At 39.5% G+C, this 288,358-nt stretch overlaps 1 protein-coding gene across 11 annotated transcripts; it reads left to right on the forward strand.

Moving 5' to 3' along the window:
• Positions 1-47,791: 47,791 nt before the first annotated feature.
• LOC149829998 (2-oxoglutarate (2OG) and Fe(II)-dependent oxygenase superfamily protein) lies at positions 47,792-239,687 on the forward strand. 11 transcript variants are annotated; one of them, XR_016433780.1, is made up of 15 exons: positions 47,792-48,012; positions 48,138-48,215; positions 49,117-49,166; positions 49,279-49,332; positions 50,936-50,988; positions 60,931-61,003; positions 61,850-61,911; positions 82,395-82,463; positions 84,022-84,127; positions 85,408-85,478; positions 85,855-85,955; positions 152,081-152,176; positions 156,022-156,090; positions 194,422-194,518; positions 195,672-195,963. XR_016433780.1 is itself a non-coding variant. In XM_090016229.1 (15 exons), the coding sequence occupies exons 1-15, from the start codon at positions 47,866-47,868 to the stop codon at positions 239,431-239,433; spliced, it is 1,155 nt and encodes a 384-aa protein (XP_089872355.1). In that variant the 5' UTR covers positions 47,792-47,865; the 3' UTR covers positions 239,434-239,687. The 11 variants fall into 11 exon arrangements, 9 of the variants coding, with proteins under 9 accessions (XP_089872355.1, XP_089872357.1, XP_089872356.1 ...); XM_090016229.1 differs by lacking the exons at positions 156,022-156,090; positions 194,422-194,518; positions 195,672-195,963 and adding exons at positions 196,172-196,239; positions 239,217-239,262; positions 239,353-239,687; XR_016433779.1 differs by lacking the exon at positions 156,022-156,090.
• Positions 239,688-288,358: the final 48,671 nt, after the last annotated feature.

Here is a 288,358-nt window from a genome sequence, read left to right on the forward strand (position 1 = left end):
CGTATCAAAAAGTATCATCTCAACCCTCCTGTCTTAAAATCGCCAGAATTGGAGAAACCCCTTTTGCTATATGTTTTTGTTAATCAAGTCGCTTGCGGTGGATTCTTAGCACAATATGAAGAAGACAGTCTGATAGAACATGTCATTTACTATGTGAGTAAGACTTTTATTGACTACGAGAAGAAGCTTTCTCAAATAGAAAAGACATGCCTAGCACTGGTTTGGATGTGTCAGAACTTGAGACATTACTTGTTAGCATCAGAAGTCAAGGTTCTCTCAAAACTTAATCCTCTCAAGTACATTCTCGAGCAACCCTTTTCTCAGTGGACGGATCGCCAAGTGACAAGTTCTATTGATGCAGTACGACTTGAAATATGTCTCTCAACAATCGATCAAAGGCCACGTTATCGCCGACCAGCTAGCCGATTTTCCTTTGTCAGAAGAAGTGAAAGTCGATGATGATTTCCCTAATGAGCACATTTATAACGTTCGGCAATCTCTGGCTTAGAGTTTATTCTTTGACAGTTCCAAGAACATGGCCGGCATAGGAGTCAGAATCCTATTGATCACACCAGAAAAGGAGATGATCTCTTTTTCTCTCAAATTTGATTTTTAGTGCACTCACAATGTGGTCGAGTATGAAGCTTTAATACAAGGTCTGAGAATTCTGCAAGACTTCAATGTTAAGAGAGTGCATGCTTTCGGTGATTCATTGCTCGTCGTCAGCCAAGTCAAAGCCGAATGACAGGTAAAAGACCAGAAGTTGCTTCCTTATCAAAAGATTGTTCTAGCCCTCATCAACAATTTCGATGAATTTCAGTTTTTTTATATCAAAAGAGAGTTTAATCAAATAGCTAACGGTTTGGCCAGCCTAGGCTCCATTATGTCCTTCAGGAGCGAAGAATCCTACCGTTCTTTTGAAATTGGCAGACTTGACCAACCTGCTTTGATTCCAGTAATGCAAGTCAACCAAACGAAACAAAAGAAGAAGCCTTGGTATCAAGATATCAAAAATTTCATTGAAACTGGTAAGCTTCCAGCAGAATTATCGAAGAAGGAACAAAAATCAATTCGATGCATGTCTGCTTGTTATTTTATTCTCGTCAATGTTCTTTATCGTCATGGGTTCAGTTCTGAGTATTCCAGATGCTTAGACAAAGAAGAAGCCAAGGAAATCATTCGAGAAGCGCACAAAGGCATTTATGGTGGCCACATCGGTTACCAAACTCTTGTTAAGCAGATCATTCAGGCAGGATATTATTGGAGGACCATACATCAAGACTGTTATCATTTTGTGAAGAAATGTGTATAATGCCAGATGCATGCACCTTCTATTCATGCGCCAACAACATATTTGTAATATGTCGTCTCTATATGGCCATTCTCTATGTGGGGCCTTCGATGTCATAGGTCTCATCACCCATTCAGCTTCAAATGGCCATAAATATTTTCTTGCCGCAACAAATTACTTTACTAAATAGGTGGAAGTTGTCACTCTACTCACCGTAGAAGGCCGACATGTGGTCTCATTTATTCACAGGAATATTCTTTTTCGTTTCGGTATACCGCATGACATTGTTTCAGACAATGGTACTCATTTCAAGAATGAAGACCTTTTGTTCGAAATTCAGAATTCATCATCATTTCTCAGCTCCATACTATCCCCAAAGAAATGGTTAGGCGGAAGCTACAAACAAAATTTTGATTCGCATCTTGGAAAGAACCGTTGAAACGGGGCATGATTGGCACGAGAAAATCCACGATGCACTCTGAGCATATCGAACCATCGTTCAAACCCCGACCAATGCAACTCCTTCAGAGCTTGTTTATAGAACTGAGGTGGTATTGCCTCTTCATGTTCAGAAACCTGCCCTTAAATTTGCATTTCTTTTAGAGCTACCACTCGATCAGTATCAGCAGCAGAGATTGGTACAACTTGATCTACTCGATGAGAGAAGACTCAAAGCAACGAAGCAGGCTCAGTTTTATCGACAGAGGATAGCTAGGCAATATGTCAAGTCAGTCATCAAAAGAAGATTTCGAATTAATGATTTGGTCCTCAGATCAATGGCTCATCTCAAGCATCGCCCGTGCGGCAAATGATCACCAAACTGGGAAGGGCCCTACGTGGTCAAAGAAGGGTTACCACGTAATTTATATCATCTGATTAATGCAGACGGGGTAGAATTACCCGATCCTATCAATGCCCGACACTTGAAAAAAATTTATACTTAGAAAACTTATATGCTATCTTTTGTATCCCTCAATAAATTTCCTTTAACAATGATGAATTACTCTTTTATCCGAATGTCGCTCTCCCATAATACACTGGGGCATTTTTTTTACAAAACTCATTTTTTTTATTCAAAATACCCGGTATGCAGGCAGAATCAAACAAAATCTTTCATCATTCGCTTATTCGCATTCATTCACATACATTCACGTTTATTCGCATGTGTTTGCATTTGCTTACATTCATTCTGCATTTGCACCAAATTTCAATCGGGATAAGGGACAAATACTGAGATCTCCATCAACTGTCCGAGTCTTCGTGAGGGTGAAGATTGAAAATCTCTCATAACAACTAACGGGCAATCTTTTAAAACCCAGTGCTCGTACTGGTAATCTTAAAAAAAAAATAAAATAGTGCTCATACTGGTAATCTTTTAAAAAACCAGTGCTCGTACTGGTAATCTTAAGAAAAAAGCAGTGCTCGTACTGGTAATCTTTCAAAAACAATAGTGCTCGTATTGGTAATCTTTTAAAATTCAATGCTCGTACTGGTGATCTTTTAAAATCCAGTGCTCGTACTGGTGATCTTTTGAAATCCAGTGCTCGTACTGGTACTTTATCAAAATTCAGTCTTCATACTGGTCGCAATCCAAACACTAGATTCGCATTTGGGTTCAGACTCAATGTTAATCTTCAGATCTGCAAACCAAACAATCTTTATCAGACCCTTGGGTCACTCCAGTCTATCAAACATACCTTCTGGTCATCTATTTTGTTAGTCAGACCTCTGATCATCAATTTTTAGCAAGCAAAACCTTTAGGTTAACAGATTCTATCAAAGTCAATCATATCTTTCCAACCACTGGGTCGCATCCGACAGTTATGGTCTTTCGATATTTGACCTTTGTGTTGAATTCATCCACCAACTAGCTCAAAATCAATTATCAATCATTTCTCTTGCGAGGGACCCTTTTTCCAAAGAGAGTTTGAGGGAGCTCGTTCTTTTTGCATGTCTTTGTTGTTCGTTCGTTGAACCACTTTTTCTAAGGAGAGTTTGAAGGGACTCGTCCTTCACGAACAGTTTGCAAAACAATCTTTATTGTCACACAAGGAACCCTTTTTCCAGGGAGAGTTTTGACGGAAGCTCATTCTCCTTGTAACCCTAAATATCTTTTGTTAGGTCACCCTGTCATCGAGGACCCTTTTTTCAGGGAGAGTGTGATGGATTCGCTCCTCTATGATATCTTTTCCAACCTTTGTTAGCGGCCCCCTTTCCATAAGAGAAGTCTAGAAATAGGGAGTTTTGATGAAAACTTTATTTCTCTTCGAAAGTTTGTTTTGCAAACACCTCCTCTTTAGGGAAGAAAGGAGTATCTTTTTGTTACCCGTTCAGGTAAGGGTCAAGCCTGAGTCTCTTTTTTGGAGAAAGGAGATGAGAATCTAGCCACAGATGTGTTATTTAGACCTCAAGCGATTTCTTTCACCAAGGATTCCAAGAATATTTTGCAAATTTATCATGAAAAATAGTTGTTGATTTCAAAAATCTTTATTGCACAAAACTCTACCTCAGAATATTTTCAGTATTACTTACAAAAAGAGTGAAGCTTTTGCGAAGAATGATTCAAAATCCAAATTCTTTCTATTGGCCAACCAAAGGGATGAAAGATAAATCCTCGATATGGCCAGCAAAGAAAATTCAATGTTGTCGCAAAGCCATAAGTGATTGATATTGATCGAAGTTATGACACATCTTTAAAGATCATTTTTGTAAAAATGAGGCAGTGAAAATATCTTGAGTGATAAAAAAAGAGTTCACCCAATCTATTTTCCTTAATCATCTAAGTTGCAATTAAATATCTGCAAAAGAGATTTGTCAATCATCGTCAAGTTGAAGGCTGGTGAATGAGTTAGACCCTCGGGGCCAAAGAAGATTTGGATCATCTCTAAGATGAAGGAGTTTGTGATGGATCCTTCCAGGGAAAGTTCAAATCACCGCCAAGTTGAAGGCGAATGCGATGAACCTCCCACAAAACCCTAAAAGATATCTAATTTTCGTTGTCATCAAGAGACCATCAATGAGCCAATACCATCAATATAATCTCTGACGCAAAGAAGGATCAGAACATTTCCAAGATAAAGGAGTTTGTGGCGTACCCTTCCAAAAAAGAGAAAAGCTATGACATCTCCAAAATGAAGGATGATGTAATAAACTCCCCAGAAACCCAAGAGAGATCTAATTCTGTAAAAAAAAAAGTGCAAAAAGATCATCATGAGAAAAGAATCCTAGGATATCAAATTGCCGAATCTGCCAAGAATCTTCTTTAATTTTGTGAAATTCTTTTATCAATATCCTTTCACCAATTGCTTTCACAATGAGAATTCTTTCTTTTTCATTCATATCAAGAAAATTGATAGCCTCCTTGAAAGAAAGTCAATTGCAAGTAGTTTGAATTTGAATCTTGATTCTATGAAGTTAAGTCCTGATGGAGGTAATAGTCTAGGCAGAAAGAGAGAATATTTTTCACATATATGTGCTTATTTTCAATCATTCTTGAATTAACTACAATTTTTATCTTATTGGCAATCTTTTCAAGTTATTCTGACATGAAGTGAGAGCTTGATATCTATTTTGATGTATCTAAGTATTGTTTTTATCCCTTTTAGGATTGGATAACGGGAGTTGTCCAGGATCCTTACCTTCTGATTTTGATCTGAGTGCTTGGGCTCTCAGATTCGCACACTTTCCTGTACTCTCCATTGTCCCACCATAGACAGTTCAGGGAAAGGGTTAAACCTGAATTGTTTCTGCAAAAGGTCATCTCTTTTAAAAGCCATCAAGTCTTAGCAATGAGACGCCCAAGATCAATCACATTTTAGGCTTTAGGGAACGCCCTTTCTTCCTTTTGCAAACCCTCTCAAATTTATTGTGCGAAATTTGAAAGTCCCATCATGGTTTCTTCATTTGAGGATTTCGTTTATCGTCCCCTTCCAAGTTAAGGGTCAAGCCTGAACCTCATTTTTGCATGAGGTATCGTCCCCTATCACGTTAAGGGTCAAGCCTGAACCTCATTTTTCCATGAGGTATCCTCCCGTTTCAGGTTAAGGGTTAAGCCTGAGCCTCATTTTTCCACGAGGTATCGTCCCCTTTCAGGTTAAGGGTTAAGCCTGAGCCTCATTTTTTTATGAGGTATTGTCCCCTTTCAGGTTAAGGGTTAAGCCTGAGCCTCATTTTTTCATGAGGTATCGTCCTCTTTTAGGTTAAGGGTTAAACCTGAGCCTTATTTTTCCACGAGGTATCGTCCCCTTTCAGGTTAAGGGTAAATCCTAAGCCTCATTTTTCCATGAGGTATCGTCCCCTTTTAGGTTAAGGGTTAAGCCTGAGCCTCATTTTTCATGAGGTATTGTCCCCTTTCAGGTTAAGGGTTAAGTCTGAGCCTCGTTTTTCCATGAGGTATCATCCTCTTTCAAGTTAAGGGTCAAGCGAGAGCCTTGTTCTTCCACGAGGTATTTTTTTGTCCCACCCAGGTTAAAAGCTAAGCCTGAGCCTCATTACGATGAGGTGAGTCTTCTTCTTTATTCTCTATTCCATATCTATCATTACCGTCAGAGCCAATTCTTTTAAACCCGGTCAGATTCTTCTAACTTGGGCAATTTTATAGTCCAAATTTGGAGTGTTTTTTGCCTCTAAGTTCGGCTTTCAACCAACTCAGTAGCAAAGAGGGGCATCTATAAACACCCTAAAATTTCACCCTCATCCAGTGTCTATATTTCATACCATTGCATATCATTGCATGCATTTGGCATATCACTTCATGGCATCGCATGTCATTGCAACTCATTATCAAGATCCAAAACTCCTGTTTTCAAAATATTGAATCCAGATTTGAGCTTTAATAACTTTTTTTGCAAAATCAATTTCAAAACATGGGTTTTAAATCGACATTTTGTCATTTGCCAACCCCCAAGACACTTATATTTTAAATGTTTTTCTCATAAAACAATCCGGATTCGTTTTAAACTCAATTTCAATTGATTTTAATTCTTAGATGAAACTCATCTAGGTGGTATCAGTTTTGGATTCTTTCATTTGTCGAATTTCTTAAAAATTCCAGAGTCCTAGTCGAATCAGGACTCTATCTTTTTATCTTTTTGAATCTTTTCAAAACTCCATTCTTATTTTAAACCAATTGTGATCATATCCATTGCCCATTTCTATCATTTTGGCTAAAACTCTAGAGTCCTAGTTGGATGAGGACTCTTTTTCTAGAGTCCCAGTCGGATCAGAACTCGACATTTTACTACCCTTTTTACCTATTTTTGAGAAAACCTTTCAAAATCTTTCATTTTGGTCAAAATTCTAGAGTCCTAGTTGGATTAGGACTCTTTTTCAAAAATCTCAGTCAAATTAGGACTCTTCTTTAGAGTTTCAGTCATATTAGGACTCTATCTTTCATGGCTATTTCATATACTTTTAATCAAATCTTTCAAAATCTTTCAAAATGAGTCAAAAACTCTAAGTTTTAGTCAAACCAGGACTCTATTCAAAAAGTCTCAGTTGGATCAGGACTCTGACCTTGATTTCAATTTTGAGAGAATCCTTTCAAAATCTCTTTATTTAACTTTCCAAATTTCAAAATTGTTACACCTTTATCATGGAATTTCAAAATTCTAGAATTTTATCCCAGAGTCCTGATCAAATCAGGACTCTGTCATAGAGTCCTGATCGAATCCGGACTCTATTCAAAGTTTATTTTCTCACTTCATTTTTATTGGTTTTCAAAAGTTCGTTTAAAATCTCTTCATTTGCTTTTTAGGAAACCTAAAATTCTCAGAGTTCTAGTCGAATTAGGACTCTTCCTCAGAGTTCGAGTCGGATCAGGACTCTGAACTAGACTTCAATTTTATCTTATTCTCACCTGTTTTCTTAGAAAATCCAAAATTCTGAGAGTCTTAGTTCAATTAGGACTCTGTATTCAAAGTCACGGTTGGATTAGAACTCTGCCTTGATTTCACTGTTTGTCACTATTTTCATTATTTTCATAAATTCTTTCATCTATTTTATAGAAAATACCAAAAAAAATATAGAGTTTTAGTGCGATCAGGACTCTGTCCCAGAGTCCGAATCCAGTTAAGAGTCTATTCTAAAGTTTGTTTTTACTTTCTTTTTTACTTTCTCCATTTGTTTTTCAAAAATTAGGTCATTTTTTTAGAGTCGCAGTTGATTCAGAACTCTCTTTCAGAGTTTCAGTTGAGTTAAGACTCTAACCTTGACTAATTTTTTGATTTATTTTCATTAGTTCTGATGAAATCTTTCAAAACTTCTTCATTTAGGTTTTAAAATCTAAAACCTCAGAGTCCTAATTGGTTCAAGACTTTGGTTCAGAGTTTTAGTTCGCTTAGAACTCCATTTTCAAACCTTTGAATTTCATCTATTGATTTTAACCCCTTTTCAAAGCCATTTTCAGTTTTTAGTTCAAATTTTTCAAAACCCTGGTGCAGGGCCCACTCAGTTGGCACCACATCTGGAAGAGTTTTGATTCAGTCAGAACTCTATTTGGTTTAAAAACATTCAATTTCAATTTCATTTTTAACCTTATTTTGAAAACCTTTGTTTTCAAGTTTTCAAATCATTTTTGAAAATTCAAGTAGGGCCCACTCGGGGTGGCGTCACATTTGAGGAAGTCAGAGTTGGACTAGGGTTAGTCAGTGTCCTAGTTAGATTAGAGATTTAGAAGAGTCAAAAATGATTTTGAAAATCCATCTTAACTTTGGTTCTGAAATATCATTTTTAAAAGTTATAAGTTTTAAAAAAAATAATGTGTAAAAATGCCAAGTGGTGCCACATTTGGGAGTCTTTTAGTTTAGTTAGGAGTTTAATTAGAGGCTAATTAGGTTAGTTAGGGGTAGGGGTAGTCAGGTAATCTCATATGAAAATTGCCCCCTCCTAAGAAAGCCAATTAGTAAAGAGTTTGGAATTTTCTAAACTCTTTAACTAAAAACCTAAATTTTTTTATAAATAGTGGCCATAAGGGGGTCTGTTATCGTCGCAAAAATTTTCCCATCTTCCCTTCCTTGCGGAAGAGAGAGGAAAATGCTTTCTTGATTCAAACTTGACCGGATTTTGGAAATTGTTTTGAAATACTCGCCTCCGTTTTAAAAATTGCAGGAAAATCCATGGGATGGGGCTCGACCTGTCGGTACGAGGTTCGACCGTTCATGCCGCCTTTAATAGGGGTAATCAAACCAAGGACCAAAAATTGTGCTTGACATATTTAAATCATCGAAATTGTGTTCTATCCTAAATGCACAGAGAATTCAGGCATGTGCTATGAGGTTTTGTAAAATCCAAGCTGGAAAATATGATGTATGCTTAGAAAACATTTGAAGTTCAAAATCATTTCTCAGAAAAAAGATGGAAATCAATTTCTCAAGGAACTCAGATGAAGAAGTTTTTAAATCTCAAGAAAGTTTATAAAGATTTGGAAAATCTTGAAGAAATGAGAATCTCGAGAAAATGGTAAGAATTCTTGAGAAAAGATGAACACTTGAAAAGGAAAACACTTGTCAGGAAAACTCGGACTTTGAGAATTTTCTTAGGAAAATGATGGAAAATTTATAGGAAAACTCATTGGAGAAGGAAATTCAAAACTTAGGAAGTTGAAATCCTGAGAATATTGTCTTTGAAGTATCTGAAAATCAACTTTGATTCTTGAGAAAGATGAGAAATTCCTTTTGAAAGCATCTTAAGAAAATAATATTTTCAGGGAAAATCACGAGAAAACTTTAACTTGGGAAATCCAACTTCGAAAATCTTCATAGTTTCTTGAGGAATCGATTTCCATGAAGTGAAAATTTCTTGAGAAAATCATGAGAAAAATAGATGATGTAGATGATTTGAATGAATGAATGCACTTTGAAAAGATTTTTGAAAAAATTGTTGGAAAATGTGTATTAAGCCAAAGTAAAGCCTTCACATATTCTGACTGTGGCCATGAATATGTTTAGAGTTTATTTGAGTTAATTCACAATATTCTGAAAACATTGGAAATATGATGTGCATTTTTAAGATAACCTAAGAGTGTAGGCTCAGTGCGACTAGTAGAAAGATGATGGATCTGGGTCTCGTCCATATTCTGACTAGGGCCGTAAATATGGACTCCACCGAGTTCATCAACTCTCTAAGAGTTGGTGCACGTGCCATTCGTGTTCATCCGCGGTGAATTTTGAAAATTGAGATATATGCATCATAGAATCAGGATATTACTGAAATCAAACTATATGAGATGCAACCTAATCTAAGTAGTAAAAGTAAATATTATTCCAAGTTTGATTGTTACATCACTGACATAAAGCAAAAAAAAAATATGTATATACAGAGTTAAAAGAATCAGCTTCCTCCAAATTTCCCTGCAAAATGAGAATTAGTACAAGATAACCAAGAAAATGGGTATATATATATAATATATACAACGAAGAGATATATATATATCAAAATGCTAAAATTGGTGCTAAATGACATGTAACAATGGAGGTGTATTTATATGAGAAAATAGATACATGAATGCTTATATATGGAAACAAATGCACATGAAGGGATCTATTTATATATATAAGTATATATATATATATATATATATGTATATATATATATATGTAAATAGACATAGATATATATATATAGATATATATATACATATAATGAGAAAATGCACATAATAGTTGAAATTTCATATATAATGGGTAAAATCAGAAAATACAGGTATATACAGTTTCTGTAAGTGATTTTACAAAGCTGTAATTATAACATATTTTGCAGTAGAATTGGGTATGGAGCTTCCCTATATATCCATAACAAAACATGCAAAAGATGGTCCAAAAATCAAGAATGAGTATTAAAATATCTACCCTGAACATGGCTCATTATCAAGACTGGGTACCTGCAGCAGAAGAGAGGGGTAAATACATAACAATTGAGTTGCCATGGAAGATGCAGGTGGAAGCAATGAAGGTATTTAAATCCTAGATGAAGCTACAGAGATTTAACAGTATATTAATACATCCAAGATAAATCCACCCTAAAAGAAAAATAAGTATATGCTTTGATAGGCTACAGGTGCAGTATTAACCGAGGAAAATGATAACATGATGAGGAATAAGACCGCTGCCAATGCGAGGGTTAATTGATAGTATATCATGTTGAAAACCACATCTGCTGTAGGACTTGTAACTGCTAAGGGATGCTTCTCAAATAGACTGCCAGCCATAGATTTGCATTGACAACTTGGTTGCATCATACATGATAGGACATATCCCAGTTGACACAATAAAATGAAGGCTAATGGACAATAAAGGGTGGCTGCAACTGCACGATGTTGAACATGAGTTCAAGAGAGGGGAACCAGCCATGTTGGCATGCGCAGGAATTAAAACAGATGATGTGTGTGCACTAAGTGGCCCATCATAATGCAGTGCAAACTCCATACAGTCTGAACCTACAGGTTTAACTAGATCTCATCGTATACAACAGAAATACACTGACTATGTAAATGAGTTTTGATGAAAATTTTAACAGAACACATGATCCGGCTGAAAATAAACCTGCAGTTCACAAGAAAAAAAAAACAGATATATCAGGATAAAAGGAGCCCTAATCAAATACATCAACTTGAGGATAGACTATGCGTTAAGTGCAGAGTAAGTTAGCACCAAGCTATGTCTGCCAGGCACAAAATGAATTCCCAATCTGCCATTTGATTTACACAGCCAACAAAATTCATTCACCATTGGAGTTCATTCATCTTAACAGAGCCACATGAGAAGCTATCTTCAGCCACCAACACGCCAACTTACAGCAGAACACATTTTGGCAAAAGATGATGGATTGGATACATATTGCTATCTAATGGCTATCTTGAATTGGCCAAAAAAAAAACTACACAGTAACTAGCACATATGAATCAGACGATATATATGTCCCACCGAGTTTAACTGCAATCCCACATGAATAAAATTATCATTCAATGGTTTCATCTGGACGTTGATAATATCAGCAATCCTGTGCTAATGCTCAATGAGGATGCATCGATGAATGCCTTAGTGAAACAGAGAAAAAGGGAAAAGACAGGTGGACCTCTGTCATATCTTAACAGGAAACTCAGACTAATATTACAACATTGTAAATTTGTATCAAGAGGTCATGAAAACAAGGTAATCGGATCCTTAATGCTTGATTGTATATAACTGGAAAGGTATGAAACCTATGGACTCATGACCAAAAATAACAAAAACGAGGAATACATGAAACCAGAGAATAAAAAAAATCAGACATCGATAATGATATGATATTTGAGCTTACATTGAATCTATGTGTAGTGCCTTGGTCAATGGAACTCGTTTGATATACGATGTGTCCTCACGGACAATCGATTTAACCGATGACAAACAATCGCCATTCTCAAAATTCTTTGGATATGCAGAAAACAACAAAATGCAGAAAAACTGAATAATGTTACGAAAAGAAAGAAAAGAAGAAAATATATATATATAAAGTGTAAGGAAACGGTTAAGACAGAGAGATTTCAAAGAAAAGCTTGGGATAAATGGGGTATCGCGTATGAACAGGAAATCCTACCAGATTTTGTCCAGGACACAAAACTACAACTGAACTTTAAGTGAAATCATCACTTTCTGTAAAACTAAACTTCAAATGCTTGGATGGGATCAATGACCTCAAATGGGGAAGGCATGGATAGGGTTCTGAAAACTCTTGGAAAAAAAAAACAGTAAACATAGTTTAAAAGGGTTTATAATTTTAAAAACAAACCAGGTTCGATTACAGCCAGAACACCTTTTTAAAGGGTCGATGGGGGCCATTGAGAGGCAACCTCGACCCTCTATACATGAACACCCTTGGATGTAAATCCCATCAACCAGTATAATGGGTTTTCAATGCAAATGGAGCAATAATGAGGCCTAACTTACAGAAACCATCAGTATAGGATGACTTTTCACCTGTTTATTCGAACTGGATGCACCCGGATGTCAATCCTTGGAAGCACCGAGCTTGCATACGAGAAGGTGGATATTCAAGGTAGATGGCGTATTTCCTTAACTCCTCTTAGGTCCAATCGGTCTGTCTGGAGGATTTGATCAAAGGAGGATGCTCACAGGGCTCGTGAAAGGGGCGGAAACTAAAGAAAAATCATGAGGGGAGGAGAGAGATAGCTTAAAAAAATTGAACACCCTTTCTTTGTTGGCCCTTCTCTCTTCTTAATAGCCAGCCATCTCGTTTTTTCCCTCCAAATCCGCCCCTAATCCGCCCCTTTTGCTAATCTTTGAAAACTGATTTTTGAAAATTTTTGAAAATGTCGCCATTTGGGAGGGGGGCGGCTCTTAGCCATTTGAGCAAATTTTTTTTTTTTGGTTTATTTTACCTAATGTTTAGGTAAAGTAAACAATCTTTTTAGGAAGATTCGGCTGTGACACCTTTTAGGGCTGTTTAAGAAAACGAGTGAAGGAAAATAAAGAAATAAAAAAAATAAAAAATGGGTATTTTAGGGTGATGCCACCTCATCCTGATTTGAAACTCTTTTGAAAATAAAATCTTTAGTGAGGCGCCACCTACGCGTGGGCCCACTAATTTTTTTTTTGTTTAAAATTAAAAATAAAAATAAAAAAAAGTTTCATAAATCGGTGCCACTTTCGGATGGGCACTGTTTTGAAAATAAGAGAAAATTTTGAGAATTTAAGTGTGACACCACCTCAGGGTGGGTCCCACGTCACTTATTTGAAATAAAAGCCAAGTGAGATTTTTGGAATTTTCATAGTAGTAGGCTAGTTTTGGAAAACACAAAGCAAAACTTGGCTAGATTTCAAACTTAGAAGAAAATGGTTCTTCAGGGCAAAATCTTAAAAGATGTAGGGAAATTCAGGGCCTTTTTGTAAAAGTTTGAAATAAGGTCTCATGAATTTTGAAGTTGTGTTCCCCTCTTTCCAACTGGCGAAATTTTGAAATATCAAAACCATCCAGATTGTTTTCTTGAGAAAACTTTTCATAATTCGGGGTCCTGGGGGTAAAATGGGAAGAATTGATAATTTTGAAAACCCAGGATTTTAAAATCAATTTTGAAATTTTTAGAAATTAAATCTGGATTGACGATCTTGAAAATCAGGAGTTTTGGATCTCAAAATGACATGTTGTGCAGTGAAATGATATGAAATATTCATGCAATGCTACGCAAAGACATGTTTCAAGAAATGTTACTCTGAGCTAGGACATGGAAATTCTAGTTTTTTGTCCAGAATAGAATTTTGAAGATTTGCAGTTTGAAGATGTCTCTGAACCTAAATATAGAAATTTTGAGGCTCAAGAATGAAATTGAGGACTTTCTGCAAGGTTCAATCTCAGACAATTACCATTTCGCCCTTCATTAATTCTGGAGAGCTGAAATATGTTGATTGATGGAGATGTCAGGGAGGTGAGTGAAAATTTGGGGTGTTTACAGATGCCACTCTTTGCTACTAAGCCGGCTTGTTTGCCGAGCTTAGTGGCAAAGAAAAACACTTCAAATTTTGGCTATATATAAAAAAAATGCCCCAGTTATAAGGATCTGACTGGGTATGAAGAAATTAGCTCGGTGAAGATGGTAGATATGAAATGGAGAATGAAGAGGAAAGATTCACTCTATGAGAGCGAAGTTCAAGTTTTTGCCCTTAACCTGGATGGGACAGAGTTACCTCGTATGGAACGAAGCTTAGGTTCGAACCCTTGACCTGATTGGGGATTGAAATATCTCATAGAAATGAGACTCAGGTTTATACCCTTAACCTGATCGGGCGGAAGATGGAATACCTCTTTGAATGAGGCTCAGGTTTATACCCTTATCCTGATTGGGCGGAAAATGGAATACCTCTTTGAATGAGGCTCAGGTTTGTACCCTTATCCTGATCGGGCGGAAAATGGATGGAATCCTCGAATGAAGAGACCATGATGGAACCTTCGGATTTTGCATAATAAATCCGATAGGGGTTTTGCAAAAGGAAGGAAAATGGGGTCCCTAAAGCTTGAAAAGGGGTTGATTTTGGGCGTCTCATTGCTGAGACTAAATAGCTTTTGAAATTGCCTTTTGCGAGAAAATGGTTGGTGGTTCGACCTCGAACCGAAATGGGACTGTCTATGGTTGGACAGTGGGGACACAGGGAAGTGTGCGAATCTGAGAGCTCACGCTCTCAAAGAAGGGAAGGAATCAAGTCCTTAAGAGGGATTTAAAATTGGTGTCAGGATGTATCAAAGACGGATATCAAGCTCTCACTTTACGTCAGGATAGCTAGAAAATATTGTCAAAATATTGAGAATTTTGTTGTTGATTCAAATTTTTTGAAAATGTTGCACATTGTTGCAAAGATATTCTTTCTTTTCTACCTAAAGCATTACCTCCAAACAAGATTCACTTCATAGAATCAAGATTGGAATCCAAATTACTTGCAATTGACCTTCTTCAAGGAAGCTATCAATTTCCTTGACATGAATAGGAAAGAGAATTTGATATTATAAAAGCAATTGATAAAGGAATATTGATAATAGAATTTCACAAGATTAAAGATGATTCTTGATAGATTTGGCAGTTTGATATCCTGGGAGCTTCTCTCATGATAATCTTTCTGCACTCTTTTGGCTCTCTTGGGTTTTGGCTACATTCTCCTTCATTTTGGAGATGTTCTGACTTTTTCTCTCTTTCTTTTCCCTCTCTTTCTTTTCCCTCTCTTTTTTTTTGGAAGGGTACATCACAAACTCCTTCAACTTGGAGATGTTTTGATCCTTCTTTGATGATATTGGCTCATGGGTTAGAGATCTTTGGATGATAGCTGAAATTAAATATCTTTCAGGGATTGTCGGGAGGTTCATCGCATCTTCCTTCATCTCGACAGTGCTTTGGACTTTCCCTGGAAGGATTCATCACAAACTCTGTCATCTTGGAGATGTTTCAAATCTTCTTTGGCCCCGGAGGTCTACTCGCTTAATTCGCCTTCATCTTGACGACAATTGAGAGATCCTTTTGCGGATATTTAATTGCAGCTCAGGTGATTTTTAGGAGGCATGGCTTGGATAAATGCTCTCTTTTCTAGCACTCAGGATATTTCACTGCCTCAATTTTACAAGAATAGTCTTTAAAGTTGTGCCATAACTGCGATCAATATCAGTCACTTGCGGCTTTGCAATAACATTGAATCCTCTATCCTGGCCATATCGAGGATTTTATCCTTCATCCTTTTGGTTGGCCAATAGAAAGAATTTGGATTTTGAATCTCTTTTTGCGAAAGCTTCACTCTTTTGGAAGTAATGCTAGAGGTAAACTGAGATAGAGATTTATGCAATAAAGATTTTAAAATCAACAAGTAATTTGATTGACATATTGACAACATGTTCTTGAAATCCTTGATGAAAGAGAGCATTTGAGGTCCAGCTCGATACATCCGTGACGAAAATTCTCCTCTTTTTTTCCCCAAAAAGAGAGACTCAGGCTTAGCCCTTACCTGAATGGGAAATGGGAAATACTCCTCTCTTCTCTGACGAGGAGGTGTTTGCAAAAACGAACTTTCGAAGAGAAATTAAGCTTTCGTCAAAGCTCCCTAATATTAGGCTTCTCGTATGAAAAGGGGGCCAATAATAGTGAGGTCTAAAAATTGGGTCATGAAAGGATCGACTCCATCACACTCTCCCTGACAAGAGGGTTCTTCATGATGAAAATGGCCTAGTATGAAAATTGGGGTGGTCACAAGGAAAGCGAGTCTCCGTCGAGTCTCTCCCTATCAAAGGGTTCCTTGTGTGAAATTGGAAATTGTTTTGCAAACGGTTCACGAAGACGCGAGTCCCTTCAAACTCTCCCTGAAAAGGAGCTAAGTGAACGAATTGAATAGCATGTAAAAAGAACGAGCTCCCTCGAACTCTCCTTAAAAAGGGTCTCTTACAAGAGAAAATGATTGAAATTGGAATTTGAAATTGATTGACCTAAAGGCCAAAATTGGAAATTTTAAAATTGATTGTTGGAAATTAAATGACCCGAAGGTCGAAATTGGATGACCTAACGGTCGAAATTGAGAATTGGTTGACCAAAAGGTCAAAATTGTGTGACCCGAAGGTCGGAATTGAGAATTGAGAATTGGAATTTGAAATTGAAAATTGGGTGACCCAGGGGTCGGAATTGGAGAATTGCATGATCCAAAGATTTAAATTGGAAATTGGTGGGCAAAATATCAAATTTGAGCAATTGACAGACCCTGAGGATCGAAATGACTTGGATTAACAAAGGAGAATGATGAGTTCGAGTCAGAGCTTGAATAAAATACAGAGATCACGAGTCAGAACCTGGATCAACAAAAGAAAATGAAGAACTCGAGTCAAGACTCGAGTAACTAAAGGGATCTCGAGTCAGAACCCTGATCAACAAAAAAAAATGAAGAGCTCGAGTCAGGGCTCGAGTATATAAAGAGATCTCGAGTCGGAACCCGGATCAATCAAAAGAAAATGAAGAGCTCGAGTCAGGGCTCGAGTAAATAAAGAGATCTTGAGTCGGATCCCGGATCAATCAAAAGAAAATGAAGAGCTCGAGTTAGGGCTCGAGTAAATAAAGAGATCTCGAGTCGGAACCCAGATCAATAAAAGAAAATGAAGAGCTCAAGTCAGGGCTCGAGTAAGGTAATGAGATCACGAGTCGGAACTCGGATCAACAGAGAAAAATGAAGAGCTCGAGTTAGAGCTCGAATAAGGTAAAGAGATCATGAGTCGGAACCCGGATTAACAAAGGAAAATGAAGAGCTCGAATCAGAGCTCGAATAAAGTAGAGAGATCTCGAGTCGGAACCCAGATCAACAAAGAAAAATGAAGAGCTCGAATCAGAGCTCGAATAAGGTAAAGAGATCACGAGTCGGAACTCGGATCAACAAAAGAGAATGAAGAGCTCAAATCAGAGATCGAATAAGATAAAGAGATCTCGAGTCGGAACTCGGATCAACAAAGGAAAATGAAGAGCTCGAATAAGGTAAAGAGATCATGAGTCGGAACTCGGATCAACAAAAGAGAATGAAGAGCTCGAATCAAAGCTCGAATAAGATAAAGAGATCTCGAGTCAGATCTCGAGTCAGAACTCGGATCAACAAAGGAAAATGAAGAGCTCGAATCAGAGCTCGAATCAGAGCTCGAATAAGGTAAAGAGATCATGAGTCGGAACTCGGATCAACAAAAGAGAATGAAGAGATCGAATCAGAGCTCGAATAAGATAAAGAGATCTCGAGTCGGAACTCAGATTAACAAAGAAAAATGAAGAGCTCGAATCAGAGCTCGAATAAGATAAAGAAATCACGAGTCGGAACTTGGATCAACAAAAGAGAATGAAGAGCTCAAATCAAAGCTTGAATAAGATAAAGAGATCACGAGTCGGAACTCGGATCAACAAAAGAGAATGATTTGAATAAAAACCCGAGTCGGAACTCGGTTTTCCAAAAAGTTGGATTTTGAAAATGTACCAGTTTGAACACTGGATTTTGAAATAATATCAGTTCGAGCGTTGGGTTTTGGTTCAGTACTGGTGATTATCTTTCAATTTTGAATCATTAGGAATTGTGATGGGACTGTTTGTTGAAATCCCAATACTGACCGGATTGTTGTTAATGCAGTTGAATGCAAATGAATATGAATTGATGCACATGCATGCACAAGTGTGTAAAATGAGAGATTTGCTTATCCTGCCTGCATACAAAATTTTAAAAATGCCCCAATGTAACTGGGAAAGAAAGTTTGATCATTATTTAAAGAAAATAGGAAGATTACAAAGGAAGAGTAGATGCTTTAAGTATATAACTTTATCAAGTGTTGAGCATTAATGGGATCTGACAATTCTACCCCATCGGCGTTGATGAGCCGATATGAGTTGCGGGGTAATGATTCTTTGACGACATATGGATCTTCCCAATTTGGCGACCATTTGCCGCCAGGATGATGCTTGAGATAGGTTGTGGATCGAGGTACTAAATCATTGACTTTGAATCTCCTTTCAATGACAGATTTTATGTATTGCCTGGCTATCCTCTGGCGATAAGATTGAGCATGCTCTGCTGCTTTTAGCCTTCTTTCGTCGAGCAAGTCTAACTGCACCAGTCGTTGTTGTTGGTATTGATCAAGGGGTAATTGCAGAAGTGAAGCAAATTTTAAAGCGGGCTTCTGAACATGTAGCGGCAATACTACTTTTGTTCAATAGACCAATTCTGATGGAGTAGCATTTGTTGGAGTGTGAATAGTGGTCCGGTAGGCCTATAGTGCATCGTGAATCTTCTCATGCCAATCGCGGCCTGTTTCTACAGTTCGCTCCAAGATACAAATTAAAATCTTATTGGTGGCCTCTGCCTGACCATTCCCTTGAGGATAGTAGGGAGCGGAAAAATGATGATAGATTTTAAACTTTGAGCAGAAAGTCTTCATCTTTTCATTTTTAAAATGACTGTCATTATCTGACACGATGTCATGTGGGATGCCGAAACGGCAAAGAATACTCTTGTGAATAAAAGAGACCATGTGTCGGCCTTCTACGGTGCGAAGAGTGATAGCTTTTACCCACTTGGTGAAATATTTTGTTGCGACAAGGAAGTATTTATGACCATTTGAAGCAGAGGAAGTGATGGGACCTACGACATCGAAGGCCCACATAGAAAATGGCCATGGAGAGACAACAGACTGTAAATAAGTTGTCGGAGCATGAGGTGCGTGTATCTGGCATTGCACACACTTCTTCACATAATGATAACAGTCTTGCTGCATAGTCTTCCAGTAATAAGCTGCTCTGATGATCTGCTTGACAAGGGTTTGGTAGCCGACATGGCCACCACAAATGCCTTTGTGTGCTTCTCGCATGACTTCTTTGGCTTCGTCTTCATCTAAACATCTGGAATACTCTGAACTGAATCCTGGACGATAGAGGACATTTGTCAGAATGAAGTATCGAGTAGACATACGCTGGATTGCTCGTTGCTCTTTCTTTGAGAGTTCTGGAGGAAATTCACCAGTTTCTACGAAAGTTTTGATATTGTAATACCAAGGCTTCTTCTTTTGCTCAGCTTGGCTTACATGCTCTGTTGGAAGGAAAGTAGGTTGGTCAAGTCTGCCAATTTCAAAAGAGCAACAAGATTCTCCATTTTTGAATGCCATAATGGAGCCTAAACTGGCTAGGCTATCGGCCACTTGATTAAAATCTCTCTTGATATGGAAGAGCTGAAATCCTTCAAACTTGCTGACAAGAGCTGAAACAATTTTCTGATAGGGGAATAGCTTTTGATTTTTGACTTGTCATTCGGCTCGAACTTGATTGACAACAAGTAATGAGTCGTCGTAAGCATGCACTCTCTTAACATTGAAGTCTAGTAGGATCTTTAGACCTTGAATCAGGGCTTCATATTCAGCCATATTGTGGGTGCATTGAAAGTCTAACTTGAGAGAAAATGAAATCATCTCTTTCTCAAGAGTGATTAATAGAATTCCAATGCCTATTCCGGCCATGTTCTTAGAACCATCGAAAAATAAATTCTAGACTGGAGATTGCTGGATATTGCAAATTTGCTCATCAGGGAAGTCATCTTCGGCTTTCACTTCTTCTGCCAGAGAAAAATCTGCCAATTGATCTGCAATTGCTTGGCCTTTGATTAATTGCTGCGAGACATATTCTAAGTCATACTGCATCAGTAAGACTTGCCATTTTGCGACCCGTCCGCTGAGGAAAGGTTGCTCCAAGATGTATTTGAGAGGATTGAGTTTGGACAAGATTTTGACTTCAGATGCCAGTAAGTAGTGTCTTAGCTTCTGACACATTCATACCAGAGCTAGGCAAGTCTTCTCTATGTGAGAGTATTTCTTTTCATAATCTATAAAAGTCTTACTCACATAATAGATGGCATGCTCTATCAAGCTGCCTTCTTTGTATTGCGCCAGGAATCTGCCGCATGCGACTTGATTGACTGAAATGTATAATAAAAAAGGTTTCCCCAATTCTGGCGGTTTCAGGATGGGAAGATTGAGAAGATACTTCTTGATCTGATCGAACGATAGCTGACACTCTGGTCCCCATTCGAACTTCACTCCTTTCCTGAGTAAGTGATTGAAAGGTTCGCATCTCATTGCCAAGTTGGAAATAAATCGCCGAATTGATTGCATGCATCCTTGAAGGTTATGCAGTTCTTTGAGATTCTTCGAGGGTGGCATATCAATGATAGCCTTTGCTTTGGCTGGGTCTACTTCAATTCCCTTTTTGCTGAGCAGAAAACCCAACAGCTTGCCTGATTCGACTCCAAAAACATACTTTTGCGGGTTAAGTCTTAACTTGTAAAGAATGAGTCGCTTAAAGACTTGATCAAGGGATTCAAGGTGATCTTCTTCCTCTTTAGATTTTATGAGAATATCGTCAACATACGCATCCATGATTTTGTGCATCTGATCGTGAAAGATAACAGTCATTGCTCGTTGATACGTTGCTCTCGCATTCTTGAGCCCAAAAGGCATAACAGTATAACAAAAAGTGCCCCAAAGCGTAGTGAAGGAAGTCTTGGATTGGTCGCGGGCGGCCAACTTAATCTGATTGTAGCCGGAATATCCATCCATGAAAGAGAACATGGCATGTCCTGTCGTACTATCGACGAGGAGATCAATGCTTGGAAGTGGCTAATCATCCTTTGGAGTTGCCTTATTGAGGTCTCTGAAGTCTATGTAGATCCTTACTTTGCCACTTTTCTTTGGAACAACGACAATGTTGGCTAACCAATCTGGGTAGTCAATAGTTCGGATAAATTCTGCTTTGAGCAGATCTTCGAGTCCTTCTTTGACTTGTTCTATTCTAGGATCCATTTTTCTCAGCTTCTGCTTAACTGGCTTAACATCTGGCTTCAAAACGAGTCGGTGTTCGACCAATTTGGGATATAAGCCCGGCATATCTTCATATTTTCATGCAAACACTTCTTCATGTTGCTTGAGAAAATTAGTGAGCCTTGCCTTATCTTTTGGACTCAGACTGGTTCCGATATGGAGAATTTTGGGATCTTCCTCTGAACCGATATTGACCTCTTCAGTCGGATCTTATACTAGAGGAGATGGTTCGTCCTGCTTCTGGCCTAAGGCGAACTCTAGTGATTCCTGAAGAGACTGATCATATTCTGCGTAATCATCTGATTGCTTTGCAACTCTGCCATCTTCAGTGCTTGCTTTGACTCTTTGAATTGCTGCCGACTTCTGAAAAGCCTTGGGATTGAGAACGAGCTTCTTGATTGCTCGGGAAGTCATTCTGAAATTTTGGAGGGGAAATTTGATTTACATAAAATGACCCATCATAAGACAAACAATCATTTGAAAAGAATCATGCATAAAATGACATTGAATTATAAAATAAGGAGATAGAGAAGGAAGATAGATGGCATCCAGATAGACAAAGAAACTTGACATTTTATTGATTTGATTTGATCAAAAACACTGAGACATTTATTTTGAAAGGAATAGAAAGAAAATAATGAATGGCTCTCAATGTGTCCCTTTGACAAAAACAGTCTTCTTTGGTGAGCTTTCGCCGGAGAACCCCAGTCCTGCTCTATGGGGACGATGCTTCTGGATCACTGGCTTGATGCGACCATCTTCATTTTTGCCTAGTCCTTTGAAGGGTTGATATCCATGCTTCAGGAGTAAATCAAATCTCTTTCTTGTCTTCATGAATTGAGGGAACAACGGATGATCTTTGATGGCACTGTAGTTGATTCGGCCTCCAATTTTGAAGAATTTAGGACCTCTCCATCGGGTCATGCCTACCGTGTGCAGAGATAGTTCTGAGGATGCCTGGAGTATTTCCCAATTTTCTCCGAGATTAATCTCTTCACTTTCCTTGATGCTGGGAATATCCACAGTGAATGACGGTCGGGGGATCATGGGCTGCGGGAGCCTTTCTTCTGGGTCTTCTCCCAGTATTGTCGTAATCATTCCACCTTTTGACCATTTCACGCATTGATGCAGGGTGGAAGGCACTGCATTAGCATTATAAATCAACGTTCTTCCAAGCAGCAGATTGTAGGTAGGTGGCACATTGACCACATGGAAAAGCGCTGAATGCACTGAATAGTTGATGAATACTTCCAGAAATATCTTGCCTTTGGCCGTTTGACCATGGTTGTCAAATCCGTAGATAGTGATAGGACCTGGAATGTATTCTTCGTCCTCGATCCCTAATGCCTTTTTTGTCATTTTGGGACATATGTTGAGGTTGTTGCCTCCATCAACTAGCACATATGGTACCATCATTCCTCTCACTCGAACGACAATGTACAAGGCATTATTATGAAAGGAATGAGGCTTTGGAAGGTCCTCATCCGAGAAAGTGTTTGGTGCATTGGTCATGGCGGAGTTCACAATTTGTGCCATGTCTTCAGGTGTGGTACTGGGCTTAACTTTGATCTTTCTGAGCAAATCATCCAGTACTCGTTGGTGCTTGCGGGAATTCTTGGCCAAGTCCAAAATTGAAACATTGGACAGAGCGATTAGAGACTTTTGATTGGAAGTTTCTCCCTTTTTTGGGTTGGATTTGAGAAAATGTTTTGGGAACCCTGAAATTTTACTGGCTGCTGTAGGAAATACTTCGACTGGTTCCGCTGATACTTTTAGCTTATCAAAAGCTGAAATTATGTCCACCTTCTTGGTGGCTAGTGTTGCTTGTCGTAGCACTGAAACCTGGTGCTGAACTCGAAGATCTTGTGCAGAACATGGCTTGATGTGTTCGTGAGGCAAGAATGGTTGTGCAGATACTACTGTCGTGGTGTGTGAAGGAAAGGGCTACTTTAGAATATCCATTTTCTCTTCTTCATCTCCTTCCACTAAAAGATTTTTATCAATAAGATCTTGCATAATGTTTTTGAGAACAAAGCAGTTCTCAGTGTTGTGTCCCACTGTCCTGTGGAACTTGCAAAACTGATCTTTCCATTTTCCCATGGGCACAGGGGGATTGGCCAGTCTAGGCAACTTGACCATCTCTTTCGACATGTACTCGAGTACATCTTCGAGTGATTGGTCTAAAGGAGTAAATTTTCTATCGTAACTCCATCCTTCATGTTTAGTCTTCTCGCGCAGTTTCGACCCTTGATCCTGCTGAGGAGGCTTGTTGTATTAAGGGGCAGGCTTTCCTTTCTGATCTTTGTTGTTTGAGCTGCTTGTGCCATAGCAGTAATCTTTCTTCTGCCCTTTGTACTGATTTCGGCTATTGTTGTTGTTATTGTTGGCAGAATAGATGAAGTGAGCTTTCTTCTTCTGCTCACCTTGAAGGTTGTTTTTGGAAAAAGTGAAGCCTTTGTAGACTCCATTTTCCACACTCAGCTCGAGCCATTCGGCTCGTTCAGTCAACTCAATAAAGGTACGGGATGGTGCAGTAGAGATCAATCCTCTTAATGGTTGTGAGAAATTATTGAGGATTAAGGATAGGGCATGCCTCTCTGAAATAGGATCTTTCATTTTGTTGCAGGCTGACCTCCATCTGTGAATAAAGTCCTGCGCCTTTTCATTCTCATTCAGCCTTAAATTGCAGAGATGGCTCAATGTAGGAAGCGCCTCTGTGTTGAACAAGAAGCATTCAATGAATAGATTTACTACTTTATTGAACTCCTTGAGCTCGATTGGATTGATATGCTCAGCATACCACTTAGCTGCAACTCCTTCCAAGCTGCAGAGGAAACACAGAAATAGTGCTCGGTTGTCCCTCTTGAACCTCGAGCACTCAGCAAAGAAAGTGGCGAGATGAGCTTTTGGGTCGCTAGAACCGTCGAACTTGATGAATTTACGGGGAAGATTCTATAGATCATCATTCCCTTCTAAGCCGTCATAGAAGTCTTCGCTGGTGAAGACTTTCCTGCCCTTGTCGCGGGCTTGAAGATCCTTGACGACTCTAGCCATTTCTCTGAATTGTGCTTGCAAGGGCTTTTCTGCATCCTGACTCTTTGATTTGCGGCCTTTTTTTTGTTCTTGGCCCCGCTTCTAAAATATCAGAGGCACTTCATATTCTTCATCCGTATCTTCAATTGAGTCTGTTCCGTCTGAGATCTCTTTCGGCTGAACTTGTTTTTGGAAGCCTTCCTATCTCTGTGACTATGGAACTTCTCTCTGAATGGATTTCTTTCTGAGTTGGTCTCGGGCTGTTCATTCATCATCTTATTCATCATTTTCTGGAACATGGCATACATTTGAGGGTCTATGCCATCATCCTCTTGTTGCTGCTCTTGACTCCTCTCGGATTGGGGGGAGCCCATCTCTTCTTCTGAGGCCGATGAGTACTGAGATGCCATTGTTCCTTTGCCTGATCTTGTCTGAACCTTCAAATGTTATGGATGCTCTCTGTAGGGCAAAGACCTGATTAGATTCTGTAGGAATTGGTTTTTGGAAGAAATATTTGCTGAAAATGTGGTAGACAATTTGAAAAAGATATCCCATTACTAGGGATTGAGTCGTCGCGAAAATCACGACAATTGTGTTGTCATTCTTTTCGCAAGAGAGATAAACAACGAAAATGTGCCTTGTTACCTAGGTGAGGTCGTCAAACCATAATAGAGAGAGAAAATTTTATTGGAATGAGAAAATTGAATTTTTATTGATCTTGACGAAGAGGTGGAGGACAAACAATTTGCCACCATTCACGATAGTCGGCAGACATTCTAGGACCAGGAAAGATTTTAAGAAAAACAAAAGAATCTCAGCTGTAGCAGACAGGATGATATGCCCCGGACCATTGTGCGGAGGTGAGATCGAATTCTGCCATAGCCCCCGATAGTAATCTGGCTTCGATGTACTGCTGTCTCTGGGAGAACTGTCGAACACACCGCTCTGGTTGGTAGTAAGTGCAAAAGAATGGTCCTAATAATTTGATCCGCTTGCCATAAGCGTATGTATATCTGGGAGGAGACAATTGTCGATCAAAGTAATCCCAGACTACATCATCTTCTTGAATGTTGTTGATCATGGACCGATACTGTGCCACTGGAAGGAGTTCTTGTCCATTGTATCTAAAAGAGTTGGCTCGGGCTAGAATGTGCTGGAAGAACTAGGATTGAAGCGCGTAGATGCAACCTTCGACGAGAATGGACTCTCCAAGTGAGAAGCGGGTCAGACCCCGATACAGGAAAGCAAGCGCTGCCATGGCTATGGAGAGACGGTTGGTTTGTCGACTTTCCCATCTTCTCATAAGTTGAATTATTCTGATGTCCATGTAGTTTTATCCATCTGGGAAGAGGGCTAATCCTACAGTGCACAGAACCATTGCATTCTGGATCCTTTTTTTAGTTGTTCTTGATAGCGAGCTAACTTCGATGAAGGTTCCATATTGGCGGTACAATTCGAGCAAGTTGACATATTCACTTCCGTCCAACTAGATCAGGGGCCAGGATCGGCGACCTGTCATACGAGCTAAGGAGTCTCGGGGATCCAAACCCTTGACATTGATAAGGAATTGATGTTCTAATGGATCTCCTGGTTGACCGACTGGTTCTGGTGATCCCATAATTTCTGAAAATTCATCCATTAGCACAGTCATCTCCCCCCCATGGGAACCAAAAGGTACAGGTTCGTGGATTCCATCGTTCTGCCATTGCATGGATCAGGTTGCCATTGATGGTCTGCTTTCCAACTGCTGATGCTAATTCTAATCCGCACTCGCTTAAATGGTCCGGGAACATTCGGGAAAAGCTTTTGAGCCAAGAATAGTACCACTGGAGAATGAAAGTTCTGGTGCTAAGGGCTCGATGTTCAAGACGACCTTGTCGCACCTCGTAGGAGATGTGACCTTCAGGAAAGATAGGATCGACTTGACTGGATGCCATCGAACTGAAAATAGAGAAAGACTCAGAATGAGACTTAAAAAAATGTGGGAAATTTTGAAAAATTTTGCAGGCAAGATATAAAATGCAGCTGGAAATTTGAGATCCAGTAGAAAGGTAGAATGGAAAACCACCTGGAGTTTTAAAAGAAATGGGATATTTGAGAAAATCATCTAGGGTTTGAGAAAATAAAGGAAAATGTAAAAATATGGATATTTGAAAATAGTTTTGGTGAAAGTATGAAAGAAATAAAGGTAGCATACAAACAATCACATCCTGCACAAACATTTATGCACATTCAGTACACCCTAAAAGGTTGACTCTAGATGCATCATTTTGAAAAACAACTGTAGGATCCTAACTCTAGGCTCAGATCATCTTTGTTCCATCCAGTTATTCCGATATACCCAAATCGAAATCCGAGGTACGTGGCATATAATCTCAACTCCGGTTCTAAGGTAAGGTTTTCCAACATCCTTGAGTGCCTACCGATATACTTTGGACTGTGGCCCGCGGTACGTGATAAGGGGGTGTTAACCCAAATAATTGGCCCAGTTGTGAGGCTCTGTCCCGAACTAGGGTTCTGGAAGAGAGCCCAGCAACGTGAAGACCGGGTAATGATAGGTAATGGAGGTTTTGAAAAAATGATCACATGCAAGAAATAGATGGCTCTAAAACCTAGAGAGATAGATTTTGAAAACTTTAAAGAAGCATACATTGTTTGCATTCAGATCCTGAATTGAGGAGATTTGTGTTTAGACCTAAGTCTATGTGAGCATGAAAATATCTCCTCAATCTAGTCCTACAAAACCATGCCTAAGCTATATGCAGTCAATGTCAGCTAGGTCAAAATCTAGGCTCCTAGGCTCACATGATATCAAAAAGTAAAGAGCTGACATTTTTAGAACACAGTTTTGATAATCGAACTAAGTCAAGCCAAACTTTGACCAGACAAGGACAGGTCCCATCTCGGTCGCCAAACCTGTTATCGTCGTAAAATTTTTCTCATCTTCTCTTCCTTGCAAAAGAGAGAGGAAAATGCTTTCGCGATTCAAACTTGACCGAATTTTAGAAATTGTTTTGAAATACTCGCCTCTGTTTTGAAAATTGAGGGAAAATCCATGGGATGGGGCTCAACCTGTCGGTACGAGGTTCGACCGTTCCTGCTGCCTTTTACAGGGGTAATCGAACCAAGTTCCAAAAATTGTGCTTGACATAGTTAAATCATCAAAATTGTGTTCTATCCTAAATGCATAGAGAATTCAGGCATATGCTATGAGGTTTTGTAAAATGCAAGTTGGAAAATATGATGTATGCTTAGAAAACAATTGAAATTGAAAAGCATTTCTCAGGAAAAAGATGGAAATCAATTTCTCAGAGAACTCAGACGAAGAAGTTTTTAAATCTCGAGAAAGTTTATAAAGATTTGGAAAATCTTGAAGAAATGAGAATCTCGAGAAAATGGTAAGAATTCTTGAGAAAAGATGAACACTTGAAAAGGAAAACACTTGTCAGGAAAACTCGGACTTTGAGAATTTTCTTAGAAAAATGATGGAAATTTTATAGGAAAACTCATTGAAGAAGGAAATTCAAAACTTAGGAAGTTGAAATCCTGAGAATATTGTCTTTGAAGTATCTGAAAATCAACTTTGATTCTTGAGAAAGATGAGAAATTCCTTTTGAAAGCATCTTAAGAAAACAATATTTTCAGGGAAAATCACGGGAAAACTTTAACTTGGGAAATCCAACTTCGAAAATCTTCATAGTTTCTTGAGGAATCGATTTCCATGAAGTGAAAATTTCTTGAGAAAATCATGAGAAAAATAGATGATGCAAATGATTTAAATGAATGAATGCACTTTGAAAAGATTTTTGAAAAATTTGTTGGAAAATGTGTATTAAGCCAAAGTAAAGCCTTCACATATTCTGACTGTGGCCATGAATATGTTTAGAGTTTATTTGAGTTAATTCACAATATTCTGAAAACATTGGAAATATGATGTGCATTTTTAAGATAACCTAAGAGTGTAGGCTCAGTGTGACTAGTAGAAAGATGATGGATCTGGGTCTCGTCCATATTCTGACTAGGGCCGTAAATATGGACTCCACCGAGTTCATCAACTCTCTAAGAGTTGGTGCACGTGCCATTCGTGTACGGTGAATTTTGAAAAATGAGATATATGCATCATAGAATCAGGATATTACTGAAATCAAACTATATGAGATGCAGCCTAATCTAAGCAGTAAAAGTAAATATTATTCCAAGTTTGATTGTTACATCACTGACATAAAGCAAAAAAAAAATATGTATATACAGAGTTAAAAGAATCAGCTTCCTCCAAATTTCCCTGCAAAATGAGAATTAGTACAAGATAACCAAGAAAATGGGTATATATATATATAATATATACAACGAAGATATATATATATATATATCAAAATGCTAAAATTGGTGCTAAATAACATGTAACAATGGAGGTGTATTTATATGAGAAAATAGATACATGAATGCTCATATATGGAAACAAATGCACATGAAGGGATCTATTTATATATATAAGTATATATATATATACATGTATATGTATATATATATATGTAAATAGACATAGATAAATATATATAGAGAGAGAGATATATACATATAATGAGAAAATGCACATAATAGTTGAAATTTCATATATAATGGGTAAAATCAGAAAATACAGGTATATACAGTTTATGTAAGTGATTTTACAAAGCTGTAATTATAACATATTTTGTAGTAGAATTGGGTATGGTGCTTCCCTATATATCCATAACAAAACATGCAAAAGATGGTCCTAAAATCATGAATGAGTATTAAAATATCTACCCATGAACATGGCTCATTATCAAGACTGGGTACCTGCAGCAGAAGAGAGGGGTAAATACATAACAATTGAGTTGCCATGGAAGATGCAGGTGGAAGCAATGAAGGTATTTAAATCCTAGATGAAGCTACAGAGATTTAACAGTATACTAATACATCCAAGATAAATCCACCCTAAAAGAAAAATAAGTATATGCTTTGATAGGCTACAGGTCCAGTATTAACGGAGGAAAATGATAACATGATGGAGAATAAGACCGCTACCAATGTGAGGGTTAATTGATAGTATATCATGTTGAAAACCACATCTGTTGTAGGACTTGTAACTGCTAAGGGATGCTTCTCAAATAGACTGTCAGCCATAGATTAGCATTGACAACTTGGCTGCATCATACATGATAGGACATATCCCAGTTGATAGAATAAAATGAAGGCTAATGGACAATAAAGGGTGGCTGCAACTGCAAGATGCTGAACATGAGTTCAAGAGAGGGGAACCAGCCATGTTGGCATGCGCAGGAATTAAAACAGATGATGTGTGTGCACTAAGTGGCCCATCATAATGCAGCGCAAACTCCATACAGTCTGAACCTACAGGTTTAACTAGATCTCATTGTATACAACAGAAATACACTGACTATGTAAACGAGTTTTGATGAAAATTTTAACAGAACACATTATCCAGCTGCAAATAAACCTGCAATTCACAAAAAAAAAAAGATATATCAGGATAAAAGGAGCCCTAATCAAATGCAGCAACTTGAGGATAGACTATGCGTTAAGTGCAGAGTAAGTTAGCACCAAGCTATGTCTGCCAGGCACAAAATGAATTCCCAATCTGCCATTTGATTTACACAGCCAACAAAATTCATTCACCATTGGAGTTCATTCATCTTAACAGAGCCACATGAGAAGCTATCTTCAGCCACCAACACGCCAACTTACAGTAGAACACATTTTAGCAAAAGATAATGGATTGGATACATATTGCTATCTAATGGCTATCTTGAATTGGCCAAAACAAAAAAAAAAAACTACACAGTAACCGGCACATATGAATCGGACGATATATATGTCCCACCGAGTTTAGCTGCAATCCCACATGAATAAAATGACCATTCAATGGTTTCATCTGGACGTTGATAATATCAGCAATCCTGTGCTAATGCTCAATGAGGATGCATCGATGAATGCCTTAGTGAAATAGAGGAAAAGGGAAAAGACAGGTGGACCTCTGTCATATCTTAACAGGAAACTCAGACTAATATTACAACATTGTAAATTTGTATCAAGAGGTCATGAAAACAAGGTAATCGGATCCTCAATGCTTGATTGTATATAACTGGAAAGGTATGAAACCTATGGACTCATGACCAAAAATAACAAAAACGAGGAATACATGAAACCAGAGAATAAAAAAAATCAGACATCGATAATGATATGATATTTGAGCTTACATTGAATCTATGTGTAGTGCCTTGGTCAATGGCACTCGTTTGATATACGATGTGTCCTCACGGACAATCGATTTAACCGATGACAATCGCCATTCTCAAAATTCTTTGGATATGTAGAAAACAACGAAATGCAGGAAAACTGAATAATGTTACGAAAAGAAAGAAAAGAAGAAATATATATATATATAAAGTGTAAGGAAACGGTTAAGATAGAGAGATTTCAAAGAAAAGCTTGGGATAAATGGGGTATGGTGTATGAATAGGAAATCCTACCAGATTTTGTCCAGGACACAAAACTACAACTGAACTTTAAGTGAAATCATCACTTTCTGTAAAACTAAACTTCAAATGCTTGGATGGGATCAATGACCTCAAATAGGGAAGGCATGGATAGGGTTCTGAAAACTCTTGAAAAAAAAAAACAATAAACATAGTTTAAAAGGGTTTATAATTTTGAAAACAAACCATGTTCGATTACAGCCAGAACACCTTTTTAAAGGGTCGATGGGGGCCATTGAGAGGCAACCTCGACCCTCTATACATGAGCACCCTTGGATGTAAATCCCATCAACCAGTATAATGGGTTTTCAATGCAAATGGAGCAATAATGAGGCCTAACTTACAGAAACCATCAGTATAGGATGACTTCTCACCTGTTTATTCGAAATGGATGCACCCGGATGTCGATCCTTGGAAGCACCGAGCTTGTATACGAGAAGGTGGATATTCAAGGTAGATGGCGTATTTCCTTAACTCCTCTTAGGTCCGATCGGTCTGCCTGGAGGATTTGATCAAAGGAGGATGCTCACAGGGCTCGTGAAAGGGGCGGAAACTAAAGAAAAATCATGAGGGGAGGAGAGAGATAGCTTAAAAAAATTGAACCCCCTTTCTTTGTTGGCACATCTCCCTTCTTAATAGCCAGCCATCTCGTTTTTGCCCTCCAAATCCGCCCCTAATCCGCCCCTTTGCTAATCTTTGAAAACTGATTTTTGAAAATTTTTGAAAATGTCGCCATTTGGTAGGGGTGCGGCTCTTAGCCATTTGAGCAAAAAAAAAAATTGGTTTATTTTACCTAATGTTTAGGTAAAGTAAACAATCTTTTTAGGAAGATTCGGTTGTGGCACCTTTTAGGGCTGTTTAAGAAAACGAGTGAAGGAAAATAAAGAAATAAAAAAAATGATAAAAAAAATAAAAAATGGGTATTTTAGGGTGATGCCACCTCATCCTGATTTGAAACTCTTTTGAGAATAAAATCTTTAGTGAGGCGCCACCTACGCGTGGGCCCACTAATTTTTTTTAATTAAAAAATAAAAAAAAAAGTTTCATAAATCGGTGCCACTTCCGGATGGGCACTGTTTTGAAAATAAGAGAAAATTTTGAGAATTTGAGTGTGACACCACCTCAGGGTGGGTCCCACGTCACTTATTTGAAATAAAAGCCAAGTGAGATTTTTGGAATTTTCATAGTAGTAGGCTAGTTTTGGAAAACACGAAGCAAAACTTGGCTAGATTTCAAACTTAGAAGAAAATGGTTCTTCATGGAAAAATTTTAAAAATTGTAGGGAAATTCGGGGCCTTTTTGTAAAAGTTTGAAATAAGGTCTCATGAATTTTGAAGTTGTGTTCCCCTCTTTCCAACTTTCGAAATTTTGAAATATCAAAACCATCCAGATTGTTTTCTTGAGAAAACTTTTCGTAATTCAGGGTCCTGGGTGTTAAATGGGAAGAATTGATAATTTTGAAAACCCAGGATTTTAAAATCAATTTTGAAATTTTTAGAAATTAAATTTGGATTGACGATTTTCAAAATCAGGAGTTCTGGATCTCAAAATGACATGTTGTGCAGTGAAATGATATGAAATGTTCATGCAATGCTACACAAAGACATGTTTCAAGAAATGCTACTCTGAGCCAGGACTTGGAAATTCTACTTTTTTGTCCAGAATAGAATTTTGAAGATTTGCAGTTTAAAGATGTCTCTAAACCTAAATATAGAAATTTTGAGACTCAAGAATGAAATTGAGGACTTTATGCAAGGTTCAATCTAAGACAATGACCATTTCGCCCTTCATTGATTTCAGAGAGCTGAAATGTGCTGATTGATGGAGATGTCAGGGAGGTGAGTGAAAATTTGGGGTGTTTACAAGGTCGACCCCTATTCTTCCTTTTGGTAAATCTTGGAGCTTCTCCCTCCTCTCTTCAGCACCTCATCCTTCCTTCATTGCAGTTGTAGCCCCAAGATAAGACTTTTCATAAAAAATTTATGCTCTTGTTAATGTTTTTCCATGTTTTAAACATGGATTTCACCATGGGCGCCCTTTGTTCATGGATTTCAACCATGATTCTCAATCAAGAACATCAAATGTGATCCAAGAAGATGATCTAACCTTATTCAAGACTGTTTTTCGAGATTCTAATCCATTAGAATCGTTTATACTATTGTTTTTCATGTTCTTAACCAATAAAACATGAAATTTATTTGTTAAATGGATTAAATCCATGTTTTCAAAGGTAAAAGTAATTTCAGCCATGGATTTCCTGTGTTTTTTTTATTTTTTGGTTATATTAATGTTTATTGCATATGTTTCAGTAGTAAAATAAATTTTGTTTTGCTTTTTAGGTATTTTTTATTTTTTTCCATTATTAAATCATATTTTTTTAGTGTTTCTTAAATTTCTATGTGTTTTTATTCTAGAACTGTAGAAATCATGTTATTCCATGTTTAAATCTTTGTTAAAAAATTCTGAAAATTTTATATGTAGTCCACAGATATGTCATTGAGTCTCTTTAAAAACATCAAAGGTTTTAAGATTCATGAACCTTGTCATAAAAATAAAAGATCGAATCGTGATTTCCAATCGTTAAAATCACTATTAAACTTCATAGGTAACTTACAATTGCATTATTTTTCTCATTCAAAGTCTGATTTGCAATCTGTAAAGTGAAACAGTCTTGTGTTAATGTCTATTATTTAATGTAATTTTCCTGTAATTTTTTGTCGCTACCTGCTATTTTTCTTTTGACAGATAGTTAGACCCATGTTTTAAAACTCGTTATGATTTATTAAAACCCTAATTCAAATTGTGGTGATCATAGATCCTTAACAGTAGATCCAATCTGTAACGCCCCGGATTTCCAAAACAAAGCTAAGTTAAAATTTTCATGAATTTTTTTTTTTTCTTTGCAGTGTAACTTAAAAAAGCTTTTAGCAGCGAAATCAGACGATAATGAGTCGTCGGTTTTAGAAAACTCCGAGCACGTTGCAGGTATGTGGCCAAGCAACTCATTGACCACCAAAGTGTTCCATTTTATCGAAAACCACATGTTTATTACAACACTACTGCTTTAGAAAAGCAGTGTAGGTTCAATAAAAGGAAGCAGTACAACTCTGTCTAGAGAAACTCTGGAACTCGATGCCGCCTTGCTCCGCATATCGCCACGTAGGTCCAACACCTGAAATCCTCATTAAACGGGGTCAGAACCACTGATGGTCTGGTAAGCATGCAATCATGCGTCCATTCAACTCACGCACATACGATGAGCACTCAGGGTCGCAGTTCGTAATAACGATGCTCAAGCCTCCAAGACTTAGCGTATATCGCAAGAGCCTCCTCAGGGCTATGAGTTGAACATTCGCTCAAGTCTTCACGACTTAGCCTTGACCTCTTCCGGGTCTCAAAGTGATGTCTAGCTCAAGTCTTCATACTTGGCACATCTGTATCCCACGCATCTAAGGACAGCTCCTCGAGCTTCGCTTAGTCATGCGGATACAACATGGGTTTTTGCCCAGTCGGTCCAGTAGTATACCGAACATGACACCTTCACAAAGGTTATGCAGGACTGACTCAACAACGGCCATCCACGTATACATTCAAGCATCGCTGAACCTAAGCTAATGCATTGTTTCGATATTTAACCTCTTCCACCCTTGGTACGCGGGCGAAGCATTGTCCGGGCATCAACGCGACGTTCTGAGGGTTGATTATTCTATGTATTTTAGATACCCCAGAGGCCTGTTGACCCTATCCATAGTAGGGCAGTGTGTTTCAACTGGGAGAACCCTACTAGGCCCATATTCGGATGCATCCTCTACTTGCAGTAGTTGGGTTCAATCCTTAGATCTTAAGGATAACCACGACCCCAAAACCCATGAGTGACTGAGGCCATCGTAGACTCTATCAGGTCCAAAGTAAAATACGTGTCACTCAAGGCTGTACCATCACTGTCATTCCACAGTGAGCATAATTCCTGAAGAGGTCTGCCAGTCTTACAATTACTTCGACAGAATCTGCATGCCATTTAGGCAGCCTGTGCCTTAGCACTACGGGAGTATGTACCCGACCCCATTCAGTCTGCCCCAACACAGTCATTACTGAGGGGATACCCCTAACACGATTTTCAACCGCGGGGTATGTGCGACCTTAAGTCTTATTCATATGTATGCAAAACAACGCTCTTGGCACTTCGGCCACCACGAGCATCACACCTCTTTTGGGTGGAAACAACATACTCGGGCTCATCAGCCCTTACGAGTCTGGTTGCGTAACCGTTCTCAATGAGCATGCATATGACTCGATCTAAATAGATCGGCTACTCAGCGTATTTTTACGCAATGAGTCCAAACCTAGTCAAGGCGCAACCTCTACTCCGGCTCAGCGGCCCTTACGAGCAAGGTGCCCTCGTAGGCACAAGGATACCAGTCGTTCTGGCATCGTTCCATCAACGGACATCATTATGTCGTTTAACTGGTTCCGACAGCTCTTCTGCCAATCATTTCGTCAGCACCTCCCCTGCTCCATCGGCAGTGGTGCGACGAACCCTTCTACGTTGTAGAGGGCATTCCATGAACTGGGTAGCACTCTGTTGTATGTCAGAGTATCCTGCTACGTTCTTTCTGAGCTATTCTTAGCTTCTTCAGAAATTTCTGCAGCACTTCCCCTCTTTTACGGAGAAAGCGTGCGTTTCTTTTATCCATTTCAGCGGCATCTCCCCTCTTTGGCGGGAAATCGCTACACTTAACTCGGAAAACGGATGCGCACCGTTGTGCGTACTTTGCATCCATCAAGGTTGCAGGAACCCTGGGCCATAGTCAGGCCATACGTAATTGACTTAGTCTTTACGTAAAGAGCATTTTGCCAAAAACCGAAGCCTTTCCAATAGGGGCTTCATTCGTCAAGCAGAATCTTGAACGAGTAGCGGTAAAGGAATCGCATTGGCGATTTGGAGTTTGATCTTCATTTGAACGCTCATTTACGCGCCATATATGTAGTATAAGCAGAAGCATGTGCTTTATACAGCGGCGGCGTAAAGGAAATGCATATACTATTGTTCAGGGTGTGTAACTGAACAAAATATTCTACATATATAACAAAACAGGAGCCTTGGCATCGTTCGACGCGACGGCGTAAGTAAATACATTGCAGAAAGTAGGAGCCTTGGCATCGTTCGACGCGACGGCGTAAGTAAATGCATAATCAGAAAGTGCAGAAAGCAGGGAGCCTTGGCATCATACGACGCGACGGCAAAGGTAAATTACATAGCCTGTGCAATATAAGACGTGTCGGCAGAATTAGCAGATATACACCTAGATCTGTATCCAACGATAGTTACGAGGCGAGCGAGTGAACACCGAAGTCTCCTAGAGGGCTCAACCAAGAACTAGAGCGAGATACTATTTTTGAAGAACACATATACTGCGCATTCGAACATATATATCTAACAATAGTTACGAGGCGAGCGCGTGAACACCGAAGCGTCCTAGAGGGCTCAACCAAGAACTAAAGCAATATACTACTTCAGAAAGTATATGCTATATACAAACAATCAAATACTTGAGAGAGATGGTTTAATGAAGCGAACTTACTTCAAATCGTGGAAGAAACGGCTCTGATTGCTTCAAACGCTTAGAATGAGGCTCGACTTCGAAAAAGGATCAACTTCGAACTTCGGATAAAAAAGGACTTAGACTTTGACTTTGAACCAAACCAGGTTCAAGTCAAGTCAACTAGGTTCAGACTTAGGTCAAGTAGGTTCAGACCTAGGTCAGGTGGGCTCAGGTGGGCTAGGCTAGGTAGGGGAGGTTTGGAAAAAGGAGGAGAGAGAGAGAGGAGTTGGCGATTTTTAGAGAGAGGGGGGCTCCTCTATTTATAGGAAGTGAAACTTGGGCCCCAAGTTTCACTTTTACCCTTATACCCCTTGGCTTTTCAGAAATCCCTTCCATGGAAGGTGCTGGAAGGAGCTGGAAGGTCCTAGAAGATGCTAGAATATTCTAGAATATTTTCTGAGAAATATTTTTGTAGGTCCTACCAACATTTCCGTGGGTCCCGCAAAAATTTCGGGTTTTCGGCAATTTTTTTCAGAAAAATTCTGAGTACGTCATTCCCTTCGTATTGACGTAACTAAGAAAGTTGGCTCGCAGGAATCCTTTGATTTTGTTCAGATAGGAAGTTATGGCTTCTAGAGTGTTTGAGCATATATTCGCGAATTGACGAATATCCTAAGTATAACTGGATCGCAGGAATTGATTTGTTTCGCATTCTGAGAAAAAAATGCTATTTTTACCGGTAAATGCCTCATGAATTTATTCAGATATTTTCTGAAAATTTGCGGGTCTTACACAATCAATAATCTGTAAAAAAAGAAACTGTCAATTTATTTGTCTTCTATTCACTGTTAAAATCTCAGATTGTTCAGATATGTTTTGCTATTTTCCCTTATTTTTCCAATCGAAAGTATCTGTTTTGATATATTTCATGTTCGTTAAATTCAAATACAGATTGTCGGAATGATATCTCCCTAACCGGAGATGATTTTCCAATCTGTAAAATGGAGAATCTTTGTTTTTCTGTCTATTATTGCTCTATAAAAGTTTATAAATTTCCATGGTGAATTGACCACTAATTCGGGTCTGACACTGAAACTGGTAGGTGTCCGCAGATAAAAATAGCATATTTTAGGGTTTTTATGAAATTTTCGTATCTAATTTATGTCAAAAATAAATTTTCATGGTTTCAATTTAATTTTAGGGTTATAAGAAGTTTATATGTCGATTTTTACTGATTTTGGATATCGTTTGATGCTTGGATGAGTTAAATTGCAAAATGGTGTACCCATAGGATCCCGAAACACTGCAAAATCCTGATTTTCAAGATATTTTTTATTTTTTGGGTATAAGTTCATGTTGTTGGGGTTCATTCATGTTTAGAATCATGGTAGGACACCTTATATTCGATTTAGCTGCTATTTGATCTTTTTAAACCCTAAATCCAAAGTTTTTACCAAAATATTTTCTAAAAACCCTAATTTTAAGGCCATAGTATTGCTATTAGGGGCATTTTGGTCATTTAACTTCAAATTCAAAATCCCAAACTTTTATTTTCTTATTTTCAATTATACCACATCATCTTATGTTTGATTTATTCTTATTTAAATTTCAAAAATTTGTATTTTACAAAATAACTTTCTGAAAAACCTTAATTTCAAGGCCATAGTCTTACTATCAGGGGTATTTTGGTCATTTGGACCCCAATTTTGATATTTCAAAACTCATGTTTATATTTCCAATCCAATTTCATCATTTATGTTTATATCAGAGAAGTATGAACTGGGTTTATATTTGGATAATATCCGATAATTTCCCAATGTTTTCGGATAAATCCAGATAAACCTACATTTCTATGCCAACATATTTTCTAGTTTTGCATGATTATTCAAGTGAAGGACTTAGCTTTTTATTTTATTTCTCTTTTATTCAATTTAATGTAATATTTAGAATAAGATTTACATTTTCTGCTTAGAATAGAGAGCATTGCATATAGTTTAATTCTGCAAATTTCAATATCTGATGTACCCCAATTCATGCATATTTTTACAAATCCGCTATGGTCTACAAATCCACTATGGTCTACATGAAATTCGTATTCATGGCCATAGTCAGAATATAAATGAAACCCAGATTTTTTATCTTCGTATTAGCCACATTCAGCCTACACTCTTAGGCTAACTTCAAAAAGCATTGTATTTCTCAAAAAAATACAAAAAGATTTTCTCAATTCTTCAAAACAATGTCTTTCAAATCCACATTCATTTCATTCAATTTGCAAATTCCAATTCAAAAAATTTGATTTTCTAAGTCTTGCCCAAAAATTAATTTTCTCAAAACTCTAAGCCTTTAAGTGGTATTTCAAGTATTTCTCAAGTTCAAATCACAATTTTCCAAGATAATATCTTCAATTTCAAAGTCTGAATTCAGAGAAATCAAGTTTTTTCCAAAGTTATTTGAAATTCCTCATAAATCGATTTTCACAAAACACTTGTATTTCTTCAAAAATTGATTTTGTTTTCTTCAGAAATTCTCTCCCAATTATGATTCACGATTTTTAGAGTGTTATATTTTCCAAGAATTTTCCAAGTATTTCAAATATTTAAAGCAAACATCATGTTTTCAATCTGCATTTTCAAAAAATTCATAGCACATGTCTGATTCTTTGTGCATTTAGGAAATAGAACATCGGTTTAGACAAGTTAAGCAAAGCTAAGCACACTTTTGATCATTGGTTCAATTACCTTTGGTAATGGCGCCAGAAATGGTTGAACCTCGTACCGATAGGCAAGTCCTATTCTACAGAAATTTCCCGTATTTGAAAAACAAATGAGAGTAAAATTTTCAAAATCTTTTTCAAAGGTCAATTTGACTTGCAAAAGTAAAATTTCCGATGATAACAGGTTTGACGACCATGATGGGACCTGTCTTCGCCTGATCAATTATGTACTTGACTTAGTTGAAATTGTCAAAATCGTGTTCTATGGAATATCAGCTTTTACTTTCTGATATCATGTGAACCTAGGAGCTTAAACTTGAACCCAGCTGACATGGATTGCATGTAGACTAGGCATGGTTTGGTAGGACCATATTGAGGAGGAAATTTTCATGCTCACATAGACCTAGGTCTAATAAAACACTCCTTAATCTAGGATTTATATGAAAACAGTGTTTGCTTCTTCAAAATTTTCAAAAACTCTACTTCTTTAGGTCTTAGAGCCCTCTGTTTGCTTGCATGTGTTCATTTTTCAAAAAACCACCCCACCTATCTCTACTCGGTCTTCACGTTGCTAGGCATTCTTCCAGAACCATAGTTCGAGATAAAGCCTCACAACTAGGCCACCTATTTGAGTTAAAACACCCTGCCACATACCAAGGGTCATAGTCCAAAGTATATCGACAGGTGCTCAAGGATGTTGGAAAACATGAACCTAGAACCAGAGAAATTGATTTTATTTCACGTACATCAGGCCTCGGCTCGAGTATATCGACATAGCATGATTGAACACAGTTGATTTGAGCCAAGAGTCAAGATTAGGGTCCTACAAGCTCTTTCAAAATTGATACATCTAGAGTCGGCTTCTTAGGAAATATTGTATGTGCATAATTGTTTGTACATAATGTGATTGAATGTGATGTAGTCATTTCTTATTTATTTTTCTATATTTTCCCCATTTTTTCCAAAATATTGGATGATTTTTCAAAATATCTTATTTTCCATCTTTTTGTGAAGTATCTTTTTTTTACAAAATCCTGAATGATTTTCCAAAACTTCTAATTTCCTCAAAACTCCAGGTGATTTTCATCGTTTCTTCCTTTTGGATCTCAAATTTCCTGCTTCATTTTTATCCTGCCTGCATTTTTTTCAAAATCCTTGTATTTTCCCAAGTCTTATTCTAAATTTTCATGTTTTCCAGTCTGATGGCATCCGGTCAACTTTATTCCGTCTTTCTTGAGGGTCACATCTCCTACGAGGTGCGATAAGGTATTCCCGAACATCAAACTCTCAACATCGAATCCTTCATTCCCCGGTGGTATTATTCATGGCTCAAGAACTTCTCTCGTATGTTTTCGGACCATCTGAGTGATTGTGGGTTAGAACTGGCATCCACAGTGAGAAAGCAGACAGTCAACGATAATTTGATCCATGCACTAGCAGAGTGGTGGAATCCGTGCACTTGTACTTTCTGGTTCCCATGGGGAGAAATGACTTTGTTGATGGATGAGTTTTCAGAAATTATGGGATTGCCCAAGCCATCCGGTCATCTAGGAGATCCATTAAAGAAACAGTTCTTAATCAATGCCCAGGGTCTGGATCCCCTATACGCTTTAGCCCACATGACAGGACGCAAGTCTTGGCCATTGCTCGAGGAGAATGGAAATGAATATGTGAACTGCTCGAAATCTACGGACAGTATGGGGCATTTGTGAAATTCAGTTCTTTATCTCGAACAACTCGAGAGAGAATCCAGCATGCGATGGTCCTATGCACTGTGGGATTGGTTCTCTTTCCAGATGGACAAAATTACATGGATATCAGGATAGTTTAACTTTTGCGAAGGTGGGGAAGTCGACAGACTGGCCGCCTCTCTATAGCCATGGCCGCACTCGCTTTTTTGTACTGAGGGTTGACCCATTTCGCACTCGGAGAATCGATTCTAGTCGAAGGATGCACCTATGCATTGCAGTCCTGGTTCCTATGGCATGTGCCAACCAGGGATAGTTCATTCAGATACAATGGTAAAAAGCTTCTTCCAGTAGCTCGCTACCGATTCTTGATCGACAACCTTCAAGAAAAAGAGGTCGTGCGGGACTACTTTAATCGTCAGGAATCACCTCCCAGATATACTTATGCATACGACAAATGGTTCAAGCTACTTGGCCCATTCTTTTGCACCTATTACCATCCAGAACGGTGTGTCAAGCAGTTCTCTTAGAGACAGAAGCGTGTGGAAATTCGCCTACTTTCATAGATCATGCCAGAGTTCGATCTTGCATCAGCACAGTGGTTCGGAGTATATCATTCTGCCAGATATGGCTGGGACTCCTTTGTCAATCCTACTCTTTTTTCAGGTCCTCGGGTGTCCAATGATTATCAGGAGTGGTGGAAAATTGTTTGTCCCCCTCCTCTTTGCCAAGTTTATTATTAATAAAGTCTTGTTTTTCTTTCAATAAAATTCCTTCCTATCTTGGTTTGACAACCTCGCCTAGGTAACAAGGCGCATTTCTAGTTGTTTATTTTTGTAAAAAATAGCAGTGCAATTGTCGTGACTCTAGCGATGACTCAGTCTCTAGTAATGGGACATATTTCAAATTGTCTACCAGATATCCAGTGAATGTTTCCTATTCAAAACTATTTTTAGCAGCTAACCCTTAGTTTTGCCCTGCAGAGAGTATTTGCACCCTTACATGGTTTAGACAATTTCCGGAAGGAAAACTGTGTCAGTCCAGCTTACCAGTTCTCCATCACCCTTCGAAGAAGAAATGACCTCTCCACGATTTGCTGGAAACAGAAGCCAACAGAGCAAGAATGACATTGACCCTCAGATGTATCTATTATTTCAGAAGATGATGAACAAAATGCTATCTGACAAAACTGGGGCCAGTTCGGAAAAAACTCACCATAAGAAAAAGGTCAAGGGCCGAACAATGAAAAAGAATGTGAAAATCTCAAAGAGGCAAAATCATCGTGAGGAAATTTTCGATAAAGTAGAGTCAGCGGGTGGTACCGATGAGGAATATGAGACACAATAGGAACTTCGAAGGTCAACCCAGGGGCAAGGACCAGTCTATAAGACCAGGGATCAGTATGTCAATGATCCTACACAGCCACAACTCAAAAACATGGTTAAGATGGTCAAGGATCTGCAAGCCCGTGACAATGGAAAGATGGTCTTTACAAGTGAAGATTTCTACGATGAACTGGATGGGGATGACAATCTTGATAACCTCCCTAGAAAATTTATCAAATTTCATGGTTTGGGTGATCCAAAAGCACATCTCGCCATTTTCTTCGCAGAGTGTTCTAAGTTCAGAAGGAACAATCGAGCCTTATTTCTTTGTTTTCCTCGCAGTCCGGAGGGTATTGCAGCGAAATGGTATTCGGAACACATTAACCCCATAAAACTGAGGGAGTTCGATAAAGTGGTCAATTTGTTTATTGAGCCATTCTTATTCAATGTTGAGGCACTCCCGACCCTCAGCCACCTCTGCAGTCTGAAGCAGAAAGAAAATGAGAAAGACAGAGATTTTATTCACCAATGGAGGTCAACTTGTAATAAGATGTGAGATCCAATATCAGAAGGACATGCATTGTCTCTAATCTTGAGTAACTTTTCGCAACCTCTAAGGAGTTTGATTTCCACCTCTCCATCAAAGACCTTCATAGAACTGACAGAATGAGCCGAATGACTTGAGTTGAGTGTGAAAAATGAATCTTATGAGGGCTTTATGTTCACCAGGAATAATAGTCAGCAAGAATCCAAGAAGAAAACCCATTTCACCTACTCCACCAACAACGGTAAGAACCACCACAAGGGAAATGCAAAAGATCACAGCTTTTGTTCACGGGGATCAAACCCCAGCAAGAGCGAACACAAAGGCAAGTCGATCCCCTAGTATGATAGACAGCCTCAGCAGACTCTTGAGCAAGGGTCGAGAACTCAAGAAAAGCTGAAGCGTGAAGGGTGGAGTTATGATCGCAAGTTTACTCCCCTGGATCAGTCCCTCAAAACAGTGCTAGAATATATGCTTGGCAGCGACATGATTAAGCTTCCAAGGGTAGCTGATCCATCAGTGGTTATGGGTAAAATGAAGGACATATTATGTAAGTTCTACCGAATAGTGGGACACAACACTAAAAATTGTTTTGTTCTAAAGAATATTAATCAAGATTATATTAACAAGAATCTTCTGGTGGAAGGTGCCGAAGATAAAAAGATGACCATACTAAATCAGCCCTTTATTCAACATTCAATCGTAATGATATCTGATCATCCATTTTAGCCATAAGATCGCATCCAGCCATGCCTTAGTAGTGATATTGATATTCAATATCAGGTATTAGTATTACATAAGGCCCAGTCCAATACTCAGAAGATGGATTTCATTTCAGCTTTCAACAAGCTGAAAGTCTCAAAAGAGCCTGCTGGGATATCTCTTGAGGTGTCCAAAAGATTGCCATGGTTCCCCAAAAGCTTTATTAAATCAGTGTTTGAAAAGGGCAAAGCATCAGAGGAGAAGGTCGATACAGTGCAAAGACCGATTATTGCCCTCTCAAATATCTCGATCCTTGAATTGGCGCGTGCTTCTCCCAAGCATCAACAAGTCCTAGATGATTTACTGCGAAAATTTAAGGTTAAGCCAGGCATCACCCCTGAAAACATGGCTCAGATCGTTAATTAGACCATGACCAATGCTCACATAACATTCTCCGATGAAGATCTACCCAAGCCCCATGCATTTCATAACAATGCTCTGTACATTATGGTTTGAACCAGGGAGATGATTGTACCCCATGTGTTGTAGATGGAGGCAGTAGCCTCAACATTTGTCCCAAAATAATGGCCAAGGCTTTGGGTATAAAAGAAGAAGAATATGCACCAGATCCGATCGCCATTTACGGATTTGATAATCATGGACAGACAACAAAGGGCAAGATTTTTCTGAAAATATTTATCAACTACTCTATTCACACAGTGCTTTTCCACGTTGTCAATGTGCCGTCAATGTATAATCTTCTATTGGGGCGAACGTGGATTCACAATGCCAATGCAATGCCATCCACCCTACACCAGTGCATTAAGTGGTCTAAGGGCGGCTTGATTACTATTGTCCTGGGAGAAGACCCAGAAGAAAGGTTGTGTCAGCCTATGATTCCCAGACCAACCTATATTGCTGATATTCCTAGCATCAGGGAGAATGAAGAAGTTATTCTCAGTGAAAGCCTCGAGATGTTGAAGCTAGGGGCATCACCAGAGATGAAGCATACTGCAGCAATGGTCCGATGGCAAGGACCACATTTCTTTAAAATCAAAGGTCGTCTTGATTACGACACTTATAAAGATCATATTTTATTCTCAGAATTTATAAAAGTCAAGAAAGGATTTGATCTTCTATTGAAATACGACTATCAGCCTTTCAAAGGCCTAGGCAAGAATGGAGGTGGCCGACTAGAGCCAGTAATCCCTGATCATCATCCGTAAAGAGTAGGGTTGGAATTCATGGGCAACAGATCTCATAAGGATACTGTCTTCATCAAGGGAACCCATTAAGAGCATCTGTTATCATTCTTTTTCTACTTCAGTTCTTTGATTTCTGCATTTTGTAGGGACGATGTCCCGTTTCATTTCATTTCTTTTATGTCATCATTTCAATCTTCAATAAAGTTATCAATTTTTCTTATCCATTGGGATGCCATCCTTCTATTCTTCCTCTACAATTTGTCTTCGAAATGTGTTATCATTTATCCTTTTCATTTCATGCGATTTGTTTCATGATAAGCCAACTTTTTCTAAAAATGCTACTCTTTTTCAAGATTTTAGAATGTCTTCCTGATCAATAAGAAGACTAGTCGCCAATCCATCAATCGTGTCGAAGTCTGCAAAGATCTATCAGATTAAGGCAAGAACTGGGAACAGTAAAGTCACAAAGCAGTCGGAAGAAGCTGTAGAATTTGATTTATCTCTTCAAGAATTGTCAGAGTTTGCAACAATTCAGGAACAAGATGAGCCATCGACCCTAGTTTAGGACCCAACTGAAGACATCAATATTGGTTTAGAGGGTAGTCCAAAAATTCTTAAAATTGGCACTGGTCTGAGCGCAGATGAGAAGGAAAGGCTCATCGATTTTCTCAAACAATACCAAGAAGTGTTTGCATGGACTTACGAGGATATGCCCGGTTTAGATCCTAAATTGGTGGAACATCTCCTCATTCTGAAACCTGATGCAAAACCGGTTAAGCAGAAGTTCACAAAGATGGACCCTCAAATCGAGCAGCAGGTCAAGGAAGGACTTGAGGATTTGCTTAAAGTAGGATTCATTCGAGCAATAGAATATCCAGATTGGTTGGAAAATGTAATAGTAGTACACAATTTTCCTCTCTCATTTTCTCTTTCTAGCTCTCTCTCTCTCTCTCCTATTTCATCTTTCTCTCACTAACCCCAGCCCCTTCTCTCTAAAAAATTAAACCCAAACCTCTATTAAATTTTTTATTTCTTCCACCAAAACCCTTTGAGCCCCTTGCTTCTATCCAAGTACGACTTTCCTTTCCTCGAAGGAGTGCTGACATGTTAGAATCGACTTTTCAAGTCCATGTAGTAGAAGTTATGCTTAATTCGGCAAAAAATTTAAAATTTTACCGTAAAAGCACTGCCCAAATTTTTACAAATAAGGTAAGTACTTGTGTTTCTCATCAAGACCCTAGTATGTGCTCATAGAATGCCCTGTTTCTTCTCTGAACCCTCAGGATTTTTTTTTTGATTTAAATAAAGGCAATTTTACCAAAATTTAATCCAATTTTATCTCTACACGGGGGAGGTTCTGTTAAATTTTTTATAAATGTTTTCAAATATTAAGAATTACTATAGCAGTAGTTTTGGCAAAAATTTTATAAACATTTTAAAAAACAAAAACTATTATATCAGCATTGCTGGCAAGTTTTTTTATAAATACTTTTAAAATTTTAAATTATTATAACCAGAGTTCTGGCAAAAATCTTACAAACATTTTTGAAATTTCAAATTATTTTAGCAAGAATTATGTAAAAAAAAAATTCTAAATATTTCAGAAAATTTGAACTTCTATAAAGGTAATTCTGTCAAACAATTTCAAAATCCTTTCTAGACATTCTAATCATTTTTTTCTAAAACCTTAATTGAACTTTTTATAACAAAAAGTCATGTCAAAATTTTTATGACTCAAAATCGAGTTCAGGACCTTTTTCGAATATTCGAGTCATTACAACGAAAACTCAGTAAAAAAATTTATAACAAATAATGCCATTTTAAAATAGCCTTTAGATTTTTTGTATAAATACAATCGAAGTCCTTAAAATATTTTTTTTAGAACAAGTACTGCATGAAAAATTATAGGAAAACATAATTTAATATGATGAAAATTCCTACCAGAATATTACCAAAAGTGGCTGTTTTGCAAAACCTCGATACATATGTTACTATGTAAACAAAATCAAGTAAGCTATTATACAAAAACTTGTAATTTCAAATGTTAAATATATTATGAATACTTGTAGCTGAATTGTAGAGGTGAATTATGTTAGTATGAACAATTGCATACCTTGATCCATGTTCACATGCTTTGAATCATGTTTACATACATTAAATCATGTTTGCATGCATCAATTTAGGTTAGTATGCCTTGAATGCTTGTTATAAAGATTGTTGTTTAATAATGAGATTAGGGTTTAATGAAACCCTGTAGACTTTGAATTAAAATACATGAAATCATTGTTTATGAAATGAATTATTAAGCTATGGTCACAGTTCGAATAATATTTTTTGTCATAGAGCATGTTGATGAATGTGTAGTGTGTGATTATTATTAAAAAGTATCATTGTACTGATTTTTTGTATGTACAATTTGCTAAATGAATCATACTTACACATAAACTTAAAGTAATTTTCTGCATTCACAAGTGAAGTGCTTGTATATATAAAGCAACATTGAATGAATTGAAAAAACTAATAAAAACATATGACATAATATAGTTTTGACTTACCTTGGAGAGGGTAGGTGTTACCAACTTGTCACGGGCTAAAAACAAAGGCCCGCGTGACGTGCCTCTAACAATGGAATGACATTTCATTCTTACAAAAACAATTGAGCTAATCGTCGCTCGACAAACACGCAGGTGCAATCACACACACGCAATCACATAAAGATAGCGGAGAAGCAAAAAAATAGAAAATGCAAAAACTTCTATTATCAAAGTTAACGAGTATAGAGAGAGACTCAAATTCACCTTGTATTTAGGGGTTTTTAGAAGAAAGGCCATTTCAAGCACTGCAAGAAAGGAAAAACTATATTTACATCAATCAACAAAAGTAAAAAAACTTGGTTGTCCGTAACAGTCAATTCTAATAGTTAATGATGTAAGTAGGGCTGTCAACAAGTCAGGTTTTTACTAGGTACGTAACTGGAATCTAAATACCTCAGCATGGATACAAAAATGCTGATTGAATATTATTCAGGCCGATCTGAACTCGACCCCAGTAATATATGGGTTGGATTTGACTTATGATTTTTGTCAGGTATATAACCCGAACTGACTTGATCCAAATTATTTTACATGTATTTTTTTGGTAAATAAGACTTCTTAAATTATATAGATCTGGGTTTGAGATTTCATTTAGCTGACCCAACAACTAATTATTTGGTTGGGATTGGTTACAGCCTCGTGGACAACGTGAGATTGTCCGGGTCTCCATTCTAGGCTCAGGTCTATCCCAAAGTCGATATCCATATCCGAAGCATCCGCGTTGAGTCCACGCGAAACGCGAAACAGCGCAAAAGCAAACACGGGAAAACAAACGGCAGACAACAAACCCAACCGACATTTTTGAACTCTGTGAATCCCCAGAGAGAGAGAGAGAGAGAGAGCGGAAAAGGAATTCCCGCTATGTCTCTCAAAATCCCTTGCACGAATCGATCGCCCGCCGTCTCCGGTGGACCCACCCGCCGGATTCCCTGCCGGGCGGCAGTTTCCGGTTCGGAGACCGATCCTCCGGCCGTCAAACCCGTCACCATATCTTACAATGAACTTCGGGTATCGGAGAACCGATCTTTTTCGTCGTTTCCGTTTGGGTTTTCCTTCTTTATTATGATCCTTTTTCTTTTTTTTCTTTTTTGTTCATGATTGTGTTTTGATTTCCTTGTTGGGGGCGAGTTCAGTGCAAGGGCGTTGATCTGTCGAGGAAGATCGAGGGTGGTTTCGGGCGAGATGGGTTGGGAATTGTTGCCGTCTCTGGAGTAAGTCCTCGCAATTTTGCGTTTTTTTTTTCTCTGTTTTGTTTGTTGTCAGATATTTGTTCAAGAATTATTAAGGTGCTCTCTCTCTCTCTCTCTCTCACACACACACACACACACACGAAGGTGCTGTGTGTCTAGATCTTTTAGACTTGGAATTTCTAAGCTTTTGAATTTTGGAAGTCTGAATCCACTGTTTGGATTGAGGAGAATTTGGAACTCCTAAGCCATTGATTGAGTTCTCCTGAGTCCTGGCATATCCTTTGCTCATCTCCCATAGGAGGAATCAGGTGGAACCATGAATAAATGAGTTATCGTTGTTTCAAAAGGATTTCTCTTTTAGGAACATCGCTTATTTGGGTAGGAGAAATTTGTCTCCCGGCAATTTTTGGACCTCATGGGAAAGAGATTTTTTGATATTGACCAATCCAAACGTACCCATTCCAGGAATTCCTTGCAATAGAAACACATCAATATTTGAGAAAGAAGAGAAAGTTGCATTCTTTCTCTGAAAAGAAGGACAAACACCACAACCAAGTGCCTTAGAAGTATTAGAAAAAATACATTCAATAATTCAAAGTGTTCGTAGATTGTTCTAAACTAGTGTGAATGCTGAGCAATCAGCAAACTGTTGCAATACAATTTCCAAGAGTTGTTGAATAAGTAGATAGTTTCAAGCTTTAGGTTGGGCACCCAAAGAAATCTGAATTAATCATTTGTAAGGTGGGCATACACGTATAACACTATACTGGTTGTTGTTACAGGCAGAACCAGATTTACAAGTATAACAGTTTGATTCATTTGTTACATTCTTGTTTGCTGAGTATTGGTGTTCTATGTGCTTGGCATTACAAAAAGTATGGTCTAGTATTCAGGCATAATTTGCTCTTCTTTGCCATTGAAGGTTCCTGGACTTGACGTATTACGCAGAAACCTATTACATCTTTCCGTCAGGTATGCAGTTCCTTCCCAAATTATATTTGATGACTTTGTTAACTCAAATAGGGCCTCAACAGTGTATCTGAATTTTGTAGAATATTAGCTTGGTTAATCTTTTTGTTTTCAGATTAGTACATTTACCAGAAGAGGTGAAAGAGAAGCTTGAAGACAAAGATAGTAGGTAAGTAGTTAATGAGTGACATTGTTGTTACACCATAGGATCATCATATAGGCATTTGACATTTCCTCTGGAGAAATATTGATGCTCAACTGTTGATACAGTACTAAAAATTACTGTCTTGTTAGCTAGTGTTGGAAGTACAAATAAAGATAAATTGGTGGAAATAGTTAACTAACAAGGGAAGGCCTGATTCTAGAAGCCAAGGGAATATGCCTCTTTGTTGCTCTCAAAGTTGGAATCATTCCATAGAAAATTCTCTAGAGTGGCATTGCCTTCTAAAATGTTTAAATTAGTATTTATACCAAGTGTGAATTCTAGAAAAAAATGAAAAGGCAAATTGAGTAATTATAAACCTCATGGCTGTCTCTTATTATTTCCTTTATTTGATTTATTGCAAAATCCTTTCTCTGAATGTTTTTTTGAGGGAAAATGCAATAAATCCTGGAAACACACATTTTCACCCAAGCAAGTCTAATCACTGTACTTATTCCATACCTTCTTTCCAGTCTAAAGTTTATTTAAAGTTCCGGTGCATATGCAATGATGCGACACTTTCAAAAAACTTGGGTGTGAGGGTGCCAATACGATTGTATATATATAGAAAAACAAGTTCCTCCTAATCGTCCATACGGTGTTGGCAGTGCTGATTTTTTATGTTTCAGGCCATGTTTGGTAAATCTAACACCACAGATGTGTTTAGTATGATCCATTTGCTATGAATCAACTGTTGGATCATACTTTTCCGACAAAAAAAAATGATATTATGAGCTTTAAAATTTATAAAAATCCTGAGCCATTGATTAATCCTAATAAAATCCTGCTCACATGTCATAATCGGATGATTCAAAAGCCGATTTTTACCAAACCAACCATGTAGATCACATCTGAAAGGCCAGATTTCCAAAATTAAGAATTTCCTTTTTATCGTTTTCTAGAGATGTATTTACTGAATGGCATTTGTTGAAAGCCTCCTATCTGTCAAATTCCAAGACCATGAGCAACAATAGACTGGTTATCACCTTAACACCTATATTGGTGTTACCAAATTCAATGAACCTGTCCTTCCATCTGAATTCTCATCATGGAAATTTCCTTGGATTCCAAACATGCCATAAAATCTTTCTTTCTATTTAGAATGAAATGTTGTTTTATGTGCCTATGGTGCATTGATGAGCTTAATTTTCCTCTTGGAACAAGAATGGATGTTTTATATTTATTAAGGTTTGTGCTAAGACAAACTTCAAAATATTAAGCCTTGCACTTTGGTGGAATATTTCTTTTCAATTACTGCATTGTAGATTTGCCTGATCACGTATTTCAAGCAAGTGCTTCCTTTTATGTTTGCATATCTTAATCTCCATCAAGGAACAATATTCTCTTGCAAATATATGTTGAACTAAACTTTAACTTAAGCATGTACCATTTGCATGTGTATGCTGTTGTGTGTGTGTGCCTGTACAATCATGCGAGATTTGCATTTATTTGTTTCTGGCTTTTTGTGTTTTTGTCAATATATGTATGTGTGTGCGTGCCTTCACCTTGTCTCTGTGTGTCTATTGATAATTTTGTAAGTTTTAAGTGGCCATGATTTATCATGTTTCAGGTACAACTTTGGATGGAGTCATGGGAAAGAGAAGCTCGAGTCTGGAAAACTGGGTATGCCAGTTTGCTTTAGTAAATTTGTGAACATCATATATTGTTTTGCCTGATCTTAAGTCTCTTTCGGGACCATTCCTCTTCCGGAAGTTTTTAAAAAATGTAGCAATTTTTTCCAATTATAACTTTTTTTTTTGGTCAAATTCTGTAACACTCGTGTTTTTTCAAAAAAATTTTTTTTGAATCCAGGTTGGATCCGACCAGATCCAACCCGGATCTGGGTCCACAAGCCCCTCACCCGTGTTTCCCTTTAAACCCCCCGCAGGGGGGTTTTCTTTTTAAGAGCCCTCGAGGACCCGAGCTCCCCTGTGCTCATCTCTCTCTCTCCTCGTCGCCCGATGCCTCCCCTGCGAAAATCTGAACCCCCCCGATGCCCAGTCTCCTTCCCTCGCCGGAAAACCCCCTAATCACGTGATGGAATCCCCCTCCCGTCTCTTGTCTTCTTCCCCCTCTCTCTCGGCTCCCTGTTGTTCATGTCGGAGGCCCCCCCTCAGGTACGCCCCTCTGACCTGCTCTCCCCCCATTCCCTTCTCTATGAGTGATGCCGGACGATCCTCCTACCATCTCCTATCTCCTTGTTAAAACAAAGGTGTAGGAGGGGTGCCGCCTCTTCTGCTGGTCGGATGCAGTCGAGCTGAGCCCTGCTAGCACCGAGCCCAGCTTGGTTCACCCTTGTCATGAGCCCGGCTCAGCCCGGTCGGCTCGAACTAGGTTCGGGTTCGACTCCTGCGACACAAACGTTGCTTACTCATTAAATTAAAAAGGTTACATCGTTTACTTTGCAACACGATAATATACCTTTTAGCGCACCACATCGGCACAACGAATGCGTCACGTGCACCAAGGCACAAGCCCTTGAAGACCTACAACCGGAATCGTCCGTGAGTTCGACCATCTTCGAGGTAGGAGAAGGTTGCATACGAGGATAAATGATAGAATACTTCTAACTTATACGTATAGTATATACATACATCTATATATATATATATATATGCTTTTAAACTCAAGGACGCAGTTTTGCGTATTCTTGTCTATTTAAATTCATGTCATTTACTTTGTCGCCGCGCTGTTACGTGCATAGGCTACTGCTTACTCAATTTAATTAGTTGATGTACGGTTTCGTACATTGCTTATGCAATTTATTTAGCTCGATGTGTGGTTTCGCACATCGAGTTTGGCTTTATGTCATTTACTTTGCCGCCACGTTGTTACGTGTATAGGCTACTGCTTACGCAATTTATTTAGCCGATGTACGGTTGCATACATCGTGCATCGCTTACGCAGTTATTTAGCTCGATGTGTTGTTTTGCACATTGAGTCTGGCTTTATGTCATTTACATTGCCGTCGCCAGGGGCGTAGCTAGGATTCATGTGAGGGGGGGGCAAACAGGGGTGTAGCAACAAAAATTTTATTTGTGCGACAGTTGGGGGTTCGGGGGTAGCGCCCCCCATTTTTTTTTTTTTGAGATAAAATAAAAAAGGGCTACAATTATTAATAAAAATCTATTTCATATGGACAAATCAAACTATTTGCTGCAGTCAGGGTTGGGCTAGGACTGGACTGGGCTACAAAAATGGATAAAAATATATTTCATATGGAATCAGGGCTGGGCTAGGACTGGGCTTTAAAAAAAAAACAAAAAAAATTAACTGTTTCGGGAGGCAGGACTGGGCTACAGCCCAGTCCTGCCCCCCTAGCTACGCCCCTGGCCGTCGCGCTGCAATGTGCACATGCTTATATTTTGATATATATGTATTATATATACATATATATAACTTTGAAAGGTATGCAGTTTTGCATACACCTGCCTACCTTGCATTATGCTTGCATTTAAAGACGCAAAATTGCGCATGCTCGCCAAGTCTTTAAAAAAAGAGAGAATTTTATGCGAGATTCCAATATTTGTAATATTCGTTGTTTTAAAAAGCAAAAATAAATATCTGGTGGTTTCTTATTCTCAACCAAGTCTTTCCTTCAACCCTGCGTAGCCCTAAGAGGTATATACGGTCTTTTGTTTTGATATCCGAATGACTCGGATATCCCCGACCTAAAGCATGGGACTTTGTGATTTCTAAATAATGTTGGGATTTCTTTTTGAGAAACCGATACCCCTCTCTTTGTAGCGGTACTATCAGACATGTACGACATGTTAGTACTACGATGATTGGATCAGAGTATTGAAGTTGACTCCCATAGAGACTCCCAAAAAGTGATTATCATATTAGGTTTAATCTCTTCTTAAATAGAGATTAAACATCTGCGTCAAATTACGAAAAGACCCACAGTATAAAAGACAATAATGAATAAGGGACAATAATACACAAACCCCAAACTGCCCTTATAAACACGTTTCAACACTCCCCCTCAAGCTGGAGCATAGATATCAATCATGCTCAGCTTGTCACAACAACGAGAAAAACTAGACCTCGCCAGAGCCTTGGTAAAGACATCAGCTACTTGATCTTCAGAAGATATATGATCTGTGCAAATATAGCTGGTCTGAACCAAGTCACGTACATAGTGACAATCAGCTTCCATATGTTTAGTCCTTTCATGAAATACTGGATTGTTGGCAGTATATGTAGCGGCCCTGTTGTCACACATCATCAACATAAGTAGGGATACTCTCACTTGAAGATTGGTTAGAACTGATTTTACCCACATCATCTCAGCTGCAGTTTGAGCCATAGCTCAATATTTAGATTCAACACTCGACCTGGCTACAACAGTTTGTTCCTTACTCCTCCAGGTAATTAGATTTCCTCCCACAAAAACACAAAATCCAGTTGTTGACTTTCTATCTTCAATGGACCCACATAATCTGCGTCAGAGTAAGCAACAACATCCAAGGAAGAATTTTGTTTAAACAACAGTCCTTTACGAGGAGATGTCTTTAAGTACCAGAGAACCATCATAGCTACATCCCCGTGAACTTTAGTAGGTTTATCCATGAATTGACTAATTTTACTCACTGCTAATGAAATGCCAGGTCTAGTAACAGTCACATATAACAACTTACCCACCAAGGACCTAAAGCTGACACTATCCACATATTTAGACTTCTCATTAAACAAATGAGTTTTAGGATCCATAGGAATGCTATCTGGTTTCGCTCCTAGCATTCGAGTCTCTTTTAATAAATCCAAAACATACTTCCTTTGCGACAAAATTAAGCCCTCCATGTTTCTTGTCACCTCGATACCCATAAAATATTTGAGGGGACCAAGATCTTTAGTAATAAAATGTTTCTGAAGATGAGCCTTTGTTGCATAAATATCTTGGGCACTGCTCCTTGTCAATATGATATCATCGACATATACCACCATAAGAACAATTTCGGCACTAGTTTTCTTAATAAACAAGGAGTCGTCTGAAGCTGACCTGACAAAGCCAAAAGCCGACATTACCTCAAATAATTTGTGAAACCATGCCTGAGGACTCTGCTTCAGGCCATAAATAGCCTTTTCAACTTGCACACCTGACACTCCCCCTGAACCTCAAAGCCCGGGGGTTGCCGCATGTAGACTGTTTCGTGCAAATCCCCGTACAAGAAGGCATTCTTTACATCCAACGTACATAAGTGCCATCCATAGTGAACAACGACGGAAAGGACGAGACAAATAGTGCCAAGACGAGCAACTGGGGAAAAAGTTTCAAAGAAGTCGACTCCATAAGTCTGCGTATAGCCTTTGGCAACCAACCGGGCTTTGTACCATTCAATTGACCCACCTGAGTTAAATTTAATGGTATATACCCATTTGCAGCCAACAATATCGACATCAACAGGGGGATCAACCAAGTCCCATGTGCCCCGAGAGCAAAAGGCATCCATCTCATCTTGCATAGCCTGCAACCATTTGGGGTCTAAAAGAGCTTGACTGTGATGGAGTGGAACAGAGGGGGAAGACAGAGCGGAAATGAAATTCTTTATGGATGCACCAAGATTAACTTCTGAAACAAACTGAGAAATAGGATGAAGGGTGCATTGTCTCTTTCCTTTGCGCAGAGCAATAGGAAGATCATCATCAAGAACAAGAACTTCAGTATGTTTAGGGATACTCACCTCAGGAGAAGTAGATAATGGGGGCATTGAGGTAGGTGGCAACCTGTGAGTGTATACTATAGGAGGGTTTTGGTAGCGAGACACAACAAATGATGGAGTCAAAGGCTGAGGAGGAAAAGACTCTAACGGAAAAAGAGGGACCGGAAGAGGAAGGATATCGCCATGGCTCTCCTGTAACCTTGGAGTAGTACTTGAAAAATAAGAAATAGTCTCAAAGAAGGTAACATCCGCACCGACATACTCTTTATGGGATGTAGGGTCATAGCAACACTATCCTTTTTTATTCTTAGGATATCCAAGGAAAACACATTTACTAGACTGCGAAGCAAGTTTATCTCGATTAGGATCCAACTTATGCACAAAGCACATACATCCAAAAACTTTAGAGGAGATGGGAAAAGGAGGAACCTCTGGATGAAGAATTTGAATAGGGATTTGGTCTTCTACAGTGCTTGAAGGTATGCGATTTATGATTAAGCCAGCAGTTAAAACATCGCCCCAGTATGACGCATACATATTGGATTGAATCATTAAGCAACGAGCAACATTCAAGATTTGTCTATGTTTCCTCTTAGCCACGCCATTTTGCTGGGATGTATGAGGACAAAAAAATTGAGGTTGAATCCCATTTGCAGAATAGAATTGAAGTAAGTCTTTGGATTTGAACTCAAGAGCATTATCAGTGCGAACAACTTTAACACACACATCAAATTGAGTATTTATTTTAACAATTAAAGATTTGAGAATAACAGGAACTTGAGACTGATCTTTTAACACGAACACCCACGATAACCTTGAGAAATCATCAACAAATAACCAAATAATAACGACACTGAGACCTACTAGGAATCCTACTAGGACCCCATACATCCACATGAAGAAGATCAAACAATCTTTGACTCAACGGACTTTGACTGGAGGAAAAAGAGCTCCGGTGATGTTTTCCCAATTGACACGTTTCACATTGAAAAAAAACTGAAGAAGATATATAAGGAATGGTACGACGAAGTTTTAACACTGGAAGGTGACCCAGACGATGATGCCACAACATAGGACTTGAAGATGATGCCACAACAAAGTACTCTGAACCCACTAGTTGATGTAGATAATAAACACCACCTTCCTCATAGCCGCCACCAATCCTCTTTCCCGTCAGCAAGTCCTAAAACGTGCAACACATGGGATAAAAAATCACCCTACAGTTCAGCTCTTTAGTTATTCGACTGACAGATCATAAATTATGTGGAAATAAAGGGGCATGAAGAACATTTGACAATTGAAGAGTAGGGGAAATAGACATGTTTTCCTGCCTTACAATTAGGGAAGAACTGCCATCAACAAGGACTACCCTTTTATGCCCCTGAATCAATGATCCACCTACCACCTTGGCCAGATAGGCCATCACTTGCAGAGCACACAACATCATCTACTGGAGAGCTCGAAGTAGATGGACTTAATGCCAGAAGCTTGTCATATTCAGCCTTGCTAAGAGTCACTGGATCATTGGTAGAATTAATATTGGAAGTATCTGCATCTGATTTGACCACTTGAGCCTTGGGAGCAGTTTTAGCCGTCGAAGGAGGAGGCCTGCCATGTTTGTCGAAGCATCTATCTTCTAAATGGCCAAATCTGCCACAGAAGGAGCACTGAAACTTGCCCCTGCTTCCAGTACCACGACCACGACCTCTTCCTATGAAATTTGGGACAATTCCTCGACCATGACCAAATGAAACAGATAGAGTAGAGGACTGGGTTTCTGATTGAGAACTAGGAAGAGACATAGCAAGCCTGCTCAGTCGATTATATGCATCAGCAAGTCTAGGAACGTCTGATCCTGTCAACATCTGAACTTTAGCCACCGAATACTCTGATGATAGCCCAGTAAGAAATCGAGTCACCATGGTCTGCTCCTGATGAATCTTCTGTTTATTGCAGCACAAAGGTCCATGTGCATTCAGCCTCTCAAACACAGCCTTTACTGATGCGTAGTATTGTGCCAATGTATGATCCTCTTGCTGCAGTTGATAGATTTCCTGTTCTACCTGAAGAATACAACTCACATTAGTTTCTTGTGAGTATGTATCTCTCAAGTTATCACACATCTGCTTGGCTGAAGAATAATAAATAAGACCATCGGCAATATGTGGTTGCACACTGTTCATAATCCAGGACATAACTATATCATTGTCCTCTTCCCACATTGCATATTTTTCAAATTTTTCTTTAGGTTCAGACTCCAACAAAATATGCTTCCTGCGATGACCTGAAATTGACATCATAAATGTTCGAGGCCATCTTGCATAGTTGGTCTCATCTAATTTTATTGATGTACCATACAAAAAAGGATTTGTAAAGGCTTTATAGTCTGTCGAAGCCTCTGTTTTCTGCTCCCCTTTTTGTGAATCAACCATTACAATAATAGTTAAAATATCACAGCAACCACTGGACCTTCACACGGTTTGAGATCAGATTTCAAATCAGATATAACTCAAAAAAAAAATATTACTATAGTCAGATGTCACAAAAAAAATCCTGATGCACTAATAAAATCTGATGGAACAGATTAGGCAGACGCAACTTTCAATGATCGGCTACTAACAAAAGGATGCAACACGTCCAAACTGATAAAATTCAATCCTCTTTCCAAAAAAAAAAACCATCCACAACATAGCCCTTCCTGACCTCACAAATTGATCCACCAACTGATATGATCTTAGATCTTAGATCAAACAAAAAAAATTCGACTACTACACGATCTAGGGCCACCTTGCCTAGATGAGTCTCCAATCTTTTAAACAAATAAAACAGATCTACTACATACCACAATCATGAGAAACTTAATCCACCGACCTTTATTCATCTGATCTCTTTCAACTTTTAACAACAACCTTTGCGACTTTCGACATCAACATCAACATCAACGATCAGATTTGATCCAGATTCTTGTCACCACACCATACCTATTTTAATGGTGCTTCGGCTGACAGAGACCCAACATCAGATCTGACCCTTCCTTGACAGATGTCCTCCACCCAAAATAAGCAAACCTAATCGATGATGTAAAAGGCTAGGGCACTGACCAGATCTGCTGCTGCTAAAGAACAAGGGCATACGTCAATAGGCTTCAGGCGGGAAGGACCTCATCATGCTCTGATACCATGTTGAAGTCGACTCCCATAGAGACTCCCAAAAAGTGATTATCGTATTAGGTTTAATCTCTTCTTAAATAGAGATTAAACATTTGCGTCAAATTACAAAAAGACCCACAATATAAAAGACAATAACAAATAAGGGACAATAATACCCAAACTGCCCTTATAAACATGTCTCAACAGAGAGGTTTATGGTAACCTCGTCACGTTCAAATGCATAATGATAAAATGAAATCACATAAATGATGATAATTGAGACTTTAAGATTTCAAAAAGAATGTTGGGGTTTCTTTCTAACAAACTGATACCCCTCTCATCGTAACAGTATTATCAGACATGCACGGCATGTTAGTATTACGATGATTGGATGAGAGGTTTATTGTAACTTTGTAGCGTGCAAATACAAAATGATAAAAAGAAAATCAAATAAATAGTGATAATCGAAACCTTGAGATTTCTAAATAATGTTGAGGTTTCTTTCTGAGAAACCGATACCCCTCTCATCGTAACAGTACTATCAGACATGTATAACATGTTAGTACTACGATGATTGGATGAGAGGTTTATGGTAACCTCGTAGTGTGCAAATGTACAATGATGAAAAGAAAATCACATAAATGGTGATCATCGCCTTAACATGTAAGATGCTCAATTTGGTTTGAAAGACCAGAGCATGTAGAATGAGTCGTTAGTTAAAATAGAACCTGACATACCCATTCGTCTCTTGGTTCCGTTAAGGAAGAGGATGTGATGGTACAAAAACTTCGATTGATAGGTTGTTAACAACTACGCTCCTCGAGTAGTAATTGACTCGGTGTCTCCGATCATCGGAGTTATGAGACGGGACTACCAAAAATTATTCTAGGTGGTAGATCTCATGAACTTCTGCAGAAGTTGGATGCATCCCTTGCCACGAATGCCTCTGAAAAATTCTCTCTCGGTCACTGACCGTCCTCTTAGAAATGAACTCAGCTAGTTCTCGGGGTATCAAAATCAAGGTTTTAAAACCCATGACTCGGAACTCGACTCATTCTTTATTGACTCGTGACTCGGCGGGTCAACTCGGTGACTCGGACCGGGTTTTGTTAACTTTTGATTTTAAAAGAAAAACAATATATAATTTGTCTGAAACCATGTTTTTGAGTAAACATAGTCTCCAAATGTCTGTAAGAATATAAAAACAACTGCAAAGAGCTATAGAGGTTTGCTTGAATAATTGAATTTGATATCTATACAAGCACTTTGACTAATTCATGACTTGAATTAGAGGATTTGGTCACCATGAGTTTAGTCTGCTACTACCTAAGGTTCCTAAAATGGCCAATCATATATGCTAGCTTGTTTTAAAAGTTTTAATTCCCTCTCTAACAAATCCATAAATGTAAAACAAGGATATATGTGCATATTGAAAGTTTACAGAATGCCCAATATCAACATAAATAAGCAATTTTCTCTCATGTATAAAACTATGCAGGAAATATATTAATGGCGAAACTATAAAATAATTACTAATATTTGAATATGTACAATGCTTGTTCAGATAACAAATGGATGATGAAACCTAAATGTGACTTCCCATAGGCACAACCATATATAGTGAGAATCATTTCTTTAAAATATTTTGCTAGAATAAGTTGATAACACAGGGTGAACAGTAGTTCGAACAACATGGCGATTTTATTCTATGGATTTAAATGCTTTTTTATCGTTAAATGTTTTTTATTTTTTTTTTTTATACAAAATCTGGGGGTAACCCTTGTTAAAATATATGTACTTATATATTTCGAAACTGTAATTTGAAACTCAAAAAACAAATTTCAAACATCCCAAAACTCGCCCGAGTCAGGCCGAGTCAAGCCGAGTCAAGCCCGAGTCAAGCCCGAGTTTTGGCAAACCGAGTTTGCCTTGCCGGGTTGACTCGCTGGAGGGGCGAGCCGAGCCGAGTCAACGAGTTGACTCGGCGAGTTTTAAAACACTGATCAAAATACATAGCATAACAAACCCCCGGGCAATCTCAGTTGTTTCTACGTTTCTTCTATGCGTACCCTCAGGATAGTTAACATCGAAACAAGATTATCATGCTCATTTTGCTTATTTTGAACTGCACATCACGAAAGGGACAACAAATATGTTAGTTTTGTTTTGAATTTCGTTATCTATGCACCTACCAGATTTTCATCAATCTGACCCGTTTCATGGGTACAGGTGATGATTAGGACGGAACGGTAGGCGATGGCGCGATGACGTGATTATATGAAGATGATACTTTTTCCTTGACGCGATGACGTGATTATATGAGGACATTTTTGTAATTTGGTGTAAAGGTCTCTTTGAAATTTCACTTTTCGTATAAACTTTAATTATTAAAACTTCGTTTTGAATCTATTTGGTTTCAATGAATGTACGAAGTTACAAATCCGTTATGTAAAGGAAAAGTTTGTCTGTAATGTGCCCTAGGTCCGTTGACTTGTTATTTCAAACACCATTTTCGGCTGAACTGCTATTTTAAAAAGGAATAATTACAAAGATTTCAAAATTTTCCTAAAAAGTTACAAGTTCGAGATTTTGGGGGCGTTACAAATTCACACTAAATAGTGTAGTTGCTTGCTTCTCGAGAATGAAAGGTTGTCTCACAAGTCTAGACATGGTTTAAGCTGCACCAGTCAAGTATATTCTGAAATCCTAAAATTTCTTCCATATTGTATTTGTTTTTTTTTTATTTGCAGACACACTTAAAGGATCCTTTTATGCAAATCCAATTATTGATGTGCCCTCAACTGAGGCCTCTCTTCTGCAAAGGTTGTTGAAGAACTAGATCTATTATGCTAGTCACAGTTACAAACTTGACCATTGTCTATTATGTATATATAGTTTTATGAAAAATATTTTTTCTTTTCTATTTATGCAAAATTGCCATGTTATGGGCCAGTGTCAACCATGATCCTCCTACAAGAATTTCCATTTTCTGATCTCTTTTTCGGAGCTGAAAATGTTGGATTTTGTTATTCTGCTTCCGAAAGAACAACACGAGAATGAAAAAAATATTTGTGAATGATTCATGAATAATTTCAATTGCTCCACTCCTTTCCATAATGTCACATGTAATATTGAATATCAATTTTTTAGAGGAAGATGATTATGTTACTGCTCTGTTGTGTTTCAAAAATAAGCCTCTATAATGATTTCACGAGGAACTAATTTTTAAATTTGGCATTGTGAAAGTGCTGGCTGTGGGGAAATCATCTTGTAACCCCTTTCTTTCAGGCTACCTACCACTCTTCATTCTTTTCCAATTGCTGGCTATCTCATACTATGGAAACCAATTACCAGCTTCATTCTATGTTGCTTTTTTTATCTCTGTCAGTCTTTATTAGGCGTTTAACTTGGAATGCTATTAGAGTTAGCTAATGATAAATCTAAGTTAGTGATGTTGTAGAGCCCAGTGCCTGATCGTTACTTCTTGTGGGGATTAAATTTATTGCATGTCTAAGTAATCATTTTTACATTCAGCTCTTTTGGTGAAAATGCTGTCTTATTTGGTATCTTGATCTTATTTAATATAATTGTTTCCATGGTTCCTTCAATCATATCATATTCTGCAGTTTTTTCTATCATTTGTCATAATCTCATCATTTCTTTGCCTAGGTATCCATCATACTGTCGGCCAAATATATGGCCTAGGAGTGATTTGCCAGAACTTGAATTGGGTGAGTATAGATTTCCTTCCTTCCATTTTTTTATTTTTACTTCAAGTATTTCTGAATGTTGGCTTGTTACAAATTAATATTGATTGATCCCTCCAAAGTGATAATAGCCTAGGTGTTTGCACCAGATGTATACATAGATATTACTATTCTGAGCATTGATGCATATTTATAGAAAAAAGTGTTGGAAACTCGTGTTTTGTATATCAGACGGTGATCTTGTCTTTTCCCTTGTATTAGTCACATGACTTTGTATTATTGTGTAAAGGGCATTATTATCGTACATCAAAAATATATACTTGATACATAAAGGATGTCCCCAAGAGAGAGAGGGCACAATCCATCTGTTTTCTCCCATCTATTCTATTGTTCTATTCTTTCTTTTTCAACAAGAAACTTGCAGGCATGGATCCCTAGGCACCAGCTTGACATGGTATCAGAGTAGGGCAAGGATAGGACCCTCTCGAGTCAAGACTGTTGATCGTATTCTTCCGATCTGGTTCTTTTCTTTATCTCCAAATCTGACATCCCTTTTCTGGTTTTCTTATTTCTTTTAATCTTCTCTTCTTAATCCCTTCTAGTTCTCCTTGTTCTTTTTCTGCTCTCGATCTTCTTTGTTTCCTTCAAGTATTCCCTATCTTTCTTTTTAATCAAAGTTCTTTCTCTCTTTTGTCTCCTACCTAGATCTGGACCATATAAATTTCTATATTTTCTTGGGTCATCCCTCTTTTTTTTTTTAAAAGGAAAAGGTCTTCCAAAAAAAAGAAAATTTGGATCATGAGGCATAGTAAATCTGTTATTGCTTTTGATTCATATTTCTGTTTGTTTATTCAGATTTCTGACAGTTATTGAAAGGAAAAGAAGGGGTGACGTCATTACCCTTTACATCATCAGTGATCTGCAGTAGTTACATGTGCAGATCATTGGTTGCCGATCCATTTTCTTTTATTTTCTATTGTCTCGTTTTTTAGCCCCTGTGCTGATGTCATCTTCAGATCTGTTCAATTTGTCCTCTGATTTTTGGTTCTGAATTTCTTTTTGTTCTCGTGTGTGTGTGTGTGTGTATATATATATATATATATATATATATATATATATATATATATATATATATATATATATATATATATGTATATGTATGTATATATAGGGAAAATATTTGCTACTAATGAAGGTAAGGTACTAATGAGCTAGAAACCATAGGTGAAAGTTGTATTGACTCAATCTAACTACATAGAACATGGTTTCTTTGCTAAGGATCAAGCCTTGCATCCTGCTTTTCTAATGTAAAAATGTCATCTTTTGAGTTATGAAATTTTGGCACATTGTAGGCCATTGATTTTTGGAACCCTTTAAAAACCTAATTACTTATCATAATCACATGATTCAAATCAAGTTTCCAACTAAACTGAACCATGTAGATCACATCCGTAACATTTTATTTACAAAAAATTAGAAATTTTTGAATAGTGATTTCTACTCATTAGTTCCTTACCTTCATGATTAGCCAATGTTTACCAATATATATTGTTGATGTTCTGAAAATAAACACAGAAATCGGGGTACAGAGAGGGAGAGAGAGAGAGAGAAAGAGAGAGAGAGAGACGGCTGCTTAGAGAAAAGAAAACTCGTTTAAAATGGATTAGGGCTAATCTCTATATTAAATAGAGATAGTCTAAGGAACAAAATTACACCCAGGTCCCTCATTAAATATTAAGATTCAAATAACCTCTAGTTTAGAAAAACTTATTTACTAAAAGCCTCTTAGTCTCAAAAACTTATTTACTAAAAGCCTCTTAGTCTCAACACTCCCCCTCAAGCTGGAGCATAGATATCAATCATGCTCAGCTTGTCACAACATTTTGAGAGAAATTTGGTCTCGCCAGGGCTTTGGTAAAAACATCAACTACTTGATCTTCGGAAGATACATGATCGGTGCAGATATACCCAGCCTGAACCAAGTCGCGAACATAGTGACAGTCAACTTCAATATGTTTAGTCCTTTCATGAAACACTGGGTTGTTGGCAATATATGTAGCAGCCCTATTGTCACACATCATCAACATAGGTAGGGATACTTTCTCCTGAAGCTCGGTCAAGACTGATTTTACCCACATAATCTCAACTGCAGTCTGGGCCATTGCTCGGTATTTAGATTCAGCACTCGACCTGGCTACAACGGTTTGTTTCTTACTCCTCCAGGTAACAAGATTTCCTCCCACAAACACACAAAATCCAGATGTTGACTTCCTATCTTCAACAGATCCTGCATAATCTGCGTCAGTGTAACAACAACGTCCAAAGATGGATTTCGTTTAAACAACAGACCCTAACCAGGAGATGCCTTTAAGTACCGAAGAACCATCATAGCTGTATCCCAGTGAACTTTTGTAGGTTTGTCCATGAACTGACTAATTTTACTCACAGCTAATGAAATGTCAGGTCTAGTAACAGTCACATATAGCAACTTACCCACCAAGGATCTAAAGCTGACACTATCCACATAGTCAGACTTTTCATCGAACATGTGAGTTTTGGGATCCTTTGGAATATTAGTTGGCTTAGCTCCTAGCATTCCAGTCTCTTTTAATAAGTCCAACACATACTTTCTTTGAGACAACACTAAGCCCTCTCTGTTTCTTGCAACCTCGATACCCAAAAAATATCGAAGGTGACTAAGATCTTTAGTAACAAAGTGCTTCTGAAGATGATCTTTTGTTGCAGAAATATCTTGGGCACTGCTCCCTGTTAATATGATGTCATCGACATATACCACCATAACAACAATTCTAACACTGGTTTTCTTGATAAACAAGGAGTGATCTGAAGCTGACCTGACAAATCCAAAGCTCGGCATTACCTTAAATAATTTGTGAAACCATGCTCGCGGACTCTGCTTCAGGCCATAAATAACCTTCTTCAACTTGCATACCTTCTGACACTCCTCCTGAACCTCGAAGCCTGGGGTTGTTGCATGTATACAGTTTCATGCAAATCCCCATACAAAAAGGTATTCTTCACATCCAACTGAAACAGGGGCCATCCATGGTGCACAACAACAGAAAGAACGAGACAAATAGTGCCAAGACGAGCAACTGGGGAGAAAGTTTCAAAAAATTCAACACCATAAGTCTGAGTGTAGCCTTTTGCAACCAACCGGGCTTTGTACCGTTCAATCGACCCATCCAAGTTATATTTAATGCTATATACCCATTTGCAGCCTACAATATCTGCATCTGTGGAGGATCAACCAAGTCCCAAGTGCCTCGAGACCATAGGGCATCCATCTCATCACGCATAGCCTGCATCCAGTTGGAGTCGACTAGAGCTTGACTGTGATGAAGCGGAACAGAGGAGACAGACAAAGCAGAAATAAAATTCTTCATAGATGCCCCAAGATTAGCTTCTGATACAAATTGCGAGATGGAATAAAGAGTGCACTGTCTCTTTCCCTTGCGCAGAGCAATGGGAAGATCAACATCAGATGTAGAGACAACAGTTTGCTCAGAAATACTTACCTGAGGAGAAGGAGGTGATGGCGGCATGGAGGTAGGAGGTACCCTGTGAGTGTATACTATGGGAGGGTTTCAGAAGCGAGACACACCCAACGTTGGAACCAAGGACTTAGGAGGAAGCGACTCTAACGGAAAGGGAGGAATCAGCAGAGGAAGGATATCACCAAGGCTCTCCTGTAGTCTTAGAGTAGTACTTGAAAAATAAGGAATAGACTCAAAGAAGGTAACGTCCGCAGTAACATACTCTTTATGAGATATAGGGTCGTAGCAACGATATCCTTTTTGGTTCTTAGGATACCCAAGGAAAACACATTTAATAGACTGCGCAACAAGTTTATCTCGATCCGGACCCAGCTTATGCACAAAACACACACATCCAAAAACTTTAGGGGAGATAGGGAAGAGAGGAGCCTCTGGATGGAGAATTTGAATAGGGATCTGGTCTTCTACAGAGCTTGATGACATGCGATTTATAAGAAAACCGGCTGTCAAAACCGCATCGCCCCAGTATGAAGCAGGCATATTGGATTGAATCATAAGGCACCAAGCAACATTAAGGATTTGTCTATGTTTCCTCTCAGCCACCCCATTTTGCTGGGAGGTATGGGGGCATGTAAATTGAGGTTGAATCCCATTAACAGAATAGAATTGAAGTAAGTCTTTGGATTTGAACTCAAGAGCATTATCAGTGCGAACAATTTTAACACAAACATCAAATTGAGTTTTTATCTCTGCAATTAAAGATTTAAGAATGACAGGACCTTGAGACCGATCTTTTAACACGAACACCCACGATAACCTTGAGAAGTCATCAACAATAACTAGATAATAACGACACTGAGACCTATTCGGAATCCTACTCGGACCTCACACATCGACATGAAGAAGATCAAACAATCCTTGAATTGACGGACTCTGACTAGAGGGGAAAGAGCTTCGACAATGTTTTCCCAATTGACATATTTCACACTGAAAAGAAACTGAGGGAGGTATATGAGGAATGACACGACGAAGTTTTGTCACTGGAAGGTGACCCAAACGATGATGCCACAATAGAGGACTTGAGGATGATGTAAGAGCAGAATAGGCCAAAACTTCTGGTTGGTGTAGGTAATACAGACCACCTTCCTCATAGCCGCCACCAATCCTTCTCCCCGTCAGCAAGTCCTGAAAGGTGCACCCCATAGGATAAAAAATCACTCTACAATTCAAATCTTTTGTCATTCGACTGACGGATAATAAATTCTGTGGAAACAAAGGAGCATGAAGAACATGCGACAATTGAAGGGTAGGGGTAATAGACATGTTTCCCTGCACTACAATTGGGGAAGAGCTACCATCAGCAAGACGTACCCCTTTTTGACCAGTCATAGGTTTTAAACTCAAAAAATTACTCGAATTTCCGCACAAGTGACCAGAGGCTCCAGAATCAATGATCCACCTATCACCTTGACCAGATAGGCCATCACCTGCCGAGCACACAACCTCCGCAACAGAAGACTTCGAAGTGGATGATCGTAAAGCAAGGAGCTCGTCATATTCAGCCCTGCTAAGAGTTACATAATCATTGGAGGAATCTGTATCTGATTTAACCACTTGAGCCATAATATAAACTAATTGGCTTGATTCACAAAATGCGGGAGCAACCACACACGCACACCCACAATCAACTACGAACCCGACTATATCAAGTTTTGACTTCACCAATGAAATCTGAGAAACACGACCTTCGACTATTCAGATCCAAACTTCAAAAATAGTTTTAAAGAAACTTGACCAAAACCTTCCACCTTAACCACAGATGTATATAGGTTGCAAATCAAGATCACACATCCAACACGATATAGCGTGTGTTATAACCCCACATCAGGCAAGTCCACGACTACACAAGCTGTCACACCAGAAATGAAGTCTTGACAACAGTACTAATTGAAATGAATGTTTCCACACAACAATACTAATTGAAACAAAACTTTCCACAAGCCAATACTACGACTAGCAGCAGTACCAACAAAATTTCACAACACAGCAACATATGTTTCCACACAGCAGGAATCACGCCTGCGGCTGTTTTTAAAAAAAAAAACTGCTGTTAACAATTTGTTTTCACAACACTCCTGCTACAACTGAAAAGAAATATTTCACGACACAGCCTGCTGCTCACGCCTGCTGCTTCCACGAACATAAATTAGAAAAGCTGCTTGTCTGGCAGGAGCAGTTAGTGCACGTCACCTTGTGTTTGGTGCCTGCTGCTTCCACGAACAGAAATTGCTGTTAACATTCTGTTTTCACAGCACTCATGCTACGACTGAAAAAAATTTATCCATAACACAGTCCACGAACAGAGAACTGATATTAACATTCAGTTCTGATCACGTCTGAAATCAAACAACTCGGTTCCACGAACACAGCCTGCTGTTTCCACGAACAGAAAACAAAAGAAATTCCACGACACAGCAGGAATCACGACTGCTGATATTTATGTTTTGAGAAATGAACAACCAAATAAGATCTGAGAGGAACTCGACACTCAGATTCACGACCCACGATAACATGCGCACACAGATGCATAGAGATCACGACCGCTGCTCCCATATAGATCACAACATCCAGAACTTGGAAGAAGATTGATCACGCTCCCAAGATCAACTGCTTTGATACCATGTTGATGTTCTGAAAATAAACACAGAAATCGGGGTAGAGAGAGAGAGAGAGAGAGAGAGAGAGAGAGAGAGAGAGAGAGAGAGAGAGAGAGAGAGACGACTGCTTAGAGAAAAGAAAACTCGTTTAAAATGGATTAGGGCTAATCTCTATATTAAATAGAGATAGTCCAAGGAACAAAATTACACCCAGGTCCCTCATTAAATATTAAGATTCAAATAACCTCTAGTTTAGAAAAACTTATTTACTAAAAGCCTCTTAGTCTCAATATATATATATATATATATATATATACTGATTGTTTATTTCGTTGTCTGTCTACTTTATACATTCTCTATGTTGTCATCAAGTTCCATAAACTCTTCCTTTTTGAGTCAGTTGGTGATTGACAAACTTACCCATTCTAATTTCATTACAACTTCAAATCTAATGGGGTTTGATTTTTAGAACTTCTAAAATCAAACCGTAGTAAGCTCCAAACTCAAACTAACCAAACCTGACCAGACTGGACCAGGCGTTCCTCAATGGATATGTCAGCACAGGTACAACCCAATCTGAGTTCTTCAAGCTTCTCCTCTCCAACAACCAGCTGCTATGATACCATGAAACAAACTTGCAGATTTAGTTTGGTTAGGGTTTTAGCAAGAAGCACAAAAGAGGGAAGTCCTCGTTGTTCACTTCCATTAAGAAAACGAGAGTCCCCTTATTTAATATAGGTCGACTCTCTCAAATATACAAAGTAAAAGGAAACTAAAGAAAATATAGGACTAAATTACCCCTTTGCATTAAGGTAATGTACAAAATAATGTTTATCCTAAAGGGGTAGTACAAGAAAAAGTAAAACACCATATTACATGAGTCTCAACACTCCCCTTCAAACTTGGAATGATGTAACCGAATCATTCCGAGTTTGGAAAGAAAGGTATTGAAATGCCAACGAGAAAGACTCTTTATAAACACATGTAATCTGATTCTTTGAGATCACATGCTCCAAAGCAATAACTTTATCTTCATAAGCTCTCCTTCTATAATGACAATCTATTTAAATGTGTTTGGTTCGCTCATGAAATTCTGAATTTTTTGCAATATAAATAACACTCATATTGTTACAATATAACTGAGTCTTGTCTATACTGGAGATTCCCAATTCATCCAATAACCATAGTATCCAAATAATTTTGGCAGTAACTTGAGCCATAGATCTGTATTCTGCTTCCATTGTGGATAAAGCAACCCTTTGCTGTTTTTTGTTTTTCCATGAAATCAATGCGCTTTCAAGGAAAACACATAAGCCAATAGCGGAGAGTGTAATAAAGTATGCGAAAATATAAAGAATGCTTAATGCATTCACAATGTCCTACAATAGACAAGTACAAGAGAGAGATATAAGAGAGAAGTCCACTATGGGACAATACAAACAACCCTTAATGAAGGCAAAAACTAAAAAATAATAATGTTCTTATTGAAATGGAGCTCAAGAGCTTGAAGAATACAAGGGGAAAGACCCCTATTTATACTAGTGAGGAAAGGCCAAAAAGGAGACCCATTGGGGGCTCATAGGGACGTTGGGAGCCCCCAACGATCATAAATAAGACCCCCAATGGTAGCTAAATAGAAAATGGAAAATGATAAATTAAAAAAGGTATTTGACAAGAAATACTTGTTTCTAAAACAACTATGTAAAAAAACAAAAATACCCCTATCATATATATATATATAGTACATATATTTTAACACCCTCCTCAAACTTTACGGGGAGATGACCGAAAGTTTGCCAAGTAGGAAAATAAAACGGAGAGCAGGAAGGGCTTTAGTGAAGAAGTTCGCCAGTTGATATTCAAATGACATATGACAAGGTGATTGTCCTTCTCATATATTCATCACGAACATAGTGGCAGTCCATCTCTATGTGCTTGGTGCGCTCATTGAATGTGTGATTGTTGACGATATAAATGACACTTTTGTTGTCGCAACACAACTTCGAAGGTCCAGAGATGTCTACACCCATATCTTTGAGAAGACTTCGTATCCATATAAGTTCCATTGCCGTGGTTGTCATAGCCCTGTATTCAATTTCAGTAGAGGATAACAAGACTTTTTGTTGCTTCTTGCATCTCTAGGCAATTAAATAATCTCCTAAAAATACACAAAGACCACTAGTTGAGATTCTATGATTAGGGTTACCTCCCCAATCTGCATCAGTATAAGCAAGTAAATTTAAGGAAGAGGTTGAGGATGAAAATAACCCTTTAGTGATGGTATTTTTGATGTATTTGGCAATTCGTAAAACGCCACTATTATCCACAGTTGTAGGAGCATACTGGCACTGGTTAGCAGAGTGAACAACATGGGCAATGTCTGGTCTGGTAATGGTCAGATATGTGAAAGAATCAATAAGGTGTTTGTAGGGTGTGGGATCTTCGAAAAGAAAACCATCCTCCAGCCTTAATTTAGGATTGATCACTTCAGGAGTCTCTACCTTCTTGTCATCTGAAATCCTAGATTTGGAACATATATCTGCAACAAGCTTCATTTGCGAAAATATATACCCTCTTGGAGAGTATGCAACTTCAACGCCTAAGACATATCTTAGGAATCCTAAGTCAGACATATCAAGGTTATCTTTTAACATATTTTTAACATTGCAAATTGTAACATTCGTAAAAAATCCTACCTACTAAAACTTTCCCAAACCACAAATTTTGAGAAAAATTTAAAACTTTTTATTTATATAAACAATTCACATAGTTCCCGAAAGTAATATGCTAACAAGTTTATCTATGGCCATATTCCAACCGTTCTTGTAACGACCCCAAATTATACCCTTTAAAAATGCGGAATATTATTTTTTTTTCAATGCGGAAACCTTCCCAGAGATCCGAGGTCCTCACAGTTCCAATTTCCATTGGATAGCCCAATCACCACAAACGAACTTGCAATCATCATCCATAAGAACCAAAACAATTTCTTTATTTATGAGTAAGAGTAAATTGTAGAGACAATATTTTATTCGACTGAAAGTAAAGTAACAACTGAAAAAGCAAGAAGGATTGAAGAAAGAGCCACTATGTCCTCTGCTGAAGTTGTCAAGCCCAAGTATGACTCTTATCCATCCCCAGTAGCTAGTCCAACCTCACTGTTCACCATATCCTGTGAAAAACCAACAAAGTCGGGTGTCACAACCGAAATTCTGAGCACAACTACTTCTAAAGAAATCATGTGAGACCAAGAACATGGATAATATTTCATGTAATGATTTGAGTGAGTGCAGATATAAAAATTTGCAGAATCTAAATAACCATTCATGCAACCAGTTACATATGCTAAGCAGAAAGAAACAGTAAGACATGAGCATAGACAAGAACTAAGTAATAAGATCTTTCAGCATGCTTCTTAGGAAGTAAGTAACATACACCCGTCATTCTATCATGATTTATAGAACAATTCAATTATGCATGATCTAGTGCATTGCAGGAAAATGCATGATTAAGTGCAATGCATGATTCCTTTTTGTTATCTTTCATTTAAGTTCCATCTTTTCATATGCATGCCCTATTAAATGCACACAACTTTAAGTTCCTCTTTTTAATTACCGTTGCACGCGGATACACCAAACGGGTACAATCCCCGATGTCAAGTAGGTTCTCAGGGTAGCTTAACACACGATTTGAATTTTATTACTGGGTTCTAACTTAGCCCTCAACCAAATCACCTTCGGAACATTAGACCTCCACATCTAATGTCGGGGACACAAGGGACACCCCACGCCCACAAGTGTCACTTCCTTGATACCATAAACAATAACTGTGTCAAACACACCACTCCCGGGTAAAGTGACAGACTCTCCCTAAAACCGTGGCCAGGAGAAAGAACCTCAATATCGGGTTCAGGGGACAAAATTACAGCACACGGAGTTTTTGAATCCTCACAGTCTCCCCAAGACTGGATCTCTAAGATTCTCATACTTCAGATGAGACATCCTAGAATGTATATTACACTATTCTTATTCATTATATTTTTATTACAGTTAATTCTTTAAGTTTGCAACACCATATGCAAAAGTAAAGTTAAACCCGCATCCTCCCTTGCGGGGACCCTTACGGGACTCCAGCCCGTATAAACAACTAGAACAGTGTAGTAATGTGCCAAACCATCTTATGTGGTTTAAGTGATGCAGTTCAAAATATATATGAAAGGAACCCAACTCACGGCTCTCCAGGCCGATGATGATCCATTAAGGACATCGATGCATCAAATAATAAAACCAAGTAGTGTTTCATTCATAACACCAGGCCAAAGTGCCAAAAGCATGTGCATGTTGGAAAGTGAGGATCTCCACATTCACCTGTGCAGGAAAGAGAAAAACGAGAAGAAGAAGAGGCTGTAAAAACTCGTTCTTTTAACTCCAGCGTGTTTTACATTCTATAAGAGGTTTAATATATAACTATTACATAACCTTTTTAGGGTACTAAAATACCCTCTAATAATATACGAATTTACAACAGACATCCATCACTTTGGATCTGGATCCGATCCATTACAGAAATCGGGTCCAGACCCGACTTAAATTAGAGGACCCAAAACGACTTCTTTTCAGCCTCCCTCAAGTTGTGCATGGTCCTGGACAATGAACAACTTGCCTTTTAGAAACCAGAATTTGTCTTTCGTAGGACAACGGTAGGGGAGGGGCTGAGCCCCCTCCCTGCTCTTTGTTTTGACAGGAGAGGGGGTTGAGCCCCTCCCTGATTCTTGTTACGGTAGGGGAGGGGGCCGAGCCCTCCCTGTGCCTCTATTCTCGTTAGGCAGGGGCATCGCCCCTGCCTTCGCTGTTTTTCGGCAGGCCGGGGCAAGCCCCCTCGCCTCGCTTTTCCCTGGCATCAGGCGGGCCTCCGTTCGTTGTTGAAAGGCAATGTGCGACCTCCTGCTTCCCCCTTAGTGGCTTGCAGGGAAGGGCCTCGCTTCTTTGCTCTTCTGGGAAGCAGGGCGACGCCTCGGCATTCCTCGTGCCTTCATAAGGCAGGGGCGCAACCCTGCCTCCTCGTTGTTTGCTGACAGCATGTCAGCAGGGGCTCGTGGCCTTGCCCCTGCTCTTTGCGCTTATAGCAGGTGCGCATGCGCACGATGCCCCTGCTTCTACTTCCCTTACGTCAGGATGACGTCAGTGCCCCTGACTTCCTATTTTGGTATTGCTTGCTAAGATCGTTACTTTTGCAGCTCGTACGACGGATCCCGCTCGCGCTCCGCGACCCGAGCTGCCAATCGCGTACATCCACGGACGACAGCAAGCTTGCAACTCTCAAAGGTAGGGGAAGATTGCACAGAAGACTTGGACGATTGAATTAAGTTCAATTAACTAAAAAGAGACCATTAAATAAATATATATATATATATATATTTATACGAGTACGCATTTAACTCAAGGACGCGGTTTCGCGATCCTTGTCCTTTACTTTGCCGTTGCGCATCGCGCACAGGTTTTATGTTGCACTCCTGTTTACAGTTCCTTTACTTTGCCGTTGTGCATCGTGCAAAGGTTCTGCGTTGCACTCCTGCTTACCGTCTTTACTTTGCCGTTGCGCGTCACTTCTGCTTACCGCCTTTACTTTGCCGTGGTGCTTTGCGCCTAGGCTCTTGCCTTTGCATATGTGTTGGTATTGCCTTGCTATTGCAGATGACGTGCAGGTTCTTGCTCTTTGCGTATGCCTTAAAGGCATCCTCGTGGAGGATGCAAGGGGCATTTACCCCTCTCTCTCTTGCGACAAGAGTTCAGGCGGGAGCGAGCGGCACATCCTCGTCTAAGGAGAGGGATACCTCGCAAGGATCCTGGCCCTTCGTGCGTGCAGTCCTGCAGAGTCGACTTGAGATTTCAGGGAGCTACGCAAAAACATCAAAGAATGCTCCAAATCGAAGCATTTGGAGGGATGTGACTGGTTGGTTCTGCTCGCCTTTTTGGCATATCTCGGGTGATCCCGATTTGGGGGTTCGAGCGAACTTCTTAGCAGGTGTCCTGTTGAGAAACCCGTATCCCATCTATCGAGGCCGGTGTCGAGTCATGCGAGGCATGTCGATACCCCGATAGCGGATGTGATTCGAGAAAATCACATGCATAATGTTGGCACAAGGTACTGCTGTTTCAAAAGATAAAGTAAAGTTGATAAACTTTACATATTTGTGAAACACTCCTGTTGAGGCTTCTATTGAGGAGCTATACCCCTTTCATCCTAAAGTACTTATAGTCGTGCACGACACGTCTAGTACTGCGATGATCGGATGAGACGGTCGTGCGACCTCGAACAACGCTAAATGCAAAATGTGGTAATCACATAAATGGCCTCACATTCGCCTTCACAGCATAGAATGGGTCGTTGGTTAAGCAACCCCTAACATACCTATTCGCTTCTGGTTGTCTGTCAAGGGAGAGGACAAAGCGATACAAACTCCAATGGACAGGTTGTTAACAACCACCCTACGGGCAACGATCCGGCCTCCCAAGTCCTTGGAGTTAGGGGAAAGGGGCTACATTAGTTAGCTCAACACTTCTGCAGAAGTTGGATGCGTCCGTGACACAACCTCCTTTGGGGAATCCTCTCTCGGCTAAAACCGTCCCTTTGAAGCGAACTCAACTAGCTATTCGGGTTATTGAAAATACATAGAATAACAGACGCCTGAACTAGTTTCAGTTGGTTCTACGTTTTGCCTGCGCGTACCCGCAGGTTCGTAATTATCGAAACATAAGGTCTGTTCACACTGGTCGTTGAGTCATGAGATTCGCTTGCACTGCTGCTTTGCTTGCACTACTGCTTCTCTTGCACTACTGATTCACTTGTACTACTGCTTCGCTTGCACTACTAATTCGCTTGCTTGCTCGATAGTTCAATATGCTACTCGTTGAGCTGTGCACGCCTGTTAAGGCGTTACTCTAGTTGGTTAAACTGCTTACACAGTTCTTTGCGGAGTAATAAGGAGCTCCTCATACTAGTTAAATACTTATAATAATAGCATTATGCCAGTTGCTACATATTAGCATGTGACTTGCTTTATCCCTTGGTCGAACTGTTTGGTGCTTATTGTAGCGTAGCACTTGTTGGCTTGCATCTCTTATGATTGATGTGATTGCATACAACTCGTAATCTACGAACTTGTGGCAACTAGGATTGATGTGGCCGCTTGTCTTATAATCTGCTTACATATTGTGATATAACTGTTGCCGTATGATTGCTTATGAATGGCTTGTGATATAATGGTTTATGCCTTACGATTAATTTAATTACTTGTTCATGGACTGAGCCATTTTATGATAATTATATGTTTTACGAGCATTGTTATGAGTGCTTGTCTTATTCAGTTGTTTTGTTTGGCTGACGGGTAGAGTTAGTTACCCTTCGCCTATAGAATCAACTGAATTGCCATATTTGCACGTTCTCATGTGTCGTTTACACATGCTTTGAGGGCCTATTTGAGGATTGCAATATTCCTTGTGGCAATAACACGATGCGTAGGATATTATGCTTCTATGTGAAGTGATACGATGCACATTGCTAATATGCATGCTTGTGCCCATATTGTGGCTACTGACCTCGAGAGCAGTCAACTGTTCGGAGCAGTCGATTGTATAGATGCGTGTATCACCGAGTAGGGTGTCTGACGAGCACCTGATCTCCAAAGGATTATCTGCGAGGGCGTGTATGATCAAGACCAGGTACCCGGCTAGAGTGGTAGATTCTCTGTGAGGATGTACACTGTCCACGAACGGGTAGCCGCAAGGACGGTGAACTCCTGTGAGGAAGTGTATGGTCCAAGACCAGGTATACCATCTAGGGCGGAATTCCTTGTGAGGTTATACATGTCCCAGACCAGGTGATCTGGGCGTTGATCTTGTTGTTTGTATTAGTGGCTATCGACTCTGAGAGCGGTCATTTGTGTGGATGCGTGTATCACAATGATTTTCATTGGATATGGCATTTGTTAGAGACTGATCTCCCAAAGGTTTCGCTGTGAGGTTATACATTTCCCAGATCAGGTGACCAGGCTAGAGTGAGAGATCTCTGTGAGGATGTACACTGTCCACGAATGGGTAGCCGCAAAGACGGTGAACTCCTGTGAGGAAGTGTAGGGTCCAAGATCAGGTATACCCTCTAGGGCGGTAATTCCTTGTCCGGTCGTATATCTCTCGGACCGAACGATCCGACGTGGATCTTGCGTTTTTGCTTACCATAAAAAGTTATGGTGAGCTGTGACGATCTTCTGAGATTGTTTGTGATAGCCAACTATGAATTCATAGTTTCGACTTTCTGTTTTAGCATGATTACATGCTTGACTCAGGTGTGAGAATCAGATCGTTAGCGATTTGAGTTAGTGATCATGTTTTGGACCTTCTACGGAAGGGTGAGCTTTTCTGAGAAAGTATGACGCCTTAGTGCGTCATAACCGATGACGGTTAGCCGCGTAAGACTTTGAGAGATGAGGATAGATTAAGGTCGTTCAGGACAAAGCGTTGGTTAGAAGTAGCGAGTGACAAACTATGTCCTGGTGGTGATTAGATGCATAGACCTCGTTCTAGGAACGAGGACAAGCTTGTTGCGTAGTAGTTTACAACTTATGATCAAATGGATCGTATGATGCGTTGGTCAGTTGCACTGCTTACTTGCTTTGAACTGCTTACTTGCATTGAACTGCTTACTGTTTGCACTACTTACGCATTTGCACTGCTTACTCGCTTGCACTACTTACTCGCTCGCACGCCTTATTCGCTTGTACTGCTTACGTGTTTGCACTATTCACCTGCTTGCATTGCTTACCTGTTTAACTGCATATCTGCTTTAAACTGCGTTGCCTACTGAATTAAATGTACTTAATTCAGTTTCCTTTTAGTCTCTCTCATGCACCTACTAGTTTTTCGCGAAACTAACCCATTCTATGGGTACAGGTGATGTTTAGGTACTCTACGGGCGATGACACGATTGTAAGATGGCTTCAAGACTTCTTCTTCCTGATCTTAGCTCGCATCCTGGACGCTTGGGTTTGTATCGGATTTCCCTTAGGATATCCGAATTTTTTTGCGTTTTGGTTCTTTTAGCTAACAAGCCCAGAGTTGTCAGCTTGCCTTATGATTTATCAAAGAAAAATCTTCCGCTGATTTCATAAACCAACTCTGAAGGAAAGAGATATTTCTAGTCTCTTGCCTGTTTTTCTGAAAAGGTTCGCAAGTTTGAAATTTGGGGCGTTACATATATATATATATATATATTTCAGCCCTTTTGATCTAGGCAGAACTGAGTCTGCATAAAAAAAAGAAGAAATATATGTATATAAATAAGCTAGCCTGGGTTAACATGGCTCAGCTCCAGCCGACGCAGTCGGCTGGACAGTTTTGGGTACTCATCAGACCTAGCTGACTGGGTCAGTTGGGTTGAGTCCCTGTCAGAAAATGGGCCCAGCCGACAGTCGGCTGGGCAGTATCTGTAAGAAGATGCAACCCACAATTCGAATCCTCAAATGATTCTCACAAAAGATCTCCCACAAGAACCATAAAGTTTCATAAGCAAAGCTCACTCACAAGAATCAATAAGATTCATAAAAACACCACCCAAGAAAGAATGCAAATATAATTTCATTCAAGTGGGATATAACCCACACAAAAAGATACATTTACAATGGGGTGAGACCCCACATTTATACAAGTAATAAAGAAGAGGGAGAGGGAGTCGTTGGGCTCCCAACGGCTCTATTTATTGCTGTTGGGAGTCCAACGACTCTCTTAGTGCTTTATGCTTTTTGACCAAGTCAAAAAAGGCATAAAGCCTATTATATGTCCAAAAAGTAAGAAATGATGCTTTATGCTTTTTGACTTAGTAAAAAAGGCATAAAGCCTATTACATGTCCAAAACTGAAAAAAAGAAAAGCTAACTAAACTAAAAAAGATAAACTAAACTAAACAGATAAGATTACATATGATAGTGGTGTATTACATATGAGATTAGCTATGAGATTACAATTTTAACATGTGTGAACGAGTACATGTATTTTAACAGTACCTTGCATGTAAAAAAAAAATTGACTCCAGCTAACAACCACAGAGAGAACGCTTCAATAGAAGTCAATCTAGCTACAAAATTAGATCTCATAAGCCTTTATGAAATTGATAAATGGAGCCAGCACCCATATGCGCTAGTTTATATCCACTTGCGAAAAAACAAAAATAAGTTCAACGTCATTTAGGGAAGACATTAGGTCCCAAGTTGCATTCAAGGGTTATCTTCTTCTCTAATTAGCAGGTTCCCACTCATCGATGCCCTTAGCTTCATCGTATGATCGGGTTCTAACTTTTCTGCAATATGTTTCTGTGAAAAACAAATTAAAGTTCCCATCATATGATCAGGCCTACTGCATCATCACGTTTTTTTTTAAGTGTCATTAAGAAACCTATTTATTGAATACTATAAATTTACAGACTCGTTATGCAATAAATTCAATGCATTTCTAACCTTTCTTTCCTTATAATAGCTAACAAACCTACACTTTCTAAAGCTGCTAAGCCCAGCTGACACAGTCTGCTGGGCAGAGTTACAAACTAATAGGCCCAGCCGACTGTCATCGGCTGTGCAATTGTCAAAAGCAAAAAAGAAAAAAAAAACTGGGTCGGTATGCAGCCTGCCAGGCCCAGCCGATTCTGGGTTCGGCTGGGCAGGTGTGCAATCTGTCAAGCTCAGCCAAACTAGGTTCGGCTGAGCATACAAAAAAGAGAAAGGAATTTCTGGGCAGGCATACAGCCTGCCAAGCCCAGCCGCTCTGGGTTCGGCTGGGCAGGTATAGGGCCTGTTAGGCCCAGCCAATCCGGGTTCGGCTGGGCATGTAGGCAGTTTGTCAGGCTTAGCCGAACTCGGTTCGGCTGAGCAAAGAAAGGAAAATCTATGGGCAGATCTGCAACACTGGTACAAGTTGGATAGATTTACATTCTGTCAAGAATCACACTGAAACATAAAAAAAAATGTGGCAGGTTCAAGAATCACGTAGAGACAGAAATTGAAAAGAAAAGACTGGGCAGTTTACAAAATAAATAGTGAATATGCAAGGTGACATGTATGCTTAGGTTAAATACTCATGCCTATGCATATTAGAAGTCCAGAATCGCCCAGGTTAAGTGCTCATGTTCATGACCACAACCATATGCATATGCAGTCTTACATATATGTGCAACTTTGTACAAAGGTACAAATTTACAAGTATGCTCGAATTTTATGCTCGTGAATATGCACGCTAGATGGTCAGAATTACATATGTAAATGTTTATGATTATGTTCGGAATTTCATATGTCAAATACACATAGTTATGTTCAGCTTCACATGTGTAGAATGCTTATGTTATTTTCAGATTCACTTATGCAAAATGCTTACATATGCATGAAATGAATACACGAACCCCGAAACGTGTGTTTGTTGTTGCATTCGCATGATCACACATATGATTGTACATTGAGCACAAAATGAATCTTGAAAAGAAAGATGTATCTTTGCAATCATGTGATCATATACATATGAAAATTGTTATTCTTGTACATTCTTATTTGGTTGCGTGAATGTGCATGTGCATGTGAGAGCATGTTGAATGATTTCATAAGTGGCATGCTTGTTATGGTTTTTGCATTAGATGCATCGGTGGTAAAAAGTGAACCATTATCGGTCGTGTGGGCCACGAGCAAGTGTTGCTCCATGTTTAGTTTTTATGCATCGCAAAGATCAACTTAATGTTTATTGAATTTTAAATTAATTGCACTGTTCATGTTGAAACGGGCTGAGGTCTCGTGATGAGTTTCGCATGCTGATTTGCGAAACGAATGATGTGTTTTGCATGTTGATTTGCAAAATGAGTATTGTGAAATAAATTATTCTTTTGATAAAAAGATAAAAAGAAAAAACAATGTAATTAATGTTTTTCCCGGATATCCCTTCTTTAGTGTGAGAATCCTAGACTACGGTTTTGGGGAACCGTGAGGATACTAAAACTCCGTGTGCATTTGTGCCCCTGAACCCAACTAGGCGGTTCACCTCTCGGCTACGGTTTTAGAGAGATTCCGCCACTTTGCCTGAGGGTGGTGTGTAAAAACAACTGTTATTATTGGTATACCAAGAAAGTGACATTAGTGAATGCTGATTTCCCTAATGTCTCAATATTAGATGTTGATTTTTAATGTTCAGATGGATTGTGTTGATTCCTGATATCGGTTGATGGTCAAGTGTGAGACCTAGTAATAAAATACAAATTGTGTGTTAAGCTACAACTGAGAACCTAACTTAAACTCGGGAATTTGTTGTACCCATTTTTTAGTATCCCCTAGTTTTAATGAAAGTGAAACTAAAATTGTGTGCATTTAATAGGGACATGCATAAAAAAGAAAACTCTGATAATAACTTAATAAGTTATTTATGCATGCGCATTGATTCCATGCATATTTACTACTTTGCATTATATCATGCATCTTTACTGCTCCCTTGCATGTGATATATTGTGTTGCATGATTATTTCTCATAATGCATGAATGATTGTTCATATTATATGTTAGTGTTATGTTTCCTCTAAAATGTTGCTTGAATCTAATTTATGATTTTTTTACTTATTTGATTCATTAGAGGAATTCGTACGCAGGATCTATAATTTTGACACCTTACATTTTATGTTTTTTACAACCTCCGATGAGTGATGAGACAGGCTGCTACTGCGTGCTACGGGGACCACAGGATTACTGAACATTCTACTTTGGGACAAAGTGTTTCCATATTGTGTCATACTTGTCTTTCCTTTGCTTGTTGTCATTAAACTTTATTGATTGATAAATAAAGTTATTTTAGGTTTGGATAATGGTGGTGTAACACTGTAAGTTCCCTTTTAGTTGTGGATGTGTTATGACTGTAAGACTCAAGGGTCTTTGGGTTTATTTTCGCAATTGTTCTTAAAAAAAATCACTTTTTCCATGGGCATGAGTTGGGCTCGTTATAGTATATCATGATTATGCAATTGATGTATTATGCTGACTTGTATGCTGAATGAATGAGGGTTATGTATGCTTAAGTTCTGTGCAACTTGCATTGTTATTGTACCTATCAGACTCTATGAATCTGAATCTAAATAAATCATTCAGGTGATGAGTAGTGGTATTATGAGCGATGTCGGGATGCGACGGAGGAGCCAAAAACGACATTTTCTTTAGGATCTCGGGGAAACACTCGACTTAGATTTTTCCTGTCATAAACAATTTATTTTAAGTTGATGTATTAAGACCATTACATTTTTAATTGAATTAGATAGTTTGTTCACTTATATGAATGGTTTGGAATTCCGATTATGGGTCATATGTATGTTTCAAATTCAAATTCTTTTTAGTAGAATTGAATTACGAAAGTGAACATGGACCCAAGTCCAAGGGATTAGGATCCAGCCCCATGAGGTTAAAAATATTTGTGACCTGCCCAAGATTTGTAACCAAAGGCCAATTAGAATTATTCTGCTGTATTTGATTTTTTATTATTGGGTAGTCTCTTTCTAGAGCTGGATTCTATGGAGTTATTAAACGCTAGCGCTTACTCACAAGCTCTCTCTAGAATATAGTTCTGTAGAGCAATGCCTTATGGAGTTATCCTTGGTCATCTTTTTTCGAACGTGTTCTAAGGGGCTATTAAATGTTAGCATTTGCGCACAAGCCGACTCTTTAGAGCTTAGTTTGGTTAAGGCAATGCCATAGATGAAGCCTTGCATTAAATTGCGTATTAAAAAAAATGGCTAAATTTTTGGGTTAAAATTTTGCAGCGTTACACACACACACACACACACACACACATATATATATATATATATATATATATATATATATATATATATCATGTTTCCTGTCTCACATAGACTTTAGAAAGTCTCATTTCCCATGTTGGCAACCCCGGGCCTAGTTACTCTTAAATATGAAATCTGATGGATGGTTGCATAAACCAATTGAAACTGTTATAAGAAAGAAAGGAAATTACTGTCAAGCTTAAAGATGTCAGAAAAGTTTATATTGAAGATAAATGTCGATAAAGGAGAAAATGCTTTCATGTGTTACCATGTATGCATCACATTAGAGATAATTCTTAATCTTTCTCCCTTCACCTAGCATGTTTTGTGGATTGAAAACTAGTTTAACTTTAACTAATTATTTAAGCGAGGATATTTAACATTAATTGATATTTTATCTTGATTGTTTAAAATTGATATTTTATATTTATCATTTACTTCTAATAAAATGGTTCCCTAATTCATATTTTTGATGCCTATATGTGAAGCATTCAAGTCTCTTGGAAAGTTGATCTTTGATGTGGGAGTGATTTTGGCATATCATTGTGATAAATACGGTATGTTTTCTTGCGATTAACATATTCTCCTATGTTTTGAACAATTCTATGTGATGTCTCTATGAAGCACTGCTATTTTCTCGTTCTGGGATTTCTTAATGCTATTCCCATGGGTATGTATTTATGGTCATCTTGGATTATGAAGTTTGGACTTACTGCTACATTTACTTTTATCTCCAGTTTCTTTCATCACGGTTAACTGACCCTTTAGTATGAACCAGCATATGCTTTTAGTTTTTACAGCACTAAATTCTAGACCTTAGATGTTCTGTGAACATTTAAACAGCTCAATTCATTCTTGTGTGAAGGGAAACAAAAATGGCATGTAGCTTTATTTTTTTTTGTTAATTTTGCTTTTCAAGCTGGAGATTTCTAACAGTTCATTATTTTAAAAAAAGGAAAAAACTTGGCTATAATTTGTTGCCTTTTCCAAATGTGCTGCAATATATCAAGGCAGTCTATGGGACTAATTGACAAAAAGGCAACAAGAAAGTTCTAGAAAGAAAAAGGTTTTCCCTATTGGGGACTATGTTGAATATGGGCCCACTTAATTGGAGAATTTAAACTGTCTTATATGAGCTATTTGAATCTGAAAATTTAATCACCAAAGGAATTCTACCATACACGCAGCTTGTCCATTGCCATAAATTTAACCATTGACTATATAAGCCACATATTTAGGACTAAACTAGAATCTTCTCATGTTGATTCATTTTATCCCTTGTCAAACAGTATAAAGCTTGAGTAAAATCATTATGACATGTGGAGAAACCAAGTATTTGTCCATAGTTATGTGGATCCAAATCTATGTCACATGGGTGCGGGTGCGGCACTTTCAAAAACCTTGGGTGCGGGGGTGCGGGAGGGAAAAAATGTAATTAAATAATATATATATATATATATATATATATATATATATATATATATATATATATATAGAAGGGGGGTCCAGGGGTTCCCCCCGGCGCGGGTCAGCGGACGGGGGTCCAGGGGGGGCCGCCCCTGGCGGGGGGTTATAGGGGGGCAGCCCCTCCCCGCCCCCCAAGTTTTTTTAAAAAAATTCCGCAGCCCATTTCACAGGGCAAATTTAAAAAAAAAAATCCAAAAAATGGACCGAAATGACCCTGGGTGCGGTCAACGCACCCAGGGTCGGGTTGACCGCAACAGGTGCCGCACTCGCACCCGTGTCGAGTCGCGTCGACGCGGGTGCGGCACCCTGCTAGCCGAATCCCTGTGACATATTCATAGCAGCAAGGCAGAAAAGGATTAAAATATGTATGTCAGTGCATGTGTGTGTATACATACACTTTTAAGTAAATCTGACTGCAAAGATGGATTTATCATGGTTTATTTACCTTATAACATACTTTCACCTAATAAGTTTAAATATTAGAAAACATTTTAAGGAAAAAAGTGATCAGTCCAGATGACACCGATGTAGTCTAAATGGAGGTCTTTAAAAGATGTAAAACTGCTTCAATCATGTCTATTGTGGCACTCATTTTGGCTTTTGGTTTACTTATTTTGCATTTTTGTTTTCATATTTTAATTTGAACAGTCTCCAAAGAAGTGGAAATGTCTGAATGTGAAAACCTTCAAAACATGCTTCAGCGATCACGTTGTCATAAAGGTCGACTTTTATACTATTTCCCCAAACAAGAAAGGTATAATTTATCTCCAGTCCTTGAGTGTGCATGCATGTGCACACACATATAATTCTTGTTTCAGTGTGTGCAAGTGTGTAGCTATATTTTGTTGATGAGTGTAGCTTTCTATGTTTAAACATCAACCATTTGAAATTAGCATACTCTAATTATCCTTTTACATTTGCTTTTCCAATTTTCTATAATGAAATTTAACATCACGCACTAGAGCTAACAATTTGTTTGTCTTCCTTTATATAGCTTGTTTATTGGCTGCTTATTTCTTTGTGTTTCATAATAAACCGGTTCAGTCCTTTCTTGAACTCAATGCTGGTAACCATGTTCAAATTAAAAATCATTGGTTACATGTGAAATTTTGTCAAATAAATGCTTCACTTCATTTTCATGTCCCATTAATTTGGTTTCTGTTCTACACAAAAGAACAAAGAAAATGACACAAGCGCGCATGCACAAAGACACACATATAGCCTAACCTCAGTTTAGGAATTTAGATCCTAGATGTTTAAAAATTCATCTTCTCGCAAGTTTCTGGTGCCAAGAACACCGGCATCCACTAGAAAACCATTTATATATGCAATAGATCAATTTTCAGCAGTAAGTAGACATCAAAAGCTGGCTGAAATATGGTAGAGTTGGCATTATTTTATATTTTGTTTTTGGGCATTCCAAGTGAGTCCACATTTCAGTGGATTTGAGCTAACTCAAATATGGGATTTATGTCAAATGTCCTGCATTTTATGTGGGTCTTTTTAGCAGACAAAGCATCAGGAAGATAGAGGTATATATGGCTATATACATATGTGTGTTTATATATCTATCTGTAGATAGTTAGTTACATTGTACTTAGTTGGAGAAAGTACAAGTCCACTTTTGGCAGTGAAGTAGCCTTATTCATGTTGGTTGTGGTAATGCAGGGAAGTTCTGCCTTAAAACCAAAAGGTCTTACTCCATCTGTCGGCTTCCAGGTTAATTTATAAAGTACTTAATTTAAAAAACTGATTGTCATCCATTCACCTAGTTTATTACACTTTCTCTGTCACCATGGATGTAACACCCCAAAATCCTTAACCCGACGCGTTCCACTGTTTCTAACATATGATATACTCCTTTGGTTGAAACTCTTCTCTGCTAGTTCAAAATTTATAAGGCTACTGAATGTACAGAGCAAAAAACTTTTTGTAAAAACATTGAATGCATATTATTTTTTTTCAAGTTGACAGTCATATATGCAAAGTTTCCGGGAAACTCATCATTTTCCCTTCTTCATGGTTCCCTTTTAGTGTTTGTGCACAAGACGTTGGTTCCATATCTTCGTGGTGTGGTTGGCATACAGACCATGGGTCTCTCACAGGTATTTTATTGATACTGAAGATGTAAATGCGACTTAAACTTCTAGCTCATTTAGTTTGGTTTTCTAATGGGAGAAAAGATAGACGTTTCTGTATTGAGGCAGTGTTACACACTATATATGCTTCTTGGTGCTTTTCATGAAACAAAAGTATTTAAATACACCTATCCCAGTAAATAAAAGTACTGAAGTACTCCTTGAAGGAATACATGAGTAAATTTATTAAAATTTTCATGATATTTTAAGTAAATTTTGTCAATGAGGAAGTAAAAAAGGAGGTCTTCTCAATATTTTGAGAATATAATTTCAATGACTTTGTTTTGTTTTGTTCCTCAGAATATCTTTTTTTGTCCTTATGACACATCAACTCTATATGCAGGTCTTACTTGTGCCATGTTTATGAGGGGTGCTGAAGAAATACCATGCCCTGATACTACTGCTGGTATTTATGTCAAGACAAGAATGGATCAAATTGTAAAGGTTAGCAAACATTCTAGTTATCTGCTCATCCTTGAATATTTGCTATCATAGCTTCATGCTATTGCACTTACTGAATGCTCTCATGCAAAGCTAGCTTTCTGATCTAGGTTCTGGTAATTGCTGGTTTAAGCTATATCAAATTTGAATATATGCTTTTAGATGCACATTGTAGACTGCAGTGAGCTAATGGAATCCTGAAATTTGGTCAAGAATAAAGTATAGATAGAATTGGTATGAGGGTTTTTGAATTCCCATTGTAGCGTGGATCTATAAATGAACGGTGATGTCTTGGAAACTGCATTGTCATAATGTCCCAAGCTTGACATGCATGATGCACATAGAGTTGGGAAAGTTAACATTGCTAAAACTCTAGCTTGGTTCATGAACAATGTCAACATCAAGATATGTGACAACATTGCGAAATTTAGAAAGGCAAATGAGGCTTGGTTCTTTACGAAGGGTATGTATACCAAAAAAGTTCTTGCAAGTGAGGTCTTCCCTTGTAACGACCCCAACTAATCCTCATAAAAGTAGTGCTTTTTTTTTAAACAATTGCGAAAACAAACCCAAGGATCTGAGGTCTCACATATTTAATATATACCAAACCACATTAGATAGTGCATTTAATCAAAGAAGGAATAATCACTTTATTAATCAATTGAATAAACGTCATATATGATGAAATAATAAAATCGTCTGTCACAAGAAACCACTCTATCAAGAACCCAAACTAGTCACGCAAGGCTCACAGTCTCCAGCTAGCATGCCAAACTACCACTGAGTACCCGAACCTGTAAAACAAATTTTGAAAATGGGTAAGAACTAAAGTCCTTTGTAAGAATTCTTCTAAAAATTCTAACGGTAAGGAAATATCATGAACCAAATTCATGCATAATTTCAAAGGAATGTCACAATAACAATTTCTATAATCAAGTTACCATTCAAGCATTTAAACAAATATCATGCAATAACAATTATCATGCGGAACAGAATAAGCATGAGTGTATGAACTAATATAGAACATTAAAGATGCATGATTCAATGCACATGCATGAATAACTTATTAAGTTATTTATCAAAGTTGCTTTTGTATACATGTCCCTATTAAATGTACACAATTTTAGTTTTCACTTTTCTTTAAACCTCCAGATACTTACAACGGGTACAACATTTTCGAAGTCCAAGTTAGGTTCCCAGTTATAGCTTAATACACGATTTCTATTTTATTATTAGACTCCACACTTGTTCCTCGACCGATATCAGGAATAAGCACCATCCATCGAAATATTAGAATTCAACATCTAATGCCGAGAATTAGGAAATCAGCATCAACTGACGTCACTTTCTTGGTATACCAATAATTTCAGCTGAGTCAACAACACTACTCCCAAGCAAAGCAGTTGAATTTCCCTAAAACCGTAGCTGGGAGGTGAACCACCATCTAAAAGTGAATTATGCATCTCTCGCAAAATTTGAGTGAACATGCAACACACCTTGTTTCAAAACATGGCCACAATGCACATTCAATCACACAACATGAATGCACAAAAAGCCAAATGCATACACATGCGAACAGATGCTTGCAACATACATTATCATGATCCATTCATGCAACAACACCCAACATGCACATGATCATATTTACTCAAACATCAAAATAACATTAGAATTTTCATGCATATGATATGGACATTTGCAATATAGTAATTGAATGCATAAACATGCACAATCAACTCTAAAACATATATAACACCCTGCAGTCCACATGAATGCAAGTCTGAACATAACAACACTTATCAAAATCAACATCTAACATTGCCAATATGAACGGGATGCACAAGCACACACTCTATCAAATCTATTCAGAATGCACATAATGCACCACTCGACAATCATATCATATTACACATCTGTAATCAGTGTCAAATCTAATCAGATTGCATGTGCACCAACAGTGCCCAAATCTAGTCAGATTGTACACCGTACACAACTCGATAGAAAAATTATGATTTTCACTGCATAAGCTTACTCAACAACATGCTGTCAACAACACGTCGTTGCTGCACTAAAGTGAGCAGCAACATGTTGTCAACAACTTGTCAAAGTTGTTAAATGTGCACCACAACATGCTCTCACTGCTCGAATAGGAGCAGCAACATGCTGTCAACAACATGTGCACAACAACATGCTCTCGGTAGGTGTGGTATTGCTGCACAAGCACATAGCAAGGAGCTGTCCTGAATAGCCATAACCCACACATAAATGCAGCCGATATTTAGCCCATAATATTGTGAAAATGTCTTTGAAGAGACTATATGCACAAAGGCACTAGATGCTCAATATGAAAAGTGTGCACAAAGGCACAAGATGAACACTTACAAGAGAATACAAATGCACAAAGGCATAAAAAATAAATAGAATCTTTATTTAATAAGTGAGAGAGCTTTACAAAAGCTTAAGAATTACTAAGGGGGTGAGACCCCTATTTATACACCATAGAACCCTTGGAAGGGCTCCACATGTAGACGTTTGAGCCCCTCCAACGGTTAGTCATATTATTGACTTGTTGGAAGGGCCCAACGTCTATATGATGTGGGCTTCTCAATGGCAAAAGATAAAAATCAAAAAGAAAAAAATAAGAAAAAGAAAAATACAAAAGAGAAAAAGAAAAAGAGCAAAAAGAATATGCGTAAAAAAGAAAAAGACTATTTTGCCCTTATAGGGTATTACAAAAATACATATCTATATATATAGATATAAGATATATTGTATATGTATCTCTATATATACATATGTAGATATATATAGATTACATTTTAACATCCCCCCTCAAACTTACGGTGTAATGACCAAAAGTTTGCCAAGCAAAAAATTGAATCTAGGAGAACAAAGTGCCTTAGTAAAGAAGTCAACCAGTTGATATTCTGATGTTACATAAAGTAGATCAATGACTTTCTTCAGATATTCTTCTCTAACATAGTGGCAATCCATCTCGATATCTTCGTGCGTTCATGAAATGTGTGATTTTTGGCAATATATATTGCACTCTTGTTATCACAACACAACTTCGTAGGTCCTTGAACACGAACCCCCATATCTTACAGCAACCGCCAAATCCAGACAATTTTCATGGTTGAAGTTGCCATGACTCGGTATTCAGCCTTAGTAGATGACAGAGGCACTTTCTGTTGTTTCTTGCATCTCCCAAAAATTAACGATTCACCTAAGAAACAAAAACCAGTGGTGGAGTGACAGTTATTTGGATCACCTCCCCAATAAGACTTAGTATAAACAATTAAATTTAATTCAGAAGATAAAAATAGAAATACTCTCTTATTTATGAATCTCTTTATATATCTGATAATTCGAAGAATGACATTCATATGAACTGATGTAGGGGCATGCTGAAATTGACTTGCAACATGCACTCATGAGAGATATCCGGTCTAGTGATGCTAAGATATATCAAAGATCCAACGAGTTGCCTGTAAAGAGTGAGATCTTCTAGAGGAACCTCATTATCAATTTTTAACTTTGTTCCTACTACTTCAGGAGTTTCGCAAATTTTGTCATATGCAATTCCTGACCTATCAATAATCTCACAAGCAAGTTTAGTTTGAGACAAAAAATAACCCCTGTGAGAGTAGGTAACTTCTATGCCTAAAAAATATGTCAAAAACCCTAAGTCTGACATTTCAATTTTTTCTGTTAACGTAGACTTGATACTCTTAATCCCTTTGGAATAATCACCTGTGATTAACATATCATCAACATATAATAATAAAATCACAATTCCAGATTTTTTTATAAACAGGGCAGTGTCAGTATAACATAAAATAAAACCATTTTCTACTATTAAATTGTTAAACCAATCTTACCAAGCCTTGAGAGTTTGTTTTAAACCATAGAGAGCTTTTCGTAGATGAAGAACTTTACCTTTAGGAACATTTATACCCGGAGGGGCATCCATATAAACTTCTTCATTTAGGTCTCCATTTAAAAATGCATTTTTAACATCCATTTGATATATGTTTTATTTTTTAATAGAGACAATTGTAATTAGGCACCTAATAGTGACCATTCACGCAACGGGGGCAAAAGTTTCATTGTAATCTATTACATATTCTTGACTATACCCCTTGGCAACTAGACAAACTTTATACCTTGTAAGAGACCCATCACTCTTAGTTTTGACTTTGAACACCCACCTACATCCTATTGTTTTCTTTCCTCTAAGTAAATTTTGAAATTCCAAAGTTTTAGCTTTTCTAAGAGCTTTAAGTTCATTATCCATTATATCCCTCCATTCTACCAATTTCTTGGCTTCTTCAAAATTCTTAGGTTCCACATATGAAAGACTAACACTAAGACATGCTTTATGTTTAGGTGAGAAGGATTCATAGGATATAATTCTAGAAGGATTTCTCCTAGTTCTTTTAGTCTTACGTGGATTATTTATTGAGGTAGGTTCACTGGATTCACTATATTTCTCAATTTTACTTCTAAAAGTGTTTCTATCTCTATGATATAAGTGATTGGATCACAAGATATTCTTTCTTTGATAGGTTGCGTTGTTACCTAGGCGAGGTCATCAACCATGATAAAGATATTGAAGAAGGATTGACATTCGGAAAGAATATCCCATCACCAGGGATGAGGTCATCACAAGAAGTGACCATTGTATTATTACTGATGAGTAATCAACTAAAATAGATTTGTTATTTAAACAAAATTGTCAATTTTTTGAAGAGACATTGAGAGAATATTAAAAGTCGAGAAAAATAATTTTATTGATGACGAATCAAAGACAGAGAGGGTGGACAGACAATTTGCCACCACTCTTGATATTCAGAAGATACATTGGGTCTAGGAAATATAGAATTATTACTCTCTTGTGTATCATTACAAGGAGCATCAAATATCATTTCATTATCACTAGAAATATCATTTCTAGATAATAATTCAAATAAGAAGGAATAATCCACATTTTCTCCACGAGATTCATAATTTTCAAAACCACTAACATTTTCTAAAAAGGTTACATTTCTAGAAACATATAATTTATCATTTTTAACATCATAACACCTAAATCTTTTTTGTGCTTCCGAATATCCAAGAAATGAACAAGGAATAGCTTTTGGTGAAAGTTTGTCATTTTTGTTGGTAAGAACAAAATATTTCATCCAAAAACTCTTAGTCTATTATAATCGGGTTCTTTTTGATACATAATTTTAAAAAGTGATATTTTATTTAAATTTTTTGAAGGAAGATGATTTATAAGATAAACGGATGCAAGAGCCGCTTCGACCCAAAATCTTTTAGGAATTTTTTGAGAAATAAGCAAGGTTCTAGTGGTTTCAAATATATGTCTATGTTTTCTTTCGGCTAAGCTATTTTGTTGAGGTGTTTTGAGACATGATTTTTGATGGATAATTCAATTAATCTCAAGGTAGTTTAGAGATATTCTCCTTCGGAATCGATTCTAAGAATCTTTAACTTGTCATTAAATTGAGTTTTGATCATCATGTGATAGGTCTTAAAAGACGTAAATACCTCATGTTTATGTTTAAGAAAATATATCCAACAATATCTAGAATAATCATCAACAAAATTGACATAATAAGACAATCCTCTTTTAGATATAACAGGTGTCGGTCCCCATACATCCGAGTGCACAAGTTCAAATGGTTTGGTTGTAAACATAAATATTTGTTCAAAAGGCATGCTTCTCATTTTTCCAAGAATACAATCACTACAATTGAAATCTTTTTTACAAAGATCTTTAACAAAATGCAAATAAGAAATCTTGGCAATATTGGGATGCCCAAGATGTTTATGTTAAAATATATGTAATACATATATTTATATATATATATATATATATATATAAACAATCACTACCCGATAAGGGGTAGTTTTGTAATCTCGCCCAATAGGGGCATTTTAGACTTTTTCCTTTTCTTCCTTTTTCCCTTTTCTTTTTCTATTTTTTCTTATTTCTTTTTTTTGTCTTTTTGTTTCTTTTGTGCATTTAATGCACCCCCATTGGGGGCTCCAACAAAGAGTCGTTGGGCCCCCAACGGTCACAATTGTGACCGTTGGGAGCCCAACGACTCCTTGTTGGGACTCCCAATGGTCCCTCTCTCTTGCTTTTCTCTAACTCTCCCTCACTCCTCTCTTGCCTATAAATAAGTGGGGTCTCCCCCTTTGTAAGGTGTGGCTTCTTCAAGCCCTTTAGTGCATTTATAAGATTTTATGCTTTCTAGCCGTTATTGGCTTTTGTGTATGTCTTCTTTTGGACTTGTTCTTCGATTTCTATGTGTGAATATCCATTGTAGGACATACATTTTTTTTCCGCATATTTCATTACATGGTATCAGAGCCTTGGTTGTGCTCTTGATTCATATAGCTAGTTGTCTTGTTTTGTCTCTCTCTTTGGTTGTCCTCCATTCTTGATTATATAATGGAAGGAGAACAAAAGATTGATCTCTCCTTCAAGCTTAATGGTACTAACTACATGATGTGGGCCGCCGCCATGGAGAACAACCTCAAAGGTAAAAAGCTTTGGGGATATGTTATGTATGTTATGGGCACCATTAAGGAACCTCAACTTCAACTTACAAAAATTGATGGTGATCAAGAAAAAGCTCTAGAAGGAAATGCTCGCATGAAGGCTATTGAAGATCACCAATCCAAGGTAGAAGATTGGGAAAGTAAGCATGCAAAAATTCTTGCATGGTTCATGAACAACGTGGAGCTAAAGATTTGCGCCAACATTGCTAAATTTCGCCTAGCAAATGAAGTATGTTTCTTTATGAAAGGTATATATACCCAAAAAGACCTTGCTCGTCAATTTTTTATCTAAGAAAAAATCCGTACCATTAAGCAAGGTGAAATGAGTGTAAGAGATTACTATAGCACTCTTGGACCTTTATGGGATGAGCTATCCCTTCTTGAACCCAAATGGGTATCAAGCGAAGATGTGGAAATGAGAAGAGAACAAATGGAGAAAGAACACTTTTTCCAATTTTTACATGGGCTTAGGCCCGAATATGAACAAGTTAGGTTCTCCCTTCTTCATAGATCAAAACCGCTTCCATTGGAAGATGCCATAGCCGAAATATGCCAAGAAGAAACGCGTCTTGGCATGATTAAAGGAGGAAATGAAGTTCTTGCCGTGTCTAAACCCGACAATCATATGAAAGCATATAAGCCTCCACACTTTGGGAGGCAAAATAACTATAATGGCAATTATAGGAAAGCCATTTTGTAACGCCCTGAAATCTTAACCCAATTTTTTTTGCGATTTTTTTTTTCAATACAGCGGAAACAAGTCATACCGTAAGGCTAAGCATTCCAGAACATTACAGATGCAGCAAGACCAAAACATTCTTTTCATTCCAATATCAATGAAAATTAAGATCAGAGTTCTCACACTATCCTTGGAACAATAAATCTAAAAATCTCGATCGAAGCCTCATCCCGCAGTCGCTCCTAAATCCAACTTTTCACCTGAAAATTTATAGGAATTAGACTACAACTGTCTAAGTAGGAATTACTGTAATGTTTCTTGTAGATATATATCATGTGTCAAGTATATGGTGTGGGTGCCAAATGTGATTTTCAACTCATACAAGAATAAGTAACGAATTACGCTACAACAGTCAACAATTTATGAGAAGCAATTTGACAAGTATCATCAAAAGCAATCATTTAAATATCCATAACCACATATACGAATTCATACAATGATTCAAAGAAATGCAATTATGACAGTTCATAATTCAGGAACGCAGTCTTACCACAAAGTACATCCATTATGCATAAAGAAACATTAAATCATACTATGATGCATAATTTTAGTACAACAAGACATGTAATATACATTGAAAGTTAAACATCATGCATCCACCAAACCTATAACAATTAAGGAAACAGATAACATATGCATGTTCTAATGCATAGTAAGAAAATGCATGACTTATGCGCAATGCATGAATCATCTTATTATCTTTCCTTAAATTTCTATTTCATATGCATGCCCTATTAAATGCACACATCTTTAAGTTCCTCTTTTTAATTACCGTGACCCGCGGATACACCAAACGGGTACAGACCCCGAGGTCAAGTAGGTTCCCAGGGTAGCTTAACACACAATTTGTATTTTTATTACCGGGTTCCAAACTTAGCCCTCGACCGATATCAGGAAACAACACCATCTATCGGAACATTAGACCTCCACATCTAATGTCGGGGACACAAGGGACACCCCACGCCCACAAGTGTCACTTCCTTGGTACCATAAACTCACAGCTGTGACTAACACACCACTCCCGGGTAAAGTGGCGGGCTCTCCCTAAAACCGTGGCTAGGAGAAGAACCTCAATATCGGGTTCAGGGGCAACAACGCGCACAGAGTTTTTGTATCCTCACAGTCTCCCCAAGACCGGATATCTAAGATTCTCATACTCCAGATGAGATATCCCAGAAAGTATATTACACTGTTCTTATTCATTATCTTTTTATTATAAGCCAATTATTGAGTTTGGCAGTTCCACATGCAAAAACAAGGCAAAAGCTCGCATCAACCCCTGCGAGAACCATCACGAGACTCCAGCCCGTGGAAACACATCGAACAGTGCAATATAGAACAATAATATAAAGTATGATTTTTGCGATGCATTCAACCAATTAAAGAAAAAGCGAACCCAAACTTAAGGCTCTCCAGGCCTGTGATGATTCATCTAGACCATCGATGCATCGTATGTAAAAATCATAACAACTTGAAATGTATGCAATAATACCAACATGATTCCAAATGCACATTCATTCATACTAATTTAACAATGTGCATAAGCTACCATAATCATATGCATGTGTTCACCATCCAGGTGCAAGTGCTTTCATGAAATCACCTAACACATGCATTCATCCAAGATTTCATAAACACATGAGGACCCTTATGCAAGATTGTACACGCCAATATCATCGATGCCATGTACGCACTTGTACCAAGCCAACTTTGCGGAAATCAAATATCTCACATGTTACAAAGCATGCTAACATGTGTCATTAAATATTCAGAACTCAACTTTACATTAAAAACTCAACTTCACGTAAATAAAGTTATCAGCACAAATTTGTTAACATTGAATAAATTATGTATGCCCTGCACATGCTTAGACATTACCCTGCGCCAAAAACCCAAAGTTTCTCAACATACACTGTGATCTGAGTATTAACCTATGTAGCTTAGGTGAGGCAATTAAACATATATGAAAAGCAACCCAGCACACGTCGATTCCATGATCTTAACAACAATTGTGTAAGCATATCAGTGCATATTCCCATCATGTGCACACGTACTTGTAAATGCATGTTTTTCATTGAAATAAACGTCAAATGCACATATTCTTTCAAATGTGTGTAACTATCAAGCTCCACCTAATTGTCAACTTCAAAATTTCATTAGGTGCATGCCTATCTTCTGCATAATTTGGTCAAGTACAACAACATGCAAATACCACTTCTTAGCACCTATATTTATATATATTTACAATTGTACTTAGAGTACGAAGGTCTCTCTTCATCAAGAGGTTCACCTCCAGCCGACCCAGTCGACTGAGGTACCAACCAGGCTCAGTCGACACCAGTCAGCTGGGTCGGGTCTGGCAAACAGACTGGATAACTAAGCCAGCCCAGCCAACCCCATCGGCTAGGGCCTGACAGCACCTGCACTGGCCCAGCCCAGCCTGTGTGTGTTGTCGAGGCTGGACAGTTACCCGCCTATATATATATAAGAACAATTACGCGGTCATATATCTGATAGGAAGCATGATTATTGAGCAAGTATGCAGCCAAAACATTCCACAATTAAGAAACAGTTACACACCTACACAGGAGAAAATTTTACACATATAAATTAAGAAAACCTGTGAAAGAATTTTAAATCAGCATACATGCACACCATGTATCTTGGTGTGGTTACTGATCTCCATGTTTTTTTTTTCTACTAAACCCTCCAGCTCATACGCAGCCGAACACTTGGCTGGGTCTAACAGCATAACACTGTAAGTAGCACTGAATACGCTCCAGTGCCCAAATGCAGATGTACACGCTATGGAAGTTCCTTTCATGTGTGGACAAGAAAGTGGTGAAAGAAAATTCTACAAGTAATATTCCCATGTGTGCATGTAAGTGTACAATAATGTGCATAACAATAATTGTCATGAACTAAGTATGTAAGTGTGCTGCAGAATTACAGACAAGGATATTTATAAGACTTGAATACAAACTGAAATGTAAATAACTCCAACCGTTGACAGATAAACCTTACTATCACGTAATAGGTGTAAAGGCTGATTAAAGGCTTTTAACTCAACTAAAAATTTATGCATATAAACGAATCACAACATTACGATATTCTAAGCATTAAATTTTTAGAACTTACATTAATTCAGACAAAAATTAATTTGAACCTGAATTCATTTTAGATAGATTAATATAGGTTCCATAGTTGTAACACACAGATCAGGTGTCTTATGCATATATATATTTCTTTTTCACACCTTGATATTAACAGAGGTTAATCGAATTTGATTTACAACCCTCCAACCGTGAAATTAGAATGACGTGCTCCCTCTCGTAGGAGTAACATAACGTTGTAACTAATAATGGATAGTTTCAGTGATTTAATAAAATGGACATACATGAATCAATTAGGGAAATAAAATTGGGAGGTCACGGTTATCAGGGTATATGCCCTTAACAGAAATCTGAAAACTCCTGTAGCATCTATATTTTTCACAGCAGCCGAAACCTAAACCCACACCCAGCGTAATGACTTCTACTATCGATAATCCAAAATCCCCAAATCAGGGATTTGGCATCTCTGGTGGCTTAAAAACCCAAATACCTAAAAAGAACCCTATCAGATTTTGGGATTCACTACACCCTCATCGTATGCTTGACCCACAGAATACCCAACAGAAAAACAAACAGGAAAACCTACCCCTTTTTCCGACGAGATGGTTGCTGCTACAACGAAAGGAGGTGAAGATCGAGAGGGAGAGAAGGGCTCGGCAGGGGCGGCGGCATCGATCCAGTCACACGTAGCGAGGGTGCCGACGAGAGAGGCTTCAGCGACTCCAGGGCAGCGTCGATGGCTTGCGCAGAGGGAGACGAGAGAGAGAGGAAGAACGAAGAGAGCAGAGGTGGGGAGGAAGAGGGGTGAGACCCCCATTTGAAGAGGCAGGAGCACACTGCCCTCCCAGCGGCACGCTCCAGCCCTCTTCCGCCTTTGCGATATCCCTTTGCAGGGGTTAGGGTTCACCCTAACCCCTTCATTTTATTGGGCCTTCATATGCCCCTTAACATAAAATCCCTCTTTTAAAACAACTGCAGCCCGATATAGGGTTTTAAAAACCCTATCGGGTTACGGATCCGGGTCGGGTCCGACCCGGGTCCAAGAGCTTCTTGCTTTTAAATTAAATTTTATTTTTTTTTTCTTTTAACGAGAGGGTCGGGTCCGGGTCTGCGACCTGCGGCTCAGGATCCAAACCCGACCGGACCCTTGCCTCCCACTAGGTATGGATCCACGGATTGGATCCAAATGGATCCAATCGTGGATCCCCTAAAAATACTCATATAATATATATTTTTATATATATTTAATCATGTATACGAATATATAGGTTATTTTACCTATATCCATATGGATCCTATCTGGGTATTGGATCCGAAATGTGGATCCCAAGCCCATATATACATTATATGCGTAGTTATCTCTTGAATAAATTGCCTAATTAAAAAATTTTGCACTTATGTAAGTACATATATGTTTTACGAGATAAATACATATATAAAGACCCCTTTATGGGTCCCGGATCCGCGACTTGGATCTCGGGCCCAAATCACTTTGTTATGAAATATATACCATAATATTTTTAAATAAAAGCCTAAAATTTAGGTTATTACACATTTGCCATCATTGTCAAGAACCGGGTCATATAAGACCTAATTGTCCAAAGATAAATGAACCTCCAAAAGGTAAAGTTGCTATTATTGAAGAAATCCCACAAAAGAAGGAGGAGCCAATGAAAGGGAAAGAGTCATTTTCCCTTGCTCAACTATCCGAAGCATTTCAAATTCTACTCAAATCGCCGTCAACTTCGGGAGCCGCCATTGCCTCTTCTTCTCCTCCAGGTACGCCTTCTTGGATTCTTGATTCTGGAGCATCTTTTCATATGACCCCTATTGAAAATGGACTATCCAATGTATGTAGCAATTTCAAAAATTCTTTTGTTTCCACCGCCGATGGTACCCCTTTACAAGTTAAAAGTTTTGGAACCTTAGACTTTTCAAAAGATTTTTTGTGCCAAATGTAAGAGTAGTACCTCAACTTAATTTAAATCTTTTATCTGTCTCTCAAATATGTGATCATGGATGTGAAATCTCATTCTCAACTAAGGATTGCTCTATACAGGATCTCCAGTCCGGGAAGCGGATTGGGCAAGGCCATAAGATGGGAGATCTCTACTACATGAACAATTTGAAACTTCCCACTAAATCATTTTGTAATCATGTCCAAGATAAAAATATAGAAACTTGGCATCAAAGACTTGGACATCCAAGCTTCTCAAAAATGTACTCCTTTCCTTTTGGAAAGAAATTTTGTAATGAGAAACATTTTGTTTGCAAGAGTTGTATTTTTGGAAAAATGAAATCCACCCCCTTTCCAAAGAGAACATTTGTGTCCAAAAGACCTTTTGAATTAGTTCATTCGGATGTTTGGGGTCCTTCTCCGGTCATATCAAAAGGAGGATACTCATATTATGTTACTTTCATTGATGATTTTACTCGATATGTGTGGATCTATTTTCTCAATCTAAAATCCGAAGTTTTTAATTTCTTTAAAAAATTTCATATGATTGTCAAAAATCAATTTTCAACTAATATCTCCATTCTTCGATCCGATTCCGGTGGAGAATATATGTCAAATGAATTTCAAGAATATTTGGAAACCAATAGAATTTGTCATCAAAGGTCATGTCATAGGACTCCCCAACAAAACGGTCTAGCCGAGAGAAAGCATAGACACATCTTGAAAACTACTAGGACTCTTCTCATTTCCAAAGAAATTCCAAAATGTTATTGGGCTGAAGCCGCCTTAACCTCCACTTATTTGATAAATAGAATGATATCCTCATCTCTACAGAGTATATCTCCATATAAAAAACTTTTTAAAAGAACACCTGATTTTAATAGATTAAAAATTTTTGGGTGTAAGTGTTTTGTCCTTACACATAAAAGAGATAAGTTATCTCCCAAAGCTATCGAATGTGTGTTTTTAGGATACGGAAAAAATCAAAAAGGTTATAGGTGCTTCGATCCCAAAAGTAACAAACTATATGTATCCAAAGATGTTACCTTTTTAGAAAATGAGAACGGCTTTGAGAAAAATAAGGATATTGATGAAAGCGAATATGCTTTCTTATTTGATCTTCTTTCTCAAGAAGATGTGACTCCTCACGTAGAGGATGTTCCTAATGATTTAGAGGATACTCCTCTTAGTAATGTTGAAAATGAAAGTAATGATTTTGAAAATAGGTCAATTCAAACCTATGCTAGGCGTGGTCAAGAAACTCCCATAAGCGCTTTAGAGAAATATTCTCAAGGTTCCAACATAGAAGAAACCTCTTTAAGGAGATCTAGCCGAATCTCCAATCCTCTTAATAGGTTTGTTTCCTATGAGTCCCTAACACCTAAATATAGGGCATGCCTAATTGCATTACACTCTTATCATGAACCATCACACTATAATGAAGCCAAAAACATTCCTCAATGGGTTGAAGCCATGAAACTAGAACTTAGTGCCCTTGAAAAGGCTAAAACTTGGGAAATAACTTCATTACCCACGGGAAAGAAGTCTATTGGATGTAGATGGGTCTTCAAAATTAAAACTAAAAGTGATGGGTCATTAGAACGTTATAAAGCTAGGTTGGTAGCCAAAGGATATGCTCAAGAGTACGGAATAGACTATGAAGAAACCTTCACTCCCGTAGCTAGAATGACTAGTGTTAGGACTCTTATTGCGGTTGCATCCGTTAAAAAATGGCCTATCTATCAATTGGATGTTAAGAACACATTTCTTAATGGTGAACTAAGTGAAGAGGTCTTTATGGATCCTCCACCAGGAGTATCTATTGGTGAAAACAAAATTCTTAAACTAAAAGAGGCACTTTATGGGTTAAAACAAGCTCTTAAGGCTTGGCATGATAGATTTAGCAATGTAATGACTAGCCTAAATTTTCGTTCATGTTATACTGACACTGCGTTATTTGTGAAAAGTGCAGGGTCCTCTGTAGTTATTCTACTATTATATGTTGATGATATGATCATCACTGGAAGTGATGAGCAAGAAATCCATGATATTAAGAAAATCTTAAAAGAAAATTTTGAGAAAATTTTGACATGTCTGACCTTGGTTTCTTAAGATATTTTTTAGGTATTGAAGTTGCATATTCACCCCGAGGGTATATTCTCTCTCAGATGAAACTTGCTGCTGACATTTGTTCCAAGTCTGGAATTTCGGATGATAAGAAGACATAAACCCCTGAGGTTATCAATGCAAAGTTAAGGCTGGAAGATGGGACGCTTCTTGAGAATCCTACTCCCTACCGTCAACTCGTTGGGTCTTTGACATACTTATCCATCACTCGGCTAGACATAGCTCATGCAGTTCACTCCGTCAGTCACTTTCAACATGCACCTACAACTGTGCACATGAGTGCAGTCTTAAGGATCGTCAGATACATTAAAAACACCATAACTAAGGGAGTTTTTCTTTCCTCCTCATCATCCCTTGATTTAATTGCTTATACAGATGCTGATTGGGGAGGAAATCCCAATGATAGAGTCTCAACCACTGGTTTTTGTGTTTTTTTAGGTGACTTTATGATTTCTTGGAGATGCAAGAAGCAGCATAAAGTATCATTGTCCTCAACTGAAGCGGAATATCGTGCAATGACCACTACAACCATGGAGCTTGTGTGGCTTAGAAGTCTCCTCTGTGATATGGGCATCGTCATCTCAATTCCTTCGAAGATGTGTTGCGATAACAAGAGTGCTATCTATATTGCAAGCAACCACACCTTCCATGAGCGTACTAAACACATTGAGATGGATTGCCGCTATGTTCGAGATGAATACCTAAAAGGAACCATAGCACTGCCCTACGTCACATCCGAGTACCAGTTGGGGGACTTCTTCACCAAAGCTCTTGCTGCTCCTCGTTTCATGTTTCTTCTCAACAAGCTTTCCGTTGTATCCCCGTAAAGCTTGAGGGAGGGTGTTAAAATATATGTAATACATATATTTATATATATATATATATATATATATATATATATATATATATATATATATATATATATATATATATATATATATAAACAGTCACTACCCGATAAGGGGTAGTTTTGTAATCTCGCCCAATAGGGGCATTTTAGACTTTTTCCTTTTCTTCCTTTTTCCCTTTTCTTTTTCTATTTTTTCTTATTTCTTTTTTTTTGTCTTTTTGTTTCTTTTGTGCATTTAATGCACAGCCATTGGGGGCCCCAACAAAGAGTCGTTGGGCCCCCAGCGGTCACAATTGTGACCGTTGGGAGTAGGGATGGCAGTGGACCGGGGGAAAGCGGGGCCCCGCCCCGCCTCGCCCCGTTTGGACCGGGGATGAAGGGTATGAAACGGGGATGGAGGCGGGGGTGGAGGATAAAATCCATCCATGCTGCGGAGGCAGGGCGGGGGTGGACGTGCACTTTTCCCCGTCCCCGCCACGATCCCCGCCTAATCCCCGCCCCAACCCCGCCCCGACCACTTTTCCCCGCAATATCCCCGCCCCGCCCCGCCTCATCCCCGTTTGGATCGGGGATGAAGGGTATGAAACGGGGATGGAGGCGGGGGTGGAGGATAAAATCCATCCCCGCCGCGGAGGCGGGGCGGGGGTGGAGGATAAAATTTTGAGGCGGGGCGGGGGTGGAAACCTTGTCCCCCGCCCCACCCCACTGCCATCCCTAGTTGGGAGCCCAACGACTCCTTGTTGGGACTCCCAATGGTCCCTCTCTCTTGCTTTTCTCTAACTCTCCCTCACTCCTCTCTTGCCTATAAATAAGTGGGGTCTCCCCCTTTGTAAGGTGTGGCTTCTTCAAGCCCTTTAGTGCATTTATAAGATTTTATGCTTTCTAGCCATTATTGGCTTTTGTGTATGTCCTCTTTTGGACTTGTTCTTCGATTTCTATGAGTGAATGTCCATTGTAGGACATACATTTCTTTTCTGCATATTTCATTACAGTTTATGCCAAATATATCTTTATGTTGGGCAATGTTACAAAAAGAGTGTTTTGGAATTTGAAGAAATTCCATGTAGTATACTATTAAAATATATGTACTCACATATATATATATATTTATAAGTATATATTTATAAGTATATATATATATATATATATATATATATATATATGAAATACACAATAAGGGTATTTTAGTGATTCCACATAGTTGTTTTAGAAACAACTATTTTCATTAAATAAGTTATTTTTCTTTATTTAATTTTTATTTTTTTCCTTTTTGTAATTGCTCTTTTATCAAAGCATTTGGGGTCCCACATGTAGTCGTTGGACCCCCAGCGGTCATAAATATGACTGTTGGGGGCTCCAACGACCATATGTGGGAGCCCCCAATGGCTCTCACTTCCTCTCAATTTTTTCGTATAAATAAGGGGTTCCCCCTCTCTTGTATTTCATGTCTTTTCAAGCCCTTATTCAATAAATTTCATATATTTTTTATGTGTTGCCTCTTTGAAGGCTTCTTGTGTTGTCCCTTAGTCGACTATTTCTATATTCCCTATCATGGGTTTGTGCTTGTCCATTCATTGGACCGTGTGAATGCATTAAGCATTCTTGTTATACCTTTCCGCATACTTTCTTACATCGTATCAAAGCCACCAAATTTTTTAGATTTTAAAAAGCTTCTGCCTCGATTTCCATGCTTCATTTGCAAAGGTGTGTTATCACCTTGTTCTTGCAAGGAGTATTTCCTTACTTGGCTAGGTGTGTTTCATCACGTCTCTATCGGCCACAAGAGGATTTGGTTGGAAAGGACTTGAGCAACATCGTTGTATTGTATTCTTTCTCTTCTCCTTGGAGTTACTTGGCATGTATTTTTATATTTTTCAAGTATTTAGCCCATGCATTACGCATAAGAGAAACACTTGTTGTTCTTTATCATTGTATATATATATATATATATATATATATATGTCACATGGGTGCGGGTGCGGGGATGCGGCACTTCCAAAAAACCCGGGTGCGGGGGTGCGGCAGGGGCAAAAATATAAAAAAAAATATATATATAATTTTGTAGTTTTAACAGTTTAACATTCAACAGTAAACATTGTCATAAACTCATAATATGATTCATCATGCATGCAGTATATAAACCTAAATATCAAATTATCAATCAAATAAGTAAAGCAATTACATAAATTGACCTAAATATCAATCAAATAAGTATTGTATAAAAGAACTAAATTACATACCAAAGTATATCCTGATGAAATAATGGATGTTAATAATTTTCTTCTTCATCATCAAATTCATCATTAGAAGGAATACTGGGCTCAACTAAATCCATGTTTGTTACGTTGAGTTCATGTTCTCCCTCGAAGTCACACTCTTCTGGGTTTACATCCCAAAATTTGGATGTTCCTTGTCTGCGTTATAAACCCAATTTGAAAATGATAAATACAATACAAGTATATTTAAATGAAAACTAAGAAATAATCAAATAACTAAGAGAGCAAATTAGTACTTGTATTCATCATTGCTTCGCGAAAGTAGTCGAAGATTTGAATGAACATATACTAAATCCTCTGCACGCTTGCTGGTGAGTTTGTTTCTCTTCATGTTATGGATTTGAGAATATGTTCTCCAATTTCTTTCACAACAAGATGAACTAGCAGGCTGCGATAGCAGTCTTAATGCAAGACGTTGCAGAAGAGGTGTTTCTGATCCAAATGTTGACCACCATGTGATAGGATCTATATTATCTTCTTCACTCGCGAATAATGCCGATTCATATAATCTCGAAGATGAAAATTTTTCAAACTCTTGTGTGACTTGATGTAGAAGATATGCTTCTGGAAAAAGTCTTGTCATACACATATTTCTATGTCTTGATAGCTCTGGGTCTAAATTTGGAGGGACACGACCAATACCACCAGCCCACCACTTATTTACATAATATTTTGGATTAAGAGAATGTGCCATGCAACGCAAATGAGTGTTGCTCTTATCCCATCTTCTGACTAAAATTGAATGAATATGATTAAAAAAATCTGAATCATCCAATGCTGGATTTTTTTCTTCATGCATGAAAACTATAGCTTGTATTTTTTCAATCATATTATCCCACATTTCATAAACTCTGTGAAGCATGGGCTCATTCTTATCAACTTCTCTTAACATTTCCCAAATAGGTTGCGTAAATTGAAGGAAGTATACCAATCTGTCCCAAAACTCATCATCAAGAATGAATTTCTTAATTTCTTGAGCCTTCATATCATCATCAACACGATAGAATGTCCAATTTTCATCAGTCACCATGTTAATCAAAGCATTCTTCACTCTTTTAATCCTCTTTATCATCACAATGATGGACGCAAAACGTGTTTCAACGACCTTCAATAATTTCAAATCAGAATGCCTATTAAATATAGCATTAGCACGATGGTGGTTAACAACAAAATTCCTAATGCTTTTGACATTTCTTTCTAAATCTTCAATCCATGAACATAAAGCATATGCTTGTGAATTTTTTTCTTCTTTGGGGTTGCAGATGCTCTTTAGGGTTAGATTTAAGCTCTGTGCTACACAGGGAGTCCAAAAAATATGAGGGTACTCACTCTCCAAACTCAACGCTGCACTTTTACAAACTGGAGCGTTGTCTGTAATGATTTGTACCACTTTCTGATCACCCACTTCTTTTATCACTTCTATAAACAATCCATTCAAATACTCTGCATTTTTATATTCCCCAGATGCATCAACTGTTTTCAAGAATATTGGGCCACTAAGCGAACAAACAATGAAATTGATTAATGGACGCCTTTGAATATCTGTCCATCCATCAGACACAATAGAAACTCCATTTTGCTCCCATGAATATTTTTTAATCTCTAGCAACCTCTCCACATTTGCCCTCTCTTCTGCACGAAGTGTGGTTCGTATTTTTTCTGAACTTGGAGGCACATAACCACTCAAATTACAATTTGCCAAGGATGTTACTAAATCCTTCAAATAAGGATTTCTAGCCGTATTAAATGGGAGAGAACCAGAATAAAAATACTTCCCAACTTTTCTATCCAATTCTTCTCTTTCATATGTATTGAATGCTGCTTGTATCGTTCCTCTACCTCCTACATTGACTTTTCTTTTTTTTTTCAGCAACTTCTTGGTGGCTTGCAAATGACACACTGACTGCAGAAGAATCGACCATTGCCTTTCTCTTCTCATATTCTTCTTGTATTTTCTTGTATTGTCTTTGTATTGCCTCATCAACTTTTCTGCAAGCTGAAATGCTATGTCCTGGTATATTCAACAAATGAGCCTTCACTCTTGTCTAAGACCCAACAAAATCTCTTTCGCAGAGCTTGCATCGAAATCTCTTGTTTCCACCACCTCCTTCTCCAGTTTTTGCAAGTTTATCTACATGTACCCATAGTGGCCCCACATCATCAATCCCACTGCAACTATCAGCAAAACTAGCAGCAGAACTCACATGTTGGGATGAGGATGATGCAAGTCCTTTCCCTTTATCCGTCATTTTTATCCAGAAAACACAAAAAAAAAATACATTTAAATTTTCAAATCAATTCGAAAACACAGGGAGAAGGGGGGGCTCAACCCCTCCCCTCCCAACCCAACAAGAGAGCGAGAGCGAGGGGGGCTCGACCCCTCCCCGATCTGTTTTTTTTTGGGGGGGGGGTCGACAGGGGAGGGGCGAGCCCCTCCCCTGTCGACCCAAAAAAAAACAACAGATGGGGGAGGGGCTCGGCCCCTCCTGTGCCGAAAAACGAGGGAGCAGGGGGGGCTCAGCCCCTCCCCTGCCGACCCAACAAGAGACCGAGAGAGGGGGGGGGGGTGCTCGGCCCCTCCCCAGCCGACCCAAGAAGAGAGTGAGAGACATACCTACGAAAGAAGAGGAGGAGCCGAGAGGAGGAGCCTGGGATGCGGAGCTGGGGCGGCGATGGGAGAGAGCTCAAGCTCAGGGGGAGAGAAAGGAGAGATTAGGGCAAAATTTTTTTTCCCTAATCCTCCTTTTCATTGGGGATTTTTTTTTTTAAGCCCAAATAGTGGACAAAAGTGACCCTGGGTGCGTTGATCGCACCCAGGGTCGTGTTGGCCGCACCCGGTGCCGCACCTGCACCAGCGTCGCGTCGCGTCGACGCGGGTGCGGCATCTGTTTTGCCGAGTCCCTGTGACATAGATCTATATATATATATATATGCAATCATATATATATAATCATGAATTATTAATTCCAGATGGTTCGTCAATCATATTCTTATCTTAAAATAATTTGATAATGATGTCTTATTTCACAAAATATATTCTTGTTCGACCTTGCATTTCACATATATATAATCGTCAATTATAATTTGCATTTCATCCTTGATAGACATGCGTGTTCATGCTTAAACTTGCATTTCACATATATATAGACATGCGTGCTCATGCTTAAGCTCTCAGTCTTATTTTCCTACTTCGCAAACTTTCGGTCATCTCCCCGCAAAGTTTGAGGGGGTGTGTTAAAATATATGTACTTATATATATATATATATATATATATATATATATGTGTGTGTGTGTGTGTGTGTGTGTGTGTGTGTGTGAAATACCCGATAGGGGTGTTTTAGTCATTCTACATAGTTGTTTTAGAAACAACTATTTTTATTAAATAAGTTATTTTTCTTTATTTAATTTTTATTTTTTCCCTTTTTGTAATTGCTCTTTTATCAAAGCATTGGGGGTCCCACATGTAGTCGTTGGACCACCAATGGTCATAAATATGATCGTTGAGGGCTCCAACGATCATATGTGGGAGCCCCTAATGGCTCTCACTTCCTCTCCTTTTTTTCATAAATAGGGGGTTCCCCCTCTCTTGTATTTCATCGCTTTTCAAGCCCTTATTCAATAAATTTCATATATTTTATATGTGTTGCCTCTTTGAAGGCTTCTTGTGTTGTCCCTTAGTGGACTGTTTCTATATTCCCCATCGTGGGTTTATGCTTGTCCATTCATTGGACCTTGTGAATGCATTAAGCATTCTTGTTATACTTTTCCACATACTTTCTTACAATATACATCTCTTTTTCTAGAGCCTTCCCCAATCAACTTCCCGGACTGACGATCCTGTATCCAACATTTATTTGATGAGAACTTGATATCATACCTATGGTCCGATAGTTGAGAGACCGAAAGCAAATTTAAATTTAGTTTAGGTATAAATCTAATTTTAGGAATAAAAAATTCTTGATTTTCAAAATTTTCAATCCCTTTGATCTTAAGAGAAGCAGCATTCGCGGTTGAGACAAAAGGAGATGTAGTTTTTGTGTATTCGGAAAGAACAAAAATATTTGGTGTCATATGAAGGAGGCACCTGAATCTAAAAGCCAAGAAGTCTTACCGGGAGGAGAGAAGGTTGACATGGCAACCCTGAAAATGGATCCCTTAAGAAGAGGTTGAAGAGCTTCCATAATTTGACTTAGTGATAGTGCTCCATTATTGGAAGTAGATGAACCCTCCTCCTTGTGTAGTTGAAATGTTGTTGACTGTTAAAACATATGTAATAATACCATAATACCCGATAGGGGTATTATGGTCATTTCACAAAGTACCCCATAGGTGTACTTATTTTGTTTCTCTTATTTCACTATTTTTTATTTTTCTTTTTATTTTTAAATTTGTATTTTTTGGATACCGAAAAGGGGCCCCACAATGGAGTCGTTGGGCCCCCCAACGGTCACATATGTGACCGTTGGGGGCTCCCAACGACTCTATTGGGAGCCCCTTTGGTCTCCTTTTCTTATAAATAGGGGGAACCCCCCATGTATGTAGTATTGCTCTTGAGAGCTCCTCTTCAATAATAGTGATATTATTTTTCATGTGTGTAGCCTTTTTATAAGGCCCTTTGTATACACTTAGTGGATTTTCTCTCTTGTGCTTGTTGCACTTGTCCGTGTGGGACATAGTGAATGCTTTATCATTCTTGGTTTCTTCCGCTTATTTCATTACATGGTATCAGAGCCATAAGATCTGTAATAACCGTGAATTTTATCAGATAAATAAACATGAATTTCATATTCAGAAGCTGCTACATGGATACTTTTATTGTTTGATTTTTATATCTAATTGGATCTTGGATGCCCTGCTTGGAGCTTCGATGTCAGATCCTTTTATATTATTTGGATCTTCGGTAATTGGATCCAGACAAATACCTAATAATAGATCTTTATTTTTGGTTCAGATCCTTGATATTGGAATCTCGATATCATGGTTAGATTTGGTAATGGATCCAACACTTATTATGTGGATCTGCGAATTTATAATCAGATCTTAAAGGAGAAAACTTTATACAAGATCCATAATAGTTTATTTTGGAGCCATCTTCATCTACTGAAGGTTTGGATCCAAATTATATCATTTAGATTCATAGTTTCAATAGTGTAATAGAGAGAAAAGTTTTAGATTCAGGATCCATAAAGGGTCCATATTTATGTATAATATCATAAAAATAAAATAAAATAATAATAAACATAACTTATATATATACCCAAGTTAATAAATGGATCCACAGTTGGATCCATATTTCGGGCAAGCTGTGGAGCCGCACCATAGGAGAGTCGCAGATCCGTTGGATCTCAGGTCATGGACTCGGACCCAAGCCCTGCCCCGCATACGAAAAATAAAGGGGAGAGGGTCCCTACCCGATAAATCAGTCGTTAGGGTTCATTTTTGAACCCTAACTCATCGTGGGGAGTGGCTGGGGAACGAAATGTGCAGCCGCCGATGGCAGGGGGGAGATCCCGAACCCCTCTTCCATCTCTCTCTCGCTCCTCTCTACCTCCCACACCTCTCTTCCTTCCACTCGCCTCTTCTTTCTACTCCCGCACTCACTGTCTCACTGTCCCTCTCGACCCGAGCTCGCCAGCAGGAGCAACCGATGCCGGCGATCTCCCTGACTGCGACAACCACCTCCTCGTCGTCGGAACAGGTAGGTTTTCCTGTTTTCTTCTTCTTTTGGGTATTATGTGGGTCGAGTATGGGGTGCGGGGGCAGTGAATAGGGATTTACGAGTGCAGTGAATCCCAAATCCGACAAGAAATTTTGGGGATTTAGGGTTTAAGCTACCGAAATTCCAGAATCTCCGATTTGGGGATTTTGGAGTTTCAATAGTACAGAGATAGAGTGTCTGACATGGATTTAAATATGGGGAAATCGAGTTGCTATTCGGGATTTCACGGTGAACCCCAAACCGAAACCCCAAATCGTTGATTTGGGGGTTTTGTAAGTCTGTCAAAGAAAAAAAAAAGGGGGGGGGGGTTCTATTCCTGCTTTAGGATTTCTGAAATTTTTCTTTTGGGTATTGACTGTGTTCGGTCATGTAGGGGTGGTCGGCAACACCTCCATCCATGGCATCTTCGAGGAGAAACGCTGGAACAGGTAGGATCAGTAACTTTTCTTGTGGGTTATTGATTGGGTCTGGGTGTGCTTGTGTTGGTCAAAAAAAAAATACTTGAATGCTGAAGGCTACTGCTAACCTAAACCGAGAACCCAATTTCTTGGATTTGGGGGTTTCTTGTTTTAGATTCATAGGATTGTTTCTTGAACGCAGAATGGGGGTAAGGAAAAAGGGGTCTCTTGGTGTTTTTGATTTCTTTCGTTGGTTATAGTTAAGGTATTTATGAAATGAGTTGGTTGGCGTTCTTGATTTTCTTCATTTCAGCACTTTTGGAGTTTTTCTCTCCATTTGGGTGTATTGTATTTTGCGTAAATTTTGTTGGATAGTCTGGATGTGGGGTTTAGTGATCTTGGAACAAAAAGATTCTCGGGAGCCTTGCTGCAATAAATGTACAACCTTTGATTGAGGCTGTGAAATTTTATGTCTGTTACGCTACCTGAAAGGGATGTTTCAAATATACCATATGTGGCTAATTGAAAAAGGTAGAATCATGGTCACATTACACAATTCGTTTGGATCTTGTCTGCTTTAGGAAAACATAGGCATAATTTCCTACAAATGATGCTTGTTCGTGGAGACCCTCGTCCACCTTGTCACTCCCCAGTCCATATCCTCATCAGCCATTATATTTTTCATTCAACTCTTTGGCTGTATGCATACAACCGTATCTATAGGTGGCATGTTGTAATTTATGGTTTAAATATCCGGTGTGATAAGGGGTTGATCTGATGACTTATCTTTGACCCTCCTACCAGAACAATTTCTTTTTAGGTTGTAGTTATACATGATTAACATCAAAACCCATGACGATAGGAATGGACTTTGTTTGTTTTACCTGTGCATGAACCCATTCCTCATGTTAATTTTCTTTACAATAGAGCATGTTATCCGTTCCAATTACTAATATTTGCTAATTTAGGTTCTGATGTTGCTTTTACATTGAATCTCTACTTTATCAATGCCCCAGTTTCACAGTTAAGCTCTCTTTATGACAGTGAAATTTATACACCACACTAAATAGTTAATAATAGAAAAATCCTGAAGGAGGATGCATATCTGACTTGGAGGTTCAGATATGGCAAATGCCACGAACATAAAAACAATGTAAACATATGGGTTATATGATGTTTTGTTGACAGTTTAAATACTTGAGTAATATGTTAATTGGTGGATTGTATCACAACTGATTTCCTATTAGTTTGTTGACGGTGATTAGAGTTGATTATATGATATCTTGTTGGGTTCCATCACCAAATCTGATTTTTTTTTATATATTATTATATTGATTGATATCCAAGATAACTATATGTCATTTTACTGACTATATCAAATCTGTTTCAATGTTGGTTTAATAACTGATATCAAGTCTGAATACATATGTTTTCGTTACCCATTATCATGCTTAATTTTGAATTCTTTTATTATCTATTATCAGACTTGAGTTCCAAGTTATTTTATTTCCCATAATCGGTATTGTCTTCAAGTAGTTATGTTGGCTGTGATCAGATCTGAGTACATGTGATTATGTATAATCTTATACAAGTTGTATGCATGATATTGTGGGAAATTGAATATGTTGCAGTCTAATAAGCTTTTTCCTCATAATTTCTTAAACTGCATATTGCTTGACGATAAATGCATATTGAGCTGCATAGTTATTTGGGTCCAAGTGCATATTAAACTGCATAAATTATGATATTCGAAGTGCCTACTTTTTTGAAAGTTCTGATTAAGCTGCACCCTTGCTAACGTTAAAATGTCTATGGATTTGCTTATCCTCTAAGGTTTAACTTTATGTTAAAGTGTATAAACTTTCTAACGATCACTGTCCTAGCACACTACATACTTTCTGAAATTATCAAATGATAATAAAGACACCAGAGCACTATGGGAGGGTGTTTGGGAACTCCTGCCTAATGGGCAATATGGGTTGAATACCCGATACGGGTATTTGGACTGTTAGCTTGTGTGCTATGGCAATGCAATCAATGAGAAACTTAATCTTAAGTGTTGTGTGCCCGACTAATTTAAAAGGTACCGGGGCATCGGTGCTTACCGGTTTAAAGGTACCGAAGCACTCTGGGTAATAACCATAAGACTGATGAAAGACTTAAATTTAAATTATGTGGCCTGACTGGTTTAAAGGTACCGGGGCTTGTGTGCTTGACTGGTTTAAAGGCACCAGAGCACTTTGAGTGGGTTTATGCAATCAATGTGACAAAGGGTTGGGACTGTTTTGTACACCTTGGTAAAATGACTAAGGTTGGGGATTCTACTGCTATGATAGTAGAAGGAAGTCAGGGAAATGCCCTATACTTCGGGAATATAATTAAATGAAAAGTTTAACCCACTCAGATTCGGGCTTACCTTGGAGAGGGTAGGTGGTACAAAACTCTGGGGACATGTGTTTGTTTTCGAGCGTAAAGCGACTCGTTGGTCCCAGTCCTCAGAGTTGGGGGACCCGGACTACAAAATGTGTCCTAGGTGGTAGCTCCATGTTCTTCTGCAGAAGTTAGGGATGCATCCTGTTTTGGTTTTGGCCTTTGCGAGATTCTCTCGGTCACTGGCCGCTCCCTTAGGATTTTCAGTCTCAGTTAAAATGTTCGGGTTAATAAAATACCCTTGAATAATATACCCTCGAACGTTTTCTTCTGAGATGGTTGCCTTGGCCCACGTGTACCCGTGGGATAAGAAAAGATAAACATTAATTAGAACAGTTAGGTATCACTGTGATGGAGTCATTAAAGAGACATTTGCATATTTTTCAGTATGCTTTATATTGTGAAATTGTAATGATCTGAAATTCTGAAATGGGTAAATACGAGGTGATTGAACTATTACATGAAAGTTATGCATGTTATTGTTATTGCTGTTGCATCGCTTACCTCACTTGCTTATTAATGTTGCATACTATGCCTTACCTGCTCAGTTATTGTTATTGCATAATTGTTTACCTGCTCCTGTCTATGACTGTTGATTTCTGTTGTTGCTTACTTGCTTATGTATATTTTGAAAATCACCTATGACACCCACATCTCATACTGGACTCATGATATACCTGCATTAAGAGTTACTGTTTTCCTACTTAGACGTGGTAGTCTAATTCCAATTAATTTACTATTTTTCAGGTAAAGAATAGGGTTTATGAGTGGTTGCGGGATGAGGTATCGGATCGAGATTTTTGGATTTATTGTTCCAGGGATCGCTTGGGTTTTCTTTTATGATTTTAACTCTGATGATTTTCATTGATATTGAAATGAAATAAATGTGTTGGGTTTTCTCTCCACCGTAATGTCACGAAATTCTTAACCCTATATTATTATTTGTTTTCGCTATATATATATATATAAAAAAAAATCCTCTTAAATTTGGGTTAAAATTTTCGGGGCATTACAAATGGTATCAGAGCTTGAGAACAATAAATCAAGGATCACGGTCGTGCCACACCCTGCAAGTGCTCTGTGAGTATGAGTTATTTGGTTTTGTTATTTATCATAATACTTGTTCTTTTATTGTGATTCTCACATTATCATATAAGTGAATTCACGCCTACAATTGACTGATTTTCACTTATTAGGGAATGATACATAACGCCTGCAAATGATTAGCTTTTAGGTTGTTGACTTATCACGCCAACAAATCATTAGTGTCAACCTACTAGGTGGATGTACCACGCCTATATAGTTTCATTGTAGATGACCGTATTATGATTGTCTGAATGAATCTATCATACTCGTATAGCATGATTGATGTGTGTCTGGATGTTTGACTAAATTTCTTAGTAGATATGTGTGTATGTTTCACGTCGAAATAATCGAATATGATATGATATAATAATTATCAATTCGCATGCTATGATGATCTGAATGTCTCAGATACGTATATGATTGAAATTCTATCTGTATAACTCGAACTACGTAGAAGTTACGTATCTTGAGGTTTAATTGATTCTTGATATATAGATGATCACATTGTATAGAACTCATGCTTTGAGGTTAGATTTGGAAATGCAATGCTCCGAGTGGTAATGATATGGTGTATAGGATAATATGCTTTTTTATGATATAATTGTTTTGGGATGAAGGCGTAGTTGTTGTTGTTGTTGTTTGTTGTAATTGAATTGCCACGTGATCTGAAATTTTGAAAGCATGCGATATATGCTTAAGTTTAATGGTGAACTATGATTCATGAAACCTTAATTAGTGACAGGTGTGATTTCATGATTGTTAATGTCGAATGAAGTAATGATGCATATTGATGATATATATGCTTGAGTTCATAATGGTGGCTATCGATCTTGATAACGGTCATTTCTGGTATCACTATCTTGGAACCAGTTGAGGATCTTTTCCATAAAGGATTATCTGTGAGGGTGTGTATGACCAAGATCAGGTAATCCGGTTAGAGCGGTAGATCTCCGTGAGGTAATACATTGTCCAAGAACGGGTAGCCGCAAAGACGGTAAATTCCTGTAAGGAAGTGTATTGTCCAAGACCGGGTATACCATCTAGGGCGGTAATTTCGTGTGAGGGGGTACATTTTTTCAAACCAGGTGATCCGATGTGAATTTTATTAATTCTTAATTAATAAAGAGTTTTGGTAAATTAGGAGAATATGCCGAGATTGATTGATATAGCCAGTTAGAGATCAATAGATTTGACTTTAGTTACAGAAGAATTGAGTCATTATTAAATTTAGACCTTGATATAATGTTATTTCATGGATATATGAGTCATTTTGGTGAGAGAATTATGTCTTGAGCGAAATCTCGACTGGAGATAACTAACCGCGCAACGCTTTGAGAAATAGGAATAAGTGGAGGTTATTCAGGATAAAAAGTCTGTTGGAAATAGCAAAGACAAAAACAACGATGTGGTTATGATAAAATAAAGAAAATTCCATCCAATAATCTAGAACAAGTTAAAGGAATAGCCGGTCGTGGCTATCATTCGTGACTAAAACAAGTAGGAAGTAGTGAACATACCCTCTAACTGCCTCAGGTTAAGACTTTTCCGTGATTTAGTACATTTTGCCATCAAAGAAATCATGTCCGAATTCTGTCGAGACCAAATTTTTGCTCCAAACTTCTCTTAGAAACTTATTGTGTGTTGTCCTGATTCTTATATGTCGGGAACCCGCACATATATGTATATCCTTGTCGATACCACTCCCCTCAGATTACGATCTCTATGGGAATCCTACAACGAAATTTCGAGGACGAAATTCTTTTTAGGGGGAAATGATGTAATAACCGTGAATTTTGTCAGATAAATAAACATGAATTTCATATTCAGAAGCTGCTACATGGATACTTTTATTGTTTGATTTTTATATCTAATTGGATCTTGGATGCCCTGCTTGGAGCTTCGATGTCGGATCCTTTTATATTATTTGGATCTTCGGTAATTGGATCCAGACAAATACCTAATAATAGATCTTTATTTTTGGTTCAGATCCTTGATATTGGAATCTCGATATCATGGTTAGATTTGGTAATGGATCCAACACTTATTATGTGGATCTGCGAATTTATAATCAGATCTTAAAGGAGAAAACTTTATACAAGATCCATAATAGTATATTTTGGAGCCATCTTCATCTACTGAAGGTTTGGATCCAAATTATATCATTTAGATTCATAGTTTCAATAGTGTAATAGAGAGAAAAGTTTTAGATTCAGGATCCATAAAGGGTCCATATTTATGTATAATATCATAAAAATAAAATAAAATAATAATAAACATAACTTATATATATACCCAAGTTAATAAATGGATCCACAGTTGGATCCATATTTCGGGCAAGCTGTGGAGCTGCACCATAGGAGAGTCGCAGATCCGTTGGATCTCAGGTCATGGACTCGGACCCAAGCCCTGCCCCGCATACGAAAAATAAAGGGGAGAGGGTCCCTACCCGATAAATCAGTCGTTAGGGTTCATTTTTGAACCCTAACTCATCGTGGGGAGTGGCTGGGGAACGAAATGTGCAGCCGCCGATGGCAGGGGGGAGATCCCGAACCCCTCTTCCATCTCTCTCTCTCGCTCCTCTCTACCTCCCACACCTCTCTTCCTTCCACTCGCCTCTTCTTTCTACTCCCGCACTCACTGTCTCACTGTCCCTCTCGACCCGAGCTCGCCAGCAGGAGCAACCGATGCCGGCGATCTCCCTGACTGCGACAGCCACCTCCTCGTCGTCGGAACAGGTAGGTTTTCCTGTTTTCTTCTTCTTTTGGGTATTATGTGGGTCAAGTATGGGGTGCGGGGGCAGTGAATAGGGATTTACGAGTGCAGTGAATCCCAAATCCGACAAGAAATTTTGGGGATTTAGGGTTTAAGCTACCGAAATTCCAGAATCTCCGATTTGGGGATTTTGGAGTTTCAATAGTACAGAGATAGAGTGTCTGGCATGGATTTAAATATGGGGAAATCGAGTTGCTATTCGGGATTTCACGGTGAACCCCAAACCGAAACCCCAAATCGTTGATTTGGGGGTTTTGTAAGTCTGTCAAAGAAAAAAAAAAGGGGGGGGGGGTTCTATTCCTGCTTTAGGATTTCTGAAATTTTTCTTTTGGGTATTGACTGTGTTCGGTCATGTAGGGGTGGTCGGCAACACCTCCATCCATGGCATCTTCGAGGAGAAACGCTGGAACAGGTAGGATCAGTAACTTTTCTTGTGGGTTATTGATTGGGTCTGGGTGTGCTTGTGTTGGTCAAAAAAAAAAAATACTTGAATGCTGAAGGCTACTGCTAACCTAAACCGAGAACCCAATTTCTTGGATTTGGGGGTTTCTTGTTTTAGATTCATAGGATTGTTTCTTGAACGCAGAATGGGGGTAAGGAAAAAGGGGTCTCTTGGTGTTTTTGATTTCTTTCGTTGGTTATAGTTAAGGTATTTATGAAATGAGTTGGTTGGCGTTCTTGATTTTCTTCATTTCAGCACTTTTGGAGTTTTTCTCTCCATTTGGGTGTATTGTATTTTGCGTAAATTTTGTTGGATAGTCTGGATGTGGGGTTTAGTGATCTTGGAACAAAAAGATTCTCGGGAGCCTTGCTGCAATAAATGTACAACCTTTGATTGAGGCTGTGAAATTTTATGTCTGTTACGCTACCTGAAAGGGATGTTTCAAATATACCATATGTGGCTAATTGAAAAAGGTAGAATCATGGTCACATTACACAATTCGTTTGGATCTTGTCTGCTTTAGGAAAACATAGGCATAATTTCCTACAAATGATGCTTGTTCGTGGAGACCCTCGTCCACCTTGTCACTCCCCAGTCCATATCCTCATCAGCCATTATATTTTTCATTCAACTCTTTGGCTGTATGCATACAACCGTATCTATAGGTGGCATGTTGTAATTTATGGTTTAAATATCCGGTGTGATAAGGGGTTGATCTGATGACTTATCTTTGACCCTCCTACCAGAACAATTTCTTTTTAGGTTGTAGTTATACATGATTAACATCAAAACCCATGACGATAGGAATGGACTTTGTTTGTTTTACCTGTGCATGAACCCATTCCTCATGTTAATTTTCTTTACAATAGAGCATGTTATCCGTTCCAATTACTAATATTTGCTAATTTAGGTTCTGATGTTGCTTTTACATTGAATCTCTACTTTATCAATGCCCCAGTTTCACAGTTAAGCTCTCTTTATGACAGTGAAATTTATACACCACACTAAATAGTTAATAATAGAAAAATCCTGAAGGAGGATGCATATCTGACTTGGAGGTTCAGATATGGCAAATGCCACGAACATAAAAACAATGTAAACATATGGGTTATATGATGTTTTGTTGACAGTTTAAATACTTGAGTAATATGTTAATTGGTGGATTGTATCACAACTGATTTCCTATTAGTTTGTTGACGGTGATTAGAGTTGATTATATGATATCTTGTTGGGTTCCATCACCAAATCGGATTTTTTTTTTATATATTATTATATTGATTGATATCCAAGATAACTATATGTCATTTTACTGACTATATCAAATCTGTTTCAATGTTGGTTTAATAACTGATATCAAGTCTGAATACATATGTTTTCGTTACCCATTATCATGCTTAATTTTGAATTCTTTTATTATCTATTATCATACTTGAGTTCCAAGTTATTTTATTTCCCATAATCGGTATTGTCTTCAAGTAGTTATGTTGGCTGTGATCAGATCTGAGTACATGTGATTATGTATAATCTTATACAAGTTGTATGCATGATATTGTGGGAAATTGAATATGCTGTAGTCTAATAAGCTTCTTCCTCATAATTTCTTAAACTGCATATTGCTTGACGATAAATGCATATTGAGCTGCATAGTTATTTGGGTCCAAGTGCATATTAAACTGCATAAATTATGATATTCGAAGTGCCTACTTTTTTGAAAGTTCTGATTAAGCTGCACCCTTGCTAACGTTAAAATGTCTATGGATTTGCTTATCCTCTAAGGTTTAACTTTATGTTAAAGTGTATAAACTTTCTAACGATCACTGTCCTAGCACACTACATACTTTCTGAAATTATCAAATGATAATAAAGACACCAGAGCACTATGGGAGGGTGTTTGGGAACTCCTGCCTAATGGGCAATATGGGTTGAATACCCGATATGGGTATTTGGACTGTTAGCTTGTGTGCTATGGCAATGCAATCAATGAAAAACTTAATCTTAAGTGTTGTGTGCCCGACTGATTTAAAAGGTACCGGGGCATCGGTGCTTACCGGTTTAAAGGTACCGAAGCACTCTGGGTAATAACCATAAGACTGATGAAAGATTTAAATTTAAATTATGTGGCCTGACTGGTTTAAAGGTACCGGGGCTTGTGTGCTCGACTGGTTTAAAGGCACCAGAGCACTTTGAGTGGGTTTATGCAATCAATGTGACAAAGGGTTGGGACTGTTTTGTACACCTTGGTAAAATGACTAAGGTTGGGGATTCTACTGCTATGATAGTAGAAGGAAGTCAGAGAAATGCCCTATACTTCGGGAATATAATTAAATGAAAAGTTTAACCCACTCAAATTCGGGCTTACCTTGGAGAGGGTAGGTGGTACAAAACTCTGGGGACATGTGTTTGTTTTCGAGCGTAAAGCGACTCGTTGGTCCCAGTCCTCAGAGTTGGGGGACCCGGACTACCAAATGTGTCCTAGGTGGTAGCTCCATGTTCTTCTGCAGAAGTTAGGGATGCATCCTGTTTTGGTTTTGGCCTTTGGGAGATTCTCTCGGTCACTGGCCGCTCCCTTAGGATTTTCAGTCTCAGTTAAAATGTTCGGGTTAATAAAATACCCTTGAATAATATACCCTCGAACGTTTTCTTCTGAGATGGTTGCCTTGGCCCACGTGTACCCGTGGGATAAGAAAAGATAAACATTAATTAGAACAGTTAGGTATCACTGTGATGGAGTCATTAAAGAGACATTTGCATATTTTTCAGTATGCTTTATATTGTGAAATTGTAATGATCTGAAATTCTGAAATGGGTAAATACGAGGTGATTGAACTATTACATGAAAGTTATGCATGTTATTGTTATTGCTGTTGCATCGCTTACCTCACTTGCTTATTAATGTTGCATACTATGCCTTACCTGCTCAGTTATTGTTATTGCATAATTGTTTACCTGCTCCTGTCTATGACTGTTGATTTCTGTTGTTGCTTACTTGCTTATGTATATTTTGAAAATCACCTATGACACCCACATCTCATACTGGACTCATGATATACCTGCATTAAGAGTTACTGTTTTCCTACTTAGACGTGGTAGTCTAATTCCAATTAATTTACTATTTTTCAGGTAAAGAATAGGGTTTATGAGTGGTTGCGGGATGAGGTATCGGATCGAGATTTTTGGATTTATTGTTCCAGGGATCGCTTGGGTTTTCTTTTATGATTTTAACTCTGATGATTTTCATTGATATTGAAATGAAATAAATGTGTTGGGTTTTCTCTCCACCGTAATGTCACGAAATTCTTAACCCTATATTATTATTTGTTTTCGCTATATATATATATATATAAAAAAAAAATCCTCTTAAATTTGGGTTAAAATTTTCGGGGCATTACAAATGGTATCAGAGCTTGAGAACAATAAATCAAGGATCACGGTCGTGCCACAGCTTCAAGTGCTCTGTGAGTATGAGTTATTTGGTTTTGTTATTTATCATAATACTTGTTCTTTTATTGTGATTCTCACATTATCATATAAGTGAATTCACGCCTACAATTGATTGATTTTCACTTATTAGGGAATGATACATAACGCCTGCAAATGATTAGCTTTTAGGTTGTTGACTTATCTAAACCCGAAAGGATGTTTACCCAAAAGGATCTTGCAAGAGCTTATTTCTTGCAAGAAAAAGTAAGAATCACAAAACAAGGTGACATGAGCATACAAGATTACTATAGTGCTCTAAATCCTTTGTGGGATGAATTGGCTCTTTTAGAGCCTAAATGGGTATCTATGGAGGATGTGGTTCTAAGACAAAAACAAATGGAACAAGATAGATTGTTTCAATTTTTATTTGGGCTTCGTCCCAAATTTGAACAAGTGAGATCCTCACTTCTCCATAGATGCACGTTTCCTCCCTTAGAAGAAGCTATTGCCGAGATTACTCAAGAAGAGACTAGGCATAGCATGGGTAAAAGCATATAGGAAGTTCTTGCCGTATTTAAACCCGGCAATCATGTTAAAACATACAAACCACCTCATTTTGGTAAGCAAGGGAGTGGTGGAAGAAAAATGATTATATGTCACCATTGTTATGAGCCGGGACATATTAAACCCGTTTGCCCAAAGCTAAATGGGGCATTCAAGCCAAAGGTGGCTTTCGTTGAAGAATCCACCACTAAAGAAGATGACGGCAAGAACGGGGATCTCAAAGATACTTTTGGACAAATCTCCTTGGCTCTTTAACAAATTTTAAAGGTCACTTCTTCCACCTCCGGTGCCGCCATTGCCTCATCATCACCTCCCGGTACGTACTCTTGGATTTTAGATTCCGGAGCTTCTTTTCACATGACCCCTCATGAAAATGCATTAACCAATGTGCACACCAATTCAAAAATGTCTTGTGTCTCTACGGCCGATGGAACTTTTCTCAAAATAAATGGTGTTGGAACTCTTGATTCTAAAAATGTTCAAAATTTCCTTGTTCCAAAAGTTAGAATAGTTCCAAAATTAAATCTTAACCTCTTTTCCGTTTCTCAAATAGCCGACCATGGATGTGAAATATCTTTCTCATCCCAAGGGTGCTTTGTGCAGGATCTCCGGTTCGGGAAGCGGATTGGGCAAGGCCATAGGAAGGGAGACCTTTATTTTATGGATAATTTAATGCTTCCAAATACCTCATTTTGTTCTTATGTCCAAGACAAAAATATTGAAACTTGGCATAAAAGGCTTGGACATCCAAGTTACTCTAAAATGTATCTTTTTCCTTTTGGACACAAGTTTTGTAAAGAAAAAGATATCAATTGCAAAGATTGCATTTTTGGCAAAATGAAGTCTACTCCTTTTCCTATTAGATCCTTTGTGACAACAAGACCTTTTGAATTGGTGCATTCCGATGTTTGGGGGCCATCTCCGGTTCTATCTAAAGGTGGTTATTCATATTATGTTACTTTTATTGATGATTATACTAGATATGTATGGATTTATTTTCTTAACTTTAAATCGGAAGTTTTTAACTTCTTTAAAGAATTCCATGCAAAAATTCAAAATCAATTTCAAACTCAAATATCCATTCTTAGATCCGATTCGGGTGGAGAGTACTTATCAAATGATTTTCAATCATATCTAAAACAACATGGCATTTGTCATAAAAAATCTTGCCCAATAACTCCTCAACAAAACGGTCTAGCGGAAAGAAAACATAGGCATATTTTGGAAACCACTAGATCCTTACTCATTTCTAAAAATATTCCTAAAATTTTTTGGGCCGAAGCCGTGTTAACCTCCGCCTATTTAATCAATAGGATGCCATCTTCAAAATTGAATAATATCTCTCCTTATGAAAAACTTTTTAATATGACACCCGACTACAATCGTCTTCGGATTTTTGGGTGTAAATGCTTTGTTCTTTTACATAAAAGAGATAAATTGTCACCTAAAGCAATAAAATGTGTATTTTTAGGATATGGTGAAAATCAAAAAGGCTATAGATGCTTTGATCATAAAAACAATAAGTTATTTGTCTCCAAAGATGTAACCTTTTTAGAAGATGAAAATGGATTTGACATATCGGAAAAATCAAATGAAATTGATTATATGTTTATCAATGATCTTTTAGAAGATTCAAATGATGACTCCTTGAGTCATCCGAAAATTTTAGAAAATACTCATGATTCTCATGATAATGATGTATCACCAACTAATGGTGACAATCTCCAAGTATACACTCGGCGTGAGGAAGCCCAACCTATTAGTGCTTTAGAAAAATTCTTGCGGCTTAATGAACCCCTAGAAGAAACCTCCCTTAGGCGTTCTTCTAGAGAATCAATTCCACCTAATAGGTTTGTCTCATATGAAACTCTTTCACCTAAATATAGAGCTTGTCTAATAGCCTTGCATTCTTACTATGAACCCTCTCATTATAATCAAGCAAAAAGTATACCTCATTGGGTTGAAGCAATGAAAGTTGAACTAGATGCTTTAAATAAAGCTAAAACTTGGGAAATAGTTCACCTTCCTCCAAATAAGAAAGCTATAGGATGTCGATGGGTCTACAAAGTCAAAACAAAAAGTGATGGTTCCCTAGAGCGTTATAAAGCTAGATTAGTTGCTAAGGGATACTCACAAGAATATGGCATCGATTATGAGGAGACTTTTGCTCCCGTGGCTCGCATGACAAGCGTTAGAACTTTAATTGCGGTAGCATCATCTAAGAAATGGCCTATATTCCAATTAGATGTTAAAAATGGCTTTCTTAATGGTCAGTTGAATGAAGAAGTATATATGGATCCTCCGCCGGGAATCAGTGTTAACCAAGGTCAAACCCTTCGGTTATTAAAAGCCTTATATGGTCTTAAACAAGCCCCTAAGGCTTGGTATGATAGATTTAGTGCTATCATGTTACAATTGGGATTTCGCTCATGTTATACTGACACTTCTCTTTTTGTTAAACATGCAGGTAATAGTATCATCATCCTTCTGCTTTATGTTGATGATATGATCATCACTGGCAATGATGAAAGCGGTATTCTTAAAGTTAAAAATATGTTAAAACATAATTTTGATATGTCTGATCTGGGTTTTCTCAGGTACTTTCTTGGTATAGAAGTTGCATACTCTCCTCGAGGGTATATATTGTCACAGATGAAGCTTGCTGCCGACATATGTTCCAAATCTGGGATTTCAGATGATAAAAAGGTGGAGACTCCCGAGGTTATCAATGCTAAAATACGACTGGAGGATGGAGTTCTGCTGGATGATCCTACGCCCTACAGGCAACTCATAGGCTCCCTCACCTATCTGACTATCACCAGGCCCGATATTGCTCATGCTGTGCACTCTGCAAGCCAATTTCAGCATGCTCCTACATCTGTGCATATGAGTGGTGTGCTCCGGATCATTCGATATATTAAAAATACTTTGACTAAAGGGCTATTCCTATCCTCAATCTCTTCCTTAGATTTACTAGCTTATACTGATGCTGACTGGGGAGGAAACCCAAATGATTGAATCTCAACTACTGGCTTTTGTGTGTTCCTAGGAGATTCGCTAATTGCTTGGAGGTGCAAGAAACAGCAGAAAGTCTCATTGTCTTCTACTGAAGCAGAATACAGGGCTATGGCAACTACTACAATGGAGCTGGTGTGGCTTCGAAGTCTTCTTCAAGATATGGGAGTCGAAATTACCGGGGCTTCGAAGCTTTGTTGCGACAACAAAAGTGCCATCTACATTGCCAGCAACCACACTTTCCATGAGATGACGAAACATATTGAAATGGACTGTCATTATGTACGTGATGAATATCTTCGTGGGACAGTAACACTGCCATATGTCACTTCAGAATATCAACTTGCCGATTTCTTCACCAAAGCCCTGCCTGCTCCTCGCTTCTTGTTCCTCCTTGGCAAACTTTCGGTCATTCCCCCGTAAAGTTTGAGGGGGGTGTTAAAACATATGTAATAATACCATAATACCCGATAGGGGTATTATGGTCATTTCACAAAGTACCCCATAGGGGTACTTATTTTGTTTCTCTTATTTCACTATTTTTTAATTTTCTTTTTATTTTTAAATTTGTATTTTTTGGATACCGAAAAGGGGCCCCACAATGGAGTCGTTGGGGCCCCCAACGGTCACATATGTGACCGTTGGGGGCTCCCAACGACTCTATTGGGAGCCCCTTTGGTCTCCTTTTCTTATAAATAGGGGGAACCCCCCATGTATGTAGTATTGCTCTTGAGAGCTCCTCTTCAATAATAGTGATATTATTTTTCATGTGTGTAGCCTTTTTATAAGGCCCTTTGTATATCCCTTAGTGGATTTTCTCTCTTGTGCTTGTTGCACTTGTCCGTGTGGGACATAGTGAATGCTTTAGCATTCTTGGTTTCTTCCGCTTATTTCATTACAGTTGACATGGCCACCACCTTCTTCCATTTTGGATAAACTGGTTAAATGTGTCTCGGTTCTTTGCAAAAATAGCAAATGATTTTACCATAATTTCTTTCTTAATACCTGTTAAAATGTAATCTCGTATTTGTATGAATATATATATTTATACATATATATAGAGAGATACATCTACATATATACCACGTATATATGCAAATCTCTCTCTCTCTCTATATATATATATATAAATATATGTAGTAAATCTTATAAAACCCGACAAGGGTATTTTTATCTTTTTCTTTTTACGCATATTCCATTTGGAATATGTTTGTACTTTTATTTTTTATTTTCTTCTTTTTATTTTTTTATTTTGATTTTCTTGGTTTGCGCCATATTGGGGGCCCCAATAGAGTCGTTGGAGTCCTTTGGGAGCCCCCCTTGTGGCTCCTTTTTGAAGTGTATAAATAGGGGTGTTTCCCCTTGTATTTTGTCAAGCTTGTAAGCTCAAGCTTTTCATTCTTTCTAATATATTGTGTTTTTTCATGCCTTTGTGCATGTTCGCGTTGTTTTATGCCTTTGTGCATATTAGTTCAATTGTTCTTTAAGTGCCTTTATGCACATCTCTTGTGAGGATTTAATGCTTGTATGCGTATTGTCCCTTTGAAGACAATTTTACATGGTATCATAGCTTGGTTAAAGATTGAAGGTTGTGTGATTCTTCATTTTTTGGGTGCCTCGAAAAACATGCCTTTGACTTTTTGGAGATTGAAGTGGGGGTGTCTTTTCCTTCATTAGTTTAGAAGGGCTTTACGACAAGTAAGATCTAAAAATCTCATTGCGGTACGTATTCCTTCTCCCGTCTTTTCTCTCTAATGGGTGGAAAAGAGTCTCAATTCTATCTTGGTTTTAAACTCAATGGCTCCAACTACCACGTTTGGGCCAGAAACATGGAGGCTCATATAAAAGGGAAAGGTCTTTAGGGTTATGTGAAAGTCATACTCCCGGAACCGGAACCAAAAATGTAATAACCGTGAATTTTATCAGATAAATAAACATGAATTTCATATTCAGAAGCTGCTACATGGATACTTTTATTGTTTGATTTTTATATCTAATTGGATCTTGGATGCCCTGCTTGGAGCTTCGATGTCGGATCCTTTTATATTATTTGGATCTTCGGTAATTGGATCCAGACAAATACCTAATAATAGATCTTTATTTTTGGTTCAGATCCTTGATATTGGAATCTCGATATCATGGTTAGATTTGGTAATGGATCCAACACTCATTATGTGGATCTGCGAATTTATAATCAGATCTTAAAGGAGAAAACTTTATACAAGATCCATAATAGTTTATTCTGGAGCCATATTCATCTACTGAAGGTTTGGATCCAAATTATATCATTTAGATTCATAGTTTCAATAGTGTAATAGAGAGAAAAGTTTTAGATTCAGGATCCATAAAGGGTCCATATTTATGTATAATATCATAAAAATAAAATAAAATAATAATAAACATAACTTATATATATACCCAAGTTAATAAATGGATCCACAGTTGGATCCATATTTCGGGCAAGCTGTGGAGCCGCACCATAGGAGAGTCGCAAATCCGTTGGATCTCAGGTCATGGACTCGGACCCAAGCCCTGCCCCGCATACGAAAAAATAAAGGGGAGAGGGTCCCTACCCGATAAATCAGTCGTTAGGGTTCATTTTTGAACCCTAACTCATCGTGGGGAGTGGCTGGGGAACGAAATGTGCAGCCGCCGATGGCAGGGGGGAGATCCCGAACCCCTCTTCCATCTCTCTCTCGCTCCTCTCTACCTCCCACACCTCTCTTCCTTCCACTCGCCTCTTCTTTCTACTCCCGCACTCACTGTCTCACTGTCCCTCTCGACCCGAGCTCGCCAGCAGGAGCAACCGATGCCGGCGATCTCCCTGACTGCGACAGCCACCTCCTCGTCGTCGGAACAGGTAGGTTTTCCTGTTTTCTTCTTCTTTTGGGTATTATGTGGGTCGAGTATGGGGTGCGGGGGCAGTGAATAGGGATTTACGAGTGCAGTAAATCCCAAATCCGACAAGAAATTTTGGGGATTTAGGGTTTAAGCTACCGAAATTCCAGAATCTCCGATTTGGGGATTTTGGAGTTTCAATAGTAAAGAGATAGAGTGTCTGGCATGGATTTAAATATGGGGAAATCGAGTTGCTATTCGGGATTTCACGGTGAACCCCAAACCGAAACCCCAAATCGTTGATTTGGGGGTTTTGTAAGTCTGTCAAAGAAAAAAAAAAAAGGGGGTTTTCTATTCCTGCTTTAGGATTTCCGAATTTTTTCTTTTGGGTATTGATGTTAGAATTGTATTTGTATCGGATATGGATCCGATATTGGATCCATATCCGAGCGTATGCTTTCCCCATGCTTGGGCGGTGGCATACTTGTAATCCTGTATATTTTTCATGTATTTTGTTCAGTAGTGTTAGATCCTATATATATCTTATTAAGAGAGGGTCACGATACTTTTAACGTGCCCTACTTTCCATTTTGGCATCCTCCTCCTCTCCCCCTCTCCTCTCTTCTCTTTATTTTGTATTTTCAGATTGAAGGCTATTCTCCAAAGCTTGAAGGCGCACTATCTTGAAGCCCTTTTCAGATTCTTTCATGGTATCAAAGCCACCCACGATCGACGCCTGTTTCTTCAGCCACGATCGAGTCTTCCCCAGCCACGAGCGAGTCTTCTCCAGCCACGATCGACGAACTGCTGAGTTACGTCTGCCTTCTTCATCACGCCTGTCAACCCGGCCACGATCTGCTGAGTTTGATCTTCATTCTTCAGCCGAGTGCCTGATCCTCATCCTTCAACCGAGTGCCTGATCCTTCAGCCGAGTACCTTTGGAAACACAAATATTATATCAGCATAATCATGTCCACCCTCTCTTCGAGTTTTCTCTCCCAACTCATCTCCCAAAAGTTAACCCATTCCAACTATTTGACGTGGAAACGTCAGATAGTCCCTTTCATTAAGAGCCATTGTCTATATGGTCATATTGATGGCTCTACTCCAGCCCCGCCTGAATTGATTTTGGGTGAAACAAAGGATGCTACTAGTTCGGTGACTGCTACAGATAATATCCCTAATCCAGCATATGCCATATGGATGGCACATGATCAGGCTTTAGTTGCTTATATTACTTCTACCCTCTCTGAAGAAGTGCTTGCAGGTATAGATGATGATATCTCAGCTTTTCAACTATGGAATACGCTTGCAAATACATACTCTCAAGTTTTAGAAGCTAGATATCTTCAATTGAAGCGTCAATTTCAAAGCATAAATAGAGGCTCCAGATCTGTACTTGAGTATCTCTATGAGATTAAAAATGTAAGCGATCAACTTGCTGTTATTGGCCATCCTATTTCAGACAAGGATAAAGTTCAGCAGGCTCTTAGTGGTCTAGGGTCAGAGTTTGATATATTTTGCACTGCTCTGGAGGTTCTCCCTGTCTTACCCTCTTTTGAAGACTTAAAGGCAAAATTGATCCAGCATGAGGCTAGTAGAGTTCACAGGCATGATGCTTCCATTTCTACTTCGCCCAGTATTTTAGTTACTTCTACACATGGTGTGTCAGGACAGCGTGCACATACTTGGGCTCATACATCCGGACAAGGAAAGGGTATTCTTCCTACTCCTCAGGGCAGCACTCTTGTTAACATGCCAAAGCGTATCCCTACATGTTTCTATTGTAACAAGAGAGGACATGTTAAATCTGAATGTTGGCACAATCCTCAGAACAAAGCTAAGGGAGGTCGACGTGATCACAGGCCAACCCCCTCTATCATTTCTAGAGCGTCTTCCTCCTCATTCACGCCCGATGCACAACAACTCTTAATGACAGCTATTTCTAATCTGAATCTCAAGCAAAATGATGATGGTGTCTGGTATGTGGATTCTGGTGCTGCCGCCCATGTGACTGATGATGCAGGTAAACTCTCTAGTGCATCTCCATATTTAGCAAAAGGTTCTGTAGTTACAGGTGATGGCACTCACCACAAAATTACTCACATTGGTAATGCATATGTTTCTTTGCCGCATACTTCTCTTCCTTTACACAATGTTTTAGTCGTCCCTAATGTCAAGAAAAACATTATTTCAGTATCTAAACTCATTGATGACTCTTCCACATCAGTTGAATTCACTCCTTCCTCTGTTTTTGTCAAGGATCCTCTCACCAAGACGATATTCGCTGAAGGAATTCGTGAAGGCAACATGTACGTCCTCAAAGAAGCTCCTCCAGTGTCCAAGCCCAGTTCATCTGTTTCTTTTCCTATCAGTCTGAATGAAGTCAATTTGACTCAAATTGATATGCCGTCCATTTGGCATAATCGATTAGGCCATTGTAGTCATTCTTTTATTTCTAGCCTTGTTAATAATGGATTGTTGCACAAATCCAGTCTGAGACCTGTTAGTGAGTCAGGCATGTGCTCAAGCTGTCAACTTTGTAAGAGTCATGCCCTTCCTTTTAATTCCATCAATAAAAGAGCTTCTAAATTGTTTGAAACGATTTACTCTGATGTTTGGGGACCAGCTCCTGTCTCATCTCCTTCCGGCAATAGATACTATGTCATTTTTGTTGATTCTTTTTCTCGCTATACATGGATACAATTCATAAAACACAAATCTGAAGTGTTCCGTTTGTTTAGCCAATTTCATGCCCTCATCCAAAATAAATTTTCATCCAACATAGTGCATTTTCAATGTGATGGTGGTGGTGAATATTTATCATCTGAATTTACTGAATACTTGCTAAATCATGGCATCACTAGACAGATATCTTGTCCACACACACCACAGCAAAATGGCATTGCAGAACGCAAGCACCGACACATTGTAGAGACTGCCTTAAGCATGCTCCATGACACTGATCTCCCTATGACTCTATGGACTGAGGCATTTCACACGGCCGTTTATGTTATAAATCGATTGCCTTTAGCTCTTCTCGCAGGGAAATCTCCTTTCTTTCTTTTGAATCATGAGCATCCTAAGTATGATGAGCTTCGGGTTTTTGGATGCATTTGCTATGTTCATGTTGATTCCAGCCTCCGGAACAAACTTCAGGCTCGGGCTATAATGTGTCAGTTTGTGGGCTATGCAGACCATTATCGAGGCTATAGGTGCTATAATCCCCTAACAGGCCGTATACATATTTCAAGACATGTTGTTTTTGATGAACTCAGATTGCAGTTTCACACTTCTTCCAAGGCTATTCATGATCCAGCGTCCAGACTATATGATACATGGTTATGTGCTAATATCTTAGGCGATGGGATTCAACCGACCACTTTTCCAGCCCCTTCTGACAGTACTCACATTGAAGCAGAAATGTCTGATGCCCAGATGGATAGTACTCACATTGAAGCAGACATGTCTGATACTCAGATGGCTGATCCTCCTTTAGACAGATTTTCTGGCTTGGTTTATTCTCGTCGCACTCCTGCCTCTACTACTGATTCTGTCATTGTTCCTTCTCATCCACGAAGGTCCACTCGAGCGAGACATCCCGTGGATAGATGGATAAGCTATAACACTTTCACTTTGGATTTTCAGCTTTTTATGACCAGTTTGCATAAACAGACTGAACCAAAGTGTTATTCTCAGGCCTCTCAAAATTCCCATTGGATTGAAGCCATGAATGAAGAAATGGAAGCCTTGAATGAATGTCAAACATGGGAAGTCGTTCCACGGCCAAGGGATAAGAATGTTGTTGGGTCTAAATGGGTTTATAAAATCAAATATAAACCAGATGGCAGTATTGATAGGTATAAAGCTCGACTTGTGGCTAGAGGTTTCACTCAACAACATGGGGAAGATTATGATGAGACTTTCAGCCCTGTTGTTAAGATGAGTACCATTCGAGTTATTCTCTCTCTTGCTGTTACTTTTGGATGGTCATTACATCAACTTGATGTCAAAAATGCTTTTCTTCATGGTTTCCTCAAAGAGGACGTCTACATGGAACAACCACCAGGATATGCTACTAATGATTCTAATCTATGGGCATGCAAGTTGCACAAGTCATTATATGGGTTAAAACAGGCTTCTCGTTCATGGTTTGAAAGGTTCTCCCTTCACATTCAAGAAGCTGGTTTTCAGAAGAGTGCTCTTGATCATTCTCTTTTTATCTATCACAAAGGAGGGATCACTACTTGGTTATTGATATATGTGGATGACATTGTTCTCACGGGAAATACTTCCTCTCATATCGTCCAAATCAAAGAAGTGTTAGAACAACATTTCAAAATGAAAGATCTCGGGGACCTCAGATATTTTTTGGGTGTTGAATTAGACAGGACTGAGGATTCCCTCACTCTTTCTCAACACAAGTATGCCCTTGATATTCTCACATCCTCTGGTATGTCTGATTGTAAGCCCATTAACACGCCCAGCGTTTTGCATGCAAAGTTGAACGTTTCAGATGGCAGTCCTGCATATCCTGTTCCAACCCTTTACCGCAGTATTGTTGGGAAACTTCAATATTTGACATTCACTCGGCCCGACATTGTATATGCTGTCAATCAAGTTTCCCAGTTTATGCATGCTCCCACAGACACTCATATGGAAGCTGTCAAGCGTATCTTACGTTATCTCAAGGGGACTATTGGCGATGGACTTACTTATAAACGCATGTCTCCTACTGTGGATGGTCATATTATCTCTACTTACACTGATGCTGATTGGGGAAGCGATCTTGATGAACGCCGATCTGTTTCTGGCTATTGTGTCTTTCTCAATTCTAATCTTGTCTGTTGGAGTAGTCGCAGACAACGCGCCATTGCAAAATCCAGCACAGAAGCTGAATATAGGGCCATGGCTGCTGGCACTGCCGATGCTACTTGGCTTCGTCACCTCCTTGGGGAATTATCTCTTCCTATTGCTCAATCTTCCATGCTGGTTGACAATCAAAGTGCCATTAAAATTTCATTCAATCCCATACTTCACAGTCGTACCAAGCATATTGAGATTGATCAACATTTCATTCGTCAGAAAATAGAAGATGAGGAAATCTCCCCTGCATATATACATACTTCTGAACAAGTTGCTGATCTTTTCACCAAAGGACTCACTGGATCACAGTTTTGGCATTTGAAGAACAAGTTGGGCATGATGAAAACTCATGCACAACTTGAGGGGGGATGTTAGAATTGTATTTGTATCGGATATGGATCCGATATTGGATCCATATCCGAGCGTATGCTTTCCCCATGCTTGGGCGGTGGCATACTTGTAATCCTGTATATTTTTCATGTATTTTGTTCAGTAGTGTTAGATCCTATATATATCTTATTAAGAGAGGGTCACGATACTTTTAACGTGCCCTACTTTCCATTTTGGCATCCTCCTCCTCTCCCCCTCTCCTCTCTTCTCTTTATTTTGTATTTTCAGATTGAAGGCTATTCTCCAAAGCTTGAAGGCGCACTATCTTGAAGCCCTTTTCAGATTCTTTCAATTGACTGTGTTCGGTCATGTAGGGGTGGTCGGCAACACCTCCATCCATGGCATCTTCGAGGAGAAACGCTGGAACAGGTAGGATCAGTAACTTTTCTTGTGGGTTATTGATTGGGTCTGGGTGTGCTTGTGTTGGTCAAAAAAAAAAAATACTTGAATGCTGAAGGCTACTGCTAACCTAAACCGAGAACCCAATTTCTTGGATTTGGGGGTTTCTTGTTTTAGATTCATAGGATTGTTTCTTGAACGCAGAATGGGGGTAAGGAAAAAGGGGTCTCTTGGTGTTTTTGATTTCTTTCGTTGGTTATAGTTAAGGTATTTATGAAATGAGTTGGTTGGCGTTCTTGATTTTCTTCATTTCAGCACTTTTGGAGTTTTTCTCTCCATTTGGGTGTATTGTATTTTGCGTAAATTTTGTTGGATAGTCTGGATGTGGGGTTTAGTGATCTTGGAACAAAAAGATTCTCGGGAGCCTTGCTGCAATAAATGTACAACCTTTGATTGAGGCTGTGAAATTTTATGTCTGTTACGCTACCTGAAAGGGATGTTTCAAATATACCATATGTGGCTAATTGAAAAAGGTAGAATCATGGTCACATTACACAATTCGTTTGGATCTTGTCTGCTTTAGGAAAACATAGGCATAATTTCCTACAAATGATGCTTGTTCGTGGAGACCCTCGTCCACCTTGTCACTCCCCAGTCCATATCCTCATCAGCCATTATATTTTTCATTCAACTCTTTGGCTGTATGCATACAACCGTATCTATAGGTGGCATGTTGTAATTTATGGTTTAAATATCCGGTGTGATAAGGGGTTGATTTGATGACTTATCTTTGACCCTCCTACCAGAACAATTTCTTTTTAGGTTGTAGTTATACATGATTAACATCAAAACCCATGACGATAGGAATGGACTTTGTTTGTTTTACCTGTGCATGAACCCATTCCTCATGTTAATTTTCTTTACAATAGAGCATGTTATCCGTTCCAATTACTAATATTTGCTAATTTAGGTTCTGATGTTGCTTTTACATTGAATCTCTACTTTATCAATGCCCCAGTTTCACAGTTAAGCTCTCTTTATGACAGTGAAATTTATACACCACACTAAATAGTTAATAATAGAAAAATCCTGAAGGAGGATGCATATCTGACTTGGAGGTTCAGATATGGCAAATGCCACGAACATAAAAACAATGTAAACATATGGGTTATATGATGTTTTGTTGACAGTTTAAATACTTGAGTAATATGTTAATTGGTGGATTGTATCACAACTGATTTCCTATTAGTTTGTTGACGGTGATTAGAGTTGATTATATGATATCTTGTTGGGTTCCATCACCAAATCGGATTTTTTTTTTATATATTATTATATTGATTGATATCCAAGATAACTATATGTCATTTTACTGACTATATCAAATCTGTTTCAATGTTGGTTTAATAACTGATATCAAGTCTGAATACATATGTTTTCGTTACCCATTATCATGCTTAATTTTGAATTCTTTTATTATCTATTATCATACTTGAGTTCCAAGTTATTTTATTTCCCATAATCGGTATTGTCTTCAAGTAGTTATGTTGGCTGTGATCAGATCTGAGTACATGTGATTATGTATAATCTTATACAAGTTGTATGCATGATATTGTGGGAAATTGAATATGCTGTAGTCTAATAAGCTTCTTCCTCATAATTTCTTAAACTGCATATTGCTTGACGATAAATGCATATTGAGCTGCATAGTTATTTGGGTCCAAGTGCATATTAAACTGCATAAATTATGATATTCGAAGTGCCTACTTTTTTGAAAGTTCTGATTAAGCTGCACCCTTGCTAACGTTAAAATGTCTATGGATTTGCTTATCCTCTAAGGTTTAACTTTATGTTAAAGTGTATAAACTTTCTAACGATCACTGTCCTAGCACACTACATACTTTCTGAAATTATCAAATGATAATAAAGACACCAGAGCACTATGGGAGGGTGTTTGGGAACTCCTGCCTAATGGGCAATATGGGTTGAATACCCGATATGGGTATTTGGACTGTTAGCTTGTGTGCTATGGCAATGCAATCAATGAAAAACTTAATCTTAAGTGTTGTGTGCCCGACTGATTTAAAAGGTACCGGGGCATCGGTGCTTACCGGTTTAAAGGTACCGAAGCACTCTGGGTAATAACCATAAGACTGATGAAAGATTTAAATTTAAATTATGTGGCCTGACTGGTTTAAAGGTACCGGGGCTTGTGTGCTCGACTGGTTTAAAGGCACCAGAGCACTTTGAGTGGGTTTATGCAATCAATGTGACAAAGGGTTGGGACTGTTTTGTACACCTTGGTAAAATGACTAAGGTTGGGGATTCTACTGCTATGATAGTAGAAGGAAGTCAGGGAAATGCCCTATACTTCGGGAATATAATTAAATGAAAAGTTTAACCCACTCAAATTCGGGCTTACCTTGGAGAGGGTAGGTGGTACAAAACTCTGGGGACATGTGTTTGTTTTCGAGCGTAAAGCGACTCGTTGGTCCCAGTCCTCAGAGTTGGGGGACCCGGACTACCAAATGTGTCCTAGGTGGTAGCTCCATGTTCTTCTGCAGAAGTTAGGGATGCATCCTGTTTTGGTTTTGGCCTTTGGGAGATTCTCTCGGTCACTGGCCGCTCCCTTAGGATTTTCAGTCTCAGTTAAAATGTTCGGGTTAATAAAATACCCTTGAATAATATACCCTCGAACGTTTTCTTCTGAGATGGTTGCCTTGGCCCACGTGTACCCGTGGGATAAGAAAAGATAAACATTAATTAGAACAGTTAGGTATCACTGTGATGGAGTCATTAAAGAGACATTTGCATATTTTTCAGTATGCTTTATATTGTGAAATTGTAATGATCTGAAATCCTGAAATGGGTAAATACGAGGTGATTGAACTATTACATGAAAGTTATGCATGTTATTGTTATTGCTGTTGCATCGCTTACCTCACTTGCTTATTAATGTTGCATACTATGCCTTACCTGCTCAGTTATTGTTATTGCATAATTGTTTACCTGCTCCTGTCTATGACTGTTGATTTCTGTTGTTGCTTACTTGCTTATGTATATTTTGAAAATCACCTATGACACCCACATCTCATACTGGACTCATGATATACCTGCATTAAGAGTTACTGTTTTCCTACTTAGACGTGGTAGTCTAATTCCAATTAATTTACTATTTTTCAGGTAAAGAATAGGGTTTATGAGTGGTTGCGGGATGAGGTATCGGATCGAGATTTTTGGATTTATTGTTCCAGGGATCGCTTGGGTTTTCTTTTATGATTTTAACTCTGATGATTTTCATTGATATTGAAATGAAATAAATGTGTTGGGTTTTCTCTCCGCCGTAATGTCTCGAAATGTTTAGCCCTATTTTATTTCTTGTTTCCGCTGTTATAAAAAAAAAAAAATCTTCAAATTTTGGGTTAAAAATTTCGGGGCGTTACAAAAAATCACCTTGATGGATAAAGGTGAAATTAAGATCCTTGAAGGAGAGGAAAGAACCAAAGCCCTTGAGGGATACTCGAAAAAGCATGATGTATGCGAAATGAAGAATTTCAAAATATTGTCTTGGATTTTTTCTTCTGTTGAAACCAAAATCAACGCAAATATTATCAAATTCAAAAAGGTTTCTCAAGCATGGGAGTATCTTGAAAAAATGTATACTTCTAGGAACTTGTCCCATAAATATTACCTTCAAAAGAAGGCTCTTACCCTTCTTCAAGGCGAAATGCCTATTAGGGAATATTTCGCCGATCTTTCTTCCATTTGGGATAAAATTGCTATGCTCGAACCAAAATGAAGTGGAGAGGCAATTGAACTTCGGCACAAACAATTAGAAGAAGATCGATTCTTTAAGTTTTTGAATGGGCTAAGGCCCGAATTTGAGCAAATAAGGTCTTCTCTTTTGTCATCTTTTACTCCCCCTTCTTTTGAGGATGTTCTCACCAAATTAAGTGGGGAAGAAATCCGGATGGGCATAAGTAAGCAAGGGTCTAATGTGCTTGTGGTTCCATCTAATTCTAAAGACAATGATGGGGTCAATGCGGTGTCTAGGCCCGGAAACAATTTGAGAACCTATCGTCCACCTCATTTTAAAAATCAAAATCAAGGAGGAAATGGTGGACAAAGTGGAAAAAAGGATTATAGCAAAATTATTTGCCATTTTTGTAAAGAACCGGTGCATATCAAACCTGTTTGTCCCAAGTGGACGAAGTTGTTAGCCATGACCACCACCTCTCAACCGCAAAAGGAGGACACCTCTTCAAGTGGAGCTCTTTCTCTAAACCAAATTTGTGGAGGCTCTTCAACCTCTTCTCAAGGGAGCCATCTCGGGAGCCGTCGTGTCTTCGTTCTCTCCTCCAGGTAAAACTTCTTGGCTTTTGAATTCGGGTGTGTCTTTTCATATGTCCCCAAATATATATTCTCTTTCTGAATATTCAAAAAATGATTCTCCATCTTGTGTTTCTACTACGGATGGGACTTCTCTTGAAATTAAAGGAGTGGGGAATTTTGAAACTAAAAACTTTTTCATTCATAAAATTAGATTTATACCAAAATTAAACCTGAATCTTCTATCTGTTTCCCAACTCTCGGACCATGGATGTGGTATTATATTTTCTTCTAATAAATGTTTAATACAGGATCGTCGGTCCGGGAAATTGATTGGGAAAGTCTCTAGGAAGGGAGACTTATATTATATGAAATCTATTTAAATTCCTAAAACTTCTTTTTGTAATGTTGCTCAACATAAAGATATAAATGTTTGACACAGAAGACTTGGTCATCCCAATATCACAAAGTTATCTTATTTACATTTTGCTAATTTTTTTTGTAAAGATACTTTCTCTTGTAATGATTGCATTCTTGGAAAAATGAGAAGTATCCCTTTTGAACAAAGATCCATGTTTACATCTAAACCTTTCAAAATTGTTCATTCGGATGCTTGGGGACCGACATCTGTTGTTTCAAAAGGAGGGTTTGCCTATTATGTAATTTTTGTGGATGATTTTTCTAGATACTCTTGGATATATTTTCTTAGACATAAGCATGAAGTTTTTTCATGCTTTAAATCATATCATGTAATGATAAAAAATCAGTTTAATAGCGACTTAAAATTTTTTAGAACTGATTCCGGAGGAGAGTATCTCTCAAATGAATTCAATAAGTATCTTGAGGATAGTGGTATTGTTCATCAAAGGTCATGTCCTAAAACCCCTCAACAAAATGGGTTGGCCGAAAGAAAACATAGGCATATCATTGAAACCACTCGAACTCTTCTTATAGCTCAAAATATTCTAAAAAACTTTTGGGCCGAAACGGCTCTTGCATCTGTCTATCTTATCAATTGTTTACCATCTAGAAATTTGGGTATAATTTTTTTTTTGAAACCCTATATAAAAGGGAACCCGACTATAAAAGATTGTGAATTTTGGTTGCAAATGTTTTGTTCTTACATATAAGAATGATAAACTTTCACCTAAAGCTATTCCCTGTGTCTTTCTTGGATATTCTGAGACTCAAAAAGGCTTTTGCTTTTACAATTTTAAAAACAATAAATTATATGTTTCAAGAAATGTGATGTTTTTGGAAAATGAGAGTAGTTTTGAAAATATTGATTCTCATCACGAAAATGTTGACTATTCTTTCTTATTTGACCTATTATCCAGTAATGATGAAATATCATAAAATCATAATAATGACAATGAAGCAGATATTAATGACTTTAACTCACCAAGTACTCAAGAAGACAAAACATCAAATGACCCAATAACCCATTCACGTAGAGATAAAAATACTTTTAGAAGTGCAATTGAGCAATATAGTGATTCTATTCCCGCACATGATCCTAGGCAATCTGACAGAAATAGGAAGCCTCCAACAAGATTTGTCTCTTTTGACTATTTTTCACCTAAATATAGAGCTTGTCTTAGTGCCATTCATTCTTATTTTGAACTAAGAAATTTTGAGGAAGCCAAAAACTGTGTTGAATGACAAGAAGCTATGGAAAATGAACTCAAAGCCTTTAGGAAAGCTAACATATGGGAATTCCAAACTATACCTTTTGGAAATAAAACTATAGGTTGTCGTTGGGTGTTTAAAGTTAAGACTAAGAGCGGTGGATTTTTGGAGAGGTACAAAGCTCGCTTAGTCGCGAAAGGGTATGGTCAAGAATATAGAATTGATTATGAAGAGACATTTGCACCCGTAGCACGAATGGTTACAGTCAGATGTCTTATCACTATTGCGTTTATTAAAAAATGGAATATCTTTCAAATAGATGTTAAAAATGCTTTTTTAAATGGTGACCTTAAAGAAGAAGTTTATATGGATGCTCCACCAGGTATAAAAATTCCTAAAGATAAAGTTCTTCCTCTTCAAAAAGCTCTTTATGGATTAAAATAGGCTCCCAAAGCCTGGTATGACAGATTTAACAATGTAATGTTAGAAAATAGATTTTCTTCATGTTATACAGATACTGCCTTATTTACCAGAAAATCTGATGCAGGTATTGCCATATTATTATTATATGTTGATGACATATTAATAACAAGTGATGATGTCAAAGGAGTCAAGAACATTAAATCCGTCTTGACTTCGAAATTTGAAATGTCAGTTGTAGGGTTTTTGACATATTTCTTGGGAATTGAGGTTGCCTACTCCCAACGTGATTATTTTCTATCTCAAACTAAACTTGCTTGTGAGATTATTGACAGGTCAGGAATTTCAGATGACAAAATTTGTGAAACTCCTGAAATAGTGGGCTAAAAATGAAGATCGATGACAGGATTCCTCTGACTGATTCTACTCCTGATTTGTCACATGTGATTCATATTGCCAGTCAGTTCCAATATGCTCCCACAACGGTTCACATGAGTGCCGTTCTTCGCATCATCAGATACTTAAAGGGAACTGCAAATAAGAGAGTATTTTTGTCTTCATCTTCTGAACTAAAGTTAATTGCCTATACTGACTCTGATTGGGGAGGTGACCCCAATAACCATTACTCTACCACTGGTTTCTGTGTTTTCTTAGGTGAATCGTTGGTCTCTTGGAGGTGCAAGAAGCAACAAAATGTATCTTTGTCCTCCACCGAATCTGAGTATAGAGCCATAGCATCTACAATCATGGAAATAGTATGGATTCGGCGCCTGCTAGAAGATATGGGAGTTCATATTCAAGAACCAACAAAGCTATGTTGTGACAATAAGAGTGCGATTTACATTGCCAAGAATCATACTTTTCATGAGCGCACTAAGCACATAGAGATGGAGTGCCATTATGTTCGAGAAAAATATTTGAAGAAGGTTATCGATCTTCCATATGTGACATCTGAATATCAACTAGCAGACTTCTTCACCAAGGCGCTTTGCTCACCCAGATTTAATTTTCTTTTGGGCAAAGTTGCAGTCATCACACCGTAAGTTTGAGGAGGGGGGGGGTGTTAAAATGTAATCTCGTATTTGTATGAATATATATATTCATACATATATAGAGAGAGATACATCTACATATATACCATGTATATATGCAAATCTCTCTCTCTCTCTCTATATATATAAATATATATAGTAAATCTTGTAAAACTCGACAAGGGTATTTTTGTCTTTTTATTTTTATGCATATTTCATTTGGAATATGTTTGTACTTTTATTTTTTTATTTTCTTCTTTTTATTTTTTTATTTTAATTTTCTTGGTTTGCGCCACCTTGGCCTTCCCACCCAATAGAGTCGTTGGGAGCCCCCAACGATCACAATTGTGACCGTTGGGGGCCCCAACGACTCCTTTGGGAGCCCCTCTTGTGGCTCCTTTTTGAAGTGTATAAATAGGGGTGCTTCCCTTTGTATTTTCTCAAGCTTGTAAGCTCAAGCTTTTCATTCTTTCTAATATATTGTGGTTTTTCATGCTTTGTGCATGTTCGTGTTGTTTTATGCCTTTGTGCATATTAGTTCAAGTGTTCTTTGAGTGCCTTTGTGCACATCTCTTGTGAGAATTTAGTGTTTGTATGCGTATTGTCTCTTTGAAGACAATTTTACAATACCTTCCATTTTGACCACCATATTCTCTCGTTCCTTGATTTTGATTTTGGAATTTATTAAAATGAGGGGATTTATATGTTTTCAAATTATTCTCCGGTCTAGAAACGACATAAGCTCTTTCATTTTTATCTTTTGTTGAATGAACAACCAACACATTTTGATTAGATTTGTTCATTCCCAATCTAGTTTCTTCTCCACTTAGTTTAGTAAGAACGTCTTCTAGAGGTGAAGATGTAAAATAAGATAGAAGAGAGGATCTAGTTTGCTTGAATTCGGGTCTAAACCCATTCAAAAAATTAAAGAAATAATCTTCTTCTAATTGCTTGTGTCGTAGCTCAATAGCTTCTTCACTCCATTTTGGTTCAAGGAGTGCAAGTTCATCCCAAATGGATGATAACTCGGCAAAGTATTCTCTAATAGACATTTTTCCTTGTTGAAGAGTCAATGTCCTTTTTTGAAATTAATATTTATGGGATAGATCTCTTGAGGTATACATCCTCTCAAGGTATTCCCAAACTTGAAATGCCTTTTTAAATTTCAAAATATTAGCATTAATCCTAGTCTCCACCGTAGAAAAAACCCATGAAATGATTTTATAATTCTTCATTTTCCATTTTTCATGTTTTTTGTTATATTCTTCACAGGCTTTCTCTCTTTCTTTTCCATCAAGAACCTTAATTTCACCTTTTTCAACTATAGTGATTTTTGGTTCAGGTTCGGGAATCGTACCTTTGACATAGCCCAAAGTCCTTTTCTCTTGATATGAGCTTCCATATTACTGACCCAAACATGATAGTTTGACCTATTGCGTTTGAATCTGAGAGAAAAATGAGAATCCTTTTCTCCCATGGAGAGACTTTTATGAGAAAGAAAGAATCTTCTTAATTTGAAAGATTATCACAACGGGTCTTCTTTGAGCTTACTTGATGTAGTGCGTCTCATTTGAAATAAATTGCAAGAGCTTTCCACGCTAAACGAACAAGAATGAGGAATGAACACGTTCTTTGAGACGACCATCATGATGACGCAACACACAAACTATTTTTCTAGAGACCAAACTCTGATGCCATGTGAAAATGTTTTCAAAGAGACTGTGCACAAAGGCACTAGATTCTAAATATGAAAAGTGTGCACAAAAGAACAAGATGAACACTCACAAGAGAATACAAATGCACAAAGGCATAAAAAATAAATAGAATCTTTATAGAATAAGTGAGGGAGCTTTACAAAAGCTTAAGAGTTACAAAGGGGGTGAGACCCCTATTTATACACCATAGAACCCTTGGAGGGGCTCCACGTATAGATGTTGGAGCCCCTCCAACGGTTATATTAGTGACCGTTGGAGGGGCCCAACGTCTATATGATGTGGGCTTCTCAATGGCAAAAGATAAAAATCAAAAAGAAAAAATATAAGAAAAAGAAAAATACAAAAGAGAAAAAGAAAAAGAGCAAAAAGAATATGCGTTAAAAAAAAGACTATTTTGCCCTTATATATATATAGATTACATTTAAACAAATTTGACAAAAACTTGGATTTGTTGACTGCCACCAGACATTTATATAAATCTCATCCGATACCAGCAACGTAGTAACATTTACTCAAGTTTGATGACAATCAACATAAGAACATAAAATCAGAGTTATTGGCACTCAATCATAACAACATAAAAGCAGATTTACTGGCAGTTTACAACAAAGAAATTCAGGTTTGATGATCGACAGCAAAACAACATACAAAACAGTTTCAAAATAGTATTGACAGTTGTCAACATAACAACATCAAAATAGTTTTGATGCCAATCAGTATGACAGCATAAAGACAGTTTATGATGTCAAACAACATAACAACATCAAATAGTTTATAACCAACCTGTTAACAACCATCACAAAATCGGATTTGATAACACAAAAACATGGCTGATAACAGTCAATACAGAAACAGGGAAAACTGATGACGGTCGACATAAAATCAGATTTGATTTCCTGAAATCAAATCTGATAACAGTCAGTAATATCACATAAAATCAGATTTGGTGACAGTCGGCATCAAATCAGATTTGATATCATGAGATCAAATCTGATAACAATCAACAACATGACTGAAAATCAGGTTCAATATCAGTCCATATATGTAAACCTGTTAACAGTCATCAAGACAGTGTATGATTAAATAATAGAAATACATGTTTGCTCACAGCCAACAAAATCAGCCTGTAAACAGGCTTGATAACATCATTAAAAGAAATATTTACGGCAGGTCTGATCAGGCTATGCACACACAACAAGTCTGACCAGACTGCTCCCACACAGGGTGTCGATCTGATCAGCCAAAAATATATAAAACATATAACATGCCAATCAACAGGCCTGGTTTGGATCAAATCTTATCCCAAACCATAAATACCTACTTTTCTTTTAAGAACACAAATGGACCATTCAAGAAATCATGGTCGTCCCATATATATATATATATATATATATATATATATATATATATATATATATATATATATATATATATATATATATATATATATATATATATAGAGAGAGAGAGAGAGAGAGAGAGAGAGAGAGAGAGAGAGAGAGAGAGAGAGCCCTCCGCTAAAAACAAGAGATCGGTCGCTTGAACATAGATTAATACATGCTTAAACAAGGAAAAATCGATGACATGCTTTCATCAAGTCAAAATACATGAAATTGTGAATCAAAGCATATATTTATACATGTTTTTTAATCAGATTTTCCTTTTCCCATATAAAATTTCACATGAATTAGATTTAAAACTGTTTCTTTCCATTCAAATCTAGAGAGGAACCTGTACCTTAGCTTGGATGTGGGAAAAACCGAAAAACGAATGATTATCAGCGAGAAAGATGGATTCTTTCTCTCCTTCCTCTTCTTCTCTCTTTCTTTTCTCTCTCTTTTTTCTCTCTCTCCCGAAAAACGACTGATGATCAGCGAGAAAGATGGATTCTTTCTCTCCTTCCTCTTCTTCTTCTCTCTTTCTTTTCTCTCTCTCTTTTTTCTCTCTCTAGAATACGATTCTAGAGAGAGAGGAGTCCATCCCCCTCTTTTATAATGTTATCTAGAAATTTTTTTCTCCTTTTTATCTTCTCTTTTTTTTATTTGTTTTAATTTTTTTAACTAACTCCGCCTGTGTATAACTGTTTAGTTATACACTGCCGGTTCCAAGCCCGGATAAAGGAGGAGGGTTGCGGTAGGCCTGTGACAGCCAACATAAAAACTTAGTCATACCCTATGAATATGAATCAATATGAGAATTTCGTTGGGGCGTTCCCTACTGAGCGACACGCTGTACTCTATAGGCTCGAAGGCAGTGATAAATGAGCAAGGGTTGCTAGGTCGTCGCCCGGAAGCGACGCGTCACACCGGCGCCCGGGTGTGGTGTCAAATAGGCAAGGGTTCCCTCACTTTGTTGGACGGGTGGGGGTAAAGAAGTTAGTCCAAGACCATAAAATTAGGTTAGCCACTTGGAACATAGGGTCTTTAACTGGTAAGTTGGTAGAGTTAGTAGATGTTATGTGTAGGAGAAAATTTAATATTTTATGTCTACAAGAGACCAAATGGGTAGGTGAGAAAGCAAAAGTGATAGAACCTGAATAAATAGGAATAGGAATGGAGTAGGGATTGTTATGAGTCGTGAGTTTATAGATAGTGTAGTTGAGGTCCGTAGGAAGGGTGATAGGATTTTACTTATTAAATTAGTATTAGGTACGTATATTATTAATATTATTAGTGTTTATGCACTTCAAGTAGGTTTAGATGATTCCATTAAGCGTCAATTTTGGGAAGATTTAGATGGAGTAGTACAAGGGATATCTTATGGAGAAAGGCTTTTCATCGGCGGTGACCTTAATGGGCATGTAGGCATTAGTAGGGATGAATTTGAGAGTATCCATGGAGGCTATGGTATAGGAGAAAGAAACGAAAGTGGAGAAAGGATTTTAGATTTTGGTTTGTCCTATGATATGATCTTAGCAAACACTTGGTTTAGGAAGAGGGAGTCTCACCTAGTAACATTTAAAAGTGGGGTTAATACAAGTGAGATAGATTTTTTCCTACTTAGAAAGAGAGATAGGGGTTGTTGCATCGATTGTAAGGTTATACCGGGAGAAAGTGTAGCTACACAACATAGAGTCTTAATTTTAGATCTTAGAATTCGACAATGCCGCAAAAGGGATAGACATAGGATAGATCCTAGAATTAAGTGGTGGGCACTGAAAGGAGCTAAACAAGGAATGTTTGTAGAGCGGGCAGTTAAGGAAGTTGATTGGTGTCTCGAGGAGGATTCAGAATCTATGTTGAATAAGATAGCGGGTGGCATGAGAAAGGTGGCTAAGGAGGTATTGGGTGAGTCTAAAGGCGGTGCACTGCTAGGTAAGGATACATCGTGGTGGAACAAGTATGTCAAATTAGCTATTAAGGTTAAACGAGAATGTTATAGAAATCTAAGTAAAAGTCGTGATAATGAGAATTTGGAGAAGTATATGATAGCAAAGAAGGAAGCTAAAAAAGTAGTTCGGAACGCGAGGGATAAGGTATATAAGGAGGTTTATGACAAGTTGGATACCAAAGAGGGCGAGAAGGATATTTATAGGCTTGCAAAGATGAGAGATAGGAAATCGAGGGATCTAGGTATGGTTAGATGTATTAAAGATAAAACGCAAAGGGTTTTAGTCAAAGATGAGGAGACTAAGGAGAGATAAAAAAATTATTTTGATAAGCTATTTAATGAAAGTCATGCTCAGGATCTTGTAGACTTTTCCATTCCTTTTCATGAGATGAATCGTGAGTTCATACGCAAGATTCAAAAGAAAGAAATTGCAGAGGCTTTGAAGAAAATGAAATCAAGAAGGGCAGTTGGCCCAGATGGTATACCTATCGAGGCTTGGAAATGCTTGGGAGAGAAATGTATAGAATGGTTGACAAATCTTTTTAACAAGATTTGGCGGACAAATAAGATGCCTAATGAGTGGAGGAAGAGTACTTTGGTGCCTCTATATAAGAATAAGGGTGATATACAAGATTGCACAAACTATCGTGGTAAAAAACTCATGAGTCATACTATGAAACTTTGGGAGAGGGTGATTGAGTCTAGGTTGAGGAAGGTTGTCATGATATCGGAGAATCAATTTGGTTTTATGCCTGGAAGATCAACTATGGAAGCTATACATCTTCTTAGACAACTTATTGAGAGAAATAAAGAGAGGAACAAAGATTTGCATATGGTTTTTATTGATTTGGAGAAGGCTTACGATAGAGTACCTAGGGACGTTCTCTGGTGGACAATGATGAAGAAAGGTGTTTCTCTCAAGTACATTAGTATAATTAAAGATATGTATGAAGGAGTAGTAACCAATGTCCGCACTTGTGGAGGGGTGACAACCAATTTTCCTATAAGAGTTGGGTTACATCAAGGATCTGCTTTAAGCCCTTTCCTATTTGCTATAGTGATGGATGAGCTTACGAGATCAATTCAAGAAAATGTGCCGTGGTGTATGTTGTTTGCTGATGATATTGTTTTGATTGATGAGTCTAGAACTGGGGTTAATGCTAAGTTAGAATTATGAAGATAAACATTGGAAGCAAGAGGTTTTAAGTTGAGTAAGAGTAAGACAAAATACATGGAATGTCGATTTAGTAAGCAACGCAGTAGTGATGGGAGTGTAGTGAAGCTTGGTGAGAAAGAAATACCGGTGGATGATTCTTTCAAATATTTGGGATCTATCATTCAAAAGTATGGAGAAATTGATGGAGATGTAAATCATAAGATAAAGGTTGGGTGGATGAAATGGAAGAGTGCAACTGGAGTGTTGTGCGAAAGTAGAATGCCATTGCGGTTGAAGGGAAAGTTTTATAGGACGACTGTTAGGCCCGCTTTACTATATGGTACAAAATGTTGGGCTGCCAAGAGACATCATATTCAAAAAATGAGTGTAGCTGAGATGCGTATGCTGAGATGGATGTGTGGAAATACAATAAAAGATAAGATTCAGAACGAGGAGATACGTAAGAAGGTAGGCGTTGCACCCATTGAAAATAAGATGAGAGAGAATCGTTTACAGTGGTTTGGACATATTCGACGAAGGCCTAATGATGCTCCAATTAGAAAGATGGAGAAATGAAAAAATATATTAGTTAAAAGAGGTCGGGGTAGGCCTAGGAAGACATGGATGGAGGTGATAGGAAAGGATATGAATGCTTTGAACCTCACCGAGGACATGGCATTGGATAAAAATGAATGGAGGAGAAGGATTCATGTGGAAGACCCAGAATGATTTTTTTGTTGGTTCATATCGCCGACCCCAATTGTTTTGGGATGAAGGCGTAGTTGTTGTTTTGTTGTTGTTGTTAATTTTTTTTAACTAAGAGATCTCTCTAGAGGGTGACATCCCCTCCAGAGGACTCTCTCCTTTAGAGGATAGAGTTCTACTCTTCTAGAGGTTATCCTCTTTTATTAATATCTTTTATTTTATTTATTAAAAGTTTATCTAGAGGGTGACGTCCCCTTTAGAGAACTCATTTAGTTTGAGTTATACTTCATGTAGAACTCAACCTTATATGTTAAATAAATTCAGACTTTATTTAATTATTTAAGATTTAATTATTAAATAATATATTCTAAGAATATTTCATAGGGTGTTGCCCCCCTCTGGAAGTCCTCCCATAGTAAAGTTTTACTCAAGGTAGAACTCTACCTACTCAATTTAACTTTTAAATTGATTTTAAAGTTTTAAATTGGCCATATTTGGATTTTGGATCCGAATTCAAGATCCAAATCTATATCCAAAATTCATATGGATCCTAGTTAATATTGGTCCTGAACTGGGTCCAGATCCATATCAACTTGGATCAAACAGAACGGATCCAGTCCGTTCCAATCCAGAAAATGGTAAAAAATAGAGGCGGGTCATTTTTGAAAAACGCGATTTTCGGACCAACCATAACCCAATTTCAGAAAAACGAAATATCAATGTTCTCAGAATTACGAGATGCATCTAACGGTATACTTGCCTGATTTTCGCCTCTGAATGAATTTTGCTCAAATTTAAAGGTTAAAAACTAAAAATTTCACAAATACTATTCACCTCGCTTTGGTCTTGTCAGTGGGTCCTGGGCCACACCCAAACCCAGCTGACGTTGCCTATAATTGAGGATATTTTTCATGATTTTTATCAACTTTATAAAACACTTAGCCAAAATTTCAGAATTTTTTATTTTAAAACTATGGAAAAACACATGATATATATATATATATATATCTGCTGAGAACCTGTTCAAGAACGCAAAGAATCACATTCATCTATATATGTTCAAGAACACAGAAAAACACAAACATGTATACATGTTCAAGAACGCAGAAATTAGCAGACATATGCATTCAGAAAATCACAGTCATATGCATGTTCAAGAATGCAGAAAATCACAGACTTATGCATATAGAAAAATCGCAGACATAGGCATATTCAAGAATACAAAAAATCGCAGACTTGTATTTCTATTTAAAAACACAAAAATCACAGACTTATGCATACAGAAAATCACAGACGTGGGTATATTCAAGAATATAAAAATCACAGACTTGTATTTCTATTCAAGAACACAAACATTGCAGACTTGTATTTCTATTCAAGAACACAAAAATCGCAGACTTATGCATGCAGAAAATCACAAATATAGGCATGTTCAAGAATACAAAAAATCGCAGACTTGTATTTCTATTCAAGAACACAAAAATTGCAAACTTATGCATGTTCAGGAATGCAGAAAATATCACAGGCTTAAGCATGTTCAAAAATGCAGAAATTAGCATACATATGCATATTCAAGACTGCAGAAAATTGCTGACATGTCTATATGTTCAATAACACAGGAAAAACAAACATATACATATATTCAAGACTGCAGAAAATCACAGACATGTATATTTGTTAAAAATGCAGGAAAAACAGACATATACATATATTCAAGACTGAAGAAAATCGCAGACATGTATGTCTGTTCAAAAATGCAAGAAAAACAGACATACATATATTCAAGACTGTAAAAAATCGCAAACATGTATATCTGTTAAAAAACATAGGAAAAACAGGCATACATATATTCAAGACTGCAGAAAATCGCAGACTTGTATATATATTAAAAAACGCAGGAAAATCACAAATATATATATATATAACACAGATTTAAGTTCTCTTAGCCCCATGCGATTCGACCCATGCGAAACTCCTCGTTATGTCGGAAAAAGAGGACCCGTACCTTTTGCTGCAAATTCGCAAAAAGAGGAAGAAAAAAGGATGCAGTAGAGGTCGTTGAAGAAGTGGGAGGAGGAGAACAAGTTGGTTGTTCTTCCTCTCTCTCTCTCTCTCTCTCAGCCCTATCCCTTTCTCTCAAAATCAGCATAGAGGGAGGGGGCTGTCACATAGTTATATAATGCACATGGACTCCTCTAAGGGAGACGTCCCATGTGTTCTAGAAATAGAAGAGCTTCTATTTTCTCATGGAAATAGAAGTTATTTTATATTAGAAATATATATATATATATATATATATATATATATTATCAGGTTGTATAAAAATTTTCTTTTAAAACTTGCCTATTCCACTGGAATTGAATATTGGATCTTGGCTCAAAGGGTCCAAGATCCATATCCGGATCCATCCCTCTTCATATGGATCTTGGATCTCAACCCTAAAGGGTCCAAGATCCAACATTAGGATCCATAACTCGTTAACCATATATATTATATATATTAAATCGATTTAAATAATAAAAATACATTTATTTAATGAAAATTATGTTTATAAAATTTCTAAACTTAGGCAAAATTTATCAGATATTACATCTCCTTTCCTATGGCCTTGCTTAATCTGCTTCCCAGACCGAAGATCCTGCACAAAGCAACCCTTTAATGAAAAAGAGATTTCACATCCATAGTCGGCAATTTGAGATACCGAAAAAAGATTTGAATTTAATTTGGGAACAACTCTAACTTTTGGCCAAAATTTTTTTTCAAGATCTTTAGAATCTAACGTTCCTATACTTTTAATTTTTAAAGCGCTCCCATCGGCGGTAGAAACACAAGACAAGTTTGAGTTGGTGCATATATCAGATAAGGCATTCTCATGAGCGGTCATATGAAAAGATGCTTTTGAATCTAAAATCCAAGAATACATACCGGGAGAAGACGATAAGGCAATGACGACACCCGACATAGATGAAGTTGCTTTAAGAATTTGTTGAAGTGCCATGGATATTTGTCTAAGTATATCTTTAATATCTCATTCACTTTTGCCTTCTTCCTTCTTGACAGTAGATTCTTCAACGAAAGCAACCTTATATTTGAAGGTTCCATTCAACTTAGGACATGTGGGTTTAATGTGACCCAACTCATTACAATGATGACCGATAATCATTTTTCTTCCACAACTATATTTATTATTATTGCTATAGTTATTTTGCCTCCTAAAGTATAGAGGCTTATATGTTTTTACATTGTTACCGAGCTTAGATTCCGCCAACACTTCATCACTACCTTTGCTCATACCAAGACGAGTTTCTTCTTGGACTATTTCGGCAATGCTATCTTCAGGGGGAAGAGGAGTATATCTATGTATGAGAGAATATCTAATTTGCTCAAATTCGGAACAAATCCCATACAAGAATTGAAAAAAATTCTTTTGATCCATTTGTTTTTGCCTAAGTTCTACATCTTCGACGGCAACCCACTTAGGCTCCAAAAGTACTAGTTTATCTTATAGGGGATTTAAAGTACTATAAAAGTCTTGGACACTTAAGTATTCTTGCTTGGTATTTCTAGCTTTATCTTGCAAAAAATATGCTCTTGCAAAATCTTTTTGGATATACATACCCTTCATGAAAAACTAGGCCTCATTTGCTTTTCTAAATTTAGCAATGTTAGCACATACCTTAAGTTCGACATTGTTCATGAACCATGCAAGAATTTTTGCATGGTTACTCACCCAATCTTCCACTTATGATGATCCTCAATGGCCTTGACACGAGCATCTCCCTCTAAAGCCTTCTCTTGACCTCCTAATTTCGTGAGCTTGAGTTGAGGCACGAGGATAGTGCCCATCATTAATTTTTGAACTCTTTTGATACAAATTCTCCTCCGGAATCAGCTTTAAAAATTTGAATATTGGTTTTAAATTGAGTCATTATATAGTGATAAATTTTTTTAAAACAATCAAACACTTCTGATTTTTGTTTAAGAAAAAATATCCAAGAGTGTCTACTATAGTCATTCACAAACACAACATAATAAGATACACCTCCTTTGGATACAATTGGAGCCGGTCCCCATACGTCCGAATGTACTAACTCAAATGGATTTTTAGATATAAAATGTTTTGGCCCAAATGGTAAGGATTTCATTTTCTCAAGAATGCAATCTTCACACAAAATCTTTTCCTTTATAACTTGTAAGAAATGAAAACAATTGTAATTTGGACATGGTAAGATGTCCTAGACTTTTGTGCCAATTTTCTGCCTTTCTTTTCTACAAAATTATAAAAAATATGTTTTGATAGCTCAAGATTGTCCATTACATAGAGATCTCCTCTTATATGGCCTCTCCCAATCGGCTTCCCGGATTGGAGATCCTGTATTAAACAATCATTAGATGAAAACAAGACTTTGCATCCATGATCCGTAATTTGAGAAACGGATAAAAGATTTAAATTCAATTTTGGTACCATTCGAATATTTGGTATGTGAAAAATTGGTTGTTTTTTAAATACTCCAAATCTTTTGATTTTCAAAGATGTGCTATCGTCAGTTGAAACATAAGAATCATTTGAGTTAGTATGACATTCGGATAATATGGACTCATTTAGAGTCATGTGAAAAGAGGCACCAGAGTCAAGTATCTAAGAAGTCTTACCAGGGTCCCCACTTGTGGATACGGCCGCTCCCGAGAAGGAAGAAGTTTGACCTTTGAGCATTGGGTGTAGTGTCTCCATTAGTTGAGCCAAAGATAGCAAGCCGATACACTTGGAGTCGTCTACATCATGGCTTTCAACCGAAGCAAGTCTCTTATCATCTCTATGATCTTCTTTCTTTCTTTTGAGACAAAAAGGTTTGATGTGTCCCGGTTCATAGCAATGATAACATATGATTTTGTTACCCTTTTTGTATTCATGATCCCCTCTTTTGTCGCTTCTTTCATAGTTAGTGTTTTTTTTATTCTCATTTTTCACAAAATGAGGAGGTTTATAACTTCTAGTATGATTATCGGGCTTTGACATAGCAAGCACAGATTCTTCTTTTGAACCAGATGGTTTTTTCAATCTATTTTCCTCCATAGTTATCTCTTTAAGAGTTTCGACTATGGATGATACACCTCCTCTATGAAGAAGAGTCAATTTTGTTCATTCGAATTTGGGTCTAAGCTCATTAACAAATTGGTAGAAATGCTCCGTTTTAATTTGATTTTCACGGAGTTCTACGTTTTGGGGACAATTCCATTCTGGCTCAAGAAGAACCAATTCATCACAAAGGAGAGAAAGTGCATTGTAGTATTCCCTAATGCTCATCTCTTCTTGCGTCCATGATCCATACACCAATGACCAACTCAACCCAAGCATCAATACATGATGGACCCTCCATCAGGCCAAACTCTTCTCATAGCCATAAGGTCATGTCAATAACAAAACTTAAATTAACAAAGATTCTGGTAAATTTTTTTGAGGAATTGCAAGCCACAACATGGAGTTGAACGTACTTTTATTCATATCATGAAAAATGTGTACCATCCATGAAACATAGAATGTTCCTAAAACATTTTATAGTTAAATGTAGCTTTATGCTTCAAAGTTCTTTGGAGAATGCCAGATATTATGATGCCATAACTCGTATCCATGCTTACTTTTGTCGAAGTATTCACAAACTCAGATGATCCTTTCATATAGTCTGATTATTATTGCAGAAGAGATTTTTTCTTATGATAGTGGTACTATTTGAAAGTTTTTTCTTTATGAAATATTGGTTAATATATTTTTATATCTTTTGGCTTGTTTCAGATGGATGTTTTTTTGGAAATGAACTCTCAGTGATGCACCACCCCCATATAACAAATTAGCCATGCTCATTTTTTCAAATTGACTAAGCCTTCTTTTTTATGCTTCAGGTGGTTTTCTCTGAAGATGTGTTAGCATACCAAATTGGAGAAATAACTGAAATTCTTTCAAAGGGTTATCTATGTGCGACACCTCATTGTGTTCAGGTACGTATAGTCAGTATATGAAACGTAAGGTGTATATGATGTGACAGATACCCCTTTACATATTAGTGTTTATGGTAGTCCATCGCCATGAGTACATATAACACGATCCGTTTCTTCGAATGCTTGGCAACTACATATGAAAACCTAAAAGATAGTTTGAATGAAAGAAGGGTTAACCAAAATTACAGTTGTCCTGGTAATGGGTTTTTTAGCTGGTTGGTTAAGTCTTTTGTTACAGTTTGTGATAGAAAGGCAGCATTCTAATCATTTTCTGGCAAGAGATGGCTGGAAATTGGATGAAAAATCTGAAACTTGTAACTGTATTTTCAGATTACTGACCCAAAAATTGTTGTGGCAATGTGAACAGATGTAAGCCACCAACCCACCACTCTACAGCTGCTCTGTGGGCAGAGTGTAAAGGGAATGATATGGAAGAAGGAAAAAAGAGGGTGTGTGGCAATAGGTGGAGAGAGGACTGTTAGAATATGGGTTATATATATATATATATGTATATATATATATATATATATATATATATATATATATATATATATATATATATATATATATATAACATGGTTGTAATATGTATCACCCTCCACGGGTATTTTGGTCTTTTGACCAATGTAATTTTCTGTAATAGGTGTCACCCCACGGGCTGTTTTTATTTATATTTGTAATATGTTATATTGTCAAGGGCATTTAGATATCTAGCTATTGGAGAGCCCCAACAACTATGTTTTGGGGGATCCTATCACTCCCCTTTTTGCCTATAAATTAGGGGGTTAGACCCCTTGTAAAGCTATGCATTTTGCATGCATTGTGAATGAAATAAAGATTATATTTTTAAGTGTTGTGTGTTCTTCTAAGCCCCTAAGTGGCTATTGTGTTTTTGCCCCTTATATGGGCTTTGTATTGGCCTCTTGTGTGTGGAGTGTAGCACTCCAAAATCCCGAACTTGTAATCTTTTAGGAAAAATTTGAAGCTTTGCAATCAATTCTTTTTCAGAGTTTAAAATAGCAATTCAACAGAAAAAATAGTGTTTGAAATGGCAAGTCAATGAACCTTGGGCACATTACAGGCGAACCTTCCTTTATACAATAGATTTGTATCTCTATATAAGCATTGAAACCACATAGATTCAAAACGACTTTTTTTTTCTCTCATAATTAAGGTTTATACAAAAGAGGAATTTCAAAAGAAACTCTTATGCAAAATTACAAAACGTGCTCAAGAGCGAAACGCCAGGGAAAGAGTGAGATCTTGATATTATCACGTCATCGCTCCATCGCCTGTCGTACCAACTTAATTATCACATGTACCCCATAAAACGGGTCAGACTTATAAAAATCTAGTAGATGCATAGAAATCAAAATTTAAGACAAAACTAACATATGCATTGTTCTTTTCGTGATATGCAATTTATAATAAGTAAAATGAGCATGATAATCTTGTTTGGATATTAACTGTCTTGAGGGTACACATAGGAGAAACGTAGAAACAACTAAGACTGCCCGAGAGTTTGTTATTCTATGTATTTTGATACCCTAGACAACTAGCTGAGTTCGCTCCTAAGAGGATAGCTAGTGACCGAGAGACAATTCTCTAGAGGCATACATGGCAAGGGATGCATCCAAACTTCTGCAGAAGCTTATGAGACCTACCATTTAGGATAATTTTTGGTAGCCTCGTCCCCTAATTCCGATGATCGAAGACACCGAGTCAATTGCTACTCGAGGAGCGTAGTTGTTAACAACCTGTCCATCGGAGTTTTTGTATCATCCCATCCTCTCTTGACGGAACGAAAAAGACAAATGAGTATGTCAGGTTCTATTTTTAACTGACGACCCATTCTACACGCTTTGGTCTTTCAAACCAAATCGAGCATCTTGCCTCTGAAGGCGAATCATCACCATTTATGCGATTTTCTTTTAATCATTGTGCATTTTCACGCTACGAGGTTACCATAAACCTCTTATCCAATCATCGTAATACTAACATGTGCATGTTTGATAGTACTGCTACGATGAGAGGGATATCGGTTTCTCAGAAAGAAACCCAGCATCATTTAAAAATTTTCAAGGTCCCATGCTTTAGGCCGGGAATATCTCAGTCATTTTGGATACCAAAATGATCATGCATAATTTTTATGCATATCATACACATTTTATATGCATGATTACATGAAAAAAGAGTAATTACCCATGTTTATTTGATTTTTGACAGGGCATTACTTAGCTTTCAAAAAGAGAAAAATTGCACAAAGTGAATACACTTGAGTGGTTTTCGAAAATTTAATGTTTTTCCTTAACTTTCTTGAAAATATTTTTTTTAAAACAAGTGTCTTTTGGAATTTAGTGAAAATTAGCAGACTTTTTAGAAAACTGTCTAACCCTAGGCTTAATTATAAATAGTAGTAATTAGAGAGAGGCTGGCGTCTTCTTCTAGGGATTCATGCCAGCCCCTTTTACCCCTCCCTCTCTCTTCTCTCCCTCTCGATCCCAGCCGGTTTTCCCCCTTTTCTTTCTTTCCCCGTCTCTCGCCGGCGTCCTTTCCCATTCATCAGAGTGTGCGTGCAAGCTCGGAGAAAGACCATCTCTTCTTCTGAATCCCTCTATCGGAGGCGAACCGTCGAGGTACGCTTCTTATCCCCCTTCTCGTTACTTTTTCGCATATTATTTTTTTTTTAGTTCGGCATGCATTGAACTCATCTTACAAACATTTCATCTAGGGTAGTGTGATTCTTGTTTTATTTTCTGCATATAGGAATTCATTGAAGTATATTGTTGATCTCATTTATGTAGTTTTTGTTTTAGTTAGATATTCTATTTTTTTTTAGAAAATACATAGCAAGGAATTTTTGTTAAGGTCTGTTTGGATTTGAGAAGCCTGCAAGATTAGCGTGAACCAGTGGGTTCACGCAAACCTCGACCAGACCCAACATAGAGACGCTGATCGGCGTGCTCTTTTTATCACATCAGTCATATTTTTATTCTGGTCGACGTGATCTGCAAATCATGCAGACTTGCGTGATTCACAGTTCACGCCTTTTTGATCTGCCAGAAATTAGTCCACACGCAGGCTGTTTGAAATGCAGATCGGTATGACTTGCAATCTGCATGGAGTTCTTGAATTTTTTTGGTGTTCTATTGATCGTATACAGCAGATCACACGTGAACCAGATCACGTTGATCAAATATTTTTTCCAGACTTGCATAGTTGCAGTACTTGCTGCGTTAATAGTAGTATACATTAATTTCTTACCTTAGTCAATATCTCTTTATTGTAGTTAGTTCGATTAGGTTGTTTTAATTTTCCTTAGAAATTAGTTAGGCTATTTTTACGTTTTACATAGTAACTAATTAATTCAATAGTTGCTGAAGTAGTTAGTTAGCATGTGTTAAATTTCTAGTTTAGTCAAGTCGTTGGATTCAATGTGTTTGTTTAATTAGCTTGTTTTAGATTTTATTTTATTTTTTTAACATCATAATTACTTAGCTCATAGTTAGCTTACATTTTCTTTTTTTATTACTTAGTTAATGTAATAATTCAGCATTGGTTTATTATAGTGTTTACATTAGTTGTGGTTAATTAGTCCAATTAGATTTTCTTGTTTAGTTAGTTTTAATTCAACATTTTTTTTTCTTGAATTCAAGTAGTTAGTTTGTTTCATGTTTGTTTTCAAGTTTGTTAGGATATTAGTTTGTTACAAGTTAGTTAGATTATTACATTCATTTAATTTTAGTTTTTTTTATTCTTATTTCTATATAACTAACATTAGTTTTAGAAAATAGTTCCCTTCTTTTGTTTTGTGTTTTTATGTGTTTTTGTTTTGTGTCTTGCAGGTGGGTTCACTTTGGAGGATAGAAGCACGATAGCGAAAGGCCGTGCATGTTTTACCGGAAGGCTAGATCGTGAGTAAAAGCAACCCTACAATCTTTACTTTTCTTTATTTTATTTTTTTAAAGGCCAAAGGGCCATTTATTTTAAGTTGGGTTGTAATAAGGCCTCTTTATTTTTGGAGCCCTCCGTAGAGGGTAACTCGTTTCAATTATTTAATTATTTTTATTCAAGGCAATAAAATTTGTAATTGTGTAGAGTACATAAGTTGTTAAACACATTCTTTGTGTTCGACTCGAACTTCATCACTAGTGTAAGTCGAAAATTGAAATTTGGTGCACGGTTTACACAAACGATTTTTATTGAAAAACCCTTTTAAAAATACTTTCTCAAAAAGTTGCATCACAAAACGAACGACCGAACGTACGTACCACATGAGGCTTTTAGTCGAAGCCTTTTGGTTATGCAGGTTTGAGGGAAAGACACGATTGCAAATACGCAAACGCCAAGAGACTAAAAAAGAATCTTTTCATCTCAGAGATGGTTTACGAAATCAGCGGAAGACTATACTTTTGTTAATTTCAGAAAGGCAAGCTGACAACTTTGGGTGCGTTAGCTAAAGGAACCAAAACACACAACCCATGCTACTTGCAAACACTTGGAAAAAAAACCACTTTCATTTAAGAAGTTCTCCAAATAGTACAAAATTCGCATATCCCAAGGAAAATCCGTTACAAAACCCCAAACAACAGGACGCGAGCTAAGAGCAGGAAGAAGGACGTCTTGGAGCCATCTTGCCATCACTTGTGGTGTACCTAATCATCACCTGTACCCATAGAATGAGTTAGTTTTGCGAAAAACTAGTAGGTGCACAAGAGAGACTACAAGAAACTGAATTATGTAAATTTAATTCAGTAGGTTACGCAGTTTAAAGCAGATATGCAGTTAAACAGGTAAGCAATGCACGCAGATAACTAGTGTAAACGCGTAAGTAGTGCAAGCGAATAAGTAGTGCAAGCGAGTCAGTAGTGCAAGCGAATCAGTAGTGCAAGCGAATCGGTAGTGCAAGCGAATCGGTAGTGCAAGCGAGTCAGTAGTGCAAGCGAATCGATAGTGCAAGCGAATCGGTAGTGCAAGCGAATCAGTAGTGCAATTGAATAAGTAGTGCAAGCGAATCAGTAGTGCAAGCGAATCAGTAGTGCAAGCGAATCGGTAGTGCAAGCGAATCGGTAGTGCAAGCGAATCAGTAGGGCAAGCGAGTCTCACGACCCAACAACCAATGTGAACAGACTTTATGTTCCGATATTACTGGCTTGCGGGTACGCGTAGGCAATACGTAGAAACAACTGAGACTAGTTCGAGCGTCTGTTATTCTATGTATTTTCAATAACCCGAATAGCTAGTTGAGTCCGCTCCAAAGGGGACGACTTTAGCCGAGAGAGGATTCTCTAGAGGCTGAAAATCAGTGTCACGGATGCATCCAACTTCTGCAGAAGTGTTGAGCTAACTATTGTAGCCCCTTTCCCCTAACTCCAATGACTGGGGAAGCCGGATCATTGCCCGTAGGGTGGTTGTTAACAACCTATCCATTGGAGTTTTTGTACCGCTCTGTCCTCTCCCTTGACAGAAAAACCAGAAGCGAATGGGTGCGTTAGGGGTTGCTTAACTAACGACCCATCCTATGCTGTGGTCTTCAAACCACTCGAGCATCTTGCCTGTGAAGGCGAATGTGAGGCCATTTATGTGATTACAGCATTGTGCATTTAACACTGTTCGAGGTCGCACGACCGTCTCATCCGATCATCGCAGTACTAGACGTGTCGTGCACGACTACAAGTACTCTAGGATGAAGGGGGTATAGCTCCTCAATAGAAATCTGAACAGGAGTGTTTCAAAAAGATGTAAAGTGTATCTACTTTACTTTATCTTTTGAAACAATAGTACCTTGTGCCAACATTATGCATGTGATTATCTCGAATCACATCTGCTATCGGGGTATCTACATGTCTCGCATGACTCGATACCGACCTCGATAGACGGGATACGGGTTTCTCAACAGAACACCCGCTAAGAAGTTCGCTCGAACCCCCAATTCGGGATCACCCGAGATATGCCAAAAAGGCAAGCAGAACCAACCAGTCACTTCCTTCCAAATGCTTCGATTTGGAGCAATCTTTGATGCTTTTGCGCAGCTCCGTAAATCTCAAGTCGACTCTGCAGGACTGCACACACTAAGAGCTAGGATCCTTGTGAGGTATCCCTCTCCTTAGACGAGGATGTGTCGCTCGCTCCCGACTAAACTCTTGTCGCAAGAGGGAGAGTGGTAAATGCCCCTTGTATCCTCTACGAGGAGGCCTTTAAGGCATACACAAAGAGCAAGAACCTGCACGCCATCTGCAATAGCAAGGCAATACCAACACATATGCAAAAGCAAGAGCCTAGGCGCAGAGTGCGACAACAAGGTAAAGGCAGTAAGCAGAAGTGCAACGCTAAATCTCGATGCGATGCGTGACGACAAGTAAAAACTGATAGAAGGTAAAGGGCAAGGATTGCGAAACCGCATCCTTGAGTGAAGTGCATACTCCTATAAATATATATATTTGTATATATATATATTCGTTTAATGATCGTTTTTAGTTTAATTGAACTTAATTCAATTATTCAAGTCTTCCGTGTAATCTTCCCCTACCTTGGAGGGTTACGAGCTTGCTGACGTCTGCGGACGTATATGATTGACGGCTCGGGTCGCGGAGCGCGAGTGAGATACGTCGTAGCTGCAAATATGCGATATTAACATGCAAACTCAGACAAAAGCAAAAGCAAAAGCAAGGCAAAGACTCGACTTCTCTGATACATAGGGCTGGGGCCAACCGTCCCAATTGACTCGAAAAAAGGATGGGGCAGGGCCAAATGAGCGTTGCTGCCAAAAGAGGGATGTAGTCAATGCGAGCAGATGACTCACGTTTACTAGGAATTCCTCACTGGAGACCAACAATTGTAATGATCTGTCCCCATTACGATTTAGCTTCCAAAGACTTCTCGGGCCTGTCGACCAAGGGTATAGGCTCGCGCACAAAGGGCACGGGGCCATCGGCCCCTGCTGGCAAACAAAAAGGCAGGGGCCTATGGCCCCTGCTGGCAAACAGAAAGGCAGGGGCCTATGGCCCTTGCTGGCAAACAGAAAGGCAGGGGCCGATGGCCCCTCCTGGCAAAAAGGAAGGGGTCGATGGCCCCTGTTGGAAACCCAAAAAGGCAGGGCCCCTGCTGGCAAACAGAAAGGCAGGGGCCGATGGCCCCTGCTGGCGCAACTAAAAGGGGCAGGGAGGAGGGGCTCGACTCCTCCCCTGCCGTAGTAGAGAGCAGGGAAGAGGGCTCGGCCCCTTCCCTGCCGTACGGAAGCAGGGAAGAGGGGCTCGGCCCCTCCCCTGCCGTACAGAAGCAAGGAGGAGGGGCTCGGCCCCTCCCCTGCCGTACGGAAGCAGGGAGGAGGCTCCGCCCCTCCCCTGTCGTACGAAAGCAGGGAGGAGGCTCAGCCCTCCCTTCCCTGCGTAACGGAGAAATGAGGGGGAAGGAATGAGAGAGAGAGAGAGAGACAGAAAGAGGAGAAGAAGAAGAACGTACCTGTGGAGGTTGCCGGAGAGAAGCCCGCCGGAGTACGCGTGTCGCCGATGGCCGCGGGTCACCTGCGTCGGCGACAATGGACGAGCGAGAGGGAGAGAGTCGGGAAGAGACGAGAGGGTGAGAGGCGGTGAGGGGGTTTCGTAACCCCTCTCCCGCCTGCCTCGTTGTCTTAAAAGACAGCGAGAGGCGGTGGTCTGGGTCGGGTCCGGATCCGGCCCGAACCAAAGCAATTTTTTTTTTTCGTTACAGCAACACCCTTGCCTCTCTCTCTGTCCCCGATCCTCTCTTCCTCCTGACCCTCGTCTCTCTCCCTCTACGAATCTCTCCCTCCCCTAATTCGCCTCTCTCTGCTAACCCCCCTGCCCCACCTCGCTCTTCTCTGCTAACCTTACCCTGCCTCTCTCTCTTACAGTGGTCACCGGAAACCACCACTGGTGGTTTCCTCTCTTCCTCTCCTTTGGAAACAAGTTGGAGGCCCCCCACCGCACAGTGACCCCTTACACCTTTGCTCCCTTCTCTCCGAGGAAGACTCGTCGAGATCCTCCTGGCCTAGAGCCGCCTCTCCCCAGTAAGCTCTCCCTCTCGCTTTCTTTTTAGTTTGGCCGAATGGAGGGGACAAGCCACCTCCACCTCACCCCCCCCCCCCCCCCCCCTTTTTTTGTCCCTAAGGACATTAGCAACAACAGTGCTGTTGTCGCCATTGGGAGGCTGGCTAACGCTGCCTCCTCCTGCTGCCACCACCCCTCTTTTTCTTTTTATTGGCTAGCCGCGATGACCATTGCCTCCGACAGTGACCTGGTCGCCAGACTCCCTCCTCCGTTGCTCTTTTGGCTGGACGACAAGCACGGTGGTGCTTGTCCTCCTCCCGTTTTCCCCCTTTCTGTCAGCTGGCCACTGCCTCTGACAGTGGTCTTGCCGCCGGCCTCCCGGTGCTGTCCACTGCCTTCGGCTTCCTTGCTCTTGAACCAAGCCCAGCTCGGTCTTGAACCGAGCCTAGGCTAGGTCCTATCTCGTTTGAAGGCTAGACCCAGTTTGGCGTAATAACTGAGCCCTCTGACCCTTCGTCCCCTTTTCTAGCTGCGCTCAAACAACAACTCCTAGTGCTGCTGTTGTCTCGAGCATGGTCAAGCCGAGTGAAACTTGGCTATCACCAAGCGCAGCTTGGGTTGGTTCAGTACCCTGGGGCGACTCGTGCACACCAAATATCAACTCGATTCCCTACCGAACCAAACCCAACTTTTTATGCCTCGTTTCGCCCAACTCGGCTTGCTAGCAAAGCCGACCGACTTCTTTTACTGAACCCGACTCGGTTCGCTCGACTCAAACTGGGTTCGAGTTCAACCCCTGGGACACAAACGTTGCTTATCCTATTAAATTAAGTTTGTTACATCGTTCTATTCGCCACACGATAAAAACCATTTTCAGTGCACCATTCGACACAACGGATGAGACTTCATAATTTTGGCACAATTACCGAGGCACAAACAATATTATAACTTATACTCAGAATCACCAGAAATCTAGGCCATCTCCGAAGTAGGGAAAAGTTGCATATGAGAACAATATCGGAATACTTTTAACTTATACGTATTATATATATATATATATATATATATATATATATATATATATATATATATATATATATATATATATATATATATATATATATATATATATATATATATATATATATATATATATGCTTTTAACTGAAGGACACAATTTTGCATATTCTTGTCTATTTTAAATTACGTCATGTACTTTGTCATCACGCTATAATGTGCAAAGGCTCAAGTTTTCTGTAATTTATTTAGCTTGATGCGTGATTTTACACATTGGGCCTTGCTTTATGTCATTTACCTTTCTGCTGCACTGTAAGGTGCATAGGCTCCTGCTTTATGCAATTTACTTAGCCCAATGTACGGTACACCGGGCCTCGCTTATGCAATTTATTTAGCTCGATGTATGGTTTCACATATTGAGCCCTGTTTTATGCTATTTACCTTGTCGTCGCATTTTAATGTACACATGCTTATGCTTTAATATACATGTATTTTATATACATATATAATTTTATAAAGTACACAATTTTTACGTACTCTTGCCTGCTTTGAATTATGCTAGTATGTATTTAAAGACGCAGATTTGCGCATCCTCGTCGAAACTTGATTTTTGATAGATTTTACATGCGAGATTTCAAGCTCATATTCTCTGATGTCTCAAAAAGCAAAACAAGTGTTTTGTATTTGCATATTCACAGCTGAGTTTTCTCTTCGAACCAACATAACAAAAAGGCCTTGACTACGTAGCCTTCGGTGGTACATACATCAGGTCCTTTTTGATATCTGGAATGATTCAGATATTTCTCAGCCTAAGGCACGAGATGTTGAAATTTTCAAATGTTGTTTAGGTTCCTTTATGAGAAACCACTATCTTTCTCATCATAGTGGTACTATCAGACATGTTAGTAAGACGATGATTGGACTGGAGGTTTATGGTAACCTCGTAGTGCGACAATGCATAATGATTAAAAGAAAATCACATAAATGGAGATGATGGCCTTCACAGGGAAGATGCTCGATTTGGTTTAAAAGACTAGAGCATATTGAATGGGTTGTCGGATGAACAAGACCTGATGCATCCATTTATTCTTTGGTTATGTCAAGGGAGAGGATAGGATGGTACAAAAACTCTGATGGATAAGTTGTTAACAACTATGCTCCTCAAGTAGCAATGATTTAGTGTCCTCGGTCATTGGAGTTAGGGGACTGAGCTACTAAATATTATCCTAGGTGGTAGATCCTAATGACTTCTGTAGAAGTTCGGATGCATCCCCAAGTAATAAGTGGCCTCTGGGAATTCTCTCTCAATCATTTGGTTGTTCTTTTGAGAGCGGACTCGGCTAGTTGTCCGGGGTATTAAAATACATGGAATAATAAACTCCCGGACAATTTCAGTTGTTTCTACGTTTTATCCTGTGCGTACCCACATGTCAATAATTATCGAAACAAGCTCACCATGCTCATTTTTACTTATTCTAAAATTACATGCTGTGAAATAATGGATATGTTAGTCCTGTTCTGACTTTTGATATTTATGCACCTACCAGGCTTTCTTAAGTCTGACCCGTGTTATGTGATATAGGTGATGATTAGGTTGATGCGGTAGGCAATGGCGGAATAACATGATAAAATCAAGAACCTATTCTCTCTGTCGCTCTTGCGCACATTTTGTAATTTTGTATAAGGGTTTTGTTGATGTTCTGAAAATAAACACAAAAATCGGGGTAGAGAGAGAGAGAGAGAGAGAGAGAGAGAGAGAGAGAGAGAGAGAGAGAGAGAGAGAGACGGCTGCTTAGAGAAAAGAAAACTCGTTAAAATGGATTAGGCCTAATCTCTATATTAAATAGAGATAGTCCAAGTAACAAAATTACACCCAGGTCCCTCATTAAATATTAAGATTCAAATAACCTCTAGTTTAGAAAAACTTATTTACTAAAAGCCTCTTAGTCTCAACGCTCCCCCTCAAGCTGGAGCATAGATATCAATCATGCTCAGCTTGTCAGAACATTTTGAGAAATTTGGTCTCGCCAGGGCTTTGGTAAAAACATCAGCTACTTGATCTTCGGAAGATACATGATCGGTGCAGATATACCCAGCCTGAACCAAGTCGGGAACATAGTGACAGTCAACTTCAATATGTTTAGTCCTTTCATGAAACACTGAGTTGTTGGCAATATATGTAGCAGCCCTATTGTCACACATCATCAACATAGGTAGGGATACTTTCTCCTGAAGCTTGGTCAAGACTGATTTTACCCATATAATCTCAGCTGCAGTCTGGGCCATTGTTCGGTATTCAGATTCAGCACTCGACCTGGCTACAACGGTTTGTTTCTTACTCCTCCAGGTAACAAGATTTCCTCCCACAAACACACAAAATCCAGATGTTGACTTCCTATCTTCAACAGATCCTGCATAATCTGCGTCAGTGTAAGCAACAACGTCCAAAGATGAATTTCGTTTAAACAACAGACCTTTACCAGGAGATGCCTTTAAGTACCGAAGAACCATCATAGCTGTATCCCAGTGAACTTTTGTAGGTTTGTCCATGAACTGACTGATTTTACTCACAACTAATGAAATGTCAGGTCTAGTAACAGTCACATATAGCAACTTACCCACCAAGGATCTAAAGCTGGCACTATCCACATAGTCAGACTTCTCATCGAACATGTGAGTTTTGGGATCCATTGGAATATTAGTTGGCTTAGCTCCAAGCATTCCAGTCTCTTTTATTAAGTCCAACACATACTTTCTTTGAGACAACACTAAGCCCTCTCTGTTTCTTGCAACCTCGATACCCAAAAAATATCGAAGGTGACCAAGATCTTTAGTAACAAGGTGCTTCTGAAGATGATCTTTTGTTCCAGAAATGTCTTGGGCACTGCTCCCTGTTAATATGATGTCATCGACATATACCACCATAACAACAATTCCAACACTGGTTTTCTTGATAAACAAGGAGTGATCTGAAGCTGACCTGACAAATCCAAAGCTCGACATTACCTCAAATAATTTGTGAAACCATGCCCGCGGACTCTACTTCAGGCCATAAATAGCCTTCTTCAACTTGCATACCTTCTGACACTCCCCATGAACCTCGAAGCCTGGGGGTTGTTGCATGTAGACAGTTTCATGCAAATCCCCATACAAAAAGGCATTCTTGACATCCAAATGAAACAGGGGCCATCCATGGTGCACAACAGAAAGAATGAGACGAATAGTGCCAAGACGAGCAACTGGGGAGAAAGTTTCAAAAAAGTCAACACTATAAGTCTGAGTGTAGTCTTTTACAACCAACCGGGCTTTGTACCGTTCAATCGACCCATCCGAGTTATATTTAATGCTATATACCCATTTGCAGCCTACAATATCTGCATCTGTGGGAGGATCAACCAAGTCCCAAGTGCCTCGAGACCATAGGGCATCCATCTCATCACACATAGCCTGCATCCAGTTGGAGTCGACTAGAGCTTGACTGTGATGAAGCGGAACAGAGGAGGCAGACAAAGCAGAAATAAAATTCTTCATAGATGCCCCAAGATTAGCTTCTGATACAAATTGCGAGATGTGATAAAGAGTGCACTGTCTCTTTCCCTTGCGCAGAGCAATGGGAAGATCAACATCAGATGTAGAAACAACAGTTTGCTCAGAAATACTTACCTGAGGAGAAGGAGGTGATGGCGGCATGGAGGTAGGAGGTACCCTGTGAGTGTATACTATGGGAGGGTTTCAGAAGCGAGACACACCCAACGTTGGAACCAAGGACTGAGGAGGAAGCGACTATAACGGAAAGGGAGGAATCGACAGAGGAAGGATATCACCAAGGCTCTCCTGTAGTCTTGGAGTAGTACTTGAAAAATAAGGAATAGACTCAAAGAAGGTAACGTCCGCACTAACATACTCTTTATGAGATATAGGGTCGTAGCGACGATATCCTTTGTGGTTCTTAGGATACCCAAGAAAAACACATTTAATAGACTGCGCAACAAGTTTATCTCGATCCGGACCCAGCTTATGCACAAAACACACACATCCAAAAACTTTAGGGGGGATATGGAAGAGAGGAGCCTCTGGATGGAGAATTTGAATAGAGATCTGGTCTTCTACAGAGCTTGACGACATGTGATTTATAAGAAAACCGGCTGTCAAAACCGCATCGCCCCAGTATGAAGCAGGCATATTAGATTGAATCATAAGGCACCGAGCAACATTAGGGATTTGTCTATGTTTCCTCTCAGCCACCCCATTTTGCTGGGAGGTATGGGGGCATGTAAATTGAGGTTGAATCCCATTAACAAAATAGAATTGAAGTAAGTCTTTGGATTTGAACTCAAGAGCATTATCACTTCGAACAATTTTAACACAAACATCAAATTGAGTTTTTATCTCTGCAATTAAAGATTTAAGAATGACAGGACCTTGAGACCGATCTTTTAACACGAACATCCACGATAACCTTGAGAAGTCATCAACAATAACTAGATAATAACAACACTGAGACCTATTCAGAATCCTACTCGGACCTCACACATCGACATGAAGAAGATCAAACAATCCTTGAATTGACGGACTCTGACTAGAGGGGAAAGAGCTTCGACAATGTTTTCCCAATTGACATATTTCACACTGAAAAGAAACTGAGGGAGGTATATGAGGAATGACACGACAAAGTTTTGTCACTAGAAGGTGACCCAAACGATGATGCCACAATAGAGGACTTGAGGATGATGTAAGAGCAGAATAGGCCAAAACTTCTGGTTGGTGTAGGTAATACAGACCACCTTCCTCATAGCCGCCACCAATCCTTCTCCCCGTCAGCAAGTCCTGAAAGGTGCACCCCATAGGATAAAAAATCACTCTACAATTCAAATCTTTTGTCATTCGATTGACGAATAATAAATTCTGTGGAAACGAAGGAGCATGAAGAACATGCGACAATTGAAGGGTAGGGGTAGTAGACATGTTTCCCTGCACTACAATTGGGGAAGAGCTACCATCAGCAAGACGTACCCCTTTTTGACCAGTCAGGTTTTAAACTAAAAAAATTACTCGAATTTCCGCACAAGTGACCAGAAGCTCCAGAATCAATGATCCACCTATCACCTTGACCAGATAGGCCATCACCTGCCGAGCACACAATCTCCGCAACAGAAGACTTCGAAGTGGATGATCGTAAAGCAAGGAGCTCGTCATATTTAGCCCTGCTAAGAGTTACATAATCATTGGAGGAATCTGCATCTGATTCAACCACTTGAGCCATAATATAAACTAATTGACTTGATTCACAAAATGCAGGAGCAACCACACGTGCACACCCACAATCAACTACGAACCCGACTATATCAAGTTTTGACTTCACCAATGAAATCTGAGAAACACGACCTTCGACTATTCAGATCCAAACTTCAAATATAGTTTTAAAGAAACTTGACCAAAACCTTCCACCTCAACCACGGATGGCTATAGGTTGCAAATCAAGATCACACATCCAACACGATATAGCGTGTGTTATAACCCCACATCAAGCAAGTCCACGACTACACAAGCTGTCACACCAGAAATGAAGTCTTAATAGCAGTACTAATTGAAATGAATGTTTCCACAGAACAACAATACTAATTGAAACAAAACTTTCCACAAGCCAAAACTACGACTAGCAGCAGTACCAACAAAATTTCACAACACAGCAACATATGTTTCCACACAGCAGGAATCACGGCTGCGGCTTTTTAAAAAAAAAAAAACTGCTGTTAACAATTTGTTTTTCACAGCACTCCTGCTACAACTGAAAAGAAATATTTCACGACACAGCCTGCTGCTTCTACGAACAGAAATTGCTGTTAACATTCTGTTTTCACAGCACTTATGCTACGCCTGAAAAAAATTTATCCATAACACAGTCCACGAACAGAGAACTGATATTAACATTCAATTCTGATCACGTCTGAAATGAAACAACTCGGTTCCACGAACACAACCTGTTGTTTCCACGAACAGAAAACAAAAAAAAATTCCACGACACAGCAGGAATCACGACTGCTCATATTTATGTTATGAGAAATGAACAACCAAATAAGATTTGAGAGGAACTCGACACTCAGATTCACTAGCAACAACATCATGTTACGAAAAAAAAATTATTTCACGATATAGCAGCGAATCACATCTGAAATCAAACACCCAAATGGATTTTTAAGGAGAACTCGACACCTAGATTCACGACCCACGATAACATGCGCACACAAATGCATAGAGATCACGACCGCTACTCCCATATAGATAACGACATCCAGAACTTGGAAGAAGATTGATCACGCTCCCAAGATCAACTGCTCTAATATCATGTTGATGTTCTGAAAATAAACACAGAAATCGGGGTAGAGAGAGAGAGAGAGAGAGAGAGAGAGAGAGAGAGAGAGAGAGAGAGAGAGAGAGAGAGAGAGAGAGAGAGAGAGAGCTGCTTAGAGAAAAGAAAACTCGTTAAAATGGATTAGGGCTAATCTCTATATTAAATATTACACCCAGGTCCCTCATTAAATATTAAGATTCAAATAACCTCTAGTTTAGAAAAACTTATTTACTAAAAACCTCTTAGTCTCAAAAACTTATTTACTAAAAGCCTCTTAGTCTCAACAGGCTTCTTTTGTAATTACTTCATTTTGTGTAAACTTTAATGATCAAAAACCTGGTTTTTAATTTATGTGGTTTCAATGAGTATATGGAGATACAAATCCATTGTGTAAAGGAAGGTTCGCCTGTAATACGCACAAGGTCCCTTGACTAGTTCTTTCAAACATTGTTTTTCGCTGAACTACCATTTTAAACTCTGAAAAAGAATTGATTGCAAAGCTTCAAATTTTTCTTAAAAGTTTACTAGTTCGGGATCTGGGGCGTGATGCTGTAAAACTAAAAAAATAAAAAATAAAAAATAAAAATTTAAATGACTTTGGATTCGGGTCAGATCCAGACCCGGACCCGGACCCAACTGAGTCACCGCCTCCTTCGCTGTCTCTTAAAGACACCGAGGCAAAGGGGGGGAGGTTCTCGAAACCTCCCTTTTCCCTCTTTGCTCTCTCGTCTCTTCTCTCACCCTCACGCTCCCTCGACTCTCCCCCTGACCGTCTGTCTCTACACCTCCCCCCGATGCTCCCCCTCTCGCTCTCTCTCTCCTCGTCGCTTTCCTCGACCCGCCATCGTCGGCAAGTACAACCACCGGCGACAGCACCACCGGAGCCCACCCTCGCCGACGACAGTCTCCCCCTCTCGTTGTTCCTTCCCTCTCCCTGCTGCGATCTCTCGGCTCATCGAAAGACCCTGGCGCGGGCAGCCTGCTCGAGCCTCCCCTCTGTGACCTCGCCGGCGACGCTCGCACGCCTGTGACCCTTCCTCAGGCGACCCCCCCTCCAGGTACGCGCCGCTTCTTCCCCCCTTTTTCTTTCATTTTGCCGGTAGGGAGCCGTTCCCTGTGTCGGCTCGCTTTTCCGGTAGGGGGCTCCGCCCCCCTGCCTCTTGTGGATTTTCCGGCGGGGGCGGAGCCCCTGCCTTTTTCTTGTTTTCTGGCAAGGGACAAAGCCCCTGCCTTTTGCCGTTTTTTCGGCAGGGAGTTTTGCCCTTGCCTCCTGTGGTTTTCCGACAGGGGGCTCTGCCCCCCTGCCCCAACTCTGCTTTTTGTTTTTCGGCAGGGGGCTTTGCGCGTCTGCCTTGTGTTTCCCGGCAGGGGGCGAAGCTCCCCCTGCTCTTCTGTGTTTTGCCGGTAGGGGGTGAGGCTCCCGCTGCTCTCCTATGTTTTGCCGGCAGGGGGCGAGGCTACTACTGCCTCCTTTGGTTTTTCGCAGGAGGCGAAGCCCCCCTGCATCTCAACTGTTTTCTGGAAGGGGGCTTCGTCCCCCTGCCTCGATCTTGTTGTCGGCAGGGGCAGAGCCCCTGCCTTTATCATTTTCTGCAGGGGGCTCCGCCCCCTGTTCTGTTTCCGATTGAGGCAGGTCCGGCAGTGAGCCTCTGCTCCCTCGCCTGCCTTTTCTGTCCTGGCAGGCAGGGAGCGTGAGCTCCCTGCCTCTGTGGCTTTTTGTCGGCAAGAGTGAGTCCCCTGCCTCCTCGTAGTTCGCTGACAGCAGGTCAGCAGGGGCTCGCAGCCCCTGCCCCTGTTTCTTGCTCGTAAAGCAGGTTCGCTGGGAGCACGCTGTGTAATAACCCGTGAAAAAAAAAATTAAGTTAGGATTCGGGTCGGATCCGAACCCGGACCCGACCCGGACCCAATTGAGGCACTGCCTCCCTCGTGCCTTCTTTAGAAAATAAGGCAGGGGGTTTCAAATACGAACCCCCCCCTCGCTGTCTCTCTCCCTCACCGGCTCCCGACTCTCCCTTGCTCGTCTGCTGCCGCCACTTGCGACCCCCCTCCGCCGCCGCCGCCGGCGACTCCCCAGGTACGCTTCTTTTTCTTCTTCGTCTCCCCTATTTTCTCCCGCCTCCTTTTCTTCTTCTCCGGGAGAGATCGGCCGACAGGGGGCTGCGCCCCTGTCGTCGGCAGGGGGCTGCGCCCCTGTCGTCGGCAGGGGGTTGCGCCCCTGTCGTCGGCAGGGGGACTCCCCCCAAGCCTCTCTCTCTTTGGGTCGACTGAGAGGGGGGGCAGAGCCCCCTGTCGTCGCCATTCGTCGGCAGGGGGTTCCGCCCCTGTCGTCGCCATTCGCCGGCAGGGGGCTCCGCCCCCTGTCGCTTACTGTTTTGGCAGGGGGCTCTGCCCCCTGTCACTTGTTGGTTCAGCAGGGGGCTCAACCCCCTGTCACTTGCCGTGACGACAGGGGGCTCCGCTCCCCCTGTCCCTCTTGTTTCGCCGACAGGGAGCTCCACGATTCAGACTTTGGAGGACATGCTGCGAGCGTGCATGTTAGACTAGAAGGGAGAATGGGACTCTCATACCGGGTTGGCAGAATTCGCGTACAATAATAGTTATCATGCCAGTATCGGTATGGCCCCTTACGAAGCCTTGTACGGGAAGCCTTGTCGATCACCTATTTACCGGGATGAGGTTGGTGAACGGAAGCTAGATTCACCTATAGTGCTACAGCACTATACTCAGCAAGTGCAGATGATCAGGGTACGTCTGCGTACCGCGCAAAGTCGACAGAAGTGTTACGCCGATCGTCGACGTAGAGAGCTCGTGTTCTCAACAGGAGATATGGTTTTTGTTAAGGTATCTCCTACCAAGAGCGTCTTCCGGTTCGGGAAAAAGGGAAAGCTGAGTCCGCGATTCGTCGGACCTTTTGAGATCCTGGATCGGATCGGCGAGACAGCTTACCGCGTTGCGCTGCCTCCTCAGTACGCTCAGATCCACAACGTCTTTCACGTATCCATGTTGAGAAGATATGTTCACGACCCATCACACATCATTCATTATGATGATGTGGATATCCAAAAGGACTTGACGTTCGAGGAAAGACCAGTGGCAATCGTTGATCGTCTAGACCAAGTGCTCAGATCGAAGACGATTTCTCTTGTAAAAGTACGTTGGCAACACCATGGAATTAGTGAATGTACATGGGAGCTTGAGTCGGATATCAGGGATAAATACCCTGACTTGTATTTTGACCAATTTATGCTATAGAAATTTCGCGGACGAAATTATTTTAAGCAGGGTAGGATGTAATATCAAAAAAAAAAAAAAATTTGGTTTGGGCCGGATCCGGACCCGACCCGGGCCACCGCCCCTTGCTGTCATTAAAAGATAGCGAGGCAGGCGGGAGGAGGGTCACGAAACCCCCCTCACCGCCACTCGCTCTCTGTCTCTCCGTTTCTCTCTCTCGCTCGTCCACGGTCACCGACGCCGGCGACCCCCGACAGCCGCCGCCATCGACATCGGCGACCCCCCTGTAAAACCCCATTTAAAAAAAAAAAAATCTGTTTGGACCCGGGCCGGTTCGGGTTCGGGTCCGGACCCGACCCGGGCCCCTTTTTATTTTAGGGTTTTCAAAAACCCGAGCATTCGGGCGCCGCAACCCCCCCCCCCCCCCCCTTTTCTCTCCCCTTCGCTTGCGGGCAGATTAGGGAAACCCACCAGGGGTTTCCCCTTTCAGTTGCCCCCCCTGCGCCTTTAAGAGAGGGGTTGGAGGGCGAGGGGAGTCACGCCTCCCTCTCGCAGCCCTCGCCCCCCCCTCCGTGCCGGTCTCCTCCCTCGCTGCGCCCCGCCGCCGACGCCGGCCACCCCTCCCAGGTACGCCGCCCTTTTCTCTTCTCTTCTCCTCCTTCTCTTCCTCACCCCCCCCTCTCTGTCACCTCGCCGGGAGGCCGACAGGCGGCGCACGGCCCCTGCCGCGCCCTCCCACGTCCCCTGTGCCTTTCGGAGGGTCGACAGGGAGCCCTCAGACCTTGACGCCATTTTTTCTTCCCCCTTTCTACCAGGGGCTATCGAAGGGCCAGCAGGGGTCCAGTCACCCCTGCGGCACCTGTTTGCCGTCATTGTTTTGGGGTCGCCATGACTCGGTCTGGTAGGGGCTGGGACCCCTGCCATTCGTTGACTCTTCCGGGCAGGGGCCGAGGCCCTGCCACCTCACCGCCATCGGCAGGGGCTGGGCCCCTGCCGTCTCGTGTCTGTCGGCAGGGGCTCATCCCCTGCCGATTCGATGATTCCGGCAGGGGCTCAGCCCCTGCCACTTGACGTTTCTGGCAGGGGCTTAACCCCTGCCACTCTTCTTTTACCGGCAGGGGCTTAGCCCCTGCCACATAATTGTTGCTGGCAGGGGCTGAGCCCCTGCCACTTTCATTTTTGCCGGCAGGGGCTGAGCCCCTGCCACTTCATCGTTGTTGGCAGGGGCTCAGCCCCTGCCACTTTCATTTTCGCAGGCAGGGGCTCAACCCCTGCCACCTAATCGGTTCTGGCAGGGGCTCAACCCCTGCCACCTAATCGGTTCTGGCTGCCACTTTCATTTTCGCAGGCAGGGGCTCAGCCCCTGCCACCTAATCGGTTCTGCCCCTGCCACTTTCATTTTCGCAGGCAGGGGCTCAGCCCCTGCCGCTTCTTTGTGTTTTGCAGGGGCTGACCCCCTGCCGCCTCAGTATTTTTTTTTCGGCAGGGGCTCATTCCCTGTCGCCCCGCTGCTGTCTGCAGGCAAAAGGCTTGTCCTTGACGTTCTTCTGATTTCGGCCAGCAGGGGCACACCCCTGCTGCCTCTCTCTTTTCCTATCAGCAGACTTGTTTTTCTACTTCTCCGCATAATAATTAAAGTAGCACTGTTGCAGACCTCGCATCGGGCCCCCCGCTCTGGCTCCGTGGCCCGAGCCTCGTATCATCTACACGCGTAGACGCACACAGCTGCACGACATCCCGAGGTAGGGGAAAGTCGCACGAATAGTATGTATGAACAAAATAAAATAAGACTTCTGAGATAGAATAGTTATTTTACATACTTGCGTATCTGAAGAAGTATTGGTTGGTCAAAGTTTTACTCTTTGTGATTCTTTTGAAATTGCATAACCTAAATTCTTTGGGTAGACTCATTCTAGAAAGAATCAAGTAGTTTACTTGGCATGCCTGTTTACGTGTAGGATTGCTTAACTCATAATTGTCTATTATGCATGCTTATTCCTTTGAAACTGCATACTTAAGACAGACTTTGTGAATAGACTCAAAACCACTGCAATTGCTATTGTAACTGAACCTTAAGGCAGGTACGGTATGAATGTTATGTAAGATCATGGAGTGTATTGAAGTGTGAAATCTACACTGATTTTGAGGCGGTAATATCAGCCTCCACATGCCAATTGCTGAGAAAAGCAAAACATGTCATGTAGGAACCAAAAGAATCTTAAAACATTATGTTGCCCTCTCATCGTAGTTGTACCTCTAGGAAGGTACGATCGTACTTTTGGACAAGTACGTCCCATGTGGGTTACGATGGTGGGATGATGAGGTTGTAGCAACCTTGATGAGTGCAATTAGCACAATGCTGAGATCACATAAATGGTGACCATTCGCCTTCACAGGCAAGATGCTCGAGTGGGTCTAAAGGACCAAAGCATGTAGGATGGGGCGGCGGTTAAGAAACCCCCGTCGTACCCATCCGATCTTCACGGTTCATCAAGGGAGAGGATGGATGGTACAAAGACTCCGATGGACAGGTTGTTAACAACCACCCCACGGGCAAAAGACTCGGTTTCCCCAGTCATCGGAGTTAGGGGAATTGGGATTACCATAAATTATCCTAGGTGGTAACTCCCAGGCACTTTTGCAGAAGTTGGATGCATCCATGGGCCACGAATGCCTTTGGAGATTTACTCTCTTGGTCACTGACCGTCCCCTTAGGAGCGGACTCAGTCAGCCATCCGGGTTAATGAAAACACCTGACATAATAAACCCCCGGATCGGTCTCGGCTGTTTCTACGTCTCGCGTCTGTGCGTACCCACAGACCAGTTAATATCAGAACTTAAAGAATATATTTATGAATAGATGTAGATGACTGAGACTTACACTGCTTCAACTAACCACTCTTTGCACTTATTACATTTGTTAGAATAGACTACAACTGCTTTAATTGCTTAAATATCATAACTGCTTATCTCATGAATGTCCTGTTTTATTTTCATTCTACTTATCTGTTCGTGCACCTACTGGTTTGTTATGAAACTGACCCATTTCATGGGCAGGTGAGGAGTAGGACTTTACTGGCGGCCGATGGCGTGGTGCAATGTGGATCAAGATTCATCTTCTTTCTGCTGGCGGCTTGGCTCTGGGTCTTTTTGGAGTTTTCTTTAGATTTATTGAACTTTGGAACAAAATACTCATTTTGTAATAAACTGCAGATTTTAATCTATTGCCTTATTTCTTAAATTCCTTTAAGTGGTTATACATGTGAGTGATGGTTTTCCAGCTAACGTACCCAGGATTGTTGACTTGTGTTCCTTTCTAAATGTCTTCCGCTGTCGTTTTTAAAAGTTAAAACTTTAAATCTTTGAAAGGTTTTTTTTCGATAAAGTTTTCGAAATCACAAGTCGAAATTTTGGGGCGTTACAACTTGGTATCAGAGCCAGATCAGAAAGAGGTGAAATCTTGACTATTGAGCATCTCATCGCACTGTAAGTAAGTCTTTGATGTTTTATAGCATGTTTAGACTAAATTATATTCTTGTTTTATTCATAGTACCGTTGGATAGATGAATCCGTTTACTGGTTCTTATATTAGTCGCGGTAGGAGCACGCGTAGTGTACGTGGCCGTTCCGTAAGGGAGAGGGGCGGACATGAGATGTTCGGGGTTGGTTACTGGGCTAACCGCCCTCCTCTACCCATTTTTACGGATGAGCAAGGCTGCCCACTACCGATCGCCTACCAGATACCCTTGGCAGCAACGTGGGCTGAAGTGCATGCTCGAGAAGGTGGTTTCGCGCCTTCACACATTCGGGTGCACCATCAGACACCACAGGAGTCATCGGGAGATTTTGTTCCCCCTGAGTTAGCAGAAGAGTGCGGTTTCTGCGGAGAAACTGGGCACACCGGGGATGCTTGCCTCCACAAGGCCGAGCATGACAACAAGATCGCAATTTCGACTGCAGGCGAGCAACCGCCACCTCCGGTAGACCCAGTGGGAGGTGTATCACCCACATACACACCTGCGACGAATTCTTCAGATTATAGTCTTGGCTCACCGGAATATACTCCGGCGATGCCCCTTTACGGGCAGGAGCCCTTCTACGAAGAGCCACTTCCCTTCACCCCTAAGCGCAGATTCAGGCACACAGGCAATAGAAGAGAATATCTTAGAAAGTACTCTAGCCGTCCCTAAGGGGAGGTAGCAATTACCCAATTTTGTTGGAGTCTGTGAACTCTTTTATAATTACGGAATAAAACTTTTGCTTATGTACCAACACAGTTGGATTCTAAATATTTGACTTTTGTAATAAAAATCTATGTTTTTGCTTTTGCTCCTATACTTATGCCTACTTGTACGTCTTTAGTATTTTTGACTTTAATATTGGTTGCTTTTTAAGGATGGCGGGAAACTCAAGCCACAGCATGGCCGATGAGTTGCGTGAACAGAGGGGATTCATGATGGATACCCTCAACTCCTTAGCTGAGGCGATTCGTAACCAGGGTCGTCCCCATCAGGATCCGGGTTCACTTGTTGGGAATGCACCAACCTCCACATATGAAAAATTTCTGAAGCTGGACCCTCCTACTTTCTCTAGCAAGGTTGATCCTGACTTGGCGGAGAGTTGGGTTAAAGAGGTGGAACGGGTGTTCCAAGTGTTGTCCATTCCTGATGATAAGAAGACGATGTTCGGGTCCTTTCGTTTGAAGGACAACGCTCGCGAATGGTGGGACACTACGCGGGAGGTGCAGTTTCCGGGTGCTGAGGTGATTCCGTGGGAGGCCTTCCGAAGGGTTTTTCTCGAAAACTATTTCCCTCCTCATGCGAGGGAAAAGAAGAAGGTGAAATTTCTGGAGCTGTGCCAAGGCAGCTTAAGTTTGAACGAATATATCGCCAAATTTCAACGGTTGGAGCGCTATTGTCCTCACCTATTCGAGGATGATCAGGAGCGGGCCAGGAAGTTCATTCGCGGACTGAAGGAAGGACTCAGGCATAGGGTTCTCACCAGCATGCCCGCGACTTTTTCTGCAGCAGTAGCAGCAGCCACCCTACTGAACGAGGATTGGGAGCGTTCAAAAAGTGTGCAAGCCAAGAAGTCAACCGCGTCAGGTGGTGAGCAGAAGAAGACCTTTTCCGGCGGCCCAGGGCAACGACCACCTTTTCCAGTGAAGACTGAAGGAGGGAAGAAACAGTTTCTTCCAGCAAAGCGCCAACGACAGCAGGGCCACCCACCGCCCAGACAACCGTCGGGAGATAACTGCCGCAGGTGCAAGAGGCCTCATGTGGGACAATCTTGTCCGCGGGACACTGGCGGATGCCTGTACTGTGGCAAGATGGGCCATTTCATACGCGACTGCCGGAAGAAAGCAGCAGATGACCTCAAGCGAACCGGCAACGTATCTCAGCCTCCTCAACCACCTCATCAGCAGCAACAACGAGCACAACCAAGCAGTGGCAGGGAGCCGGGTCGAGTTTATGCAGCGACGGTCGATCAATTGACCAAAGGGGATCTCGTTCAAGGTACCATTCTTGTTGCCGATCAAGCAGCTTTTGCACTCTTTGATTGTGGTGCTACACACTCGTTTGTTTCAGAAAAATTCGTAAAACAATTGCATATAACGGTAAAAACACTTGATAATGCTTTAGACGTGTATAACCCCGTTGGGAAGAACACAGTTTGCACCACTTACATACCTGAATTGGATGTAGTGGTGGCAGAGCAGCACTTGCCTGCTTGTGCTATCCTGTTGGAGATGACCGAATTTGACGTCATCCTAGGCATGGATTGGTTGCACAAGTATCATGCCAAGATCTTTTGCCGTGATGGCAAGATCGTTTTATCACCTCCAGGCTCTTCGAGAGTAGAATTCAGAATTCCCAGACCTGTTCGAGCAAGCCGGATGATCTCGGCGCTTAAGACACAAAACTTCTTGCGGAAGGGATGCACTGCCTTTTTGGTTAGTGTTATCCAGTCAGATCCAATGCCCATTCCCATCAGTGAGCTGGATGTTATTCGCGATTATCCCGACGTTTTTCCTAAAGAGCTGTCGGGACTTCCCCCGTCTCGGGAGGTAGAATTCAATATTGAATTGCTACCAGGTACGACGCCAATCTCCAAAGCACCCTACAGAATGGCGCCAGCTGAGCTTGAGGAGCTGAAGAAACAATTGCAGGAGTTGTTAGATCAGGGATTCATTTGCCCCAGCGTTTCTCCTTGGGGAGCTCCTGTGCTCTTCGTAAAGAAGAAGGACGGGACCTTGTGTCTGTGCATCGACTATCGAATGCTCAACCAGGCCACGATAAAAACAAGTACCCTTTGCCGCGTATCGAAGACTCGTTCGATCAGTTGCGGAAGGCCAAGGTTTTCTCGAAAATCGATCTTAGGTCTGGATACCATCAGCTCAGAATTAGGAATGAGGATATTCCAAAGACGGCCTTTCGGACGAGATACAGACATTACGAGTTCACAGTCATGCCGTTCGGACTAACCAATGCCCCCGCAGCTTTTATGGACTTATTGAATAGGGTGTTCAAGCCATTTTTGGACACCTTCGTGATCGTGTTCATCGACGACATCTTGGTGTACTCAGAAAGTCGAGAGCAACATCGATAGCACCTAACAGTTGTGTTGGAGACCTTGCGAAAAGAACGTTTGTATGCCAAGTTCTCTAAATGTGAATTCTGGCTCGAGGAAGTTATGTTTTTGGGACACGTTATTTCTAAGGAAGGAGTGTCCGTGGACCCTGCGAAGTGTTTAACGTGTCAGCAAATCAAGATCGAGCACCAGAGACCCGGTGGGGTCATGCAGCAGATGAAGATCCCTCTATGGAAGTGGGAAGATGTTACCATGGACTTCATAGTCGGTCTTCCGAGGTCGTGGAGGAAGCATGACGCGATTTGGGTGATCGTCGATAGACTCACCAAGTCGGCTCACTTCCTACCCATCCGTCTCAACCAATCGTTGGATAGTCTCGCTGATCTCTATGTTAGAGAGATTGTGAGATTGCACGGTGTTCCAGTCTCGATTATCTCAGATCGTGATCCTAGATTCACTTCAAGGTTTTGGAGACAACTTCAGTTGGCGTTGGGCACAAAGTTAAAGTTCAGCACTGCGTTTCACCCTCAGACTGACGGGCAGTCAGAACGTACGATTCAGACCTTGGAAGACATGCTTCGAGCCTGTATGATGGACTGGAAGGGAGAGTGAGATTCCCACATCAGTTTGGCAGAATTCGCGTATAACAACAGCTATCATGCGAGCATTGGGGTGGCCCCATACGAAGCTTTGTATGGGAGGCCATGTCGATCACCTGTTTACTGGGACGAGGTTGGCGAACGAAGTTTGGAGGCACCTATAGCTTTGCAACACTATACTCAACAAGTGCAGATGATTCGAGAGCGGCTCCGTATCGCTCAGAGTCGGCAGAAAAGCTATGCAGATAGACGTCGACGAGAGCTTACCTTCGATATTGGCGAGATGGTTTTTGTTAAGGTATCTCCGACGAAGAGCGTATTTCGGTTCGGGAAGAAGGGAAAGCTAAGTCCTAGATACATCGGACCGTTCGAAATCCTGGAGCGGATTGGAGAAGCAGCTTATCGCGTGGCGATACCTCTGCAGTATGCTCAGATCCATAATGTTTTTCACGTATCCATGTTGAGGAAGTATGTTCACGATCCATCACATATCATTCATTATGATGATGTGGACATTAGAGGGGACTTGACATTCGAAGAAAGACCAATGGAGATCGTCGACCGTCGTGACCAAGTGCTAAGATCAAAAACCATTTCCTTTGTAAAGGTTCGGTGGCAACATCATGGAATTGACGAATGTACTTGGGAACCTGAGAACGATATTAGGGAAAAATATCCTGACCTGTATTTTGATTCTTCAAGGTAATAAATATTTCGCGGACGAAATTCTTTTAAGAGGGGTAGGATGTAAAACCCCATTTAAAAAAAAAAAAATCTGTTTGCACCCGGGCCGGGTCGGGTCAGGACCCGACCCGGGCCCCTTTTTATTTTAGGGTTTTCAAAAACCCGAGCATTCGGGCGCCGCAACCCCCCCCCCCCCCCCTCCCCCCTTTTCTCTCCCATTCGCTTGCGGGCAGATTAGGGAAACCCACCAGGGGTTTCCCCTTTCGGTTGCCCCCCCTGCGCCTTTAAGAGAGGGGTTGGAGGGCGAGGGGAGTCACGCCTCCCTCTCGCAGCCCTCGCCCCCCCTCCGCGCCGGTCTCCTCCCTCGCTGCGCCCCGCCGCCGACGCCGGCCACCCCTCCCAGGTACGCCGCCCTTTTCTCTTCTCTTCTCCTCCCTCTTCTCTTCCTCACCCCCCCCCACCCCCCTCTCTGTCACCTCGCCGGGAGGCCGACATGCGGCGCACGGCCCCTGCCGTGCCCTCCCACGTCCCCTGTGCCTTTCGGAGGGTCGACAGGGAGCCCTCAGACCTTTACGCCATTTTTTCTTCCCCCTTTCTACCAGGGGCTATCGAAGGGCCGGCAGGGGTCCAGTCACCCCTGCGGCACCTGTTTGCCGTCATTGTTTTGGGGTCGCCATGACTCGGTCTGGTAGGGGCTGGGACCCCTGCCATTCGTTGACTCTTCCGGGCAGGGGCCGAGGCCCTGCCACCTCACCGCCATCGGCAGGGGCTGGGCCCCTGCCGTCTCGTGTCTGTCGGCAGGGGATCAGCCCCTGCCGATTCGATGATTCCGGCAGGGGCTTAACCCCTGCCACTTTCATTTTTGCCGGTAGGGGCTCAGCCCCTGCCAGCAACGATGAAGTGGCAGGGGCTGAGCCCCTGCCACTTTCATTTTCGCAGGCAGGGGCTCAGCCCCTGCCACCTAATCGGTTCTGGCAGGGGCTCCGCCCCTGCCACTTTCATTTTCGCAGGCAGGGGCTCAACCCCTGCACTTTCATTTTCGCAGGCAGGGGCTCAGCCCCTGCCACTTGGCTGTTGCTGGCAGGGGCTCAGCCCTTGCCACTTGATTGTTTCTGGCAGGGGCTCAGCCCCTGTCGCTTCTTTGTGTTTTGCAGGGGCTGACCCCCTGCCGCCTCAGTATTTTTTTTTTGGCAGGGGCTCATCCCCTGTCGCCCCGCTGCTGTCTGCTGGCAAAAGGCTTGTCCTTGACGTTCTTCTGATTTCGGCCAGCAGGGGCACACCCCTGCTGCCTCTCTCTTTTCCTATCGGCTCGACCCCTCCCTGCTTCGTGTTACGGTAGGGGAGGGGCTGAGCCCCCTCCCTGCTTTTTGTGTTGACAGGGGAGGGGGCCGAGCCCCTCCTCCCTGCGTCTCCTAACAGCAGGGGAGGGTCAACCCCTCCCTGCTCCCTTTGACAGCAGGGGAGGGTCGACCCCTCCCTGCTCCCTTTGACAGCAGGGGAGGGTCGAACCCTCCCTGCTTCCTCTTTTGGTCAGGGGAGGGGTCAATCCTCCTCCCTGTGCCCTCGTCGTTCAGGGGAGGGGTCGAGCCCCCTCCCTGTGCCTTTTCTCTCTTTAGGCAGGGGCATCGCCCCTGCCTCTGTTGTTCTTCGGCAGGCAGGGGCAAGGCCCCCTGCCTCCCCTTCGTTGCTGACAGGCAGGGGCTCTTCCCTTGCCTCTCTTCTACTTTGTCAGGCAGGAGCGCAACCCTGTTTGCCCTCGCTTTATGAGGGCAGGGGTGCAACCCCCTGCCTCCTCGGAGTCCGCTGACAGCAAGTCAGCAGGGGCTCGCAGCCCCTGCTTCTGCTTCTTGTGCTTATAGCTGGTGCGCATGAGCACGATGTCCCTGCCTCTGCTTCCCTTACGTCAGGACGACGATAGTGCCCCTGACTTCCTATTTTGGTATTGCTTGCTAAGATCGTTACTTTTGCAGCTCGTACGACAGATCCCGCTCGCGCTCCGCGACCCGAGCCGCCAATCGCGTACATCCGCGGACGACAGCAAGCTTGCAACTTTCAAAGGCAGGGGAAGATTGCACAGAAGACTTGGACAATTGAATTGAGTTCAATTAACTAAAAAGGACAATCAAATAAATATATATGCATATATATATCATATATATTTATATGAGTACGTATGTAACTCAAGGACGCGGTTTCGCGATCCTTGTCCTTTACTTTGCCGTCGTGCATCACACAAAGGTTCTGCGTTGCACTCCTGCTTGCGGTCTTTACTTTGCCGTTGCGCGTTGTGCCGGGGGGTTGCGTTGCACTTCTGCTTGCCGCCTTTACTTTACCGTCGCGCTTGGCGCTTAAGCTCTTGCCTTTGCATATGCGTTGGTATTGCCTTGCTTTTGCAGATACGTGCAGGTTCTTGCTCTTTGCGTATGCCTTAAAGGCATCCTCGTGGAGGATGCAAGAGACATCTATCACTCACTCTTGCGACAAGAGTTCAGTTGGGAGCTGACGATACATCCTCGTCTAAGGAGAGGGATACCTCGCAAGGATCCTGGCTCTTCGTGCGTGCAGTCTTGCAGAGTCGACTTGAGGTTTCAGGGAGCAGCGCAAAAGCATCAAAGACTGCTCCAAATCGAAGCATTTGGAAGGATGTGACTGGCTGGTTCTGCTCGCCTTTTTGGCATATCTCGGGTGATCCCGAATTGGGGGTTCAAGCGAACTTCTTAGCGAGTGTTTTGTTGAGAAACCCGTATCCCGTTTATCGAGGCCGGTATCGAGTCATGCGAGACATGTAGATACCCCGATAGCGGATGTGATTCGAGATAATCACATGCATAATGTTGGCACAAGGTACTGCTGTTTCAAAAGATAAAGTAAAGTAGATAAACTTTACATCTTTGTGAAACACTCCTGTTGAGGCTTCTATTGAGGAGCTATACCCCCTTTATCCTAGAGTACTTGTAGTCGTGCACGACACGTTTAGTACTGCGATGATCGGATGAGACGGTCGTGCGACCTCGAACAACGCTAAATGCAAAATGCTGTAATCACATAAATGGCCTCACATTCGCCTTCACAGGCAAGATGCTCGAGTGGTTTAAATACCACAGCATAGAATGGGTCGTTAGTTAAGCAACCCCTAACGCACCCGTTCGCTTCTGGTTGTCTGTCAAGGGAGAGGACAGATCGGTACAAAAACTCTAATGGACAGGTTGTTAACAACCACCCCACGGGCAAAGATCCGGCCTCCCCAGTCATTGGAGTTAGGGGATAGGGGCTACACAAGTTAGCTCAACACTTCTACAGAAGTTGGATGCATCCGTGGCACTGCTTTTCAGTCTTTTGGGAATCCTCTCTCGGCTAATGCCGTCTCCTTTGGAGCGGACTCAACTAGCTATTCGGGTTATCGAAAATACATAGAATAACAGACGCCCGAACTAGTCTCAGTTGTTTCTATGTTTTGCCTGCGCGTACCCGCAGGCCAGTAATTATCAAAACATAAGGTTTGTTCACACTGGTCATGGGTCGTGAGATTCGCTTGCACTACGGATTCGCTTGCACTACTGATTCACTTGCACTACTGATTCGCTTGCACTACTAATTCGCTTGCTTGCTCGATAGTTCAGTATGCTACTCGTTGAACTGTGCACGCCTGTCAAGGCGTTACTTTAGTTGGTTAAACTGCTTACGCAGTTCTTTGCGGAGTAATAAGGAGTTTCTCATACTAGTTAAATGCTTATAATAGTAGCATTATGCCAGTTGCTACATATTAGCATGTGACTTGCTTTATCCTTTGGTCGAACTGTTTGGTGCTTATTGTAGCGTAGCACTTGTTGGCTTGCATCTCTTATGATTGATGTGATTGCATACAGCTCGTAATCTACGAACTGGTGGCCACTAGGATTGATGTGGCCGCTTGTCTTATAAGCTGCTTACATATTGTGATATAACTGTTGCCGTATGATTGCTTATGAATAGTTTGTGATGTAATGGTTTATGCCTTACGATTAATTTAATTACTTGTTGATGGACTGAGCCATTTTATGGTAATTATATGTTTTACGAGCATTGTTATGAGTGCTTGTCTTATTCAGTTGTTTTGTTTGGCTGACGGGTAGAGTTAGTTACCCTTCGCCTATAGAATCAACTGAATTGCCATATTTGCACGTTCTCATGTGTCGTTTACACATGCTTTGAGGGCCTATTTGAGGATTGCAATATTCCTTGTGGCAATAACACGATGCGTAGGATATTATGCTTCTATGTGAAGTGATACGATGCACATTGCTAATATGCATGCTTGTGCCCATATTGTGGCTACTGACCTCGAGAGCAGTCAACTGTTCGGAGCAGTCGATTGTATAAATGCGTGTATCACCGAGTAGGGTGTCTGACGAGCACCTGATCTCCAAAGGATTATCTGCGAGGGCGTGTATGATCAAGACAAGGTACCCGGCTAGAGTGGTAGATTCTTTGTGAGGATATATACTGTCCACGAACGGGTAGCTGCAAGGACGGTGAACTTCTGTGAGGAAGTGTATGGTCCAAGATCAGGTATACCATCTAGAGTGGAATTCCTTGTGAGGTTATACATTTCTCAGACCAGGTGATCAGGCGTTGATCTTGTTGGTATTAGTAGCTATCGACCCCAAGAGCGGTCTTTTGTGTTGATGCGTGTATCGCAATGATTTTTATTGGATATGGCATATGTTGGGGATCGGTTTCCCAAAGGTTTCGCTGTGAGGTTATACATTTCTCAGATCGGGTGACCCGACTAGAGTGGGAGATCTCTGTGAGAATGTACACTGTCCACGAACGGGTAGCTGCAAAGACGGTGAACTCCTGTGAGGAAGTGTAGGGTCAAAGATCACGTATACCCTCTAGGGCGGTAATTCCTTGTCCGGAAGTATATCTCTCGGACCGAACGATCCGACGTGGATCTTGTGTTTTCGCTTACCATAAATAGTTATGGTGAGCTGTGACGATCTTCTGAGATTGTTTGTGATAGCCAACTATGAATTCATAGTTTCGGCTTTCTGTTTTAGCATGATTACATGCATGACTCAGATGTGAGAATCAGATCGTTAGTGATTTGAGTTAGTGATCATGTTTTGGACCTTCTACGGAAGGGTGAGCTTCTCTGAGAAGGTATGACGCCTTAGTGCGTCATAACCGGTGACGGTTAGCCGCGTAAGACTTTGAGAGATGAGGATAGATTAAGGTTGTTCTGGACAATGCGTTTGTTAGAAGTAGTGAGCGACAAACGATGTCCTGATGGTGATTAGATGCAGAGACCTCGTTCTAGGAACGAGGACAAGCTTGTTGCGTAGTAGTTCTCAACTTACGATCAAAAGGATCGTATGCTGCGTTGGTCAGTTGCACTGCTTACTTGCTTTGAACTGCTTACTTGCTTTGAATTGCTTACTTGCGTTGAACTGCTTTCTGTTTGCACTACTTACGTATTTGCACTGCTTACTCGCTTGCACTACTTACTCGCTCGCACGCCTTATTCGCTTGTACTGCTTACGTGTTTGCACTATTCACCTGCTTGCATTGCTTACCTGTTTAACTGCATATCTGCTTTAAACTGCGTAGCCTACTGAATTAAATGTACTTAATTCAGTTCCTTGTAGTCTCTCTTGTGCACCTACTAGTTTTTCGCGAAACTAACCCATTCTATGGGTACAGGTGATGATTAGGTACACTACGGGCGATGGCGCGATTGCAAGATGGCTTCAAGACTTCTTCTTCCTGCTCTTAGCTCGCGTCCCGGACGCTTAGGTTTGTATCGGATCTCCCTTAGGATATCCGAATCTTGTGAGTTTTGGTTCTTTTAGCTAACGTGCCCAAAGTTGTCAGCTTGCCTTATGATTTACTAAAGAAAAATCTTCCGCTGATTACATAAACAAACTTTGAAGGAAAGAGATATTTCTAGTCTCTTGCCTGTTTTTCTGAAAAGGGTTCGCATGTTTGAAATTTGGGGCATTACAATAGCTCTTTGTTCTTCTGCAGAAGTTAGGGATGCATTCTGTTTTGGTTTTGGTCTTTGGGAGGTTCTCTCGGTCACTGACCGCTCCTTTAGGATTTACAGTTTCAGTTAGAACGTTCAGGTTAATAAGACACCTATGAATAATAAACCTCTGAATGTTTTCTTCCGTTACGGGTGATTCGGCCCGCGTGTACCCTCATGATAAATAAAGATAAACATTAATTAGAACATTTTAGGTATCACACTGAGTAAATTGCTAGATTTATAACTTCATAACTCTTTCAGAATATAGTTTTGTACTTTTAGCATGCTTTAAAAATTTTTACATGTGAGATATTTGAATCATGTTGATGTGTAGTTAAATGTTATCCATGCTAATGTTGTGGTTGTTAGATTAAAGGATATACATGTTATTGTTGTTGTGTAGTTTCTTTATTTAATCTTGTATATGCTAAAAATCACACATGGCACCCACATCACATACTTGACACATGATATACCTGCAAGAAAAATTACAGTAATTCCTACTTAGACAGTTGTAGTCTAATTCTTATAAATTTATCATTTTTCAGGTGAAGAATAGAGTTATGGGCGACTGCGGGATGAGGCTTCGATCAAGACTTTGGATTTACTGTTCTCGGAATATTTTGGTTTTCTTTTTATTTATTAGAACATGTCATTAAACTCTGATGTTATTATTCATTTGAAAATGAAATGAAATAAATGATTTGGTTTGCTCTCTACTGTAATGTTATGGAATGTTTAACCTCATAGTATTTGTTGTTTCCGCTGTTTAAAAAAAATGGGTTAAAATTTTGGAGCGTTACACATGTAGTAAAGGTCTACTTGTCTATGGTCTTGCCCAATCAGCTTCCCTGACTGGAGATCCTGCACCCAACACGCCTTAGATGAGAAGAATACTTTACAACCATAGTCAACAATTTGAGAGAACGCAAAAAGATTTAAATCCAGTTTGGGAATGACTCACTTTTGGAACAAAGAATTTTTTTGAAATATCATTAAGGTTTCTTAAGCTTTTGACTTTTAAAGAGGTACCATCGGCAGTTGACACACATGAGAAATATGATTTAGTGTAATCGGATAATAGAGACTCATTATGAGTCATGTGGAAAGAAGCACCTGAGTCTAGAATCCAAGTGGTCTTACCTGGAGGAGACGAGGAAGAGATGACAGTCCCGGATGTAGAGGGTGTAGCCTTGAGAAGTTGTGAGACGACTTCTGCTATTTGAGCAAGATTTAATTCATTGAAGTTGCCCCCTTTTCTTGATTCTTAAGGTTCTTCACTTAAGGCGGCCACCTTTTTAAATTTGGGACATTCCGGTCTTATATGTCCGGGTTCTTTACAATGATGACAAATAATTTTTCCTTTGAATCCTCCTCCATTGTGTCCTTCCCCATTGAACTTCTTCTCAAAGTGAGGTGGTTTATATGTTTTCAGAAAATTTCTGGGTCTTGTATGGCAAGGATCTCATCATTAGACTTGTGCATTCCAAGTATTGTCTCTTCTTGACAAATTTGAGCAAGGGCCTCACTTATAGAAGGAGAAGTGGTCTTATGAAGTAAGGAAGATCTTACTTGCTCAAATTCCGGTCGAAGGCCATAAAGAAAGGAGAAAAGATTTTCTCTTTCGATTTGAGTCCTCATATCAATAGCCGAACCTTCCCATTTTGGTTTCAACATGGCTAATTCATCTCAAATAGGAGATAAAATACCGTTAAAATCTTTTACACTTTTATCTCCTTGTTTTGAATGACGTACCTTGTCTTGGAGATAATAAAGTCTAGCCATATCCTTTTTGATAAAGGTACTTCTTAGAAAGCTCCATGCGTCACATGCCTTCTTGAATTTGATGATATTAGTGGCGATCTTGAACTCCATGATATTCATAAACCATGAGAGTATTTGTGCATTGCTTGCCTCCCAATCTTCCAATTTATTTTGGTATTCTTCTAAGGCTTTTTCTTTTTCTTCTTCGGACAAGGCTTTGACTTGATCTCCTTCTCTTCTAGTCAATTTGAGTTGTGGTTCACTAGTAGAACCACTAACAAAACCTCACAATTTTTTTTCTTTGATATGATTCTCCATAGCTGTCGCCCACATCAGGTAGTTGTTTTCATTGAGTTTGTAGGTGATGACGGTGGCAGACTCTCTTTCTCCCATAATGAATACTTGAGTTTACAATAAAGGAGATAGGGAATGATCAATGATCGAAGAACACTTTCTTCACTAAATTCTCCTTCTTTCAAGAGCCTAGCTCTGATACCATGTAATGAAACAAGGTAAAATGAAACAATAGTGAAACAAACACAATGCCAACAAAGGACTTTAATAAACTCACTTAAGGTTGGTCACTAATGGACCAAATACAATCTCAAAAAAGATAAAAATATCAAACAACACAAGAGGCATACAAGCTTATAAGATAGGAAAAACTCTAGAGAAAACCCTCAAATGCTTCTAAGAGCATTGTGGAATAACAAGGGAGTGCCTCACTCCAGCACATGGGAGGCCGTCCGACTCTTTGGACTGCCTCCCAACAATCATTATTATGACTGTTGGGTGGCAGTCCAACGTCTAGTTGGACTGCCTCTCAACAGTCATATTTTGACTGTTGTGCCCAACAGTCATAAATATGACTGTTGTGCCTAACAGTCATAATATGGCTTTTGGGCAGTTTATTTATTACAATGATAAATTATATTTCAGTCCCTAGTGGACTGTACTATATAATAAAAGACAAAAATACCCTTATCAGGTATTTGAATACAATTTTATTTTTAACATTGGGCTAGGTTCATTTAAATATTTTTAATGGGATCCAAAATTATCATACAAAAGTCTGACTCCAATTTTGCTCCTTTCTTCAAGGCTAGTTTTGATTTGGATTGGGATTTGGATCTACTATTCCAGATATCAGTAATGATTTAGCCCCAATTTAACACCTTTTCACCCCTAGTTAATGTCATCCTTTTGAATGGATGTGCAAGATGTTAAAGTATATATATATATATATATATACTCGTAATAATGTAATAGGTAAATACCCATTTAGGGTATTTTGTTCTTTTTGCCTTTTGTAAATAGTCGTGTTCATTAGGGAAACTTTAGGTATTTTTTACCTTTTTTATTTTCTTCTTTTTGTCAAGGGCATTACTGTCTTTGTAATTCCCTTGATAAAAGAGTCGTTGGGAACTTGGGAGTGTTCCCAATGGCTCTTTTTGGTCCCTCTTTGTGTATAAATAGGGGATGAATCCCCTCTTGTATTAATGCTTGTCTCACTTATTGAAATAAGATCCTATATTTTTTATGTTCTCTCTCTTGCCCACTAGTGGGGTTTGTGTTTGTATCTTGACCCATAAACGGTCTTTGGTTGTGTATACTTTTGTGTGTTTGTAAGCCCATAAGTGACATCGGATAGTTATTTTGTATTTCATGACACAAGATATAGTCCAATCATTGTGCTCTTTTAGTTTGGTTTTGGTTGGTTTGCTTTGGTACAACAATAGATTATTCATAATTGCATGAATAATTTTCTTGGGAACTTAATGTAGGCTTCACGGATACATGTAATTATTTGATAATTTGTAACCTTACCTGTGGCTAGTGGCAGTTTAATTTGTCTTTTGTTTTTCATGAATGTTCTATGTGCAAGTTTTTGGTGCTATTCAATCTTTTTCAAGAGCATGGCCTAGCCATCCTGGGATTGTTTATTGAACTATCTAATATTTATCCTTTATAATCTTCACCTTATATTATCTTTATCTGAAAAACTATGATTCAAGTTTGATTTTACTGGTAAGAGGTAGAGTGCTCAAATTTTACTTTTAGTTTACCCTTGGAATTATCATCTCCTAGGTAAGAACAAAGTTCTCATGAAGTGCTTCCAAGGGCCATCATTAGCCAGAACTCGTGCTATTATGACCTATTATTAGCTTGAATGACTGCTTAAAGAATATGGATTTTTTTTAAGTCTCCAACTTCTTTGGATTCCAATAACTTATGTTTCACTTTACTATTGACAAAGATTTTCATAAATGAATTGATCACCTCCTGACGAATAGGCAGACAAAGCACCATTTCTAACTTGCAAGATCTCATCATATAAAGACTGTAAAAAAAAACAATCTATGTCGGACACGTGACGCGTCGAGGTTTGGTCCGTCGTGTCGGGCTCAGATCCGAGTCTGACCCGGACCCAAGTTTGACACGGACCCGGGCTCTCGAATGTTCGAGAGCCTCCAACTTTTAAAAGACGCAGGCTGGGAAGACGAGGGGCAAAACCCTCGCCCCTTCTCTCTCCTCTGCTCCGCCCCCTGTCCCCGACGCCCCTTCTCTCTCTCTCCTCTCTGCCTCTCGTCTCCGTCTAACATCCCCCTCCTCTGCGGCCACCGACGATCGGAGTCGTCGGCGATCCTCCACCTTTGTCGCCTCTTCTCCCGTCTGACCGACATTGCCTCTAGTCTCCTCCCCTTTCTTCGAGCAGCTGTCGGCGACTGTGCTGGCGACCTTCGCTCCCCTCTCTCTATGTTCGCCCGCATCCACCTCGGCGACCACCCGTGACCGACAGCAGGAAGACACCGTCGACAACATCGTCGTCCCCCTTCCTCTTCTCTTTATCTCCCCCTGCGAGCGACCCCCCTTCTCTGGCCACCCGACGTCAGCGACCACCAGCGACAGCACCGCCGTTGCTCTCCTCCCTTCTGCTCGAGTCCCGACAATGAGACCCTCCTAGCTCTCTCTCTGTTACCCCTGTCGGTAGCCCTGGTGTCTCCTCTCGTCCGACCACCAACCGTCGTCGCCCTTGCTCTAGCAGCTTGGCCAACGTCCCCGACGCCGTCGCCATCACCTGTGCCATCCGCGGACTCCCCCGTCGCCGTGGTCTTCCCAGGTAAACCCCACCCCTTTTCCCGTTTGGTGGTGGTGGACCAAAGCCACCATCGAGGGTGGCTTTGGGTCTACTCGGAGGGAAGTGCCGAGCACCCCTCCTCGCTGTCTCCTCTCTTCTTCGTCTCCCTCGACCCTCCTGCTCTCGGGTCGATTGACCAGAGCCACCATCGTGGTGGCTCTGGGTCTACTAGGGAGGGAGGTGCTGAGCCCCTCCCCTCGGTTATCTTCCCCCCCTTTCCCTTCTAGCAGGCGGTAGCTGCCGCCTGCGTCGCCTCCTCTGTCTGGCAGAGGGCTCCTGGGTGGCCCTTATGCCTTGGTCGGCAGGGTGGCAAGGCCCCCCTACCTGCCTCTTGTTCAGGCAGGACGGCAGGGGCCGAGCCCCTGCCACCTCCCTTCTGGTTCTCGGTAGCTTGGCAGCGGTCGAGCCCCTGCCACCTCTCTGAATTTGGGAACGACGGTAGGAGCCGAGCCCTGTCGATGCCTCCCTCTCTTTTTCTCGATTGGGTGGGCAGGGGTCGAGCCCCTGCCACCTCCCTATGTTCGGATGGGTCGGCATAGGCCAACCCCTATCGTCTCTTTGTGTTCCGGTTGGCAGGGAGTGGTCGAGCCCTCCCTGTTCATCTCTTCACTCTCTCTGCTTTTGTTTTCCCGGCAGGGGGCAAAGCCCTTGCCTCCTTTGGTTTTCCGGCAGGGGGCAAAGCCTCCCCTGCCTTCCTGTTTCCTGGCAGGGGGTGACCCTCCTGCCTCTGCTGGTGTTTCCGACAGGGGGCCTGCCTCTACGTACTCTTCCCGGTGAGAGGCTCTGCCCCTTGTCTCTCGATTTTCGGTGGGGGGCTCTACCTCCCCTGCTGCCTCTGATTTTCTGGGCAGGGGGCGAAGCCCCCTGCATCTCGTTTGTTTTTCGGCAGGGGCTTCACCCCCCTTCCTGTCTCGTTTCCAGCAGGGGGTTGCGCCCCCTTACCTGATTCGTGTTCCGACAGGGGTGTCACTCCCTTTCCTGTTATGGCAGGTTCGGCAGGGAGTCTTTTCTCCCTCCCCTGCCTTCTCTGTCCTGGCAGGTAGGGAGCCCTTGCTCCCTGCCTCTGCTGCTTTTTGCCAAGTAGGGGTGAGGCCCCTGCCTCTGACACCCTTGCAGGCAGGGTGCAGAGTCTTTGCCTCTGCAGCCTGCAGGCAAGAAGCCTCTGCTGCTTGCAAGCGAGGAACCAAGCCCCTCCTTGTGATCTTATGATAATGGGTTAGGGCTCGGCTTGTGCTTATTGTGTTTCTTCTTTTAACGACATATCACTTACTTTCTAAGCATCATAGGTTGAAGGGCGGAGCCGACTCGCTCTTTGTAGCTTGAGCCTGTGCTTACCTACGCTCGCAAGCGTATGCTGAACCGCAACCCCTCAAGGTAGGGGATTCTTGCATAAAAGGACAACGAACGGATAAATGCTAAAATAAGGAAAGATAACTAAAAATGAAAGAGGACGATGATATATGTATACATATAAAATATATACATAATTCTTTTAACTCAAGGACGCGTTTTCACAATCCTTGCCCTCTTTACTTTTCTTGCACTTTCCTTTTCTGTTACGCCATGCTATATGTGCCCAGACTTTTAATTCATGTATTTACATTTCATGTCTTTTAATTCAAGGATGCGGTTTCGCGATCCTTGTCCTATTTACTTTTCTGTACTTTACTTTTATGCTGCCCCGCGCTTTATGCGCCATGGCTTTTTACTTTATTGTCTTTACTTTGCCATCACGCTATATGTGCTCAGGCTTCTGTTCCACCTTTACCTGTATTTTCTTTTCTGTTGCCCCGCGCTTTATGCGCCAAGGCTTTCCTTTCTGTTCTTATTGGTCTAAGTTATTTATGCTCTTTTCAGCCTTGCATATTTACTTGCTTATGTGTTGGCTTGGCCAAGGTGCGGTTCTGCACATCGTGTATTGTATTGCGTATTATTTGTTCGTACGTTGGTTAGCCGAGGTACAATTTTGTACCTCGTGCACTGCTTTAGGTATGTCACTTGTTTGTGTGTTTGATTGATCGAGGTACGGTTTCATATCTCGTGCATTCCTTTGAGTATTCACGTATCTGCTTGACTGATTAGCTGATGTACGATTTTGTACTTTATGCACTGCTTACAAAGTTTTACGCTTAACATGCAGTTTCGCACTTTGCGGATCGATCGTGCTCTATCGCCGCACTGTAACGTGCACGGGCTTGCTCATTGTTGGCTTGCACTCACTGAGTGCAGCTTCGAGCGTATTCCAACTTGTTCATTTGTCTTAAAAGACACGATGCACACTTATGTACTTGGTCCTCCAAAAAGGGATGACTTTTAGGCATCAACCTATTTTTGAAACGTATAGTTTTATAAAACATATTCCGAAAGTCTTTTGTGAGATTGCAGATGGATCTCTCAAATTGATGGATTTGGGAGAAGTGTTCTACAACTTCTATTTGTGTATTCGATACAACTCTGGATCTCTCAAATTGATGGATTTGGGAGAAGTGTTCTACAACTTTTATTTGTGTATTCGATACAACTCGGATAACCCTTTTTAAGGGCTTGCCCATGAGATAGGCGAAGGTTCTACTAAGGAACCTGCGCCATTGCTAGACCAATGTTGCATCACCTTTGATGCGAGACCTAGCTATTGGGTTTTCTGGCCAAACTAACATAGTTGGCGCTTTTCTTCCTTCACGAGATTATTGCTGATGGATTTCTTCTGAGAAATCCATGCCCTTCTCCTCATAGTCGTACCCTTAGTCATGTACGATATGTTTAGTCTATGAGGAGCAAGATGAGAGGTTTGTAGTAACCTCGAAGCGTGTTTTGATGCTTTATGATAATCATGTAATATCGATGCTTGCCTAACAAGCAAGAGGCTCGTGATGGTCTAAAGGACCTGAGCATGACAAGTTTGAACTTGAATGGTTACACCATATCTTATCGGCAAAACATTGTTGTAGGGATTTTCTTTTGAGAAATCCATGCCCCTTTCATCGTAGTTGTACTTTTGAAAAGGTACATTGCGTACTACGATGAGTATGATGAGAGGTCTATGTTTACCTCGAACGTACAATGGCACGTGTTTGAGATCACAAAATGGTGATGTTGTTACCCTCACTATAAGTTGACCGCTCTCATCGCGGTTGTACTTTTGAACAGGTACATTACGTACTGCGGTGAGTAGGATGAGAGGTGTGTGGTTGCCTCGAACATGCATTGGCACGTACAATTCACATAATGGTGACCATGCGCCTTCACAAGCAAGATGCTCGAGCGGGCATAATGGTCCCGAGCATGTTGAATGGGGCGACGACAAAGTTACCAGTCGAGGAAGCGGGAGCAAGAGCGGGAAGCGAGGCACTTTAAAAACTTTAGGAAGCGGGGAAGCGTGAGACTACTTAGAAGAAAATTCTGAACCGTCTCGGAAGCGAACCGGAAGCGAGGGGGAAGCGAAAAAATAGAAAAAATGGGGAAGCGAGGGGGAAGCGCGCTTCCCATAAATGGGAAGCACGCTTCCCCAAAAAGGGGGACGCTTCCCCTCACGCTTCGGAAGCGCGACGTTTCGCGCTTCGGGGAAGCGCCCTTCCCCTTTTACCTAGGCGCTTCCGGTAACTCTGGGCGCCGGTTAAGAAACCCCCATCGTGCTCATTCAAAATGGTTCATTAAGAGAGAGGATGAATGGTACAAAACTCCGATGGACATGCCATTAATGGTAGTTACGGGCAAAAGACTCGGCTTCCCCAGTCATCGGAGTTAGGAGAAATGCTACAAAAATAGCCTTTAGGCCACTTCTGCAGAAGTTTGGATGCATCCATGGCCCACGAATGCCTCTGGGGATTGACTCTCTTGGTCACTGGCCGTCCTTTTAGGAGCGGACTCAGTCAGTCATTTCTAGGTATCATAAAATACATGACATAATACACCCCCGGATCGATCTTGACTGTTTCTACATTTTGCCTGTGCGTACCCACAGTAGCCCGTTAATAATCAGAACAAAATGTAATCTACTCAGTATTATTGAGATGTGCGTACTGTGATATGACTTGCTTGTTTGCCTTGTAGTTCAGTGTACTACTCATTGAACTATACACGCTTGTTGTGACGCTGCTCTTGTTGGTTGAACTGCTTACGTAGTTCTTGGCTAATAACTAGCTACTCGTACTAGTTAAATGATTATAATAATAGCATTATGTTAGTTGCAATATATTAGCATGTGACTTGCTTTACTACTGAGTGAAACTATTCGTGCTTGTTGTAATATAACACTTGTTGCCTTGCATCTCTTATAACAAATATGACGGCTTACAGCTCATAATCTGCGAACTGTTTATATGACGAATGTAACTGCTTACCGCTCGTAATCTACAAACTATTTACCACTTGGATTAATGTAGTTGTTTGTATTACAAGCTGCCTACACCTTATAATTAATATATAACTATTGTCATGTGATTGCTTAATCACGGGTAGCTTATAAACTACTTGTTGTGCAATGGCTTGCACCTTATGATTAATATAGTTACTTATTGGTAGATTGAAGAATTCAGTGGTAATTGCATGCATTGTGAGATCCGTTATAAATGCTTATTCAGTTATCCTGCGTATTATGCTTGACTGCTTGGTGGTGCTGGTTACTCCTTGCCTATGGAATCAGTTGGATTGCTATAGATGCTTATTTTGCTTGTTTAGCACTTTGTCCGTTACTACTTGCTTTACTGGAGATTTGCTTGCCATACTGTATAGTTAGCTCTGTTTTGTTTCTCCTGTTTAGTTGAGCAATTATCTTGCTTATTGCAGTCTTTGTTCCTTCTTGTCTTTTGCATCCTTACTAGTTTTTCGTGAAACTGACCCATTTCATGGACAGGTGGTGGACAGATTGAGACAGCTTGTGATGATACGATAACGTGATGAGTTCAAGGCGAGACCCCTTTCCTTGACGTTTCGCTCCTGAAGATATTTTGGTAAATATGATATAGAGCTTCTTTGAAAGCCTCTCTTTTGTTTAAAACCATGAATTATTAAAACCGTGTTAACAAAACTCCGTTTCCTCTTTTCAATAAATATATTTGAGTTGTAAATCGGTTTGTAAAGGAAAGTTTGCACTGTAATGCGCCCAAGGTCTAGGGACTTGCTATTCAAACATGATTTTCCACTGAACTCCTGTTTCAAGCTCTGATAAATAATCAATTTCAAAGCTTTCAATCTTTTTCATAAAAGGTTTCAAGTTCAAGATTTTGGGGCGTTACACATCAACTTGGAACTCATGCAATGCTTGTGTCTATTGCTGATATATTTCAACCATCTGTCCAGCGGTGCTAATGTGTTTATATGATTGAGGGAGATTTCTATTCTACTCTTATTGAAGCTTATGATATTTTGATGTCCTTTTTTATACACACGTGCACATATAGCGGCCACTTTATGCTTAGTAATGTAGGTTGTTTTCCAAAGTTTTTTCTAATTATACCAGGCCAAGCTCAATAATTGAACATTGACTTGATCATGTAACAGTACAATGTGGACTTGTAATCTGAAATTTGATATGCCGAAGAATGGAAAGGTGTTCATTATTGCCAGAAAGGACCTTTACTATGTTGGAATTCAGAATTGATCTTATAAACAAACACTGTTGTACTATGAAAAAAAAGAAACTGTGTTGAAAGTTGAAACCCACACATATAAGCAACAGATAATGGAAAAGAATAGACTAAAAGCTCTATTAGGTTGACATAGGTAGAATTTTGTAATATTCTAGGACAATTGTGGAAATGTCCTTGTATTGATCAACAGGTTAGCAAGTTTTACCTTGACATGCAAAGAAATTTTAAGAGATTATGAAGTCTTTCATGGGAATTGAGAGCAAAATATCATTGTTTTGTTTTCTGCGAAATATCAGGAAATTTTCGGTAATACATAATATTTAAAAGATTGAAAAGCAAAAGAAAATTTTAAAGTATAAAATCTGAATAACGTTGCTATACATTGGAAGCAGATGAGATTTTTAATCTCACAATGTGGACTCTGAATATCCCACGATAATATTATGACATGTTACTGTCTAAATGGTACACATATTCAAGGTTTGATGTTTTCAAGTTTTATTCATGAATACAGGTGTGACTTCTTCTGTTCTGATATGAGTAGACCAGCACATCTGCTATATATTTCTTTTTGATGATCAAGCTGGGGGATTAAGGCCCACCTCCTTTCCAGCAGACGAGCCCTACGGTGGCTATACAACCAGGCACTTATTGAACCACTCATACCTGTGGGGTTCAAACTTGCAAAGTTCCATTGCATGGTGACTTGCACAGCTGCTCCTACCAAACAGCCAGAGCCCTCGTTGGTGCTTATCTGTTATGTTTGATAATATCTTCTCAGAGAAAAAGAAAAGTGGCAAAACTAATAGATTTACTAACGATTTTGATTGTGGTTTGGATCTTTTGGCTATCAAACCAATTGATCCCTCTCATACTGTGGGATTGTTCTTTTTCAAGTATTCATCTGTGAATTTGGAGAGATAGCTTGCACTGCATTTTCCATTTTAAGATGTTTTTTTATCAAGTTATGAGTTTTTTTTTTTGTCTCTTGGATCCTTTGCTTTTGTGTGATAGGCCCCAAACAATGACAAGGCTTATGGTGTTGGACGAACAACTTATGCACTTTTCATGCAACCTAACTGGTCAGTACCTTCATGATCTGTTGGAAAATATTGGTATAGGTCTCTCATGGTTTTTCAATTTGACTTCTTTGAGAATAGCTTAGTGATTGTTTTCCTATCTGATTGATCCATCAGTACTTGGGGACATTGCATTTCTTTTTCTATTATATTTACATCATATCTTTCTGATATCAATTTGGCTAGAATCAACTTTGACCCGCTAACAAAATAGTCAATCAATGAACATATTGAGTTTTAGTGTTCTATTTCCACTAAATTGAAGCTTCATCCTGAAGATGACAAACACAATAATCTTTGACATAAACAGAACCAAGTTCTATTGTATATTCACAAATAACATAATTGCATATGCACTTGATTAAAGTAACTTGAAGGAATTTAATATAATGAACAAATAGCAACAAAATTCTCATATAATGAACCAAGAAAAATTCATAAAGCTGTCAAAGAGCTTGCAACATGAATCTACTGCAATGAAACAAGTGCACAAATAGATGCTTCTTATGGGCTTTCAATCATACAAGAGTGTGCACAAACAAAGGACCTCTTATGGGTCAATGCAAAACACAATCACAAAGCCACTTAAGGGCAAGAACAAACATAAAAAACATAAATATTATTGTGGTTGGAGTGCTTGAGACAAGCATAACACAAGAAGGGGTCATTGGGATGCTCCCAACAGTTATAATTATAGTTGTTGGGGAGCTCCCAATTGTTGTAATGGTCTTTGACCATTATGCCCCTAATGTAATACAAAAAGAAAATTAAAAAGAAGAATATGCGAAAGAGTCAATTGCCCCTAATGAGAACAACCTATTACATAAATAGTAAAGACCAAAATACCCCTAATGGGTATTACTTATTACAATAATATATATAGGTGTATATACACAACTAGGCATATATACACATTTATATGTATATATACATACACAATATATAGGTGTATATACACAACTAGGCATATATATACACAACTTTAACACTCCCCCTCAAACTTAGGGTGTAATCAACGAAAGTTTATCAAGAAATAAAACTAGGGAGAAGGAACACTTTCATGAAGAAATCGGCCAACTGGAATTCCAATGCTACATATGTAATACCCGTGAATTTTATCAGATAAATAAACTTGAAATTTATGTCCTTGAACTGATACAACGATATTTTTTATTATTTTATGTGTTATTCGTATTCAGATATCAGATATTTTGTTTGGATCTTCAATATCGGATCCATAATATCATATTCGGATCTTCGATATTCCATTTGGATCTTAGATAGCGGATCACTAAATTTGATAAGGGATTTTAGGCAAATAGATCAGATCTTTGATATTGGATCCAGGATGAATGGAGTAGATCCACGAAGTTTAAATCAGATTCTTAATAATAAAATTTCTGTATCGGATTTATAACACCTTATGGGGATCCGTAATAGCCTATACGATGTTTGGATCCACACTACTTTATTTGGATCCTGGACTTTAGAGATTTAAATATGGTAAGGGTCCAATTAAAATTCTAATTCGATCTCGGATACTGGATATTTTGAAATTTTAATGGAGATTGCACATTGGAAACCATAATGCCCAAATAAATATTTACTTTTGGATCCATGGTACTCTATTCAAAATCGTACCAAAAACTTTATAATGTTTTGGATCCTTGGGCGGATCTGGATTTGCTTAATTGGATCCATGAATGTATTGGGTCCTGGACCCATAGCATCCATTAGGGCGTGGTCCAAATCAAAAGATTCGGATCCATAGATCCGGATGGTTTTAAGTTGGACCCAAAGTTTAAATGGGTCTCGGGTCGCAGTCGATCCAAAGGCGCACATACATGTGTGTTAAAATGAAAGATGACATGCATTAAAGAAAAAGGATATACACGTTAAAAAGGGTAAGAAAGAAAACATATGTTAATAAAAAAAAAACTTATATAAGAGAATGTGAAACCCTAAGAGGGGTTTACGCTCTTAAGCAAGGGAGAGGAGGGCAGTTGCACGCCGCTGTGAGGTGGGTAACCGACCCATGACTTTCCTGATTTTTCCTCCCACGATCTCTCTCCCTCATCTCTTCAAAACCCCCTCCTCCCCGATTTTCTCTCACTACCTCGTTATCTCTCGCTCTCTCTCGTTCACGATTCAAGGGGACTCCGCAGAGTCACGGCTGATCGAGAGCACAACAATAGGAAACTCGGCGAAAAGGGAGAAAAGCTTCAAAAAGGGTAGGTTTTTATGATGATTTTAGCATATATATTGAATATCAAGCATGCATTGGATTTGTCGTGAAACCTAAATCGGGAATTTGGGATTTAGGGTTGTCGTAAATCCCAAATCAGAAAGCAAAGGGGATTTAGGGTTGCCGTAAACCCCAAATCAAAAAATTTGGGGATAAGTGGCCGTGAACCCCAAATCAATTTTTTTTTGTTGTAGGGTTTTACTATGATTCTGTGTGTATTGTGTTTCAATGTCTGCACTGTGTGGTATCCCACCCCAAATCAGGAAGTTTCAAAATTTTGAGGGGTTTTCATATGGTTACAACGATGGTGCTTTCGTGTAAAGTTAATCGGTAATAGCCTTTGGTGTGAATAGCTTAATGGATTTCTTGTGTTCTGATTGTTGAAAATCCAACTTTTAACTTCCTGATTCACAGTGATTAAGTGGGTAGGTTATGCTGTGATTTTATTTTTAGGGTGATTTATGGCAAGTGTGCGAGCCATTGCAGCACACCCCTCTTTGTGGGTTCAAAATTAGTGCAAATACAGAACCTCGGTTTTGTGCATGTACTATACACTGTATAATGAGGGTGGAAATCTGGAATTCTTGGTATAGTGTTTAGATGAACTCATAATGAGAACCATATTCGGTGTGGGATGTTTTAATCATATTCTAGAATCATTAGGATTTTAGAAAATGTTGAGAATAGGTGGTTTTAAGTTAAGTCTTTTTATATTAGAGTCTATTTGAAATTTTGTTTTCATAATGGGCTTAGATGTAATTATTCTTTTTAGCCTCTCTCTATTTAATATAGAGAGAAGCCCTAATAACACAAGTTAACGTGTTTTATCTGTGCAGCCATCTCTCCCTCTCTCTCTCTCTCTACCTAGGGTTCGGTGCTTTTTTCTACATGGTATTAGAGCCATCGATCGTGGGAGCGTGATCGATCGTGATCAAACTATCGTGGGAGCGTGAACGAAAAGCTTTTGTTAATAAGGCCAGCTGGTTAGTTTTCTGTGTAAGATCTGATAACAGATCTGGGATTTGACCAAGGTCATGGCCCAGATCTGTCATCAGATCTAAGGAAGCAGGATGCGTGCTGCTGGTCTGGTAGCTCCTCAATTTTTTTTTGCCGTGATTCCCTGTTGCCGAGTTTTATCCCTGCCGTGATTTCCTGCCCTGATTTTCTGCCGTGATGCCTTGTTGCCGAGTTTTATCTCTGCCGTGATGCCGTGATTTCCTGCCCTGTTTTGTTGCCGAGTTCTTTTATTGTCGTGATATCCTAATGTTTTGGGCCACTCTCCTTGTCGTGGTTTTTGGTATCTTCTGTTTTCGTGACTTCCGATACCCTCTCCTTGTCGTGGTTTTTGGTATCTTCTGTTTTCGTGACTTCTTGTTATTTGGGAGACACAGAAATTGCACTGGGTGTGCTGTTGCTCGTGATTGAGATATGACTGACTACTGGTGTTGCATTAGCTGGTTTGCTGGGAGTTGTGAGAGCACAGGGCAAGCCACTAAGTGACTTCGTGAAGCAAAAAATTATTGTTGTGGGAGCAACCTCTGTTATGATTCCGTTTCTGCGTATGCATAGTTATGCTGTTATGATTCAGTTTCTGCGTATGCAGAGTTATGTTGGTCGTGATTCCTGAAAAGAAGTCATTACTATGTATGTGTCTGACCCGATCCATTTATAAATTGGATCGGGTCCAGACCCAATTCGTGTATAGTGTAAATTAGCTTGTTATTAAAGGGGTATTTATGTACCCTAGTTTTATACAGTTAATACATTAATAGAATGAGAGGTGCAACCACGATGGACTGACACCCCTTTCTCCAGAACCTCTCTCTCTCTCTCTCGGTTACGAGTGCAGCGTGGAGGTCAAAGGCTCCCTTCTTTCATGGTATTAGAGCAGCGTGACGACTGGGAGTGAAGAGCTACCGCGGCTTCGCGGTGACAGACTACCCCTTGCTGGCTCGATTACTGTAGTTTCGTGATTCTGAAAATATTTCTGCTGTTTCGTGAGTTCTGGAAGTATTTCACGGTGAGTTCGTGATTCTGAAAAATATTTCTGAGTTCGTGATTCTGAAAATGTTGTTTTGTGGGTTCTGGAAGTATTTCACGGTGAGTTCGTGATTCTGAAAAATATTTCTGCTGTTTCGTGGGTTCTGGAAGTATTTCGCCGTGAGTTCTGGAAAATATTCCTTTCTTCAGAAAATATTTCTGCCTGTGATCCTCTTTTCTTCCTGTGAGAAACTCGACCTCTGTGGAAACGTGTTATTTCCTTTTTTTTTGTTTTCTGTCTGCCGTGTATCTTTTGTTAAATATGTATATGTAAATGGATATATTTCATGTACTGTATTGTACCACTGTTGTAACAACCCGTTAAAAAAAAAAAAAAAAAAATGGGTAGGATTCGGGTCGGATCCGGACCCGGACCCGGACCCGACCCGGACCTAATGGAGGCACCGCCTCCCTCGTGCCTTTAAAAAGATAAGGCAGGGGGGGGTTTCAAATACGAAACCCTCCCCCTCGCTGTCTCTTCTCCCTCACCGCCTCCCGACTCTCCCTCGCTCGTCTGCTGCCGCCATTTGCGACCTCTCTCCGCCGCCGCCGCCGACCACCAGGTACGTTCTCCCTCCTCTTCTTCTCCCTTTTTTTTCCGTCTCTCTCTCTCTCTCTCTCCCATTCCTCCCCCCCTCGGTTCTTCGTTGCACAGGGAGGGGAGGGCTGAGCCTCCTCCCTGCTTTCGTACGGCAGGCGAGGGGCGGAGCCCCCTCCCTACTTCCGTACGGCAGGGGAGGGGCTGGGCCCCTCTTCCCTGCTCTCTGCTACGGCAGGGGAGGGGTCGAGCCCCTCCTCCCTGCCCCTTTTTGTTGCGCCAGCAGGGGCCATCGGCCCCTGCCTTTCATTTGCCAGCAGGGGCCCATGGCCCCTGCCTTTCTTTTGCACCAGCAGGGGGCCATCGGCCCCTGCCTTTCATTTGCCAGCAGGGGCCTATGGCCCCTGCCTTTCTTTCGTCAGCAGGGGCATAGGCCCCTGCCTTTTGTTTGCCAGCAGGGGCCTATGGCCCCTGCCTTTCTTTGGTCAGCAGGGGCATAGGCCCCTGCCTTTCATTTGCCAGCAGGGGCCTATGGCCCCTGCCTTTCTTTGGTCAGCAGGGGCATAGGCCCCTGCCTTTTGTTTGCCAGCAGGGGCCTATGGCCCCTGCCTTTCTTTGGTCAGCAGGGGCATAGGCCCCTGCCTTTCGTTTGCCAGCAGGGGCCATCGGCCTTTGCCTTTCTGTGTGCCAGCAGGGGCCATTGGCCCCTGCCTTTCTGTTTGCTAATAGGGGCCATCGGCCCCTGCCTTTTTGTTTGCCAGTAGGGGCCGATCCCCTGCCCCTTTTGTGCGCAAGCCTATACCCTTGGTCGACAGACCCGGGGAATCTTTGGAAGCTACATCGTAATGGGGACAGATTATTACAATTGTTGATCTCCAGCGAGGAATTCCTAGTGAACGTGAGTCATCTGCTCACATTGACTACATCCCTCTTTGGGCGGCAAGGCTCATTTGGCCCTGCCCCATCCTTTTTGGTTTTGAGTCATTTGGGACCGTTGGCCCCAACTCTATGTATTGGAGAAGTTGAGTCTTTGCCTTGCTTTTGCTTTGTCGGGGCTTGCATGTTAATATCGCATATTCGCAGCTACGACGGATCTCATTCGCGCTCCGCGACCCGAGCCGTCAATTGTGTACGTCCGCAGACGTCGGCAAGCTCGTAACCCTCCAAGGTAGGGGAAGATTGTACGAAAGACTTGGATAATTGAATTAAGTTCAATTAAACTAAAAACGATCAATAAAATGAATATATATATATATATACAAATATATATATATATATATATATATTTATACGAGTATGCACTTAACTCAAGGACGCGGTTTCACGATCCTTGCCCTTTACCTTATGTCAGTCTATACTTACCATCGTGTATCACGTCGAGATCTCGTGTTGCATTCTTGCTTATGGTTTGTATGTGCCGTCACGCATCGTGGCGAGGTTCAGTGTCGCACTTCTGCTTACCGCCTTTACCTTGTCGCCGCGCTTTGCGCCTAGGCTCTTGTTTTTGTATGTATTATTACTGCTTTGCTATTGCAGATGCCGCACAGGTTTTTGCTCTTTGCATATGCCTTAAAGACATCCTCAGGCATTCACCTCTCTCTCTTGCAACGAGAGTTGAGATGGGAGCTAGCGTTACATCCTCGTCTAAGGAGGGGGATACCTTGCAAGGATCCTGACTCCTTAAGTATGCAGTCCTGCAGACGAGTTGGAGGTTCTGTTGAGAAACATGTATCCCGTCTATCGAGGCCGGTGTCGAGTCATGCGAGGCATGTAGATACCCCGATAGCGGATGAGGTTCTAGAAAATCGCAGGCATAATGTTGGCACAAGGTACTGCTGTTTCAAAGGATATAGTAAAGTTGATAAACTTTACATCCTTGTGAAACACTCCTGTTGAGGCTTCTTTTGAGGAGCTATACCCCCTTCATCCTAGAGTACTTGTAGTCGTGCACGACACGTCTAGTACTGCGATGATCGGATGAGACGGTCGTGCGACCACGAACAGTGCGAAATGCACAATGCTGAAATCACATAAATGGCCTCACATTCGCCTTCACAGGCAAGATGCTTGAGTGGTTTAAAGACTACAGCATAGAGTGGGTCGTTAGTTAAGCAACCCCTAACGTACCTGTTCGTTTCAAGTGGTCTGTCAAGGGAGAGGACAGGACGGTACAAACTCCAATGGACAGGTTGTTAACAACCACCCTACGGGCAATGATCCGGCCTCCCCAGTCATTGGAGTTAGGGGAAAGGGGCTACAATAGTTAGCTCAAAACTTCTGCAGAAGTTGGATGCATCCGTGGCACTGCCTCCTTCGGGGAATCCTCTCTCGGCTAAAGCCGTCCCTCTGGAGCGGACTCAACTAGCTTTTCGGGTTATTCAAATACATAGAATAACAGACGCCCGAACTAGTCTCAGTTGTTTCTACGTTTTGCCTGCGCGTACCCGCGGGCCAGTAATATCGAAACATAAAGTCTGTTCACACTGGTTGTTGAGTAGTGAGACTCACTTGCACTCGCTTGCACTACTGACTCACTTGGACTCACTTGCACTCGCTTGCACTACTGACTCACTTGGACTCGCTTGCACTCGCTTGCACTATTGACTCGCTTGCACTACTGATTCGCTTGCACTACATACGCGTTTGCACTATTTATCTGCTTGCATTGCTTACCTGTTTAACTGCTTATCTACTTTAAACTGCGTAACCTACTGAATGAAATGTACATAATTCAGTTTCCTTGTAGTCTATCTTGTGCACCTACTAGTTTCTTTAGCGAAACTAACCCAGTCTATGGGTACAGGTGATGAATAGGCACTTCACGGGCGATGGCGCGATGGCAAGATGGTTTCAAGACTCTCTTCTTCCTGCTCTTAGCTCGCGTCCTGATGTTTTTGGGTCTTGTAATGGATTTTCCTTGGGACATCCGAATTTTGTACTTTTGGAACCTTCTTTTAATGAAAGTGCCTTTTTCAAGTAGCATGGGTTGTATGTTTTGGTTCTTCAGCTAACGTGCCCAAAGTGGTCAACTTGCCTTTCTAAAATTAACAAAAGGATGGGCTTCCGCTTATTTCTTAAACCAACTCTGAAATAAAGAGATTCTTTTAGTCTCTTGCCTGTTTTATGAAAGGTTTGAAAGTTGAAATTTTGGGGCGTTACATCTTGGTATCAGAGCTAAGGGAAGTAAGGATTCTTGACCATTGAGCATCCGCATCGCGCTGTGAGTATACCTTTCTTTTTGCTTAGTAAGTGTTTTTTTTGCATTGTTAAGCTAAGAGGCTACGCGTTCTGCTTATGTACCAGCATTGCTGGGTTTTCCTAAACTACTCATGTTAAACATGAATAGTACTTATGTTTCTGGCTTATTTCGAGCCTCCTGAAAATTCTAATTATTGGTATTCCTTGTTTACTCCAAGGATGGCAAGAAACTCGAATGAAGGGTCTGCTGACGATTGGTCAGATCAGCGGGGATTCGTGTTGGATTCCATAAGTTCCCTAGCAGCGGCTATGCGAGACCAGATTCGTTCTCAAAGGGAACCAGCGCCCGTTTCTGAGCCGAAGCCGCATACCGCAGTGACGTATGAGAAATTCCTGAAGCTTGACCCCCCGACCTTCGATGGCAAGCCCGACCCAGACATGGCCGATAACTGGGTGAAGGAGGTGGAACGAGTGTTCGAGGTCTTGTCAGTGCCCGATGACAAGAAGACGTTATTCGGGACCTTTAGGCTGAAGGAGAATGCCCGCAGTTGGTGGGACATGGCCCGGAGTATGCAGTTTTCGGGAATTTCGCCCATTCCTTGGGAAGCTTTTAGAAAGGCTTTCTTGGGGAACTACTTCCCGCCTCATGCGAGGGAGAAGAAGAAGGTGGAGTTCTTGGAGCTCAGCCAAGGCAATTCGAGTTTGACGGATTATATCGCCAAATTCCAGCGCTTAGAACCCTATTGTCCCAACCTGTTCGCGGATGATCGCGAGCGAGCAGGAAAGTTTGTTCGGGGGCTAAAGGAGGGGCTCATGCATCGGGTCCTAACCAGCATGCCCTCGACCTTCTCTGCGGCAGTTGCTGCTGCCACCCTCCTGAGTGAGGCCTGGGAGCGCACTAAGAGTACACAGGGCAGGAGGCCACCCGCTACGGGTGGTGAGCCGAAGACACCTTCCGGTGACCCAGGCAAACGATCGTTCCTTCCTGTGAAGAGCGAAGGAGGAAGGAGACGATATCCTCCTTCGAAGCGTCAGCGGCCTCAGGGCAACCCTCCAGCCAGGCAGCAGACGAGCAATGTGTGCCCCAGGTGCGGTCGATCCCACATCGGGCAGGCGTGCCCGCTCGACACAGGCGGATGCCTGTATTGTGGCAAGATGGGCCACTACGCGCGCGACTGTCGCAAAAAGGCGGCTGACGACGCCAGGCAGACCAGCGGAGCACCTCTGCTCCCTCGGCCACCACAGTCCCAACAGCAGTATCAGACGCCGCAACCGCAGGCGAGCGGTCAAAGGAGGGCACCGGGACGCGTCTACTCAGCCAAGGCCGAGCAGCTGACCAAGGGCGACCTAGTGCAAGGTACCCTTTTTGTCGCTAACCAAGCGGCTTTTGTGCTTTTTGATTGTGGTGCCACACACTCTTTTATTTCGGTAAATTTTGCCGAGTTTTTGCGCGTACCTGTAAAACCCTTACATAATACCCTTGAAGTGTATAACCCGATTGGAAAAAATACTGTTTGTGCGACCTACGTACCAGAGTTGGACGTAGTCCTGGCAGATTGGCATTTACCGGTTTGTGCTATCCTGCTAGTGATGACGGAATTTGACGTCATCCTAGGCATGGATTGGCTGCACAAGTATCATGCCAAGATTTTTTGCAGAGATAGCAAGATTGTTTTGTCTCCCCCGGGAATGCCCAAGGTGGAATTCAAGATCGTGAAACCTGTTCGGGCAAGCAAGTTGATTTCGTCGCTGAAGGCGCAAAGCTACCTCAGGAAGGGATGCACTGCCTTTCTGGTTAGTGTCGTCCAGTCCGAGCCGACGCGAGTCTCGATGGGAGACTTGGAGGTTGTGCGAGATTTTCCAGACGTCTTCCCGGAGGAACTGCCAGGCCTTCCTCCACCTCGTGAGGTGCAGTTCAACATCGAGTTGCTGCCGGGTACTGCGCCAATTTCTAAAGCTCCATATCGGATGGCACCAGCCGAGCTCGAAGAGCTCAAGAAGCAGTTGCAGGAGTTGATGGATCAGGGATTCATCCGCCCCAGCGTCTCGCCTTGGGGAGCTCCTGTCTTGTTTGTGAAGAAGAAAGACGGATCTTTGCGATTGTGCATCGACTATCGGATGCTCAACCAGGCGACAATAAAGAATAAGTACCCGTTGCCACGCATCGAGGATCTGTTCGATCAGTTGCAGAGGGCCAAGATCTTCTCAAAGATCGACCTTAGATCTGGGTATCATCAACTCAGAATTAAGGGAGATGATATCTCCAAGACGGCCTTCCGGACCAGGTATGGGCATTACGAATTTACGGTCATGCCCTTCGGACTCACTAACGCTCCTGCAGCGTTCATGGATCTCATGAATAGGGTGTTCAAACCCTTCTTGGACACCTTCGTGATCGTGTTCATTGACGACATCTTGGTGTATTCCGATAGCTGGGAGCAACATCGTGAGCACTTGAGAGTTATTCTCGAAACTTTGCGAAAGGAGCGTTTGTACGCTAAGTACTCTAAGTGCGAGTTTTGGCTCGAGGAGATCATGTTTTTGGGACATGTCATCTCCAAGGAAGGTGTGTCCGTGGATCCAGCGAAAGTCGAGGCTGTACTCAGTTGGCAGCAACCGAGGAATGTTCGTGACATTCGGAGTTTTCTTGGATTAGCTGGGTATTATCGAAGATTTATCCAGGACTTTTCTAAGATCTCTCTACCCTTGACGCAACTCCTGAAGAAAGAAGCTAGGTTCGTGTGGGACGACATGTGCGAGAACAGTTTTCTGATGTTGAAGGAACGTCTTACGACTGCTCCTATTTTGGCCTTACCTTCGGGTCAAGGCGGCTTCGTGATTTACACCGACGCTTCCGGGACAGGCTTGGGTTGCGTCTTAATGCAGAACGATAGAGTGATCGCCTATGCATCGCGCCAACTTAAAATACATGAGAAGAATTATCCGACTCATGATTTGGAGTTAGCAGCGGTGGTCTTCGCATTGAAGATATGGCGGCACTATTTGTATGGGGAGCGGTTCGAGGCTTTTACAGATCATAAGAGCCTAAAATATTTGTTCTCACAGAAGGAGCTGAATATGAGGCAGCGGCGTTGGCTGGAATTCCTCAAGGATTACGACTTTACCTTGTCCTACCACCCGGGAAAAGCAAACGTTGTGGCCGACGCTCTGAGCCGCAAGTCTCCCAGCGTTTCCGTTAATTTGTTATTTGCGGGGTGGAAGCTGATCGAGGATTTGATATCGTGGGAACCGTTTGCAGTCACTCCAGTTTCGATCAGTCTTTCCAGCATGGTAGCTCAACCTGAGCTATTATCTAGGATCTTTGTTAGTCAAAAGAGCGATGAGCAGTACGAAAAGCTGAAGGCTCTAGCGCAGCGGGCCGATACCCCCTTTCGTCTGAGTGAGGAAGGAGGTGTATGGCGTAAGGATCGTCTCTGGGTGCCAAAAGACCCTATTTTGAGAGATGAGATTCTCGCTGAAGCCCACAAGTCCAGGTACACGATTCACCCGGGCGGCACAAAGATGTTCAAAGATTTGCAGCGCAGATATTGGTGGAGTGGAATGAAGCGGGACGTAGCCGAATACGTTTCGAAGTGTTTGACTTGCCAACAGGTTAAGATCGAGCACCAGCGACCAGGCGGAGTGATGCAGCAGATGGAGATTCCACAATGGAAGTGGGAGGACATCACGATGGACTTCATCGTCGGTTTGCCAAGGACGCGGAGGAAACACGATGCGATTTGGGTGATCGTGGATCGACTCACTAAATCGGCGCATTTCCTCCCTTTTCGGCTCAGTCAGTCCCTGGACAGCTTGGCAGATCTCTATGTCAGGGAGATTGTGAGATTGCACGGTGTTCCTGTGTCAATCATCTCCGATCGTGACCCGAGGTTCACCTCCAGGTTTTGGGGACAACTGCAGTTGGCCTTGGGCACGAAACTGAAATTCAGCACCGCTTTCCACCCTCAGACCGACGGACAATCTGAACGCACGATTCAGACTTTGGAGGACATGCTGCGAGCGTGCATGTTAGACTGGAAGGGAGAATGGGACTCTCATACCGGGTTGGCAGAATTCGCGTACAATAATAGTTATCATGCGAGTATCGGTATGGCCCCGTACGAAGCTTTGTACGGGAAGCCTTGTCGATCACCTGTTTACTGGGATGAGGTTGGTGAGCGGATGTTAGATTCACCTATAGTGCTACAGCACTATACTCAGCAAGTGCAGATGATCAGGGAACGTTTGCGTACCGCGCAGAGTCGGCAGAAGTGTTACGTTGATCGTCGACGTAGAGAGCTGGAGTTCTCAACAGGAGATATGGTTTTTGTTAAGGTATCTCCTACAAAGAGCGTTTTCCGTTTTGGAAAGAAAGGAAAGCTGAGTCCCCGGTTCGTCGGACCTTTTGAGATCCTGGATCGGTGAGGCGGCTTATCGTGTTGCGCTGCCTCCTCAGTACGCTCAGATCCACGACGTCTTCCATGTATCTATGCTGAGAAGATACGTTCACGACCCATCACACATCATTCATTATGATGATGTGGATATCCAAAAGGACTTGACGTTCGAGGAAAGACCAGTGGCAATCGTTGACCGTCGAGACCAAGTGCTCAGATCGAAGACGATTTCTCTTGTAAAAGTACGTTGGCAACACCATGGAATAAATGAATGTACATGGGAGCCCGAGTCGGATATCAGGGAAAAATACCCTGACTTGTATTTTGACCAGTGTAAGGAATAAAAATTTCGCGGACGAAATTATTTTTAAGGAGGGTAGGATGTAACAACCCGTTAAAAAAAAAAAAAAAAAAAATGGTTAGGATTCGGGTCGGATCCGGACCCGGACCCGGACCCGACCCGGACCCAATGGAGGCACCGCCTCCCTCGTGCCTTTAAAAAGATAAGGCAGGGGGGGGTTTCAAATACGAAACCCTCCCCCTCGCTGTCTCTTCTCCCTCACCGCCTCCCGACTCTCCCTCGCTCGTCTGCTGCCGCCATTTGCGACCTCTCTCCGCCGCCGCCGCCGACCACCAGGTACGTTCTCCCTCCTCTTCTTCTCCCTTTTTTTTCCGTCTCTCTCTCTCTCTCTCTCCCATTCCTCCCCCCCCTCGGTTCTTCGTTGCACAGGGAGGGGAGGGCTGAGCCTCCTCCCTGCTTTCGTACGGCAGGCGAGGGGCGGAGCCCCCTCCCTACTTCCGTACGGCAGGGGAGGGGCTGGGCCCCTCTTCCCTGCTCTCTGCTACGGCAGGGGAGGGGTCGAGCCCCTCCTCCCTGCCCCTTTTTGTTGCGCCAGCAGGGGCCATCGGCCCCTGCCTTTCATTTGCCAGCAGGGGCCCATGGCCCCTGCCTTTCTTTTGCACCAGCAGGGGGCCATCGGCCCCTGCCTTTCATTTGCCAGCAGGGGCCTATGGCCCCTGCCTTTCTTTCGTCAGCAGGGGCATAGGCCCCTGCCTTTTGTTTGCCAGCAGGGGCCTATGGCCCCTGCCTTTCTTTGGTCAGCAGGGGCATAGGCCCCTGCCTTTCATTTGCCAGCAGGGGCCTATGGCCCCTGCCTTTCTTTGGTCAGCAGGGGCATAGGCCCCTGCCTTTTGTTTGCCAGCAGGGGCCTATGGCCCCTGCCTTTCTTTGGTCAGCAGGGGCATAGGCCCCTGCCTTTCGTTTGCCAGCAGGGGCCATCGGCCTTTGCCTTTCTGTGTGCCAGCAGGGGCCATTGGCGTCTGCCTTTCTGTTTGCTAATAGGGGCCATCGGCCCCTGCCTTTTTGTTTGCCAGTAGGGGCCGATCCCCTGCCCCTTTTGTGCGCAAGCCTATACCCTTGGTCGACAGACCCGGGGAATCTTTGGAAGCTACATCGTAATGGGGACAGATTATTACAATTGTTGATCTCCAGCGAGGAATTCCTAGTGAACGTGAGTCATCTGCTCACATTGACTACATCCCTCTTTGGGCGGCAAGGCTCATTTGGCCCTGCCCCATCCTTTTTGGTTTTGAGTCATTTGGGACCGTTGGCCCCAACTCTATGTATTGGAGAAGTTGAGTCTTTGCCTTGCTTTTGCTTTGTCGGGGCTTGCATGTTAATATCGCATATTCGCAGCTACGACGGATCTCATTCGCGCTCCGCGACCCGAGCCGTCAATTGTGTACGTCCGCAGACGTCGGCAAGCTCGTAACCCTCCAAGGTAGGGGAAGATTGTACGAAAGACTTGGATAATTGAATTAAGTTCAATTAAACTAAAAACGATCAATAAAATGAATATATATATATATATACAAATATATATATATATATATATATATTTATACGAGTATGCACTTAACTCAAGGACGCGGTTTCACGATCCTTGCCCTTTACCTTATGTCAGTCTATACTTACCATCGTGTATCACGTCGAGATCTCGTGTTGCATTCTTGCTTATGGTTTGTATGTGCCGTCACGCATCGTGGCGAGGTTCAGTGTCGCACTTCTGCTTACCGCCTTTACCTTGTCGCCGCGCTTTGCGCCTAGGCTCTTGTTTTTGTATGTATTATTACTGCTTTGCTATTGCAGATGCCGCACAGGTTTTTGCTCTTTGCATATGCCTTAAAGACATCCTCAGGCATTCACCTCTCTCTCTTGCAACGAGAGTTGAGATGGGAGCTAGCGTTACATCCTCGTCTAAGGAGGGGGATACCTTGCAAGGATCCTGACTCCTTAAGTATGCAGTCCTGCAGACGAGTTGGAGGTTCTGTTGAGAAACATGTATCCCGTCTATCGAGGCCGGTGTCGAGTCATGCGAGGCATGTAGATACCCCGATAGCGGATGAGGTTCTAGAAAATCGCAGGCATAATGTTGGCACAAGGTACTGCTGTTTCAAAGGATATAGTAAAGTTGATAAACTTTACATCCTTGTGAAACACTCCTGTTGAGGCTTCTTTTGAGGAGCTATACCCCCTTCATCCTAGAGTACTTGTAGTCGTGCACGACACGTCTAGTACTGCGATGATCGGATGAGACGGTCGTGCGACCACGAACAGTGCGAAATGCACAATGCTGAAATCACATAAATGGCCTCACATTCGCCTTCACAGGCAAGATGCTTGAGTGGTTTAAAGACTACAGCATAGAGTGGGTCGTTAGTTAAGCAACCCCTAACGTACCTGTTCGTTTCAAGTGGTCTGTCAAGGGAGAGGACAGGACGGTACAAACTCCAATGGACAGGTTGTTAACAACCACCCTACGGGCAATGATCCGGCCTCCCCAGTCATTGGAGTTAGGGGAAAGGGGCTACAATAGTTAGCTCAAAACTTCTGCAGAAGTTGGATGCATCCGTGGCACTGCCTCCTTCGGGGAATCCTCTCTCGGCTAAAGCCGTCCCTCTGGAGCGGACTCAACTAGCTTTTCGGGTTATTCAAATACATAGAATAACAGACGCCCGAACTAGTCTCAGTTGTTTCTACGTTTTGCCTGCGCGTACCCGCGGGCCAGTAATATCGAAACATAAAGTCTGTTCACACTGGTTGTTGAGTAGTGAGACTCACTTGCACTCGCTTGCACTACTGACTCACTTGGACTCACTTGCACTCGCTTGCACTACTGACTCACTTGGACTCGCTTGCACTCGCTTGCACTATTGACTCGCTTGCACTACTGATTCGCTTGCACTACATACGCGTTTGCACTATTTATCTGCTTGCATTGCTTACCTGTTTAACTGCTTATCTACTTTAAACTGCGTAACCTACTGAATGAAATGTACATAATTCAGTTTCCTTGTAGTCTATCTTGTGCACCTACTAGTTTCTTTAGCGAAACTAACCCAGTCTATGGGTACAGGTGATGAATAGGCACTTCACGGGCGATGGCGCGATGGCAAGATGGTTTCAAGACTCTCTTCTTCCTGCTCTTAGCTCGCGTCCTGATGTTTTTGGGTCTTGTAATGGATTTTCCTTGGGACATCCGAATTTTGTACTTTTGGAACCTTCTTTTAATGAAAGTGCCTTTTTCAAGTAGCATGGGTTGTATGTTTTGGTTCTTCAGCTAACGTGCCCAAAGTGGTCAACTTGCCTTTCTAAAATTAACAAAAGGATGGGCTTCCGCTTATTTCTTAAACCAACTCTGAAATAAAGAGATTCTTTTAGTCTCTTGCCTGTTTTATGAAAGGTTTGAAAGTTGAAATTTTGGGGCGTTACAACTGTACTGTATTGTACCACTTGTACAGCATACTGTACTGTATTGTACCACTGTACTGTATTGTACCACTTGTACAACATATAAATATCAATGGAAAGGGGAGAAGATCCTATTGCCGCCCAACATTTTTTCTCTCTTCCCTCTTACCTCTCTCTCTATCTCTTGCTACGATAGTAAGGTGACTCCCACATCTGATTTCTCACATGGTATCAGAGCCAAGGGCGTGGTAATCACGATCATCTGGAAGGCCCCTAAGGACCTTGACGTGCGTTTTTGGGCGTTCTCAAGGAAAGTGTTTTTTTTTTTCATCTTTTCTCTGTTGTTTCTCCGTTGAATCACTATATTTCGACGTCGTTTCTTCATTTCCTCATATCGTGCATCTTTTCCTTCTTACATATTCTGTTATCCCCAATTTTATCAACCCTAATTTCTGTTTTCAATTTTATCAAACCCAATTTCTGTTTTCCCCAAATTTGGGAACCCTCATTTCTCAAAAGTGCCTCTTTTCTCAAACTTCTTGTGATTTCTTATCTATTTCTTGCAATATAGTTGATAAATCGTACATTCTGCACGATTAACTGAAAAATCGTGATTTCCAAAACTCAAAAATTTCTGTCCGTACAACCGTACGGTTCTGTCCGTACAACCTACGAATTTCTGTCGTGCTGTTTGATTCATCCTTGATCTTCTTCCTTATGGATTCTAAAATCAGCCCCGGATTTCTTTCTCAACTTGTTTCTCACAAATTAACTCATGATAACTACTTACTTTGGAAATGCCAAATTCTGCCGTTTATCCGAAGTCATGGTCTTTCCGGGCATCTGGATGGGGGATCACCCGCCCCACCTATGACTATTACGCAAGAGGTAACTGGTAATGATGGGAAGGTGAGTTGCATTGCTATTCTAAATCCTGCGTATGATGTTTGGTTTCAGAAGGACCAATCTGTGGTTGCCTATTTGACTGCCACGTTATCTGATCGTATATTACAAACTATCTCTGACCATTTTACTGCTGCAGAACTATGGAGACATCTTGCTCACTCTTATTCACAGGTTTCTGAATCACGTGCACTTCAACTGAAATGGCAGTTCCAATCTATGCGAAAGGGAACTAAGACCATTACTGAATTTCTAGGGGATATCAAAATTATCATTGATCAGTTGGCCGCTATTGGATATCCTGTTTCTGACAGAGATGTTGTTCAGCAGGTATTGGGAAGCCTTGGGCCCCAATATCGTATGTTTTGCATTGCATTACAGGTTGCCTCTACACTTCCATGCTTTGAGGATTTACAGGCCAAACTCCTACAGTATGAAGTTAGTTTGACTCAAGATCATCTTATTGATGATCCTCACCCTGTCATGTTTACATCTGGGTCTACCTCATTTCGTCCACCTGCTGCTCATATGGGCCGTGGATGACTCCTTCCTACTCCTACTGCTCCACCTGCCACTAGAGGTACCCGTGTCCCTACTTGCTTCCATTGCAACAAGCGTGGCCATGTGAAAGCAGATTGTTGGCACAACCCACAGAATCGCAACAAGGCAGGGAGGCCAGGACCAAGAGCTGGACAGATGAATGTTAGACAGTTTCAGGGGCAGCCGCAGGGAAATTTTCGAGCACATCAGGGTACTGATCAGGGACAGAGTGCAGGGTTGCCACATGATGTGCAACAAATTCTGATGACTGCATTTAACAACATGAATTTGCGTCAGAATGATGATGGAGTTTGGTATATTGATTCTGGAGCAGCCGCACATGTTACTTCTGATGCAGGTAAACTTTCCAACATGGTTCCTTATATTGGCACTGGCACTATTGTCACGGGAGATGGTTCCCACCACCCTATTTCTCATACTGGAAATGCATCTCTCTCTTTGTCACAATCTACACTACCATTGAAAAATGTCTTACTCACTCCTGCCATTGAGAAAAACATTTTATCTGTTTCTAAATTGGTTGATGAAACAAATTCATCCATGGAATTTACTCCGTCTTCTGTTTGTCTTAAGGACCTTCGAACCAAGAAGATGCTCACTAAGGGTGAACGACGCGGAAACATGTACGTCTTCGAAGCAGCCCCCGGGACTTTGAAGACGTCATCTACCGTGACTCCATCTTTTCCTGCTTATTTGAGTCAGTCTTCTTCTGTTATGCAATGTAATAAGCCAGTTTCTTGGCATCGTCGGTTAGGTCATTGTAGTCAAGGGTTCCTTGACAAATTGTCTTCTCAGGGTTTTATTCCCAAAGTCAAATTAGATCATAAGTGTCCTAGTTGTAATGTCTGCAAGAGTCATGTACTTCCCTTTCAAAGTATCAATAAAAGAGCTTCCAAGCCATTTGAAATTATTCACTCTGATGTTTGGGGCCCAGCTCCTGTTTCATCTCTATCTGGCTCTCGTTATTATGTGTTATTTCTTGACTCTTTCACTCGTTACACTTGGATTTACTTTATGAAATCTAAATCTGAAGTGTTCAAACTTTTCAAACAATTCCATGCTCTTGTTCAGAACCTTTTCAATTCAAATATCACTTATTTCCAGTGTGATGGTGGTGGAGAATACATATCTCATGATTTTAGTGAATATTTAAAGGACCATGGCATCACACGTAACTCCTCTTGTCCTTACACTCCACAACAGAATGGAGTAGCAGAACGTAAGCATCGGCATATTGTTGAAACCGCGTTAAGTATGATGCACAATATTGATATTTCTTTCTCTCTTTGGACTGAGGCCTTTCACACTGCAGTGCATATCATTAACAGGTTGCCTATGGAATTATTAGGAGATCAGTCTCCTTATTATTTGCTTCACGGTTCTCACCCTTCTTATGATGATTTGCATGCTTTCGGATGCATTTGTTATGTCCATGTGGATCATTCTTTATGTAACAAGTTTCAGGACAGAGCAGTTCAGTGCAGATTTCTGCGATATGCCGATGGGTATAAAGGATATAGATGTTATGATCCTATTTTGGGTAAGATTAAGGTATCTAGAAATGTTGTTTTTGATGATGACCATTTCAGCACTTGTGATACTTCTCAAGTATATGAGCAAACTACTTATGATCCATGGCTTTGTGATACTTTGCTATATGACTCTATCAGAGATCCTGTTGTTGATGAACCAATTCAGTTTGAAGCAGACAACTCCATCATCCAGGATGCACCTTCACGGTTTTCAGGTTTGGTTTATGCCCGTCGAGGAGCCCCTCCAACTCCATCTCACGAGGCTCCCCCTCTTCGACGATCCACACGTGAAAGGCATCCTATCCATCGTTGGGTTAGTTACAACAATTTTTCTCTTGACTTTCAGTTGTTTCTAACCAATGTGGCCAAAGAGAAAGAGCCGTCTACTTTCCATCAGGCAGCCCATTCTCGAGCTTGGGTTGAAGCTATAAACGAAGAAATGGCAGCACTTCATGAATGTCATACATGGGATATTGTTCCTCGACCTGTTGATAGAAATGTTGTTGGTTCCAAATGGGTTTACAAGATCAAGCGTAAACCAGATGGTAGCATTGAAAGATATAAAGCTCGCCTTGTTGCACGCGGATTCACACAACAATATGGGCAAGATTATGAGGAAACTTTTAGCCCTGTTGTCAAAATTGGCACCATTCGTGTGATCCTCACTTTGGCACTTCAACATGGTTGGTCTCTTAGCCAGTTGGATGTCAAGAATGCGTTCCTACATGGGGACTTGAAGGAAGAGGTGTATATGGAGCAACCTCCTGGATATAGTGAACATGATGCGGCTACATGGGTTTGTAAATTGAGAAGGTCTCTTTATGGTTTAAAACAGGCATCTCGGTCTTGGTTTGAGAGTTTCTCCATGGAAATTCAGCAGCATGGCTTTTCTAAGAGTATACTTGATCATTCTTTATTTATGTATAAGAATGATCATGTTACTACTTGGGTTCTTATATATGTTGATGACATCATTATCACTTGGAGTGATGATGCACATATTGCTTTGGTCAAGTCTTTACTCATGGCCAAATTTAAGATGAAGGACTTAGGCCCATTGCGATACTTCTTGGGAGTTGAAGTCGATAGGCAAGATGATCGACTCACTCTAAGTCAACACAAGTATACTCTTGACATTCTTCACACCACTCGTATGATTAATTGTAAACCTCTCAGCACCTCATCTGTCTTAAATCATAAGTTTAGTGCAAAAGAAGGCCAATTATATCATGATTCCACTTTATATCGCCGCATTGTTGGTATGTTGCAATATCTTACATTTACAAGACCTGACATTGCTTATGCTGTAAATCAAGCATCTCAGTTTATGCATGCTCCCACTGATTGTCATATGGAATGTATTAAGCGTATTCTCAGATATCTGAAAGGGACTATTGGAGATGGATTGCTCTATCACAAAGATGAAAGCTTCACTACAGGACACCGTTTACTTACATATTGTGATGCAGATTGGGGTGGGGATCCTGATGAGCGTAGGTCGGTTTCAGGATATTGTGTTTTCATTGGCCCAAATATTGTCACTTGGAGTAGTAAGAAACAAAAGGCCATTGCTAAATCCAGCACTGAGGCAGAGTACAGGGCAATGGCAGCAGGGACAACTGATGTCACTTGGGTACAACATCTTCTTCAAGAGTTGAATGAACCCATCTCTTCCTCTCTGCTTTTATGTGATAATCAAAGTGCCATTAATATTTCTTTTAACCCTATTCATCATTGTCGCACGAAGCACATTGAGATTGATCAGCATTTTGTTAGACAAAAGATTGAAACAGAAGAAATTGAGGCTTCGTATGTCAGATCAGAAGACCAAGTGGCAGGCATCTTCACCAAAGGATTGGTTAGTCATCAATTTTGGTTACTTAAGAGCAAGTTGAGCATGATTGAAGATCATCCTCAACTTGAGGGAGGCTGTTAAATATGTATATGTAAATGGATATATTTCATGTACTATTTCATGTACTGTATTGTACCACTGTACTGTATTGTACCACTGTACTGTATTGTACCACTTGTATAACATACTGTACTGTATTGTACCACTGTACTGTATTGTACCACTTGTACAACATATAAATATCAATGGAAAGGGGAGAAGATCCTATTGTCGCCCAACATTTTTTCTCTCTTCCCTCTTACCTCTCTCTCTATCTCTTGCTACGATAGTAAGGTGACTCCCACATCTGATTTCTCACATCTTTTGGTGCATCAGCAAGTGCACCTGGAAACCACGTGAACCTGCCGAGTATCAACTGTCGAGTATCCTAACAAGTATCATCCTAACAAGTATCAACCGAGTGTCCTGTTAGCCGAGTCCTCGGTTCTGTCACTCATACCTAACAAGTATCACCTGTCGAGTATGCTTTGTCAGCCGAGTGTCCTGTTAGCCGAGTCCTCTGCTGTGATATACCTAAGTGTCAGTGCGGGTTTTCTCAAATGGATTTCACTCATGGGCAGTCATGTCTGCCCTCAAGCTTTCTCGGTCAACTAGTCTCTGAAAAACTGAATAACTCTAATTTCTTAACCTGGAGAAGACAGATCATCCCATTTATAAAGAGTCAAGACCTCTCTGGTCATCTGGATGGATCGGTTCCACCGCCTCCAGAATTCCTTTCGCAGGAAAATGCGGATGATAAAGGAGAACAATCTGTTGTTCTTCACAAGAACCCAGAATATGTTGCTTGGATGAAGAGGGATCAATCGCTAGTGGCATACATCACTTAAACTTTCTCACAGGAGGTCCTTATTGCTCTTCCTGATGATTGTTCGGCCAAGGAACTGTGGGATGAGCTAGTTCAAACGTATTCACAAATTTCTGAGGCAAGAATTATGTTTCTTAAGCGAGAGTTTCAAATGCTGAAGAAAGATTCCATGTCTATTATGGAATACTTGAACAAAATGAAAGGCATCACAGACCAGCTGGCTGTTGTTGGGTGTCTTGTCAGTGAAAAAGATAAAGTACAACAAACCTTGAGTGGATTGGGGCCAGACTATCATGTTATGACGACTACCTTACTATGTTTACCAGAACTTCCAAAGTTTGAAGATCTTCGTGCGAAATTATTGCAATATGAGATGACTCTGAAAGGATCTTCTGAAGGTTCTCATGGGAATTCAGGAACACAAGATGTGCTGGCTATGGGAATGAGTTATGGTCGAGGACGAGGAAGTTCTTTTCGAGGAAACAGAGGCCAAGGGAGAAACACCTATGGAGGTCGTGGCATACTTCTGACACCCAATATACAAGGACAAAGACCCATTCCCACCTGTTTTCTATGCAACAAGAAAGGGCACATTAAAGCAAATTGTTGGTTTAATCCTTAAAACAAAGGGAAAGCTCCACAAGCAGAGGCTAGGAAGGATGAAGAAGTAAAGGAGTTGTTGTTGGCAGCCTTGGCAGGATTGAATATGAAGCAAAATGACAAAGGAATTTGGTATGTCGACTACGGAGCAGCTACTCATGTCACAGGTGATGCAAGTAAACTCTTGACTCTTACTCCTTATGTTGGTAAGAATAGCATAGTCACAGGAGATGGATCTCATCACTTAATCTCACATACTGGAAATGCCATTATACCCATGTCAAAGTCCTCTCTTAAACTTCCAAGTGTCATCCATGCACCTAATATTCAAAAGAACATTGTTTCTGTTTCAAAACTCGTTGATGATGCTAATGCTTCAGTTGAATTTACTCCCTCTTCTGTTTATGTCAAGGATCTTCGCACGAGGAAGACATTCGCTGAAGGAAAACGATGGGGCAACATGTATATCTTTCAAGAAGATCCCTCCTCCATTCATTCCGCCTATTCATCCTTGCAGCCTCACCAACGTCAATTTTTTGATCCTGATTTCATATTTAATATTTCTGAATGTAATAAGCCAAGACTTTGGCATAGTCGTCTTGGCCATTGTGGTGGTCATTTTATTGAAAAACTTGTCTTGAATAATTTTATTCCTAAGTCCAGTTTGAGTTCAGAGGTCGTTGATACAAAGTGTTCTAGTTGTCATTTATGTAGGAGTCATGTTTTACCATTTGCTTCCATTAATAAAAGAGCTTCAAGGCCATTTGAGGTCATTTGTTCAGATGTCTGGGGTCCTGCCCCAATTACTTCTCTTTCTGGCAGTAAATACTATCTTATTTTCATTGATAGTTACTCACGTTATACTTGGATATTTTTTATGAAGCACAAATCAGAAGTCTTTGGATTGTTCCAAAGATTTCATTCCTTTGTTCAAAATCATTTCTCTACCAACATTCTCAATTTCGAATATGATGGAGGAGGTGAATTCTCCTCGAGTGACTTTGTTAGTTTCCTTCAACATAATGGGATAAAGAGAAGAGTGCCTTGCCCGCATACACCTCAACAAAATGGGATTGCTGAGAGGAAGCATCGACATATTGTAGAGACTGCAATGAGCATGATGCACAGGAGCAACCTTCCTGTATCATTATGGACTGAGGCTTTTCACTCCACAGTTCATGTGATAAATCGATTGCCCATGAGTATCTTAGAAAATAAGTCACCATATTTCTCTCTTTTTGGCATACAACCTAATTATCATGAATTACGTGTGTTTGGGTCTGTTTGCTATGTTCACATTGACTGCTCACTCAGGCACAAGTTCCAAGATAAAGCCTTGAAATGCAGGTTTATAGGATATGCAGAAGACTACAAAGGGTACAGGTGCTATGATCCCCTGAGTAAGCATGTCAAAATATCGAGGAATGTAATTTTCGATGAAATGAATTTTGATGATCAGGATGCTAATTCAACCCTTCATGCTGATAACTCAAGTCCCAGCATTGAGGTATACTACCCATGGTTAAATTCAGAACTCTTTTCCAATGGGAAAGTAGACTGTCCAGAAAATTGCAGTCAGAAGGAGACACATGAGGAATCAGCAAATGAAACTCAAACGAAAGAAACTGTTACACATGATTTGGAGCCAGCAAGGTATAAAGGTATTGTATACACCCGACGAGAGAAAGAGCCCTCATTCGTCTCTTGTACGAGTACGGATCCAGCTTCACAGACAATGGATATTAGAAGATCCTCACGGATTCGACATCCGCTTGATAGGTGGGTAAGTTATAAAAACTTTTCATTGGATTTTCAGTTGTTCTTGACATCCATAAGTAAAGAGGATGAGCCCCTCATGTTCTATCAAGTTGCGAGCTCTAGAAGATGGGTAGAAGCAATGAATTAAAGAAATGGAGGCCTTACATGAATGTGGGACATGGGAGATTGTTCCTAAGCCACTAAAAAAAATGTTGTTGGGTCAAAATGGGTGTATAAGATAAAGTATAAACCAGACGGGAGCATTGAAAGGTACAAGGCTAGACTTGTAGCCAAGGGATTCACACAAGAGGAAGGCCAAGACTTTGATGAAACTTTCAGTCCTGTAGTTAAAATGGGGACCATTCGCATTGTATTGAGTCTAGCCATTAAATATGGATGGACATTGAGCCAGCTGGATGTCAAAAATGCATTTCTGCATGGGGATTTAAAAGAGGAAGTTTACATGGAACAACCCACTGGATATGTAGAACGAGACACCAAAAATTTGTAAGCAAGTTAAAGAGAGCACTCTATGGTTTGAAACAAGCTTCTCGTTCCTGGTTCGACAGTTTTTCTCTAGAGATATAACGACATGACTTCTCTCGGTCCCTTCTGGATCACTAATTATTTATTCACAATGAACAAGGATTCACTACTCTTCTATTAATATATATAGATGACATCATCATCACAGGGAACTGTAAAAGTCACATTGAGCAGGTGAAGAAGTTATTAAATCAGAAATTTAAGATGAAAGATTTGGGAGAGCTGCGATATTTTCTTGGGGTAAAAGTTGATAAAAGAAATAATACACTTACCCTTACTCAACACAAATACACGTTGGACATTCTTAGAAGAGCAGACATGACAGATTGTAAGCCATTAACAACTCCAAGTGTTATTCATCAGAAACTAAGTTCAAAGGAAGGGGATATATATGGAGATCCCACTAAGTATCGCAGCTTAGTTGGCATGTTGCAATACCTGACTTTTACTAGACCTGATATAGTATATTCGGCTAATCAGGTATTCCAGTTTATGCATGAACCTCGTATGTCACATATGGAGGCAGTCAAACGTATACTTCGTTACCTGAAGGGTACAATTGGTGATGGGCTGGTATACAAGAAAAGAGAATTAGATCCAGGCGGAGGCCATGAGATCGGCACTTATGCTGATGCTGATTGGGCGGGTGATCCAAATGAACGACGATCAATATCCGGTTATTGCAGCTTCATTGAGCCAAACTTGGTATCCTGGAGCAGTAGAAAACAAAAGGCGGTTGCTAGATCAAGCACTGAGGCTGAATACAGATCAATGGCCACTGCCACGGCCGAGGCTACATGGATAAGACATCTCCTGACAGAAATGGGAGAACCGATTGCTCGGTCACTGCTGTTGTGTGACAATCAAAGTGCCATCAACATGTCCTTCAATCCCATCCATCATAGTCGAGCAAAGCACATTGAAATAGATCAACATTTTATTAGAAAAAAGGTTGAAGATAAAGAGATAGAGCCCATGTATGTGTCAACTGAAGAACAAGTTGCTGACATCCTGACTAAAGGGTTGACAAAGGACGAATTTTGGTTTCTAAAAAGCAAGTTGTTCATGGTTCAACACCATGCACAACTTGAGGGAGGTTGAAAAGAGGTCATTACTATGTATGTGTCTGACCCGATCCATTTATATATTGGATCGGGTCCAGACCCAATTCGTGTATAGTGTAAATTAGCTTGTTATTAAAGGGGTATTTCTGTACCCTAGTTTTATACAGTTAATACATTAATAGAATGAGAGGTGCAGCCATGATGGATTGACACCCCTTTCTCCAGAACCTCTCTCTCTCTCTCCCCTCTTTCTCTCTCTCTGTTACGAGTGCAGCGTGGAGGTCAAAGGCTCCTTTCTTTCAATTCCCTGCTGTGCTGAAAAAAAAATAATTTTAAAACTAGTATTCATGTGTGTGGGCTGCTGTCCACTACTGTCGTGGAAACTGCAGGCTTGATTCTCTGCTGTGCTGGGAAAATATTCTACTTGTGGCCTGCTGTTCCTTACTGTCGTGGTTTTTTTTGTGTGAACAACTGCTGGTTGTCGTATCAGTTGATGTGTGAGTGTAACACACGCTATTTCCTGTGTTGATTGAAGTCTGTCCAGATTTTTATCTCTGCTGAAACAGAAATATATCTTCAGTATGGCTGAAACTTCGAAATGTGATTCCAAATTGGAACATATTGGAGAATATAAAACATTTGCCAATCCTTTTTCGTACGTCTCTTCTGTAAGGTTGAATGAAACCAACTATGCCTGGTGGTCCAGAACGTTTATGATGTCGGTATCTGGACATCGTCAAAAACATATTTTATTGGAAGATGAACCCACTGAAAAATTGGGAAAATATGTTACTTGGGATGAAGATAATGACATAGTGATGTCATGGATCATGAATAGTGTCGAACCCCATATTGTAGATGGATTGATCTACTATAATCAGTGTTGTGAGAGGCGTAGGCCTCAATACCTGAAGCGTACGCCTCAGAGGCGAGGCGCACGCTCAAGGTACTGAGGCGTTGCTGTGATGCGTCCCTCATCAACCTCCGACCAGTTGTGACCACCGACCACCGGAGTTGCTGTGCTGCAGCTGCTGCTCAGTCTTCTCCGATCACCGGACGACCGACATATCCCTCGCTTCCGTACCAGCTGGGCGCGTGGTCCTTCTCTTACTGCCTCCCCTCCCACCGCTTCACTTCCATACCAGTTGTGAGAGGCGTACGCCTCAGAGGCGAAGCGCAGGCTCAACGCCTCGCTTCGCCTTATCGCATTTAACAACCTTGACTATAATACAGCCAAACTGATGTGGGACAATCTTCGTGATACATACTCACAAGAAACGAATGTGAGTCATATCCTGCAAGTGGAACAGGAGATATATAATTTGCAGCAGGGAGATCAGACCTTAGCCCAGTACTATGCCTCTGTCAAAGCTACGTTTGAAAGACTTAATCCTCACAGGCCTCTTTGTTGCTCGAAGCAGAAGGATCATCAAGAACAAACCATGGTTGCTCGCTTTCTTACAGGTCTCTCTTCAGAATTTTCTGTTGCAAAAGTTCAAATGTTGACTGGATCAGATGTTCCTACTCTTGCTGATGCATACAATCGTCTGAGTAGACTTGCGATCTCTCTTCCACATTCTCAGCCTGTGACTCAGTCATCTGCTCTTGTTGTCTCATCTGGTTATGGGCGTGTAAATATTCAGAATATCAGAGGACGAGGTCGTGGACGTGGTATGGGAGGCAGAGGAAAGCTTCAATGCACATTCTGTGGAAAATCTGGACATTTAGAAGATCGTTGCTGGGATAAGCATGGTCGGCCAACCCCTTCTTCATCAAAGTCATATGCTCCTAAAGCAAATGCTACTACTATCGAGGCAACAAGTGTACATGATAATATCTCTGCAAGTGACAATAGTATCACCCTCAGTCGTGCTGAATATGATGAGTTGATAGCTCTTCGTCCTTTGAGTTTCACCCCTCTTATAGCTGGTGTTGCCTATTCAACTGGAAATCATCTTCATCCGACTGACAATAAGTGGATTATTGACTCTGGTGCATCCAGACATTTGTGTGGAAATTCACTTGTTTTTTCAGATATAAAGGATATTAATGCTCATCGAGGAGTCTCATTAGCCGATGGGAGTTCCTCCCCGGTTGTTGGTCAGGAAAATATTTCTTTATCCTCCTCATTACAGTTGCAAAATGTTCTTCATGCTCCAAACTTTCCTCAAAGTTTACTCTTTGTTAGTTGCCTTATAAGAGAACAAAACTGTAGAGTAATATTTGATCCGATGGGTTGTCATTTTCAGGATTTGCTGACGGGGAAGAAGATTGGTGGAGGCTATGAAGAAAATGGAGTTTACTACCTACATCATCCAATGGGTAATGTTCATGCTGCAGTGGAACACTCATTCAGTCCTGTTCAATGGCATCGTCGTCTTGGTCATCCTTCATTGCCAAAGCTTCGTTCGGTCTTTCCTCAAATTCCTTCCACCACATCATTTCAGTGTGAAGCATGTCAGTTGGGAAAGCATCATCGAAGTTCGTTCCCTTCGAGTTAGAGTCAGTCTAGTAATAAAATCTTTGAACTTCTTCATGCAGATGTATGGGGTCCTAGTAAGATTCCTACTAGGACTCAGTGTCGTTACTATCTTGTTATTGTTGATGATTTCTCTAAGTTGTCATGGGTGTTTTTAATAAATGAACGATTTGAAGTTCCAAGTATTATCAAATCCTTAATTCTTGAAATAAAAACTCAGTTCCAATCTATTGTCAAGATTGTTCGCACTAATAATGCTCTCAAGTTTAAATCAAAAGGTCTGCTACAATTTTACCAAGATAATGACATCCAACCCCAAACTTCTTGTGCCTATTCATCTCAACAAAATGGGGTGGCTGAGCGAAAACATCGGCACCTGCTTGATGTTGCCAGGACCATTATGATTCAATCCAATGTTCCTGCGTTATATTGGGGTGATGCGATTACCACTGCTTGCTATCTGATCAACCACATGCCTTCGTCTTCTGTGGGTGATCAAATTCCATTACATATCCTAAAACCTAATGCCCCACTCTTTTCTTTCTCACCGAAAATATTTGGATGTGTTTGTTTTGTACACAAACTTGGCCCTGAGCGTGATAAATTAGCTGCTCAAGCTACAAAACGCATATTTATAGGTTATCCCAAAAATCAAAAGGGATATCAATGTTATGATCCTATTTCTCGTCGAGAGTATGTCAGTGCGGATGTATCTTTCTTGGAATCCACTCCATATTACTCCAGTACCGGTTCCCCGCTGCAGATTGATCCAACTGAATCTTTCCCATTACCTATACCTCATTTTCCTTTGGAATCTGTGCCCTCATTACTCTTTTACTTCTCCATCCTTCCTAGCCTCTGCTTGTGGAGCTTTCCTTTTGTTTTGAGGATTAAACCAACAATTTGCTTTAATGTGCCCTTTCTTGTTGCATAGGAAGCAGGTGGGAATGGGTCTTTGTCCCTGGATATTGGGTGTTGGAAGTATGCCACGACCTCCATAGTTATTTCCCCCTTGGCCTCCTTTTCCTCGAAAAGAACTTCCTCGTCCTCGACCATAACTCATTCCCATAGCCAGCACATCTTGTGTTCCTGAATTCCCATGAGAGTCTTCAGAAGATCCTTTCAGATTCATCTCATATTGCAATAATTTCGCACGAAGATCTTCAAACTTTGGAAGTTCTGGTAAACATAGTAAGGTTGTCATCATAACATGATAGTCTGGCCCCAATCCACTCAAGGTTTGTTGTACTTTATCTTTTTCACTGACAAGACACCCAACAACGGCCAGCTGATCTGTGATGCCTTTCATTTTATTTAGGTATTCCATAATAGACATGGAATCTTTCTTCAACATTTGAAACTCTCGCTTAAGAAACATAATTCTTGCCTCAAAAATTTGTGAATATGTTTGAACTAACGTATCCCACAGTTCATTTGCCGAACAATCATCAGGAAGAGCAATAAGGACCTCCTGTGAGAGAGTTGAAGTGATGTATGCCACTAGCGATTGATCCCTCTTCATCCAAGCAACATATTCTGGATGCTTGTGAAGAACAACAGATTTTTCTCCTTTATCGTCCGCCTTTTCTTGCGAAAGGAATTCTGGAGGCGGTGGGACCGATCCATCCATTAGACTAGAGAGGTCCTGACTCTTTATAAACGGAATGATTTGTCTTTTCCAGGTTAAGAAGTTGCAGTTATTCAGTTTTTCAAAGACTAGTTGACCGAGAAAACTTGATGACAGACATGATTGCCCGTGAGTAAAATCCATTTGATGAATATGTTTAAACTGACACTTAGGTATGAAAAACAAAAACAGAGGGCTCGGCTAACAGAACACTGCTCGGCTAATATATATGTAGATGATGACAGAACACTCGACCAGTCAGAGTACTCGGCTGACAGAACCAACGAGACCAGAACCAAGAGAGCAACAATGATTAGCAGGGGATACTCGGCAGGCAGTTCTTTTCAGAACCAATTAAAACAGAAATATTTTCAGATGAGGGAAAAACAGATGGCAAGCGAGAAAGTAACAGTGATTAGAAGGTGATACTCAGCAGGCAGTTCCTTTTAGAACCAACGAAAAACAACAGGGATTTAAAAGGAAATCACAGGTTAACAGAAAAACAACAGTGATCTGAAATGAAGTCCACGCATATTCACGTTTCTAACCAAGTAGAGTTTCTCACAGAATCATAGCTGTCGAGTCTTTTACAGAACCACAGATCAAGAAAGAAAGGAATCACAGATGTCGAGTTTTTTACAGAATCACAGAAAGAAAGAGAATCACAGATAGAAAGAGGATCGAGTTTTTTTTTACAAAAGAAAGGGGAACCTGTTATCGTGAAGCCAAGATCAACCTCTTTACAGCCAGTCTCGTTTAGATCCACGCAGATCCACGCACCTGTACTTAAAGTTTCCAGATTTACGCTGATAGACTCACGCTGATAGATCCACGTAGATTCACACTGACAGCCCTTCACTCCCAGATGCCACGCTGCTTTGATACCATGAAAGAAAGAAACCCTATCATCGGCAGAGAGAGGGAAGAGAGAGAGAGAGAGATTCCAGAGGAAAGGGGGTTCAGTCCATCGTGACTGCCCTCTCATTCTATTAATAATAAGTGTGTAAAACACTAGGGTACGAAAATACCCCTTAATAGAGTGTTAATTTACATTTTACATGAACTGGGTCTGGACCCGATCCATTACATAAATGGATCGGGTCAGACATATACATAATGAGGATAATGATGACTTCTTTTCACCTGTACCATCGTCTTCTTCTTCTCTCCTCCTTTTCAGTCGGCAGGCTGGCAGGGGCGACGCCCCCTGTTGCCTGTGTCCGACTGGTTGGCGGGGGGTGATGCCCCCCTGCCGCCTGTTGTTGATCGACTGACAGGGGTTTCTAGCCCCTGCCCCTCACTCTCTCTCTCTGTTACCTTTGGCCGGTAGGGGTTGTGGCCCCTACCTATCGTCTTTTGGCAGGACGACAGGGGCATCGCCCCTGTCGCCTGAAACTTTTGGATCGGCAGGGGCTAAAGCCCTACCTGTTGTTTCTGGTAGGTCGGCAGGGGCTGGAGCCCTGCCTGTCCTTTGTCGACAGGGGCGACGCCCCCTGTCGCCTGCATCTGTTCTTCGGCAGTAAGGGTCATTGAACCCTGCCTCACATTTCTTCAAGGTTGGCGGGGACCGTTGCCCCCTGCACTTTGTTTGTTTTTTGGTAGGGGGTTTCGCCCCTCTACCTTGATCTTGTTGCCTCTGTTGCTCTTATGCATTCTGCAGGGAGTTGAGCGCCCTGCCTACCCTCGTATCGGGGTCCGGTACTGCTGCAGGTCTTACCGGACCCACTTCTCATTTGTATTTTGGCGCTAACCTTTTTAGCATCACAGGTTGAACGATGGATCCTGCTCGCCCTTCATGGCTTGAGCTCGTGCTTACCTATGCCGCTGGCATACGAGGACCGTCACCCCTCAAGGTAGGAGAAGATTGCACGGAAGACTTGGACAATTGAATTAAGTTCAGTTAACTAAAAAATGACCATTAAATATATATATATATATATATAAATAAATATAAATATATATATTTATACGAGTACGCATTTAACTCAAGGACACGGTTCTGTGATCCTTGTCCTTTACTTGCTAGCAGTCTTTACCTTGCCTTTGCGCATCGCGCAAAGGTTCTGCATTGCACTCCTGCTTACAGTCTTTACTTTGTCGTCGCGCTTTGCGCCCAGGCTCTTGCTTTTGCATATGTGTTGTTACTGCTTTGCTATTGCAGATGACGCTCAGGTTTTCGCTCATTGCATACGCGTTTGAGGCATCCTCGTGGAGGATGCAAGAGACATCTATAACTCCCGCTTGCGACAAGAGTTCAGTCGGGAGCTGGTGATACACCTTCGTCTAAGGAGAGGGATACCTCGCAAGGATCCTGGCTCTTCGTGTGCGCAGTCCTGCAGAGTCGACTTGAGATTTTAGGGAGCTGCGCAAAAGCATCAAAGACTGCTCCAAATCGAAACATTTGGAAGGATGTGACTGACTGGTTCTGCTCGCCTTTTTGGCATATCTCGAGTGATCCCGAATTGTGGGTGCGAGCGAACTTCTTAGCGGGTGTTCTGTGTTGAAACCCATATCTCGTCTATCGAGGCCGATATCGAGTCATGCGAGACATGTAAATACCCCGATAGCGGATGAGATTCGAGATAATCACATGCATAATATTGGCACAAGGTACTGTTGTTTCAAAAGATAAAGTAAAGTTGATAAACTTTATATCTTTGTGAAACACTCCTGTTGAGGCTTCTATTGAGGAGCTATACCCCCTTCATCCTAGAGTACTTGTAGTCGTGCACGACACTGAAAAAGGTGCAAAGGATCCGACCCGATCCATGTAACCGATCTATGTAAAGACCATGTAACCCTTTTTGCATTTATCGGGTCTGGATACACCAGACCCGGACCCATACTGTAATGTAAACTTAAATACACAAGTTTAGGTCACGATTTCGTATTACTGAAATCATGACAGCCGTAATCGATCTCTCTCTCTCCCTCTCTCTCTCTCTCTTCTCTTTCTCAACACAGGTGCAGAGGAAAACTTTCATGGTATCAGAGCATAGATCCATCTAGGGGTTGAAGAGGATTCCAAAGGTGCGACATATCAAAGGTTTGAGGATTCGTTCATCTCCCATCTTCTTTTCTCCTTCAGATTTCTTCTTTCTCTACCTCCATTCCCAATCTCCATCTCTCGTTTCTCCCTTTTCTGTTTTTTTTTTTTCAGTCTTTTCTTTTTTTTTTAGTGGATTCACGTCTCACGTGAATCCCTAAGCTGTTCACGAAGAGTTCACGTGAATCCTGATTCACGATAACCCTGTACATCAAAGAAAGGGAAAAGCTCGTTTCACGTGAATGTCCTGTTCCACGTGAAACACTAAGATCAAATTATAACCCATTCAAATTTTTTTCTGCATATCCCTTCTTCTACTGGGCTGGATATCCAGGTCTGATCGTGCATTTTGGGCAGACCTGCGACATCAAATCTGGGATTCTAAACATTTTTTATGTCCAGCCTGCTGTGTGACATCCTCTTTGTTTTATTCGACTCTCATTCCTTTGGCTCTCTTTTGTCCTTTCTCGTATCATATTTCTTTTGACTGTTACGAGTGGGATCCACATTGAAAATACAGTTTGAAATTTTTTTCTCATTGCTTCCACATTGAAAATACAGTCTGGATTTTTTTTATTGCTTAAATATCCGACCTTACAGAAGGTAGAAGAGAAAACTCAGTCCTTCTTCTGACAGCCTCTGGTGGCCAATCTTTGAGTTTCTTAGTCGTCAAAAAAAAAAAAAGGAAGACGATCAACAAACCTCTTTGGCTGCAGACTGAGCACTCTGTGGATACTCTGGTAACAAAAAAAGGGGTTCTTTTTCTTGTTAAAACTCTTTTCTTCATGGATCTTCATTCCTCTTCATCCAATCTTTCTTCAAGTTTTCTCACTCAACTCGTTTTTGAAAAGTTAACTATCTCAAACTTCTTGATTTGGAAGAGACAAATCATTCCTTTTATAAGGAGTCAAGGTCTCTTAGGTCACCTTGATGGAACCACTCCCGCTCCACTCGAATTTGTTACGAGAGAGGAAAAAGACGACAAAGGAGTAAGTTCAATTGTGTATGTCAAGAATGTAGAGTACCTCAACTGGGAAAGGAAAGATCAGTCAGTGGTTGCATATATTACTTCCACCTTGTCCCAAGAGGTCCTTGTTGCAATTCCCGACAATTGTACTGCTCTGCAACTTTGGGAAAAAATGGTTCAAACATATTCACAAGTTTCGCAGGCACGAATGGTTTTTCTCAAGAGGGAATTTCAAATGCTGAGAAAAGATTTCATGACCATCATGGAATATCTGAACAAGATGAAGACTATCACAGACCAACTTGCAGTTATAGGATGCGCAGTGAGTGACAGTGATATGGTACAACAGACTCTGAGTGGATTGGGATCCGACTACAATATGATCGTCACTTCACTATTGTGTCTCCCTGCCTTTCCTACCTTTGATGAGTTGCGAGCAAAATTGATTCAGTATGAGATGACTCTTAAAGGGTTCTTTGAGGAATCTCACATTCACACAAATTCTCATGAAGTTTTTGCCACAGGAGTGACTTATGGTAGAGGACGAGGACGAGGAGGACAAGGGCGAAGTGGACACGGAGGGCGTGGTCTTCCCACTCCAAATACGTTAGCTCATGCGCAGGGATCAAGATCCATTCCTACTTGCTTCCTTTGTAACAAAAAGGGGCATATCAAGGCGAATTGTTGGCATAATCCAGAGAATAAAGGAAAGGGTCCACAGATAGAAAACAAAAGGAAGTTCTCAAATAGTGGAGAGATTTAAGATTTGCTGATATCTGCCTTGTCAGAGTTGAAATTGAAGCAGAGTGATGAAGGCACTTGGTTTGTCGACTCAGGGGCAGCGACTCATGTGACAGGTGATGCAGGTAAGATTTCTAATCCCACTCCTTATTTTGGAAAAAGTAAGACTGTCACTGGAGATGGATCCCACCATCTTGTTTCTCATGTTGGAAAAACTGTCATTCCCATGTCATATTCCACTCTTACTCTTTTTGACGTTCTTCATGCTCCTGACATTAAAAAAAAATATTGTCTCCGTTTCCAAACTTATTGATGATAATAATGCTTCAGTTGAATTCACTCCCTTTTCTGTGCAGGTCAAGGACCTACGTACGAGGGAAACATTCGCTGAAGAAAAGAGACGAGGCAATATGTAGGTCTTTGAAGAAGCTCCTTGTCATGTTGTTCACCCTATCCACCTGAATTCAAAGCCCTCATTAAAGTCGTGTTCATCCTCTTCTGCTAATGTTTTTAGTATTTCTGAATGTAATAAGCCATTCTTATGGCATAGTCGGTTAGCACATTGTGGGAGTCATTTTATTGAGAAACTTGTATTTAATAATCTCATTCCAAAAGAAAGTCTCAATAGGGATGAGAACAGTCACAAATGTTCCAGTTGTCTTTCCTACAAGAGTCATGTATTGCCTTTTCCTTCCATTAATAAGAGAGCTTCAAAACCTTTTGAGATAATTTGTTCTAATGTATTGGGACCCGCCCCAATTGCCTCTGGATCTGGAAGCAAATACTATCTAATATTTGTTGATAACTATTCTCGATACACTTGGATATATTTCATAAAAAATAAGTCGGAAGTCTTCTCTTTGTTTCAAAATTTTCTTTTGCTTGTCAAAAATCAATTTTTTGAGTCCATTCAATTTTTTCAATGTGATGGAGGTGGGGAATTCTCATCTCGTGATTTTATTTCTTTTCTTCAAAATAACGGAATAGGAAGAAGGGTGTCTTGTCCTCACACTCCTCAACAAAATGGAATTGTTGAACGAAAACATAGGCATATCGTTGAAAGTGCCATGAGTATGCTTCATGACAATAATCTTCCCATCAACCTATGGACAAAAGCTTTCCATTCTGCTGTGCATGTGATAAATAGATTGCCTATGGTTGTTCTGGAAAATAAGTCTCCTTATCACTGTCTTTTTGGAACTCATCCTAGATATTATGATCTGCGTGTTTTTTGATGTATCTGCTATGTGCATATCGATCAGTCCCTGAGAAACAAGTTTCAAGACAAGGCCCAAAAGTGCAGATTTGTGGGATATGCAGATGACTACAAAGGATATAGGTGTTATGATCCCACCAACAAACGCATCAGAACCTCAAGAAATGTTGTCTTTGATGAACAAAATTTTGATCACGGAGCTGACACAACGAATATGCCAACTAAAATTTACTATCCTTGGCTGAGCTCAGAACTTTTTGTTGGCTCCAATGAAGCATGTTCCTCATATTGTGTGCAACAAGAAGAAGAGGTGTTTGAAAACACTGGGACGTCGAGGTCACAGAATACAGAGGAAGTACCGGGCAGATACAAAGGCATTGTCTATTCTAGACAGAGACCGACAACATCAAGCCATTCAGATCATGTCTCAGTCGCCAATCCTGCTCCTTCTCATACTCTTGCAGCCAAAAAATCAAACCGCATACGACATCCTATTGACAGGTGGGTTAGTTATAACAACTTCTCCTTGGATCTTCAACTATTTTTAACTTTCATCAATAAGGACGAAGAGCTCATCATGTATTATCAGGCAGGCGCTTCTATAAAATGGGTAGAAGCCATGAATGATGAAATGCAAGCCTTGCATGAATGTGAAACATGGGAAGTTGTTCCCAGACCACCTGACAAAAATGTTGGCGGATGCAAATGGGTCTACAAAATCAAGTACAAGCCAGATAGAACCATTGAACGATATAAGGCAAGGCTTATAGCAAAAGGATTCACTCAAGAAGCAGGGCAAGACTATGATGAGACTTTTAGTCCGGTTGTAAGAATGAGAACGATTCGAATTATCATTTCCCTGGCTGTTGAACATGGATGGAAGTTGAGTCAGCTTGATGTAAAAAATGCATTCTTACATGGGAATTTGAAGGATGAAGTATACATGGAACACCCCCTGGATATCAAGAACAAAATTGTAAAACCCATGTATGCAAGCTAAAAAGAGCCATCTATGGCCTGAAGCAAGCATCTCGCTCTTGGTTTGATAGCTTCTCGCTAGAGATTCAAAAACATGGATTTTCATGTTCCATGCTGGACCACTCATTATTTAGTTTTAAAAGCCCGCCTGTGACCACTCTATTATTAATTTATGTCGATCATATTATCATCACAGGAAACTCTGCGGACCACATCCAAGAAATAAAAGACTTGTTAGGTCAAAGGTTCAAAATGAAAGATCTTGGAGTTCTACGCTATTTCCTTGGTGTAGAAGTTGATAACCAGGCTTATGGCTTGACACTCACTCAACACAAGTACACCGTAGATGTTTTCAGCAAGGCAGGCATGAAAGACTGCAAACCTCTAGGAACTCCGAGTGTACTTCATCAAAAACTTAGCGCTCATGATAGAGATCTGTGTGATGACCCCACCAGGTATCGCAGCATAATAGGAATGTTACAATACCTCACATTCACTAGACCTGATATTGTTTATTCAGTCAATCAAGTATCTCAATTTATGCATGCGCCACGTACTGGACATATGGAAGCAGTCAAGAGGATCCTTAGATATCTGAAAGGGACTATTGGGGATGGATTGATATATTTACCACAGTCATATGGCTAAAACAAGCACGAAATTACTGTATATTGTGATGCAGACTGGGCAAGAGATCCTGACGAACGAAGATCTATATCAGGATATTGTGTCTTCATTGGAAGAAATTTAGTCTCTTGGAGCAGTAGAAAACAAAAAGCTATCGCTAGATCAAGCACTGAGGCTGAATATAGATCCATGGTTGTTGCCACTGCTGAAGTCACATGGATCAGGCATCTTCTAACTGAAGTAGGAGAAAAGATCTCCCACACTACCTTGCTCTGTGACAATCAAAGTGCTTTCAACATGTCATTCAATCCAGTACATCACAGTCATGCCAAGCACATTGAGATCGACCAACACTTTGTGAGACAAAAGGTTGAAGAAAAAGAGATTGAGCCTGAGTTTGTCAGCACTGAAAGACAGGTTGCAGACATATTTACTTAAGGGTTAACCAAGGACCGCTTTTGGATGCTTAAAAGCAAGTTGTTCATGGTCCAAAACCATGATCAACTTGAGGGGGGGTGAAAAAGGTGCAAAGGATCCGACCCGATCCATGTAACCGATCCATGTAAAGACCATGTAACCCTTTTTGCATTTATCGGGTCTGGATACACCAGACCCGGACCCATACTGTAATGTAAACTTAAATACACAAGTTTAGGTCACGATTTCGTATTACTGAAATCGTGACAGCCGCAACTGATCTCTCTCTCTCCCTCTCTCTCTCTCTTCTCTTTCTCAACACAAGTGCAGAGAAAAACTTTCAAACACGTCTAGTACTACGATGATCAGATGAGACGATCATGCGACCTCGAACAATGCTAAATGTACAATGCTGTAATCACATAAATGGCCTCACATTCGCCTTTACAGGAAAGATGCTCGAGTGGTTTAAAGACCACAACATAGGATGGGTCGTTAGTTAAGTAACCTCTAACGCACCATTCGCTTCTGGTTGTTCTGTCAAGGGAGAGGACAGAGCAGTACAAAACTCCAATGGACAGGTTGTTAACAACCACCCCACGGGCAATGATCCGGCCTCCTCAGTCATTGGAGTTAAGGGGAAAGGGGCTACATTAGTTAGCTCAACACTTCTGCAGAAGTTGGATGTATCCGTGGCACTGCCTCCTTTGGGGAATCCTCTCTCAGCAAAAGCCGGCCCTTTAGGAGCAGACTCAACTAGCTATTCGGGTTATTGAGAATACATAGAATAACAGACGCCCGAACTAGTCTCAGTTGTTTCTACGTTTTGCCTGCGTGTACCCGTGGGCCAGTAATATCAAAACATAAAGTTTGTTCACACTGGTCGATCGCTTGCTTGCTCGGTAGTTCAGTATGCTACTCGTTAAGCTGTGCACGCCTGTCAAGGCGTTACTCTAGTTGGTTAAACTGCTTATGCAGTTCTTTGCGGAGTAATAAGTAGCTTCTCATACTAGTTAAATGCTTATAATAATAGCATTATGCCAGTTGCTACATATTAGCATGTGACTTGCTTTACCCCTTAGTCGAACTGTTTGGTGCTTATTGTAGCGTAGCACTTGTTGGCTTGCATCTCTTATGATTGATGTGATTGCATACAGCTCGTAATCTGCGAACTGGTGGCAACTAGGATTGTTGTGGCTGCTTGTTTTATAAGTTGCTTACATATTGTGATATAACTGCTGCCGTATGATTGCTTATCGTGTATAGCTTATGAATGGCTTTCGATGCAATGGTTTATGCCTTACGATTAATTCAATTACTTGCTGATGGATTGAGCCATATTATGGTAATTGTATGTTTTATGAGCATTGTTACGAGTGTTTGTCTTATTCAGTTGTTTTGTTTGGCCGTCAGATAGAGTTAGCTACTCTTCGCCTATAGAATCAACTGGATTGCCATATCTGCGTGTTTTCATGTGTCGTTTACGCATGCTTTGAGGTCCTATTTGAGGATTGCAATATTCTTTGTGGCAATAATATGATGTGTAAAATGATATGCTTCTATGTGGAGTGATACGATGCATATTGCTAATATACATGCTTGTGCCCATATTGTGGCTACTGACCCCGAGGCGGTCAATGGTTCGGAGCAGTCGATTATTGATGCATGTATCACTGAGTGGGCTGTCTGTCGAGGACCTGATCTCCAAAGGATTATCTGTGAGAGCGTGTATGATCAAGACCAGGTACCCGGCTAGAGTGGTAGATTCTCTGTGAGGATGTACACTGTACACGAATGGGTAGCCGCAAAGACAGTGAACTCCTGTGAGGAAGTGTATGGTCCAAGACCAGGTATACCATCTAGGGCGGAATTCTTTGTGAGGTTATACATTTCCCAGACCAGGTGACCAGACGTTGATCTTGTTGATTGTAATAGTGGCTATCGACCCTGAAAGCGGTCATTTGCATTGATGCGTGTATCGCAATGATTTTCATTGGATATGGCATTTGTTGGGGACCGACTTCCCAAAGGTTTCGCTGTGGGGGTATGTATAATCAAGATCAGGTGGCTCGGCTAGAGTGGTAGATTCTCTGTGAGGATGTACACTGTCCACGAACGGGTAGCCGCAAAGACGGTGAACTCCTATGAGGAAGTGTATGGTCCAACACCAGGTATACCCTCTAGGGCGGAAATTCCTTGTCAGGTTGTATATCTCTCGGACCGAGCGATCCGACGTGGAGCTTGTGTTTTTGCTTACCATAAAAAGTTATGGTGAACTGTGATGCTCTTCTGAGATTGTTTGTGATAGACAATTATAAATTTATAGCTTTGGCTTTCTGTTTTAGCATGATTACATACAGGACTCAGATGTGAGAATCAGATCGTTAGCGATTGGAGATAGTGATCATGTTTTGGACCTTCTACGGAAGGGTGGGCTTTTCTGAGAAAGTATGACGCCTTAGTGAGTCATAACCGGTAACAGTTGGCCGCGTAAGGCCTTGAGAGATGGGAATAGATTAAGGTTGTTCAGGACAAAGCGTTTGTTAGAAGTAGTGAGAACGACAAACGATGTCCTGATACTGATTAAATGCAGAGATCTCGTTCTAGGAACGAGAACAAGCTTGTTGCGTGGTAGTTCACAGCTTACGATCAAATGGATCGTATGCTGCATTTGTCAGTTGCACTGCTTCCTTGCTTTGAACTACTTACTCGCTTGCACTGCTTACTTACTCGCTTGCATTACTTACGCGTTTGCACTACTTACGCATTTGTAGTGCTTCCCTGTTTAACTGCATATCTGCTTTAAACTGCTTAGCATACTGAATTAAATGTGCTTAATTCAGTTTCTTGTAGTCTCTCTTGTGCACCTACTAGTTTTTCGCGAAACTAACCCATTCTATGGGTACAGGTGACGATTAGGTACACTACGGGCGATGACGCGATTGCAAGATGACTTCAAGACTTCTTCTTCCTGCTCTTAGCTCGCATCCTGGATGCTTTGGCTTTGTATCGGATTTTCCTTAGGATACCCTAATTTTGTGAGTTTTGGTTCTTTTAGCTAACGTGCCCAAATTTGTCAGCTTGCCTTCTGATTTAACAAAAGAAAAATCTTCCGTTGATTTCATAACCAAACTCTGAAGGAAAGAGATATTTCTAGTCTCTTGCCTGTTTTTCTGAAAAGGTTCGCAAGTTTGAAATTTGGGGCGTTACAAGAGGCCCCTGTCGGTTTAGAGAGGGGCAAGGGTCATCGGCCCCTGCTGGGTTTCCAAAAAAAAGGGAGGCAGGAGCCAAAGGCTCCTGCTTCTCTTTTAGGGGAACGACAGGGGCCATCGACCCCTACCAGAAAGAGAAGGGCAGGGGCCGATGGCCCCTACCGGAACAGTAAAAAGGGCAAGGGGCTCCACCCCCTACCTGCTAAAAGAGACCAAGGCAAAGGGGCGGAGCCCCCTTGCTTGACGGAAAAGGGAAGAGGAAGGCACGGCAGGGGCCGCTGGACAACTACCGACCTTCCGGCGAATCCAGAGGAAGAAAAAGGGGGGGGGGGAACGAGAGGAGAAGGGGGTTACCTGGGCTGACGGAGGGAGAGAGAGGTTGTCGGGCGGTGGTTGCCGTGAAGGGATCTCGCCGGAGAGGGAGACATCACCGGCGGGGCTCGCTGGGGAGGAGAGTGAGGGAACGAGGGAGAGATGGAGTCGGGGAGGGAGAGCAGAGACAGAGGGGGAGAGACGAGAGAGAGTCGGGGGATCGGGGGAGAGGCTCGTAAGCCCTCCCCTCTCCCGTCTCTCTAATCATGGAAACTATGACTAATTACTTATAAGAAAATACTTTATGACAAGTAAATCCTAATTTTCAACACCATAATTGCTTACAAAACTAATTTAAGAAAATATCCCTACTTGTAAAAAGTCTAACTACCTTACAAAGCTAAATTAACAAAATCCTGACCTTTAATTGTCAAAACTATAATTAACTACATACAAAACTAATTTAAGAAAGCAACTTATTAAAGACTATAATTAATCTTTTACCTCACACAAAGTTCCTCAGGCTATCCCGACACCCTTTGCTCCCAAGCCCTCTTCTGCCTTTCTCTTCCCTTTTCCATACCCCCTAAGGGTATTTATAGAACTATGGCAGCATGGAGGGGTAGGTCGGTTGACCATTGGCTTGAAATTACCATTTCTCTCTTGGCCTTTCAACTTATTTATACAAGTAAATGTCTTTATTTATTATTTATTTTGTTTTTATTCCTTATTTACTTCAGATATTACATGTAATTAAGAAAATACCCCCTATTTGAATCGACTAAAAATAGCTAAAAATTCAAATTCCTCAATAATAAAAAATCAGCATCAGAATTCCAGTGTAAATTCCAAAATTGTACATCTTTAAATCTTAGGTTTTTCTTTGGTTTTATTTTTTTAAATTCTACATCAACATATTGTTACTTTGTTTCAAAAGTCTGGGAGAAATTCCTCATAATTTAATTATTGAAAATAATTTTCCGTTATATAACCAATTTACACTTAGACAGATAAGGACCTTGATTTGACTTTGATCTAAATCATTATATTTGGAGCAAAATTAAGGACCATAACTGGGGAAAACATGGTGGTATAATATATTACAATTATATATCTAAAAATATAAATATCTGCTTATATTGAATGAGCTGTAGGCAAACTTACATGGTATTCCCTGCATATACCGGACTCTACATCTCTGGCACAGTAGAGAAGGTATTGTGTAGTATCCTCATGGCATAGGACCAAATATACACAAAGCATATTTATTTGAAAATCCCAATAGTCAGGACAACCATCTTATTTGAGAATTTGGTTGATACTAATGGTGTCAATCCACTAATATATATTCGCTAAGAGATGAAGTGTCTGGGTGCATGGCGTGGTTAGTCATTTGTTGGCCGAGGCTAAGCCGGTTGTTGAACTTTTGTTAGTTAATTTCTGGAGTCATTAAATACCAAACATAAATGCATGCTTCTTAATTGAAGAAATACTTCTTTATATAGGGATGAAAACTTGAAGTTTCCTTCTGGTCTGCGTCTTCATCAAGAGGTAATTTGCAAATCACTAATACCTGGAGCATATCATTTTTCACTATGCAGTTGCTTAACTATTTCATTTTTGCTGATGTTGATATTGCAGCTGATCCAACCAAATGGCTCTTTAACTTTTGGAGAGTACTCCGAGAAGCTCCTGAATAAATATTACAGTCTGCCAACGTAGATATTGAGTTGCAGCTTCTTGAACCAATAACTTGTAATTATAGCTTCTTGAACTTGTCTAGGGTGGTGCAGAGTCAATGGGTATGATATGATGGAATGCAGCATCTTCACTTCAATTAAGATTGTCTTATAGAAACCTAGCATCGGAAGCTTGTGAAATTGTTAAATAAATTAGGAGTTATGACGTCTCTTTTATATTAGTGTTAAAAAAGGAAAAATAAAAAGTACAACATTTCAGTGGCACTTATTATAAAACCTGAGATTTTTCTTGATAATTAAAATGAATAAATGATGAATTATTAATGTATTTATGACTATAATTATGAATTCTTGATTTTCTTGATATTCTTGAAATTCTTGATTTTCTTGATATCGATTAATTATGAACCTTTGTCTAAGTTATGAAGATTATTGTAAGAATAATTAAAAAAAGCTAAAATATGTAGATTAAACAAGAAAGTAAATGATTTGTATATTTTTAGATTATGAATTTCGGAATTGAATTCAAATTTAATAAATACGTCTATAATATTATAATTAGATTTGAGTTTGATTCAAATTTAAATTAAGACTTAATTGAGTGTTAAATTAAGGTTTAAAAAAAATATAATAAATTATATTTTTGTTGAAATTAAATCTATGATTTTAAATTTAGTTCAAAAGTCATACATGTGATTCTTTAGGGCATTTTTAATAAATAACTAATAATTTTTATAAGAAAGAAGCTTAAAAATATAAATTAGTCAGTGGATTTAACTAATGATCTTTAAATCAAACTCAATTAAGTTAAATATAATCCATAACATTTAGATCAATTAAAGGATAGATTATATGAGATATAACTCAGGATTCTTGAATCATATATCATTGGATTTGACCTAGAGTTAGACGCTCTGAAAAAATGTTATTATTATTTTGACCAAAATTTTTCGCAGATTAGTGACTCATCTATTAAATCAAAGTTGACCTTGACGTTTCTCATTTCGAGGGCATCAAAATTGACTATTTATATGCCCAAATTGGCATTGATTTGAGCATTTTATCAATGACCGAAGTTCATGCCTAATTATAGGTCAAAAATTAACATTTTTCTATATTGACTAAATTTTCTTGCTAATCTGTATGCGCATGATTAAATCTAAGACCGCCACGATGATCTACATTTCAAGGGCTATCAAATCGACTATTTAAACGTCTAGTTTTGATGCATCTTTGGGTCTGTAGGCCTCCCAGAATGTTACCTTATCACTAAAGCCCACAATAGGGTAAAAAGTCTTCACTTTTCTTTTATAGCTTAAGTAATTTTAAAATTTATTGAATCAGGTCTTATAATTTATTGTCTTATTTTATTAATAAAATAAATTAATAAATATTAACTTCTTATATTAGAGATGATACTCTTGTCTAAGTCAATCTATAAATAGAGGCCCTCATGAGAAGGATTAATAATGTTAGTTTTCTCTTTTCTCTTCCCCCACATGCCTTAGAACCTTCCCTTCTCTTTCTTGGATTCAAGAAAAACCTACACGTAATTTCATGGATGTATTAGATCCTTTTCAAGCTAGTAGAAGGAGCGGATATTCTGGATCATGCAAAAAGACTCGCCAGAATCTTTGAAAAATGTTTTTACGATAAGAGGTGGGTGATTTATGCCTTGCAAGAACAGAGTTCTTGGCCTGAATCTCAATGCTTTTTCATGAGTTTAGACCATGATCATACCCTCCTAATCGTGGGTTTGACTCAGATCTAAAGATCTAAGGAGAAAGTACGTTTTCCCTAAAGGAAAACCCTTCTTTGAAATCAAGTTTTTTATGAAAACCTGATTTTTTATAAAAGAAATCTGTAAAATTTGTAAATATTTGAATTATGCTATGATTTCTTTGCAAGTATTGACTTGTATTGGTAGGATATGTTGTTTTAGACCTTCTATAAATTTTTTATGAATTTCTATGGTCGAAATCTTGAGATATTGCGATTTTGGCAATATTGTTTTTTTTAAATAAAATCGTTAAATTTAGAAAGAATCTGGATTTTGTGGTTAGATTCATGTAATATTTGATAGCTTTTGATATATTATGATTAGGTAGATATTCTGTAATTTTTTTTAGATATTTTGTAAATTTTTATTTCATGTATATTACATGTTTTAGTTAATTTATTTTGTATTTTGTCAAAATTAATTCTTGAGAAAATAAAGCATATGCGTATGGGGCATATTTTTCGGCCAAACGACTGAGAAAAAATATGATCTATCTTAGATAAAATATATCAGATTTAACTATGTATTTTATTTTGGTTTTTATTTAAAATATGCAAGATAAATCATGGGTGTACGGATTCAGGTGACTTGGTTTGGTCCAACCCGAATGGTTAGATCCAGAATTTCAGGTTTTCGGCCTGACATCCGACCAGTAAAATATTCGTATCTCCCTCGTTCGGACGAGTTTTGATGAACAGTTTGTTGCGTTGAAAAGCTAACAAAATTTTGCATCTACTGTAAAATTTTGGCCTTTGTTCATGGACTAAGCATGACCCTGTGACAGTCGAAATAGAATATGGCATGTTTGTAGTAAAACGTTCATAACTCCTTCATATAGGAATTTTCATGAACGGTTTGCGGCTACTGAAAGCTAATGAAATTTTCTTTATATTGTGAAAATATCAGCTTTGTTCACCAAACATAGAATTTTCTATGAGCTTTGTATCAGTTTGACAAAGTTATTGGTTTCGTAAATCAAGACCGGTTTTTGGACCGAGGGTCGACCTATGCATAGTCAACATATTTTTGGGTGAATTTCTTCGTTTTGAATAACATGCAATATGTGAATAAGTATGCATGTCTGATCCTATGCAAAAGCTTATATGAATATGCCTATGACCTGAATAGTTAATAAAGCATACATATTAAGATTAATGATCAAATGGTCCAATGAATGCAAGTTTATGTTTTAAATTCTGAATATGTGTTTGTTGAAGTAATCAAGTGACATTAAAACCCAAGATACTTGTTGAGAGAGTGGCAGGTGGTACAAAATTTTGTGGGGCAAGTATGTTTCGAGAACGGAAGGTTGCTCGTTTCCTCCCACGATTTTATGGGAAAACCTCTGCATTAGACTGCAATACAGAGGGCAAGGTACTCATGAGAAAAACTGATGCATTGGGTTGAAAGGTGTTGGGAATCTCTGTCATATTAACGTCATTCATCCCGTCCTGGTAAATGGACCTGGCATGGCTAAAGCCACCCCTGTATGTAAAACATGTCCTGAGCCATAGTTCTGATCTGGGAATATAAGCCTCTGTCGTATCAGTAGGGCTAAGAAGAGATAATTTAAGATGTATGTGCATTAGTTAGGCATTGCATGCATCATTTAGGAAAGAAAATATAATTAAAGATAAGAATATATGCACGCATTGAAGGGCTTCTGCATATGACAAGTCATGCATATTAACTGTTCATGCATTTTATTTCTTTAATGTATGAATTGATGCTCTTTTGTTAAAAATATAAATTTTGAACATGTAGGATTAGTTATGTAATTGTTTCAGTTAATTCCAAATGCTAAACTATGAAATTTCTATTGAAATTCTTGCTTTAAATCTTTGTCTTACATGCTTAGTATATTTCTCTCTACTGAGACATGTTTTGTCTGACCCTATATGGTTTAATATTTTTCAGGTAATGAGGAATAACTTACATGGGAAGGCGGGAGGTTGCGATGGAAACCAAATCTACATTTCTTTCGCATTTACAAGATTTTCAGACTTTGATTTATTATTTGATTTTTATGTCAATGGACAAAAGTAATTAATATTTTGAATGATTGTGGACCTTGATTCATTTTATGCATGACAAGATTTATTTCTTTTAAGTTTTTACAATCGTATGGCTATGCATGAATACGAAAAGTAGCACGCTAACTTTTAGACCCTATGAGTTTTTTCGTTGTTATATATTAAAATATTTAAAGGTATTTAAAAAAAAAATTCTACCATTTTTCGGGTTTTAACATTGAGGTGTTACAAAAATGGTATCAGGGCCTAAGAAAAGAATGACTTGAAGCTCGTCCAATCGACCACCATCGTTGTAAGTATGTTCTATTTTAGTTTAGTTTGATGATATGTTATGCTTAACAATTATTTTCTTTAATGATAATTGTAAGATTTACATAGTCGATGTTTTTGCACCCTTAGAGCATGTATGATTAAAGTATTTTGATTTTCAACAATTTTTAATTTGTTCTTGATCTGTTCTATATGTTTTCTTGGTGAAAGAAATCGTTTCTTGAATCGAACAATACAAATATTGCATTTTTTTCAAAAAAAGATTTTGATAAACATGCAAAATTAGGGCTTGGTTATTAATTCGTATTAGATCTAAGCATAATATGATTCTTTATGATGTTATTTGTGTATTAACCTGTATTAAGTTAGATCAAACAAAAAATAATAAGATTCTAAAGGTTTTATAATCTTATAAAGGGTTTTTACAAAATTATTTTTTGAGAAACCTAAAGCTATAATGTCTGATAAAGTTTTTCTGACCCATTTTGGAAAAAAATAGATAACTCTATGAATACCAGTCTGAAAAATCTAAATAAAATCTCTACGATCATTTACACATCTTGATCTTAAATGTAGAATCTTATTTCGCTCATTTTGGATCTGTATAGATGTAGATATACCTGTTTTAACAGAACCTAATTTCTGGCTCTATTTACAAAATGATTTTGACCAATCTTTGATCAACATTGTAAACGCCCTTTGAAAAATAACTCTAAATATTTTATAAAAAATTTGGGTGAATCTTGATACCTTATATCATACTTTGTAAAAAGGGTTTTGCCAAAAATGTTTTAAAAAAAATTCAAGAAATATCTTAATCTGATTAAAATCCTGTAGATTACAGATTCTGGATCAAAACTCTGTTAGAACAGGGTTTCGTAAAAGTTTTTTAATTATTTATGTATTTATTATTTTTTTGAACAGTTTATTGGGTTGTATTCTTGACAGGTACAGACAACTACGATAAAATTACTGTGATTTTATCAATGTTCTGTTATTCTTGACAGATTTTATAAAATCGGGTTACCAGAGATCCACATTTGTTTTAGCAACTTATATTTGTTTTTAATTAGCAATGTGTTAAAGACTTATGATTTTAAAATATTTTTGATATGCATTGAATATTATCAGTGACTATATATCATATTGTACCAAGATTAATGAGTTGGACATATGATAAGATCTGATTGTGATGTTTATGTGAATCGTATGTGTAATACGTAACTCTTTTTGCATTATCTTACAAATGATTAGGTTGACTTATTAGGTGAATGACGCATCACACCTACACAGTTTTGTTGCAAATGATTGTATTATGATTGTCTGATTCAAATATATCACAACCACTCAGCAAAGTAATTAAATTATATGGTGAGAATTAAGAACCTATAAATAAAGAACTAGGTACATCACACAACAACCTTGACTGTAGAGCTTATGAACTCATACCAAATTTATTTTGGAAAGTTAAATTTGTTAATCAGAGTGCACAGTGGAAGCGTGATAAACTATATTTTGGTAGTTCTTTTGTTTGATGCTTATATTGAATTTGGGTGACAAAATTCTTTTTAAAGGGGGTAAGATGTAAAACCCGAGATTTTTTTTGATAATTAAAATGAATAAATGATTAATTATTAACGTATTTATGACTATAATTATGAATTCTTGATTTTGTTGAAATTCTTGATTTTCTTGATATTCTTGATTTCGATTAATTATGAACCTTTGTCTCAAGTTATGAAGATTATTTCAAGAATAATTAAAAAAATGCTAAAATATATAGACTAAACAAGAAAGTAAATGATTTGTATATTTTTAGATTATAGATTTTGGAATTGAATTCGAATTTAATAAATACGTCTAAAATGTTATAATTAGATTCAAGTTTGATTTAAATCTAAATTAAGACTTAAATGAGTGTTAAATTAAGGTTGAAAAAATATAATAAATTATATTTTTGTTGAAATTAAATCTATGATTTGAAATTTGGTTCAAAAGTCATACATGTGATTTTTAGGGTATTTTTAATAAATAAATAATAATTTTTACAAGAAAGAAGCTTAAAATATAAATTAGCCAGTGGATTTAACTAATGATATTTAAATTAAATCCAATTAAGTTAAATATAATTCATAACATTTAGATCAATTAAAGGTAGATTATATGAGATATAACTCAGGATTCTTGAATCCTATATCATTAGATTTGACCCATAGAGTTGGACGCTAAAAAAGAATGTTATTATTGTTTTGACTAGAATTTGGCCGATCAGTGACTCATCTATTAAATCATAGTTGACATTGACATTACTCATTTTGAGGGTATCGAAATCGACTATTTACATGCCCAAATTGATATTGATTTGGGCATTTTATCAGTAACCGAAGTTCATGTCTAATTATAGGTCAAAAATAAACGTTTTCATATATTGACTAAACTTTTTTACCAATCCTTATGCGTACGATTAAATCTAAGACCACCATGATGATCTACATTTTGAGAGCTATCAAATCGACTATTTAAACATTCAATTTTGATGAGTCTTTGGGTATGTAGGTCTCTTGGAAGGTTACCTTATCATTAGAGCACAAGACAGAGTAAAGAGTCCCTACTTTTCTTTTATAGCTTAAGTAATTTCAAAATTTATTGAATCAAGTCTTATAATTTATTGACTTATTTTATTAATAAAATAAATTAATAAATACTTACTTCTTATATTAGAGATGATACTCTTCTCTAAGCCAATCTATAAATAGAGGCTCTCATGAGAAGGATTAATAAGGTTAGTTTTTTCTTTTCTCTCCTCTATTTTCCACATCCCTTAAAGCTTTCCCTCCTCTTTCTTGGATTCAAGAAAGACCTTTACGTGATTTCAGGAGGTGTATTAAATCTTTTTCAATCTAATAGAAAGAGCGGATCGTGCAAAAAGACCTGTCAGAATATTTGATTTTTTTTATGATAAGAGGTAGGTGATTTATGCTTTTCTTGCAAGAACGAAGTTCTTGGCCTAGATCTCAATGATTTTTCATGAGTTTAGATCATGATCAGACTCTCCTAACCGTGGGTTTGACTCAGATCTAAAGATCTATAGAGAAAGAATGTTTTCCCCAAAGGAAAACCCTTCTTTGAAATCGAGTTTTTAATAAAAACCTGATTTCTCATAAAAGAAATCTGTAAAATTTGCAAATACTTGAATTATGCTATGATTTTCTTGCAAGTATCAATTTGTATTGGTAGGATATGTTGTTGTAGATCTTCTATAATTTTTTTGTGAATTTCTATGGTCGAAATCTTGAGATATTGCGATTTTGGCAATATCATTAAAAAAAAATCGGTAAATTTAGAAAGAATCTGGATTTCGTGGTTAGATTCATGCAATATTTGATGGTTTTTGATATATTATGATTAGGTAGATATTTTATGATTTTTTTTAGATTTTTGTAAATTTTTATTTCATGTATATTACATGTTTTAGTTAATTTATTTTGTATTTTGCCAAAATTAATTCTTGAGGAAATAAATTATATGCGTATCGGGCATACTTTCTGGCCAAAAGGCTGAGAAAAAATATGATTTATCTCAGATTAAATATATCAAATTTAACTATGTATTTTATTCTATTTTTTATTTAAAATATGCAAGATAAATCATGGGTGTACGGATTCGGGTGACTTGGTTTGGTCCAACCTGAATGGTTAGATCCAAAATTTCAGGTTTTCGGCCTGACCTCCGACTAGTAAAATGTTTCTATCTCTCTCGTCTGGAGGAGTTTTGACAAATGGTTTGTTGCGTTGAAAATCTAACAAAATTTCGCATCTACTATAAAATTTTGGGCTTTGTTCATAGACCGAGCATGGCCTTGTGACAGTCGCAATAGAATATGACATGTCTGTAGTGAAACATTCATAACTCTCTCATACAGAGGAATTTTCATGAACGGTTTATGGCTACGTAAAGCTAATGAATTTTTTTTTATACTGTTGAAGTGTCCGCTCTGTTCGCCAAACATAAAATTTTTTGTGAGCTCTGTAATAGTCTGAAAAAGTTATTGGTTTCGTAAATCAAGACCGGTCTTTGGACCGAAGGTCGACATATGCATAGTTTGCATATTTTTGAGTAAATTTCTTCATTTCTAATAGCATGCAATATGTGAATAAGTATGCAGGTTTGATCCTATGCAAAAGCTTCTATGAATATGCCTATGACCTGAATAGTTAATAAAGCCTACACATTAAGATCAAGGATCAAAGAGTCCAATGAATGTAAGTTTATGTTTAAAATTTTAAATGTGTTGGCTGCAAGTATGCTCTTGTTATGATGATGATTGAATGTTTCACTGAAATGGATGCTCATATTTATATTCCTTATTGCATTGACCATGTACATGCATATGTGTTAACTGAAGCATGAAAATGAATAAGATTTTCATCTATGCACATGCTCAAGTTTATGTTACAAGTATAATTAAGTGAATATTTCTAATGCTTTATAAGAATGCATCCATTGCCCATACAGTGACTCAAGTTTTGATGTTGCATGAAAAATAATCATGTAACATTAAAACCCAAGATACTTGTTGAGAGAATGATGATACAAAACTTCATGGGGGCAAGTATGTTTTGAGTATAGAAGGTTGCTCCTCTCCTCCCACAATTTTATGGAGAAACCTTTGCATTAGACTGCAACATATAGGGCGAGGAAAACTGGTGCATCGGGTTGAAAGGTGTTGTGAATCTCTCGCGTATTAATGTCCCTCACCCTGTCCTGATAAATGGACCTAGTTAGGCTAAAACCACTATTGTATGTAAAACACGTCTTGAGTCATGGTTCTGATCTGGGAATATAAGCCCGTGTCATATCACTAGGGCTAAGAAGTAATAACTTAAGATATATGTGCATTAGTTAGGCATTTCATGCATCATTTAAGAAATAAAATGTAATTAAAGATAAGAATATGTATACGCATTGAAGGATTTCTGGATATGGTAAGTCATGCATATTAACTGCTCATGCATTTTATTTCTTGAATGTATGAATTGATGCTCTTTTGTTAAAATTATAAATTTTGAACATGCAAGATTAGTTGTGTAATTGTTTCAGTTAATTTCAAATGCTAAACTATAAAATTTCTATTGAAATTTCTGCTTTGAATCTCTGTCTTACAAGCTTAGCATATTTCTCTCTACTGAGACATGTTTTGTCTGACCCTATATGGTTTAACATTTTTCGTGTAATGAGGAATAACTTACATGCGAAGGCGGGAGGTTGCGACGGAAACTGAGTTTACATTTTCTTTGCATTTACAAGATTTTCAGACTCTGATTTATTATTTGATTTTTATGTCAATGAATAAAATTAATTAATATTTTGAATGATTGTGGACCTTGATTCATTTTATGCATGACGAGATCTATTTCTTTTAAGTTTTTACAATCGTATGGTTATGCATGAATACGAAAAGTAGCACATCAACTTTTAGACCCTATGAGTTTTTTCGTTGTTATATGTTAAAATATTTAAAGGTATTTAAAAAAAATTACCATTTTTCGGGTTATAAAAATTAGGGTGTTACACTTATGATGCTTAGGAAGTAAGAAATACTTTGGCTCAGGAATGTGGGATAATATCCTAAATGAGGGATTTGTGCATATATACAGATTTATCTTTGTTCATTTACTGTAATGTTTTTTTTGAGATATTGAAAATGAATTTGTTATAGCACATAACAACAATGCTAAAACTAAAATGAATGGGAGAGGTACTCTGCCTGACAAAAGTATAGATCCTTGCCTTGTACTTTTTTGCATTAGTACAAGGCTAGGGATGCATGTTGATGCACCTGGTTAAAACTCTAATCATGAAGAACTCTCGTCATCAATGAATTCTGATCCTGCCCTCAATTCTGGTTACAAAATCTATCAATTCTCACTATCAAACTGTTTGTAGTCCTTGGTGAGGTAGGGGGATGACACAATCACAGAATCAATATTTTTGTTAATAACTATATAGGTAGTTTTGAGATTGTGCTAGGTACTTTGAAATAAACACAAATGCACATTGTATTTGGAATATGATTCGACGACTATAGAGTCAAGCTGATAAAAAGAGAGCATTTTATGCTGCACACTAAGCTTTTTTTGGATAAGCTGCCGCTCTAAGATTATTGCAACCTTTTTGTGAAAATAATCTTCGACTCTCTCTCTCTCTCTCTCTCTCTCGTATGAATTATGAACATGCCATTTTGGACGTTCAAGTATCAACCATCAACCCCACGAGGCATTTTTCTTCTGTTTCAACTATTCTTGGATGCCGTCTAATATTCATGTTTGAACAACCCGCTTCTAACTTCATTTTTAGATTACAGCTGCTGGATATTTATAGCTGCTACATAATCTCCACAAGCAGTCAATTAAAAAAAACCATCTTGCTAGTGGGTAACCTTAGCTTGATTGTGAAATACTGACACCAATATTTCTGGTATTTAAATATACATAAAAAAATCGTGATATGTAAGGAAACAAATATTCTTTAAGAAAAATTTCTTTAAAAAACACAAGAATGCAAGGTTATAAAGGAAATTGCAGAAATAACATTTGAGTTTTTTTTAGCCTGAGGACTAATAAAAAGGTATTAAAATTATTTTTTAGTAGTCTTGTATCACTATTGTGATATTTATAAACCAATCCTAAGAAATTGGCTCGATGGAATGTCGCCAACATAGACAATCATATGCTGTGAAAGCACAAAATTTTCATCAGTCACATTCACGTGCACACGGAAATGTAAGAAACCCCAAGAAATTGCTTGGATGAGGCATCGCTAAGATTGACAATGGTATGTTATAGAAGTACAAAATTTCACACACACACACACACACAGATTTGCGCACTGGAAATATAAACAAATCCCACGAAATTGCCCTGAGATATTTCTAAGATTGACAATGGTGTGTATAATTTTTGTCTCACACACGTGCATGCGCACGTGGAAGCATGCATACATGTACCTGAACCCTGGCAGATGCACACCACACTGTCACAAAGATATGGGTATGACCTGACACGCGATAAGTGTAATTTTTTTGAAAAATAGTTTAATTTTTTACTCACTAGAAAACTCATTTTGGATATCCTAATCACACACACATGCACGCTCAATCGCTAATTGTAACACTAACTAGTTCACTTTTCTGTGGCTTCTTCCTGTGTAAGGGTGGGGAAGACGCTAAGGATTAAAAATTTAGTAAGCTAATCAAGAATTTGTTAAAATTTAAATGTATTTATGCTCTGTTTGGGAGCCAGGCGCTGGGATTGCAGCTGTAGATTCCACATACATGTGAAAAACATGGATTTGGCACTTCTCACAGCATTTGTTTGGGATGGTTTAATCATTCTTTTCCCACTTCCAATGAAAGGTGTTTGGGAAGAGAGGCAGTCCATCAATGCACCCTTAAAACTGAATTATATGGTAGTTGAAAGCACCATTGGAATGAATGCTAGAGAGGCTGTCGGTGATGCATTTGCAAATTGCCACCTCTCCATGGTGGTAGTTGATTTAAGGATTTGGAGGTGGCATTTCCTATGCCAACAACCTTAAATGCCATTTCTCCATGCTCTCAAACAAAAACTGTAGCTATGGATTCCACACTTCCACTCCGATAGTGCTCCGACGGTAGGCTCCTAAACAGTACATTGCCATGAAGAATATCTGTGGCATCTATATGATGTCCTGTTGACATTATTCCTAATATGGATCATAGCTGAATCAAGAGTGAGGTCTATTGAATCTATGCAAATTTGCGAAGCATATGGGAGGCTTGAGCTTTGCGCAGCTTCAACAAGGCGAACTGGGTGTACCTTGATCAAGCTCAAAAAAGGATTAAACAATTCAGGTCAGACTTAACTCGTTTATACCCATGTTTGTGTGCTTGCATGTTTTGTGCATGTGTTTGTTTGTGTCTGCAAGCACACTGGGCACACACTGCAGAGGGTAGATCAGGCGCCCTGTGATTGCTGCTGCACCTGATCACCCACCATCTGTTGTTCGGCCCTGCAGCTAACGTGTTGTATCTCAAAGATGATGGGTGATCAGGTGCGGCATACACTAAAAGTGTGCAATTACATAAGCTGGATCACTACTCAAGAAACATGGTTTTCAATGGAGTGAGAAAGCTACCCAAGCCTTTGAGGCTGTTTTACCCTCCCTAAGAACCAGATTTGATGCCTCTGAAGGGAGTCCCAGGTTGACAACATACAAGTATTCTAGTTGTAGCCCGACGAAAGTGAGATAATCATGCTTGTGGTTTCGAGCCCTTTGGGCATGTGGCTGACGTGTTAAGGGGGCTATACCCTGATTGACACGATGTTGTAGAGGTCTGAGACTTCTAATGGTAACGGTTTAGGTGGTACGAAAGCTACTAGACGAGTACAACTAAATCAGGTACGTTAAAACTAGGATATGTGAATCGATAAGAGATTCCAGTCTAGATCTAAAAGGACCTGGTCCAGAGCTTCTAGAGGAACCTAAGGTCATGTGTTAGAGTTTGATATAGATGCTAGGGGTCAGAGAGGTCAAGCTTGGTCATTGGAAAAGTTGATGAGGTCAAATGAGTCAAACTATATGTTTTGTTGAATTGACAAAGTGTAGTTTTTCTGTTTCGGGTACCGAACGTCGGTAGGATCATAGCTAAGGCTGAGATAAGTTTCAGAGGTTATGTAGCAGGTCTAAGGAGGTATTTAATTGTTCTACACATTCAGGTGTGGTAAAGGTATGTGCAGAAGATTAAAAAAGGCAAAACTGCCTGCATAACGGGACTACACTACTCATTCGAGTGCAGTCTTGGCTTAGGGGCTTAAACGATTTTAGGAAATGTTAGAGACTGGTCCTAAGGTATGATAGAAGTCTACGGAGTTATATAAATACCTAAGACACGTTTGTAAGGAAGGATAATCAACAAAATCACGATTGACAGAGATCCTCGATTTTCAAAATAGGGATCACTCTACAACGAAGATACGATTACAAGAAGGGTTTGAGCCCTTGGAAGGGATGAAGGATCAACCTAAGGAGGCCTTGGTGTGACACCCCCCAAAATTGAGCCAATTCTTTTTTTTAAATAAGCACACAACAGAATAAAATAAATTTATAAATATTTGAAATCATTTTGACCGAAGCTCATCACACAACGAAAGTAATACATTTTCACAATACAATGTTTTTATTGATGTGTATGATAAGTTTACAAAATTACAACGGTGAACTTTAATAATTCTTTACAAAAATTCACACTGTAAATATTTCTAATAAAAACCTAAAAACACACATAAAGCACTAAGGAATAGAAGAGTCTACGATCCAGCTTCAGGTATACTCCAATTTATCGCATCCGCTGCTGCCAAGCTCACCTACTCATGGCTTTCTAAAAAAAAGGAAAGAAAGTAGGGATAAGACAAACAATACATCTCACCGGGTAACACGACCATCCATCTCGCGATAGCAAACATGGATAGGTCGCCAAGCCAAACTGGACTCCAACCAAGTCCAAGGCTTAACACGAGTCCAAATCCCGACTCCCCCCAAGATTTGACTCGACCAATCCCTAACTACAAAGGTACACAACTTAAATGCATGCATCTCTTTTATTTATTTATTCATTTAAGTTCATCTTTTACTTTCTACCAAATGCAAACAAACAATTATTTAAGTTTCGATAGCATTATTGTTTCCATGAGAGCACCACAACTCGGGCTGTTATAGGCTCACCAGTCTACATGGAGGTGTATTTTCAATAAAGGGTATTTTATATATTTTATTAATCCCATAAGAACTCGGTTACACTAGTAGCAAGGTCCAGAACCCTTTGTCAAGGTGTCCATTTCCTTAGAAAAAGATATAGTGCACTACATCTGGCGTACTTGATTTTCAACACAAAGGAATCCTTGTCCCCTAAGACACCGTGGTTGGAGACAAGTTCAACCTAGAGACTATAAACACCTCAAATTTTCTTCGTCCATTTTCAGACACATCCCTCATGTGAGTGCCAACCCTGATATGTTAGTATAGGAGTCCAACCCCGAGTCTGTGTCAGAAAATTACCATTTTACCCACTTTTATTAGGAAAATTACCATTTTACCTCTAGGTCATCCCAGACCCCTGGTCAGTCAGAGTCGACCAAGTTCATTCTCAAGCCCAAAACAGTTAGAATGTCAATCATTTCTAGCTCACCTGAGCTCACACTCAGCGGGTCATATTTATTTCTGACCATTCCTGCCAAAATGGGATCATTTCTCACTCAAATCCACGCCAATTGTTTCTGAGTCAGTCATATTTCTCTGAGTCTAGCTTGAGCTCACCAAGAGTTCAAGTGCTCCAGTTTCAGTTCAAAACCATTTTCAAGTATCTAGGAGCCCATTTTAGCCCATTTCAGCTCATTTAGCTGAAATTGAGTTGAGTCCAGTCAGTTGACCTAGTGTTTGAGCTTCAGTTTTAGTTCATCTCAGTGTTACTGACCTTTATTCTAGGTCAAACCTAGTTCTGGCTCGTAACTCTCACCACTCTAGTGACCATTTCTCTAAAAACGACAACTTTTCTTGACAATTTAGTCAGGGAGTCCAGTTGAGTCAGTGTCTTGTCAGTCCAGTCGAGTTATGAAACTCTAAAACCCAGCCCAATCTAGTTCATTTTAGTTTAAATCAGTTCAAACCCTAATTTTCAGTGTCACTCTGGCCCGATAGAGCCCGAAAACCATTTCTCGAACCATTTTGCATTTTTTATCAAAATTATCACTTTTTGAACTAGTACAACTGCCAATCGGGGTCTAATGTCCAAAATTCTTCATTCAGGTTTTGCATTTCGCATGACATTTCATATCATTTCTCATCATTTTCCATCATTTCATATCATTTCATTACATTTCATTTTATTTTCAAGATCTAGAACTCCAGTTTTGAAAATTTCAATCAAGATTTGAATTTTAAAGATTTTCAAAATCAATTTCAAACCCTGGGTTTCCAAAATTGACATTTTACCCCCAAAATTCTAAATTTGGAAATATTTTTCGAGAAACCAATCTGGATTCTTTTCGAACTTGGTTTTTCAAATTCTAAACTGGATTTGCTTCGCAACGGGGTACAAAACTTCAAATTCTAAGCTTATTTGAAAAATTGCCAAAAATAGCCAAAAGTTTTTTTGAGGAATTTTACAGTCATCTTGCTTTTGTCATAAGTGGGACCCACTCTAAGTGGTGTCACACTAAAGCTTTTGGTTTTTATTTCAACATTTCCTTTTTTAGAAATCGTGTGGGCCCATGCCAATGTGGCGCCCACTTTGAAACCCTTTTTGAAAAACCATGTGGGCCCACTCTAAGGTGGCGCCACATGTAAAAAAAAATAATAATAATAATAAAAAAAAATCCAGATTTCCTTTTCCCTCCTTTCTTCTTTTCCTTCTTTCTTTCTTCTTCTCTTCCTTCTTTCCCTTTTGTTCTTTCCCTTCTTTCCTTTTCTTCTCTCCCTTCCTTCCTTTCTCTTCTTTCCTTTTCTTCTCTCCCTTCCTTCCTTTCTCTTCTTTCCTTCTTTCTCTCTTTCCCATTCTCCTAAGGCCATACGGCTGGACCCATTCACGTACATGATTTTCCTTCTTTCTCATTAGCCCCTCTCATTAAAACCTAAATCCATTTCATTAAACCCTAGATTTTCCTTTCCTATTCTCCCATCTAAGCATATATGGTGGATGCTATCTCTCTTTCCCTCTTACACTATCTCATGCACAACCCATTAGCTCTCCTCCTCTTAGCACAAGGCTCTCTCTCTCTCTCAATCTCTTCCATACTCCCTTGGCTTCAGCCCTCCAGCCTGAGCAGTTGCAGCCTCCTTCAGCCGGTGTATCAGTCTCCACCAACCTCCATCTCCAACTCCTTTTTGCTGCAAACATTTTCAGACTCCACGGCTGCTACTTCTCCATCTTGCTACCTTCTCCAACTATCGGAGTCCACTTCCTGCTCCAAGAACACCTCCAGTTCCAGCCCTCCTTCAGTCTCCACCAACCTCCAGTTGGTGCAGGCCCTTGGCTTCAAACCCTCCCTTGGTGCAACATCATTACCAGCCTCCATTGTAGCCGTTGCTTCAGCCTCCATCTCCAAGGTAAAATACTCATCCCCTTTATCTTTTGAATTCTTTTTCTTGCTGTATAACGTGAGTTTCTGTATTGTGTTAAGAATACAAAGTGAATTCAATTGACATTGGATTCATGTAGGTGTGTAAAAGCAAAAAAAAAAAAGGAGGGGGGGGGGGGGGAAGACAAGAACATTTGGTTGTTTGTAAGGATGTTATATAAAGAAGAGATACATCCGATAAATGGATCAGATCTCTCTTTTCAATAGCCAACATAAAATTTGAACATATCGCCCTGATAATTTCATATTTTCTCATCATTATCATATAGATTTCTATGTTTTTAGGCCATGTATTTAATTTATTTCATAGACTTATAACCATTTTTGTTCATTCAGTTTAACTCTTATTGATATTCATAGTTTTTTTTTAATTGATAGAGTCCAATCGTCATTTCATGTTCGATTTCTCATCATTAAATCTCAAAAAATTTATTATGGTTAGGTTTGCTTATCTGTGATTTCCTTCCAAAAAACTGAACTAATTCGGGTTCTTGAACGCCATTCTAAAAATCAGACTCCAGATCAGTTTTTTAACCCTCTGGAAACTCCAGATCCCTTTTTAGCAGGGTTGTAGACCCGAGATCTCCCTCATGGGAGATTCAAATCTTTTTTTTAAAAAATACAGTAGATCCATGTTAAGGTCTGCTATTTTCATGCATTTTTTCAGGTTTTTCCAAAATGAATTGATGCCTGTAAAAAATCTGATTTTTTACCCTTTTGTGAAAATCTTGATTTCTGTTTGTCAGGGTCTAGACCAACCCTAATTTGTTGTGACGCTTCAATCCATAGGTCAGATGTCAAAACCTTCAACAGTGTAGTTGTTCCTAGTGAACTTCTTTGTCATTTCCCAGAATTTCAAAATTTTTAGAGTTCAGATTCTTAGTTTTCTAGATTTTACAAATTTAGTAGCTAAATCCCTGTTAGTTAGATTTTGTCAGAATTAGAGGTCTGATAAACCTCTGTGTCCGTCCAATCTGTTCATTTAATCCCAAAACAGTCAAAATAGGAATTGTTCCTCTGTTTGTCAGGGACATTCTTCCAAATTTTTAGTCATTTTTTCTGCTTTTTTTATTTTTCCCATAATTTTTTCTGAAACCTATCAGTTTGCCTTAAGTTCTAGAGTCGCCAGATTTCGATCCGACTTGCCGGAGCTGTAAAACTCCGACCATGGGTCAAATTTGAAAACTGTAAACGGAAAAAAATCTTTGCCTAACCATCCTCTATGACTCCATAAAATTTGGGGAATTTCTATGGTAGGTTAGTACCCGAAATTCAGTTTTCATTAGGTTAGATTTAGAATTTTAGGCAAAATCTTGATTTTTAGCATTTTTAATTGATTTTCATAGTAAAAAAATGTCAAAAAATGAGATTTTCGAGTTCCATTCTGTTTTTAGGGTCAATCTAGGTGTCCATACCAAATTTTACCCAATTCAAAGCTCATTTTCCTTTTGGGTTAATTCATTTTTAAAATCAAAGGCGAAAAACAGTCAAAATTCATTGTTTTGTGATATTTTTGCAATTTTAGGGTTTTAATATGTATATCATTATTTAATATCATGTTATAGTTGATTTCCATGTCATTTTCATGCATTTGAATTTCAAAGTTTACATTTTTACAAAATTTATTTCAGAAAACCCTGATTTCAAGGCCATAGTCTTGCTATCAGGGGCATTTTGGTTATTTGACCTCAATTTCGAAATTTCAAACTTTAATTTTCACATTTTCAATCATGTCATATCATATTATATTTGATTTATTTTCATTTAGGTTTCAAAATCCCATTTTTACAAAATATCTTTCTGAAAACCCTGATTTCAAGGCCATAGTCTTGTTATCATGGGTATTTTGGTTATTTTTACCCCAATTTTGAATTTTCAAATATCATTTTCGTATTTTCAATCCAATTTCATCATTTATGTTTATATCAGGGAGGTATGAATTGGGTTTATATCTGAATAATATCCGATAATTTCCAATATTTTTTGATAAATCCAGATAAACCTATATTTTTGTGCTAACATGTTTTCTAGTTTTGTAAGAATATTCAAGAAGAAGACTTTTATTTATTTATTTTATTCAATTCAATGTAATATCAGATGTAATATTTGGAATAAGAGTTACATTTATGCTTAGAATAGGATGCATTGCATATAGTTTACTTTCGTAAATTCAATATCTGATGTATCATTCATGCATATTCTTTACAAATCTGCTATGGTTGACATGAATGTCACGTGCACAAGCTCTTAGGGAGTTCACAAACTCGGTGGAATTCATATTTATGGCCATAGTCAGAATACGAATAAAACCCAGATTTGTGATATTCGTATTAGTCACATTCAGCCTACATTCTTAGGCTAACTTCAAAGATGCACTGGATTTCTCAAAAATTCAAAGAGATTTTCCCAATTCCTCAATGAATTATCTTTTAAATTCATGCATTCATTCAATTTGCATCATTTTCAAACTCATTTTCCAATTTCATTTCAGAGAAATCAATTTTCCTAAAAATTTTTAAGTCTTTCTCAGGAAGTGATTTACTCAAAAACTCTAAGTTTTTAAATGACATTTCAAAGTATTTCCCAAGTTCAAATCATGATTTTCCAATGTTTTGACATTCTCAATATTATTTTTAAAGTTCAATTATCGATTTTCTCAAAGTCCTTGAATTACTTATGAAATTGATTTTTCTCAGAATTCTTAAAACCATTTTAGAAATCAATTTTCTCAGAAAAGTAGTCTAAATCTCAAAATCGATTTTCTCAAAGTTCAAGTTATCCTGTGAATCCATTTTTCAATGCAATTATTGATTTTCAATGAAATTCAATGATTTTCCCAAGTATTTCTCAAGCATTTTCCAAGTACATCTAATTTTCCAAAGCAATTATATTTCTCAAACTTGCATCTTTTCAAAATTCCATAGCACATGCCTGATTCTCTGTGCATTATAGGAAAGTAGAACATGATTTAGATATTTGAGTCAAGTTAAATCACACAATTGATCCTTAGTTCGATTACCTTTGGTAAAGGCGCCAGGAACGGTCAAACCTCGTACCAACAGGAGGATCCCATTCCATGAAATTTTCTCGCAAATTTTCAAAATGGAGGCGAGTAATTTTCAAAAACTTTGGTTGAGTTTGACTCGCAGAATCATTTCTTTCTCTTGCAGAGGGAGGAAAAATTTTTTGCGTTGATAACAGGTTTGGCGACCGTGATGGGACCTGTCTTCGCCTGATCAACTGTGTGCTTTGACTTATCTTAATTATCAAAATCGTGTTCTATGGAATGTCAGCTTTTACTTTCAGATATCATTTGAACCTAGGAGCCTAGACTTGAACCTAACTGACATGGATTGCATGTAGACTAAGCACGGTTTGGTAGGACCATATTGAGGAGGAAATTTTCATGCTCACATAGACTTAGGTTTGAAATACAACACCCCTCAATCTAGGATTTGTATGAAAACAATGTTTGTTTCTTCAAGATTTTTAAAAATCTCTATCTCTTTAGGTTTTAGAGCCCTCTATTTGCTTGCATGTGCTCATATTTTAAAAACTACCCCACCTATGTCTACCCGGTCTTCACGTTGCTGGGCTTTCTTCCAAAACCATAGTTCGGGATAAAGCCTCACAACTGGGCCACTTATTTGGGCTAACGCCCCCCTGCCACGTACCAAGGGCCATAGTTCAACGTATATCGGCAGGCGCTCAAGGATGTTGGAAAAACACAAGCCTAGAATCAGAGATGATTTTTTATGCCACGTACATCGAGCTTTGACTCGAGTATATCGGCATAGTGTGATTGGATACAATTGATCTGAACCTAGAGTCAGGATTAGGGTCCTACAACTCTTTCAAAATTGATGCATTTAGAGTCAGCTTCTTAGGCAATGTTGTATGTGCATAATTGTTTTTGCAGGATGTGATTGAATACATTCTCCTTTATTTCTCATTTCCCTTTTACTTCATTTTTCAAATTTCATCTATTTTTCTAACAGTTTTATCAAAACTCTGGACGATTTTCAAAACCTCATATTTTTCCTCAAAAAGTCCAGGTGATTTCCCTTTTCCTACCTTTTCTCTGGATCTCGAATTTCCAGCTTTATCCTACCTGCAATTTTTCAAATGTTCAAATTTTGTCTTCCAAATTCTCTCCAAAATTTCTATCTGTTTCATCATCCTCAATATCTCCTTAATCATTTACCTTTCTCCTAAAAATCCTTAATCTAAATCATCCCTTTGTCCTACAGAGAATTTTGGCATTGTGGACCAGATACAGAAGAAAACAACGTTGCTGCAGTACTCTAGCAGTGGCAGCGAGCAAGAAATGGATTCGCCACGATCTGCCAGGAAATAGAATCAATAAGCCAATGATGATGTTGATCCCCAGATGTATGTCATGTTTCAAAAGATGATGACAGAGCAAGAAGGGGCCAGTTCCGGCAAGATTCCTACCAAGAAAAAGGTCAAGGGCCGAACATTGAAGAAACAACTGAAGATATCCAAGAAGCGTATCCAACATGAGGATACATCTGATGAAGCAAAATAAGGAGGTGACACCGATGAAGAGTGTGAGGCTCAACAAGCTTTTCAAAAGATGACTCAGGGACAAGGGTCAACCAATAAGCTAAAAGATCAGTCTGCTAATGACTCTGACCAGTCACAACTCAGAGAGGTGGTCAAAATGGTTAAAGATCTACAAGCCCGCGACAAGGGAAAAAGGATTTTCACAAGCAAAGATTTCTATGATGGTTTAGACGAGGATGACAACCTAGAAGATCTTCCCCATAAATTTTTCAAATTTGATTTGACCGACGATCCCAAGGCTCATCTAGCTATGTTCTTTGTGGAATGCAATTGATTCAAAAGAGACAATCGTATTTTGTTTAGGTGTTTTCCTTGCAGCCTGGAGGGCACCACCGCCAAATGGTACTCCGAGCATATCAATCCAATTGAGCTACGAGAGTTTGATAAGGTGGTCAATCTGTTCATTGAACGATTCCTTTTCAATACTGAAGCGCTGCCAACGTTGAACCATCTCTACAATACAAAGCAAAGAGATAATGAGAAAGCTAGAAACTTCATCCTCATATGGAGGCCTCTTGCAATAAAATGAGAAATCCCATCTCAGAGGAGCACACACTCCAGATTATTCTGAATAATTTCTCACAACCTTTGAGAGGTCTTATCTCCAACTCGCCTTCCAAATCTTTCATTGAGCTTACTAAATGTGCCGAGTGGCTCGAGATGAGAATGGAGTCTATGATGACATCACCCTCGTCAAGAATAATCAAGATTCAAAAAAGAGGGCTAATTTCACATTCTCTGCCAATGTCGGCCGCAGTGACTGCAAAAATAGCAAGAGCAATCATACAGATAAGAAAGAAAAGACTTTAAAGCAGAATGAAAAATTGAGTCAACAGAAAGAAAAGATAAAGTGGGATGGTTGGGGTGACGATCACCAATTTACTCCTCTTGAGTAGCCTCTTGATGAAATCCTTGAATATATGTTGACCAAAGAAATGGTAAAGCTCCCAAGAGCCACAAATCCTCCCACGATCATGGGAAGATTCATGGACGAGTTCTGCAAATTCCATCGGGCAGTAGGACACGATACTGACCACTGTTTTGTCTTCAAGAACATTGTTCAGGACTGCATTGATAAAAATCTCCTCGTTGAAGATGAAAAGGACCAATCATCTTAACTAAGCTTTTTCCTCAAGAAGCTGATAGCGCCAGTACTTTTCCATTTCTCATCTTGCTTTATCATCTTAAATGGATGATGTAATCCTGTTTATCTTTCCTTAATTTGTCATTTTTCCTTCAATGCATCTATAAAATTATCAATTTTCCTCATAATCTTGATGCCACATTTTGTTCTCCTTCTCTGCAAAATATCCTTTCATGAGGAATGACCCTCTTCAGAGTCCCTCATGAATCGATCAAAAGTCAGTTGCTTTGTTACTTTTGAAGAGCATTCTTTGAACGTCAATTATCTTCCTTTTATCCAAAATTTCTTTCCCTATTATACTGGGGCATTATTTTGAAAATTGTCTTCAAAACATCCTGTATGCAAGCAGGATCAAACAAATCTCTCATTTTGCATGCATGTGCATCCATTTACATCATTTTGCATTCATTTGCATTTGCATGCATTCATTTACATCCATTTGCATCAAATTCATTTTCCCTTCAGATTAAGGGATAAACCTGAGTTGCCTATTCAGAATAACAGATAAATCCTGAGGCCCTGACAGTTGTCCAAGTCATCGTGAGGGTGAAGACTAAAAATCTCCCATCAGAATCAATTGGTAATTTTTTAAAACCCAGTATTCATGCTGGTAATTTTTTAAAACCCAGTGTTTGTGCTAGTAATTTTCCAAAACCCAGTGTTCGTGCTGGTAATTTTTCAAAACCCAGTGTTCGTGCTGGTAATTTTCCAAAACACAGTGTTCGTGCTGGTAATTTTCCCAAACCCAGTGTTCGTGCTGGTAATTTTCCAAAATCTAGTGTTCGTGCTGGTAATTTTTCAAAACCCAGTGTTCGTGCTGGTAATTTTTCAAAACCTCGTGTTCATACTGGTAATTTTCCAAAACCTAGCATTCGTACTGGTAATTTTTCAAAACACAATGCTTGTACTGGTTCATTTTCAAAATCCGGTGTTCACACTGGTACACTTTAAAATTCAGCGTCCACATTGATATAGTTTTCCTTCAGGATTCGAGTTCTGACTCGAATTTCTTTTCATTCCAAATTGATCTACTTTTTCTTCAGGATTCGAGTTCTGACTCGAATTTCTTTTTCTTCCAAATTGGTCTAGTTTTTCCTTTAGGGTTCGAGTTCTGACTCGAATTTCCTTTCCTTTTGAATTTTCCAGTTTTTTTTTCCTTTAGAGTTCAAGTTCCGACTCGAATTTCTTTTCCTCAAAATCAAATTGGATAAGTTTTTCCTTTAGGGTTCGAGTTCCGACTCGAATTTCCTTTCCTTCTGAACTTTCCAGTTTTTTCCTTTAGAATTCGAGTTTCGACTAAAATTTCCTTTCATTTAAATCTGAATTTGATAAGTTTTTCTTTAGGGTTCGACTTCCGACTTGAATTTCCTTTCCTTTAAATCCAAATTGGATAAGTTTTTCCTTTAGGCTTCGAGTTCCGACTCAAATTTCCTTTCCTTCTGTCCAGTCTTTCCTTTAGGATTCGAGTTTTGACTCGAATTTTCTTTCCTTTAAATCCGAATGGGTCTAGTTTTTCCTTCGAAGATTTGAGTTTCGACTCAAATTTTATTTCCTTCAAAACCAAACTTTCTAGTTTTCCTTTGAAGACTTGGGTTCCGACTCAAATTTTCCAGTTTTCCTTACAAGATCTGAGTTTTGACTCGGTCATTCTTTCAAAACCAACATCTGAGTTGGACTTACATTCAAAATCCAACATTGTGCTAGGACTTACCTTCATAATTCCAATTTTGTTTTGGATTTACCTTCAGAATTCAGGTTCATGTTGGACTTTCATCCAGAATCCCACTGATGTGTCAACTCGGATATCAAGCATTTTCTTTCACCAAAGATTCCAAGAATATTTTGCCAATTTGTCATGAAGAATAGTTGTTGACCTCAAAACCTTTATTACACAAAGAATTACCTCAAAATTACCTTCAGTATTATTTCCAAAAGGACAAAGCTTTTGCGAAAAAAGATTCAAAATTCAAAATCTTTCTATGGGCCAACCAAAAAGATGAAGAAAATTCAATGTTATCGTAAAGTCATAAGTGATTGATATTGATCACATTCAATGACATATCTTTAAAGACCATTCTTGTAAAGACAAAGCAATTGAAATATCTTGGGTAAGAAAGAAAAACCATTCAATTTCCATATCTCCTCAATCATTTAAGTTGCAATCAAATATCTGCAAAAGGGATCTCTCAATCATTGTCAAGTTGAAGACTGGTGGATAAGTTAGACCCCCGAGGCCAAAGAAGATTTAGATCATCTTCAAGATGAAGGAGTTTGTGACAGCTCATTCCAGGGAAAGTTCAGATCACCGCCAAGTTGAAGGCGAATGCGATGAACCTCCCGACAAACCCTAAAAGATATTTGATTTCTGCTATCATTAAGAGATTTCCTACCAAAGAGACAATATTATCAGTATAATTCCTGAGGCAAAGAAGGATCAAAACATCTCTAAGTTGAAGGAGTTTGTGACGTACCCTTCCAAAAAAAAGAGAAAAGAGAAAAAAGTCAGGGCATCTCCAAAATGAAGGATGATGTAATAAACTCCCAAAAAACCCAAGAAAGCTCAATGTCTCAAAAAGAGTGTAAGAAGATCATCATGAAAAGAATCCCAGGATATCAAACTGCCGAATCTGCCAAGATTCTTCTTTAATTTTGTGAAATTCTTTTATCAATGTCCTTTCACCAATCGCTTTCACAATATCAAGAATATCTTTTTTTTTGTTCATATCAAGGAAATTGATAGCTTCCTTGAAAGAAAATCAATCACAAGCAATTTGAATTTGAAACTTGATTCTACGAAGTTAGCCCTATTTGAGGTAATACTTTGGGTAGAAAAGAGGAAATATTTTCGTATCGATATATATATCATTTTTGAGTATTTTGAATCAACAAAATTTTTTTAATATTTTGGCAATATTTTCTTACTATCTTGACATGAAGTGAAGAGCTCGATGTCCATCTTGACACATTCTGGCATCACTTTTTACCTCCTTGAGAGGATAGCCTTTGTCATCTTTCGCGTTATTGAAAGATTAGCCTTCTCTTCAAAAGGATAACCTTTATCATCTTTCATGTTGTTGAAAGATTAGCCTTCTCTCTGAAAGGATAGCATTTGTCATTTTTCACATTGTTGAGAGATTAGCCTTCTCTACGAAAGGATAGCCTTTGTCATCTTTCACGTTGTTGAAAGATTAACCTTCTCTTCTTTGGATCACCTTTGTCATCTTTCGCGTTGTCGAAAGAATTTATCTTTTGCATTGTCACAAGAATTGCCTTGCTCCTTTGGATCACCTTATTCATCTTTCGCGTTGTCGAAAGAATTGCCCTGCTCCTTTGGATCGCCTTTGTCATCTTTCACATTGTTGAAAGATTAGCCTTCTCTTCGAAAGGATAGCCTTTGTCATTTTTCGCGTTATTGAAAGATTAGCCTTCTCTTCAAAAGGATAGCCTTTGTCGTCTCTCACGTTGTTGAAAGATTAGCCCTCTCTCTGAAAGGATAGCACTTGTCATCTTTCGCATTGTTGAAAGATTCACCTCTCTCCTCTCCGAAACGATAGCCTTTGTCATCTTTCACGTTGTTGAAAGATTAGCCTTCTCTCTGAAAGGATAGCCTTTGTCATATTTCCCGTTGTTGAAAGATTATCCCTCCCTGCAAAAGGATAGCCTTTGTCGTCTTTCACGTTGTTGAAAGATTAGCCTTCTCTACGAAATGATAGTCTTTGTTATCTTTCACATTGTTGAAAGATTAGCCTTCTCTTCGAAAGGATAGCCTTTGTCATCTTTCGCGTTGTCGAAAGAATTCATCTTTCGCGTTGTCGAAAGAATCGCCCTGCTTCTTTGGATCGCCTTTGTCATGTTTCGCGTTGTCGAAAGAATTCATTTTTCGCGTTGTCGAAAGAATTGCCTTGTTCCTTTGGATAGCGGTTTTCATCTTTTGTGTTGTCGAAAGAATCAGCCTTCTCCTTTGGATCGCCTTTGTCATCTTTCGCGTTGTCGAAAGAATCGCCCTGTTCCTTTGGATCGCCTTTGTCATCTTTCGCATTGTCGAAAGAATTCATCTTTCGTGTTGTCGAAAGAATTGCCCTGCTCCTTTAGATAGCCTTTATCATCTTTCATGTTGTCGAAAGAATCTTCTTGTTCCTTTGGATCGCCTTTGTCATCTTTTGCGTTGTCGAAAGAATCGCCCTGCTCCTTTGGATCGCCTTGTTCATCTTTCACATTGTCGAAAGAATCGCCTTGTTCCTTTGGATCGTCTTGTCATCTTTCGCATTCTCAAAAGAATCGCTTTGTTCCTTTGGATCGCCTTTGTCATCTTTCGCGTTGTTGAAAGAATTCATCTTTCGTGTTGTCGAAAGAATTCATCTTTCGCGTTGTCGAAATAATCACCATGCTTCTTTGGATCACCTTGTTTATCTTTTGCATTGTTGAAAGAATCACCCTGCTCCTTTGGATCGCCTTTGTCATCTTTCGTGTTGTCGAAAGAATTCATCTTTTGCGTTGTCAAAAGAATCGCCCTGCTCCTTTGGATTGCCTTGTTCATCTTTTGCGTTGTCAAAAGAATTGCCTTGTTCCTTTGGATTGACTTGTTCATCTTTCGCATTGTCGAAAGAATTGCCCTGCTCCTTTGGATTGCCTTTGTCATCTTTCACGTTGTCGAAAGAATTGCCCTGCTCTTTTTGATCGCCTTGTTTATCTTTCACGTTGTCGAAAGAATCGCCTTGTTCATCTAGATCGCCTTTGTCATCTTTCCCATTGTCCAAAGAATTCATCTTTCGCGTTGTCGAAAGAATCGCCCTGCTCCTTTGGATCGCCTTGTCGAAAGAATCGTCTTGTTCCTTTGGATCGCCTTTGCCATCTTTTGCGTTGTCAAAAGAATTCATCTTTTGCATTGTCGAAAGAATTGCCCTGCTCATTTGGATCACCTTGTTAATCTTTCGCGTTGTCGAAAGAATCGCCTTGTTCCTTTGGATCGCCTTATTCATCTTTCGCGTTGTCGAAAGAGTTGCCTTATTCTTTTTTAAAAAATTTTTTTGTCTTATTTGCCATCCAACTTACCATTTTCATTTTCCGATCAGATTAAGGGATAAACCTGAGCCTCATTCTGATGAGGTATTTCATTCTTTTCGGTCATGTTAAGGGTTAAACTTGAGCCTCATTTTGATGAGATATTTCATTTCTCGATCAGGTTAAGGGTCAAACCTGAGCCTCGTTTCTACACGAGGTATTTTTCGTCCCATCTAGGTTAAGGGCAAAACCTGAATCTCACTTCTTTAAAGTAAATCTTTCTTCTTCATTCTCTATTCCATATCTACCATTTTCATCAAGGCTAATTTTTTCATATCCAGTCAGATCCTTCTAACTGAGGCATTTTTATAGTTCAAATTTGGTGTATTTTTCTTTGCCATTAAGCTCGGCCCTAAACCGACTTAGTAGCAAAGAGGGGCATCTGTAAACACCCTAAAATTTCCTCATCCATTTTCAGACACATCCCTCATGTGAGTGCCAACCCTAATAGGTCAGTATAGGAGTCCAACCCCGAGTTTGTGTCAGAAAATTACCATTTTACCCACATTCATTAGGAAAATTACCATTTTACCCCTAGGTCATCCTAGACCCCTGGTCAGTCAGAGTCAACCAAGCTCATTCTCAAGTTCAGAACAGTTAGAATGTCAATCATTTCTAGCTCACCTGAGCTCACAGTGAGCGGGTCATATTCATTTCTGACCATTCCTACCAAAATGGGATCATTTCTTCAGAAATGAGCCCATTTCTCACTCAAATCCAAGCCAATTGTCTCCAAGTCAGTCATTCCCAGTCAGTCGTATTCCTTTGAGTCTAGCTTGAGCTCACTAGAAGTTCAAGTGCTCCAATTTCAATTTAAAACCATTTTCAAGTGTCTAGGAGCTCATTTTAGCCCATTTCAGCTCATTTAGCTGAAATTGAGCTGAGTTCAGTCAGTTGAGCTAGTGTTTGAGCTTTCATTTTAGTTCATCTCAGTATTAGTGACCTTTATTCCAGCTCAAACCCAATTCTAGCTCGTAACTCTCACCACTCTAGTGACCATTTCTTGCCATTTCTCTAAAAATGACAGCTTTTCTTGATAATTTAATCAGGGAGTCCCGTTGAGTCAGTGTCTTGTCAGTTCAATCGAGTTCTGAAACTCTAAAACCCAGTTTAATCCAGTTTATTTTAGTTCAAATCAGTTCAAACCCTAATTTTCAGTGTCACTCTGGCCCGGTAGAACCCGAACACCATTTCTTGAATCATTTTGCGATTTTTATCAAAATTATCGCTTTTTAAACTAGTACAACTGTCAATTGGGGTCTAATGTCCAAAATTCTTCATTCAGGGTCTGCATTTTGCATGACATTTCATATCATCTCTCATCATTTCATTACATTTCATTTCATTTTCGAGATTCAGAAGTCCAGTTTTGAAAATTTCAATCCAGATTTGAGTTTTAAAGATTTTCAAAATCAATTTCAAACTGTGGGTTTCCAAAATTGACATTTTTACCCCTAGGATTTTAAATTTGGAAATATTTTCTGAGAAAACAATCTGGATTCTTTTCGAGTTTGGTTTTTCAAATTCTAAACTGGATTTGCTTCACAACGGGGTACAAAACTTCAAATTCTAAGCTTATTTCAAAAATTGCCAAAAATAGCCAAAAGTTTTTCTGAGGAATTTTACAAAGTCATCTTGCTTTTGTCACAAGTGGCACCCACTCTAAGTGGTGTCACACTGAAGCTTTTTGTTTTTATTTTAATATTTCCTTTTTTATAAATCGTGTGGGCCCATGCCAATGTGGCGCCCACTTTGAAACCCTTTTTGAAAAACCATGTGGGCCCACTCCAAGGTGGCACCACATGTAAAAAAAAATAATAAAAAGAAAAATAAAACAAAAATTCCAGATTTCCTTTTCCCTCCTCCTTTTCCTTCCTTTCTTCTTTTCCTTCTTTCTTTTTTCTTCTTTTCTTTCTTTCCTTTCCTTTCTTTCCTTTCCTTCTTTCCCTTCCTTCCTTTCCCTTCTTTCCTTCTTTCTCTCTTTCCCATTCTCCTAAGGCCATACGCCTGGACCCATTCACGTACATGATTTTCCCCCTTTCTCATTAGCCCCTCTCATTAAAACCTAAGTCCATTTCATTAAACCCTAGCTTTCCCTTTCCTATTCTCCCATCTAAGCATATACGGTGGATGCTATCTCTCTTTCCCTTTTACACTATCTCACGCACAACCCATTAGCTCTCCTCCTCTTAGCCCAAGGCTACCTCTCTCTCTCTCTCAATCTCTTCCATACTCCCTTGGCTTTAGCCCTCCAGCCTGAGCAGTTGCAGCCTCCTTCAACCAGTGTATCAGTCTCCACCAACCTCCATCTCCAACTCCTTTTTGCTGCAAACATTTTCAGAATCCACGACTGCTACTTCTCCATCTTGCTACCTTCTCCAACTATTGCAGTCCAATTCCTGCTCCAAGAACACCTCCAGGTCCAGCCCTCCTTCAGTCTCCACCAACCTCCAGTTGGTGCAGGCCCTTGGCTTCAAACCCTCCCTTGGTGCAACATCATTACCAACCTCCATTGTAGTCGTTGCTTCAGCCTCCATCTCCGAGGTAAAATACTCATCCCCTTTATCTTTTGAATGCTTTTTCTTGCTGTATAACGTGAGTTTCTGTATTGTGTTAAGAATACAACGTGAATTCAATTGACATTGGATTCATGTTGGTGTGCAAAAGCAAAAAAAAAAGGAGGGGGGGGGGGGGGAAGACAAGAACATTTGGTTGTTTGTAAGGCTGCTATATAAAGAAGAGATACATCTGATAAATGGATCGGATCTCTCTTTTCAATAGCCAACATAAAATTTGAACATATTTCCCTGATAATCTCATATTTTCTCATCATTATCATATAGATTTCTGTGTTTTTAGGCCTTGTATTTAATTTATTTCATAGACTTATAACCATTTTTGTTCATTCAATTTATATTCATCGTTTTTTTTTAATCCATAGAGTCCAATCGCATTTCATGTCCGATTTCTCATCATTAAATCTCAAAATTTTTATTATGGTTAGGTTTTCTTATCTGTGATTTCCTTCCAAAAACCTGAACTAATTCGGGTTCTTGAACCCCATTCTAAAAATTAGACTCCAAATCCCTTTTTAGCTGGGTTGTAGACCCGAGATCTCCCCCATGGGAGATTCAAATCTTCCTCTAAAAAATACAATAGATCTAGAGTAGGGTCTGCTATTTTCATGCATTTTTTCAGGTTTTTCAAAAATGAATTAATGCCTGTAAAAATTCAGATTTTTTACCCTTCTGTGAAAATCTTGATTTCTGTTTGTCAGGGTCTAGACTGATCCTAATTGGTTGTGAAGCTTCAATCTGTTGGTCGGATGTCGAAACCTTCAATAGTGGAGTTGTTTTTAGTAAACTTCTTTGTCATTTCCCAGAATTTCAAAATTTTTAGAGTTCAGATTCCTAGTTTTCTAGATTTTACAAATTCAGTAGCTAAATCCCTGTTAGTTAGATTTTATCAGAATTAGAGGTTTGATAAACCTCTGTGTCCGTCCAATCCGTTCATCTAATCCCAAAATAGTCAAAATAGGAATTGTTTCTCTATTTGTCAGGGACATTCTTCCAAGATTTCAGTCATTTTTTCTGCTTTTTTGTATTTTTTCCATAATGTTTTCTGAAACCTATCAGTCTGCCCTATGTTCTAGGGTCGCCAGATTCCGATCCGACTTGCCGGAGCTGTAAAAATCTTACATGGATTAAATTTGAAAACTGTAAAAGGCAAAAATCTTTGACTAACTATCCTTTATCACTCCATAAAATTTGGGGAATTTCTATGGTAGGTTAGTACCCAAAATTCAGTTTTCATTAGGTTAGATTTAGAATTTTAGGCAAAATCTTGATTTTTAGGATTTTAATTAATTTTTATAATAAACAAATGTCAAAAAAATAGATTTTCGAGTTCCATTCTGTTTTTAGTGTTAGTCTAGGTGTCCATACCAATTTTTAGCCAATTCCAAGCTTATTTGCCTTTTGGGTTAATTCATTTTTAAAATCAAAGGCGAAACTCAAGCGAAAAACATTCGAAATTCAGTGTTTTGTGATATTTTTGTAATTTTAGGGTTTTAATATGTATATCATCATTTAATATCATGTTATAGTTGATTTCCATGTCATTTGCATGCATTTGAATTTCAAAGTTTACATTTTTACAAAATTATTTCAGAAAACCCTGATTTCAAGGCCATAGTCTTGTTATCAGGGGCATTTTGGTCATTTAACCTCAATTTTGAAATTCCAAACTTTAATTTTCATATTTTCAATCATGTCATATCATATTATGTTTGATTTATTTTCATTTAGGTTTCAAAAACCCTGATTTCAAGGCAATAGTCTTGTTATCATGGGTATTTTGGTTATTTTTACCCCAATTTCGAATTTTCAAATATCATTTTCGTATTTTCAATCCAATTTCATCATTTATGTTTATAGCACGGAGGTATGAATTGAGTTTACATCTGAATAATATCCGATAATTTCTAATATTTTTGGATAAATCCAGATAAACCTACATTTTTGTGCTAACATGTTTTCTAGTTTTGTAGGAATATTCAAGAAGAAGACTTTTATTTATTTATTTTATTCAATTCAATTCAATGTAATATCAAATTTAATATTTGGAATAAGAGTTACATTTCTTCTTAGAATAGGATGCATTACATATAGTTTACTTTCGTAAATTCAATATGTGATGTATCATTCATGCATATTCTTTACAAATCTACTATGGTTGACACGAATGCCACGTGCACAAGCGCTTAGGGCGTTCACAAACTCAGTGGAATTTGTATTTATGGCCATAGTCTGAATACGAATAAAACCCAGATTTGTGATCTTCGTATTAGCCATATTCAGCCTACATTCTTAGGCTAACTTCAAAGATGCACTGCATTTCTCAAAAATTCAAAAGGATTTTCCCAATTCCTCAATGAATTATCTTTCAAATTCATTCATTCATTCAATTTGCATCATTTTCAAACTCATTTTCCAATTCCATTTCAGAGAAATCAATTTTCCTAAAATTTTCTAAATGTTTCTCACGAAGTGATTTTCTTAAAAACTCTGAGTTTTCAAATGACATTTCAAAGTATTTCCCAAGTTCAAATCATGATTTTTCAATGTTTTAACATTCTCAATATTATTTTCAAAGTTCAAAGATTGATTTTCTCAAAGTCCTTGAATTACTTATGAAATTGATTTTTTTGAGAATTCTCAAATCCATTTTAGAAATCAATTTTCTCAGAAAAGTAGTCCAAATCTCAAAATCAATTTTTTCAAAGTTCAAGTTTCCCTGAGAATTCATTTTTCATTCAAGATTCAATTTTCAATGCAATTTCTGTTTTTCAATGAAATTCAATGATTTTCTCAAGCATTTTCCAAGTACATCTAATTTTCCAAAGCAATCATATTTCTCAAACTTGCATCTTTTTAAAATTTCATAGCACATGCCTGATTCTCTGTGTATTATAGGAAAGTAGAACATGATTTAGATATTTGAGTCAAGTTAAAACACACAATTGATCCTTGGTTCGATTACCTTTGGTAAAGACGCCAGGAACGGTCAAACCTCGTACCGACATACGGATCCCATTCCACGGAATTTTCTCGCAAATTTTCAAAACGGAGGTGAGTAATTTTTAAAAACTTTGGTCGAGTTTGACTCGCAGAATGGTTTTTTTTTTCTCGCAGAGGGAGGGAAATTTTTTTGCGTTGATAACAATGACCAAGACGGGACCCACAACAATAACACACTACCATCAGCTAAGGAGTCCATCGTCAACTCAACAAAATCCCATGAGGTTGGTGCAAACTTGCTTATCAGGCATTGACAAAGTTACTCAAGGTGACAGGTAACCCTACATTTCACGACGTAACTAAGCATCTCTGTGTAACTTGTTCTATAATTAATTAAAGTTTATTTTTACTTTAGTTCACTACGTACCTTCTAAGTACATAGGGCCCTGCCCAATAAGGTATACTAAGTTTGTTAACCTATGAGATTTACTATTATATATTTTCTTTTTTGAACTAGTGCAATCACTTAGATGCACCCTTGGGGTCATCTACGTGCTCCAAAACCTCGTGTTCAACAAGGCTTTATTGCATCCTACAATAGGCTCATACTTGGGAAAACCATTTCCTAAGATTCACATTACGAGAAAAATTAAGAACTTCATAAATCTCAAGTTTATGAATCCCAATACAACCTATGTGACCTACTAAGGCCCAGAGACGCAAAGATTTAACCAATTTCTTAAAAGCAACTAATATCACTAAAATTTTTAATCTAGCTTCAATTCATTTTTTATGAATACATAAAAACTAAATATGTATAAATTTTTTTCTATCAACGAACAACATAGTGTTCATACCAATTCCTCTAAACCAATAGGTGAACATGTACGATGAATCATATCAAATCGGTATGCATAGCTCATAAGTATATATATATATATATATATATATATATATATATATATATATATAGGTCAACAATAAGAATCATACCAGAGATATATTTTGTATCAACATACATGATAGCAAATGAGATTCATAATAGTTAAAATTTTACAGGGCTACAATAGAAATTGCATAGCAAAAATTTTCTTTTTCACTCAAGAACTCATGACAACCATAGATTATCATAGCAGTACATTTTTATTTTCTGAAATGAAACACATGGCAACAATTAGAATAATATCCGTTGAAATTTTTTTCATTCAGACCATAGAGGGAGGCAATAGAAATTGCATAGCAGAATTTTTTTTTCACTCAAAAACACATGACGACCATAGATTATCATCTCAGTAAAACTTTTTTATTCGAATCAAACACATGACAACAATTAGAATTATAGCAGTAAAAAAATGTCTTCATTTTGACCATACAGGGCTGCAATAGAAATTGCATAACAGATTTTTTTTCATTCAAAACACATGACAACCATAGATTATCATCTCAGTAAAACTTTTTTTCGAATCAAACACATGACAACAATTACAATCATAGCAGTTAAAATTTTTCTTCATTCAAACCATATAGGGCGGCAATAGAAATTGCACAGCAGATTTTTTTTTTCACTCAAAAACACATGACAGCCATAGATTATCATCTCAGTAAAGTGTTTTTTGGAATCAAACACATGACAGCAATTAGAATCATAGCAGCTATTTTTTTTTCATTCAGACCGTGTAGGGCTGCAATAGAAATCGCATAGCAATTTTTTTTCACTCATATAACAAGGTAAAATGCACTTCATCAAATCATCCTCATATATATAATTTTTCGTCATATAACAGGAAAATAATTCACTTCATCAAATCAGCCACATATACATATATATTATCTATAACAGTGAAAAATGCAGATTCAATATCAACAATTTTATATATATATATATATATATATATATATATATATATATATATATATATATATATATATATATATATATATATATATATATATATATATATATATATATATATATATATATATGATCTCTACAATAGGAAACGCAGATTCAATGTCCACAATCATATATTTTTTACATTCAATAAAAAATGCAGATTCATAACCATAGTATATATTTTTTCCATTCAATAAGAAATACAGATACATAACCACAATATATATATTTCATTCAATACAAAACGCAGGTACATAACCACAATATATATATTTTTATCATTCAATAAAAAACACAGATTCATAACCACAATATATATATATATATATATATATATATATATATATATATATATATATATATATATATATATATATATATATTTTTTTTTTTTTTTCATCCAAAAGAAAATGCTGATACATAACCACAATATATATGTACTTTTTATTCAATAAAAAATCTAGATTCATAACCACAATATATATATATATATATTCATTCAATAAAAAATGCAGATACATAACCTAAGTATATATTTTTTCATTCAATCAAAAATACAACTGCATGGGTAATTTGACCCGATTTCCTAAAAACCCTACAAATTTTTATATTCTCCTGATGTCCAAAATCACAAATATCCGACATTGTTAGGACCCTTTTTACCCTTCACAACTGCAAATTTAGGCTTTTTTTATAATAAAATTATACCACCCATTGGCTTTGTCCAACATCCACTTAAATCCAGAATCACAAGTTTTTTTATGCCAAAACTCACGCATAAATTTATTTACAAAATTTTGGTGAAACTGAAACCACCAAAATTGTAAATATACTACTTTTTCACATACATTAAAAAATTTATTATAAAAATATTTGCAAAACACATTATCACACTCTTTTGCATATATCCTACTCTTTTGCATATACATCAATATTTTGCATAAATATATTTATAAATATCCTACTTTTTTCATATACTTTCTAAAATCACATAAATTTATGTGTGAACTCCAGATATTGCAAATATTGTACTTAAATATTTATAAAATTATAACAAATATGCAATATTTCTTATTTTTTGCTATTTTTTTGAATCATATATAACCCCACTAATTTCGCAAATAGCTTACTTTTTTGCATATATTGCATGCTCTCGCATAAAGTTATTTATGAATATCTAGATATCTAAAATATCATAATTAAATGTTTGCAAAATTATGATAAATATATGATATTTCTTATTTTTATGAATTTCTCAAATCATATATAAACCCGTTGTGGTCCCCAACCTTCTTATTTTTGTATAATCTAGTGTTTTTTTTCCTTTTCTCACCAACCAGTGGTCACAAACTTGCTTCCCTTCAGGAAACTAATTTCGACAATTATTTTCAACTCATTTGCGCATATCATACTTGTTCATATATATGTTCTAAATTCTTGTGAAGTATATTTGCAAAAATCCTACTGATCGGTAAAAATCAGACAGTTTTGCAAAATTGTCCCGTTCCCTATGGATTCAACTCGTACTTGTCACAATTGTGGAAAGTCGGTTTTTATATCTTTGGTTGTCGATTTTCTAAATTTTTATTGAAAATATCATTTTAAAAATTACCATTACAAAAATACGACCACATTTTGGCATCATTGTTGGGGAACAACGATTGATATTCATTATTTCTAATATTTTAGTTTATTGATATTCATTTATTGATCTTTCATGTTTAGTTAGTAGGATTAGTAAGTGAATATAGGCTTTCACTTAGTACATATATGATTCACGTACTGTTTTTCTAGGATTCACTAAATTGCATGCTTAAAGGAGCAAATAGATATGTGGGTTTTAGAGAACATAGTTTGTGATTTCTTGTATTTGCTAATTTTATGAATTAGAGTAGATTTTGTTATTTCAATTTTGTAGAGTAGATAAATATTTCAGACATTGCTTAGATTAGTTATAGTGTTATTTACTTTGTGTTTTGTGATTGTGTGCATGTTAGTTTAGATAGGATAGAATAATTAGACTTAGTTGATCCATACACCAGACTAACTCGGTGTATGCAAGGGCGGAGAACTTTAGAAGCTCCTATTCACCCATTTGATCTAAAACCAGAGCGCATCTTGAGAAGATCCAGAAGTCTGAATCGAATGGCGGAGCAGCAGAATGAAACCCGTCCATTGAGGGATTTCTTTATCCCTAACCAGTACACCTAGGCATCTACCATTATGAGACCTGAGATAGGAGTGCTTCAATATGAGATCAAGGTCAGCATTATTCAAATGTTACCTTCATTTTATGGCCTTACTTATAAGGACTCATATAGGCATCTCGATGAGTTTCTCGAGATTTGTTCAACTGTCCGAATCAATAACTTTGAAGACGATGCTATGAAGCTGACACTCTTTTCGTTCTCTCTGAAGGACAAGGTGAAGCATTGGTTCAAGACTTTGAACCCGGGGCAAATCGAGACATTGATTCAATTACAGCAGGAATTTCTTAGGAAGTATTTTCCCATTGGTTGCACACACCAATTTAGGTGAGCCATCACTAGCTTTTACATGAGAACGTATGAAGGACTTGCTTAAGAAATACCCACATCATCAGGTACCTATGTGGCAGATAGTGCAAAGTTTTTATGATGGTCTGTTCGAGAGAAACAGACAAATGATTGATTCATCCTGTGGTGGTACATTTATGTTGAAGAGTGAAGACGAAGAGTGAAGGTTATTTGAGACATTAGCTGAGAATTCCTTGCACCACATGACTTCGTCTTCAGCATCTCGTTCTAAGAGAATTGCACTGAGTGGTCCCAAGAAGGGTGGGCTATTAGAACAGGTCCTACTGATGCAATTCAAAGTAAAGTTGATATGCTTGTGCATAAGTTGGACCAACTTCTAGCTGGACCATCCCATCAACAGACGATGTGTACTCTATGTGTCAGTCTGACACATCATATCACTGAGTGCCCTTCGACAACTCAGTACCCTGAATTTGTTCATGAACAAGTTCAGGCTGCTCAGGTGTTCGCCAAATCCATGAATGACCCATTTTCATCTACATATAATCCGGGTTGGCGAAACCATGATAATATTTCATAGAGGAATCAATAAGCCTCAGCTCATGCCCCTCCATCTCATCAGGTTAGGCCGAGTACATTCACTCAGTCATACCAAAAGTCGAATTACCCCCAACCTTCTCCTATCTTTCCCGCGGTTACCCCTTAGGAGACAACTCCATAATTGTCTTTTGAGGAGAAAATTCTTCAAGCATTATAGGAGGTGAAAACATCCAGTCATAATGCTTTGGAGAAACGTAACCAAATGCCAAACCTCCATACCCATTCCATAGAAAAGCTTGAAATACAGATTAGACAATTAGCAGATGCATTAACAAGGAGAGTCGAGGGTAGTATGCCAAGCCAACCTGTGATGAATCCCAAGGGCAAGGAACTTATGGCTTCTGATCTGAATATGCCAGAACTCCACTGAGGAACAGGATAGGATCTGAGCAGAGATTGTCTATCATATGTACATAGTAGGAATAAAATTTTATTTTTCATTATTTTTACTATTTGTTTTGCTTTTATTTTTTAGTTTGATCATTTTGTCATGAATATGTACTTTAACATTTGATGCTTCAATGTATGAGTTACAGGTTACCAGAGACATGGCATTGTTTTATGAGCATACCATTTGTCAGACCAGCAGAAAACTATGCATTTGTATATGCATAGTGGTGGTGCGAATTCAAGGCAATTATCAGCTCAAGAGGCTCTGCACATAAATAGGTTGTATTTTTTTTTTCGTATTTATTTCATGTTCTTTAATGTGCATCTGCATTGCATGTTTGCATTTTTGTATGCCACTAGGGACAATGTCATTCAAGCATGAGGGAGGGTATAGATGCATACTCAAAAAAAAATTCTGTCTAGGTAGTTGTTGTGATAAAAACTCATAAAATTAGGCCTTTAAGAAACAAGTTTTAAGCACATATGAATGTTCTTACATAATCTGACATTTTAAAAAAAAATTAAGCCCCATATGAAAAATATTTTTCTGAAACTAATCTAAAAAGAATGGTTATTTATGTGAATTACAAAGAAAAGATTGTATTTGAATGTTAGAGTTTTTTTAAATCAGAAGTATAAGTATGCACAATTTATTTTTGAACTACTAAGCAAATTAAAAATATAAAATAATATGAGCTTAAAAGAAAAAGAGCACACGTTTAGTTGTTGATGTCTTCATGAACCCCAATAGCTGGGCTTAGACACAAGCTGAAGTGTTTGAGTCTCATGATGAAAAGGATAACGAAGGAAATCACTTCTATGTCTAGTCAATATTTATGGCCTATTTGGTTCAAACAAGTAGAGCTTGAAGGGTGTTACACCTAGTGCCCTAAAACCATCTGGTTTGGGAGCCACTGGCTTGAAAGCACGTTACATGGACTTTATAGAAAAGCCTAATAGATATAGACATTGCACATGACAAGAAGAAGACTATACGTAAACTATGAAAATAGAAGGTTTAGTGACTCGAGCAAGTAAGTCTAAGGGATACTCTGTATCTGGTGCCCTAAGGTCGTCTGACCTGAGAGTCATTGACCTAAAGCTCGTTACACGGGTAACAAAAACTAAAAATGTGAAATAATGCTTAAGTGAAAATTAAAAAAAGAGAAAAATATGAAAATTGAAAATCAAAAGAAAAAGAATGAGAGCTTGATAAAAAAATTATTGCTTAGAAGTAATTGTGAAAAACTATGCAAAAAATATATAAGTGATGATAAATGAGAAATAACACGATAATACTTGATTTTCGGAGGAAAAAGCATAGATAATTGTAATTTTTAAAAAAGTGAAAGGAAAAAGTTTTTACTGTGGAGGCATGTAAATTTTAATTATGTCAAGAGAATGTAAATTGTATGAAATACTTGCTTAAACTGATTTCTTAACTGCCTAATACTTTTTGAAAAAGAATTTTTATTCATGCATGACATTAATGTTTGTGGGTAGCATCACTGCAAACCCTCACAAGACCTTACTCGTCCACTAGGGTAACCCAAGGGTTTTAAGGGCTTGTTGCATGAGCCAAATGCAACCGCGATTCCTACGAAAGTGAGTTACGATAGTTAGGATGCGTATATTATTTGCTTTTGTTTGATAGTTAGGATGTGTATATTATTTGCTTTTTTTTGCATGTTTATTTATTTTCTAGTATTGTAGCTTAGATAATGTAGTTTTAGCTTGCTAGGGACTAGCAATCATTCAAGCATGAGGGTATTTGATGATGCATGAAATGCATATTGAGTTTAGTAATTATTCATGCATTTATATATATTTTCAAGGATAACAACTCATGTTTATGTGGAATTAGGTGCAAGGAAGCCACTATTTGAATTTTATTCGAATCCGAGTTAAAATGAGGAAGATAGAGCATTTTTAAGTTTCTGAAGCAGTTTTTTAGGCAAAACAGATCTAGATCCAACCCAAGAGTCTACTTTTGGATCATGGACCAATTCTTAAACTATACTAATCCAATCCACACGTGATCCAAGGTCCAAAAGATGAAAAATTATAGAAAACCCCCTCAGGAAGTGGCACCTAGCAAATAATTTTATTTTAAACCTATTTTTGAAATTTCAAAACTTTGTAATAGGTTTAAATACTTTTGAAAAGCCTAAGCAGAGGGTCTTTTGGCTGTAGAGCTGACGTCCCTCCCTTCTTCTCTCTCCATTGTCTTCTCTCTTTCCGACTCCTTTCCTTCTCCCTCATTTCTCACTCTATTCTTTATTTTGTAGCCATTTTTCTTCTCCAAACACTCACCTTGTTTTTCTTTCTCCTCTTTGCTTTGTTTTCATGCTTCATTAATGTGTTTTACCTTGATATTGTTGCTGGATTTTTGTAGGTTGTAGCCATACAAGTATCACCTGCAACTCGGATTTGATTCACCGTATACTATCATCGAGGCCTGGCTGTGAACCCTCTTCTACCATGCCTCATTCTTTGCTTTCACCACGTGTCTTCCTCTTCATACCTCTTTCTGACTCCTTTCCTTCTCCCTCATTTCTCACTCTATCCTCCATTTTGTAGCCATTTTTCTTTCCCAAACACCCACCTTGTTTTTCTTTCTCCTCTTTGCTTTGTTTTCATGCTTTATTAATGTGTTTTACCTTGATATTGTTGCTGGATTTTTGTAGGTTGCAGCCATACAAGTAGCATCTGCAACTTGGATTTGATTCACCATATACCATCATTGAGGCCTGGCGTGAACCCTCTTCAACCATGCCTCATTCTTTGCTTTCACCACGTGTCTTCCTCTTCATACCTCGGGTTCTTCAACCATGCCTCATTCTTTGAGCATACATTGCATGTTATGAACAACAACAAATTTAAGACACTTGATAAACAAAGCATGCTTCATTCAAACTATTTTAGTTTAGTGACATGATGTGCCAACAGTGCATGTGGACTTATCAAATTTATCAAGCATGCTGCAAAAAAATTGGAGTTCGAGCTATGCCATTTTATCAAGTCATACGTGCTGCCAATTATGGTCGAGTATGTCAGAATTTGCAAGAATTTACAGCAAGAAAAAGCGCTACCAAGGGTATCAAACATGCACAACATTGCTGCAAGCGGGGGTGCTACAATATGTGTCCAACTAAGCAGGGAATTGCAGCCAACGAAGTGCTGCCATGCATGCCAAAATTGCAGGAAACTTGCAACAAGAAGGGTGCTGCCGCAAGCGTTGCCATTACAGGAATTTGCAGCAAGCCATGCGCTGCCATAGAGCGCAGTTCCTGCAGAAAAATGGCAGCAAGCGAGGAGCTGCCATAAATGTGCATTCATACAAAAAATCGCAACTAGTTAAGTGCTGCCATGAAGCACTATTTCTGCAGCATGCAAGAGGCTACCAGGTATGCGTTGAGTGTGCTAGAATTTGCAGCCTAGTAGGTGCTGCCGTGTGTGTCAATACCGCAGGAAAACACAACGAGAAAAAAGTTGCCAACAAACCTTTCTGCAACAAATTTGTTGTAGTTTCCATAATGATCTGCAGTATCGCAGCGCTTCCCAAGGCACATTGTTATTGCAAGAATTTGCAGTAGCGAGTAGCTGCTCAAAGGGAGTCGCTTCCGCAAAAACTTGCAGCAAACCGAGTGCTGCCCACAAGCACCGATTCTACAGAGAATTGCAGCTAGCAGAACGTTGCCTGCAAGCGTCGCTTCGAAAGAGAGCAACAACAATGAGGCACTGCTAGGATCGCTAGAGTTGAGTAAACGAAAAAGAGACTCGACAGGGCTTCTAGGTTTACTATTGCAGGGCATCGGACTGTGCCATGATGATTGCAGGCAACGTGCAGTGTGCATGAAAAAGAACCGGTTGCAGGGTTTGGCCAGCAGGTCCAAGCTCCCTATGGGTTTCGCAAGAGCATTACAACCACACAGTCAGGTTGCTGCTTGCAGCAGAAAATCGAGCAAGAGCGCAGGTCGGGGATTGACATGGCTGCCCACGTAGTGCTGGTTCCCGGTGTGCCAGCACTGCAACTCGCGAGAGAGGAGGAAAGAGGAAAAGAGGGTCGAGATTGGTCTGGACTGAGCCCTTGGTCTAAACCTGTCTTGCCTTAGCTCGTGACTCCTGACATAGCCAAAGACTGGCCCGTGGGAGTTCCCGTTGCAGCAAGACCGCTACAGTCTTAAAACAAGGGTGCCCGAACAGCAGGGCGTGCCAAGCCGGGTCACCATGGCCACGCACTAGCTGGTCGGTGCAAGCAGGCCTGGGTGGCTGCCATTGCAGAGAAGAACCCATGCCAAAACGTGCTCAGATTTGTCAGTTCTGGTTTTGCCAGAACTGTAGCACATGAACAGGAAAAAAAAGGAAAAAGGAAAAAGGGGTTTTGGGCATAAAATGGGTGAGTTGAGGGTGCTGGAATCGGCATCCCTTGTGCCCAAACGCAGCAAGGAAGAGGCCAAGCAGAACCTCCAACCAAAACCCCACACAACTGGACCTCCATGTGCAAGGTTGTGCTATAATGCCATGGACAAAAATAGCGAGATAACAAAAAAAAAATTTATGCATGTGTGAGCAGGCAACGTAGACAAAGTAAACAAAAAGAGTGAAACCCATTAGGGATTCTAAATCTGCCCAGCTCCCATGCATGCATAAGATGCAATGGGGGGCATGACTTCATGCTAGAAACTCAAATTTTTATATATTTTTGCAAAAGTAAAAGTTAGAGAAAGGAAATCTCATCGTGCTCTCCTTTTCCGGAATGAGAACACCACCCGCCAAAACACGAATCTCCTCTTGCTTAGGCATGTAGAGGGGAGTCCCTAGTGGTACTCGACCCTACACACTAGCAAGAAGGAGAGGTGGGGTCATTGGGAGAGAGAAGAGAAGGAGAGAGAGAGAGAGAGAAATTAGCTAAGGGTTTTTTATCTCTCTTCCTCTTCTCAAAACCCTTAAATAAGTTAGGGTTAGGGTTAGAAGTGAGATGGATGGCTGGGACTTAATCAACAAAATGGACAGCTAGAGTTATTCCTACTCAAGTTCTACGCCCTTCTAGGCAGTGACATACTTGAAAATAACCCTTCTATAGCTCACACGCCCTTTATGAGATGTTCTTTTTTGAAAATCTTTTCAATAGTGCCCCTCTACCCTACTAGGGCACTATTCACGCATGCTATGTTTTTTAAATTTTTTTTTGAAGTCTTGTCAACCAAAGTGACGTGGGCTGCACTCTAGAGTGTTCCCTTGCCCAAATGTTGGACTCCATTCCAATGTTCTCTAAATGCCAAAACACACCCCTTCTGGGTTCTATCATTTCACAAACATTTATTTTTTTGAAATTACACATAGGTCTTGTTTCCTTTGAAAGAAATTTTCTAAATTTATGCAAAGACTCGAGCAATTTTCTTAAAACCTCATTTCTTATTAAAATATCTAAAATGCAATGGGTTTAAGAATTAAATTTTTTTAGAGATTCGAATAGTATGGTTATATGCATTTATTATAATGATCCGTATCTAAAAATATACATATATGTATTATTGAAATCGTGTTATTGATTTTTTCTTAAAAAATTATGAGTCTTACAGTGACCCACACTATCATGGCTGACAGAGGTATTGACAATGGCTAGGCACGATTCCCAATGCTAAGAATCAAGCATGCAAAACATGAAAAACATTCTTGATGAAAATTTTGCTAGAAAATAAATAGAATAACACAAAATTAGCAAATAAAAAATAAAGCTAAAGTAGAATACGTAGGTGTGGGCAAGACTTTGATCTTCTAGGCACGAGTCACAAAGCAGGGAAAATGCAAAAAAAATCGAAATACACTCTAATTAGGCCAATCGGTTAAATGTAAACAAAAAGAAAAAATGAGAATACAAGGGAAAATAAGGAAAATAAGAAGAAGAAATGACCGAGGTAGCTTACCCAATACAAGAATCCCATTGGTTTTGTAGCAACATGTGTTGTGTTGCTCGCTTTCATAACTGCAACCTGACAATCCAAAATTTGTGCAAAAGAAATAAGTGCTTCGATCAGGAACCAAACAAAGAGAAACCAACATCTGTACTATCCGATAGAGGATCGGGGAAGGGAGGTGCCCCTCTGGCAAAGCCTCCAGTGTCTGTTGAGTCGGGCGATTGGGCTACAGAAGAGAGAGACTACATGGCTCAAACAAGGGGGTGATGCTCCCACCGTTTAGGGCACTCCGACGAGACTTCTCGAGGCTCAAGGGCAGCGTTGGTGGTTCATGCACGAAGGGTGACTGAGGAGGTTGCCGAAAAGGCGGTGGTGTCGAACAATGGTCAGCGAACAAATCAGAAGGGGGATCCTGCTGTAACGCACCCCCCATCGTGGGGGGGGGGGGGTACGGAAGGAGGGGGAAAATGATGCCCCTTCCTCTCCCACGAATTAGATCGTGGGAGAGGAAGAGGGATGCCCCCATTTAATTCGGAAGGAGGGGGAACCGACACCCCATGGCTATAAAAGCCATGGGGGAAGGCCTCCTCTCCTTTCCCCACTCAAGCACCAGAGGAGCAAAGAGGAAGCGAGAAGCGAAAGAGGACCCCACCGCCGGTCACTGACAGGTAAGTCCCCTCTTCCTCTTGTTGTTTTAATATAGAGGTCACCTACAACCTCATGGTTGCTGGCGGGTTACAGCAGGACAAGGACACGGAGAACACTGTACCTGTCCTGTAGTGGAAGAAAGGGAGCAGCAGAGGGGTTTACCCTCTGCTAGTGCCACTCGCCGGTGATGAAAAATGAGGAGGGATGGATCGCCTGCCGCGATGAGGCAGGAGGTCCGACCACTGCCCTCGTCGGTTGTAGATAGAAAAATAAAAGGGGTTTTCCCCTGCTACCGCATTTGGTCGGCAGCCATCGACAATCGACAAGTGCCAGTATTGCCGCCCTACTTACAGGAAGCTGCAACAGTTCAACAACGGTAGGAGTTGCCAGAACTATTGCACGCCGAGATGACAAACTCGGTCTGCATATCCTATAGGTCGAGTTGATCATCGGTCTAGACATGACCCAGACTAAGTCGGGTCAAGGCAGACTAGGTGGACTCAGTCTGGGCGTATCTAGACTGAGCCAAACATAGAAGAAATAAAAAAATAAAAAAAATAAAATATATATATATTGCAAGCTAACTCATTTGGGACAAGTCAGGTCTGCATCGGGTGACAGATCGACTCTGTTTGTCCAGACCGAGTCGAGATCTATACACTTTCGACAGACCGGTTCACTCTCAATGATCGAGCCATGTCGGTGAGGTTGGACAGACCAGTTCGGTCTGAAAAGATCAAGTCGGGTATGGAGTTTTTGACAGACCAAATTGGTCTATGATCAGACCGAGTCGGACCTGTGACGGTTCATTGATCGACTCAACCAAATCAGGTTGATGGAATGCATGGACCAACTCGATCTAATAAGATCGAGTGAAGTCTAATTAATGAGAGATCAATTTGGTTGGAGTGGAATAAAGTCAGATCCATTCTCATGATTGAGCTCGATCATACCAAGTGGGATCCGATCAAACAACCCAATTTAGATCTAGACAAATCATTGCGAGCGAGTTTGGATCAAGAATACCGAATCCAGGATCCAAATCAGAATTTGAATTGAGGACCTAAGTGATCCAATTTTATTATGAATGTGGATCTTAAAGTAACATGAGGTAAAGATGACATAGAGGTCACTATTAATGGTTGAAAGAGCAAAAAAGACCATTTTGCTCTTGATATGCCTACAAAATATACAAGGCATAACTAAGTGTCCCGAAGTCGAATTAATGTGATTCTTGAATCCATGGATTGTATTGCTTGAGTAGAATCCATTAGTAGGAAATGTGAGGATAAACTCTGAAAGAATGGAGTCATAGTTTGACAGTTAATTCTAAGGGTATTTTTCATAATTTTGACAATGATACGAGGTATTTATTGATTTGAGATCAAAGGTTGCGTAAAACTAAGAATTTAGAATTTAAGCATTTCAGATAAGTGAACATTTGCAAATTCCTCCTTAGTTAATTAAAACACATGCTAGCTAGTTTAGGCATTCTTCAATATGATTCCAATGCTTCGAGTATGCTAGTTTTGTTATTGTGAATAGACACTATTTTTCATGCTTAGGAATCTATAAAATTCAAGTGTGATACTTAAACCTGATCATGCATTTTTTCTAAGTTATGAAATAAATGTAGCATGACATGATTGCATGTATGAGATTGATGTATTAGATGCAAATTGATGATAGAGTTCCAGAGTCTCAAGGTAGGTATTACCTTGGAGAATGTCACACTTATGCCTTGGGAGGGGCATTGTAAGTGTCATGAATTAATCTGTTATGGGTTGCCATCCTTAACAGTTTGGAGATATAAACATGTGTTAAAAAGTAGTTAGTGGACATACTTTGATGATTGTATAACGTACTGACTTCAAGATGCGAATATTAAAAGAAAATTGTGTATAGGATGACCACACAGAATATGATGGGAAACTCTACTAGGAGGTATGGTCTAGGGCAATGTTAAGGTGTGTACCTCTTAAGCAACTTGAGAATACCTCAGATGTTCCTAGGTGACCCTTACGAGGTTAAATCATTGCCCACTAGATACATGTATGATGTAGTATGAACCATAAAACCTTTGGGGCATGTATAGCTCCTTATGACACCTTGGGGGGCATGTATAGCTCCTTGTGACACCTTGGGAGTAGGTATAGCCACCCAGACTCTTCGGCTAGCTACCGTTTGAGCTCCTTCACTCCTGACTTGCAACCGGCGAGCTGCTGCAGCACCTGTGTCCGTAGTCTGGGCTGGTTTGAACTACGTTGTTGTGAGTAGTTTATATGTCTGGACAACATTGTAGACTCTGAGTTGTCTACATGGGTTGCTACGCCCGAGGAGGCTATATCCAGAATAGCTGATTAGAGTAGAAGATGTGTTTGAGAATGATAATAGAGATGTGGTAACAGGGATAAAACACATAAATAACATGTGTGTATAAGTAGCAAACTAAACTAAGACTAGGAGCTTAGAGCTCACTACAGTTGCAACGGTCGTGTCTATTTATAAATTGAATCTTACTGGGTTGTAGACTCACCCCCTTCTTTTGGTTACAACTGTAAGTTCAAGGACTGCTGCCGTCACTCACAGGACTTAGTATGACTCTACCACATCAGCCACATCAAAGTATGGTTTGCCTCTACTCTTTTATTTTGTTTATGCATTTGGATGGTTATTGAAAAAAAAATGGATGTATGGACCTTTAATTATTAAATGAAAAAAAAATGGCATGATTTGGAGTTGTTTTTGAGATTATTACATAATTTCCCTTTGGGAACTAACGTCCACGAACCTGGGCTCAAGAGGCCTCAGATCGGGTCGTTATAAGTTGTATTAAAGCCAGGTTTGATAAGAAAAGATAGATTTTGTTTGGATTAACATAATTTAAAGGTCCTAAAAGAATGATCATTGCAACCATCCAAATGATTATGTGGCAAAAAGAGTTATAGAAAGGTCCACGTAGGTCCTGAACTTATGAATGCCTCTTGTTAGCAGAAATGAATGATAACAGAGATAGTGGCAATGAGAGCGACCGTAGAGACAATAGGAGCTCTAGGAGGCACAGGCATCCCAAAGTGATCCAGACAGAGCAGATGGTCGTTGTTCTTTCACTCTTTGTGACAGACATACTGGACGTCACTAGGGCAATGAGAAATATGATACCTCCCATTCCTTCTCCAACCCCAGTTTCAGTCACAATCAATAACTAGGGGCACAATGAACGAGAGGAAGGGGTAACACCACCCCAACCACCCGTTGGAGAATCTCTAGGGTCACAAGGACATCCTCCATACAAGCACGTCAGGAGAGGTTCACTGGCAAATTGAGGTAATAAGAGAGTTGCAACATGTTGTTTGGGCTGCGACATGCCTCACTTTGGCCAAAATGGGGTAGGACCAAGCAACCCTACACCTACCAATAGTGGAAGAAGTCAAGAGCAACCTGATACATCCTATCACGAAGGTGTTCAAAGGTCAATGGTGCAACAAGATAGGGGCACTAATATCGTAGAAGAGGAACAAACAAGAGAATCAGCGCAACCACTTCGAGGAATGACCCTACTGAGGAGAGGCAGAGGGCATATGAATAGGCACACATACCTACGTGCTTTTAACAATATGGCAATACCAGCACCAGTTAGGGTTCCTTCAGACTCTGAGGAAGAAGAAGACCCAATTTACATCCCTCGTACCTCGACACCGTAGTGTTTGTTTTGTTTAAGTCATGTAATAAAGGCCTATGGTTGCCTAGTGTTTATAGTGAGTAACAAGTTGTATTACGGAAGAACCTGTGAAAAGTTGTAAAAATATTATTTTTATTAATAAATAGTAAATTCCTTTTAACGAATGTGCAAACCTGTGAGAATATGAATGAGTAAATAAATGTAATCCTTTAGTAATCACTCTACTTATGTTGTAGTATGAGGACTCGTTAGGGAACATCGTACCAATTAAGAGGTTCCCAAGTAAGCAGGAGACAAGCATGCCCTTCTCAAGCGAGGCATGGGAATGAGGGTTTTGCAAGGAGAAGTGTTGCAAGCCCCATTGGTCCTATGTCTCCACAGGCATCAGGCAACCTACCTCCAAGGAGCATGGGAGCAGAAGGTGGAGGTGCTACACCAGTTTCACCTCAGCACAAGCGTGCTATAGTTGGTAGTGGTGTGCCTCCTAGCTATACTACATAAAAAAAATTTTATGAGCTGTTACAAAATTCATTACATTAGAGTCAAAACCAAGTAGCGTCAGGAAGCAGTTCTTGGGCTGAGAAGTTCAATAATATGAGAGTGCCCATGTTCGACAGAACTCCTGGAGGAGTAGCAGCAGAGAAATGGATGATGCAAGCAGAGAAAACACTGGATGCGATACAGTGCCCAAAGGACCAAAAAGCATGGGTTGCGGCATCCAACTTAATT

The sequence above is a fragment of the Nuphar pumila genome, chromosome 8 (assembly GCF_984573655.1).
Source record: "Nuphar pumila chromosome 8, dmNupPumi1.hap1.1, whole genome shotgun sequence".
In the NCBI taxonomy this organism is placed as follows: domain Eukaryota; kingdom Viridiplantae; phylum Streptophyta; class Magnoliopsida; order Nymphaeales; family Nymphaeaceae; genus Nuphar; species Nuphar pumila.

What these genes read in the sequence shown, in the direction of transcription:
- LOC149829998 (XM_090016229.1), top strand. Translation starts at nt 47,866, where the DNA reads ATGTCTCTCAAAATCCCTTGCACGAATCGATCGCCCGCCGTCTCCGGT. An exon ending in CGACACCTCATTGTGTTCAG is followed by an intron (nt 152,177 to 196,171) that starts GTACGTATAGTC and finishes TTTGTGTGATAG; the next exon opens with GCCCCAAACAATGACAAGGC. An exon ending in GTCTGCGTCTTCATCAAGAG is followed by an intron (nt 239,263 to 239,352) that starts GTAATTTGCAAA and finishes TTGATATTGCAG; the next exon opens with CTGATCCAACCAAATGGCTC.